General features: G+C 57.6%; 2 protein-coding genes across 16 annotated transcripts; one reads left to right on the plus strand and one right to left on the minus strand.

Annotated features, from left to right (window-relative positions):
• The first annotated feature begins 11,622 nt into the window (after nucleotides 1-11,622).
• Nucleotides 11,623-210,350, plus strand: NFIX (nuclear factor I X). 15 transcript variants are annotated; one of them, XM_030546138.1, is made up of 12 exons: nucleotides 11,623-11,684; nucleotides 69,504-69,664; nucleotides 115,199-115,730; nucleotides 175,055-175,117; nucleotides 178,063-178,137; nucleotides 179,015-179,135; nucleotides 180,888-181,024; nucleotides 186,899-187,021; nucleotides 189,318-189,493; nucleotides 191,379-191,526; nucleotides 196,996-197,087; nucleotides 203,494-210,350. In XM_030546138.1, exons 2-12 carry the CDS (start codon nucleotides 69,638-69,640, stop codon nucleotides 203,506-203,508), a joined length of 1,509 nt encoding a protein of 502 aa, XP_030401998.1. In that variant the 5' UTR covers nucleotides 11,623-11,684; nucleotides 69,504-69,637; the 3' UTR covers nucleotides 203,509-210,350. The 15 variants fall into 15 exon arrangements, with proteins under 15 accessions (XP_030401998.1, XP_030401999.1, XP_030401995.1 ...); XM_030546139.1 differs by lacking the exon at nucleotides 11,623-11,684 and adding an exon at nucleotides 38,750-38,802; XM_030546135.1 differs by lacking the exon at nucleotides 11,623-11,684 and adding an exon at nucleotides 40,103-40,490.
• A 2,553-nt stretch (nucleotides 210,351-212,903) lies between these two features.
• LYL1 (LYL1 basic helix-loop-helix family member) lies at nucleotides 212,904-231,172 on the minus strand. The gene is made up of 5 exons (XM_030545842.1): nucleotides 230,923-231,172; nucleotides 225,011-225,130; nucleotides 215,639-216,056; nucleotides 215,172-215,263; nucleotides 212,904-213,787 (listed from the first exon to the last, which is right to left on the minus strand). Exons 1-5 carry the CDS (start codon nucleotides 230,957-230,959, stop codon nucleotides 213,444-213,446), a joined length of 1,011 nt encoding a protein of 336 aa, XP_030401702.1. The 5' UTR covers nucleotides 230,960-231,172; the 3' UTR covers nucleotides 212,904-213,443.
• Nucleotides 231,173-235,237: the final 4,065 nt, after the last annotated feature.

Raw genomic sequence — 235,237 nt, forward strand, 5'->3', positions numbered from 1 at the left:
CTGGACAGACAGGGTGCCCCCTTGCGGATAAGGACTCTTGGCTCGCGATGGGCCTTTGTTCTTGGTGGCGCTGATCAATGCCCGGTGAGGTGTGTGCAGCTCCAGTGTGAGTCTGTATCCACCTCAACCCAGCACTGGTAACTGAACAGGAGCCTGTGAGGCAGCAGGAGAGGGCTGGGCTCCCGCATGCTTTGGGGAGAAGGTAGCTCTGTGTGTGTGTGTCAGAAACCATAGTGGGAATGTCTCTGTGTGCCAAAGGCTCTCCTTTGTCCTCATCGTAGAGACTGGCTTATATGTGTGGGGGGGGGAGGGGGGGGACACAGAGACCAGTCTGGTAGGGGGCATAATGTGGAGACCAGCTCAGCCTGGCGTAGGGTGATCTGACACTGGCTCAGCCAAGGGAGTGGAGGTGGGAGTTCATCGCCCCGCCCAGCTCAGCTTGGCCCCATACCTCTGGCTTTACCTTGGCTCTCACTCAGGGAGCAGCGGAAGACGCTTCCTTCCTTCTACCCCGTGCGTGCTGCTCATCCTTCCTGTTGCTTCCCTGGGGACCCAGCCAAGCCCCTGAGCCCCCATGCTCATGTGAGTGATGAAACCAGCTGGCAGTCGCCTATAGGTGCCATGGGAAATACCGGTGCCCGTGGCTGGGTCTCCTGCACAGCCTAGATGGCCCATGCTGGGATGGTTGGGGGTAATGCTGCAGGAGCTCTGGTCTATTTCAGTCTCCTTTTGACTTCCTCAGCTCCCCCGGCCCCCCAATCCTGCCCCCTTTTGGCCTGACATTTCTCCTGCTCAGGCTGTAGGCCAAGGGGAATCTCTCTGCAATTAGAAGGAAATTAACTGGGTCCATTTCAAATTAGACACACAGATGCCACCAGTTTCCCCCTTGCCCCGCAGATTGTGTTTGCTCAAGAAGGGTTTGGGGTTTCTGGTGTCGGGCCAGAGGCATCTTCACAATCCCACATGGGGGTGCTGTGTCCTCATAGCTGGACTCAGGGCTCAGCTGCTCCCAGCTTTCTGCATTAAGCACATTCAGAGTAAGGCCCTCTGAGTGCAGAATAAGTACACCCATACCTGGAGCTGAGCAGGAAGAAGTGATGCATGTTAAATTCCTGCCCGACCTTACTGCAGGTTAATTGGCAGATGTGGACGAGGCACAGGGATGCGGTAGAGAAAACGGGATTTCTGATCTGATCTGCTGGGGATTCCCGCGTTTTGACATTTGTTCTGAATAAGGACGAGGAGCTGGAATTTCCCATGGAACAAACATTCCAGAAGTGTTTGATTCAGAGCAATGGAAATGTTTTGATAAGGTAAAAACATTTCCTTTCTATCACAGAAACCTCAGGCTGGACAGGCCCTTGAGAGGTCATCTGAACCAGCACCCTGCACTGAGGCAGGACAAAATATCCTTAGACCAGCCCTGAAGGCGTGTGTCCAACCTGTTCTTAAAATCTTCCAATGTCGGGGATCCCACAGCCTCTCTTGGTGACCAGTTCCAGAGCCTGAACTAGCCTGAGAGACACGAGAGATTTTTTCCTATTATTGAATATAAATCTCCATGGGCCGACTCCCTGACTCCTCGTCTTCCCCTCTCTGGGCGTGGAGAACAGCTGAGCACTGTTTAGAACAACCTGTGATCATGTCCGTCCCCCTGGCCTTCCCTTCTCTAGACTAAACATGTCAAAACATTATACCATGACATACAAAACATACTATATGTTGTAGAGAATATTATGTCATAAAATTAATATTTGGCCTAGCTTGTGAGGCCCTGACATGGACCTGGGTAGCATTTCTCTGCTTGGATGCAATGCGATGACTTTTGAACATTGTATCCCATCGCTTCCAAAATCTCAGGGTATATTCCAGGCATCCACGGGCAGAGCCCTATGGATATTTGGTGTGTGGGGCAGGGAGGAATCAGGAGAACCAAGAGGGAGGAAATGGGGGCACGTGGAGCCCCTGGCCTCTGGTTAGCACAGCCACCTCTGTAATCCTTTCTACGTCAAAGAGCCGGTTGATGGCAGAAGGTAGCACCTTGCAGCCTAACACACCCCAGTGGAGTTTAAAATGTCGGTGCTGTGAAAGAGAAAGTGAAGATGAAGAAAAAAGGAGACTAAGAACGGGTGGGGGGGGGAAGGGAGAGGAGTGGGGGCACACTTCCAGCCCCTGGCATAGGGTGGGGGAGAATGGGAAATCCTGGTGTGTGTGGGTGGAATGGGGGCACACAGAATCACTGGTATGGGAGGAGATGAGGGGATACAGAGGCCCTGGAGTGAGGGAGGGGGTGGGATGGTTGCAGGGAGTCCCTGAAATAGAGGGGGTAGCAGAGTGGCACCAGGGAGCTTGTATGTAGGGACAGTATAGGGATGCACGGAAACCCTGGCTTGTGGAGTGAGCTTGGCCTATAGAAGCAGTTACAGCAGGGTGGACTGGGAGTCAGGACTCCTGGGATTTATTCCCAGCTCTGGGAGGAGAGTGGGGTGAGTGGTTCGAGCTGGAGGTGGGTGTGCTGGGAATCAGGACTCCTGGGATTTATTCCCAGCTCTGGGAGGAGAGTGGGGCAAGTGGTTCGAGCTGGAGGTGGGTGGATGGGCTGGGAATCAGGACTCCTGGGTTCTATTCCCGGCTCTGGGAGGGGAGAGGGGCAAGCAGTTCAAGCCAGAGGTGGGGGGACCGGGAGTCGGGACTCCTGGGTTCTGTTCCCAGCTCTGAGAGGGGCTAGTGGTTAGAGCAGGGTGTGTGGTGAAACTAGGAGCCATGAGTTCTTGGTTCTACTCCTAGCTTTGCTGCTCCTTGACCTTCAAGCCACCTTCCTTCTCTATGCCTCAGTTTCCCCCACTCTAGTATAGCACTAATGAGCCTGTAACAATCCCATAGGCAGCTGGGAATTTCACAGCAAGAGCCAGACTAGAACCTGGCCCTTTCTGCTCAGAAGCCCGGGCCCCCTGTGATGGGATCCCCAGGGCAGAACTGGAACTGTGGTGCCGCTGTGCCTCCTTAACTCTCCAGTCTGGGCTGTCTCACCTAGTGCTATGCCAGTGACAAGCAGCAAACCCCTCCAGGCACTGTGGTCACTCAGCCATCAGCATGTGGAGCCCCACATCCAGCAAAACTGCATGAATGCTCCCTGAGCCACTCATGAATCATAGAGAGAGAGGCGCCAGCCAGTCACCCCAGCCCCTGGCCTTGCACCCCAAAAATAACACTGATCAAGACTCCCTTGGACAATGCGAGCTCATTACTTAGTTTGCCACTTCTTCAAAGGCAAGAGGAAATGCTCCAGCCTTTGCAATCTGAGCTGAGATTCCCCGAGCACCTCAACCAAAACCACACTCGTCAGTGTAAAATAGAAACCAGATTTATTAACTAGAGAGAGACAGATTTTAAGTGATTATAAGTAGCAGGCATAGAGATCAAAATTGGTTACCTACGAAATAAAAATAGAAACACCGTCTGAATCTAACTTTAACAGCCTAAGCAAGGTTTGACTCAAGCAGTCTCTCAGCCCAACAGAGGTTACGGGCAGCTCACAGTTCTCAATACACAGGCTGGATTTGCTTCCAGCCTGGGACCAATCTCCCTAGTGCAAAGGCTTTTTCTTCCAGATGATCTTCCAGGTGTTGAGATTGGGGGGGCAGGGAGGAGAGGCCAAGTGATGATGTCACTGCCCTCTTTTATACTTTCTTCCAGTTGTCCTGACGTGGGGGTCAGGCAGTCCCCATTGGTCAGCCAGCCCCCAGGCGTCAGGCAGTCCCCATTGCCTACGTGTTCTCTCTAAGGAGCCTCTGGGAGAGTGGATTCTTCTTGATGGGCCATCAACACTTGTCTGGCCAGTGATGGTTGCTCCTTTCTTGCAACTGAAAGGCCGGCTGTGGTGTCTCCCCACCTCCCCACGTATTTCAGTAGCACACACAGCAATATGCCGTAACTCCCGGTACAACAATCGCACAGCCAATCCAACAGCATAGTCAGGTTCATCAGATCGAGACTTTTAAAACGATACCTCACAAGGCCTGCATTGTATAAAACACATCATACTTCTATCGCCGTGGTGAATATGGGGGTTCCAGGGTGATGTTCTGAGGTACAGTGTCACTCCACCCCCGAGCTAAAGGAGACTCTCCCTTAGCTGTAAGCTGTACAGGGTCTGGGACACAAAGATGTGCAGTTTGGGTTCCATCCACTAGAGGCCAGTCTCTCCCAAAGAGACCTAATGCCTGGGGATTCCTACTAGATCCTGCCCCTTTTTTCAACTGGGATTGCATGTGGGCTGGGGGTGGGTGAGGCTCTGTCCCCTTTTACTTCTTCACCCTCTGGAGCATAAAAAATCCCCCTTGGCTGGGACAGTAGCTGCTTCTCCCCCCGCCCCGGGCTTTTCAAACCCAGCCAAATCTCCCAGGCTTAGAGCCAAGGTCTCACTTGGGTGGTTTAACCCTTCGCGGGCCCCGCTTGGCTGATCTGTCTCTGCTTTCTTTGGAGGTGAGGAGAAAGAGATGGGCTCCTTGCCCAGGGGGTTCAAAGCAGCCTAAGAGGTTTAGGTACCTGAAACCTCATTGGGCTTGGGCTCCTTGTGCCCATCCCTCCCTTCTAAAATCTCAGCTGCAGCTCCTTGCTGCTGGACCATGCTCTTTAGGGTCACCTGGGGCTGCAGGGGAAGTGGGGCCTAGTGATTAGAGCAGTGGGGAATGGGAGTCATGCAGAACTCCTGGGTTCTGTTCCTGGCACTGGGAAGGGAGTGGAGTCCAGTGGTTAGAGCAAGGGTGACTAGGAGTCAGGACTCCTGGGTTCTGTCCCCAGCTCTGGGAGGGGAATGGTGTCTAGTGGTTAGAGCAGGGAGGACTGAGAAAGGAGTGGGATCTAGTGGTTAGAGCACTCCAATTGGATCCTCTTTCCTCTTTGACTGTGGTGTGGGTCAGTCCCCCATACATATAATGAGCTTTAAAAGCAAAACTTCAGAAGGATTATGGTGTCTGAACCCCTACCCGTGTGACCCATGGAAGGTCACATGACTTGGTCATGTGACTTGGCTACCATGCACCCCCAGACGAACCCGCAGTGGGCATGCTTCTGGGTCAGGCAGGGGGTTAATATCCCCCTGCTTCTGCGCTGAGTAAAGATTATTGCTCCTAATAACCTGCCATTTGGGAAAGTTTGGAACAATAATGAGGCAGCGTAATGGGTTCCATGCCTCACTCCTGGGCCAGCCAGGGGAAAAACCCGGTTTTAATTAACGAAAGAATTGAGCAGGGAGCGAGAGAGGAGGCGCGGAAGGAGGTAGTGGGCTGACTGCAAGGGAGACATGAGGCGAACCCTGCTATGCTGGGGTTCGCCCTTCTCAGAGGGAGGCTGTCCCCCCAGAAGTGCTGCAAGGGATGCTCAATGGTCCTGCTTCCCTCACGTCTTCCCCAGAGCCCACCCTGCAGGACAGTCGGGATCAGCAATATCTGAGGCATCAAAGGGCTGCTCATGGTGGAAATCAGAGCGCCCTAATGCGGGGAGGGTGGGAGGTGTTGTCATTATCATCCGTGTGTTACAGATGGAGAAACTGAGGCAGAGAGAGGCATGGTGACTCACCCAAGCTCACGTAGCGAGTCAGCAGTGGAAGCGGGGTCCTGACTTCCAGTCCCTTCCTCTAACCACTAGTCCATGCAGTGGCTTTCTGGGGTGTCTCACCTTGGGTTGGCCAGGGAAGGTCCCATCCGAAACTTGCTCCTTTCCCCACAAAACTTCATTCTCAAAGTGACCCTGAGCCCAAACTCTTCAGAGGTATGAGAAGTTCCTGATGCAATTCACTTCCCTCCGGCCCTTCCTGTGTTAATACCGTCCCTGGATCTACAGCCCGATGGTAGGTCAGCTCCAGGGCTGCTGCTTCTAAGACTCTGCTTCCCACGGCCCTTGGGGAGCAGAGATCACCGCAGCGCAGGGCTGTCTGTCCGTCTGTGCCCCCGACCCACCCCCACGGCCCCTGGGGAGCAGAGATCACCGCAGCGCAGGGCTGTCTGTCCGTCTGTGCCCCCGACCCACCCCCACGGCCCCTGGGGAGCAGAGATCACCGCAGCGCAGGGCTGTCTGTCCGTCTGTGCCCCTGACTCACCCCCATGGCCCTTGGGGAGCAGAGATCACCGCAGCACAGGGCTGTCTGTCCCTGCCCCCGACCCACCCCCACGGCCCTTGGGGAGCAGAGATCACCGCAGCGCAGGGCTGTCTGTCTGTCCGTGCCCCCGACCCACCCCCACGGCCCCTGGGGAGCAGAGATCACCACAGCGCAGGGCTGTCTGTCTGTCCGTGCCCCCGACCCACCCCCACGGCCCCTGGGGAGCAGAGATCACCACAGCGCAGGACTGTCTGTCTGTCCATCTGTGTCCCCAATCCACCCCCACGGCCCCTGGGGAGCAGAGAACACCACAGCGCAGGGCTGTCTGTCCGTCTGTGCCCCCGACCCACCCCCACGGCCCCTGGGGAGCAGAGATCACCACAGCGCAGGGCTGTCTGTCCGTCTGTGCCCCCGACCCACCCCCACGGCCCCTGGGGAGCAGAGATCACCGCAGCGCAGGGCTGTCTGTCCGTCTGTGCCCCCGACCCACCCCCACGGCCCCTGGGGAGCAGAGATCACCACAGCGCAGGGCTGTCTGTCCGTCTCTGCCCCCGACCCACCCCCACGGCCCCTGGGGAGCAGAGATCACCGCAGCGCAGGGCTGTCTGTCCGTCCGTGCCCCCAAACCACCCCCACGGCCCCTGGGGAGCAGAGATCACCACAGCGCAGGGCTGTCTGTCCGTCCCTGCCCCCAACCCACCCCCACGGCCCCTGGGGAGCAGAGATCACCGCAGCGCAGGGCTGTCTGTCCGTCCGTGCCCCCGACCCACCCCCACGGCCCCTGGGGAGCAGAGATCACCACAGCGCAGGGCTGTCTGTCCGTCCCTGCCCCCAACCCACCCCCACGGCCCCTGGGGAGCAGAGATCACCGCAGCGCAGGGCTGTCTGTCCGTCCCTGCCCCCAACCCACCCCCACGGCCCCTGGGGAGCAGAGATCACCACAGCGCAGGGCTGTCTGTCCCTGCCCCTAACCTACCCCCACAGCCCCTGGGGAGCAGAGATCATCACAGCGCAGGGCTGTCTGTCTGTCCCTGCCCCCGACCCACCCCCACGGCCCCTGGGGAGTAGAGATCACCACAGCGCAGGGCTGTCTGTCCGTCCGTGCCCCCGACCCATCCCCACGGCCCCTGGGGAGTAGAGATCACCACAGCGCAGGGCTGTCTGTCCGTCCGTGCCCCCGACCCATCCCCACGGCCCCTGGGGCGCAGAGATCATCACAGCGCAGGGCTGTCTGTCCCTGCCCCCGACCCACCCCCACGGCCCCTGGGGAGCAGAGATCACCACAGCGCAGGGCTGTCTGTCCGTCCGTGCCCCCGACCCACCCCCACGGCCCCTGGGGAGCAGGGAACACCACAGCGCAGGGCTGTCTGTCTGTCTGTGCCCCTGACCCACCCCCACGGCCCCTGGGGCGCAGAGATCACCACAGCGCAGGGCTGTCTGTCCGTCTGTGCCCCCGACCCACCCCCACGGCCCCTGAGGAGCAGAGATCACCACAGCGCAGGGCTGTCTGTCCGTCTGTGCCCCCGACCCACCCCCATGACCCTTGGGGTGCAGAGAACGCCATAGCGCAGGGCTGTCTGTCTGTCCGTGCCCCTGATCCACCCCCACGGCCCCTGGGGAGCAGGGAACACCACAGCGCAGGGCTGTCTGTCCGTCCCTGCCCCCGACCCACCCCCACGGCCCCTGGGGAGCAGAGATCACCACAGCGCAGGGCTGTCTGTCCCTGCCCCCGACCCACCCCCACAGCCCCTGGGGAGCAGAGATCATCACAGCGCAGGGCTGTCTGTCCGTCCGTGCCCCTGACCCACCCCCACAGCCCCTGGGGAGCAGAGAACACCACAGCGCAGGGCTGTCTGTCCATCCGTGCCCCCGACCCACCCCCACAGCCCCTGGGGAGCTGGTAACACCACAGCGCAGGGCTGTCTGTCTGTCTGTGCCCCTGACCCACCCCCATGGCCCCTGGGGAGCAGAGAACACCACAGCGCAGGGCTGTCTGTCTGTGCCCCTGACCCACCCCCACAGCCCCTGGGGAGCAGAGAACACCACAGCGCAGGGCTGTCTGGCCTTGCCCCTTCACTGGGGGAGAGATAATGTAGGGTTCACACTCCAGCCAGGATGCCCCTGTATGCAGAAGGTATTTTCAGGGTGCTCTCCCCCTGATTTGTACCTCCTTTCACTGTCAGAGCATCCTGAAGGGCCCTGCAGGTAACTGGGGATGGAGCTCCGTGTCTTCATTTTGTGTGCGTGACTGATAGGAAGGGAGGAGTTCCCTAAAGTGATAGGCTAGTGGGGTCTAGAGCAGGGGTGGGCAAACTTTTTGGCCTGAGGGCCACATCTGGGTATGGAAATTATATGACGGGCCATGAAGGCTGACAAAATTGGGGGTTGGGGTGTGGGAGAGGGCGAGGGCTCTGGGATGGGGCCAGAAATTAGGTGTTCAGGTTGTGGGAGGGGGTTCCGGATTGGGGCAGGGGGGTGAGGGCTCCAGCTGGGGGTGCGGACTCTGGGGTGGGGCTGGGGATGAGGGGTTGGGGTGTAGGAGGGTGCTCTGGGCTGAGACCAAGGGGCTCAGAGGACAGAAAGGGGATCAGGGCTAGGGCAGAGTGTTGGGGTACAGGAGGGGATCAGGGGTGCAGGCTTCAGGGGGCTCTTACCTCAAGCAACTCCCAGAAGCAGCGGCATGTCCCCTTTTCTGGCTCCTATGCAGAGGTGCGGCCAGGCGGCTCTGCACGCTGCCCCATCTGCAGGCGCCACCTCTGCAGCTTCCTTTGGCTGAGGTTCCTGGCCAATGGGAGCTGCAGAGCCGGTGCTTGGGGTGGGGGCAACATATGGAGCCCCTTGGCTGCCCCTACGCATAGGAACCGGAGGGGGGACATGCCGCTTCTTCTGGGAGACGCATGGAGTCACAGCACATGTGGAGCAGGGCAAGCCCCAGACCCTGCTCCCTGGCAGGAGCTCGAGGGCTGGATTAAAATGTCTGAACGGCTGAATGTGGCCTCTTGGCCGTAGTTTGCTCACCTCTGGTCTAGAGGTATGGGGCTGGGAGCCAGGACTTCTGGGTTCTAACCTCAGCTCTGGGAGGGGAGTGGGGTCTAAGGGTTAGAGTGAAGGGGTTGGGGCTGGGAGTCAGGACTCCTGGGTTCTATTCCTTGCTCTGCAAGGGGGTGAAGCCTAGAGGTCAGAGCACTCTGATTGGCTCCTCATCCCTCTTGACTCTCATGTCACTCAGTTTCTCCATCTGTACAATGGGACTGAAGAGTAAACCCTTAGGCTGCTGTGGGAGGGGCATAATCCCAGGCCTGCGGCGCAGCCCAGAGCCTGGCCGCATGACACAGGTGGGCCTGTCTCCAGAGCTGCCCTGTGACAGTGGAAGCTGAGCTCGGCCCTTGGCGGCAGGGCACCCGTGAGTGTGATTGTCCCCTGCCCCAACGTGGGCATCCTATGTGCTGCAGCTGCTCCCGCCCCCTGCCACCTCTCGCTCCCAGCCCTGCCCTGCAGTGAAAGCCTTAAACTGACCCCAAAGTGGAAACACACTTTTCTTCCCAGCTTCTCTCTCCCCCCATCCCAGGCCCCGGTGCTGCCTGTCGGCCAATACGCCTTCCAAAAAAACCCCACTGCAGCTTCAGCTGGGCCAGCTCCCACTGCGAAAACCTGCCTGAACTCAAACCTCCTCCACAAAGCGTTTGCTGCATATCGTCGCCTTGCCTGGGGGGTCATTTTCGGGGTGAATCTGCTCAGATCGGCTGAACTTTGACCTCCCCCCCAGCCTTGCCTCAGGCGATATTTATGAGCTCCCTCCGTGTCTTTTAATGGAGGCAAAGCATCGAAGGGAACTAATTGTGGCTTTCCAGCCCAGCTCCCAAATTCAAACACAGCCATTCCAAAAGCCTTCTCCTCTCCCAGCTCATATCACACTCCATAAATCTCAGCCCGTGTCATGGCCCCCCCTACAATCCGATCTCTCTATATTTCCCCCACCACTGCCATTTTTTCCCTCTCAGGCTTTCTCTCTCTTTGTTCTTAAGTTTTGCCAATTTTTTTTTAAAGGCACATTTTTGCAAATTGCTTCCAAAAGTCTGCAGTTGTAGAAAACACACCCCGGGCTGGGGTTTATTTTTGATTCAGGGTTCATTTTATATCCTCTATATAATATACATTGGAACACAGCGAATGGCTAAGATGTAACGTTTTTCTTGGCTAACGTCTCGACTGGAACTTTGATGGGTTTTAGAGTTTCTTCAAAAGTTTTTTTAAAGAGATAGACTGCAAGCTGGTCGTTCTGATCGGAGCCTGGTCCCCGCTTTCACAATGAGGGCAGAACTTTGCCCAGGCTTTGAATCCCACGTTCTCATGTGGGTCCACTACAGAATCACTAAGTAGCCCCAAGATTCAGAACTAGACCATAACTTTCCTAGGGACATTGGGACCCTGCCTTTGGATTTGGGCTTGTTGACTTGAAAAGGTGAAAGCTTTTCTTCTCTCCTGTGTAGGTTTCTTTCTCTTTGTCTGTTTCCCTGTCCCCACCATGTACTTTTTGCTTTTGTCCCATAATTCTCCAGGCCCAGATCCTGTCCTTCTGAAATTTATGCGTCTGAGTGTCTGCTCTGTCAACCCCATTTTGCCCAGGTGTAACAGCCTGGTGAATCGGGCCCAGTCGGGTTCTTTTTTGAGTAAGGGGCTATTCGAGATAAGAACATGGGGAGGATGAGAATGGTGGTTCTAATGGTCCACTTGTCTGACCTAATAGTTTAGGCCATGGACTAGCACTCTGCACTGGCTTGCTGGGTGACTTTAGGCAAGTCCCAGCACTGCTTTGTGCCTCAGTTTCCCCTCCTAGCCTGTGTCAGTTTAGACTGTGAGCCATTGGGGAGCAGGAACTGTCCGTGCAGCCCCTCGCACAATGGGGGCCCCAGTCTCGTTTGGTCTGTGCAGCACCCATAACAGTGAGTGGGGTGTAGGGGGGCTCAGTAGGGGTTGCTCTCCCCTTGCAGTCAGTGCTGGCCCCAGTGCAAGCTAGTAGGTTCTGTACTTCAGGGAGTGGGGTTGAGGGCTCAGTAGGGGGCGCTCTCCTCTTGCTGTCAGTGCTGACCACAGTGCCCCAAAATGTCACAAAGGGGCAGAGGGAGTGGAGCAGGGGCTCCATAGGGGGCACTCTCCCCACTTGCAGTCAGTGCTGTTCCCAATGCCCCATTGTGGTGCTAGGGGGCGCTGTGGGGTGGGGAGCGAAGTAGGCAATGCTCTCCCCGCAAGTCTGTATGAACCCAAGCACAGTGCTAGGGGGCGCAGTGCTGCCGGTGTTACTGCTTTTCTGATCAGAAATAAAATCTGTCTTTGGGGGCCTTAGAGAACCTGGCATCGGCGTCAGCCCCAGTGTTTTGAACATATGTTGATTTTGCCAACTGTACTGTTTCAGGTGCATGCCATCCCCTTCTTCACCTCGCATCCTGAATTGTTTTTTGGTGTTCTCCTGTGCTGTCGTGTTCCACCCCAGAGGTGGCTGCATTTTGGAGCTGAGTAAAGCAACAGTGATCTAGCTGTCTGTTGGATCTATCCTTCAAGATGAAAGGTTCCTTGGAGACCTCAGGTAGGAGCCACTCAGTTATATTTTATGCTATAATATAGGATATTATTATTATTATTATTAATTACCTATTACTGTAGTACATAGAAGTCCCAATCAAAGAGCAGAACCTTGTCATGCTGGGTGCTGCACCTGCCTCTAAGAGCTCATAATAAAAATAAGCAAGAGAGACAAAGAGAGGTGAAGGGGGAGAAACTGAGCGATGAAGTGACTTGACTAAGGTCACCCAGCAGGCCAGTGGCAGAGCTGAGAAGAGGACCCCGGTGTCCTGAGTCCTAGCCTAGTGTTTGATCTCTGTTAACCTAGGATCTAACCAAAGTCTATGATGAGAGCGATGCTGAATGTGCTGAAAGGATTAAATGGATCACCCGTGGCTCATCCTGGTGTTTCGCTTTCATTGAGTGGGCTGGGGAACGGGAAGGCTAGAAAGAGAGAAGATTGGTGCTTTGTGCAAAAAAACCCCCTCCACTGCTCTTCACGCGGCTAATTGCCTTTGCAGTTCCTGAGTGGACAGCATCCAAAATGCCCTGAAACAGTTGTCAGCTGCAGAGGAGGCTGGGGGGGGGGAATGGGTGGCTGTGTGGGGGTGTGATGAAGAGGACTGTTCAGCCCCCCCACTCCATGCAAATGCCGCCGCTCGCTTCCCTCGGAGGCCGGCATGGCTGGTTGTGTAGCTGTGTGTGTGTTTTTGAATTCATTTCCCAAAGAAGATGTAGCATCTTCACACAGCACTTGACTCCTACATCTGTGTTCGCAATATGGCGTCCTGGCACATCTGTTGGCTCTGAGACTTGTAGTGCAAATACAGCCGGCTCTGACCATCTGGAGAGAGGGTTTGGGTTTTTTTTTCCCCTACCTCCTCTTCTTGTGTGCTGGGTCTGGGGAGAGAAAGCAGATCCATCTCTGGGATAACTGGAGGCATATGGACGTTACTTAAGACTAGCTCCCAGTGCTGGCAGTTCTCTGCTGCCACTGAGCAGACTGCGTTCAGCAGGTTGACGTGCTGTAATGAGGGGCCTCCTTGCATAACCGCACCACACGCATGCATGTAGATCTGCACACGCATACGTGTACATACAAACACATGCTACACCCCTACATACTTACACTGCACACGTGTTTGTAAACACATGCACACATGAAACCCCCTCACAGTCAATGCATACATAAACACGCGTACATATACACCCACCTACATGCATACACTCCATACGTAAACATCCACCACATACACATTACAGCCATGTATACAGCCCCCCAGCCATACACCCCACACTGGAGCCACAAACATATACAGATACACACACCGTACACATACATGTATACAGACACACATACATATGCACATACCATATACATACATGTATAAAACACATGTACATACATTTACACATATGCACACACCATAAACATGCATGTATACACACACATGCACCGATCATATACATACATGCATACACATACATGCACACAGATGCACGCACCATATGCATACATGTATATGGTCACACATATACACATACACATATGCACATGCCATATACATACATGTATACAAACACCTGTACATATACCAAACAAATATGCACACACACACACACTACACACACACACACTACAGCTGCATACATGTACACATATAGAGCTACACATCCACTACATCCACATGTGTATGCACCCCCTGCACACACATACATGCATCACACACAACAGCCACATCCATATGCACACACATACACACATACGCACTTACTACATTCCCCAGCCTCAAGCCCCTTGGCAGCCCCAAATGGCCCTGGATCAGTGTTGACCGACCCACTTTAGATTGTTTGTGTTCCTTTCAATACGCTCTCTTTCCCCCGGGAGTCGGGAGGCCCCGGGACACCTCATTGCCCCAGGCTGGGTCTGGTCGCCCCCACTTGCCCTTGGATTTTGGACAGTGACTGTGTGTTGTATGTCCCATCCTCCTGTTGCTTCCACCATTCTCCCCCACTCTTGGCACCAGCCTTTCCTCCCCTCCCCCACAGACCAACAGCAGGCCTTGGCTTGGTGTAACAGACGGGATATCTTGATGATAGCTGGTGAACAGAGGGGGAGCCCTGCTGATGCTCACTCCCTTTGGAATGTCTGATGGGCCCGTTGGGATGGTGTTTGCAGCTAAGCTGGAGATCAGTCGATCGATCGATCTATCCCCATATGCCCCCTCTATCTATCTATCTATCTATCTATCTATCTATCTATCTATCTATCTATCTATCTATCTATCTATCTATCTATCTATCTATCTATCTATCTATCTCCATACACCCCCTCTATCTATCTATCTATCTATCTATCTATCTATCTATCTATCTATCTATCTATCTATCTATCTATCTATCTATCTATCTATCTATCTATCTATCTATCCCCATACACCCCCTCTATCTATCTATCTATCTATCTATCTATCTATCTATCTATCTATCTATCTATCTATCTATCTATCTATCTATCTATCTATCTATCTATCTATCTATCTATCTATCTATCCCCATACACCCCCTCTATCTATCTATCTATCTATCTATCTATCTATCTATCTATCTATCTATCTATCTATCTATCTATCTATCTATATCTATCTATCCCCATACACCCCCTCTATCTATCTATCTATCTATCTATCTATCTATCTATCTATCTATCTATCTATCTATCTATCTATCCCATACTACCCCTCTATCTATCTATCCCTATACCCTATCTATCTATCTATCTATCTATCTATCTATCTATCTATCTATCTATCTATCTATCTATCTATCTATCCCCATACACCCCCTCTATCTATGTATCTATCTATCTATCTATCTAAGCAGTGGTTACCAAACTTGTTCTGCTGCTTGTGCGGAAAGCCCCTGGCGGGCCGGGCCAGTCTGTGTACTTGGCGTGTCTACAGGTTCGGCCGATTGTGGCTCCCACTGGCCACGGTTCGCTGCTCCAGGCCAATGGGAGCTGCTGGATGTGGCGTGGACCAAAGGATGTACTGGCCACCACTTCCAGCAGCTCCCATTGGCCTGGAGCAGTGAACTGCGGCCACTGGGAGCCACGATCCGCCGAACCTGTGGACGCAGCAGGTACACAAACCAGCCTGGCCCGCTAGGGGCTTTCCCAGCACAAGCGGCAGAACAGGTTTGGGAACCACTGTACTAGAGCATTTACCATCAGGAAATGCTCTGTGGAGGCTAAAATTTCCATGTAGCTTGAAAATGTAGCCAGTATTCATTACCAATCTCCTTCTGCTTTGCATTAACCCAGGGGTAGGCAACCTATGGCACGGATTCCGAAGCCGGCACGCGAGCTGATTTTCAGTGGCACTCACACTGCCTGGGTCCTGGCCACCGGTCCGGGGGGCTCTGCATTTTAATTTAATTTTAAATGAAGCTTCTTAAACATAAAAGCCTTATTTACTTTACGTACAACAATAGTTTAGTTCTATATTGTAGACTTCTAGAAAGAGACCTTCTATACATGTTAACATGTGTGACTGGCACACGAGACCTTAAATCAGAGTGAATAAATGAAGACTCGGCACAGCACTGCTGAAAGGTTGCTGACCCCTGCATTAACCACTGTGGTGGGTGACTCAGTAGGGGTCGCTCTCCCCTGGCAGTCAGTGATGACTCAGTGTGGCACTAGGGGGCGCTGTGCTGCAGGAAGCAGGGTGGGTGACTCAGTAGGGGGCGCTCTCCCCTGGCAGTCAGTGATGACTCAGTGTGGCACTAGGGGGCGCTGTGCTGCAGGAAACAGGGTGGGTGACTCAGTAGGGGGCGCTGTCTCCTGGCAGTCAGTGCTGACCCAGCGTGGCACTAGGAGGCGCTGTGCTGCAGGAAGCAGGGTGGGTGACTCGTAGGGGGCGCTCTCCCCTGGCAGCCAGTGATGACTCAGCGTGGCACTAGGAGGCGCTGTGCTGCAGGAAGCAGGGTGGGTGACTCAGTAGGGGGCGCTGTCTCCTGGCAGTCAGTGCTGACTCAGCGTGGCACTAGGGGGCGCTGTGCTGCAGGAAGCAGGGTGGGTGACTCAGTAGGGGGCGCTCTCCCCTGGCAGTCAGTGCTGACTCAGCGTGGCACTGAGGGGCGCTGTGCTGCAGGAAGCAGGGTGGGTGACTCAGTAGGGGGCGCTCTCCCCTGGCAGTCAGTGCTGACCCAGCTTGGCACTAGGGGGCGCTGTGCTGCAGGAAGCGGGGTGGGTGACTCGTAGGGGGCGCTCTCCCCTGGCAGTCAATGCTGACCCAGCTTGGCACTAGGGGGCGCTGTGCTGCAGGAAGCAGGGTGGGTGACTCAGTAGGGGGCGCTCCCCCCTGGCAGCCAGTGATGACCCAGCATGGCACTAGGGGGCGCTGTGCTGCAGGAAGCGGGGTGGGTGACTCAGTAGGGGGCGCTCTCCCCTGGCAGTCAGTGCTGACTCAGCGTGGCACTAGGGGGCGCTGTGCTGCAGGAAGCAGGGTGGGTGACTCAGTAGGGGGCGCTCTCCCCTGGCAGTCAGTGATGACCTCAGCTGGCACTAGGGGGCGCTGTGCTGCAGGAAGCAGGGGTGGGTGACTCAGTAGGGGGCGCTCTCCCCTGGCAGTCAGTGATGACTCAGCGTGGCACTAGGGGGCGCTGTGCTGCAGGAAGCAGGGTGGGTGACTCAGTAGGGGGCGCTCTCCCCTGGCAGTCAGTGATGACTCGGTGTGGCACTAAGGGGCGCTGTGCTGCAGGAAGCAGGGTGGGTGACTCAGTAGGGGGCGCTCTCCCTTGGCAGTCAGTGCTGACTCAGCGTGGCACTAGGGGGCGCTGTGCTGCAGGAAGCGGGGTGGGTGACTCAGTAGGGGGCGCTCTCCCCTGGCAGTCAGTGCTGACCCAGCTTGGCACTAGGGGGCGCTGTGCTGCAGGAAGCGGGGTGGGTGACTCAGTAGGGGGCGCTCTCCCTTGGCAGTCAGTGCTGACTCAGCGTGGCACTAGGGGGCGCTGTGCTGCAGGAAGCGGGGTGGGTGACTCGTAGGGGGCGCTCTCCCCTGGCAGTCAGTGCTGACTCAGCGTGGCACTAGGGGGCGCTGTGCTGCAGGAAGCGGGGTGGGTGACTCAGTAGGGGGCGCTCTCCCCTGGCAGCCAGTGATGACTCAGCGTGGCACTAGGAGGCGCTGTGCTGCAGGAAGCGGGGTGGGTGACTCAGTAGGGGGCGCTCTCCCCAGCAGTCAGTGCTGACCCAGCTTGGCACTAGGGGGCGCTGTGCTGCAGGACTTGCCATCTCTCAGACAAGATGGAAATCCCAGGCCCTGTCTGGCAATAACCCTCTGGAACTTTACAGCAAGAATAGGCCGGTGACTCCTGACATTCCAGCCAACTATCCAGCTCAGTAATGACAGGCCTCCCCCATGCCCCCCCTGCAGGCTGTTTCAGTAGGGTACAGGACTCTCCTTCCCTCTGTTGCCGTGTGCCGTTAGCCAGCTTGCCCCAGCAGTGGCTGCATTTCCGCACAGACGGACGAATCGTGGCTAGCAGAGGTAGAGCAGTGGTTCTCAGCCTAGTTACCATTGTGGGCCACACATGCCGCTCTCTATGTGTTATGTAGGTCACATCCACACACTATGTATACTACCTGTATGGCCCTGAGGATGTCACAGGAGTCGCAGCTGTGTTCTGATTGGGCCACGGGTGGAGAGCCGCTGGATTACAGCGAGGCAGGTTCTCCCCTCTAGTGCATGGCTTGAGCTGCTCTTCAGTATAACGGGACTTTCAGTGGAGACAGTCGTCTCTTTGGAGAGGCAGCATGGCCCAGTGGATAGAGCACTAGACTGGGACCTGGGTTCTATTCCTGCCTCTGCCACTGGCCAGAGGCATGACCTTGGGTGAGTCGCGTCTCCTCTCTGTGCCTCAGTTTCCTTAGTTGTATAGTGGGGAGAATGAGTCTGCCCTCTACTTTGTAAAGCACTTTGAGAGCTACAGGTGAAAAGTGCTAGATAACAGCTAGGTGATGTTATTTATTAGGTGTATTGTGGTAGCCCCCAGGAGCCCAAACCATGGACCAGGACCCCACTGTGCTGGACATTGTACAACCACAGAACCAAGAGACAGTCTGAGAAAGAGACAAGGGACCTGAGTATTGTACATCATGGCTATAATGAAGGACAGGAGAGGAAGAGGAAAAACCCCACATTTCCTGCCTCAGTTTCTCTGTGTTTTCCAGCACATGGTGGTTGCGTGTCAAGCTGGTTAGAGGCAACTTGCCAGCTCCCACCTGAGGGATTTTCACTTCAAAGGACCCAGTAGGCCAAATGAACAGGAAACTGGGAGGTCTCTGTGCTCTCGTTTGAAGGACACGATTGGGCCTTTGTTTAAATCAGGACTTATGACTGTGCTGGAGTGATCAGAGAGGGGAAGTTTGCCACTGAGTTGGAGGAGGGGATCTGGGGCACATTTGGTTCTGTTCCCACCTCTGTGGGAGAGTGGGGTCTAGTGGGTACAACAGGGGGGCTGGGAGTCAGGACTCCTGGGTTCTATTCCCAGCTCCAGGAAGGCTATGATGTCTAATGGTTAGAGCAGTGGTCCCCAACCTTTTCCGGGTGGCGGGTGCTGGACGACGAGCCACCGAGGACCATGGCCGGCGGACAAGCATCCGCCGAAATGCTGCCGAGAAGTGGCAATGTCAAGAGGCATCACTGCTGAAAATCAGCAGCATTTCGGCAGCGGCGCCTCTTGGTGACGCTGTTTTTTGACAGCATTTCGGCAGCGACGCCTCTTGATGACGCTTTTTTTCGGTGGCATTTTGGCGGATATTTGTCAGCCGGCCAGTACGCGAGTGTACATAGATGCCCCGGCAGTCGCCATTGCACCCGTGGGTACTGTGTTGGGGACCGCTGGGTTAGAGCGTGGTCTGGACTCCCAGCTCCAGGCGGGCTGTGGTGGCTAATGGTTAGGGCATAGTCAGGACTCCTGGGTTCCATACTGCTTGATGTTGACCAAGTTTTGAGAAACCCTCCTGTGGAAGGGTCTGTAGCAGGCAGGAAATCAGGGTATGTTTGTAAAGGAAGAAAGAGACAGATTCTTCCTCATCTCGACCCAGGGGCTTAGAGCTCTCTGTGCTGCTGCTGGGCCAGCACAGGTCAGGTATCTCCTTCACGTCCTGGGCCTCCAGCTGAAGATCCATCAGGCTTGAGGGACAACCTGAGGGAATGGAGCGGGGGGCACGCCGGTCTTACTCATGTGTGTGCGTGTGTGCACACACACACACGCGCACACACACACACATACACGGAGACAGCTCAGCAAACAGCCACAGATCAGAGGGAGAAAGGGGGGGGGTAGGAATGGGGGTGGGGAAGCTTGAAGCAGATGGTCACTTTGGCAGGGCTCCGAATAAAGAATCTGTTCCATACATCGCGCACAGCAGTCTCGGGGCCCGGCTGCTGCCAGGAAAAACAGAATTACCTCTCTGATTACAGCGAGCAAGAGCGAGCACTCTTCCTGTAACACTGTGCTTTGTGAGCCAGCCAGGCCAAATAAGGGCTATTTAAAAAAAAAACCAAATGGAGCAATAAAGATCATACGTGTAAAGATTATACGTGTCCCTTAGCCTAGGCCTGGCATGACTTTTGTGCTGGCTGGGGTCAGCAGCTCCTGACACGGGAATGGCCTCATGCATACAAAAGCAAAGCAATTGGGAAATTCCACATCAGTGGACCGCTGTGATGATAGATGCCATAAGGTGGCGCTGTTGTGTGGTCTTTTTTGGCAGTGTGCGAGCAAATTTTTAGCCTTGGGAGAATCACTGCATGGTAATGTTAGCCTGAGGTTATGGAAGCGTGACTTGCTGGCCAGGGTGGTTTACACGGCCCAGATTTCCAGAGGCCATGCATAGAGCTGCTTGGAAAATTCTCATCAAAATGTTTTTTCAACTAAAAATTTTGGTCAAAATTGAATTGTTTAGAAAAATATCAAATGTGAAGAAAATTTGTTTTGGGGGAACTCCCCAAAAACCGAAGTGTTTAAGGGCAAGATGCCTCTGGCCAACCCTAGTTACTAAGTTGGCACAGTTGAGTAGGGGTCAGCTGATCCCATTATAAAGAGCAACAGGCAGCTGCAGAGCGGGTGGAGATCAGGTGGGATATGAAGGTTGTTGGGTATAAGTAGATGTCAGCAGAGAAATCTGAGATGTGCGCAAGTGAAACTCTAGGTAAGAAGTGCTGAGAGGGCAGGAATTCAGACCCTCTGGGAGAAGGGGCTGTGCCCATCTTGGGAGTAGGATGAAAGAAGGGAACTCTGAAGAGAGAGACCTCAGGGAGAAGTTGGGCCCGCTCTGAGGCTGGGACAGAAGAGGTGTTATTTGTGAGTTTATACCCCAAGCAGGTGTATTGTTACTGGACATGAGGTTTTTGTGAGTTCTTGCAGAACCAAGAGAGGGAAACTGAGGCAAAGGTTACTTGCTGGGCCATCCTCAGGCCACAAGGAGGTGTACAGGAGACAGTGTGCCCTATGACTGCTCTGTCTTAGAATGGGAAAAACTTTAAAAGCCAGGTCATTTCCTGCCAAATGGAAACACCACTTCCTGCCTAGCATTAGCAATAAGTCTGTCCAGCCCCAGCTCTGGGGGCCTGGCTGTTCAGCTCAAGCTGTAGTAACTCCTGCTTTTAGCTCTGAGGCCCCAGGTTCAATCCCCAGGCTGTCAGCTAAGCTGGTGGCTCTAGGATGGATAGAAGGATGCAGCAGGAATATTTGCTCTCCACCTTGGGCTCTGAGTGGAGTTGGTTCATGGGAGCCAGACAGTGATATTGGGCTGAAGTCCCTGGGAAGATATGGCCTGCATGCTGTTTGTGAGCACCTCTGCTCCAGGACTGGTGTGTGTTGATAGAACAGTCCGCAGACTCCGCCCCACTGAGCCATGCTTCAGAGGCAGATGATCTGCAAAGCCCAGACATCTGATACCTTGGCATGGTGCCTTCCCTCCACCACCTCTTCTGGCCTAGCCCCTTGCCTGGTGTTTGCAACCTGTCACTCCACTTGTTCTCTGCCCCGTCCCACAGCTGTTGTATTTTGGTTGTAAGCAATGCAGGGCAGGGATTGTCTCTCTCTCTGTGTCTGTGCAGCACCTTGCAAAAGGGGGTCCTAGTTTTGGCTGGAGGCAGGGTAGTCTAGTGAGTAGAGCACCAGATTGGGTCTCTGAAGATCAGGATTTTGTTCCTAGCGCTGCTGCTGGGTGATCTTGGTTGAGGCACAGAGAGGTGAAGTGCCTCAGTTTCCCCATTTGCAGTGGAGATCATGACATGTAAAATGCTTTGAGATCTACTGATAAAATTGTGGTGCCACTGGAATGTATTAAGTGCTACTGCAGCAGTTCTCAAACGTCACTTCACCGCGACCCCCTTCTGACAACAAAAATTACTACACCACCGCGGGGGACTGAAACCTGAGCCCCACTGCCCTGGGTTGGGGGGCTAAAGCTGAAACCCAAGGCAGGGGGCTTGTAACCTGAGCCCCACCGCCCAGGGCTGAAGCCGAAGCCCGAGCCCCATCACCCAGGGTGGTGGGGCTCAGGCTTCGGGCCTGGGCCCCAGCAAGTCTAACGCCACTCCTGGTGACCCCATTAAAATGGAGGGCTTGGGACGTCATGATCCACAGTTTGAGAACTGCTGTGCTACTGGAATACGTCCAGTAAATAATAGGATAGGTTCTGTAAGTAGATAATATATAAACCATAACATAATAGCAGGGTGTTTTTATGCAAGCCTGAAGAATTTGAAAAGCGTAGGAGAAGAAACTCGATTTCCCCCTCCCCATTTTTTTCCTCATAATAAAACCTGGGAAATTCCATCAAAAAACTTGGTGAAGAAAACATTACAGCCTTAACTCTGCCCCTTCTGTGCATATGAATTCTTTTGATACAGTCTTTAATTACATTTGGCAAGATCATATCAGGCCATCTCTTTCCACAGTCTCAGGTACACACATGTAGCGTCTTGCAGTCCTTTCTTTCATTCTTGCCTACAAAAGCTGGCCGAACAGTTTTTAAAAGAACCACCCCCCTAGACTACGAGACTCAACATGTGCCTCAAAGGTTGTCGGAGGAATTGTGTGGTGCTGCGTGGCAGGGTTTGAGGAAAAGTGTTTGTGTAATTAAAGATTGTATCATCTTTGCAGTGCAAGTGCAGGAAGGGAAAGAGTTAGTGTGTGTGAGTCATGAGTGATTGAGAGGGGACGGCACCCCTTATCGAGCCATCTGCAACATTCCCTGCAGCTCAGCGCTCCCTAGAGCCACACTGGGGTCAGCACTGATGTGAGGGGAGCGCCCTCTACTGAGCCCCAAACCTCTTTACAACACAGCGCCCCCTAAAGCCACACTGGGGCATTGGGGTCAGCACTGATGTGAGGGGAGTGCCCCCTGCTGAGCCCCAAACCCCCCTACAACACAGCACCCCCTAGTGCCACCCTGGGGCATTGGAGTCAGCACTGATGTGAGGGGAGCGCCCCCTGCTGAGCCCCAACCCCCCCCACAACACAGCACCCCCCTAGTGCCACCCTGGGGCATTGGGGTGAGCACTGATGTGAGGGGAGAGCGACCCCCTACTGTGTCAGTTCTCCCTGCAGAGCAGCACCCACCCCCCCAGAACCTTGCTGGGACATGGCAGGGCCTGTCTGGGTCTTCCTTGATCGGTGGTGGAGGGGGAGTTATTGGTGACAGTGGGAGCTGTTTTTGTGGCTCTCTTGGCCAGTTGGGGGCACGGTTGCAGCTAGGACCTCGTTTGGGGTGGCAGAAGCTTCCAAGACCAGCCCACCGGGGGATGGGGGTGGGGTGCAGAGCGCTGTGGCCAGAATAGGTCACGGCCGAGGTAACTGAACTTCATTTCACGTGGAGGCAGGATGGAGCAGCACCTGCAGAGAAGCCAGCCCTGTGGCCCACGAGGCAGGGCCGTCCCAGGAGGACAAGCAAGAGGCCGGGATCACAGTCTGGCCTGTGGCGCCCCTTAGGGCCAGGGCGTACGACAGGCCAAGCAGGTGACTTGTCAGCTGAAGCTGTTGGTGCTCTCCGCTTCCAGGCTAATTAGCGAGGCCTGAGATCTTCCCTGCCCAGCAGTGCCAGCCTCGAGGCTGGTGGCACCAGCAGCTCAGCAGGGCTGGGACTGCTCAGACCTTGGCTGGGAGACTTGCAAAGAAAAGTGAGAGCCCTGGAGGTTGGGCTCAGCAGGGGGCGCTCTCCCCTGGCAGTCAGTGCTGACCCAGTGCAGGGCTAGGGGGCGCTGTGCTGCAGGGAGCAGGGTTGGGGCTCAGCAGGGGGCGCTCTCCCCTGGCAGGCAGGGCTGGCCCTAGGGGGCGCTAGGAGGCACTGGGCTGTAGGGAGCAGGGTTGGGGCTCAGCAGGGGGCACTGTCCCCTGGCAAGCAGGGCTGGCCCTAGGGGGCGCTGTGCTGCAGGGAGCAGGGTTGCGGCTCAGCAGGGGGCGCTCTCCCCTGGCAGGCAGAGCTGGCTCCAGGGGGCGCTGGGGTACAGGGAGCAGAGTGGGGGCTCAGCAGGGGGCGCTCTCCCATGGCAGGCAGGGCTGGCCCTAGGGGGCGCTAGGAGGCACTGGGCTGTAGGGAGCAGGGTTGGGGCTCAGCAGGGGGCACTGTCCCCTGGCAGGCAGGGCTGGCCCTAGGGGGCGCTGTGCTGCAGGGAGCAGGGCAGGGGGTCGGCAGGGTGTGCTCTCCCCTGGCTGCACTGGTTCTAGCTAGGTGCTCCCCAGTGGGGTAATGGGAGGGACTGGAAGCAACAGCCTGCTCCTGAGCGGTGTATTTTGTGGGGGCTGGGCCCAGAGATCTGCTTCTATAGGGTGACTCCAATGGGGATAGTTGGGGAAGGGAGGGGGGCTCAGTCTGCTCTCAGTAGTTGAGGGGGGGGGGATGTGGGAAATTGTAGGGAGCCCATGGAGGTGGGGTGATCCGCTCGGGTGGGGTTGTGGGGGGTGATCTGTTCCTAGAGGGTAACTGGGGGGGCTGTGGGGGTTGATCTGTTCTGGGGGTCGGGGGGGCCGATCTCCTCCTGCAGGGGTGGGAGGTCTGCTCCCGGATGCCATCCCCTCACGGGAGGTTCCAAGGGGTAAGAGCCTCCGAACAAAGCCCCGATTGAGGAGGCAATACCAGTGCCATGGCAACGCCGGCTCCGTCTTGCAGGGGCAATGTGTGCCAAGAAGGTGCCATGGTTACGCCCGAGGGGCATGTGGAGATCCAAGCCGCCGACGTGGGCAACCATCTGCCCCCCAGGGAGGGCACTCCCCTTAAAGGGGCAGCATCCCTTCCTCCCCCTTCCCCTGGGTTGGCGCAGGCTGGCACAGATTCCGGCTGCCAAGCAGTGACTGGGCTGGGCGGGAGAGCTGTGCTCAATGGGGTGCCCCCCTCGGTTGGCACGGCCTCCGGGACGGCTTATTGTTGTGCTGTATACCAGCTCCATGAATAGGAGGTGGCATCTGTTTTCTCCCAGCGATGGGAACTCTGGTACTGGATTAGAGGGGGTGGCAGTGACGGTGCAGGGGAGGGGGCGAGGGCATAGATTGGGGTGAGGGGAGGGGATGCATTTTATTGTCCAGAGGGGCACTTGCCTCTGTCTCTTTAATGCAGCTCACAGAGATGTGAGAGACTGAATGCCAACAGCTCAGACTCAGTCTGCCCTCGCTTGGCTGCTCTGCCAGCCCCTTGGTGCCAGCACCCCCCCAACCTGCTGCTGGCGGTAGGGGTGCAGGTGGGGGAGGGTGGCCAGCCTGCTACCAGACTGCAAGGGAAGGACAGATCTGCAAAAGGAGGAGAGAGAGACCCTAAAGCAGGAAGAAGCGGGGGGGGGGACAATGCGGAGTGGGTGTCAGGACTCCTGGGTTCCCCTCCTTGCTCTGTCACTGACTCGCTGTGCAGACAAATCTCTGCCCTGATTTGTGCCTCAGTTTCCTCATCTCTGAAGTGGGGGGAGAAAAATAGTCTGAGGGTGGGTGGAGGATGGGAGTGTATAATTAATACCCATTTGTAGAGAGCTGTTAGATTCTCCAGCGTTCAGTGCAATGCAGATAAAATATAGAGTATTTTCCCGCCCTTCGATCAAACTAGGATTTCATTTAGTACAAAAATGCAGCACCAAACCAGTGGCAAGGCCACTCTCTAGGGAGCCAGGACTCCTGGGTTCTCTCTCCATCTCTGGGAGGCGAGTGGGGTCTAGTGGTTAGAGTGGGGGAGCTGGGACTCCTGGGTTCTCTCTCCATCTCTGGGAGGTGAGTGGGGTCTAGTGGTTAGAGTGGGGGAGCTGGGACTCCTGGGTTCTCTCTCCATCTCTGGGAGGTGAGTGGGGTCTAGTGGTTAGAGTGGGGTGCTGGGAGCTGGGACTCCTGGGTTCTCTCTCCAGCTCTGCGAGGGGAATGGGGTCTAGTGGTTAGAGTGGTGGGGGGCTAGGAGCCTGGACTCTTGGATTCTATTCCCAGTTGTACCACTGACCTGCTGGGTGATGGACAAGTCCCTTCCCTTTGCCTCTGTTTCCTCTCCTACCCTCCGTCAATTCTGACTAGAAACTCTTTGGGACGGTCTCATCCTGGCCCCACGGAGCCCTGGTCCCAAGGGGAGTAAATTACAGCAGCAGCAGCTCCAGCCAGGGGTGTCGTGCTGCTAACTGAGCAGTTCACAGCCCAGCCAGTTCCTTGACCCTGTAACTACTTTTGGCCAGGAGCTCTGCTCTAGCTGCGTCGGCCGAAATGAAGTGGGCTTTAGGGGAGGGGTTGATTTTATCTTGCTGGCATTGAACACGAAACTGTGAAGTGCTTTGAAATAACAAAGGCTCTTAAAGGGCAGCCTAGGTGAATTAGGCACCTTCTCAGGAGGGCACCCTGTGAACCTTGGCAAAACCACCTCATTGCCCCTTTTGATCCCTTTTCAAAGCTCTCCACTGCCGTGATCCCATGGGGAGGCAGATGGGGCTCAGAATTGGCTCCTGGTTTCCTCGTGTCTGTCTGCCTGTCCCCCCCAGCCCCCGGGCGCCGATCAGAAGGCTCTTGGGCGGCACCATCCCTTGGATGTGTCTGCGCAGCACCGGACCTCCCAGCCCTTCGAGTAGTTACAGCAGGTGCCACTCAGGCTTGGCCCATCCGCCCCGATGGAGATGAGGGCGGACAGGCTACATTGGACTGGTATTGGGATCCCCGGCTGGGTTTGGGGGCCCTCGGCGAACTGCCCTTCAGTCGGGACAAGGCATTTTTGGGTCAAAGTAGGGTAGGCCTGCGAAACCTGGGAAGTCTGTGGTGCCTGGCCCAGTGGGGTCCTGCTCCGGGACTGGTGCCAGACTGTGGCAAAACCCCTTCAGGGAAACTGATGCAGCTTCTGTGGGGGGGCTGAGCCAGTGGGTGAAGATGCAGCAGTGATGGGGGCAGGGCTAAGGGCTTCTCAAGCCAGCAGTCAAAGGCAGGGCCGGCTCCCACGGCTGCTGGGGGCATGAAACAGACCAATTCAGAGCAGAAATATGGTGCTGAGTTTACACAGGGAGGGGCCTTAGCCCCAGAGTGTCTTGACTGTCTAGCTCAGCCAGGCAGGGGTGCAGGGACCAGACTAGGCACCCAGAACAGGCCTCTCTGGCTTTGGGATCTAGGAAGCTGTGAAAAATCAATGATATGAGAGGGAGGGAATGGCGGACAGGGCACTTGGACTCCTGGGTTCTCACCCAAGCTCTGGCAGCATGGTGGGCAGGCTAACTCCCAAGCAGTCAGCCATCCAGGCTCCATCTGATTTCAGGAAGACCAGCCTGTGGGGGAGGGTGGGGGGGCATGGCTGTGCCCACCTGTGCTCTGCCCCCCATGTCCACACGAGCCCCCCACAATCCACCCCAGCAATGCCCTAGGCTGCCATGGCGCGTGGCTCTCCCTGCAAATGGCTGCAGCTGGCTGCAGCCAGCAAATCCTGTTGCTGACGGATTGCCAAGCAGCCAGCAGCTCCCCCCTTGTCCCCCTGTGCCAGCCCCCCTCTTCCACTTGACTCTTTCCCTATCTACAAGGGGAACAGAACATCAGGAGGCTGCTTTCCCCACCAGCTACAAAGCGATTGACTCCGGGGGCTGGGGAATCCAGCAGACCCCCTCCCCTTTCCAAAATGAGCTGGGGGGAGGAGCGGGGAGCCGGCTGGCACAGGAGATTCAGAACCAGGGAGGGCCCTTTGCCACCACCCTGCCCCCTTCCCCCCGAAGTAGCTGTTTGTCCTCCAGCCATCCCATCTGCTGTGGGAGGCCCATGGCTGCTGCCAGCTTCTGCCAGGCTCTGGGCTGCGCCATGGCTGCCAGGCTGCGTTGTCCCTCCGCCATGGCTCGTATTCTCCCATCAGCCCCTGCAGCACCTTGACTCCGCTGAGCGCACTGGGGTGAGGGGGAGAAGGGCGGCAGTCCCAGCCCCCTGCTATCCCAGCCCTGTGCTCCCCAATCCCACAGCTCCGCTCAGCCCCTCAAGCCTGACCCACAGCCCCACTGCCGCCCCATCCCTGGGCGCCCTAGCTCCCCAGTAGGGGTGGCTGTTCTACTTTGGATGGGTCCCTGCGGGATTCTCATCCCCGCTCCTGGTAATGCCCCTTGACTATGGAGGCCCTGAACTAGCTAGTCCTGGCTCTCAGCCTTCCCACCTGCTCCCCTCCCAGAGCCGGGGGGGGGGGCAGTGGGGACTCAGTAGGGGGCACTCTTCCCCCCCAGACAGTGCTGACTCCAGTGTGCCAGCGTGACATAAACTGACACATTTTGGCCATCAAAGCTTCCATGGCACGTTCCATAAGGACAGGATTATTCTAGCCAAATTCCAGCCATTGTGCCCCCCCTTGGGAGTCTTGTATAAATAGCCCCTGTCCCCCACCCCAGAGGCTGCTGCATCTCGTGGCCGGGCGAGGAATCCCTGTGGAGACAGCTGCCACGGCCCGCCCCGGAGGAGAGTGCTGGCTGAGACCATTCCTCATGCGTAGCCTTCTCCAGCGCCTGGGGACAGGAAGCCAGGGAGAAAACTCAGCTATTTCGGTCATTCAGGGATTTATTTTTAGACCTTTTCAAAGGCCCGACGGGAGAGTGAGTCATCCCAACACAGCACTGCTGAGCCGCCCCCCCAGTTGTTCCCCTCCCCCATGCCCTGCCCAGCCAAACTTACCCTATACCTACCTGCCAATGCCCCTCAATCCTGACCTGCAGCCCCTCCCCCTGCTACTCCAGCTCGGGGGGCGTTAGCTTGAGCTGGCACCGATCTTGCTAAAGTGATTGGGCAAATGTCCCTGGGAGAGGACGGGTGCAGGGGATAGCACGACTGGGCAAACACCCTCCATTGGAGAGCTAAGTAGGCTCAGAGCCCCCTTCCCCTGGGAGTGGGGGCTGGGACTGGCAGAGGGGGTCTGGATTCCCCTCATCGCACCGGTCTGTGGAAGAAGAGGCAGAAGATGCCCTGCCAAACACCCCTATTTGTCTGCTTCCTGGGCAACCCGTGCGGGTGGGGGGGAGGGACTGTGCCAGGCATCACTGCTGCCTGCCCCACCCCTGTGGGGAATGCAGGAACTGGGCAGACACCCTCACACACTCCCTACCCTCTGCGGCCTGCTGGCATCTCAGCAATCCCAGGGCTGGCTGGTAGCGCGAGGGGGAGGAGTGGGGCTGGGGGACAGGATCCTGAGGAAACGGGGGTGGAGAGGTTTGACCTTCTCCCTTTCCAGAGCTGGGGATAGAACCCAGGAGTCCTGGCTCCCAGCCCCCCTGCTCTAACCACTAGTGCTGCCTGCCCTTTCCAGCCAAGGGGGTTGATTGGGGTAATTAATGAGGGCGGGAAGGAATGTCCTTACCGTGTTGTGGATCAGCCAGGTAAAAGGGGATCACTAGCCCCTCCCCAAATGAGGCTTCATCTGCCCTTGTCCGTCTGTCCTGGGGTGCAGATCGATCCCGCCAGTAGCCGAGTCCCATGCTGTAAGGGTGTGTTAGTGTGGGAGGGATGGTGCAGCTGCCCAGGCCCGTGTGCCAGACAGCCCCCCCACACCCCCAACACTCATGATCCCACCCGTCATGCATTCTCTGCAGCAAATGGCCTCCCAGCTATTGGTGCCAGGAAACATCTGGGTAGAGGGGGAATCCATGGGCAAGGCTGGGAGAGGGGCCTTGGCTGGCAGTGACTGGCCACTTCCTGTCCCCCCACACTCTGCCAGCATCGGCTCCCCTCCGCCTTCGTAGCTGTCCCTGGCTGTGGCATGGGAGTGGGGTCTAGTGGTTAGAGCAGGAGGCTCAGGGCCCTGACCTTGCTCCCTGCTTGAGGCCTTGGTGTGCACAGAGTAGGGGCTGGAGGGGAGTTTTGGACCCTGGGGCTGGATCTGCTGGATCTAACCCGGCCCCCCTTTCCCTATGCTTTGCAGACAATAGCACAGGCACTAGCCCCCACTCCCCTCCCAGAGCTGGGAATGGAACCCAGGAGCCCTGGCTCCCAGCCCCCTGCTCTAACCACTAGATCCCTCTAAAACTCCTCCGTTGTTGACTCATTGTCACTGGGTTTGGTTCCTTCAGCTGATCGTGGGGCAGGGGGAGTGTCAGAGGGGAGCCGGAGCCGGGCAGCCTGTGCCCTGAGATCCCAGCCATGATGGGCATCTCCTGGGGCTGCCACAGCTAGTGCCCCTTGGAACTGTGAGTGACCGACCCAGCTGTTTGTCAGAGCGCCGGGGGGAGCAATGAGAGAGCAGGACACTGCTAACAGATCTGCCTCAGTCCCTGCCTCACAACTGGGAGTCCCTTGCATGAAACAAGTCTGCTGGGTCTCAGCCCAGTGGTTACCCCAAAATAGAACCCAGGAGTCCTGATTCCTAGCCCCACCCCCAACTCTGGATGCCCTCTGCTTAATGGACATTAACCAGGGCCCATGGAGGCTGAGGGCTGAATGGACCATGGAGATCTAACCCCCTGTTTCTCCCCCTACCCCTACCAGGCAGGGCTCAGATAAATTGAGGCGGGGGGGCTGTGTGCTGTGGTTAAAATTGGCTTAAAACCAGCATTGATCCAGCTGATTTTGTTTAAAGGGCTGGTTTCTGAGCTGGGGGGGGGGCAGGGCCAGGGGCTGGAATTGAGGGACATCAGCCCAGCTGTGGGGGGCAGCCTGGGCTCACATAGGCTGTGGGTGGGAGAGCTTGGGGGAGGCCAGAGCTGGGATTGCAGGGGGGCTGCAGGTTGGCATTGAGGGCCTCTGGCAGAGCAGGGTGAGGGGACAGGGCTGTTGTCGTCCTGTCACTTTTTACATGAGTGGAAGGTCAGCGAACACTGAGCTGCCCGGTCCTTGATCTGTCCCCGGCCCGGCCCACGGGACCCGCCTGCCGCGCCGTGCTGGGCACTCCAAGCGCATCACCAGCTGGAGCAGCAGCTGGCACCTGCCATGCTGTGTGCCTCGCTCCGAGTGGGTATTCCAGGGAACAGGACCTCCGGGCGAGCAGGTGCCTCCCCTCTGGGGATGGTGCGGCTGGGGGAGGAATTCTGTGTGGGAGAAGCTTGAATTGTATTTATTTTAGAAAGGATGTGTTAATGAGAAAACCCTGAGCTTCTAAGCAGCCACTCCAGTGAAGGACAAGAGAACCCAGGAGTCCAGGCGCCTCCTGTGCTGCCCCAACCACTAGACCCCACTTCCCTTCCAGAGCCAGGACTAGAACCCAAGATTTCTGCACCTGCTCCAGCGGCTGGGAAGTTCTCCTTAGCGTGCCCCCCAGCGGGATGCCTGCAGGCAGCCTGGGCACAAGGTGGCTGGGGAGAGGGGGGTGGTGCAGGCAGCCTGGGGCAGGAACGGAGAAGCCAATACTTGCCTTCGAATGAAGCCTAAATAATGAATGGTGCCCGGGCTGCTCCCACCAGAGCCTCCTTGTTCCATCCTGTCCCAGTGATATCACTTAGCACTAGGGTGCTCCAAGCCACGTGCTCCAGGGCCAAACAGGACACAGGGGGTAAGGCTGTGGGGCACCGGCAGAGCTGTGAGCCCAAGCGTGGACTAGCAGGGGGCTGCGGGTTGGGACTGAGGGGCATCAGCAGAGGTGGGGGGGGGGTGGGCACCACTGGAGGGCTGGGGCTCAGGATTCCCACACACACCCAGGTTTGGTAGCTCAGCTGCTCCAGCCTGGCTGATGGCTCTGACACTGCGACCGCTGCCCATTCACAGGCAGCAACAAGACTATGGCAGAGATTCTGCTGTCTGCCCTGACAAGGCTGGTTTTATGAGGTTACCTAGACATCCCACTGGAGGTTGGGGCCCCCTTGTGCCAGGCAATGAGCAGACACCGAGAGGCGCTCAGTTTAAATAGACAAAGGATGGGTGGGGAAACTGAGGCATGGAGCAGGGATGGGACGTGCCTAAGGTCACACTCCAGCTCAATGACAGCTGGGAACAGAACCCAGGAGTCCTGATACCCAGGCCAATTGTCTGCCCACTAGACCATGCTGCTCTGTGACCAAGCGAGCTCTGGTCAAACATCTGGGCACAGAGGGGCCAACTGCAGGGCTGAGCGTGCATTTCAGGCATCCAGTTTTAGCACTTGGGGGAGGGAGGACCAAGCTCTGGGCTTGAGACTGGCCATCGAGGTTGCCATTGGTCCTGCTTGTCTGAAAGCTGGAGCATCCCAGCTGGCCCCAGCGTTAACGACGAAAGTTCACAGCTGACACACACGTTGTGTGAGGGATAAATAAGAGCAGCGTGGTCTGCAAGCAAACAAGGCCTTTTAATACGGCCAAATATAAGTGTATCTGTCTAGGCACAAATCTGATGCAAACCAGAGATACTTAAACAGGGGCATCTCGAGTAGGAGCAGGGAGGTGCTGTTACCTCTGGATCTGGCACTGGTGTGGCTGCTGCTGGGATCCTGTGTTCGGTTCGGGTGCCCACAATGCAAGAAGGATGTTGCTTAATTGGAGAGGGGGCAGAGAAGAGCCATGAGAATGATTAGAGATTAGAAATGCCTGATAGTGAGAGACTCAAGGAGTTCAATCGATTTAGTTTAAAAAAGAGAAAGCTAAGGGGTGACTTGGTCCCAGCCTATATGTGCCTTCATAAGGGACAAATATTTAACAAGGGGCTTGCCAGTCTAGCAGGGAGGTCCCACACAATCCAACAGCTGGGAGCTGAAGCAGACAAATTCAGTCTGGAAATGCAGCGTAAACTTTTACCACTGAGTAATTAACCACTGGAACTGTTTGCCGAGGGTCGTGGTGGATTTGCCAGCACTGGTGATTTTTAAATTGAGACGAGATGTGTTTCTAAAAGCTCTGCTCTAGGAATTATTTTGGGGCCGTTCTCTGGCCTGTGTTAGCCAGGAGGACAGACTAGAGGGTCACAACAGTCCCTTCTGGACAGGTGGGCACCCGCTGTAAGTCAGGCGAGCGGAACGTGCTGCCTTGTTGAGCGTAGAGAGGAACCCCCGAGCCGGCCCAGCTCACAGCCTGAGCAGACACTAACTGAACAGTTCTGTCGGACCTAAAGCGATCCCATGGAATGGAAGGCACTTGGAAAAGGGGCAATATTAAAGATGGCGGGGTTCTCCTGAAATCCAGGGGCTGGTGGGTAAAGAGGGGGAGATCACACAGTGTCACGGACCCCTTAGCCCATTCCCCTGAGTCAGCAAACCCAAAGGCCCTGGGGGAGGAAGCGAAGAGGGAATGAAATGTTCCTGGCCCAGGATTCCAGGTGCTGAGGGATTAGGTAGGGGGCACCAAGGTTTGGAGGTCTGTGCCATATGGCTAGGAGGCCCAGATTTTGGCTGACCCCATGTCCTATTCCCTGCCCCCTGAGCCAGCCAGGCCTTGGTCCTGGGGCCAGATTGGAACTGGCACCCCTGAGAGGGGAAAGGCCCCGTTTCCCATTCCCTGCCCTCTGATCCAGCCAGCCCCCAGCCCTGGGGGCAGATTGGAAATGGTACCCCCAGAGGGGAAAGGCCCCATCTCCCATTCCCTGACCCTGAGCTGGCCAGCCCTCAAGACCCGCTTTGTTTCTTTTACTGAATGTTGGGGCCCAGATTCACATAGCGCAGCCGTGAAGGGCCTGGTGTTCCCCAGATGCTGTGCTGACACTGGGTTTGGTCTCGGGCTCTGGGAGAGGTCTGGAGGCTAGCTGTTTGAGTGGGGAGTGGGTGTGCTAGGTCAGGTGAGCAGGGCCGGCTCCAGGGATTTTGCCGCCCCAAGCAGCCAAAAAAAAGCCGTGATCACGATCTGCGGCAATTCAGCGGGAGGTCCTTCGCTCTGAGCGGGAGTGAGGGACCCTCCGCCGAATTGCCGCCGAATAGCTGGACCTGCCACCCTTCTCTGGAGTGGCTGCCCCAAGCACCTGCTTTCTAAGCTGGTGCCTGGAGCCGGCCCTGCAGGTGAGAAGAGGCCCTGTCACCTGAATTGGGCTGACAGCCAGGCCGGCTGGTGGGTCTGGTGCTGCAGATCCTTCCTCAAGGCTGATGCCAGCGAACGCCTGTTTGCCCTGGCTGCAGTAACTCCTCTGTTCTCCTCATCTTACCCTGCCTGCCTTCCAGGCAGCTTAACCAGCCTTGTCCCATGGCTCCCCTAGGTACCACCCTCATCCCCAATTCACCCAGGGGTGAGCTGAGGGCGGATGGGGAGAGACTGCCCCCAGGGAAGGACCCAGGAGTCCTGCCCAGCTCTGAGCTAATCGCGGAAGCCTGTCTAGGCAGCGAGTGTTCCTGGTCCCCAGCCCTATGGCAAAGACACTGTCCGCCCACACGTTTCTCCTGCCCCCAAGACTGTTCCTTTGTTAAGGGAGCCAGGCCGTCTGCAGGGCAAAGGTTAAAGGGCGCCCTGGCCCATCTGTGCCAGCAGCCTGAGCCGTGGGCTGAGCAGACCCATTACCCACCCCAGAGAGTGAGGCACAGGAGCTGGGCCAACCACAGATCTCACTGCTAGCCCTGGAGGGGGAAGTCCCAGGCACCCAGAACCAAGAGCACTTGACCAGTCTGCTGCTGTAACCTCTAGCCCCCACTTCCCTCCCAGAGCTCAGAATAGAACCCAGGTGTCCTGGCTCGCAGCCCCCCTTCACTCTAGCCACTAGCCCCCACTCCCCTCCCAGAGCTCAGAATAGAACCCAGGAGTCCTGGCTTGCAGCCCCCCTTCACTCTAACCCCTAGCCCCCACTGCTCTCCCAGAGCTCAGAATAGAACCCAGGAGTCCTGGCTTGCAGCCCCCCTTCACTCTAACCAGTAGACCCCACTCCTCTCTGAGCTAGGATGGAACCCAGGAATCCTGGCTCATTGCCCCCCTGCTTTAACCACTAGTATCCACTCCGCTCTCAGAGCTCAGAATAGAACCCAGGAATCCTGGCTCGCAGCCCCCCTGCTTTAACCACTTAGTATCCACTCTGCTCCCAGAGCTCAGAATAGAACCCAGGCATCCTGGCTCGCAGCCCCCCTTCACTCTAACCAGTAGTCCTCACTCCTCTCCCTGAGCTGGGGTGGAACCCAGGAGTCCTGGCTCGCAGCCCCCCTTCACTCTAACCAGTAGACCCCACTCCTCTCCCTGAGCTGGGGTGGAACCCAGGTGTCCTGGCTGTCCTTCCCTGAGCACGGTACCTCTCATCTCCGCATTGACCTAAGCTCTGGGTCCTAGCACATTGAGGGCTTTGGGGATCATGCCTAAACTGTGGCATGGGCCTGGCTGACACTGCCCACAGGGCCCCCTGTGGGTGGGGGGTGGGCACACTGGTGGGTGTAATAGCACATGCTATTGCCCCCCCCCCAGCTCCAGGGTACTGTACCCACCGGGCTCCTCTTGCCTGGTATCCAGCTCATTCTCCACCCTTCCAGCGCTGGCAGGTGGGGCAGGGTCCCTCCAGCCCCTCTTGGGAGTGGGGGTTGAAAAGCAGGCCCCTTTGGGGAGGCCTGGAGGATGGGGCAGCCCCATCTCCTGCCCTCCTCCCACTGCCAGGGCCGGGAAGCATGTGCCACACTGCACTGGGGATGAGGATGCCAAGGGAAATTCTTTGGTTGGGGAAGGAGCTAAGAGAGAGGGGGAGGGGAGCAGGCCCAAGGCATGTGCCAGGCACTGGTGCTCAATGGGGCGGGGGGGGGGGTGCCTCTGCACTGGCCAGAGAGAGCGAGCGGAGAGAGACAGACACCAGGTGGCTCTTGGCATTGCCCACTCAACATGCTGCTGCCCTGGCTAAGTCACTCAGCTCTGCACTAGGCAGAGAGAGGAGACAGCAGGGACTAGTAGTTAGAGCAGGATACTGGGAGGCAGGACTGCTGGTTCTTGTACTGGCTAGTGGGGTCTAGTGCTTAGAGCCGGGTGTGGGGAGGAGCTGGGTGTCAGAACCCTGGGCAAGTTTATTTTGTGTCTCGGTGCCTCAGTTTCCCCATTGAAGAAGGAGAGGGAGTGACACCTGCTCACCTTTGCAGAGTGATTTCTGACGTTGCCATGTTGACAAAAGTGAAATATGGTGATCAAGGTATTGCTGTCATTTACCATATACCTGGGGGAGAATGTATGGACACACACTAAAGAAATCTGCTCTAGGGAGAGAGGTTGGTCCTAGGATCCGAGAGAGACCAGGCGGGCGAGGGAAACCTTTTACTGCCCCAACTTCTGGTGGGGAGAGAAACAAGCTTGCCAGCTACACAGAGCTCCTCTTCAGATCTTATGTGATAGATGCGGATATCTCCGTCTGTGTGGGTCTGGTTTAGAAACGGAACACTGTATAAACTCAGAGGGAAAGAAGATATTGATTTGTGACATTAACTAGAAAGAAAACCTTGCCTGATACATACTAGGATGCAGATTTCTGTACACGCGCAGGGCTGTTCCTCAGGTAACTTTTTCTAATATGGTCAAAATAATCAACATATTCTTTCCCTTTGAGTTTTTTAAAGGACTCGCCGGATAGTTTTATGCGGTTTTGGCCTGTTTTACATGTCCAGACCCCACAAAACGCCCTCCTGTCTTAGCTCATAGATCTATAATCCGGTACAGTGTTTCCCCTCATAGTCTAATATATCAGATTCATTTGCTGCTTCTTATTTCGATTTTTTTCCCATGTAAAATGCTACAGACATGTTGGCAAGCTGGGAATAAAAATTCCTCCGAGGAGAGAATGTAAACACTTCGATCCACTTAGAGAAAATATACTCGTTTTGTCAGCCAGAAACATATAGGTTCAAATGTAGCAGTGTAAGCGCAATCCCCTCTTTGATCATTGTAAAATCCAATTGTTCTCTTCCGGAGAAAAATCGAAGCTAGTTTCCTCTTCTTTTCTCTGACATGTTTACGATGCAAACTGCAATTTTTGTTTTGAGAAATTGTCTGTCAAAATATTATCCAAATCCACTACTCAAAATCCAATCCAATTTGTAGCTTGATGAAGAAATGTTTCCAAATAAATAGAACGATTGCCATCCAAATCTCTCCTTTTGTTTAGTTTGTTGATTATAGATTTGTTTTTTAAAAAATCGCACCCTGTAGGGGAAAAATGCAATTTCGTTTCTAAAATCAACCAAAATGTCAAGATCTAGTTCAGGTCATGAAATATAATACCTGCATTATTAATAAATCTCCTTCAGAAATAACATGCAACTTTCGCCCCTAGTTTAGGGCTGAAAGACATTTTTTCTAGATGCACAGAGAAATCTCTGAATCAGCAAATGAAAAAGAAAATTAATCTCTGCGTCTCTGTCTTTCTCTCTCTCCCTGTTATTTAGAAACAAGTTGATTTTAGTGGTGCGGAAAAAAAAACCAGGAAAGTTTGAAGTGTGAAAAGATCTACCAAAGCTTTCCTGGGCAGGAAACAAAATGCAATGAGATTCGTTAGCTTCTCGGTTTCAAACTTGTTAGGAGGATCAGTTTATAGTTTTCCATCTATTAAACCAATCTGATTTCTTTCGGTTGAGGCATTTTAAGTAAAACTGAAGATCCATCACGTACATAACATGCGTCAGTTTCAGGTCTTTGTAGTTTGTAATCTTTAGAAAAACAACGAAAGCCCACCCCGCAGAATGAAGTTGATTGTGTGTTGGTTTGTGCTGATATTAAAGGAATCAATCTACGAGGACTGGGGGCAGCTTTTCCCCATCTCGCAGGGGGTTTGTTATGCTGCTGACTTTTGTTTATTGGGTTTGAGTGCCAGCACCAGCAAACACTTCTTACTTATATATCACGTTTAAGATTAAAACCACAGCGCTCCAGGACTGCAGTGCTGGGTCGAGCTGGATTTGCGATCTGCGCTTCCGCAGCTGTTAATTTTCGAAGTTCTCCAACGCCCGCAATTGTGCGGGTCAAACACTTTTTAGCTAAAGGGGAGTGAAACTTCCATGTGAATTTAGTGCAACTCGAGCATCGGAGCCCCGAGGTACAGACATCTCCGCGGCGTTTAGATTCACCGCAGGCAGACGGGGATCGCCACGAATTGGGAGCAGTTTCATCTTTAAAAATCAGGATTCCGTAGGAAGATGTAGGGGTTGGAAGCGACAGACCCCGCAGAGATCCCGAGCTAGGAAGGCGTTTCCCTGACGCAAGCTTCCAAAATAGCTCGCTCTGTCCCGTCCAGGGAGTAACCTCTTGCGAGTCTCGCGCTTTAGCTTTGCGCCTATTCAGAAAAAAACAGGCAAACCGATTTTCAGACCAAAGGAGTGCGAGGTTTGGAGGCACAGTTTTCAGGTTTTTTAATTCTTCTTTTCGCGCCCCTTCAGAGCTGTCCAAGCCCCAAAACTGTGGAAAGAGGCTAAACCCATTTCTAGTCATTTCATTTACCCCCCTCAGAAATAGGGAACATCGAGTTTGTGGAGGGGGGGAGTTTGGACGGGGTGGACACGTGAACAGTATATTGTCAAATTTTGCAAAAGTGTTTTTCTTATCAGAAAACTCTACAAAAAGAACTACTTTGTATTCTTCCAACCGATCAAAGAAACATACAGATCTGCGGCATGCATGAGGCAAGCCTGCATCGCATGTGATTATGTGAAAGCAAATCAGCTTATGCCTAGATGCTTATGCAGCGCTGCTTTGCAAATTTCAGCTCAAGACTGTTTCCTATCAACAATAGAATCTGCTTCCTTTATCTGGGAGCTGTTTAAAAATATTTTGGGAGCAGCAAAGCAGAGCCTTATTTGCAATAATTAGTATTATTAAGGCTGACACCAAACTACTACCAAGCTGCCTACTTAACTTGGGAAAGTTAGAATGTCAAGATGGATTAGGATCTTCATGGCAATTTAATTAGAAACTCAAACAAATTGGGGAAAATGCAAACAGCCATTTGTAAACTGCTTCTGAGGATAAACACAGGATGTATCAGAACAAGGGAAAGGTTTGTTTAAATAAAGGTTATTATCCCGCTGGGTGACATGTAATAAAATGCCTTTAAACAGCAGATTCAACCTGTTATTATATAGTGGAGCAATTCTTCCCCTCTGACTGCTGCAGGCCGCAGTCACGGGAAAGACCCGCCTGGGTATTTGCAACATTGCGCTGGCCCAAAGAACACACTTTGAGGTTGCAGTAAATGAAGGTGAAATCTGCGTGGTCGCTGCATGTTTCAATGGGGCGACCAGGGCACTTTGGCAGTTAGCTCGAAGTTGGTGACACCTCTGATCTTGAGACAACTTCCCAGGGGAGAGGTTTTACCAAAAGGTTAAATTACCCCCCCCACACACACACCGAGTGGTTTTTAAAAAATCCACCGCTTCCCAGAACTGTTTCCTCGTGTGTTTTTTAAAGTGCTCTTTGCAAAGTGAATTGTTTCAAATCAAGTCTTTTCACTCTTTGGACATAATGCGCCCACCCTTTGCCCCCCCCCAATATGTCTAGCTGCGGGGGTTCTTCTACAAGGCGGGCCCCCACCCAAATGCAGCCGAGATATTTGCTTTTGCTTACTGAAAACTCAGCTCGGAGTGGAGCCGAATTTTCCCAGCCTCCTTCCCAAATAAGCTACAAGTCTCTTCTGCCATTTTGCAGAAGTCATTGGGCGCCCGATTTGGTAGCTCTGTGAGCAAGTCCGATTTTGTATCCTGGGGGGAGTTTTACAGCAGGTTGCCCCCCCCCGAAGAGCTTTGGTAAATACCCTGTCATTGCAGAGAGAACCCTTCCAAACAAGCCAGCCCTGCAGAGATGCATGCACGTTTGGGGAAGGCAGCATGTAGACTGGATGCAGCCTGACAGGTATTCAGAGACGGGATAAACTCGGCTGCTGCTTGATAACCCAATGTCTCCTTTCCCTCTTCTTGCAAAAGAGAAAACAGCTCGAGCCGTGCCCCCGCCCCCGCCCCCGCCCCGCTGAACTAGCGAATGCTGCTCCCGGCGCGGCAGGTGACTAGCCGGGCTGGAGACAGGTAAAGGGCCTTGCTCACCACCTGTTGGAGCAGACACCCCCCTGGCCGCGGGCTAGCTCCGGAGAGTCCGGCCAGGCTGCTGGTGTCTCGGGAAAACTCGCCCGCGTGGATGTGGGTGGCGGGGGGGGGCTGCAGCTCTGCGCGCCTGGCCGGGTTTCTGGCCCGGCACGGTGCAGCTAGGAACCGGGGCTGTTGTCCCCGCGCCTCTGAATACACGGGGGGGGGGTCTCAGGACTTCGCCTCTTTGCCCAGGGGGCTCGGACCAGCTAGCTCAGCTGGTTGCGTGGGTAGCTGGTGGCCGGGTTTTCAGGCGGGGAGAGACTGGAGCGAGTGTCGGATCTGCTGGGCGGCGGGGAGCGAAGCCGAGTTCAAAACGCTGCTGGGCTCGAAGGAGGGAAACGCGCCGGGTCACACCTGGGTTCCCCTCCTGGCGGGGGGGGGTAGTAAGAAATCAGCTGTCCCCATCCAGCGGGGAGTGACTCTCTCTAGACACGTTGGAAAGATTTGACTCTGACCCCCCGCCGCAGGAAATAAAATGACCCCACTCCCGCTTTCTAATGGACAAAAAAGACAATAATTGTATTGCCCCCCGCCCCCCCCCCCGCATCCCGGCGCTCAGGGCCCGATCTCTCCCCCCCCCATTGCAATAGTGCGGGATCGGGCCTGGCTGGGGACGGGGGGCACAGTGCGGAGCCCCCCCGGCCCCTTTTCCTTCTCTCTCCTCTGCTGCCTGCCCCCCTCGCGCTCCCCCTCCCCCACCTCTCCTGGGGCTAACCCCCCCCCCCAAGTGCCCGGCTCTTACTTCACTCACGGCCACAGCTCGGGCTCCGGCTCGCCCCAAAGCAGGGTGCTGGGCCAGCGCCTGGCCTCCCCCCCCGGACCCCCCCAGCCGCTCCAGAGACCCGAATAAAGCGCCCCAAACCCGGGGGGGGGGGAACAGCCACCAGCAACCCCCCTCCCAGCTCTGCCAGCTCGGCAGCAAACTTCCTGCAGGGCTTCACTTGCCCAGACTTTCCTCTCCCCCCCGGTCCCTCTCCTCCCTCCCCCCGCCGCTGCACCGCTCGAGCTGGAAGGGTTGCAAAACCGGGCGGCACAGAAGGTGGCATTTCTCCAGGCTGTGCAGGCCAATCTCCTTCCAACTTGAGCGAGACGTTAGAGTAAAAAAGGATCCAGCCGAGGAGGAAGGAGCGAGAGCCCGAGACGCGCCGGTCGCGATTTTCTTCCCAGCGCCAGGCGAACCCCCCCTCCCCCAATTTGTTTTTCCTCTGTTTTTTTCCCTTCCCTCCTTCCCGGGCCGATCGGGAACCGCGCGAGGCTCGCTCGCTCCTCTCGCCTTGGCCGAGGCATCTCCTGCTTCCGCTGCAAGAAGTCGAAGGGTTTGTGGAAACTCGAGAGCAATTTTCCCCCCCGTCTGGCTGGTTTGGGGGCTTTTTTTTGCTTTGTTTTGGTTTGTTTTGTTTTTTAGAGAGAGGGGAAAATGGGTTTCTGATGTTTGGCCAGTTTCCCTGCACCATAATGGTACGTGCCATGAGAATCAATAATTTCCTCTTATTAATACTTTCCCTTCCAAAGCAGCAAACAAGAGCGCTTTGTATTCTGCACCTCGAACCTCTGCCTGGGCATTTTGCTGCTGCTTGTACTTTACAAACTCCAGGGAGGGAAGGAGGGGGTTAGAGATGGTGTCTTGACGGTGAGTGTGATTTACAAAACCGAGATGAGGGTGATGGGCACAGCCAGACCCTTGCACAAGGGGCAGGGGGTTGGGAGGAGAAATCAGCCAGAGAGAAATGGCCAACTTACTGTCAAGGATTTTGCTTTGCAACTTTGGGGGTTTCCAGCTCCTGGCTTTAAAAATGCAACCAGTCGAGTCCCCTTGTCCCCTTAAGATGAATTTCTTTAAAAAAAATGTCACCACACAAGAATTATTCTGAAACAACATCAAAATAACCCCCCTCCCTTAAAAAACCAACCACCACCAATGGTCAGGTCAAATCTGGGTAGATGTTTCAGTAGACAGAATAATGTAATATCGTAACAGTAAATGTCTTACTTGTCTTGAATGAGCCGCGTGGCTGGCGGATGAGCGTGTGGAAAGATCATATATGAGATTACAGGACATTGTGTGTGTGTGTGTGTGTGTGTGTAGGGCAGTTGCTTGTGCTTCATAACAAACAAAAGTGCTAATATGTTTCCAAGCTGCTTTCTAAAGGGCAGCTTGACACCCCCAAAACACAGAGCTGTGCGGTGAGGAGATCAAATGCTTGTAGAAGCTACGCAGAGAAGAGGAGATTTGGCTGGAAAGAGAATTGTGCTAAATTGACCCTACCCTGTCCTGACTTGGGAGTCAACAGGACACGCGCTGATTTTCTAGGGCATTGGTGAGTGTATGTATGTGGTGTATTTTCTTCAGCGGGCGTCGTGCTGTAGTGAGTCTGATTTTTCAGCAAGTGAGAGCCTTTTTCGGGGATAAACACAGTGGCCTGGTCAGTTGAAATAAGACAGAGGTTATATTTAAAGCCTGTACTAAAGAGTTATCAAGTAATAGCCCCCCCCCTTCTTTTGAATGAGAAAACCTCTCTTACCAGTGAGAAAACCTCTAATTAACAGTATTTGCAGCTCTAGGGAAAGGGTTTGAATTTCATTTTTAGCACGATTTAAAAAAATTAGTTTTCCTTTTTTGGGTGTGCTAAGGCCACACACACCCTTGTGAAAATAAATAAACGAAGAGAACACAATTAAGCAATATTTTTATACAGGGGTGAGTGAGATAAAGTCCAGAGCACTTGGTATAAAGCCAAGTTTTATTCCAGTGTGTGGATTTGTTTTTTTATTTCTCCCCAATGAGATAAAAAGCAAATGAAATTTAGGGAGGACACACACACAAAAAAAAGGGGGTGGAGAAGAAAAACAGCCACCCACAATTTATTTACCTCTTGATTTGCTTTATTAGTATTTTGGGCTGATGGAATGTGGATGATCAGCGAAGAGGGTCTGGCTGTGTGTGGATGGAAGAAAGTAACCAATTGCTATAGGAAAATCCACCCGGTATGCGAATTCCAAAAGAAAATCGGCTCACACACCTGAAAAGCAGTGGCCAGAAATCCACGTTCTTTTTGCCAGGGGAATATTTTAGCCAGAACTGAAACAAAGCCTTTATTTATTGCAGTGACAGGGGCAGGACTTCTTATTTGTGAAGGGTCACTGCCACGTTGCCAGTTCCTTTTCTGAACTGTAGATTGCAAAAAAAGCCTTTTGCCCCAGGTGCTGTGGGCTTGGAGAGAGGTTACACCTCATAAGCGACTATGGGCCATTTTGGGGAAGGCAGCAGGAAAAGTTGCCTTGGTCTGTTTTATGGCAAACTAGTGCCGCAGTGGTACTTAAAAAAAAAACCACAATCAGATTGCAACAGTTTTAATCCATGTCTTCCCGCTCATCGGCGCAACCCTGTTTTGTTTGTTTATTTGATTGCTAGGCAGTGAGGAGGGGAAGAAATTGATAATGGCTTTCCTGCCTGTCTCGCAAAGGAGAAAAAAAATCGGGTGGGGGGAGGATTTGAAAATACCAACAGCTGAATTCAATCTTGGCTTTGCTGTGTTTAAAATAGTGAACTTCCTTCTCCATTGAATTGAAGATTGAGCAGAGATATTGTCCGTACAGCTTGGCTGAGGAAGCAGTTTACTGCAGTGTATCTGTATTATTAGTTGGATTATTATATGTATTACAGTCGCTCCAAAGGTGCCATCTGAGATTGGTTCCCTTTTGCGCTAGGGACTGTACAGATGGCCAGGGACAGTTTACAAGAGAAAATTCCTTCTTCCTGTAAGGATGTGTGCATGTGCTTAATGTGACGTGCTTGTCCTGAGCAGAGAGTTAATGCTCATGTGTTGGACAGGATCAGGGCCTAATGAACAAAACAGACAAAGCATGGTTCAGAAGAAGGGAAACTGAGGCCCAGAGAAATTCAGTGATTTGCCCAGGGTCACCCAGGAACTGTGAATTCAATCAGAAGGTCCTGTGTTCCAGTGCCTTATCCTGTAATCTATAGATATAGATATATAAAGCAAACCGAAAGTTACCTCGTTTGAGACACTGCGTTTTGGCATATTAATTTCATTTCATATGGCAGATAGAGAACAAATTTAAAAAAAGCAAATACAAAGTAAGCAGATGCACCTCTTTTTCTTATATCTTGATAAACCTATGGATGATTTTTTGCAAAGCTGCTTTCTTTTGTAGCTACGTGAATTTTAGCTCATACTGGGAAAGGAGGCCGGGGGGGGGGGAATGCCTTGATGCAGCTGAAGGAAAACAGTTGCAGGTGTGTGAAATAATTCATATCCATTCCGATATCTCTCCTTTAGCAAACAATTTTTAATTTTTTTGTGTGGTCCATCTTGCAGTAAAGCCCAGCACATTGTGGGGGGAGGGGGAGCGCATGGAGAGGTATGTGTTAATTTGAACATAATCCATTGATATTAACGAACAAAGGCAATGAGCTCTCATAAACCCTTTGCAGATTGCATCGGTGGAATAGGACTGGCCGTTTGGAAATCTTTGCTTAGAGGGAAGATCTGGCCTAGAGTGATCGTTGGCTAATTGGCAGGAAGCTGAGGTGTTGGTCACAGTAACAAAGTTTCTGAAAAGTCACCAAGAAGAACATTTTCAAAAGTGCCTGAATGACTTAAGAGGCTAAATGCTATTGGCTTTCACTGACCTGCTGAGGGCCAGATTTTCGAAGGTATTCTGGTGCATAGAGACACAGACGGGCAGCTACACAAGCTTGAAGTCAGGGAGAGTCTCAGTATTTGGGGGGTCTGGGGCTAGTTGCTTATCTGCATTGGGAGGTGCTTAAATACATTTGGAATCTGGCCCTTCGCAGCACAAGTTACATTGGAAGCCAATAGCATTTAGGGTTCTAAGAGCAAGCAGAGAGCCCCAGCATGGCCGCGGTGACTTGGGCTTGCAGGGTTTGGGTTGGGGGAAGGATAAAAATGGCAGTGAAGACGTTGTTTGGGCTCTGGGACCCCGCAAGTGGGGAGGGTCTCAGAGCCGGGACTCCAGGCCGAGCCCAAACATCTACATGGCAATTTTTAGCCTTGCAGCCTGAGTCAATTGACCTGGGCTCTGAGATTCGGTGCCGCAGGTTTTTATTACAGCGTAGACGTACTCCTAGGTGCTTTTGAACATGTTACACCAAATGGCTTGAGGCCCAGATGAAATCACAGGGTCAGATTCTCCTCTCTCTTCATGCGGGGTGGTTAGGGTGACTAGTTGTCCCGATTTTATAGGGACAGTCCCGATATTTGGGGCTTTTTCTTATATAGGCACCTATTACCCCCCATCTCCGTCTCGATTTTTCACACTTGCTGTCTGGTCTCCCTAGGAGTGGCCTCACAGCAGACAGTGGGGCTTGGTCGATAACCTGAGAGGATGAGGTCTGGCCTTTGTTTTTTTGGGAGGGGTTTGGTGGCTGTTGCTTTGTGGTGGCCTCTCTCCGTGCAGCCGTGGTCACGAGCTGCTGTAGCCAGAGGTGGATCGGGGGCTCGAGGGCCTGGTTGCTGTTGATTGTCATGTTGCCATTCCCCTTGGTTCTGATGAATCTTGTATGGGTTAATCCTGTGACTGTGCGCTTGGCCTGCATGTTACATTTTGCACCAGGCTCTTGGGGAGATTGATGCAAACATGAGAGCAATTGGGTCATGTCAAGTGACAGACAACCATTAGAAACCGGGGCCCAGATCCAACAGCAATCAGAGGAAATCAGTAGAATTTAGGAGCCTAAATACCTTGGTGAATCTGGGTGTGGGCTGCTAGAAGTGAAACTCTAATTTTACAGCAATGACACCATCGCGGTTCACTAAGGCAGTAAACAACTATGCCTTGTTGGTCTATTAAACGCCCGATGCTGTACCTGTTACTGGTGTAAAAGCCTTTCCTGAGTCCCCTTTCACTTTGCTGACGTTGCTCAGGGAAGTGAAGTTTGCAAGCTGAATTAACGAAAGGGGCCAATCCTGCAGTCCTCGCTTGGGCAAAGCTCCCGCCGACATACCTGACGCAAGCATCTCGGGCCAGTAACTAGCCTGCTACTCGTAGTGTCCTGTCTCAAGTGCTAAGCAGAACTGGCTTACGGCAGCGCTGAATGCAGCAAAACTCGGTTTAGAGCAGAGTCTGGGCTGGGAGGAGCTGCCAAAATTGACTGCGGATTCAGGCCGCTTGTGTGTTCAGATCCCGGGGCCTGTGCTGCAGTGAGTTACCCAGTGAGATGTGAAATTAACCACGGCCTGCTCCCTCCTTGAGCATGATGGAGGACTTGTTTGCTGGGGGTAGAGCTGATCCGTGCAGGGGGGGAAAGGCAGCTCTGCGTCACCGCTTGGTGCTCGGAAGCCAAGATTTCTTATTTTAAAACTGGAACATCTGAATTCAACCAACGCTATTAAAAACAAGCTGAATATTCTGTTGAGATCTGGAGGGAGGGAGAGGTTTCTTAGAGATGAGGTGGGGGGGATGGAAGCAATTCCAAGGAGCCGAATCTAAACAGAGATGAGATTTTGCTCTCTGCAAAGTAACTTTTGCTGCCTCCCGAACTCTTGCCTGGCTCTACCTTAGAAGCATATGCAAGCCCGGTTTATTTTGACAGAAGTCTCTTTCTGTGAGCTGCCTGGATTCACACACACACAAAAAAGTGACACTCCCCCCCACCCCCCCCCGCCTTTCCCCTGTTGGCAAGTGTTCGTGTGAATCTGACTGGAGCAAAGTTCAATAGGCTGCGTCAGTTGCAAAACAGTGTTGCCTCTAATGGAGGGCAGGGTGGGGGGTGGATTTTAAACAGATTTGGCGAAAAAGAATGTATATGTCTCTAATCCAAAAAAAGCTTGAAAACACCTAGAAATGTGGGTATGTGGGAGTTGTAAAATTCCAAATACCCTGCAATTTTATGTATTTTTTTAGCAAAAAAAAAAGGTGCCTTTTTAAAGGGGGGGAATAGGCACATTTGTATAACACAGCTCCAGCTTCTTAGATCATGAAACGTGTCAGACTAGATGATCAGAAGAGCCTTCAAATACATGGCGGGCATTAGTGTCTCGAAGGTGAAAGATCTCAGCCTGGGGAGAACTACATTTAAGCTACATTTGTAAAATCCATATTTAAGGACTGAAACAAAACCTGTCTGATTTTTTTCCCTCTCCCAAAGAAGCTGGACGCTCAGCGGCTCACACAGATTTCTGTGAGATTTGGGGGTGCTCAACCCTTCTGAGAAGCAGGTTGGTCCAGTTTGGGTCTTGAGCCTGGAAGTACTTACTCATGCATGCAAATTTACTCAAGCAAGAGCCCCTCTGGTGCAGAATATTGGCTGAATGGCTAATCATGCACAAGGGGGCTGAAAGCAGAGGAAGGGGGTCTGGGAGTAGGACTCTTGCTTAGAAATTGTGAAAGGTGGGTTCAAATCCCTGCCCCGCTGTCAGCTTCCTGTGTGACCTTGGCAAGTTGCTTAACTGATTTGTGCCTCGGTTCCCCCATCTGTAACATGGGGATAATAGTCCTGCCTCACCCTCCAGGGAGGCTGGAGGATAAATACATTAAAGAGTGTGATACACTTTGAGATCTACAGCTGACAAGTTTCTCTAAGAGCCAGGACTTATTGTAGGGCGAACGAGGGATTGCAACCTGCAGCTGGGTTTGGGTTCTCTTGCTTTGAATGGTTTTTTAGCCTCAAAAATTCCAGATGTGTGACTCAAGTTGTTAAGCCAAGATGGGAAGATTTGTCCCCTCAAATCTGGGGACAGTTCAGTCTAGGGCCTCACGCTCCGCTCATTAGAAAGGCAGGAACCATCTGCAGAAGGTGGCTTTGGCACACCGTTCACACCCAGCCAGGGCCCAAGGGGATTTTAAAATCGAGGCCAGGGTGGGGGGAAATCTGTCTGTCGATGGAGAATGTTGGGATTTCGGATCTCAGTGTCTGGCGGTGAAGGCTTCCACTGTGAGCTCTCGGCTGTGATTTTCAGTGGCCCCTTCCCTTCTGCCTGTTGTGAAATTATTTGGCTCCTGGTCTCAGTTTTTACGACAAACGTTCATGTTGCTGCTTCGTGGCTTTCGGCGCTCCCTGCGTGGATAGGGGAACAGGCCTGCGTGTGTGTGCACCGCTCCAGCAAACTCCTAGCATTCCTTCCACATAAAGCGATCCCAGTCGACTTCCTGCACCTCCCGATCTTAGGCCTTTGATTAGCTTCTGTTCTGTTCTATTTCGTTTTTTATACCATGCTCATCGCCATCACTTGTATGGGCCAGCATTGGAAAGGCTAAGGCACCCTGCAACATCGGGGCTGCCATCCCACACCCCCAGCCTCCTCATCAACAATTGGCCAAGTTATTTCCCCTTTTCTGGCTGGCCTGACATTTTCTCCATCCAGTCCTGCCCTTGCGAGGGAAAAACTGTTGTGAGGGATGGGGACTGATCCTCTAATAATACATTATCCCCAAGATTTCGTTTGGAGAAGTCACATTTTGTTTTACTCCGGTAAATGGTGCAGAACACCTGCTTTTGTTTCTCCCCAGAGGTGGCTGCATTTCAGTAGTTGTTGAAGATCTATATAATTTGTGTCACTTTTGCCAAATTCTTCGATTCGAGGGGAGGGGGGAATCAGAAAAAAGGAAAACATTTCCATTTTTCATCCTGCAACGGCTTTTCCTTTCAAAAGCGTCTTGAATTTTATTAAAAACAAAATTCAAAATTGTTTTAAAGCAATTGAAATTGAAATTGAAATGAACCATTTGGATGGTGTTGAAACAAAATGCTTTGTTTGACCTGAACTTAGATCTTTTCCCCCTGTGCGTCTCGATTTGTTGAACATTTTAAAAAATGTTCATTTTCAGTCTGCCCCGAAACTCTTCCCCCCCACCCCGACTTTGCCAATGAACCGGCAAATATGTGGTTCACCCTGCTCTGTTGTAAATGTCAGTTGTTACGAACCTCCTCACAGAGTGTCCAGAGACCTCCTGAACTAGATGCTGCCTTCGAAGGCCCTTCAATCCAGCAGACAAAGGCTTAGCCAGATGCAACGGCTGGAATTTGAAGCGAGACACGGTCAGACTGGGAATAGGGGGAAGATTTTTAACAGAGAGAGGAATCAACCATTGGCGCAACTGGCAAGTTACGCGCTGGATTCTCCATCGCTTTAAGTGGGGATAAGACGTCTTTCTAAATGGCAAGCTCTAATTCGGCCAGGATTTATGGCCTTGCTACAGCAGTTGGTGTGTGGGATCCTGTGACCCGCGCAAGGCGGGTGTCGGGGACAGAGGATCAGAGAGAACTGTCCCTTCTGGCTGTAAACATCCATGAACTAGATACAATTTCTCTGTGCTTGTGGGTGGTTGGTTGGTTTTTTCATTTTTTTTTTTTAGCTACTTTTTAGAAGACAAAATTACAATATGTTACCCAAGCGAAAACTCATATTTAATTTTTTTCTCCCATGTTACTAAGTAACATTTCTTAAGCGATTGAAACCAGAACTAAAAAAAACAAAACAAAACTAATTTAGTCATTCTCAGGAGACCTGGGCTGGGTTCATTCAATCCCTCTCTTGGCGCTCTCATTATCGTAGTATGTGTCGTATAAGCGGCAGCGTGATCCAATGAGTGTTCTAATGGGAGTCAAGAGAGCTGACATCTGTTCCTGGCGCTGCCACTGGCCTGCCGGGTGCCTCAGTTTCACCATCTGTAAAATGAGGGAGAAGGCTACTGCCCTTGTTTGTACAGCAGTGTGAGATCTGCTAATGAAAACTGCCATGGAAAATCTAGGGGTGGTGATGGTGGTTGTTGTTGTTATTTGATTCTTCTTCCCCATTTACCAGTGTAGCCGATTCTGGTGCTTTGACTGAAAAAAAAAATCTCACTTAAAATCCTTTGCTGGAAGCCCCATCTCCTGGCATCTTGAAATTTTGGTAGAATCTTGGCTTTCATTTACAAAAGTGAAATTAACATAAAATGAGAGATTTTTTTTTAAAAAACCCCACCATTTCTAGCCCTAGTGATTGTGGAGAAAATCTTGAAAACGTGACCCCAAAGGCTTAATAAAAATCAAAAGGCAAATTGTTATTCTTTTAAAACATTTCATGATTTTAAAACCCAGCTCCCAGTTTTTTAGGGCAGGGGCTGCCTCCAGATTTATGCAGTGTTTATTCTCCGTAGGGGCCAGCGTCTGGTCATTTTCACTCACTTTCTGTCTCTAAATTTCTTTCCCTCTCTCATACCAGAGAGTAAAATTGATCCCCAGCTCATGGTCTGTCCCCCAACTAACTCCCAATACAAGAACTGTTTTGAGGGCTTACGGAGCAACGGGACTCTAGGTAGCTCCCTGTAGATGGGTGAATTTCACCCCCAGTGAATGTTACAAGGCGGGGGGATGTGGGTGTTCAAAGGGGCTAAAGGACAGTTTTGATTAAGAAAAAAAAAGTCTTAGTGGTTTTTTTAATTTAAATTTCAAAAGTTAAGTTCATTTTGGGCCTATGCCATTTCTCAGTGCCTATTTAATAATTCTTATTAATATTAGATCAGGGCCTCCGTTGTGCCAGGCGAGCACTGCACAGAAACACAGTGAGACACAGGCCCTGCCCCGAAGAGTTTTCTGTTACATTTGTTTAAAATCAAGGCCTGATCCTGTGGATGATGAACAAACTGCGTGGCTGGTAGGATCACTGACAATACGAGGGAGAGGCAGCAGGCCAGAGAGATTGTGTGACCTTACGCATGGGGCACTGCACTGGGTGTCAGAACACCAGGGTTCTGTGCCTACCTCTGCTAGCAACCTTGGGCTAACCAATTTGCGCCTCAGTTTCCCCTTACAGGTATTGAGTGTGAGCTGGGTAGGGACTGTCTCTTAGTCAGTGTCTTTGCAGCTGAGGGTCTGATCCTACTATAAGAAGAAGAAGCCAGATGAGCGTATTAGCAGTTAGGAGGTGGAAAGCCGGGCAAAATTATTTGATCTAAACTTTTTTTGGGGTGAAAAATATAGATTTGATGACCCTGCCCCAACATTTTGCTAATTTGTATTGGTTTTGCAGCACTGTGTCCTTTGGGGAAAAAAATTAAAACAAAAATCTCCCCCCCTCTAAATGTTTCAGATTTAAACAGTTGTTTTGTTTCAAAATGGCCTCATTTGATTTTTAAAAGTTCAAAGAGGCTCAAAATCGAAGCGAGATGGTTAATTTCAAGTTGACCGAACCATTTAGTTTGACCCCAAATGAGTTTTTCTCCCACCTCAGATTTTTAGATTTTTTGGCAAATGTCATTTTCGGTTAAGTCCCAAATGAATTCCTCCCTCCAGATTTTCAGAACTGGGAGTGAACCAAGAAATCCTTTTGTCGCCCAGCTCCACCTAAGGGTAGGGTTTCTGGCTGTGCTAAATGCCTGTTTCCCCATGGGAAATAAGGAGATTACTCATGGGGGGAGAGACATTTTGCGCCTGTCCCAGGGTGCATGCCCTCAGAGCCAGCGGCAGCAGCCCCTGAATTAGCATGGTGAGGATGTCAGATTGAGTGGGAGCCTTTGATGTCATTTATGATGAAGGCAGAGTGATTCTCTTGGGAATTTCAAGTCCAGGCAGTAAGACAGGTCTAGGGCTAATTGGCACATGCAGGCTTTGAATGCACACATACTTGGCTCCCTGGCCGGCAGTGGGTGTTGCAGCCGATCCCCACACCCAGGCTGTAAGATCTGGAGGGGAATGGGTCTAGTGTGTTAGAGTGGGGGAGGGGGTGGGGGAGGGCTGGGACTCCTGAGGTCTGCTTCCCCCTCCGTTGCTGCCGCGCTGTGTGACCTCAGAGTGCCAGACAAGTCCACCTGCTTCCCGTTCTTCAACGTCCCCATGTTTAAAGAGGACAATGATGCTGAATGAGTGAGGAGGGGTGTGTTGGAGGGGTTGATTGAACCCAGGGAAGAGTTTTTGAGCTGGGCAGAGGGAAGGTGTCTGCGAAGGGTAGACTGTCTTTGGTGCAGACGGGATCCCCTGGGGGCAGACGGACTCCTTGATTTATTGTGTTCATTAGACCATGCTGGTGGATTTATCCCGTGTATGTTAGGCCTGGGCAGGGCTGGATGGGCAGAGACTGGTAAGAAAGTTGCCTCAGAGGAGCTCAGATACTGCAGGTACCTGTGCTTGGCTCTCAATGTTTTGGCTGGAGTGAGCGATGAGTTATCGATCTCCAGCTTTGGCTAGTTGGGGACAGGCTGTGCCCATATACCTGTGTGAGGGTACCACCGTGGGCATGAGACCACATTCAAATGTCACTCTGTGCCTCAGTTTCCCCATCTGTAAAAGGGGGGAATTCCCAGGGAAGGGGTAGGTTCCCCATCTCTTGATGCCTTCCAATCCAGCCTGGCTGCCTTTCTGGGAGACGCTTTAGTTCCTGGGCTCAGGACAGGAGGACCTGGCTGACATCGACTGTTCTCTGTTGGTCAGGTCAGGCTAGTGGATCTACTGCTACCTGCTGGCGTTGGACTCCAGGAAAAATGGGGAGAGCTGCCCTTCCTAGGCTGGCAGAGAGGGGTTCAAATTGTGGGGCTCTCCTTTGCGGTGTAACTAGAACCGTCCAGCTCAATCAAAATACCCCTTTCCCCCAATTCAGAGATTCTGCACCCTCCAGCAAGACCCCTGCCAGCCGCTGCAGTTTCACATCTTGGCCGCCTGATGGGGTTCCCCCACTTCGCAGTCTGACGTGCCCCAAGGGCTTTGGGCAGGGTTGGGGCCTGGTACGGGTTTGTTCCTGACCGCATGGCTTGGGGTTTCCCGCTCTTTTATCTGAATAAGGAACACAATTTAAAAGATGGGGGCTCTTAGTGAAAGTTATGCAGCTGGGGTTAGTTTTGGGGGGGCAGGAGGGAGAGCTGTGGGGTGAGGGTCTGATCCGTGGGGATTGCTTTGACTTTCCCATACACAGTCTCCTGTTTGTGTCCTACTCCACAGCTTGGCCAGGCTGCATCACAGCCTCCTCTGCTTCTCCATCATCTCTGCACCCCAGCTCCCCCCACCCTGCACCCTCACAGCCCCCTGCTCCCCCACCCCCTCTCTCCCCAGCTGCACACGATCACTTGCTCCCCCTCCCCCCCACATTTCGGTACTCAACTGAGCCTGGAACAGTCTATTTTTCGAAAACACAGTCGGCGCCGAGTCGAGCGATGTCCCTCCCTAATCCCCGGAGCTCCCCCGTTACCCTCTCGCTAGTAAAGATATTTTCTTATTAAGTGGGGGGGAGAGGGAAAAAGTGGAGGGGCCTCCAATCTGTTCCATATGTTGGACAAGCCTCGTTTTGGATTTAATATTTTCCCGCTCCCAAAAACAATAAGGAGCCCGGGCCAAGTGCTATATTCTAAGAGGAAGTGTTGGCTCATGGCTGGAGTATGTGACATGCTTCGGGCACAGGGATTGTACATGTATGTGTAATAAATCCCATGTGCAGAGCACACAGCAGCTTTTCCTTCCTGCCACGGCTGGAATCCTGAGCGAGAAGGTGTTGTTCGAAATGCTCCCATGCTTGCCAGAGCTGGCTGGGGAGGGGAGATGGGGCCGGTAGATTTCAGATCCTTACCAGCGTGGTCGTGGCTGGAATTCTGCTGGCGGGATCCTGTATAACAAGAGCAGCTTTGCGACGTTTTTCATCCCAAACTTCCATTTCCTTCGAGAAACAGCCTGTGGTTGGCAAATGAACCATTTGAGACCCGCAGAAGAGCTCGAGGTAGCTCAAAAGCTCGTCTCTCTCCCCCACAGAAGTGGGTCCAGTAAAATATATTACCTCCCCTACCTCCTCTCTCTGATTTCCTGTGTCAACCCGGCTCCAGCACCCCTGCCTAGTTTCATTTTGGTCAATTTCTGAAGTTTTGATGGGTGGGGGAGCCATTTCTCCCCTTTTGCTCCTCTCCCCCAAAGTTTTCTATTTAAAAAGGCAGAGAAAAATCCAACAACCAGACCCCCAACAGTTTTGATTCCCTCCCCCCACTGGAAAATGTGGAATCTTTTCATGGAGCGGGGAGCGTCCTTATTTAAAAATCAGGAACCGTATGAAAATATTGGCCAGCCAGCTCCGTTAATGACTCACCATGATCAAAATATTAGAGAGAGAAAAACTAACAATATTCGGTTATAAAAAGGGGGGGGGGATTATTCGCTCATTTGTCCCGTCCAAGTAAATAATACTCTCAATTTAAGAGCCCTGCAGTAGCAGATGTGGCATAAGAGCTTGGTCTCTCATAGAGATCAGGTTAAGCCCTGAAGCTTTAGCTCCCAGGCTGTCTGGCTTGGCGGATAGAGCACTGGGATCCTGGACACCTGGGTCTTATTCCCAGCTCTGGCACTGGTCTGCTGGGCGACCTCGTCAGTTGCTTCGGCCCAGCTGCTCTAAGGGGTCAAGGTGCGTAGTTCCCACTGGAGTTACCTTGGGGGAGCTGATCCCATTCCATGGAAACAAAGGAGCGTTGCCCTTTACTTCAACAGGAACAGGGGCAGGCTCCGGGAGAGACAGATGCCAGATGCTTGGAAGTCCCAGCTTAAAGCATCATTTTTATTGTGCTGGAATTGTGGTAGTGCTCAGAGATCCGGCCCTCACCCGAACGACAACCCTTGCTGTGAACAGCTACCACGTTTATCTGGCTTGCTATATGGCCCCTATAAATGGGGCATCTAGGCACCACCTGGTCTTTACTGCATTTACCCTCCCCCTCATCCCCACCATGGGGCACAGCCCTGTTGTTATACCAGTTTTAGGGGTGGGGAAACTGAGGCACACAGTGGGTAAATGACTTGTTGTGATGGTGCTGCCCGTGGGAGCCAGCTGAGGTCACTCAATTAGGGTGAACTGCAGACAAAACGGGGCAGGGAAACCCCAAACGCTGGTAGATATTTCAATGCTTAGTTTACCAAGCCAGCACAAAGCAGCTTCTGTAGCACCTCACTGGTTACTCAGAAGTCCAAACAACGCAGTTCCCTTAAAGTGCCCAGCCTCAGGCCTCCATCCAGACACACTTGTCAAACAGATGATGATGATTCCTGAAAATCTTATCTCATCATATAAAAGAAAAGGTTCTTCCAATCCCAAAGGATCAGCCACATCCCCAGGTTCAATTATAACTTTGATCTTACCCAAAATACACGCTTATGGCCAATTCTTATTAACTAAGCTAAAATTTATTTAAAAAGAAAAGAGAGAGAGTTGGTTAAAAGATCAACATACAGACAGACTTGAATTCAATTCTTGAGGTTCAGATATGTAGCAGAGATGAGCTCGTAGTTGCCAAAAATCCTTTTAGAAATAGTCCATAGGTTACAGTCCAATGTCCATATTCAGGGTGGCTCCAGTCAGTGACTGGGGATCTCAATCCTAGTGGCTTAAGGTTTCCCCCTCTTGAAACCCAAAGCAGATCTGAGATGCAGAAGGATTGTGTCCCGGGGTTCTTACACATTTCCAGCAGCCCTTTGGCCTGAGAAAACAATCGGCTGAACTCTCCTTCTCCCAAACATCCTGGCAATTAGCGCAGGGTCATTTATCCATTAAACAGTTCAGATACAGGTTGCCACAACCTTCAAAGAGACACATAGACAATAATACTATTTCACTCAAGTAACATCATAAAAGTTAATACTCCTTTTTTGATCTTTGAATTAAAGCTATAGCAATAGACAAGGCTTGTTTGCTGATATCCCAAGCCCTGAGCAAACACCTTCCCTTCTATCTCTAGCAATGCCGACTTGCATTTCAAAGCTCTGTTCATTTACAGATTTTCCTGACAAATCTCTAAAGTTGGGCCATGGCTCAGGTCAGTCTGTGAGTTGATTAACTCTTTCTGGCCTTGTCACCTTTCCGTGAGATATTATATCACACTCATAACATCGCACTCGCCCAAACTCAGGTGAGCAGTCTGTGTCAGAGCAGGGAACAGAACGCTGGGCTCTCTAGTGCTAGGCGTGCACCCTAACCACTACGTTGTGCGATTGTCGAGATTGCTTGCTTGTTCGTTGATTCTGAGACCAGCAGAGACCAGCCCTTTCAGGGTGGGGCAAAATTTTGCAACCTAAACTTTCTCTCTGTTAAAATTGAAATGTCTTTTTTTTTTTTTCCAATTTTTGGATTTTCCAAAAATGCTGAGAAATGTTGTGTCAGGTTCGGCCCCAAACTATTTTTTTAAACTAATTGTTCAGAATTGGCAACGAAGCAAAAAACCCACCATTTGCCCAGCTGGGTTTATCATTAGGCGCCTTATGGCTGCAGATAGGAACCCGAGTCATGGACCGAGACCTTGTTGGGTGCGGCGCTGTGTGAACACCTAGTCTGACAGGCCACTGGGCATCCCTGAAGTTATTGAGACAAATGGCACCAATAGGGTGTAACCAGCACGCAGGGAAGGGGCAGCGAGGCCAATCCAGAGCACGCCTGATCATGCCACCCCTGAAAGCGCGAGACCAACGTAAAGATCACAAGCCCAGCTTTAAAACAATCAGCGCTTGGTTTTTTGGGTGTGGAGCCATTCAGAGGGATAAAGGGAAGGGGGCTCTCCTGCAGTCCCAGGGGCTGGAAACTGACTTTGAAAAACAACTGACGGCTGCAATCTCATGACTCCCAGAGCTGGGGCTTTAAGACAAATCAGCGTGGAGAGTGGGCAGCACAGAGTACTGGGTGAACGAGGTCTTTTGGCTCCTTTATCATTTGATTGGTTGCCTGTGAACTTTCATTGGGCCAAAATGAATTCTAATATGAATGTGAGTGAGGATGTACCTTGGATCAACCTGCCACCAGCCCGGGCAGGCCAGGAGCCCCCAGGCTTCTTAAAACTTGACAGGCTTTTTGTTAGTTAGGCGACATTTTCCATGTGCACATCGCTCAGCGAAGGTGACGGTGCGGCTGTCTATATAACCCCAAGCCCCCTGCCTGTCTGTCTGTCTGTCCAAGTGCTTCGATAGCTCCTAGCACCAGAGTACGTGAGTGTTGGCAAGTGGTAGAGAGCGCCAGCGGGGCTGTGTGTGATGGAATGGGAGTCGAGAGACCCCGGCTCCACCACGGACCTGCTTTGGGCAGGCCCAGGTGCCTCTCTGGGCCTCACTTTCCCACCTGTGACCTAGGGATAATGGACAATGCTCCTCACCTTCCTTTGTGGAGCACCTTGAGGCCTCTGGAAGGAGCCCTGTGTGGTGCCTGGGTCCCAGGGCTCCCGTGTGCGTGTAGAGCCACAGGTAAAGAATAGGAGCAGCCCGTGGCCAAGGGAATGAAGGGAGAAATACCCAGCTAATCCTGGCAAGTGACCTGCCCCCCATGCTGCAGAGGGAGGTGCCCCCCCCGAGGTCCCTGCCAGTCTGACCTGGGGGGGAATTTCTCCCTTGCCCCACTTAGGGGGATCAGTTAGACCCTGTGCATGGGACAAGAACCAGCCAGCCAAGCCCCTGAGAGAGAGATTGCTCAGAGCCCTGGCCAGCCCTGATTCTTTGGGGTAAGGAGATAACCCCTCCCCCCAGAATACATGGGGGAATCCCTTGCTGAGCCCTGCCCCCCATCCCAAGCACCCCTGCCATGTAACTGCCCTGCTGTCATAAATGGGATTAATAATTAATACGGAGTTAGTTGGGTCTTCTCTGCCTGTGCTGGGTGTTGGCTAATGTCAATTGCTGCTCCTTTCGGAGAGGCTAGCCTGGGTGTTTTCTGTTCAGCAAGGGCCCAGGGCTGGGCTAGCAGGGGGCTGTGGGTCAGGATTGAGAGGCACTGGTGGAGCTGTGTGTATGGGGGAGCCCAGGGCTGGGCTAGCAGGGGGCTGTGGGACAGGATTGAGGGGCACTGGTGGAGCTGTGTGTGTATGGAGAAGCCCAGGGCTGGGCTAGCAGGGGCTGTGGGTCAGGACTGAGGGGCACTGGTGGAGCTGTGTGTGTATGGGGAAGCCCAGGGCTGGGCTAGCAGGGGTCTGTGGGTCAGGACTGAGGGGCACTGGTGGAGCTGTGTGTGTATGGGGAAGCCCAGGGCTGGGCTAGCAGGGGTCTGTGGGTCAGGACTGAGGGGCACTGGTGGAGCTGTGTGTATGGGGAAGCCCAGGGCTGGGCTAGCAGGGGTCTGTGGGTCAGGATTGAGGGGCACTGGTGGAGCTGTGTGTGTATGGGGAAGCCCAGGGCTGGGCTAGCAGGGGCTGTGGGTCAGGACTGAGGGGCACTGGTGGAGCTGTGTATATGGGGGAGCCCAGGGCTGGGCTAGCAGGGGGCTGTGGGTATGGATTGAGGGGCACTGGTGGATCTGTGTGTGTATGGGGAAGCCCAGGGCTGGGCTAGCAGGGGGCTGTGGGTCAGGATTGAGGGGCACTGGTGGAGCTGTGTGTGTATGGAGAAGCCCAGGGCTGGGCTAGTAGGGGGCTGTGGGTGAGGATTGAGGGGCACTGGTGGAGCTGTGTGTGTATGGAGAAGCCCAGGGCTGGGTTAGTAGGGGGCTGTGGGTGAGGATTGAGGGGCACTGGTGGAGCTGTGTGTGTATGGGGAAGCCCAGGGCTGGGCTAGCAGGGGGCTGTGGGTCAGGATTGAGGGGCACTGGTGGAGCTGTGTGTGTATGGAGAAGCCCAGGGCTGGGCTAGTAGGGGGCTGTGGGTGAGGATTGAGGGGCACTGGTGGAGCTGTGTGTGTATGGGGGAGCCCAGGGCTGGGCTAGCAGGGGGCTGTGGGTCAGGATTGAGGGGCACTGGTGGAGCTGTGTGTGTATGGAGAAGCCCAGGGCTGGGCTAGTAGGGGGCTGTGGGTCAGGATTGAGGAGCACCGATGGAGCTGTGTGTGTATGGGGGAGCCCAGGGCTGGGATAGCGAGGGGAGAGATGCTGTGGGTTGGGATTGAAGGGCACCGGCTGAGCTCTGTTGTGGGGGGGTGGCTAGGGCGGGGATAGCGGGAGGTCTGGGGGCTGTGGTTCGGAATTGAGGGGCTCTGGCGGAGCTCTGTTGGGGGTGTCTAGGGCTGGGATAGCGGAGGGTCTGGGGGGCTGCAGGTCAGGATTGAGGGGCTCTGGCAAAGCTCTTTTGAGGGGGCCTAGGGCTGGGATAGCGGAGGGTCTGGGGGGCTGCAGGTCAGGATTGAGGGGCTCTGGCAAAGCTCTTTTGAGGGGGCCTAGGGCTGGGATAGCGGAGGGTCTGGGGGGCTGCAGGTCAGGATTGAGGGGCTCTGGCAAAGCTCTTTTGAGGGGGCCTAGGGCTGGGATAGCGGAGGGTCTGGGGGGCTGCAGGTCAGGATTGAGGGGCTCTGGCAAAGCTCTTTTGAGGCGGGCTAGAGCTGGGATAGTGGGGAGGCTGAGGGGCTGCGGATCTGGATTGAAGGGCACCATCTGAGCTATGTTGGGGGGGCCTAGGGCTGGGATAATGGGGGGACTAGGGGGCTGCGGGTCGGGATTGAAGGGCACTGGCTGAGCTCTGTGGAGGGATTTAGGGCTGGGATAATGGGGGGGCTGGGGCCTGCGGGTCGGGATTGAAGGGCACCGGCTGAGCTCTGTTGGGGGGACCTAGGGCTGGGATAATGGGGGGCTGCGGGTCAGGATTGAAGGGCACTGGCTGAGCTCTGTTGGGGGGGGCCTAGGGCTGGGATAGCTGGGGGGCTGCGGGTCGGGATTAAGGGGCACCGTCTGAGGTCTGTTGGGGGGCCTAGGGCTGGGATAGTGGGAGGGCTGGGGGGCTGCGGGTCGGGATTGAAGGGAACCGGCTGAGCTCTGTTGGGGGGGCCTAGGGCTGGGATAATGGGGGGCCTAGGGGGCTGTGGGTCGGGATTGAAGGGCACCAGGTGAGCTCTGTTGGGGGGGCCTAGGGCTGGGATAATGGGGGGGCTAGGGGGCTGCAGGTCGGGATTGAAGGGCACCGTCTGAGCTCTGTTGGGGGGGCCTAGGGCTGGGATAATGGGGGGACTAGGGGGCTGCGGGTCGGGATTGAAGGGCACCATCTGAGCTCTGTTGGGGGGGCCTAGGGCTGGGATAATGGGGGGACTGGGAGGCTGCGGGTCGGGATTGAAGGGCACCTTCTGAGCTCTGTTGGGGGGGCCTAGGGCTGGGATAATGGGGGGGGCTAGGGGGCTGCAGGTCGGGATTGAAGGGCACCGGCTGAGCTCTGTTGTGGGGGCCTAGGGCTGGGATATTGGGGGGGATGGGGGACTGCGGGTCGGGATTGAAGGGCACTGGCTGAGCTCTGTTGGGGGGGGCCTAGGGCTGGGATAATGGGGGAGCTGGGGGCTGCGGGTCGGGATTGAAGGGCACCGGCTGATCTCTTTTGGGGGGGCCTAGGGCTAGGATAGTGGGGGGGGCTGGGGGGCTGCGGGTCAGGATTAAGGGGCACCAGCTGAGCTCTGTTGGGGGGGTCTAGGGCTGGGATAGTGGGAGGGCTGGGGGGCTGCGGGTCGGGATTGAAGGGCACCATCTGAGCTCTGTTGGGGGGGCCTAGGGCTGGGATAGTGAGGGGATTGGGGGGCTGCGGGTCACGATTAAGGGGCACCGTCTGACCTCTGTTGGGGGGGCCTAGGGCTGGGATAGTGGGAGGGCTGGGGGGCTGCGGGTCGGGATTGAAGGGCACCGGCTGAGCTCTGTTGGGGGGCCTTAGGGCTGGGATAGGTTGGGGGCTTGGGGGCTGCAGGTCGGGATTGAAGGGCACTGTCTGAGCTCTGTTGGGGGGGCCTGGGGCTGGGATAATGGGGCGGCTGGGGGGCTGCGGGTCGGGATTGAAGGGCACCGGCTGAGCTCTGTTGAGGGGCCTTAGGGCTGGGATAGGTTGGGGGCTTGGGGGCTGCAGGTCGGGATTGAAGGGCACCGTCTGAGCTCTGTTGGGGGGGCCTAGAGCTGGGATAATGGGGCGGCTGGGGGGCTACGGGTCGGGATTGAAGGGCACCGTCTGAGCTCTGTTGGGGGGGCCTAGGGCTGGGATAGTGGGAGGGCTGGGGGGCTGCGGGTCGGGATTGAAGGGCACCGGCTGAACTCTGTTGGGGGGGCCTAGGGGTGGGATAATGGGGGGGCTGGGGGCCTGTGGGTCGGGATTGAAGGGCACCGTCTGAGCTCTGTTGGGGGGGCCTAGGGCTAGGATAGTGGGGGGGGGCTGCGGGTCGGGATTGAAGGGCACCGTCTGAGCTCTGTTGGGGGGCCTAGAGCTGGGATAATGGGGCGGCTGGGGGCCTGTGGGTCGGGATTGAAGGGCACCGTCTGAGCTCTGTTGGGGGGGCCTAGGGCTAGGATAGTGGGGGGGGCTGCGGGTCGGGATTGAAGGGCACCGTCTGAGCTCTGTTGGGGGGGCCTAGTGCTGGGATAGTGGGATAACTGGGGGGCTGCGGGTCGGGATTGAAGGGCACCGGCTGAGCTCTGTTGGGGGGGCCTAGGGCTGGGATAATGGGGCGGCTGGGGGCTGCGGGTCGGGATTGAAGGGCACCGTCTGAGCTCTGTTGGGGGGGCCTAGGGCTGGGATAATGGGGCGGCTGGGGGCCTGTGGGTCGGGATTGAAGGGCACCGTCTGAGCTCTGTTGGGGGGGCCTAGTGCTGGGATAGTGGGATAGCTGGGGGGCTGCGGGTCGGGATTGAAGGGCACCGGCTGAACTCTGTTGGGGGGGCCTAGGGCTGGGATAGTGGGGAGGGCTGCGGGTCAGGATTAAGGGGCACCGGCTGAGCTATGCGTGGGTGATTTGCTGCTGTATTGGGAATCTCCAGTTCACCCCCCATATGAAGAGCTTTCAAATAAAGAGCTGCCTCCCCCGCTGCACAAGGCGCGGGGGGGGGGGGGCGGAGATGGGAGGCGCCAGGAGCATGGCACAGAGCTGGCAGGTCCAGGCACAATGAGACAGACACTGGCATCAGAGGTTTGGCAGTGAAGAGGGATCGGGGGGAGGGGCACAGATGGTCTCTCTTTTACCCCGAAAGGTGAGGAGATGGGTGGGAGAGGCCTGGGAATGGGGGTGCTCTAGGCACACACGAGCCCGGCAGGGGAGAAGGTTACCCAGTGACCTCCCTCTTTGGCAGTTGTGCCACTTGGGGACTGGGGGTGGGTGGGAGAGACCCTGGCTCCTTCCTTGGCGTGTTGTAAAACCCGCTCCTTCCTGGGCCTCCAGCTGCCCCCCATCCCCCAGCCGCAGGCGGCTCCTGGCATGGCTGGGCATTCTTTGGGCACCGGCCCAGTTAGGAGGAGCTGGGCAGGGGAGCAGCTGTGAGAGCCGAGGATGCCCCCCCCCCCGCACACAGAGGGAGCAGCCTGTGGAAAGTTGAAGCCGTTTTGAGTGTGTGTGTGTGTGCATCCTCAGCTGAAACCAGACTCAGCTGGGGGCAGAGACGGGCTTGGCTAGTGTAGACGGGCATCAGGAAAGCTTCTGACAATGGTCTGCTGGTGCCCCTCGACCCTGACCTGCAGTGCCACTGTTATCTGAGCCCTGAGCTCCCCGCTTCCCTGGGGCTAGAATGCTGGACTGGGACTCAGGACACCTGGGTTCTCTTCCTGGCTCTGCCACTGGCCTGCTCGGCGACCTTGGGCTAGTTGTTTCATCTCTCTGTGCCTCAGTTTCCCTGTTTGTACAATGGGGATTATGCTCCTAAACTCCTTTGTAAAGTGCTTTGAGATTGACTGGTGCAAAGGGATGATGATTACTCCCCAGCTCATTCCAGCCTCGGGGGTGGGGGAGGGAAGGGTTGTTCCTGGCCCCTTGGTTGGCAGTTGGGGGTGGGGACAGATGGTGGCAAGGGCTGGACTAGGAGATGATGTGTTTCATAGACCTCATTCCCCTTCCAGAGCTGGGACCAGAACCTGTAACCGCTAGGCCCCACTTCCTTCCAAGGCCAGGAGTCCTGACTTGGGGCCGAGCCCTGGCCTGGAACCACTGTCACTTTGGGTTTGATTTATGCCCAGTGTTAATGCAGTGGCAGAGCTAGGATACCAGCTTAGCATGGTGCGGGGCACCCACAACCACTCCACAGGGGTGCATAGGGGTCACTGTCTAGGGTTCGTTCTTTCCTTGGCCTCCCCACCAACGTGGAAGTGGAGGGCTTTGAGTGGTAAGTCTGAGACCCCTTAAACTCAGAGCACCAGCACTTGGGGTCTGCAGCCAGGTTGGTGGCTGAGTTGGGGCTGAGATGCGTGAGGGGGGCTGCCGGGGAAGTGTACCCCCTGGAGCCTGCCCCAGAGGGACTCTCATAAGCCCTGTACCCTGCTTTGCTCTACTGGTTGGGTTCCCCGGGGGCCTGGAGGTGCCGGGGGAGTTGACTAATTCCATGCCACTTTGCCTTAAGCATGAGATGAGCGCCCCCTCCCTCCAGCAGGCTCAGGTCCACATGGGGTGGGGGTAGGGAGCAGCCCTGCAGCTCCCTGGGTGGGATTGGGATGGCCGGTGGTGTGGATCCAGGATGGCTCTGGCTCAGGGCTCTTTCCATCACTCACTATGCTGGAGGTACCTGGCACAGTGCCCCTCTTGTGGTGGGACTTGCCGGTAATCACAGGTTCCTCCCAATGGCTGGGTAATTGCAACTAAGTTGATTCAAGAGCCATTCGTGTCCCAACAGCCACCTGAGGAAAGGGGCTGCCCTGGTATCGCATCAAGATTGGGGAAATTCCTGATTCCTTCCACTGTGTGGGACCTTCCGTGGCACCTTGTTCATCTCCCCCCACTGTGTCGAACCTTCCGTGGCACTTCATTCATCTCCCCCTGCTTCATGGGATCTTCCCTGGCATCTAATTCATCTCCTCCCACTGCGTGGAACCTTCTGTGGCACCTCATTCATCTCCCCCTGCTTTGTAGGACCTTCCGTGGCACCTCATTCATCTCCCCCTGCTTCATGGGACCTTTCCTGGCATCTAATTCATCTCCTCCCACTGCGTGGAACCTTCGGTGGCACCTCATTCATCTCCCCCTGCTGCGTGAGTCCTTCCGTGGCACCTCATTCATCTCCCTCCACTGTGTGGGACCTTTTGTGGTACCTTGTTCATCTTTCCCTGCTGTGTGGGTCCTTCTGTGGCACCTCATTGGCCTTCCCCGCCCTCCCCGAACTGTACATGGGACTTTCCTAATCCCTGGGCAGTGCTGCCTGGGAGCTCTGCGCCCCTACTGCCGCCATGTGGCACAGAGCCCTCTGTCTTTTATGCAAGCATTATGGCAGCACTGCCAAATGTGCCGAGCCTGGCCCTACAGACCGTGGGCACGGGGGCCCCAGCGAGGAAAGGCTTACCCACTCCTGTTGGCTGGGCTGAATCAGGACACTGCTGTCTTCATGCGCCAGCCCCTGTATGGCGCGTCTTCTTCAGCACCGAGTGGTGACAGATGGCAGGAAAAGCGGCTCCTCCAACTCTGCCCTGGCTCACTGGGCCGGGTGCCTGAATTAAAGCTGAGCCCCACTCCCCAGCAGGCTTGGTGCCACAGCAAGGAGCTAAATAAAACAAGGGAGGCTCAAAGAGCCGTGTCCCAGCCCCTCCCCAGAGGGGGCGCATTGCTTGGCCCTGGCACTGCCTGGTGCTGTGGCAAACAGCTGGGCTCGCAGTTGGAAAATTGGGCCGCCAGGAGGTGGGGGCAGCCTCAGTGCCTGGGCCTTGCAGCAGAGTTAATGGAGAGGGTGGTGCCTGGGTGCCAGGGGAAGGAGCTGACTCAATGGGGGCTTGTATCTGAGACCTCCCCCGCCTCAGCCCCCCATGTCAGCAGGGGGGGCTGGTGGGCATGGGGAGCTCAGCTCAGCAGTGGAGGCAGCATGATGCCAGCAAATTCCTCTCCTGGAGGATGCCAGACTGCCTGCTGGGTCACTGCTGGCCAGGCTAGATTGGGGGCAGCACCCCCTAGAGGGGAAAAGCCCCATGTGTAAGCCACCTGCCCAGCATTTCCCAGGATTGTCCATTTTTGGACATAGCTGTCCTGGATGAAATGGGGTTTTGTACCTCACAGGTGGCAGCCCTACCCATGTCCTGTTCCCCAGCTCCCTGAGCCATCCAGTCCCCTTGCTGTTGGGCCAGATTGGAGCCAGCGCCCCCGAGAGGGGAAAGGCCCCATGTCTCATTCCTTGCTTCCCAACCTGTTCCCCTAGACTCCGGCCCGATTGACACGTTCCCATCTAACGTGTGTCCTTCCCCACTGTAGCTCGCTGACCAAGAGGCAGATGGGGAGGACACAGGCCAGTTGACCTGGCATTGACTCCTGTCCACTTCCCCGTTGGTCATGGAGCCAAGCAGCCCCTCAGGAATGACTCCCCGGGGAGATGGCATGGGAGTGGGGCACGATAGCATATGGGCTTCTCCTTCCTCTGCTGCCCCCCTTCCCCCGCCTGGCACAGGAAGGGGAATCCCAGGGCTGATCGTTAGCTGCACAAAGGAACAAGAAGTGGTTATGGCAAGGGACAGGCAGGCAGGACGCCTGGGTTCTATTGCAAAGAGTAGGAAGGGGGTGGTCTGGAGCTGGGGCTGGGAGTCAGGACTCCTGGGTTCTATCCTCAGCTCTGGGGGAGTGGAGGCTGGTGGGTTAGAACTGGGGGAGGGGAGATGCTGACAGTCAAGGTTTTTTAGTTCTCTTCCCAGCTCTGCCCCGTAACTCACTGTGATCCCTTCATTGCTCTGTGCCTCAGTTTCTCCATCTGTGAAAGGAGACTGATTTTTCCCGACTTTGTGAGCATGTGCATGGGGGTCGGTGCTGAAGTGCTCAGGGCAGATGAATAGCTAGACAGTGATCTGGGAATTGCCCTTTCTCTGTGCGTGGTCCCAGGCCTTTGACAGGACAGATTCCTCCTATGTGACACTGAGACCCAGGCTGGGAGTTGGGAGAGTGGCTAATGGACCCAGGTCCAAGCAGGTCCAAGCACTGTAGTGCCTTCAGCTCCAGCACACAACCCAGCCTGAAAGACCAAAAGGCCAAGCCAGGTCTGGGTGGACATTTCCCAAGACATGGAGGCAGCAGCACTCAGGTCCTTGGTCTTGTGCCAAATGAAAGGCACCTCATGTGGCCTCTCTGGGGGTGTCTACACTGGAGCTGTCAGTGAGCCTCCAGGCTGGGGTAGCCAGACTCACGGAAGCTGCCTGGAGGTCAGGTGGGCCCAAGCTGCTGCCCGAACCGCAACATCCACAGTGCTGTTTGTCACACACCAGTTTGCCCCTCGCTCGTGCGCGTCTGTCTCCCTGGGGTCACTCCCACCTGCAGTGTAGACACACCCTGGGGGCTGGGAGGGAGATGGGCTTACCCATAAGGTAGGAATTTGCCAGATTTCGGGAGGTGTTCCCATGACAAAAAGTCAAAATTGCAAATTTCCGTGAACCGAAAATCTGAAAAAAATGACGGCGATTGGGCCAAGTGAAAGGAGTTCTTTGGGTAGAAGCTCAAACCGGTTCCTTCCCACACGGGCCTTTTTAAAAAAACAGCTTTACATTTTTTGAACAGTGAACTAACTACTATTTCAAAATGCAAAATGGTTTTTGAATTTAAAACTGAACCGTTGCATTTTGACAACGTCGTGCCTTTAACCCCTCCAAAAACCAGAATGGGGAATTTGTCCAGAGCAACCTATTCCTGGGAAATGTTTTGCTACTGACAAATCAACTTTTTTCAACAAAAAATAAATGTATTGGAAAATTCCTAACCTGTTCTACACCTATGTGTGTCTCTAGGACACCTCCTGTGCATGTGTGTGTTGTGTATTGTGGGTATATCTTCTGTGTGTACTCTGCATGTGTTGTGTGGATGTGTATCTAGTGTGTATCCTGTTCATGTTTGTGTGTGTGTATCTTGTGTGTATCCCATCTTTGGGTGTATACTGTGTATGTGTGGTGTCATCTGTGTCTGTGTGTGTTTGTGTGCGCCTGCACAGCTAGAGTGTGTCCGGTCTGTGTGTGAATCCCCTCTGTTTATCTTGTGTGTGTATATACCATTTTCAAGAGAGTAAAAGTGAGGATTTTACATACAGAGAAACATACACCCCCTCACCCCCCCCCGACCTGTCCACTCCCCCGGCGCTCACACCCAACCTGCTGAGTGGGGTAGCCTTTTCCCCTTTCTGCCTTCCTATCCCTCCCCCACCCTCTCACCTTAGCAGCTCTTGAATCCATGCTTGAAACCCTCTCTCCACATCAGAGCCCCCCCTCCCCTCCAGTTTCTGCCCCAGCAACTCAGAAACAAAGCAGAGCTTTCAATTGGGGATATTAAGATGAAACTTTAGCCCTCTTCCCTCCTGGTAATTCTAAACTCCCTGCTTTGAGTTGCAAGCACACTGTTGTCTCCTGGAGCAAACGGGGTGGGGTGGGGGTGGGGGTTAGCCAGTGTCTCAGCAGTGGGGCACTGTTGGAAAGAGAGGGCACAAGCATGATGCCAGGAGAAGCCACTGTGGAAGGGGATGGGCATTAAGGAGGCTGATGCCTCACAAGTCCGCTGACCCCCCTGAGCCCCAAGCCAGCCTTCCAGGCTAATCCCTGAGAGCAGCCAGGTGCCCCTTGCAAAGACACCTGGTTCAGCCCAGGGTGAAATTAACAAACTTGCCTTCAGCCCTGCCCCGACTGCTCTCTGCTCCACACTCCGGCTGAGGGGAATGGGGTCTGCCGGCTTCCTGCACTGGATTCCCATGGGGCTCGCCAGCGGGGCACCCAGTGTGACCAGGGGCTGGCCAAGGGGCTGGTCAGCAGCAGGTGCAGAAGAGCAGAAAAGACCCCTCCCCCCCGGGCTGGCAAAACAGTATCATAGGGAAATCCAGCAAGAGGGGAAGGCAGGGCTTGGCTGGGCAATCCCTGGCACCCCACTGGAGATCCGGTGACTAGAATGGGAAACTGATGCTATTCCCATCACCTGCCTGCCCTTCTCCAGATACCTAATTTCCATACCCATCTATCCATCTCCATACCCAACCGTCCGTCACCATCCCCATCCATCCGTCTCCATATCCATCCATCCGTCTCCATACCCAACTGTCCGTCACCATCCCCGTCCATCCATCTCCGTACCCATACCCATCCATCCATCTCCATACACACCCATCCATCTCCATACTCATCCATCCATCTCCATACACACCCATCCATCTCCATACCCATCCATCCGTCTCCATCTCCATCTATCTCCATACATACCCATCCGTCTCCATACCCATCCATCCGTCTCCCTACCCAACCATCCGTCACCATCCCCATCCATCCATCTCCATACCCAACCATCCATCACTATCCCCGTCCATCCATCGCCGTACCCATACCCATCCATCCATCTCCATCCCCATCTATCTCCATACACACCCACCCATCTCCATACCCATCCATCCGTCTCCATCCCCATCTATCTCCATACACAACCATCCGTCTCCATCCCCATCTATCTCCATACACACCCATCCGTCTCCATCCCCATCTATCTCCGTACCCAACCGTCCGTCACCATCCCCATCCATCCATCTCCATATCCACCCATCCAATCTCCATACACACCCATCTGTCTCCAGACCCATCTATCCATCTCCATATCCAACCGTCCGTCACCATCCCCATCCATCCATCTCCATCTCCATCCATCCAGTCTCCCTAGACACCCAACCATCTCCATATCCATACACACCCATCCATCTCCATACCCATCCATTTGTCTCCATCCCCATTTATCTCCATCCCCATCTGTCTCCATACCCATCCATTCGTCACCATACCTATCCATCCATCTCCATAGCCATCTATCTGTGTCCATACCCATCCATCCGTCTTCATCCCCATCTCCATACACACCCATCCATCTCCATCCCCATCTCCATCCCCATCTATCTCCATACACACCGTCCGTCTCCATAACCAACCATCCGTCATCATCCCCATCCATACGTCTCCATACCCATCTCCATCCCCATCCATCCAATCTCCATACACAAGCATCCATCTCCATACCCATCCATCCGTCTCCATACCCATCTATCTCCATACCCATCTATCCATCCCCATCCCCATCCATCCGTCTCCATACCCATCTCCATCCCCATCCAATCTCCATACACACCCATCTGTCTCCATACCCATCCATCTCTCTCCATGCCCATCTATCTATCTCCATACACACCCATCCATCTCCATCCCCATCTATCTCCATCACCATTCCCATCCGTCTCCATACCCATCTCCATACCCATCCATCCATCTCCATCCCCATCTATCTCCATACACACCCATCCGTCTCCATACCCATCTCCATCCCCATCTATCTCCATATGCACCCATCTGTTTCCATACCCATCTCCATACCCATCTGTCCATCCAATCGCCATATATACCCATCCGTCTCCATACCCATCTATCCCCATACCCCCCTCTATCTGTCTGTCTGTCTATCTATCTATCTATCCCCATCCACCCCATCTATCTATCTATCTATCTATCTATCTATCCCCATCCACCCCATCTATCTATCTATCTATCTATCTATCTATCTATCTATCTATCTATCTATCTATCTATCTATCTATCTATCTATCTATCTATCTATCTATCTATCTATCTATCTATCTATCTATCTATCTATCTATCCCCATCCACCCCCTCTATCTATCTATCTATCTATCTATCTATCTACACAACCTGTCAGTCTACCTAGTTCCATACCCCCCCCCCATCTATCTATGTATCTATCTGATCTCCAGAGCCACTCATCTATCACATGCTGGAGCACACTTTCCCCTTTGCACCACACTAGGGCGGATTGTTAAAATAAAGCCAACCTCTTTAGCAATAAAATAAATTAACTCAAGGACATTTAAAAAACGAGTTTATGAGGAACAGGATTGAGTCCAAGGGAAAAACCTTAACCCCCGCGTTGCCAGCGTGTACATTTTCTCCAGGTCAGTTCCTACAAAGACCTCCCCCCTGGTTTCCCTTGTGTCCCATGGCAGACAGAGTGCTGCCCCTGCCCCTGTTCTGTGTTCTCAGGCTGGGCTCCAGTCGAGCTCTGGTTTGCTAGGGGCAAAGATCTGTACAGCGCTGTGCACATCCCATTGCGGGGGGCATAACCCCAACACTCCCCCCCCCCGATCCTGGCCAGGAGCTTCGCAGTGTGAGAAAGTGACGGGCCTGGCCAAAGCAGGGTCCAAGGGGTCGCCTCTGCTTCTGCGGGGTGGAGGGGGGAGCCCCAGAGCATGTGTGAGATGATGGCAGAGCAGGACAAGCCGGCGATTTTAACCCCTCTCCGGCTTCAAATCAAATCTCGCTGGTCCCCACTGGAGCGAGTTGCCCTGCCTATGGGACGCCTCTAGAATTCGGATTTGCTTCCTTACGGTGCCCGGGCCTGGCTCAGCAGCAGGGGGTTTGCAGTGGAAACACGCCTGGGGGGCTAGACCCTTCCAAGGCTGAACAGCCCCAGCTCCCTGGCCAGGCTGCTCCCAGCCCAGCCCGTGCACACACGCCGCAAACCCGAATCGGAGGGAGTCACTCGCTCCCCCGACGGGCTGCAGTGCGAAGGGGAGGGAAGAGCTCCGAATGCGAAGTGTGTATGGGGGGGAGGGGAGGGAGGGAGCGGAGCGGGGCGGGGGGAGAGGGGGAGGGAGCTGAAAGCTTTCTCAAGGCAAAAGTGTTCTCGGTTCCAAACTTTGTCTAAACTTTCACTTTCAGAGCTCCAAGGCGGGGTTACCACTCGGCGGCATGGACTAGAGAGCGAACTGCCGCAGCGTTAGCCATGCAGCCACCTAGCCAGCTGTTCTCCATATGAAAAACAGTTCTGCACCAGTGTTTTTCCAAAAATAACCATGTATTCCCCATACTGCCTGACCCAGGTAACAAACCAACCAACAAACCAACAACAAAAAGCAAACAGAGAGAGAGAGAGAGAGAAGCAAGTTCTGTTTGTTTCTTTCATTGCTTTTATTTATTTCTTTTTAGTTTTTTTTTGAAACTTTGCCGTTGGGTTTGCTCCTGATTTCATGTGGGTGTGAGCCACGCACCAGGCTGTGGCGGTGTGGCTGGGGGGAGATTATTGCTGTCTGTCTGGGCTGTGTTTTTGTTTGAAACAAAAATTCTTCCCCTGTCTCTCTCTCTCTCTTTCTGCAGAGAAAGAGGGTTTGATGGCATGTTTCCAAGTTCTTTGTTATATTCACTGCACATGGGTTTAGTTCAGAAAATGGCGCGTCTCCCCAATTTATTTCAAGAATTAAAAACCAGAGAGAGAGAGGGAGGGAGGGAGGGAGGCAGGGAGGGGAAAAGGGGCAGAGGGGGTTGCTGGATTAATGTATGCAGCTATGCTGGGGGGGTTGGAGAGGGAGCTGGGGGGGGAACTGTACCAATGTAGAATGATTTTAATGTTTGTCTTTTCTGTTATGATCTGCACCGCGCGGGGGGTTATTGCGAAGGGTCGGTTCCTAATGCTAGAAGTTGCTCGCGCTTGCAGTGGATTTTGCCTTTCTGTGTTCGGGGCTGTGGGGGGCTGAGATCTTCAGTTGTTAAAAACAACCCGGCCACCCCAAAGCCCAATTTGTCTTTTTGGTTTGAAGTAAACCCCCCCCCCCCTTCCGAGCGGGAGCGAAATCCAGGCAGTTCCTAAATGCCCGGGGAAGAATTGCTCCTGGATTGTCTGTTTTCCTCTCCTGTTGCATTTGCACCGCGCTCCCTGCTCGGGGTCAGGTAGGGGAGTTTCCCCTTTCTTCCCTTGCTGGAGAAGTTCGGCACAAAGCCTGGCTTTATTTCCCGGGGGAAAAGCAGCGAACCTGGGGCGGGGGTTGCAATTTCTCGAGAGAGAAGGGAAGCGAGCGTGTGGACGCTGCAAAGTGGGGCGGCGGAGAAGGGGGCGTTTGGAGCAGAGGAGAGTTGGGAGCTTTCTCCATGGTCGCTGAGCTGGGGGAAGGCGTTGAAATTTACAAGCTGCAAATGGGGGGGGAGGGTTAATCAATGCAACATTTCTAACCATGCAAAAAAAAAATCAGGGGCTGCACCGTTTGCATTAGATCTCTGTCTGTTCTGGATGTGTTGGATTTATGCTCTTCTGGGGATGGATTTGACCCCCCCCCCCGTGTATAATCTGTGGGGCAAAGAAATGTTGGGTTTTGCTGTTAATGAAAACGGTGGATTTTTTTTGGCGGGGGGAGGATTATTTTAACTCTTCAGCTCAGAGTTCGCTGAAAAGGCCCTTTATCTCATGAGCTTTGCTGGATGAGCTGAAGTTATGGAGACATTTCTGAGTTTGGAGGGGGGGGGGCACTGTCCTGAAATGCAGCTAAGAATTGATTCTGTAACCGCCCAAAAGCTTTTGAATATTTCCACTCAAATAATTAAAATAAAAACAAAAACCAGCACCCCCAACCCCAACACTTGGCAACTGAGTGATGGAGAAATTCAGCTCAGCTGGGCAGGGGGGCGAAGCCGATTTAAAACAGGTCTTTGGAACTGATCATGTAACTTCTTTGGCGAGGGGGGTTCGGATCCACGAAGGGGGAAAGCGGGAACGAAGTATATTTTTAATGCCACCAGAAGGCAGTTTCATGTAGCGAAGATACTTTGGCTTTTGTCTGTTTCAACTTCCCCGCTCCGCAGCCTGTCCCGTAGCTGTGCAGCGTTTTCCCAGGCGCTCCTCGCCGACCAGGTGGGGGAAAGCAGCGGCTCCGGGCCAGCTCCCAGCCCATCTTTCAAAGAGGACGGTGCCCTAGCTAGTCTCCAGCCCTCCTTGTCCGGCGTCCCCAGGTCAGGTAACTCCTGCACAGCCCTGCAGCAAGAGTGGGGTAGGGAGCCGAGCTCCCGCTCAGCTCGGAACTACCGGCCCCTGCTCCATGCCTCTCTGAAGAGCATTTCCCCATTATTTGACGCTCTTTTACAAATCATCTTACGTTGAAATATTTCACATTTTGTTGTAAGAAGGGTGTGATTGTTGCCCTTCAATATCTGACTTCTTTTCTTTTTAAAAAGGACAGTTTGTGTAGTTTAGTGTCCTTAAGGATTTAAAAAATCCTTGTCAGTTAGACAGTGGCATGTTTTGTTTTGTTTTTAATCTAAAGCAGCTCAGCCCTGAGGAAATCCAGGGCTTTATTTAAAACCCCCCCTGAAATAACATTGCATTTTTATTGTTTTCAATGACTTTTGCTGAAGCAGGGAGCCAAGTAAATAGGTGGGCTTGTGCGCAGCACCGATGCACAGAAATAGCAAGGCATTTCTGTCTGCTCTGTTTTCTTCCTTTCCTTTTTGCCATGCTGGCTGCAAATAATGTGAATCACATTTTTGAGGTTTGCCATGGATAGATCTTTCTAATTGGCTGTAATTTCTGTGGTTTGGGGCACTTTTGGAGAGTGCAGTGTAGAAACTTTGCAGATCTGTTTGCTCATTTGGTGGGAACAATGCTGGGGGGGGGGGGGGAATATAGTTTTTTCAGTGGCTGGGAATATCTGTTCCTTTCCTTAATCAACAGTAAGTAATAAATGGAGCGGACCATTATTATTATTATTGGTTATGGAAGAATATCGTGCATTCACTTCAGTTCTACCTTCTTTCATTTTGGATTTGATAAGAGATCAGGAGAATTATTACAATGACAATGAGCATTTGACTTTGAAAGAGCAGCTGGAATTAGAGGAGAGTGTTTTTTAACTCCTGCAAGTTACTCTGGAGAGTTCCTGGTTGAACAATGTGGTCCCAGGATATTTTTGTTTGTTTGTTAAAAAGGGGTGGCGGCTGTGGATGGGCTCCATTAGGTCCTGTACACTTCAGTAGCAGTACCTAATCAGTGACTGGCAGTTTTAGGTATGAAAATAAGCAACTAGCGCCCAATGTTTATGGATGAAAACTTCTCTATAAATCTAAGGTATCGGGCATAGTACGTACATCTCTATAATGATATATACACACGTACGTCTGTGTGTGATAGAGCTAGAAATATATTTTTCTTAGGTATCGTGTGTGTGTGTAATACAAATACATACATAGATACTGAACCTAATATTTTATTTAGTAATATTTATGTAACATACCGTGTGTGTGAACACATGGATACTGTACTCAAAATAACTTCTATTTAAGAATTTATGTAATATGATATAAATTGTGTATACACATACACTGTACTTAAATACCCTATATTTAATGATTTACAGATATTAAATATGAAATATAACTACTGTACTTAAGATACAACATGGATGGGTATATATGTGTGTGTGTATTGTATATACATGCAGTCATTTCTGTGATACTAGCCTAGTACCTGGCAATATGTGTGCATGTAATATATAGGTGATACATATGGATTGATGTGTAGGTGAATCGTGCGCATCTGTGTATAATACATAAAATATCATACATGTCTGTCGGTGGCATGCATATTTTTGCAACATAATGATATATTGTATTACATACTGTAACTAATAGTGGATATCTTATAGTACCTGGTATGCGTAGAGAGAAATGTATTTTGCACAAACAGCATTGTTGATAATGATGAGTTTATTTATCAAGGCATCTCTCTTCTCACTCCGCCGCTCCCCACGATGCTCTGGGGTGCCATGTGAACAATTAAAAGACAGTTGTTACCAATAAAACAATAATTGCAACATCATTCCATGGATTAAAACCTTAAAAAACAACCCTAACAAAAAAAATCAAAGCAAAGAGGCTTTAAAAATCCAAAGCCAAACTAAGTGGGGTCACTTAAAAAAAAAAAAAGTGAAGAGACAACAACCAACTTCGTTATAATTTCACAATGTTTTGTTAGTTGGGCGGGAATCCATTTTGGGGGGTAAGGTGGGAGCGTAAAGATGTAATGTTGTGTCATAATTCCTCCCCCATCCTCCAGGCCAAAATGTGCATTTTTTGTAATGTCACAGGCTTGGAAAGAATATTTTTAGCATTAGTCCTGTATTTTTATATATATATATATATAGCATTAGAGCCTATATTTTAATGGCTATATAGCTACATCACATTTGGTCTTGTCTTTCTACATACGTAACATTACAAACTTGGCTCGATATTTTAGCATTAGGTCCATATCTATCTAGCAGTGGAGCCTATAATTATTAATACTTATATGTATCTTAATAACTAGAGAAACAACAGGAGAATCTCTTTGTCTCTCTATCCCCTCCACAGTATCTGTCTGTATTTTTTACAAACTTTTCTAGCCAGGCCTGCCATTTCTGGGATGAGTTTTGGAATACTTTTGGAGGGTTATTTTCTTGCATCTGTTTGTTTTTTAGTTCCTCTCTGTTCGCCCCGTCCTTGGGACCCTGCCAGCTTGCAGAGACCAGTTTCGTTTCTGCCTCAGGGAGGGAAAACCCAGCTTTCTTTTTTGGAGTCACCCCTTGTTTGTGCCCAGTGAATTAAATCCAGCCTGGCAGATTCCCCGCTGCCCTTCTGCCTCTGCCTGGTTTACTTCTGAACTGATTTCCCTGGTTTCAGTTCCTGGAGCAGAGTAGTTTTTTTCCTTTCTCCCTTTCCTGTTATTAGCAATCTAAAATCACCCCCGTCCCAGTTCAACTAGTACTGTCCCTCCCGCTCCCTTTCCTAAAGAAGAGCCCCAAATATTGGACCTGCGGGCCTTGCTGAAGAGAAGTTCTGAACTAGGTTATTGTTGTAGGGCCCAATTCTGGGCGCTCCCATGTCAGCCTCTGGAACTGGATTTCCTGATCTAAGCACTTGGCAAGCCTGATCCTGCTGTCCCGATCCATAGAGGGCTGGATCCTCTATTGGTGTAAATTGTTGCATGATAATAGCTTACACCAATGATGAATCTGGCCCCAAAAGCTTGGTCTCCCTCTGCCTGCGATGGAAGCAGTCCAGGGCCCGGAGTTTGAAATAATGTGCTAGTTCTGGCCTGGCTGAAGTTGGTGGGAGAGACTTGAGAGGGGCAGAATCCACAGAAGAGCTTTTCAGGAGGGACGCAGGGTTATCATGGTGGAGGCGAAAAAATGATCAAACTACCTTCCGTGTCGCTTGTCTTTGGTGCCACTTGCTTTTTAAGTGGCATCTGCTCTGTAAGAGTTTATTTTATTGTTGGATGAAGGAGAACTCTCGTCTGCTTACTACCTCTGTTGTATTAACAGTTCTGCAGTTCACCTGGCCCAGTTCCATCACTCCCAAGTGTTGGTATTCTTTTCTTTTGTTTTGCTAACAACCAGCTCTGGGTTTTATTTTTTGCAAAGATTTCCCCCCCCCCCCCGATCTCCATGACTTTGCACATATAAAATAAAATACACGTCTGCTAGCTAGGAGGGGTTGGAGGAGCATGTTTGAAATATGGAGAAAGAAGACCAAGAAAGAGAGCCAAGGTGTTGAGTTTTTTGCTTTTTAAGCCAACACTATTTTGGTGGGGACTTTCGAGTCATTGCAAAAAATTTTTGTTTTTTGACTATTTGTAATTCTGATAATTGATTTAAATCAGGCAGGTTATTTGTATTTATTTTTGGCCTTTATGTGCTGATATGCACTCTTGTGTATGTTTGATATAGGGGAGGTGTGTATTGTATATAAGTGGGTATGCATGTTTTTATATAATAATAATAATACTTAACTCTTATATAGGGCTTATCATCCGTAGGTCTCGAAGCACTTTTTATACACACACGCACACACATATGTGTATTATACAGATCGTTTTTTATATATCTATATCACATATGTATTTTATATATATATATATATATATACATACACAGAATTTGATTTGGAATGTGTAATCTATTGTTTTTTGTATGTGGTTAGTGTGTGTATATGTGTTATGCTGTGTGTGTAATGTACAAATATATTCAGTATACATCCATGCACACCTATATTATTTGGAACTAGGGTTACCAGATAACAACTGTGGAAAAAATGGGATGGGGGTGGGGAGTAATAAACGTCTATATAAGAAAAAGTCCCGACTGTCCCTTTAAAAACGGGACATCAGGTCAGCCTATATAGAACCATCTATTAAATATTAGTGTGTACGCTGTAGACCTTGTGGATAATATGTGGCCCTGTATGTAGTACGTATAGTGTGTTTATGTGATTATACGATATATACATCCTAACCACGTATACAGTAGAACCTCTGAATTATGAACACCAGAGTTATGAACTGACCAGTTAATCACACACCATATTTGGAGACCAAAAAAAAAAAAAAAGGCAAATACAGGACATATGGTGTTAAATGTAAATTCCTTAAATAAAAAAAGGAAAGTTTAATAAAAAAGATTTGACAAGATGAGGAAACTATTTCTGTGCTTATTTCATTTCAATAATCACAGAAGTTTAAAGCTGTATGAAGTCAACGTTCAGCTGTACATTTTTGAAAGAACAGCCCTAATGTTTTGTTCAGTTACAAACATTTGAGTTACAAATGCCCTCTATTCCCAAGGTGTTCGTAACTCTGAGGTTCTACTGTATACTATGGATGTGCGTATAATAATTCATATGCAATATACATATTTTATGCGATATATGCAGTGTGTGTATATAATATCACATATACACAGTTTACACTTATATATAGTGCATGTATATCACAAATATATACATGCCATACACATATATAATACCAGATGGGTGTGTTTATATATCATATGTGTATTTCATATAGACCCACTATTCATGTATATATAATATAGATTTGTAGATTGTATGGTGTGTGTGTTTATATATATGTAAATGTTGAATATACACACTATACTCATTCTGTATAACACACACAGATTACACATACATCATAATGTGTGTACGTATGTAGATGTCATACATAGAACCATCAGCTGATATTTGTAAAAGTGACCAGTGATCTGCGGCATTTCACACTTTCAAATCAGGCCCTGTATGGAGCCTTGTGTTGGACACCTGAAATCACTCCAATTTAGGCCTGCGGTGTGCAGTCCCACACCCCTGTAGCTGTGCCTCCAGATATGATATATGTTCTCTATCAGTGTGTAGCTATTATACTAATATATCCAATCACACACACAAACAAACAACTTACTGTGTAAAATGAATCTAGTATCTGGGTAAGTGTCTAATATGTGTGTATATATAACATAGCCTAGATATACATGGAATTCATTAAAGCAATTCTTAGTTACACATTCCAAATCCAATTTCCTTAATAAGTCTGCATTCTTTTCACCCCCCTTTCAAATGCATTTTGAGCCCTCTGTCTTCTAATGCTGGGAATGAAGGGTGGATTTTTCTACTGTCGTGACTTGGTGGCCTAAGAAGGGGACAGAGTTCGGGCCTTTCTGACCCACCTAAAATTGACAGGCAAATCTTTGGGGAAGTGCATTTTTCACTGACCAGAGAGTTGGACGGTTGGGGTGGTTAGCTGGGCTATCAGTCCCTATTCCTCCATCTGGTTGTGTTTTGAAAGATATTTGCGTGCACACACATGTAGCTGTGCAGATGGAAAATCCAGCTCGTTTGCTCCTTGTCTTGGCCTGCTTTGGAGGAGCCTCCTGAACACAAATGGGTTTTATGTAGCAAATCCTTGCTCACCTTTTCCTTGCTCGGTTTTCCTTGACTACACCCCAGGTTGATTCTGTAAATCCTCACTACTGGATGCAGTTAGTTGTTGACCTGACTGGTGTTACCACTAGAGCACAGGCAGCGTTGGGCCTTATTTATTTAGAAAATCATAGAAAGCTGTGGCCTGCTTTGGGGTAGCGGGTAACCCAACCAACCAAGCAAACCGACTAACAAAACCCTACAGGTCGTTTGAAAGCAGCCCCATCCAATCCGCTATTGTTAGACATTTTGCTCCACGGGTTTGACTCTTCCCTCCTGATCTTCAGAGCAGAATTTGTTACACAAGGAGCTTTTGCGGGGGGAAAGGGAGTTCAAGATGATAGCTTATTTCAGTTGGTTCGGGCTCTAGCGGAAAGCCATGGCAGTTTTGCCAGTGGTCTTTTTCTTTAAAAAAAAAAAGGGCATTGGAAAGATTGCAGCAAAGAGTGGATTTTTCAGACTTTGGGAAAAGAGTCTGACTGTTGAGGAAGTTAAGGTACGTGCAAGGAAAATGAAGGCATAAAAATATTATATAACCACACACACAAAGACTGAAACAATGAGCTGAACAGGGAGAGTGAAATTAGCGAAGCCTATAAATAAACATTTATGCAGTGTTGAGACAGTATTCAGGTGAGTTTACAAACAATTCATTAAGATATTTATAAACTTTCACAGTTTGGGGCTATCAATAGAAACTTAATTACAAACTGTAAACAACTTTCCATTCTCATTGGAATGACAATCCCTGGCTTCCGAAATGGGCAGTTTCTCGGTTTTCTTACTGAGCAAAAAAATAAAAATAAATGTTTACAGTAGAAAATGGAAAAACTAAAGTTCAGTTTGACTGTTTTTCTCCTTTGCTGATTTTTTTTTTAAGTGGAATCTTTCCTCGGAAAGTCTTTTTTTTGTTTGTTTGTTAATTTTTATATTTTAATGTGCTCTGGGCACTGGGATATAGTTGTTTCTAACTTTGGAGGCAAATACTCTCCACATTTTGTTTTTTAAGGAGTAATGGTCTATAAAATGAGAACTTAGCTAGCCAGTGCAGATGTAATTTTTTGGGTGCCTCTATAAATTACAGATGTCTACATATCGGTGTATTATTACTACTCTGTGCATATTTCATAGGCAAAACGGCAAGGCATGAATATCTGCGCTACAAACACACACTCACTCTCAAGAATACAATATATATTTATATATGATCTCTATATATTGTAGATCCATAGCTGTCAATTGCGCTGTATCCCCTTTATAGCAGCTGAGGATCTGACCCTGTAAGTTTATATGATCTAAAAATGCCAAACAGGAATCGATGGTGAAAGTACCGTTTTTAGGATGATGTGTACGCTTGGTTCATTGGCTCGCATGAGTTTTGTCCGACTGCCGAATCCAGGAACTTTTGTGAAATGCAAAGAATGGCTTTATTGCAGCTTTAAGGACGAGGATTTTAAACACGGCTGCTGGCCAAATTTTGCAGCCTTTGCTTAGGAACATCACTTACTGAACTCAAGGAGAGTTTGCGTGGCTCAGAGTTAAACCCAGATATTTATAGTATGTTGAGGGGTGGGGTTGTGCACAACAAGCACAGAAATTGTATTTTACCATGGATTTCTGATTGTCATTTTTAGGTTAGATAAGCATATAGCGTGTGTTCATGTGTGTGCACAAACACACACACTCGGCAACACATTTATACAAAGGAAAAGACCAGTAAATACACACACAAACAAATGTTTTTCTGTATTTTATTACTCTACAAATGCATAATATCTATAGCTGCTTTTTGTGTGTATTTTTACATACATGTATGTAGTGTCTGTAATATGTAGCTATAGATATAAATATGCACACATACATCATATGCATCCATTTACATGTGTGCAAGGTGTATGAGTGTGTAAATACATATTTACAGGAAAGTGCTTTCAACTTTCACTCTGGCCTTGCCTTCCACAGATGCTGCAGCACACCGGGTGTGCTCAGATATAGATTTACAAACAAAGTGTGATGACTATTTAGTGTTCCACTCCATGGGTATTAATCTATATAGAGAATGTGTGTGTGTGTATGTTTGTGCATCTGTGTGTAATCTATACACTGAAACCTTGTTTATTTGAGCTTTGATTCTCCAAATAACTCCTTTATCCAGAATGAGGTCATGTTCCCCCGTGTATGCTAACAGCGTCAGAAAGTCCCCAGCTTATCCAAGCCTCTGCTTATCCAAATTAAATTCCCGGCCCCTTGTGTGGTTCGGGGAACCGAGGTCTCACCATGGCATGATGTGTGTCCGTAGGCTGATCTCTCGGTTGGCTTGTCTTCATTTAGGATTTCTGGATTTCAGGCTGCTCCATTGGCCTTTTCCTTCCCAAACTGTGTTTCCAAATCTCGGAGTGGAGCGAGATCCCCCATGAAACAAAGATTAGCGAAGCCTGGGGCTGGCATCTCAGCTGGTGTCTGTCGTCGGTAGAGCAAGACTGATTGACCCCAGCTGAGGATCCAGCCCCAGATTCAACATGTCTCTGCCTTTACTCTCTTCCCTCTGCTTTGAGAGAGGCATTTGCCAAGTGAAAACATTCCCAGTATGGGGTGGGGGGGGGAGTTGCTGTTTACTCTGTTGCTTTCATGTGTACGCATTTAGGATGAGTCTATGAACACGGTGTAAAGGTACAAAGCAGCCCTTGTACGATTTCCCCCCACTTGGGAGTAGCAAAATGGAATGGAAGTCCTTAATTACTCTTTAGGTTGCTTTTATTGTTGTCCATTATTAACTCCTTTCCTGAAACTGACACCGGTAGCCCTTTTTTCCATCTGAGCTGACAAATCTGCCCCTCTCCTTTCTTCCTCCACAAGTGATCTCACTTGGACATGATTTCTATAACAAACTCTCAAACTTTCCTTGCTGCCTCGGACAGAGAACGAGCTGGGAATAGCATTCCCCCGCTCCCTCCTAGGCCTGCGGTCCCATGTCCCCACCAAAATATCGACCGCTGTCTTTGGTTCTTCACCAGCCTCAGTTCAATGGAAGCGGGGCATTCATTGCGAAATTGAAAGAATCCCTCCAAATAAGGGAAGGTGCGAAAGAGAAATGATTTAGCTATTTTGGGGCCTGTTTGTGTGTCTATCTGGGATCAGAAGCTTTTTGGTTTAAATATCCCTTATTTATATATTTTGATTCTTTTTACTTTGGATGCTTTTGTTTTGTTGAGTTTTTAAAGCAAATTAAATTATTGAAAAGACCTGGAATTGTAAAGGGGATAGAAAAAGAGAATGGGGGTGTGTGTGTGGGGGGGAATGGGAATCTGAATAATTGATGGGAAACAAAAAGCTTTCTTGGAAAAGCTGGATGCCAACTCAATCCCTTCTGGAAAAGAGGGGGATTTTGTCTGGCTTTTAACAGAGTCCCCCACCACCACACCCCCAGTTTTGCGAGTGGTTTCCCTGTGCAGTACGTGAAACGGAAGAAGTGCTGCCAGAGTGAAGCAGCAAATGAATATAAATTTATAATCTGCACCCCTGCGGCAGCCGCTGGCGTAAAGTTGGTCGATGTCACAGGGTGACTTTGCTTCTGCTGCCCTGAAAGCAAATTGCGGTTTTTGGGTCTGGCGTGTGCGTGTGACGATGCCAGCGTCCTCTGAAAGCAGGCTGGCCACAGAGGCACAGTGTGGTGCACCTCTGCCCCCGCCTGTGGCACATGGTAGTTTAGATTCCTGAGGGATGTTACTACCTTGATCTAGGTTCTGTTGTCGTGTTTAGTGTGCGGGTGCTGGGTGTGGGTCTGTGGCCTGTGCGCCGGAGGAGGTCAGCCTGGAGGATCTGCCCTTAAACTCTCATTCTGTGCGTTGTACGAGTGCCCGGGGCTCAGAGTCGAATGAGCTTGAGCACAGAAGTGGCAAAAGTGGGGCCGGCTGCCCCGCCCTTGGGAATGATTCCTGTCCCTTTGCGCCGAGTTGTTTTTAAATCCGGAAATAGGCAATTAATGTACGGCGAGTGCTTGTCGTTATGTCGAGTGCATAGGGGAGTGAGTGAGAGTCAGGGACTGGGGAGGGATATAGCCTAAGACTCTAGATGGACTAGAGTACAAGTGGGTTATGAATCAAGCCCCCTTTGTTTGTGTGCGTGCGCGCGCGTGTGTGTGTGTGTGGGGGCCACTGGAAATCCTGAGTGTGAATATACTGGTCAGTATAGATCACCATTTCTACCGGAGCATGAGTCTGTCTCTACCCTCTCTCTGTAGATAAATATCCAGTGATCGTTGTCTGAATTCCAGGTCCTGCCAATGTAATGTAGAGACTGCCTGGACGACAGAATAGATACATACAATCCGTTTATGTAAGAGTGGGTCTATAAACTTCCGTAGTGCAAATATTCTGCAGTCTGAATTCTCTCTGGGTGAGTGTGTATAATATATTCTTCTGTCGAAATATATTATATACAGGAGACTCTCTATAAAAATCTTAACTTGCACGTTCCATCAGTAGATCTCAGATTGCTTCACAAAGGGGGTCAGTATCATCATCTTCGTTTTACAGCTTGGGGAACTGAGGCACAGAGAGACGTGAGTAGCAGACATTCAGCCAGCAGGCCAGTAGCAGAGTTGGGATAGAACCCAAGGGTCTTGAGTCCAGGGCTCTATTGCATAGGCTGGGCTACCATGTTATAATCACTGGATCTATGTCAGAGGATGCGTGTAATTGTCTTATTCCTGCCATCGCTCAGTCTGAATTCAGTGTTAATTTGTTATATCTCTTCTATCTCCGTAGACTAAAATACCCTCCAGCCATTGCCGTCTCGAAAGCACTTTGTGCTGGTTGAGCTTTATTTCTTACTGCCCGCATTCATAAGCTGCCCATCGCTGCAGCATCTGGCTGCTACCAGAATACAAGGATAGCCCAGCGAGGCATTTCTCGGATCAGGTGCTCTGGACAGAGGGGTGGATTTGGAGCTCATGGTTCGTTTCCACAGGGTGGCAAACACCTTCCCATTTTGCTGCCAAACCCGCTGCTAATAGGCAGTTAAACTTGAGTGGCTAGTCCCTCAGAGCGCTGAGTTCCCCTGTAATTAACCCTCTACAAAGCAGGCCAGAGGGTGAGCTCGGGAAGGCTACGAGTCGCTGCCCGTTAACTCAACTCCTTGGGAACAGGGTTTTGCCAGTGACTTTCTCTAGTTTTTTGGAGGATGTGGTGGGAGCCAGGGCGATGTGCCCAAGGGGCCAAGGAACCCCTTGAGCAAACCACCCCAACCCTTGCGCCTGATAAGCAAGGTCCGGATGAGGCTGCTGGGGCAATCAGGGTTGGCGAACCTGATGTGGTTCGCCAGGCCACGTGTGGGCTGAGAGAGGGGCTGATCGTGCTCTGTAAGACGGGGGAGGGGGAAGAGCCAGGACAATGTTGGCCCAAGAACAAATGGGGATAAACTGAGGCTGGAAATAGGGAGATGGTTTTAAGCTCCAGGGCTGGGAGGGTCTGGAACAGCCTCCTGTAGGAGCAAAGGGCCTCCCTGGTTTGGAGCGGGGTGATTTTGTGACGGGGGTGACGGGCAGCCTGCGATGGCAGGGAGACGGTGCAGTGCCCCAGGTGGTCCTGCTGCTCCCACGCTCCCCAGCCATTTTCCACAACGGCTTGCAGAGTCCTTTGAGCTCTGCTCCCGGGGTTAAACCTTCCGGCAGAACGAAGACCTTGCGCAGTTCGGTCTGCCCCACGTTCGAGGGGTGATCCTCCGTCCCCTGCGCTTAGCTTGCCTGCTCCTTTCTTTGCTGTGCGCTCCTGGTGTGTGTCAACGCACCGAGCCAGAGTGTAGTAACTCTGAGAGCCGTGCTGCTGAGACCCCCGAGTGGGGGCAGTCCCCGAGGTTCAGGCCATGTAGGTAAGCTCAGGTTGGTGCTGCAGGGACAGCTCCAGTCACCCTTCCGAAACAAGATAAGAACAGGCACCAGGCACTGGCTAGATGTTTTCTCTGCCTGGTTCTCTCCGGAACTGCTGGACCAACTGACCCCAAACTTGTCCCACTCACGTGAGCTGAGTGAAAACTTTCGGATAATCTTTTTTCTGGGAAAGAAACATACATTCGTGGACAACGGAACCTTTTGTTACTTTGTGTCAGTTTCACCAAATTGTTTTGGTTTAAAAGGGGGAAAAAGTTATAAATTAAAAGGGGGAAATGTAGTTTTGAGGGGTTTGAAAGGAGATGGCCCAGGTTTTCCGTTCAAAGTGACTTTTTCTTTGAACGTTTCTTTTACTTTTATTTTAATCTGCTTCAAAATGCTTAGAAATGGTCGCAATCAGAACTAATTTTTGATGAATGAAAAAGTCTAAAAATGTCATTTTGTCTTGATCTTTGTTTTGATTTTTCAAGAGCAAAATGCTCCTGTTCCCCCCAAAGCAAATTATTCTTTTGCCTTTTTGATTAACCCCCAGATTTGGAAAAATTTAGTTTTTGGGCCGAACCCCCGCCCTCCCCCCGCTGGTTTTCCAGACTTGCCAGCGAACTGAAACATCCAGGCTTTGCACGGCTCCACTGCTCCCCATACCCTGGGGAGTTACAGCAATTTCCGAGACAAGCAGAGCATGCTTGTGGATTTTAGAGCACTTTGAAACATCGCTGGTTGACTGAACCTTAACTATGGTCTCACCCTGCCACAGTGTGTGGCTGTCTGCTCACGTAGCCAGCTGGTGCAGCGCGGGCTGGGCGGGTCCCCCTCTGCGCTGCCCCACAGAGGATACGAGCTGTTACAGTGCCAACGGCAGAGGCCTGGCTCTTTAGCTCACGCTGTAGCCGCGGCGGGTTTCACTCCGGAGGCCCCAGTTCAATCCTGGCTGCAGCAGCCAAGATGGCGAGTGGCCCACTTGCAAGCCAGTCCCTGGGAAGCTGGGTGAGGGCGACGGGGGAGGAGGTATGGGGCTGTCAGTGGGGCAGTGTGGTGCAGGGGTTTGGGATCAGCGCTGCTTCCATTTGGTCTGGCAGCCAGTGATGAGGCTGGGGGGAAAAGGGTCCGAGCACCCTGCGTGGCTGGTAGGGAACAGCCCATTGTGGCTCAGGGCTGAGAGCCAGCTCCTCTGGACTTAGCCCATGTCCCCCCCCCCCACCTTAATGGACTTTTCCCAAGCTGGGCCCTGAAGGGTGGGGACATGTCTGGCCCAACCGCAGTCTGGGGGCATTGAAATGGAGGGCCCCCACCCCCGCAGTGCAGACATGGCCTTTTGCTAGTTGGGGGGAACATCTCCTTAGGGAAGGAGCGTGGTCTAGTCCAGGGGTCGGCAACCTTTCAGCAGTGCTGCGCCGAATCTTCATTTATTCACTCTGATTTAAGGTCTCGTGTGCCAGACACACATGTTAACCTGTATAGAAGGTCTCTTTCTAGAAGTCTATAATATAGAACTAAATTATTGTTGTGTGTAAAGTAAATAAGGTTTTTAAAATGTTTAAGAAGCTTCATTTAAAATTAAATTAAAATGCAGAGCCCCCCGGACCGGTGGCCAGGACCCGGGCAGTGTGAGTGCCACTGAAAATCAGCTCGCGTGCCGGCTTTGGCACCCGTGCCATAGGTTGCCTACCCCGGTCTAGTTGTTAGTGCAGGGGGAACTGGGGGGTCAGGACTCCTGGGTTCTCTCCCCAGCCTTGCGGGAAAGTGGGGTCTAGTGGTTAGAGCAGACGGGGGCAGGGACAAAGGATCCTGGGGACCTACCTGGCAGCACAGTGTGGTGTAGCAGTTAGAGCTGGAACCAGGACTCTTGGGTCATATCCCTTCCTCTGTTCTTTCTCAGTGCCTCAGGCTCTTGGGATAATAATAGTGACCGGCCTTCTCGAGGGGTCGGGGAGACTATCTGTGCAGCACCTGGCACACTGGGGCCCTGACCTGGTCTGGCTCCACAACTCCATTTAACCAGAGGCACCTGAGTTGTGCCAGGGCCAGATTGGCCCTGTGCTTTTGCAAAGCCCTTTGAACGAAAGGCACCGGGTGGGGCTGGTGGCCAGGAGGACAAGAGAGATGGCAGGGAGGGGAGAGACAGCTGGGGCGCATGTGCCCCTCCTGGGTATTTCAGGGGCATCATATCCAGCCTGGTTCGGGATCCCTCCAGCCAGATGGCTGCAGAGAACCCTTCGCAGCTTTGTTGGCATTAGAATTATTGGGGGGGGAGGGAACCCATGACCTTCAAATCCCTTGTCAGCACATGTCAGTTATCACAGCTCCATCAGATGGTTAGCGGTGCACTAGGGTTGCTCTAAAAAGCATCATCAGCAGCTAGGAACTTGGCTTAATGATCTGTTTCTCTTGCGAGGTGGGGAAGTCAGGGGGTGGAGGGGTGGTAACACTCAGGGCTCAGCTTCGGTTGTCAGTGCAGGAGGGCTGGCTGAGGCTTCTGAGCCTGTGGACACAGGGCATTTGGCCTCAATGGATGGAAATGTGGCAATGCAGGGACTGGGAGAGGATCTGATGGGGACAGGTGGGGTGGGGTAGGTGGCTTCCAGAGAGAGAGAGAGAGATTTCCCCTCCTCCACCCCCCACACTCAGATTTTTTTTCCAACCCCCGTATGGTCCCTGGGCTTGTCCACAGGCTGCTGGTGGGCACTGGCACCTGGGCTGCCGTTATCGCCTGCGCTAGCCAGATTAGCACTAGTGTGGGTCTGCCGGCCCGTGCCATGCTCGTGTCTCCCTTTGCAGGGCAGCTGACCCATAAGCTGGCTGGGAAATAGGTCACCCCACTCACCCTGCTGGCACAAGCCCCAGCCTCATCCTGGCCAAAAGGGCCCTTTCCCAGACAGTGGGTTCTGCTTGAGGCCTGCTGGAGATGCCACCCCAAAGCTCTTGTCAGGTATCGGCCGTGTCTCTGCGAGGGAGTCTGCTGGGATAGCGCCACTGGCGAAGCCTTGCCATGGAGACAAGCCGCAGTGCGCTGTAGGAGAGGCTTGGGGCCGGTGTATGCCACTTCGAGTGCCATAAACAGAAGTGGCAGAAGTCCCCTCTTATCCTGGAGCAAGTGTGTGTAGAGGGAATTCTACTGCTAGAATGATGTCACTTATTAGGTGTATTGTGGTAGCGTCCAGGGCCCCATGGTGCTAGGTGCTGTATGTTGTTAGGTGTATTACAGTAGCGCCCGTGGCCCAGGGCAGCCTGATGGCAGCAGGCTTAGCTCCCCAGCAGCCTGGCTGGTGTGCGGGGGGGGGGGGGGGGCGGCAGGGGAGGGTTTAGTCGAGGTCTCAGCCAAAGGGAGGTTGGAGGAGGGATTGGCAGGACAAGGGGGAGCTTTGCAGGGGTTTCCAGGAGCCCCTCAGCACAAGGGGCTGGTTTGAAACATCCCAGGGAGGCACTGGAGGCTGGCGGCGTGGGCTGGGCACAGGCAGGAGCACAGTGGATAGCGGTTTAAATTCACCTTTCACTTGTACTGGTGTCACTCTGCCAGTTCTGCCCAGGGATCTGCCCCACGGAAGGGCTCCCTTTGGCTGCTCTGCAGTGCTGGCCTAGACCCTGGTCAGGGGGTGCTGGGGGGTGTCCTTCCCACGGGATGGGCAAGTCTGTGCTGGTTTGAAAGGGTCTTGGGGAAGGGGGAAGGCATCCATCGAGTTCCTGACTGGGATGTGGATTTAATCAGCTGGAGCTGGGAGTTAGGAGGGATCTATCCCCAGCTCTGGGAAGAGGAGTGGGGGCTAGTGGTTAGAGCGAGGGGGACTGGGAGCCAGGACTCCCGGGTTCTATCCCCAGCGCTGGGAGGGAAGTGGGGGCTGGGAGCCAGGACTCCTGGTTTCTATCCCCAGCGCTGGGAGGGAAGTGGGGGCTGGGAGCCAGGACTCCTGGGTTCTATGCCCTGCTTTGGGAGGGGAGTGGGGTCTAATGCGGGGGGCAGGAGCCAGGACTCCTGGGTTCTATCCCCAGCTCTGGGAGAGGAGCGGAGCGGAGCTGAGCTAGAGGATTAATGTGATGAACTGAACGTTCTCTCGCCCCCATACGCAGCAGGCCAGGCCCAGCAAGCCCCCTGCCTTACAGTCTCGCTGTACAAACTGCCTAGTCCCCTGCCAATTCTGCCCCCCCAGCAGGTGGAATAAATGTCTTTGACTCTCCCCGGATAGCTGGGCTGGGGTGTGTGTGGCGGGGTCGGAGCCCCGTCCGCCTGCTCCACGCAGCCTCCCCAGCTCTGGCACCTTCCCTGCCCAGCCTGGTGGCCATCTTGATTCCCCTGCTCGCTCTCTCCCACGCTTCTTCCTTTGTCTCTCTCACTCGCTCTCGGCGCCCTTCCTTCCTCCCCATTGCCTTTCTCCTTCCTTTCTGGCTGTTTCCTTCATTTGTTCTCCCTCATTGCCCCCACCCCTGGCCCCGCTGCCACTTCCCTTCGAGCAATGGGGCCCAAAAGCACCCCTGGGCCACCCGCCCCCCCCAGCGCAGGCTGGCCCCTTGGCCGGGGCCCACGCGCTTGCTTGGGAAGCCGCCTCCTTTTCTCTGTCTCGCTGTCCCGTTGCCGACCATGTTTTGGCTGCCAGTGAATCCCCCCCCCGCCACCAGCCGTTGGGTTTTTGGCTCCGGCTGGGGCTCAGTCCGTGCTGAGCCAATCCCTGACCCCACAGGGGCAGCCACTTTGCAGCAAACTTTGTTCTCACCCATGGGGGGGGTGGGGCGGGAATGGAGCGCAGCGATATTGGGGGGGGTTGGCGTTGGCAGGCAGAGGGGCGAGGGGATTGGAGGACTGGCTGCTTTGGGTTTGCCACTGGCAGGGAGGTGCCGGGACGTCGGGGATGGGCATTGGGGGCAAGGTGCCGTGGGGCTTGGCGGGGGGGAGCGGGAGCCCCCCGCGCTCTCCCTTGCCTGCAGCCGGGGTTCTGGCTCGCTGCCGGGCGGCTACAGCTGTGGGCTCAGCAGTGCCGCTACGCCTAGCTGCAGTGCGAAGCAGCAATGCGGACCGCGGCAGCCAATCAGGAGGCAGGTTTAGCTGGGCCGGCCTGCACCCCAGTGGGGCTGGCTGAGGGGGGAAGATTTCAGAGAGACCTGGTGAGTGAGGCCTCTGCCTTGGGAGCCCAGGGCTGAGGGGCTCAGCTCCTGGATTTGCCACGCTCCGTGTGAGCAGGATTGTCTCTCCGAGCAGGCTGCAGGGAGAGTAGCGAAGGAGAGCTCACATCACATGGGCACGAACTGCTTGGCCCTGCTCATGGCTCTGTCTGCCCCCGTGATGCTTGGGGGAAACTGAGGCACAGATCAAGGAAATGACTCAGCTAAGGCTTCACAGCAGAGCTGGGAGCAGAACCCAGGAGTCCCTACTTCCCAGTCCCTTCCTCCAACCCCTGGCCAAGGGCCCACTCAGGCTCTGCTTTCCCTTGTCTGACTCCAACCCAGTATGGCTTGTCCTCTACCTGGGGGCGGGCGAGAGGGGGTGCGTGGGTGGGAGAGGCAGCCAGCCAGGCTAGTTAGTGTTATCTTTGCTGGAGTGCTCCAGCGACTGACCACAAGTTAGAACTGACCAGTCTTTAACAAGCTGCTGCAGGCTCCCTCGTTAATCTAATTACCCATCCCTTCCCTCAGCCCGGGAGGGAGCGTAGTCTCCCAGCACAGCCTTGGCTCGGCTCTGCCTGGGCAGAGTTCTCCAGCTGGGCAGTCTGCTAGGTAAAAGGAAGCGTGTTTCCTGGCTGCTGCAGGCTCGCTGTGCTGAGTGCGCGTGCCACTGCTTGTGTAACCATGCACTCTTGTGCCACTGCACACACTTGTGCGCACACTTGGAGACGGGAGCGCGTGGGCTGGGCGGGCACCTACAAGCCCTGACCCCTGCACTTCCCACAGAGCATGGGGCTTTACCGAGGGTTCATTGCAATGGGCCCATGTTGTGTCCTCCACCCCCCAAACGTGCTGTTTCCTTGAAGGATGCCGGGCTCCAGAGTTAAACCTTTGGCGAGCTCCCCCCGTCCCCTCCCTCCTGTGGAGTTCGGGAGCTTAGTGTCCTGCTGCTGCTTTGACACGGCGCAGCTCTGCGAACATGACCCTGGGGATTTGCAGACCTCTAATGAGTTATCATCTCCGCTTTGTGCCAAGCAAAGTGGACGTGAATCTGAAGCATTAATCCTATTATGTACAGTTCATACTGTCCCTTGTTATCCTCGGTGCTTCAGAATTGTTCCCCTACCCGCCCCACTGCCCCGAAGCATGGGGTGGGCTGGCTTGCGAGCCCCGGAAAGCCGCGGCCACAGGTTCGAAGGCCAGGCTGACCTCCCGCAGGGCCACAGGGCTTCCTCCAGGCGCTGGCGAAAGGGGTAGAGCAGCTGTGGACTCATGGGCTCCCCCAAGCCAGCAGTGCCATGGGGTCTAGGCCTGCTCTAGGAAAGGGCCTGGAAAGAGGAGAAAAGGCAAGGAGAGAGTGGAGTCTAGTGGTTAGAGCCAGGAGAGCTGGGAGTCAAGACTCCTGGGTTCAGAATCCGGGGTCTAGTGGTTCGAGCCGGGAGGGCTGAGAGTCAAGACTCCTGGGTTCAGAATCCGGGGTCTAGTGGTTCGAGCCGGGAGGGCTGAGAGTCAGGACTCCTGGGTTCAGAATCCGGGCTCTGGGAGGGGACTGGGGTCAAGTGGCTTAGGGCAGTCAGGCAGGATCTGGACTCTGTTCCCACCTCTGCAAGGGGATTCTAGCAGTTACAGCTGGAGGATGGGAGTCCAGGTCTCATGAGCTCTGTTCATGTTCTGAGCTCTGAGCATGAGTCTCCCCTGCTCTCTGGGTTGAGGCTGGCATTGGGCTGGGCGGGAGATGCGGCCTGAGTGCCTAGGTTCAGACTGGCTCCCTCCCTGGTTAGGGGAATGCCTGACTCTGGAGCAGGGGGGCCGTCACCTTGGCCTTTGGGTCTGAGTCGCAGACTCCTTGGGGAGAGTCATTTAGGGCCAGAGGCAGTTAGGAGCTGACGTACCTTTGGGCCTTTGTCTCTCTGTGCCTCAGTTTCCCCCTCTATAAAGTGGGATCATGCCTTGCCTGGGAGGTTATGAGTCGCCTCAATGATGAGGCCAGACAAGTGCCTCAGCTAGATTTAGCTTTCCCAAAGTCTGATTTGGGGCTAGGCCAAATTCCCCCTCTGGACTTGCACTTTTCCCCAGCGTTTGGGTTCCCTGGGATCCGGACCCCTTCTCCAAACCCTTCAGGTGGGTCTCCGAGTCCCCCTCCACTGCCTGAAACTCAGCCTGGCTTTTCGGTACAACCGTCAACCCCATTTCGCCGGGATTTCGCAAGGAAAAAAAAACTGGCAGCTGTAAGGAGAGGGAGCATGGCTGTGGCAGTAAATGGGGCAAACAGCTTCTTTTGTCCCTCCCCAGAGCTGGCTGCATTTCAGTACTTGGTGAACTTATGTACACCATGTGTTTGTATGGGAGAGAGGCCTAGTGGATAGAGCACTGCATGGGCACTCAGGAGACCTGGATTCAATTCTCTGCTCTGCCGCTGGGAGACCTGGGCAGTATCTCATCCCCGCCACGTGCCTCAGTTTCCCCATCTGTGAAATGGGGAGGGTGATCCTGCGCCCCTTTGGGAAGCATTTGGAGATCTGTCGAGGAAAAGTGAGTTTCTGGGCGTTGGCCGAAGAACCACGTGAAACTGCCGTCCTTTCAGCCAGCCCTGTGAGCTGTGATTCACGCCGGCAGCCTCTCTCCCTCTAAATTGTTTCAGATTCCACGTCTGCCTGCGGTTTCCTATTCCTTGTACCTCCCAGGCGTTGTGCGGTTTAACATTTCTCTCCCACTGAACCTTGCATTTTTCACGCGGGGGTGCTGGTCAGTTTGCGCTGCCAGAGGTTTGGAGGGGGACCAGGTATTTTAAGAGTCAGAGGCCCCTTCCCGATCTGGCTGGCTTGTAACTAATGCAGCTCACCTGGCTGACATATGCCTTGCCGCAGGGAGTGGGGGAGCTGGGGGCGGGGGCCTGACTGTGGGTTGGGGGTTTTGTGCCTGGTCTGCAGCAGAGTGTGAATTGGAAGAAAGGCCCCCAGATGCTGAGCTGGGAGCTGTCTGAGTTCCCTCGCTTCAGCCTGCCTTAGCTCAGAGCTGGGCTTTAAGGGCTGGTAGATTTAAGTGTGAATCTGATCAACAGCCCTGGAGGAGGTTTAATAGCAAGAGAGGAACAGGCTGGCGGCTACAGGGTGGGCACAGGGAGCCGGACTCCTGGGTTCTAGTCCCAGCTCTGGGAGGGGAGTGGGGTCTAGTGGTTAGAGTGGTGGGACAGGGGGTGGGGGCTGGGAGCCAGGATTCCTGGATTCTGTCCCCAGCCCTGGAAGGGGAGTGGAGTCTAGTGGGTGATGGCCGTGAGGGCTGGGAGCCAGGACTCCTGGGCTGCATTCCTGCTTTGGGATGGGGTGGGCTCTAGCCCTGACTTTCTCATGCTATGAGCATCTGTGGACACAGTGAAGGCAGGAGGTGGCTGGGACCCCCCCAGGTACCCCCTCCCCCCGTGGAGTGGCCTGTTCCTGTCCCAGTTTCCCTCCCACACCCATCAGGGGCCGAATGGGGCAGCCTGCAGTGATGCCTGTTGGCAGGGGGAGCTGGTGACCGACTGCCTTAGGCCAGGGCCTTGGGGGGCAGGCTGAGGGGACGAGATCAGGCGGGGGGCTGGCATGTAGGACAGGCAGACTGAGGGGGATGGGGGCTCAGGGAGGACAGGCTGGGGCAGACAGAGAGACAGAATGGGGGAGGAGGGGATGGAGCCTCTGGAAGAGAGTCCAGGGGGACCCCCTCTTCTTCTGGGAGGACTCATGAGCCAGGTCAGCTCAGAGCAGGGACACAAACTTCTCCGTGACGTGTGTCCAGATGCCGGCTTGTGTGACCGTATATGTGCTCTGGGGTCCATAGAGATGACTACAGCCTCCAGTGCATGGGATGGGGGTGGGGACCCTGGGAGCAGTTGTTTTAATAAATGAGGGACCGGATAGCAAAACATCTGAGCCACTGGTCTAGTGGCCTGCTCCCCGAGTTGGTGGTTAGAGCAGGAGTGGGATGTTGAGAACCAGGACTCCTGGGTTCTCTTCCTGGCTCAGCCCATGGCTTGCTGTGTTAAGCCTTCTGCCTCAGTTTCCCCCTCTGTGAAGGAAGATAATGGTGTTTCCAGGTGATGCCAGGTGCTGTCCATTAGCGCTGGGCATGGTTGCTTAGAGCCCTCAGGAGTCACAGAAATGCTGCTCAGGAGAAGGATTCAGTAGCCAATGGGACCCTGCCCAGGCCAGCAGCCAGTCCAGCATCCCCCCAATGGGCCTCTGCTCCACTCCACACCTGAGGAGTCTGGCGTGTCTCTGCCCGGGAATACTAGCGAGCTCGCCCGCTCTGCTGGCTTAACAAGCTACAAGATCCCCTGAGCTCAAGGCCCCGACCAGCCACTTAACCAATATTCTCAGCGTTCGGCTGGTAGGCAGCAGAACCGGTGTCCGTTCTCCTGTGGCGAGCAACACGTGGCCACAGCTGCTCGAGGATGAGTGGGGAAGAGCTGGTTCTAGCCCCACTTGACTGGCTGTGTGAGCGGGGGAAGAGTGCTCTGTCCTGCCTCGGTTTCCCCTTTGTAAAATGAGGATACCTTCCTCCCCAGGTGGTGCCCTGAAACTGTCTGCTCTGGTTTTCACTAGCGACTGAGGCCCACAGCGCTGCTACGGTGGCCCCCACATCTCAGCTTTCGGTGCTGCTGGGGTATGCAAAACCCTGCAGGGCTCAGCTGCCGTCAGCCCTGTAGGTTCCTCAACTCCCTCGGCCCCTCAGAGCGCCTAAGTTTCCGCCTCTGGGGCCTTGTGCAGCTGCCTTCTGCTAGGCCTGGCTAAGCCGCAGTGCGACCCATGGCCAGAGGGCCAGGCAGGCGGAGGAGCCCCAGGCTCACCTGATTCGGCAGTGACCTGCTGCCCTGGTTCCAGCTGACTCTCTTAGTGTGAGGGCGGGAGAAGATTTAAAGGGGAGCTCCCAGCTCTGCGGAGGGTGCTCCAGCTCCGTCTCGCCTGTTCCACGGTGGGGAAATAACGAGACAGCCAGAGGAGCCGGGCGCCTGCATCCTGCGTCTCCCATCTCCACGGGGCTGCCCTCCCCACAGTCTGCAGAGTCTGGCTCACGCTCTCCTGACCACCACCCCAGGAGCAATTCAGACCAGCTGGATTTGCATATGTAAACCAGCCCCCCTCTGCCAGCCCCGCCATTGCAGGGCGACTGAGCTGAGACCCGGGGTGCCTCCTGCTGAGTACAATAAAATGGGGTTTAGCTGCCGTCTTGCTGCGGGCGGTGTTCCTGGGACTGGCACTTCCCGAACCTGGGGAAAGCTTTATTTAGCTCCCTCGCCACCCACGGCTCGGCCCAGCACACGCCGGGGTTATTTTTACATTTATTTGGCACAGCCGGCCAGCTGAGCTCACCGGTTGGCCCGTGGTGGTGTCAGCATTAGCCTTAATTGCAACCAAATGAATCATTCTTCCTGGCTTGATGAGATGTCTCAGTACCCGTCTCCCGTCACCCCAGATTCTCCCAGCCTCCTCTACCCCCAGGAACTATGGCACGAAGGGGGTTGGCACCTTATTAGGGAGAGCGGCCACCACTTTTCTCCCCGTGCCTGGAGGGCTGGAGGGGAGAGGCCCCTTGTACAGCTCCTGACTGTACCGTGTCAGTTTCCATTTTGCAATAAACCGGACGAAAGCCAGGCTCTCGCAGCCTTGAATTTTGGGATCTCTTGGCTGACTTTTTCCAAGACGTTCTCTCAATGACCTTCTCGTGTGTTTGCGAGTGCGGGTGTGAGCGTGCGGGGAGGGTCCGCCCACGGCGAGATGTAAAAGCCATTTGCCTTCTATTTCCGAAATGGCTGGACTTCTTTATTCCCCTCCGCTTCCCCCTTCTAGAAATCTACCCCCTTCCAGAGCGGCGTCTTGTTTTACTCGGTTGATTTGGCATCTCTGTCCCAACCCGCGGCTTGAAGCCTGGCTTCATTTTTCATCCTTTTCTTTGATGGGTTTATTTTTTTTAAAGTTACTATGCAAAATTGTAGGTGAATATTTTTTCCTTGTATTTATTTTTTTAAAGCACCTTCTGAAAGCGAGACGCACAGCGCCAGCTAGTGCCGGGCAGTGGGTAATTGTCTAGTGGCTCATTCACTCCTCTTTGCCGATGCCCCTCAATCCTGAGCCCCAGGCCCAGCCCTGCCCCTCTCCATCCCTCTCTGCAGATGCCTCATAACCTTGACCCACAAGCCCCCTGCTGTCCCAGCCCTAAGATCTTCCTGAGCAGAGACAGCAAATAATGGCGAAAATTGTGTGATGGTTTCTGTGCTGTGTGCAAAGCAGGTGGTACCTGAGGTGTGACAGGTCCAGGGCACGGCTCTGGTGCATGGAGCAGTTAGTGTGAACGTCAGGAGCGAGCTCTGCTTTACTTTTGTGATTCAGGCAGGGAAGCAAAGAACGTGGGATCAGCACTGTGGTGATACGCCAGACCCAGAGCCCAAGTTTGGGGCAGTTTAGAATCCAGGGGTTCGGTCCGGACCCCGCTCAGTGGGAGATTTTAACCAGGCCACACGTGCCCAGTTTTTCTCTGTTTGTTCCAGACTCGAATGGGAGGCCAGGTGTGTGGTCAAGCGGGAGTAGGTGGGGACCTGGGGAAATCTGGCAGAAATCCGGGGAGCTGGCACCAAACTGTCTGCTTAGCCAAGGGGCTGCGTCTCTCCCTGGTCTGGCTGTGGTGTCTGGTCAACCTACCTTCTGCCCAGGCCAGTGGCACCCCATGACTAACCTTCACCCCTGGAGCTTCCGGTCCCTGGCTGGGCCCTTGCAGCACTGTTGGGGGGAGGGAAGAATGGCGGGGGGGCTGGAGCAATCGGGAACATTTCGTGCTGTGCTTCCAGCAATGAGTTGGGCTTTGCGCAAGTCACTTTTCCCCTTCAGACCTGTCCAGGCTTCGTTTCATCCCTCCCTGCCGGGGGCATGGGGCAGAGTTAGGACTCCCCTTCCGATCCGGTTCTGGGGGAGGAGTGGGATCTAGCGATGCGAGTCCGGAACTGGATGTGAACCTGGAGCCGCCGGGCTAGATTTGGTGCAGAGTCGCTCGGTTGTACCTGCGAGCAGCGGCTGTTCCTAGTGCTGCAGTCGGATGAGAGCTGTCCTCGGGTTAAGCGACCAGGGCTGGGATTTAACGGGAGGGGGTGAAAAGTGACCAGGTGGGGGCTGCCTTCATACCTGATGAGGGGCGAACAGAGACCCCTCCCCTGTCTGGCTCACACCCCATCAGACGCGGCACAATTGGACTCAGGCACAGTTGCTCGCATGCAGCATCACACGGTCACACTTGCTCTCCCACGCACCATCACGGCCACCATCGCACGGTCACACTTGCTCTCCCACGCACCATCACGGCCACTATCACACGGTTGCACTGGCTCTCTGTGATGAACTAGGAATGTTCTTAATGTTTTCTCTGAATACTGTGTTGGTGCCTCAGTGTCCCCATGGCAGTTCTTAAGTATCTGGCAGAGCAAAGGGCCAGTGCACCTAAATGCCTGGCACTCTGTCTCCTAGCAACTGATGGCCTGGGCCCCTCCCCTGCAAAGGTGCCAGCTGAAGGTGTTGGAGACAAAGGGATCAGGTGACCTCCTGGCCCGGGAGAGGAGTTGAGCAGAGGAGGAGCGGCTGGAGGGGTTGTTAGTCTGGAGCTGGCTGGGGTTGAGGAGTGAAGTGCAGACGTGGGGGGTCTGGCTCACTGCCCCCCAGAATGGACCTGGCCGAGGGGTCCGGTTTGCTGTACCCACAAGCTCTGTTTTAGGCCCTGTTCCTGCCATCGAATAAACCTCTGTGTTACTGGCTGGCTGAGAGTCACGTCTGACTGCAAAGTGGGGGTGCAGGGCCCTGTGGCTTCCCCAGGACCCCGCTGGGGGGGACTCGCTGTGGGAAGCGCACGGAGGGGCAGAGGATGCTGAATGCTCCAAGGAGAGACCCAGGAGGTGAAGCCGTGTGAGCTTCTTGCCCTGGGGACAGTCTGCTCCAAGGGAGAGGAGGCTCTCCAAAGTCCTGACTGGCTTGGTGGGGAGCAGTTCCAGAGCATCGCCCGGTGACTCCGTGACACTCTCCCACGCACCATCACGGCCACTATCGCACGGTCACACTTGCTCTCCCACGCACCATCATAGCCACTATCGCACGGTCACACTGGCTCTCCCACGCACCATCACGGCCACTATCGCACGGTCACACTGGCTCATGCACATGCTGTCATGGGCATACACTGTCCTGGGCACTATCTGTGGTGGAGTAGGGGCTGTCTGCGTGGGGAGAGGGAGAGCAGGGGAGGACTTTAGGGGATGGACGATACCAGAGCCTGTAACCTGAGCTAGGTAAGGGAGGGGAAAGGTCAACACCTTTGCCGGGGAAGGGGACAAAGGAAGGGAGTGGCAGGAGGGAAGCAGTTTGAGTTTGGGCTTGGGGCTGGATGGGCGGAATTCAGGGTATCCTAGCTAGGATCCAAGCACCCTAAAAGCCCAGAAGGACTCGGTGGAGGGGTCCTGACTGTGCCTGCAAGCTCTGCTGTAACCTGTGTTCCTGTTGTCCAATAAACCTTCTGTTTTACTGGCTGGCTGAGAGTCACTGTGGGTCCCAGGAAGAGGGGTGCAGGGCCGGACTCCCCCACACTCCGTGACACTATCGCACGGTCACACTTGCTCTCCCACGTGCTGTCACGGGCACTGTTGCAGGGGCGCACTGGCTCTCGCATGCACAGTCCATTCACACGCACAGTTGAGCACAGTGACACTCGCATACCCAGTCACACACAGTCAGGCACACATCACTGTCGAGTCACACAGCTGCACACAGCCCCACTCGGACAGGCTCACATTCATAGCAGTAGAGGTAGATGTGTGCGTTTGGCGAGGTGGGTCTGAGCTAGGAACGGGGTGGAGGGGGGAGGCCAGGGCAGCTGGAGGACCAGTCTGCTTATTGTTCATTTTCCCCCGTGCCTTTCCTGCGTGTTACTTTTGAACAAAACAAAGTTTGCAAAGTGATTTAAAATGTTATTTAAGGACATCTTGGCTTCTGCCCAAACCTGCCCTGTGGAAACTTGTGTTTTGTGGTTACAGAGCTAGGAAAGATGCACTCTCTGATTTTCCTCTGAACTTAGAGGGAAGCATAGAAGCCGGCCTCCCTTTCTTTAACGAGGGCGAAGAACCAAGAGGCAAAGGGGCACCAAGTGGAGGCCACTAGGCATTTCGTGGGCCTGATTTCCCCCCACAGCGGGGGGCGGGGAGGAGGTTAGGTGGGTACCGAGCAGCGAGGTGGGCTGGATTTGTGGTTATGGCTCTGCCCTGGGACCTGAGAGATCTGGGTTTAATTCCTCCTGTAACCTACCGGTGAGTGGGTCTGGCAGTTCCCTCCACCCCGTCCCAGCCTGTAGGGAGGCAGCGTGGTCTAGTGAATGGAGGTTCTGGGTTCTACACCTGGCTCTGCTGGGTGACCTGGGCAACTCGCTTCCCTTCCCCACACCTCAGTTTCCCCATCTGTAAAAGGAGGATCCTGATCCTGCCAGCCTTTGTCAAGGGCTTTGAGATCTCCCGCTGAAAAGCGCGAGGTCATTCCTGGTGCCTGAGCTCAGCCCTAACCCTAGCGAATGTCCCAAGTCTCTAATGCCCCCACCACCTCGCTCTGACTCTTGTGATTGGATAGTGAGTCTCTCATGACATGGCGTTTTCCTTCAAAACTCGGCTCGGGGGGTCATGGCAATAGGCCAGTTCTTCAGCTTCCTATGTGGGAGGGGAGGGAAGTTGGTTGAGGAGCAAAGCTTGGGTGTACGACCCTTCCGAGATCCCAAAGCCAGCAGAGAACTCTGCCACTCTCGGGACCTTTCGGAGGCCTGGCCCCACAATTTTGGAAGGCCTGAGGCTGGCAGTGCTGTGCCAAGGCTTCAGAGCCACTGGCTCCTCCGTCCTCATCCCCACGCTCCCTCCGGCCATCAGCTTGGAAGTTTCCAAGGGGCCAGGCAGCCTCTGAGCACCATGAGGCTCAAGAACAGCAGGATTGCTGAGGCTCCAGCCTCTGATCCATTCCACACGAGGGCCCTTCCCGTCCCCATGCCCTGGGCTGGCCGTGTGATCCTGCACAGGGGCAGGTTTTGGTTTCGATCCCTGCCCTGGCCTTCTCTGGTGAAGCTAGAGAGACGGACGGATGGACTGACCGGCACACACGGTGCGGGCGGGGCAAGGAGTGAAAGAAGAAAACTGGAATGTATCAGTTTGGCAGGTTAGACCTTGAAATGTGCCTATTCAGCGACGTCTCCCTCGTGCTCTGTGCTGTGTTATCCCTCTGCCGGCCGGGGAAGGGGATTCTAGGCGGTGGGGAGCCCAGAGCTGGTGCCCTGTAGCGACTGTCCCAGTTCTGAGAGCAAGGTCTGTTCAGCTTGTGGTCCTCGGATACCCCTCCTTTGCCCTCCGAGTCGCCTTTGTCTGCTGCAGTCTGGGTGGGTGAGCGGGGACCTGATCAGGGGAACCGGTGGCAGTTCTGGCTGTGGGGCGGATCCCTGGCCCTCAGTGGGGCAGAGCTGTAGCGGCTGCTGACTGCTTTCTCCCAAACCTCCCTTTCCTTGGCCCAGAGTCACCCCCAATGCAAGGTTTGCTGCCCCCTTTTCCGACCCAGCTGAGAGGGGGCCAGAGTCTCTGCAGAGTTTGGGAGCTGGCCCCCTTTGTTCCCGCGGAGCAGGGCCAGTATCCTGGGCACTGCAGCTTCTTCTCGCCCTCCCAGCATGGGTCGGAGAAGGAAGCTGGGCGGGTCGCCCTTCCAGCCCAGGCCAGTCGGCGGCCCTGCTTTTCCTCTCTCCCCTTCCTCCAACTCCCGCCAGCTCCTACCTGCTTCTGCGCTGAAGAGGAAGCAGAGGCATCCTCTTTGCAGGCCTGACAAACAGAGAGCACATTTCCTTCCCGTGTGCGTATGTGTATGTGTTCCCGAGTGTGTGTCTGTTCCCTCGTATGTGTTTGTGTGTGTTCCCGTGTGTGTGTTCCCTTGTATGTGTGTATTCCCTCGTGTGTGTGTGTGTGCGCGTGCCCAGCTGGCTAATCAAGGCCCCGAATTTATTAATAATAAGAAAAAGTGATAGCAAGATTTTTGTGATAGAATTGAAGTGAAAAGAGATTTGATTTGATTGTTTTGTGGAGACAAATGGTGCGTGCGTGTGTGTGTGATTCCCCTGCAGCGTTTGCAAAATCCAGATCTTGCAATTAGAGACAGGAGAAATGTTTTGGCCAAAACTTTTTCCCCCCCTCTGAAAAATGCAGATTTGGCACAAATTCACATGGGTTTTGCCTTTTTTTTTGTGTCACCCCTCCCCCCCCTCGCAGCAAACATGCGGAAAAAGCCAAAATGTTTCAATTTCTCAGTTTGCAATTTCCTGCCATTTATGGTTAAAAAGCACTACTTTTCTTTTTTAAAAAGCTGTAATTGAAATGTTCCGTTCGGGGGGAGGGAGGGATTCATTGACAAGTCTGAAAAATCGAACTGAAATGAATGTCAAAATCCGTTGTTCACATAACTCCGCTTGCCGTGTTGGGCTAATGCAGGAGAGCCTGGGCTCTGAGGTGTCCCGGTCCTAGAAATGGGTTTGGGAGGGGAGGGGGGGACAGAAAGACACACCTGGCACTGAAACTGACCAGCAACAAAAGTGCAACTGACCAGGCCTTGCATGAGGAGGCAGTGACATTAGCAGCATCAGTGTCTCTTGTTCTCCAGCTCCTCAGTTTAGGTTCTCGTCCGGATGCCTCTCACTGCATTGTCTGGTGGAGAAGTAGGGTTTGCCTGAGCCGATCTGATTCCAGGATTCCAGTGCCTGTGTTAGCAATTATGTTTAGAATGCCTTTGAGGGGCAGATTTTCCAAATTGCCTGAGGGATTTAGGAACTGACAAAGTTGTCCTGAATCCCCCAGGCAGTTTGGAAAATCTTGCCCCCCGATATCTGTGGAAAGCGTTCTGGTCTTAGCTCCCAGTGGCTAGCCTTTCCGAAGCAGTATGTGTGCCTCTGAGAAAACCCAGCCCCGAGTGTCCCAAAGGGAGCTGCCGGGGATGGAGCAGTCTGGACTAATCAGTCCCTTAGTTCAGAGCTGAGCTCTTTTGATAATCTGCTAGGGTCCTTGGTAACCTCGCCCTGCGCTGCCTGGATGCGAGCCTGGGCAGGCAAAAACTGATTACTTCCCGAATTTTTAGCATTTGTGAGAGTGCTTAAAAATAAGGTTTGCTCCAGAGAGGAGGGGATGGGGGGAGTGGGACAAGAGCTGGGGCTCGGCTCTGGCTTTGTTTCTATCAGGGCTAGTTTTTCAGAAGTGGCTGTTGAATTGGGGAGGGGGGCTAGATGTGAAGGACTGAGGTCCTGAGTTCTGGAGCTCCTGAGCACCCCCAATTCCATCTGAAACCAGAGGGAGCTGTGCCCACCCCCCACAATTCCTGCCCCAGCTGCCAGTGGTGCTAGCCATGGTGGGGGGCGGGGATTTTGGAAGGAAAACGTGCAGCAGATGAGACCTTTGTGGCGGGCGCTGAGCCCAGCGAACTGTTGGGCCTTGACAAATAACAGCAAGGGCTTGCTGTGAAATGGGGCTGCCATTGAAATCTGAGCTTTGCAGGGACTCAGCACTGTTCAGGATCCCCCCTTTCTGTGGGCTTGTGTGCACAGCCATGTCACCTGCTCGTCTAATTAGGCCTGGGGGAACATTCGGACCAATTCTTCTCATTCCCGGGATGCATTAGTGGCTAGTTTGGAATCAGCCTGTCCTCGTCCATTTGCCAATCTGAATGTTCCTTCCAAAGCCCAGAGACTCCTCCTTCACAGATCCATGGGTTTGGGGTGCTTTGATCCCGCTATGTGGGAGAGAAGAAATGGGAAGCCGATTTTTTTAAAATCGGGATAATTCACCTCCCGCGTGCCGCCCGTCGGCACAAAGTCAGTGTTGCTTGGTCCTGGGAACTGATGGCCTGGGGCTCTTTTCACCACTGGAAAAAAAAATAGCTGCAGATCTCACAAATTTGCTCTGGGATCCGTTTAATGCTGCAGTGGAAAGAGATGCAGGGACAGAAACGTGTGTGTGTGTATCAGATGATCATAGTGTGTGTATTGATTGAGGCTGTGTGTGTATCAATCAATCATTGTGTGTGTACTGATGAGGGTGTGTGAATCAATTGATCAGTATGCGTGGGGGTGTATCTGTCAATCGACTGGGATGTGTACACTGGATATAATCTGTATATATGTAGGTATAGTTCATATATGCAAGGGGTGTTAACAAAGAATGACTGAAGTTACATTGCAGAGTCCGGGAGAGGGGTCTCATTTTCCGTACGTCCAGGGCACTTGTTCTGTTGATGTGAGATCCCTTCCTGGGGATCCTGGCAGCCAGTGGGCACCCATGCCTGGAAGCTTTAGCACCCCGTGCATGTCCGGTGGCTAAGAACACACAATAAAGAAAGGATAGTTTTTAGAAAACGCAGGCCCTACTTAATGCAAGGCTCAGAAATAAAATGGCAAATGGAGTCGTCTGTACTGTTGGGTTTGTAGTGTCTGTCTTAAAAACACTTCCCTTATTGCTGTGTTTGCAGCGTTTTAGGGTGATCTGGTGGCTTGTAGTGTCAGCGGGGTAGAGTGCCACCGGACTCCTCGTTGTTCTAGTGGTGCCTCGAGATGGGCATTTGTGATGGCTCAGTGGGTGTTTTACTTGCAAAAATCGTCACCGTTTGGAGCCTTTGCAGCTGCAGGTTTGTTCTCTTGCTTTGTGCCAGCTCCTGGAAATGTGTGTGGCACTGACAGGGATCTCTGGGTTTACCCCAGGTGGGAAGCTGGCCCTCTTGCCTTCAATAGGCCTTTGCCGATTTACACTACCTGGGGATCTGCCTCCTTCTCTCTCTCTTTCCCTTTTCTCCTCTGACTTCCCCTCGTTTTGTCTGTGCGGAGAGTGTGACACAAGCTGCAGGCTTTTTTAACACAAGCAAAGAAAATGACAAAGAACTTTAACACCCCACCCCCCACCCCCCGCCCAACAAAAGTCACAGGTCGTGTTTAGGGGTCTCACTGACGTTTGAGTGCTTTATCTTTTGGCTCTGTTGATGGCTGGGAGGGAGAAAGTTTTCCAGGCAGGAACCTGCTGGCCTAGGTTCTAGGAGCTGAGCAGAGCCTTAAAGCAGGCAGACGGGAGGATTTAATTAAACACACATAATTACTCTCTGGGGGGAGGCAGGTTAGTGTTGATACGGGGAATCGGGGATCCCTGCTAGATGAGGTGCTGCAGGCATCGTCCATGGGGCTGGGCGGATGGGAAAGAGAGAGAGAGAGAGAGGAGGTAGCTGGTGGGGGGTGGCGTGGTCCCAGTGCCATAGGGGGAAACGCAGGGTCTGCAGAAGAGCTGTAAACCCACAGTGAGCTCTGCTCCTGGGGTCCTGCCTTGTGCGGTTATTGCATTCCTGCCCTCGGGGCAGGGGGCCCCTTGGAGCCAAGGCAGCAGATTTTGCTCCATAAAGTAGAGGAGGTGGGAGCCTGGCCTTGGCCATGGGCTGGCGAGAAAGCGGGCAGCGTGCGGCCCAGCGTGGGCATGCGGCAGGCTGCCAAGGAGAAGGCGCCACGACTTGTCCCCTCTCCTCTCTCCCGCCAGCCTGGAGCCCCCTGCTCTGCTTTTAACCCTTTCAGTAGGTGCGGGCCACTCGAGGGTCTCTCTTTCTAGAGCCTGGCCCCCTGCTCTTTCTCTTTCCTTCTCCCTTGTTCTTTTCCCTCCTTCTGCTCTCTCTCTCCCACTCATTTGCGCCTGAGTCTTCTCCTTCCGTGGCCAATCTGTACACAATCCCAGTGGGACTTTTATACCCCTGCCCCTGGCACCATGGGGTGACCCCCCCCCAGGCTCTGAGCTGTGTATTTGCAGATTGGAGCCCAACCCTATTGGATCGGGCAAGCACTGGGCCCAGGCGCCTTTCGCCAGATCCCCTTCTCGCTTGTCCAGCGGCTAACGTGGGTCCTTTATGGAGCACGTTCAGCAGCCACAGGCGGATGCTCTGTTTGTTTCTGCTCATGATTTTGTTAAAGTCCCGGGGCTGGAAAAGAGATTTTTCAGCTTTGTGCATTAACCTAACCCGGTCCCCAAGAGGGAAGAGAATGCAAGGCGTTCTAGCTCGCTTTCTCTCTCTCATCATTTTGTTCTTCTTTCACACTCATCCTTTTATTCGATCTGTCTTTCATTCTTCCTAAGTCACCCTCCAATAATTGAATTGTTTTGTCCTTATTAAAATCACTCCTCCCACCCCACCAAAGCACATAATCGATGCATTACTTCTCTATAGCTTCCTGGCTTTGGGTTGTGGAGGACCCAGAGCAGTACTTCATTTGTAATGAAAGAGGTGCCGGGGCTCAGCCCTGGCACACATTAAGCACTGGCCATCTTTGTTTCTTTGCGGGAAGATGGGCCATGTGCTGGCCGAATAGCAACCCAGAGAGGAGCAGAACCACGGATTGCTCTTTCATGGGAGTGGAAATGATTGCGTGAAATCCCCCCTAGTTTATAACCTGTAATTTCACTCTTGCTGCCAAGTGTTAGGGGCTGCATCTGATTCCTCCCTTCCCTTTGCAGGGTGCGAATTGCAGCCACAGGGCCTGGGCCTGCTGTGTGCTTAAGGCCAATAATCGTTTCATCCAGAAGGGCTCTCAGTGGAACAGGTCCCACGAGGAACGTTTCCTAGTGTGGGGTTGTGGCCATGGGGTCGGGTCCATGACTTCTGGTCAGTGGATGTGGCTTCTTTCCCCTGAGCTGGGCTGTGTATCAGTGCGCGGATGTAGCTCAGCGAGGTTGAGTTTCGGGAGGTTTTGTTTTAGCAGAACAAAGGGCCAGATTCTGATTTTAGCCGCACGGCAGCAAGTCTCGAGCAATCCTGTTGCTGTCCCTCCAGATGTACCTCTGGGTAAGCAGAGAGCAGAATCTTGTGCCCTGTTCCTGCTGGAGAAACGTGGCGAAACGCCAGATGGGAGTTACTATAAAATCCAGGGGTGTTATGTGTCACTGGCTTTATTTTTTTAAGCAGAACTCCCACTGAGGGAATGCCACTCTCAAGGAGACGGCTCAGACTGACTGTAAAAATACGAGCTGGGTCAGTGTGGAGAGTTCTCAGATGCCTGGCGGAGAGCAGGGGTGCCGGGCTACTCGTGACAGATCTCCAAAGATCTCTGGGCCCCGACTTCCACGGATGAGGGTCTGGACCCGAGGGACTTAGATACTGAAACCCCATTGACTTTCAGCTCCTAAATCCTCCAGGTTCTTTCAAAGAGCTGTCTCCTAGTTTCTTCCACCCTGCAGGCTCCAGTGCCACCAGCCTCTTTAGCACTTGCCTGGCGTTAAACACGTGAGCGGCCCTCTCTGCGTGTGGGAAGGCAGGCCTGGCTTTCGGACTGGGCTGAGTCCGGCCCGTGGTTTGGTTTTGCAGTCCTGGCTTTAGAAGAAGGCCGTTTCGGAAGAGTTCGCAAAGGGTTATTCAAAGGTTCGGCACTGTTTTATTGAGTGGTTACAAGTCAGTAGGTTGCTGAGAACCTCCGATAAGACCTTTAAAGTGATGTGCAACCTGCCCAGCCCAGGTAATCCCCCTGGATTAGCCTTTACAAGCCAGTCATCAGTGGAGCCTTCTGTGTCTCCGAGGGCTTCTAAGAACTTTGGCGCAGACCCTCCAAGCTATTTAGGTGCCTAACTCCCCTGGGAGGATCTGAGCCATTTTCCCTCTGCAGAGAGAATTGCACAGGTTGTTGGGGATGTGTGTGTGTTAAACAGCTGCTTTACGTAGGGGACAGGCGTGTGTGAGGGGAGGGCTGGGAAAATACCAGCAGCAAAATACCTCTTTGGGAAGGTAAGGCAGCTTCTGAGGAGCTCAGCTCAGCCGTGCTGCGCAGTACCAGCTGGAGAGAGAGGGGCTGGGTGGGGGCCTCGCTCCACTGGGTCCGTTCCCAGCCCTGAGACCGGCAGTTTTCCCTTTTTAGTTTCAGGCCCCGTGTTCCAGTCCTGATTCCCTAGGCTGATGTCCCTGCCTGTCTGCTGCAAAACTCCAAACCTCTGCTTAAAACAACAATTTCTTCAGCTCCTGTTGGCCTCTGGGAATAAAAGGGTCAGAATATAAGCATGAAATGTACCTATGGGGGGCCCAGTTCTGCATCCATTCCAATCAGTGGCAAAACTCCTCCTGATTTCACCAGCTACAAGAGCCAGACTTGGCACCGGCTGTTGGTAGGGCCCGATCCCGGGCAAACATTTACACGCTACTCCCAACAGGCCTCCTTGTGGGAGTAACGTCGCAGCCGTGGCTTGGGCCTACAGCCCCCACCGCGGTGCTGGAGGGGAATGAATTATTCTAATTTTGAATCCAAATGTGGTTTTCGGTGAAAAGCGAGATTTTCTTCCCCTCCCTTTGGCGTCAAGCGCTGGGCTCTGCCTGGCGGTGAAAGTCTGTGATGATTTGGGGGCTTTTTGTAAGTGCTGGAATAGATTTTTTTTTTCTTTTAAAGAAATGTTCAAGATGGGGATAATTAAAGTGTGAGGAGTAAATTGCCCCTGCTCTTTCCTGTGGCATGCATTGTCTCCTCCAGCGTCGGCAACTTCTGCCTCTTTTAGGAGTGAACTCTCCCACCTTCCCCCTTCTTAATTTTATTGCTGCCTGAGTTACAAATCCAGCAAACTGGCAAATGCAAGTAACTCCAGGCATCTTCCTCCGCCAACCTCTCACCTTCCTCACCGTTAAGATGCGAATGGGCTTTTAGCTACGGGCCACAGACGGCCTGACGCACGGGATGGGTAGTCAGGTTTTTACCCGCAGCCCCTGACGTGGTTTTTTTAATGGCTAGACGGGCAGAATATTGAATGAAAAGCCCCTGAAGTCTGTCAGGGCTGCTGGCCAGCCCCCGGGCTGCATTCCCTGTGCCGAGCGCTGCCTTTCAACATTGGTTTTTAAGGGGCGCCTAAACTGCAGCAAAAATCTCGCTCTGTATTTGCCCCCTGGAAACCTGTAACCACCGCCCCCACTTCCCTGCAGCTCACAAACCACCTTCTCCACCACCGTTCAAGTGATACAGGAACCTTCTCCCTGTGCTTATCTGAACCTCGATTAATCTGACCCAGGATCTGTCGCATGATCTGTTATTATTTGTATAATGTGTCATCAAATCTGCTTCATACCTTTCCTGCCTTTTGTACGGTTCTGGTGCTGCTCCATTCCCGGTTTTGGGAAACCAGGGCAGGTGTGGGTAGGGTCAACTGAGAATGTTGTTAGGAAAAAGGAGAGGGGAAAGACCCAGTTTTATTTCATTAAAATGGGTCTGATCCTGCTATCACCCGGGTCTCTCCGTATTCTCATTCCCTGTCATGGGAGCAAGGGTGCAGATTTGGAAAGAATCTGCGGTGGTGGTTGGTTTTAAAGAATATTTTTTTAAATGAATATATATATAAATGAGACTCTGTCCTTCCACCAAAGAGACTCCAGAATTTCTCCCTTTGTTCTATTTCGGAAATCGACAGGAGCCTTTTCACTGGCTTTGGGGGGAGTTGGAATATTTCCCTCCCACCGGGTATTTTTATCAGAAAAAATAATCTGATGGCAAGTCCAGAGCGGCTGGAAAGGAAAGAGAATTGGTGTAAATCTGGTGTTGGGTTTGGCTGGATTTACACCGGCGTCCCTGGAAAAGGTTCGCCTCCTTGCATCGGTGGGGTAGGAGACATCTGCCTCAAGGATTTTCCTGCGCACAGCAAAAAAACACAGCGAAACGCTGTTGCATTTCCAAAAGAACCCCCCTTCCCCCCAAAATGGTGCTGGCCCTGGTCTCACCACCTGCGCCCCAGCAAGGAGAGATTTGCTTTCCTGTTTTAGTTTTGTCAGATGTTTTCCTTTTAATGAAATTCCTTTGCCCCCCTTCGGTGGTTGAGTTTCCACTTGCCATGCGGTTCCTTTGCTTAGTTTGTACAGAAATAAAAACTTTTTTTGTCGCTAGACGTCGAGCTGGCTCAGGAGGTGTTTTACTGGCAGTGGTGCCCCCCCCACACTTCCCCTGGGGCAAGTGAATTGGAGCTTGTGGAAACAAAGGGCAGACAGAGCCAACAAGAGCCAGGTACCGTGAGGGCATCTGCTGTTAGTGCCTCCCCCAGCTCTGGCAGCACCCCCCGCTCTGCCCTGCTGTGCCAGCACTGGGCTCCCTCCACCTGCTCAGTCCCGACCCCCCAGCTCCCATTGCTGTTCCAGTGCTGGGCTACTCCCTCCAGCAATGCCGCAGTCCCTCAATCCTGACCTTCAGTCGTCCCCCCCCACCATCCCAGCCCCCCTTCAATCCCGGCCCGCATCAGTCCCTGCTGTGCCAGCTCTGCCAGTGCCCTCTCATCCCGGCCTGCAGCCCCCTAGATCCCCTCCTCCGCCCTGGCACGCCCCTGACCCATTGCACCAAGCTCCTTGATGTTTCCTTATCGGCACCAAAGGCGCCAGTGCTAATATTCATCTGGCTCTCGACACCCCCCAAGCCCGTTACAGTCGTTTTTAACGGGGAACAGCTGATGAGACAGGCGAACTCATTTCCGCGGGTCACTTGAGCAAGGCTTCCTGTGGCCTCTGAAAGTCAAAGTGGGCTTACGTCAAACTTCCTACTCAGACCCCTTGTCCTTGGTGCTTCAGGCCCTGCGGGGGTCTGTACGGGGTGGGCTGAATCTGAATCAGCGAGACCCGTCGTGACCGACAGGGGGACAGTCGGCTTATTTTGGGGGGAGTCTGGATCCTTCGCTGCAGTTCTTGCCACTGTAATCGTTGGAGAGGCAACCGGCGTTTAAATAGGGGAAGCGGTGCAAGCATTGCCGGTGCCAGGGGAAACTTCAGCTGCTCTGCTTGCTGGCTGAGCCGGAGTCCTCGCTTCCCTGCTTCCGTTCTGTGCTGCTGGCGCGCCGTTGATTTAACTGGGGATTTGAAACCTCCGATTTCCCTGTTACCAGGCCATTCCCTCAGCGTCCGGGGACTTATTCCTGGTGGACGCAGGGGTAGCCAGAAGCAGGGTCACTCGTGTGTACGCGTGTGGAACTGAACCCCCAGAGCGGACGGGTACAAGGCACTCCTGCTCGTTAGCTCTGCTCCCAGCTGGGCCCGATCCTGCATTGAAAGCGAATTTTGGCTGTGTGCGGAAAGCAGGATCGGGGCCAGCCTGTGGCCAGCCAAACTCCAGCTGTTCCTCTCCCTCACAAATCTGGTGGAGTTTTTAATTCTTCTCGGGTGCAGTTCCATTTCCAGAGCTCCAGCTTCTTCCCTGTGTTTGCCTCCAAGCACTTGGCCTGGTGTTAAAATCATTTATTAATTTGTGAAAGTTGCTAGCAAACAGGGCAGTGGGACCCGCTGCTCTTTCGCCTCTGCTCTGGCGGCTGCGTTTTGCTGTTGCCAACAGTCGCCCAGCAAAAAAAAAAAAAATTAAATCCACTGCAAATCAGCCCTTTTCTTTCACATTATATGTGTGGCTCTCCCTGCCCAAATCCAGGCTCTGCAGCCTGGGCAACTACTTTATTTCCCTTTCTACAGCTCTCAGCGTTGTTTGTGTTCTCTGCTCAGACATGAAAAAATATTTGAATGCGGGCTCCTTTTTTTTGCAAATAGAAAACTGAAAGGGCTAGTGAACCATGATTCAAGTGTCTGAGGGGAGCCTCTTTCTTTCTTAGCATTAATTAACTCAAGTTCGTTAGGACATTGAGTCTGCTGCACAGTTTTCTCTTGTGCGGACTAAATCGGGTCAGAGAGGGAAAATCGTACCAAGCAAACACTTTGTGTTGGAACAGAAGAATGCGGAGAGAAAACAGAGCGATATCATTATTACACGGCGGCAGATTCGCATGCGTGGGGTTTCCTGGAGACATAGTGGTATGGGACAGACAAACTCCAGACCCCTCATTTGGAAGGGTTGGAACTGGACTCCGGACCCCTTTGAACAGCATTGGGTCTGCTGGGGAAGCAGAGGGTGCAGCAAATGGGGAGAGACAGTGACAGAAAGAAAGAAGCTCTCCTCACAGCCTGTGCCAGCCCAGCTCTGGCTCAGGCTGTCGAGAAAAAGACGTGTCGCTTTTAATCTGCATTGTGGCTGGGGAGTCCACAGCTTCTGGGTGTATGCGGGGCGGGGGCAGGGGGCAGAATAATTCCAGCTCTGAGCCCCCTGAGCCGTGGTAGAAGAGATGGGCAGACTCCCTCTAAACTACCTCCCCGGTACGTAAGGGGCAGATGTCCTGCTGCTGCAGAACTGAGCAAGAATAACCCCCCTCGGTTAGTTTATAAGTCAAGGTCCCCCCGCAAAAAGTTTGGCCCCAGTTTCTTAAAAGTCCCCCCATCAGTGCAATGGAAGCTGCAGGCCAAGGCGGCGCTGGTCTTGCTCGCCCTGCAGAGAGACGAAATTTATGTGCTATTCATTCACCGGGGCAATAGTTTGCCAGGGTGCCAGTGACTGTTTCTATGGCAACGCCGAGAAAGCTTGACATGCCGCTGCTGAAAAAGAGAGAGACCCAAAATGAAAAGAGTGTGTGTGCCGGGGGGTTCGGGGGGGGAGATAAGATCAGGAGTCGGAAAGTTTAACTTGGAGTTATTAAAACTCATAAACTATCTCCCAGGCCTGGGAGAACCCCCCGCAGCCCCCCCCCCGGAGGAAGCAGGAGTCGGGAGTTTGCTGGCTGTAACCCAGCTGGGGGTGGGGATGTTAAAAATGACCCCCTCTTTGGAGGTGTGAATTGAAAAAAATCCTATTTAGTACAAAGATTCCAAGTTCCGCAGGTGTGGGTTGCACGGGATGAGTTTAGCTGGGGGCGGCAGAGAAAGAAATGCAATCCCCCCCCAAGTGTGTCTGCATGATGGGGGACCAGGGCGCATCCCCCGCTGGGTGGGACGTCCCATGGCCAGCTCTGGGCGTGCAGTCGGGTTATTTTCCCTGGCTGGATCTTGGCCTTCCTTTTCCCCTCATCCTTTCTTCCCCCTCTGCAAGTTTCTGCCTTCCTCTCTGCCTCCTTCCCAGGCCTTCTCTTCCCCATGAAATCCCTCTGCCAGGCTGTCCGCCTTTGCTAGTCTCTTCTGCTCTACTTCTTTCTTTCTCTGAGAGAAGCATTTCTAATAATCCGCCCTCTTTGTGGCTGTCGCTACCAGCTGCGGGTGCCAGGGCCCAGAACCCAGCAAGACCGAACCCCTGGCCTGCCGCACCGACCGCTGCCTGGCGTTGGTTTATTGACCCCTCCCCAGCCCGGGGGTTGCCTCGTCCACACCCAACGGAAGGATAGCCTCCCCTTGGGTATAGTGCTGCACGGCAGAGGCCCAGCTCAGTTGTCAGAGCTGTTTGGGGAGTTGCCCCATAGATGGGGGTGGGGGTTGTGCTTAGATTGGGGATCCTCAGTGGTTTGATATCTCTGCCCTCTCTCCTCTGCCACCCTTCCTTAAGAGACTCCAATCACAGTGCTGCCGTGTTTCAGGTTGTTACTGCCGTCCGCGGGGGTATTTTACGAAGGGGAACCCATCCCTATTAGACACGGGAGCACTGCAGGGCCGGCAGGATGGGCTGAGATACGGCAACCATTGCCGATGGTGGAGGAGAGAGCACCCGATAGCCCAGCAGTGGTGGCGTTTGCCTGTGGAACGACAGGGGGCTCTGCGCCGAGCGGGCCTGTTCCCGTGGCACGGCGGATTGGGGCTGTCACATACCCGAGTCCCTTGATTGAATTATTTTTAACTCACAAGGGTGGCCCCGGCAAGCCCCATAGATGCCCGCCCGGGCCCATTCCCGAGGGGTGCTCTGAGTGGGAGCCCAGCGGAGCGGGCGGCTGGCTGGAGGCAGGTGAGCGCCCTTAGAAAAAGACTCTTCATTTCTTGTTGTCTCTCTAGCTTTGTTCTGGGTTCTCCGTTCCGTTTCTCCTCCTCCCTTGCCATTTTCTCGGCTTCTCTCCATTGGTTTCTGTTCCATTTTCTTTGTCAGCCCTTGGGTTTCTCCTTCTCTCTGTTCCCCCACTTTCTATTTCCATTTTTTTCCTTTGGCCCCTACTTTCTCCCCCCCGCCCCCGGCTGTTTAATTTCCATCTGATGTTCCCCCACAAAGCCCGGCTGGCTCCCATTTGCTGGGCGCTGTGACACTCAGACTGGGTGTTCATTACACATTGACTCTGGGTGTGTGTTTTACATTTAAACTATTGTTGTATTTTCCTTATGGAAACCATCCCCGACCAGGGGAAGATCCCCTCCCCAGCGCAGCTAGGACCCAGTAAATCACCTGCCGTAAGAGAGGGCTCTGGAGTAGGGTCTAAAACTTGGTGACTCGAACTCGGAATAGTTTCTTCTTGGAGAAAATCCTTCGTTCTTTTTTTTTTACTACTTCTTCCTCTTTCGCTTTCACTTTTTTCTTTCTTTCTTTCTTCGCTCTCCCCTTTCTTTGTAACTTCCACACTCCCCTCCCGCCCCCCGAACTCAGCCTCCATGGCACCAGTCCACCCCCGCACCATCTCTCCGATGGAGGAGAGCAGGCAGGCACAGGTATTTTGTACCGCCACATTTGGCTCCCCCAACAAAGCAGGAGGGCGGGAAGGGGACAAGACACCTTTGTCTGGCTCCCTGTGGGGCTGCCACCCAAGTCAGGGCCTGGCCACAGGTGGAAGTGCAGGGAGGCCTGAATTTCTCTCCTAGCAAAGGGCGTATTTGGGCTTTTTTGTGCGTTGTGTGCAAGGGAAGGATTGGAGCCTGGGGAGTGCCGTACCCTGCTCTGCTGGGCTGCGGCTAGGTTTGGGATTGGGGGCGGGGGGGAGATGGGGAAATGACAGCCGTCGCCCCCCACCTCAGCCCTCCCCCACAATCCCTGCTCTCGCTTCCTTGGCAGCCTGCTCGGGAGCTGGAAAGCTGGCAGCAGGGCCTGGGCCTGCCTGCGGGCATCGGGATAGAGCCGCGGTGGGTTAGCCAGTGTGCCGGGCCCACTCTACCTGTCACCGGAGCTCTGCCAGGCCAGCGGGCGCAGGCGAAGGGCTCTCCATGGGGTAGGGATGCTGCGGTACTACGGCGACGGCGGCCGTGTAAGTGCCTGGATGGATAGATGGGGGGGGGGACATTGGGTGGTTGGGACCGAGCCCCCCACTTTGGATAAAAGAGCTGCCATTTCAGCTAGCGTCACCTCTGCCCTGCGCCCCCTCCAACGCCTGGATTTATAGCCGGGTGCTGCCCGGGGGCGCAGCCAGAAAGGACCGAAAATCGGGGCAATTTTTTCTCTCTCCCCCCCATTTGTTCCTTTTAATTTTCTCTCCTCTCTCTTTCCCCCCCCCTCGGGTGTCATCTTCTCTCCTCTTCTCCCCCCCCCCCTCGGGTGTCATCTTCTCTCCTCCACTTTCTCAATCTTCCTGTTTCTTTTCTCTTTTCAACCCCCTCCTCCGGCTGTTTCTTTCCCTTCTCTTCCCTCCCCCATCTTTTCTCCCATTCCTCCTCTCTCATCCCCTTTTCCTCGTCTTTCCCAGGTGCCCCTTCTCCCCTCACCTTCTCCTGCTTTCACAGGCAGCTTTCCACTCGATGCAGCTGAGCGTGCAACACAGACAATAAATAGTCCTGCCGCGGAAAGAGGCGACGTCGGGAGGGATCGTTGGTAGAAGAGACTGGCTTGGCATTTGAGGGGCCTTTAAAAATGTCGGAACTTTGCACACACACACCCGTCTCCCTCAAGGGTTTTTTCCTTCATAGGATTTTTTTCAAAAGTAAATTGGACCCTTTAGGGAACTGGTCTGTGTGTTATATTGGCAGGTCACTTTGCCACCCGTGCTAGTCTCTTTACATGCTGGGGTCGGGGTAAGGAGTTAAGTCAGTCGGCATCTGAATTTATTTTTTGTTTGGAAAAAGTAATCGTCCGGCTTGGCAGGGGAAAGAGCCCAATCGGGTGCCCGCAAAAAACCCTCAGCGACTGTCGGATTGGGCCCTCGATTAGGATGCAAAAAATCTTTAACGTGATGGTGTTTTTATGTGCGGTTTGGGATGGGCGGGTTTGAAATTGACAATTCCGCTGCTTAGAAAAAAGTATCCGTGGCTTTAATCCGAACCTTGTGTGTGTGGTGGGGAGCGAGGGGCAGATTTGGAACGAAATCTTCTTCTGTCCTTTTTTATAAATAGACGGGGAGAGAGAGAATGCGGGAATGAGAGACATGGAAAGAGAGAACAGCTGCTTTTTCCAAGGCCTTGTGGGACTGCCTTTTTTTGGTTGTCGGGGTGGGGGTGGGGGTGGCGGTGAAGAGCAGAGTTTTTTATTTATTTAGCAATATTCTGCCAGGCTTCCGCACGCCAAATATCCACCGCCCGAGAAAAAAAACAAACCAATCGCGGCTCGACTTTGCTTATTCATTAGATATAAACTTGTCGATTTGGCAAATTGTTTTCAGTCTCTTAACTGCACAGTCTCTCTGTGCCACCAGCCCCCCCTCAATACAGCCCCCCCCCGTTTCTGCTCCGCCAATCCCCCCCCCCCCGCCTCCCTTTCGCTTTGATGCAGCCATTGGCTGGTCTGGAAATGTGTCTCCTTGCCAAATACGTGGATCCTTCCTCTCTCTTTTGCTCTTTCTGTCCCCCCCCTTCTGCTGGCATTGGCGCAGGCAAATGGTTGGGGACCGAGCATGAAAGGAGCGAGCCAGAGAGTTTAGGAGGAAAAAGGGAAAAAAGGGGGGGGGAGGGAGGAAAACAACAACAAAACCCCCCAAAACCAAATCAAAACCCAGCCCAAAAGCCTGAGCACTTTGGGTTTTGCCAGCGGCCGAGCGCAGTCGATTCCAGCACGGCGTCCGTCCCTTCCCCTAGGCCTGCGTTCGCCCTCCGCCCAGGCAGAGGGACCGACAGCTGACTTGGCCTCTTTGCGCCTTTGCCAGCGCCGAAAACCCTCTCCCCCCCCCGCCTGCCACTCCTCTCCCTCTCCATGGGCTTTTTTCTTCCTTCCTTCCTCTGTCTGTTTGTTTAATTTTTTTTTCTATGGGGGCCGTTTTGTGAATTTCTGATTTCTTTATTTTGGAGCTGCCGCGGGGGAGTGGGGTGGTTTCTCCAGTAGATTATTGGGGTGCTGGATCCATCACGCACTGTGTCCCACACCTCCATCGTCAGCCTCCTTCCCTCCTGTATTTCTGTCCCTCCGGCCCCCTCCATTCCCTCCGCCACCAAGAACCCAACCAACCGAGCCCCCCATTCTCCCTTCCCTTCCTCCTCCCTTTAAAATTTCTACCTTCCCTCCTTCTTGTCCCCTCCTCCCCCTCCATCTCACAGCCCCCACCTCCTTTTCCCTCCCCCCCTCCCCCTGCAACTCTGTTGAGTCCAGAATTTCCGAATCGGGTGCTTAGCTTTGCCGGAATGAGACGGAGCAATGGTAATTATTTTGCTTTTTCTCAGATTTTGGTTGAGGGGGAGGCAGCTTTAGGAAGAGCAGGTCTTCCAGATTTCCCCCCCGCACACACACACACACACCTGCTGGCAAAGAGATTAACCCGAGAATCGAGGTATTAGGGGGGCAGACAAGGATGGGGTTGGGGGCCAATTTTGCCTTTAACCCCGGTCTTGCCAAGGCAAACTTTATCATGGTTATTAGTGAAAAAGTAGCGAAACCTCGAGTTTCTAGCTCTGATGGTAAATTTTCTTTGGCCTTTGTGAAATTTATTTTGCAGGTGGGGGAGGGGAAGGCAGAAGATGGAAAAGATTTAAAAAACGAACACCCACTGCTGTCCCAGCTGAGGTGGATTCTCTTCCGGGCTCGTCTTGTGTGTGTGGCTGGCTCGGCTGCGCTCTGAACTCGGTTCTCCGCGCCGGCTCTGTTCTCGGGATCGGCCGACGCGACTGCTCGGGAAGGTTGTGGGGTTTTTTAAAAATTTGCATTCCTCTGTTTTCTCGTTCTAACCTTTCCCCCCTCTTTTGTCTCGTTCCCTCTTTTCACCCTCTTCCACCACTGCCTCTAGGATGAATTCCACCCTTTCATCGAAGCTCTCCTCCCCCATGTCCGGGCCTTCTCCTACACCTGGTTCAACCTGCAAGCTCGGAAGCGAAAGTACTTCAAGAAACACGAGAAGCGGATGTCCAAGGATGAGGAGCGAGCCGTGAAGGACGAGCTGTTGGGGGAAAAACCGGAGATCAAGCAGAAATGGGCATCGCGGCTACTGGCCAAACTCCGCAAAGACATCCGCCCCGAGTTCCGGGAGGATTTTGTCCTGACCATCACCGGTAAGAAAGCACCCTGCTGCGTCCTCTCCAACCCGGACCAGAAGGGCAAAATCCGCAGGATTGACTGCCTGAGGCAGGCCGACAAGGTTTGGAGACTGGATCTTGTAATGGTCATCTTATTCAAAGGGATCCCGCTCGAAAGTACGGACGGGGAGCGGTTATACAAATCGCCACAGTGCTCCAATCCCGGCCTCTGCGTCCAGCCACACCACATTGGAGTCACAATTAAAGAACTGGATCTTTACTTGGCCTATTTTGTTCACACTCCTGGTAAGTCCAATGACCCCCCACCCCACCCCCTTAACAACTGTCCCCCATCACTGCTGCTTGTTTTGAGATTGAATTGTTCAAGGGATCGAGCTGTTTCTTTCTCTCTCTCTCTTTTTTTTTTTAATTCCCTCCTTGAACATTTGTCTCCGTAATTACCAAATTGGCCTCTGCTGTTTATCGTGCAAATGTACCCTCGGCATCAGCACCCTCAAGAGTCTGGGCAATCTGGGATGGTTGGTAGCTTGCCCTCGTCTTCATGTGCACGATCCCTGGTGAAAAGCTCCTCTTTTGCACGGGGGTGTGTGCTTGTGCACACGCGCCTGTGAAATGCCCACTACTGTGCAAACGGCAACTTAAAAAAAAAAAAAAAAAAACCAGGAAGAGAAAGGACTCAGGATGTGGGAGGGAAAGCAACGCGATTTCATTCAGAGGGGATTTTTCCTTTCCCTTTCGCTTTGATGGGCACCGAGAACCTGTCTGGAGTTTGTCGATTTCTTTTGTCGGCTGGGTTTTGGGGGTTTGTACCGATGGCATGTGAACCGTGGAACATACAGCTTGGCAGCGCTGGGCACTTTTTCACTGTGTGGCGGTGGAAATAATCCTGCAATTTCAGTGGGCACTGTCCCAGGCAGGAAGCCGGTTCTCTCGCTCTCTCTCCGAGGGTTAGTTACTCGGTTCTTTTCAAACCCTCTTGTCATTTGTTCCGGCCCCGGACACTTTCTGTCTTTCAGATTTTCCCCTCTGTCGCTGTTTTATTATTTTATTTTTTTTGAAAGTGGGTGTTTCTTTGGGGGCGGGGGGGTTTGTTCTTCAGTTCCTCCCTTTGCGATTTTTGTGTTTTGTTTTGTTTTCTCTCCAATTGAAAGAGAAGGGCCTGGTTCATGTTTAGCCTTTGCCCAGATACGCTCAATTTGCTGCAGACTTTGAAATCCAGACTGGGTGGTAGAGTGTGATTCTGTGGTTACATTTTGCTCAACTAACTTGTAATGAAGAGGTCGACCAGAATTTCCTCCTCCTCGGTCTCTTACTTTTCCCTTCTGTCTTCCGATGGCTTTCTCTCCTCTTTCCCCCTCTTGTTCCTTCTGTGATTCACTCTTTCTGTTCTGTCTTCCGGTGGCTTTCCCTCCTCTTTCCCTCTCTCGTTCCTTCTGTGATTCCTTCTTTCTGTTTTTCTTTCTCTTCTGTTTTTCTCTCTTTCTTTCTCTAAACTTATCTCTTTCCTCTTGTCTCTCTCTGTCTTTTCCTCCTCCCTTTCCTTGGATCTCAGCATCCCAATTTCCCCAGCTCTCTCTCACGGGCTTGTCTTCAGAGAGCAGAAAGAGACATGGGCAGACCTGAGCAGGATCTGTTCTTTAGCTCTGCTGGTTCTTAGCAAATTTGCAAGCTCCTATCTCCCAAGTGGTTTGTATTTTATATCCCCCACCGCCCTCCCTGAGCCAATCCTGCCAGGAAGCTGTTTCCCCCCTGGTTTGTGTGTGTGCACCAGGGCAGTGTCTGTGTCCTTGGGGCTGGTAGGACCGCAAGCTCGCTGACGTGCCTCTCAGGGCATGGAGAGGGCAGGCTGCCAGCTGCCCCCTGCACACGGCTTTGGATGGGTTTAAAAAAAAGAACAAACCCGCAAAATGAAATGAAACAGGGAAAGGTCAGGCTTGTAGATCCACACACGCAATCGCCCCGCAAACGCGTCTGCGCGCACACTAACGCTCAACACGATAACATTGACATACAAACAGACGCTCACGTGCAGAACCCCAGTGGGCACACAGGACCCCAATACATGGGCACACAGAACCCAGCTCACACAGGACCCCAGTACATGTGCACACGGAACCCAGCGCACATGGAACCCCAATACATGCGCACACGGAACCCCAATACACGTGCACACAGAACCCAGTGCACACAGGACCCCAGTACACACGCACACGGAACTCAGCACACAGGACCCCAATACACACTGAACCCAGCGCACACAGGACCCAAATACACGCACACATGGAACCCAGAGCACAAAGGACCCCAATACACATGGAACCCAGCGCACACAGGACCCCAATACACGTGCACACGGAACCCAGCGCACACAGGACCCCAATACATGCGCACACGGAACCCAGGGCGGATAGGACCCCAATACATACGGAACCCAGCGCACACAGGACCCCAATACATGCGCACACGGAACCCAGGGCAGATAGGACCCCAATACACATGGAACCCAGCGCACACAGGACCCCAATACACGCGCACACGGAACCCAGCGCACACAGGACCCCAATACACACGGAACCCAGCACACACAGAACCCCGATATGCATGGAACCCAGTGCACACAGAACCCCAATACACACGAAACCCAGCGCACACAGGACCCCAATACACGTGCACACGGAACCCAGCGCACACAGGACCCCAATACACACAGAACCCAGCGCACACAGAACCCCAATATGCATGGAACCCAGCGCACACAGGACCCCAATACACATGCACACGGAACCCAGCGCACACAGGACCTCAATACACGTGCACACGGAACCCAGCGCACACAGAACCCCAATACGCATGGAACCCAGCGCACACAGGACCCCAATACACGTGCACACGGAACCCAGCGCACACAGGACCCCAATACATGCGCACACGGAACCCAGGGCAGCTAGGACCCCAATACATACGGAACCCAGCGCACACAGGACCCCAGTACATGTGCACACGGAACCCAGTGCACACAGAACCCAATACATGTGGAACCCAGTGCTCGCAGAACCCCAATACACGTGCACAAAGAACCCAACACACATGGAACCCAATGCACATGCACACAGAACCCAGCGCACACAGGACCCCAATACACGTGCACACAGAACCCCAATACGCATGGAACCCAGCGCACACAGGACCCCAATACACGTGCACAGGGAACCCAGTGCACACAGAACCCCAATACGCATGGAACCCAGCGCACACAGGACCCCAATACATGCGCACACGGAACCCAGAGCAGATAGGACCCCAATACATACGGAACCCAGCGCACATAGAACCCAATACATGTGGAACCCAGTGCTCACAGAACGGGCACACAGAACCCAACACACATGGAACCCAATTCACATGCACACGGAACCCAGTGCACACAGAACCCCAATACACGCGCACACAGGACCCCAATATACGCGCACACGGAACCCAGTGCACACAGGACCCCAATACACACAGAACCCAGTGCACACAGGACCCCAATACGCATGGAACCCAGCGCACACAGGACCCCAATACACGTGCACATGGAACCCAGCGCACACAGAACCCCAATACGCATGGAACCCAGCGCACACAGGACCTCAATACACGTGCACACGGAATCCAACGCACACAGAACCCCAATACGCATGGAACCCAGCGCACACAGGACCCCAATACATGTGCACACGGAATCCAGCGCACACAGGACCCCAATACGCATGGAACCCAGCGCACACAGGACCCCAATACACGTGCACACAGAACCCAACACACATGGAACCCAATGCACATGCACACGGAACCCAGCGCACACAGGACCCCAATACATGCGCACACGGAACCCAGAGCAGATAGGACCCCAATACATACGGAACCCAGCGCACACAGGAACCCAATGCACGTGCACACGGAACCCAGCGCACACAGGACCCCAATACATTTGGAACCCAGTGCTCGCAGAACGGGCACACAGAACCCAACACACATGGAACCCAATGCACGTGCACACGGAACCCAGCACACACACAGGACCCCAATACACACGCACACAGGACCCCAATACACACAGGACCCCAATACACACGCACACGGAATCCAGCGCACACAGGACCCCAATACACATGGAACCCAGTGCACACAGGACCCCAATTCCCATGCACACGGAACCCCAACACATGCACATGCATGCACACACACATGACCCCAATTCCCCAGACTCATGCATTTCCCCCCTCCAGTCCTGCCACACCCGCACAGCTCCCCAGCACCTACGGGTGCCCCCTCAGTGATGTCTGAGCATTGGCCGCTCAGACCCAGCACTCCCTTCCCAGCGTCTCGCAAACAGAACCTGCTGAGCAACACGGTGGAGGCTGGGCTCTTTAGCACCTACCTGACGTGGGGCACTGGGTGTGTTGGGGCGTGGAGGGAGCTGGCAGTGCCAACCCCATGGGCCCTGCCCTGGGGGGGATCGGTCCTGTGTCCCTCCACCCCTCGTTTCACAGACCAGGGAGAAGGCTTTGTGTTTGCCCCGTCCCCACTCAGCCTGTGAGGGCTGCGGGGCCGACCCGCTGGCGTGTGTGAACTGTGGGGCCGTTCTCTCTGCAGATTGGGGCCACCAGCGCCTCTCTTCTGCCGCGCTCGCTTCCAAGGGACTGGGAGAGGAGCCCACTAGTCTAGCAGGCCAGGATCCCCGGGATGTGGATTGTCTTCAGATGCCCCCCCTCTGGCCCCCTGCCCGCGGGACGCCAGCGCCAGGCACCCGGGGAAGGGATTTCCCCATAGCGAGGCTCAGCCCTCGGGCTATGGATCCCCAGTGCACTCCCTCCACCCCCTGTGCCTCTGGATTAGGAGATATTCGCTCCCTGAGGCAAAGCCCCTTCTCTGTAACCCGCCCGGGATCTGGCTGCCGGTGCCCTGCACTGCGCCACGGGGCACGAGGGCAGATGGTGCCTTGGGCCCAAGCATCTTGGCAGCTGTTCAAATGCCGCCGTGAATGTAGAGCGCGTGACGCCCAGTCCCCGCCGGCCTGGTTTGCACGGGGCCAGGACATTGGGGTGTGGAGGAAGTCGCCCCCTGCGCCGGCGCTGAGTAGGGACAGCAGCGCCAGCGTGTGCAGCTCGGGCCTCTTCCCCTGTGGGGGTGCAGCCGTCCGGGGCCTCTGAGCGTTTCTGAGGTAACTTGACCCTACACCTTCCCCCCGAGGTTTCATGTCTGTAGCAGAAGGCAGGATCTCCCTGTCTCTCCCTATTCACAGCCTCTCTCTCTCTATCCCCAACCGCACCACGCTCTGGTGGTCCCAATTCACACCTTGTCCAGGCCCCATTCACACCCCCAGCCCCTCCCGAGTTCACACCTCTCCCCTCATTCTAGCTCTGCTGGTGCCTGTTCACACCTGCCTCTCTAGCTCAAATCACACCCCTCTTGGCTCAAATCACACCCCTCTCCGGCCCTGTCCTCCATTCACACTCCGTCTGTATCTTCCCCATTCACACCCCGTCCAGGACCCGTTCACACTTGCAGCCCCTCCCGAGTTCACACCTCTCCCCTCATTCTAGCTCTGTCGATGCCTTCGCCTCTCTAGCTCAAATCACACCCCTCAGGGCTCAAATCACACCTCCTCCAGCCCTGTCCTCTGTTCACACCCCTCCTGCTCTGTCTGCCTCTATTCACACCCACCTCTCTAGCTCCATTCACCCCCCATCTCAGCTCAAATCACACCCCTCTCCAGCCCTGTCCTCCGTTCACACCCCTCCTGCTCTGTCTGTCTCTGTTCACCTGCCTCTCTAGCTCAAATCACACCCCTCTCCGGCCCGGTCCTCCATTCACACCCCGTCTGTATTTTCCCCATTCACACCCCGTCCAGGCCCCGTTCACACCCGCAGCCCCTCCCGAGTTCACACCTCTCCCCTCATCCTAGCTCTGTCGGTGCCTGTTCACACCTGCCTCTAGCTCAAATCACACCACTCTGGGCTCAAATCACACCCCCTCCAGCCCTGTCCTCTGTTCACACGCCTCCTGCTCTGTCTGTCTCTGTTCACACCCACCTCCCTAGCTCTATTCACCCCCCCTCTAGGCTCAAATCGCACCCCTCTCCAGCCCTGTCCTCCGTTCACACCCCTCCTGCTCTGTCTGTCTCTGTTCACACTCACCTCTCTAGCTCCATTCACCCCCCATCTGGCCTCAAATCACACCCCCCTCCAGCCCTGTCCTCCATTCACACCCCTCCTGCTCTGTCTGTGCCTGCTCACACCCGCCTCTCTAACTCTGTTCACACTCTCGCTGGGCTCAAATCACAGTCCCCTCCAGCCCTGTCTTCTGTTCACACCCCTCCTGCTCTGTCTGTCTCTGTTCACACCCACCTCTCTAGCTCCATTCACACCCCTCTTTTTAGCTCTGTCCACCCCCCTTTCCCCCTCCCCCCCGTCTCTCTCTCGGTACCAGCAGTTTGATAACAGGGGGCTCTTCACTCCGAATGGGTGTGAGAAGATCCTGTGGCTGGCGACTGAAGCAGACTGGACAGGAGGTGCAGATTTCTCAGCAGAGGGAATTAACCACTGGCACTGGCACTGGCCCACTCCCTCCGCCCCCCTCTCCCGGAAATGGTTCCTCAACACGGGACCTTTTTCTAGCTCAGGCAGGTATCACTTGGGGCCGATCTATGGCCCAGGGTTTCTGGGGGCAGGGCCGGCTTTAGGAAGCGCGGGGCCCAATTCGAACAGTTTCGACAGGGCACCAGCAGGGATGACTTAAAAAACCAAAAAAACATAAAAAACCATGTGGGGCTTATACTCACCGGGCGGCGCTGCTAGTCTTGGCGGCGGGTCCTTCACCTGCCACCGAAGTGCTGCTGAAGACCCAGAGTGCTGTCGGGTGAGTAAAAATTCAAAAAGGAGCCTCTAGCCAGAGAAGGGATTCTCGGCCACTTGCCCCACCCCCCGGTGGCTCTGCCACTGGGCGCGGGGCCCAATTCGGGGGAAGTGGTGGAATTGGCCTAAAGCCGGCCCTGTCCAGGGGCTCAGGCTAGATTCACAGCGGGGCTTTCTGGCCTGTCCCTCCCTCCTCTGGGCCCATGTTGGACTGGACTCGGACTCCTGGGTTCCCCTCAGGTGTCCCATGATGCTTCACAGGCCGTGTTCTTGGGGGGGCCCTGTAAAATGAGCTGGTGAATGGGTTTGGTCCAGCAGCTTTGTTCGCTCTGCATGGGTCTTGGGAGACAGGTTCCCCCTTGTGTCCGACTCTGGGATGGGGTGATGGGGGACCTGGTGCGCCCCACCCCCGGCAGGCCTGGCCTCTGGCTGAGGGAGGTGTTGCTTCAGAACTGCAGCCCCCAGCCCCAGTTCGGTGAGCTGCTGAGCTGTGCTCTGGGAGGAGAGCGGGATCTAGTGGTCAGAGCGGGGAGGCAGGGCTGAGAGGCAGGACGCCTGGGTTCCCACCCTGCCACTGAGTCACTGCATAGCCTCGGGCAAAGCGCTTCAGCTCTGTGCCCCCCTTCAGCTTAGAACAATGGAGACCCCAGTGTAACCGAGGCCTCCCCTGCTGCATACCCAAAGCGGGGGGGGAGGGGACGGTGCCCCTGGCACCTTTGCTGCATGCCCAGAGCTAGGGGGAGAGGGGGCAGGCGGGCGGTGCCCCTGGCACCTTTGCTGTGTGCCTAGAGCTTGGGGGTGCAGGGCCTGGTGCCCCAGGTGCCCTCACTGTGTGCCCGGAGCTCTGGGGGGGCGGTGCCCCAGGTGCCCTCACTGTGTGCCCGGAGCTCTGGGGGGGCGGTGCCCCAGGTGCCCTCGCTGTGTGCCTGGAGCTCTGGGGGGGCGGTGCCCTCGCTGTGTGCCCAGAGCTCTGGGGGGGGCGGTGTCCTCGCTGTGCGCCTGGAGCTCTGGGGGGGCGGTGACATCGCTGTGTGTCCGGAGCTCTGGGGGGCGGTGCCCTCTCTGTGTGCCCAGAGCTCTGGGGGGGCGGTGCCCCAGGTGCCCTCTCTGTGTGCCCGGAGCTCTGGGGGGGCGGTGCCCTCGCTGTGCGCCTGGAGCTCGGGGGGGGCGGTGCCCTCGCTGTGTGCCCAGAGCTCTGGGGGGGGCAGTGCCCCAGGTTCCCTCGCTGTGTGCCCAGAGCTCTGGGGGGGCGGTGCCCCAGGTGCCCTCTCTGTGTGCCCGGAGCTCTGGGGGGGCAGTGCCCTCGCTGTGTGTCTGGAGCTCTTGGGGGGGGAGCGGTGCCCCAGGTGCCCTCGCTGTGTGCCCGGAGCTCTGGGGGGGGCGGTGCCCCAGGTGCCCTCGCTGTGTGCCCGGAGCTCTGTGGGGGGCGGTGCCCCAGGTGCCCTCGCTGTGTGCCTGGAGCTCTGGGGGGGGCGGTGCCCTCACTGTGTGCCTGGAGCTCTGGGGGGGGGGGGCGGTGCCCCAGGTGCCCTCGCTGTGTGCCTGGAGCTCTGGGGGGGCGGTGCCCTCACTGTGTGCCTGAAGCTCTGGGGGGGCGGTGCCCCAGGTGCCCTCTCTGTGTGCCCAGAGCTCTGGGGGGGCGGTGCCCTCACTGTGTGCCTGGAGCTCTGGGGGGGGGGGGCGGTGCCCCAGGTGCCCTCGCTGTGTGCCTGAAGCTCTTGGGGGGGGGGGCGGTGCCCCAGGTGCCCTCGCTGTGTGCCCGTAGCTCTGGGGGGGCGGTGCCCCAGGTGCCCTCGCTGTGTGCCCGGAGCTCTGGGGGGGCGGTGCCCCAGGTGCCCTCGCTGTGTGCCTGGAGCTCTGGGGGGGCGGTGCCCTCACTGTGTGCCTGAAGCTCTGGGGGGGCGGTGCCCCAGGTGCCCTCGCTTTGTGCCTGGAGCTCTGGGGGGGCGGTGCCCTCACTGTGTGCCTGGAGCTCCTGGGGGGGGAACGGTGCCCCAGATGCCCTCACTGTGTGCCTGGAGCTCTGGGGGGGCGGTGCCCTCACTGTGTGCCTGGAGCTCCTGGGGGGGGAACGGTGCCCCAGATGCCCTCGCTGTGTGCCCGTAGCTCTGGGGGGGCGGTGCCCCAGGTGCCCTCGCTGTGTGCCTGGAGCTCTGGGGGGGCGGTGCTCCAGATGCCCTCGCTGTGTGCCTCGAGCTCTGGGGGGGCAGTACCCTCGCTGTGTGCCTGGAGCTGCTGGGGCGGGGAGCGGTGCCCCAGGTGCCCTCTCTGTGTGCCCGGAGCTCTGGGGGGCGGGCAGTGCCCCAGGTGCCCTCTCTGTGTGCCCGGAGCTCTGGGGGGCGGGCAGTGCCCCAGGTGCCCTCGCTGTGTGCCCGGAGCTCTGGGGGGGGCAGTGCCCTCACTGTGTGCCCGGAGCTCTGGGGGGGGCAGTGCCCTCACTGTGTGCCCGGAGCTCTGTGGGGGGCGGTGCCCCAGGTGCCCTCGCTGTGTGCCCGGAGCTCTGGGGGGGCCCGTCCTGCTGTCATTATTTAGCTCTCCGACAGCCCATCCCCGGGATGCAGCCTCACCCGCCTGCCAGTCGAATTCTTGCAGAGCGGAGTGGGGTGGGGAGAACCATTAACCAGGGATTTTGGGCACCTGGCCTATCCACCCCCGGCAAATTCTTCCCCACCCCCACCTGCCATCCCAGGTGCCAGTTTCTGGGAAAGCCGCTGGTGCATGGCTCAGCCCGTTGAGGCTTGCCGGGCGCCATGGTGCAAAGTGGTGGGCGGTGCTGGCGCCGAGCCGGGCTCGTTAGCTGTCCGCTCGGAGCCCCTCGGTGCCCAGGGCATGGCGCCCTCCCTGGGGCCTTCCTGCTCCCCGGCTGGGCTAGCGGGTGGGAGCGCTGGATCCTGGCTGGCTTGGTTCTAGGGTGGGGTCCGTGTCGCCCTCCCACCTGGCTCAGCACCCGTCGGAGCTTCGCCCGCTGCCTGCAGCAGCCACTTGCCTCAGACAGGGCACCGGGCACTTGGCACGAGAATTGCCTGGAGTTTCCTTCACCAAGTTCCCCTTCCCCACTGGCCCCTTGCTACCAGGCCTGCTCACCACAGCCCTCAGGCCCCCTCCCCTGCCGTTTGATGTACTAACCAGGCAGTGCCCCCCACTCTGGGTTACAGGTGGGGACCGAAAGGCTAAGGGACTTGCCCAGGGTCACCCAGGAAGGGGGTGGCAGAGCAGGGAATTGAGCTGAGGCATCCCAGGCTAGTGCTCTAACCACTGAGCCACCCTTCCTCCCTCCTGCATTCCCATCTGCCCTTGGCCCCGACCCTGCATGCCTGGCTCCTCTGCTAGCCCCAGTGCACGGGCTGGGGGCCCCGCTCACTCCTGGGAGTCGTTAGGGAGCCAGGTGCCATCCCCTTCCCCCAGCATGAAACCAGAGTCGCCCTAACTGCAGCAGAGCGAGTCCAGATTAATTCCCATGTCAGTGATAGCAGAGTCTGGCAGGGCACTGGGCACAGCTGGGGGCTGCTACCCAGCGCAGGGCGGGCAGAGTCTGGCAGGGCACCGGGCACAGCTGGGGGCTGCTACCCAGCGCAGGGCGGGCAGAGTCTGGCAGGGCACCGGGCACCGCTGGGGGCTGCTACCCAGCGCAGGGCGGGCAGAGTCTGGCAGGGCACCGGCCACAGCTGGGGGCTGCTACCCAGCGCAGGGCAGGCAGAGTCTGGCAGGGCACCGGGAACAGCTGGGGGCTGCTACCCAGCGCAGGGCGGGCAGAGTCTGGCAGGGCACCGGGCACAGCTGGGGGCTGCTACCCAGCGCAGGGCGGGCAGAGTCTGGCAGGGCACCGGGCACAGCTGGGGGCTGCTACCCAGTTGGCTTGTGCCCTGGCAAGCTCTGGCTGCAGTCAGTGTGATGGTCCCCAGGCCCGACCGCTACGTGTGATGCACCAGCTGCCCGGCCAGGGCTCGGCTGCTTTCCCTGCCTAGGTGCCCAGTTTGAAAGGTCCTTTCACAGGCCCCGGCCGTGTCAACACCGCACCACAAAAGCCGTCTTTGATTCCTTGTTTGTTTTCCTTTCCCAAGGCAGGCGGGAGGCCGGCTGTGCCGGGGGAGCCCTCCCAGCGCGAGACAGGGCTCTGCCCCTCCTCTTCCTCGCCCCCAGGTCGGCGGCCGGCGCTGGGCTGGGTTTCGGATGGAGGGGGGCAGCGGGGGGCCCTGGGGTAAGGGGGGAGCTTTGCAGCTGCAGCTCAGCGTCCTGTGCCGGTAGCGTGGGGATCTGGGCTTTGCGGGGCGGAAGAGCGGCGCTAACTAAGCCACCTGCACTGCTCTGTGCCCGGGACGTTAACCGGAACCGCTGCCAGTGGCCCAGCCGGGTCAGTGAGATCAGAGGCAGTTCCAGCCGCCCGGTGCGGGTGAAGACTCAGGCCCACCTGCCAGCCAGTGGGGCTGGTTTGGAGTCGCATCTCTGGGGTTTGTCTGGGGGCCGAAGGCCATGCTCCTCGGCAGAACGCCCCCAGGCTTGTCACTGGGAAGTCTGGCTACTGTCAGCAGAGGGAGGGATCTGGCCCCGGGGGCGGGGAGGTCACTGAGTTGGACTTTCTCAAGCCCCCAGGGGTCCCAGTTTGATGTTGTCCGAGTGACGTTTCCGCCGGCCGGGTCTGTCACTGTTCAGCTGCCCGAGGACCCCCCCTTGTGCCGGCCGTGTCCTGTGTCCAGGGACTTGGCACCTGATTGTTCTGGGGCTCTGAGTCTGGGCATCCCCTCTGGGTGGGAACATCCAGCGTCTCCAGAAGTCCTGTCCCTTGATCCCAGGCCTTGTAGCCACCGGGGCCCTGCCGGGAGGCAGCCTGCTGCTCCAGACCCGCTGACCATGGGCTTGAGGTGACTCCAGGACAGAGGGGAACTAACCTCACCTCCATGGTCCCCACGTGCGGGGGGATCATCTCTGTGTATCCCAGCTTCGCTCCTGGGAGACTCGCCTGCCTAGGGAACCATCCCTCCAGCTGTGCCCGTTCGTACGGGGGCCAGCCACTGGCGTTAAATATAACACCGCCCAGGGGAACTCCACTTTGCCCTCCAAGAGCTGCTGCCATGGCTGCGGGCGGCCTGCGTAATGGCCAGGTCTTTGTTATGCCCCAGGCTTGGGGAGCGGAGATGCCAACGCTCCCTCCTACCAGACAACCGTGACTCTGTACCCAGCGTGGGGCACGGCATGATGCCACCACCGCCCCAAGAGACACCCCCGTCCCAACCCTCTGGCTCCCAGCATAACGTTCCTGGCGCGGCCTGGCCAGTGTCCATAGGCTGCTCTGAAAACCCTTGGCCTGACAGTTTGGGATCCGATAGTCGGCTGCTGGGAAGGAGGGGAAGATGTAACACTGGCGTTTCAATCCAGTGCCTGGCACCGAGCATCTATACAGGGCGTATGGCGGCTCTCGGCGCAGACGCGGCCACCATCTTGTGATACCCAGGGCAGAGGCAGCTTGGGGAAACGCGCCATCTGCATTCAGACCCCAATCCAGCCCCCGCGACCCACTTTCCAGAGCCGAGGCTCTGCCTGTGCCCTGGTCGCGGCACAGGCCGACGAGTGGGGCTCCGTGTGGAACCTGGTAAACGCTGCCATAGCGTGGCCACCTTGGCGATGGTGGTGAGAGCTGCCCGGGGGAACCAAGCAGCCCTTGGTCTGTTCGGGGGGCTCGTTAGAACCGCACCGCTTAGAGCACAGGGTGCAGTTACGGTAACGAAACCCAGTAATCGGTGCTGGGTACAAAGTGACGCCCGCCTCGGGCGGAGGGGGGAGCCCAGGGAGGAGCCTTCTGCTATTCAGAGGGGAGGGAGTGGTGTCTATTGGGTAGAGCAGGGGGCTGGGAGTCAGGACTCCTGGGTTCTCTCCCTGCTCTGGAAGGGGGGTAGGGCTGAGAAGGGGGAGCGGGGGCTAGGAATCAGGACTCCTGGGTTCTCTCCCTGCTCTGGAAGGGGGGTAGGGCTGAGAAGGGGGAGCGGGGGCTAGGAATCAGGACTCCTAGGTTCTCTCCCTGCTCTGAGAGGGGGCTGAGGCTGAGAAGTGACGGAGGGGGGACTGGGAGTCAGGACTCCTGGGTCCTCTCCCTGCTCTGGGAGTGGGGTGGGGGAGTGGCGGCTGGAATCAGGACTCCTGGGTCCTCTCCCTGATCTGGCAGTGGGGGGGAAATACTAGGCTTTTCCCTGCTGTGTCACTGACTTGCTAAGTGACAGTGGTGGGGTCAGTCCCCTGCTGGGGGGACTGGGAGGGTTAATTGTTTGCAGAGCGTCTGGGGACTGTGAAGAACAGGGGCCTTGGAAGGAGGGAGCAGGTGGCTCCCCAGCAATACAGCCAGAGAGGCAAGGCAGGGAACCGCCCTCCTGGGGATCGCTGTCCTGCCCTGTGTCTCGGCAGGGTGGGGCCGGGCCGCAGGCCAGCATGGTGCTGAGCCCGGTACAGAATGCAGCTGGCCCGGGTGCCCTGAGCGCCGGCGCATGGCCATCAGCTCTGTGGGGGGGGCTCGGCCACCTGGGGCCCAGCGTCTCTCCTCCTGCAGGCAGTCACGCTGGAGCCAGGCACCTCGGGCCCACTCTTGCCCTTTGCGGGGGGCTCCCTTGTGCAGGGAGATCTCCCCCGAGCTGACCACGGCTGCTGTCTTCGGCCCCCGGGAATATTACGGGGGCAGCTCCAGCACGTGGCCATCAGCTCTGCGTGGGGAGCTCGGCCGCCTGGGGTCCAGTATCTCTCCTCCTCCAGTCAGCCACGCTGGAGCCAGGCACCTCGGGCCCACTCTTGCCCTTTGCGGGGGGCTCCCTTGTGCAGGGAGATTTCCCCCGAGCTGACCACGGCTGCTGTCTTCGGCCCCCGGGAATATTACGGGGGCAGCTCCGGCACGTGGCCATCAGCTCTGTGTGGGGAGCTCGGCCGCCTGGGGTCCAGCGTCTCTCCTCCTGCAGGCAGCCACGCTGGAGCCAGGCACCTCGGGCCCACTCTTGCCCTTTCGGGGGGCTCCCTTGTGCAGGGAGATCTCCCCCGAGCTGACCACGGCTGCTGTCTTCGGCCCCCGGGAATATTACGGGGGCAGCTCCAGCACGTGGCCATCAGCTCTGCGTGGGGAGCTCGGCCGCCTGGGGTCCAGTATCTCTCCTCCTCCAGTCAGCCACGCTGGAGCCAGGCACCTCGGGCCCACTCTTGCCCTTTGCGGGGGGCTCCCTTGTGCAGGGAGATCTCCCCCGAGCTGACCGTGGTTGCTGTCTTTGGCCCCTGGGAATATTACTGAGGCAGCTGGGCTGAGAAGTACCCAGACCCGGGATGCCAGTGGCCCCGCGGTTTGCATTGAGAGCCTTTGGTTACGTTTTACAAAGCTCTCCCTACTGTTTGCGCTTTGCCTGGTCCCGTTCTGGGGAGGCAGCGAAATCCGGGGGGATCCAACAGGCCCCATCCACTGGGTTCCCAGGGCTCCGTGTCCCCAGCCCCCTCAGTTTCTTGGAGAAAGCAAATGACCTGTTACCAGGCTCAGTCTCCTTCCCCCATCTCTGAGCCTTTGACTCAATTCTCGATTCTAATGAGAAAACGGGACGAAGCTGCAGAATTCCGATCCTGAGCCCGAGCCCCTGGTTCATGGGCTGAGGTTGGGGGGTGCCCAGATCCGGGCTCACTAATCCATGCTGCTTCCAGAAGCTTTTCTGCTTTGCCTTTTGCCCGGCTGTTGGGTCTGGGGCTGTGTTGGAGAGACGCTGAACCAGATTCTCCAAAGGGCCGATGAGCACAGAGGCGCGTTTGATCTGAGCAAATCAAAGTCTGGCTTGGTCCCTTTGAATTTCCAGTGGGATATTTACTCAGAAATTAGCGCTGCTCGTGGGATGGGTCTGCAGCTCTGTCCCGATCGGCCCTTCCGAGAAACCCCCTTGTCCCCGATTGCCCCTTCTCGCAAGCAGGAGCCAGTGAGTCAGAAACAAGCGGTAACATTTATTATACACGAACGCGCCCTCCCAGCGGCTTGCAGCGTTTTGGAGCTGGGGTGGCTCTGTCAGCTGGGGGCAGGCTGCTTGGAAGAGCTGAAGAGATACAAACTTCCTTCCCGGCTTTGTTCTCCTTTGCACTGATGTAACATTGTTGAATTTTAATGTCTTCCTAGTTTGTTCTGCTGCACTTTGTGCCACGTGTAAATTGGGTAGCAGCGTCCGTCCAGATCTGTGCAGGTGCAGCTCATCAGGCAGGGCCAGCCCCAGTACAGCTCGTTCTAGGACTTGTGTTGATTTACCAAATATGCCCTCCAGATTCTCCAGGTGCCAGTGACATGACTTCAAAATGCATCAAAAGTGCTGCAATTTTAGAGAATCCAGCAGATATCCCTCTCCTGCTCAATTACCCCATCCATTTCAAATGCCGGGGGAGAACGATCCATGCCACTAGCATGAGCAGTGTCAGTATTGCGTGAATAGAATTACCTGGGGCTTGGTTTCTTTTAATTGTATTTGACACAAATTAGATTAATTGCGGTTTGATTTTTTTTGTGCTGCTCTCGATCCCTAACGGCTTGCTTTATTCTTTCCTCAATGTAAGCTAGTTTTGTTTTCTTGTTCAATTATGTTAACGGCAACATCGAAGTCGGGTCACTGGATTGAGAGCTCCTGGGGGCATGAGAGGAATTGGGTTGCGGCCGTGTAGGCGCTTTAGACTTGGAAGGATTTGATTTTTACCAGCAAGCGTCGGTAAGCGTCGATTTCGCAGAAAAAATGTTTCTGTCGGCGCCCCTCGAAATTGGCAGCGAGGCCAAGTACAAGGACGGCTGCGTGAGAACATAGGAAAGTTTGCTTTAAGGAGATTTACTTTGGAGATGTGGACTGTGGTGTCTTAACAGTTAGAAAACTTTAACTCTTTGAATCTTAGTGTCTCCTGTCATTCTGTAATTATTGATTGGGCTCCCCACTCCCCCCCCCCCCAATTTCCCACAACTCTGAACATTTAAATGGATGAAAATGCAAAAAGAAAAATACTAAAATTTGTAATTTTGCACAACGGTGAACATTTAAATTGATAAAAAAATAGAAAAAAGGCTTAAAAATAAACATTCACATTCTATCGAAAATGATACAACCAACTGAATTCTGCCACACCTATTTATAACAAATGCTGATCAATATACTTCTGGATCCGTGTAAAGCAAATGCCGCTGAGATCAGGGGGGAGAGCCAGAGACTGGGCCCCAAACTCCCATGTCCTCTGCACCAAGTGATCAAAAGTCATGAGTCAGGCCCGCAAAAAATAACGAGATGTTTAAAAGCCGTCCCGGCTGGCCATGTTTCTGGAAGATCTGCCCCAGCCCCAGCCCCAGCCCCGGCCGCTGGACTCCCCAGCAGAAAATTGTAAGATTGGTGTTAAAATCATGAGATTTCTTTAAAAATGATTAAGTGGAAGGGATTTTTCTTTCCCTTTGGGATTTGGGCCTTTACAGCTACAGCCAATTCACATTTTCAAGTTTTTCTCTGCACTGACAAGGCCTAGAAACATCTGGTTTTTGTTAGATGGAAGCCGAGATCCTCACTTTATCCCAGGACTCCAGGAGCTGGGGATTTTAAAACAGTATAGTGAGTTCGTGGGCAGCACCGCAGCTAGATATGACAGGCTCAATGTGGAAAGATGACTAGATGCTCACAGGGGTCCTGTCTGCCCCTTACAATCAATGATGTTAAGAAATAATATATCAGGGGTTCCCTTTATTTGCTCTCTGACCAAGTTGGGACTGAGTGAACTTTTCCCAAGTCCTGTTCCCGGCTCTGCCACTGGCCTGCTGGGTGACCTTGGGCAAATCACTTTGCCCTCCCATTCCTCAGTTTCCCCTCCTGTACAGTGGGGACAATGCGCCTTTGTAACGCGCATGGAGATTGCGAGGTGAAAAGTGCTAGATAAGAGCTAGGGAATTAATAGTCTTATAGTTTACTTGTAATGAAAGCTTTGATTTTCACATCATGGCATGACTCCAGCAGCTAGGGCTTTTAGAGAAACATCAGCCATGGCAACACTCTCAGTTAAATCGCGAGAGGTGGCTGCGCTGAGATCCTGTTTGTATCCCTGATTCTTCTGCCGGGGGTGGAGAGAACGCTGCGTTGTCATCGCGTGAATTTCCAAGAAAAAGGACAAAATCGACAAATTCTTTAGAAGGCCCAGCCAGCACTTGGGAGCAGGCAGCTAAATTTAAAAATCCATCAAATTGTAAAAATAGCCAAGGGAGCCTTGTTTTTCTTTGCGGTGCCAGGAGACGGGAATTTGCCTGGTGAGCGTCGTATTTCAGGGCACTGCGGCTTCGAGCTTGCAAAGACCTGTTGGATTAGTTTGTCCAGGGCCGGATTGTCCCCTGCTGTTTCTTTTCTGGTGAGATGCCCAGGGCTGGGTCAGTGTCTCACGTAATCGGCCGTTCTGCAGCCTACCGCCACCTCTCTGTCCATCCCTTTGCTCTTAGCTGATACCCCGTGGGCCACTCCTGGGGCTGGTGAGCTGGGGGAGCAGAGTGGATTGCCCCAGCCCCAGGCCACTCCCTCCCTGGTAGTCCCCAAGGAGCTCTCAGCCCTGGACTGGCCTCACAGCTGGGTTTGTGGGGTTTGTTGGCTTTTCTCTCTGGAAGTAAAAATAATTAAACTTGTCCGCTCCTCAGTTTCCCCATCTGTAATGTGGAGGTTAACAATCCTGCTTCCGTTGTAAAGAGCTTCGAGATCTCTGGCCTCAAAGTGCTAGATAAGCGCTAGGTCATGATTATCACGTGTCTCCTGCAATTCCCACATTCTCACATGACTCCAGGAGCTGGGGATGCAAGAAATTCACCAGATCTGGGGAGCCATTTGCTAAGATCAAGAGCTGGATGTTAACTCCTTCTTCTCTATGCCACTGAGGGCCACAGCACTTGCTCTCTTTTAGTGTGGGGTTGAGATCGTGACGGTGGATTGTGCTGCCGCTTTGTCTAACTCCTCAGCTCTGTACCTTGCAGCAACACACTGGGTCTGGTAGGACATGTCACTACCAAAGTCAGCAGCCAGATGGGCCTCCCAGAGCCAGATCCTCAGCAGGCGTGTGTCCGGTGCAGTCCATGGAGCTTCTGTGTCAGAGGCCAGCGGAGCATCAGAGACCTGGGGAAGGGGAGAGAGACATCTCGGAGGGACATCACTGCCGACAGCCAAAGGTTAAAATAGCCGGGAGACACTGCAGCTCACGTTCAACCCCAGTCTGCCCTGTAGGCGTGAATAGGGTGACCAGATGTCCCAATTTTATAGGGACAGTCCTGATATTTGGGGCTTTGTCTTATGTAGGCACCTATTACCCCCCACCCCGTCCTGATTTTTCACACTTGCTGTCTGGCCCCCCTTGGTGTGAACCCGAGTTAAAAGCTCCCTTGGTGCACCTTCCCTGCTGGTTTAACCTGAGTTAAGGACACACCTTTTGCTGCAATGATGGTCTGCCCTGAGGGTCTGTGCGTGCCTGGAACTGCGTGTGCTCGTCACTAGAGAAATGCCAGGTGGGAAGGGACCTTGAGAGATCACACCGAGACAGGACTAAAGAAACCAGTTCCTGATGGGTTTGTCAGCCCTGCTCTTATAAACCTCCCCTGCCAGGACCTCGGTCACCTGGGCAGTGCTCACTTAGCCCTGGAGTTGGGAACTTTTCCCGAATGTCTAACCTCCATCTCCCTCGCTGCAGATGAAACCCATTGCTCCTTGTCCCACCCTCATGGCCATGGAGAACAATTCATTCCCCGTCCCTCTTTATACCAGCTTCACCTGTGGGCAGAGAGTTATCAGCCCCTCCCTGGCCCCTCCCAATTCCGTCAGCTTTTCTGAACCCCGGACCCCTTTTTGGTGCTCTTCCGGACCTCTGTCCAGTGTGCGTATGTCGACAGATGTGCACACGGGCCCTGTGTTGGGCGTACGCCGTAGGCTACACCACTGTGTACGTTTCAGATCTCTCCTGTCAATTGCTTAACTCCGGACTTTGCAGCTGAACTTGCTAAGCGTCATCCCAGGAGCACCGTGGGCTGGATCTGGGGAGTGTGGAGCGACTCCCCTGGGCATCGGCCGGGCTTTGCGGATGCTCAGATGTCTGGGTAAAAGGCCCCATTGGGGCCAGATTTCCCAGCTTCTGAAGTCAGGGCTGAATCTGCCCGAGAACCCTGCTCCCTGTAGGCTCCTAAGCAAGGGCCGGGTTTTCCCCTGGGCCCATCAGTTCCTGAATCTCACTTAATGGCTGCGTTCTGAAGGTGCAGGACCCGAGATAGGCGGGTAATGCTGCTTTGGGAGCTTGGAGCCACTTGGCCCTCTGGCCCCACCTGAGCGGGTGATGCCCTTCTGAGCATGAGGACCTGGTTTTCCGTAGGTCGAACTTGGGGGCTTTGAGTGAGACACCTGAATAAAATGGGCTGGTTTTCAGAGCATCTGCGGCTCCCGTTGCCATCCCTTGATGCTCCCTGACAATCAGCCCATTCCATCCAGGACTAATGTCCGCCGCTCGGCACGGCAGCGCCAGGCCTGGGCCACGCCGGCGGCATGATGGGAGAGCCAGGTAGCTTCCGTCACCACCCTCGCGGGCGCATCTGGCTGCAGCAGGCTGGTGCTGGGTTGATTGGGCAGGCAGGCAGGGTGGGACGCCTGAATGCCACTGAGGTGGCTTTGGAGTGCAAGAGCATGGCAGGGTCAGGCTCTGTCTTTGCCAAGTGTACAGAAAGGCCCGGCATTAGTATCATCCCGAACATAAGCCAGTCCTTAGGGGTCCAGCACTTCCTGCCAGGTGAAGTGCTCCCTGGGGTGAGGAGTTCCATCCATCCGGGTGGGAAATGTTTGCAGGGTCAGGCTATTAGGTTCTTTAGGGTAGAAGCTTTCGCCTTCTAAAGTTCCAAATATACCTTTGGGCACATCCAGGAATAAGCCCCAATAATGCTGAGCGCATGGCAAATTAACCGTCTAGCGCAGTACCCTGCCGACATCTCCGCACGCTCCGTGGCTTCCAGGCACTAAATCAGCCTACGAGCCCAGGCGGCGGCAGCAGCCGCTGATCAAAACACAGGCTGCAGGTATGAAATCGCCATCTGAAAAACCCATGGCAGCCAATAATGCTGCCGTGCTTCTTGTGAGAATCCAATCCGGCCTGAGAACGCTGACACAATTCAAAGCCACAAGTGTGGCGGTAAATTGACCAGGAATTCGATACGGTAGATCCTGCCCCTGGAATCTAATACAGATCACAAGTCTGAGACAAAAGCTGTGAATCATATGATATAATACCTACCTCATGTACTGTGGGTGTGTGTATGTGTGTGAGAGACAGAGAGGGGGAGAGAGACAGAGAGAAATTAAAGCGGTCTGAAAAACAGAATTTTCATTTGAGGGGAAGTTCTGACGTTCCAAAAATTGTTTTCGTTCTGAATCAGAATGTAAAAGTTGGAAAGTTGCAATTTCTTGTGGTGCAGAAAGGCCAAAAAAATTCAATTCAGGAACATCAGAATGTTTTGCTTAAATAATGTTGAATTGTTTAATTTCGATAAGGTTTCATGTTGGTAATGTTGAAACATTCTGCTACAGTATTAAATCTAATATTTTAATAGGCTAGAAAAGCCAACATGACATGAAGGGAAATAAAGTTGAAAGAAAATCTTTCAGCATTATTAAAATGAAATCAGAAAGTTGGACTGATTCCTTCTGACACTTCCTCATAAACATGTCATTGAAATTGACATTTTCATGAAAAGTTTAGATTTCAGCAAAACTGTGTATATCTATTTATTTGATTTATATATTGTCTCTGTACAACATAAATCTTATGTCTATAAGCTGGCCATATCTTTCGTGTTACAAAATATTTCTATACTATGGTACAAAAATATCATCTCTCTGTTAGAATGTGTGCTGGTAGGTATTTTTGATCCCTTTTTTACCATCCCATAGAAATAATTTGTGTAACAAAAGATATGGCCCACTTGATGCAAAATCCTTCGCTTTCTGTAGCATGAGGTGTCCTGTATCCAAATCGATCCACAAACCTAGCCCAGTAGGATCATGGCACAGAATTGCTGCTATTCCAGATGGGAACAGCTCTGACAAGGTGGCTCAGTATCTTGTTCAACACCACGAAAAGCCGCTGCGGGTTAAATCTGTATCTAGGATCTGATCTAACCTTTGCATTGGCCTCGAAGCTAACCAGTTGTGTGTGTTCAACGGCGTGAGATAGAAATGACGCATAGGGGCAGATTCTGATCTCGTTTCACACTAGCCTTAATCCAGGGAGACCTTCCTTGGCTTGAGTAGGGTGATACCTGATTTACCCCCATGTCAACGGAGATGCAAAGCAGAGCTGCTGCTTCTCTGTCCTTCTGGCCCCCTCCTACGAGTTGCAAAGAATCCTGTGGCACCTTATAGACTAACAGAAACCCTAACCCTAACCCTAACCCAAGGTGCCACAGGATTCTTTGCTGCTTTTACAGATCCAGACTAACACGGCTACCCTCTGATACTCCTACGAGTTATGATTGTTTGCTCTACTCTTGTAGAGATGTAATGAAAGTGCCCCCCGAGCACGTGGGGCTGTGGGTTCTCGGCTATTGACAAAGCAGAAAGAAGAATATTGGCTAGAAAAGATCCCTGCCATTCATTCTCTGTGCATTCCCCAATGAACCCCAGCCGCCCAAAGGTGCTTCACGGAGCTGAGGTGGTAACCATGGTTAGAGCACCAGGCAGTTTGTGCGGGGCCGGCCTGTTGCTTTAGCAGTCGGCTCTCCGACAGAGCTTTCTTTGGGCACTGAAAGAAATGACACTGAGAGGCCCTTGGGAATGCCCAGAGTCAGGGGCAGTCTCAGAAGCAGCAGGTATCACTTTAAGAACATGATTGGAAGCAGGGATGTGCTGGCGAAAGGGGCTGGCTTGGGAGCCCAGGGATGGAAGCATCCATGTGTCTCTCAAGGCATAGCGCAGCCGGCCCTGGCCTCGCTGCTGCAGGGATGTGGGGTTTTGGCTGCCTGAGATCCAGTCAGCTTGGTTCACCTCCCTCCGCCCGAGACAAAGGGCGACTTTCAGAAACGCCCACCAGGGTCGGAGCCGGACTGGCCACCTGCAGGGGAAGATCCAGGTGGTGCATTTCAGAGCCAGGCTTCACAAGTGCCATGCGTCACCCAAGCAACAATGTCTCCTTTGGGGGAGCATGAGGTTGGGGGCAGATGGAGTCTGGGCTGGGAGCTGTACGGAAGAGGGGACAGTATCCCCCCGGGGTACCTCCCACACGGGCACAGAGATGCCATGGAGAGAAATGCCCACCACACGCGCTAACACGCTAACGTCACATGTTCTGGCACAGGGCTCCGCGTGCCAATGCCCATGAAGGCAGAGACAAAAGCCGCAGCGGGGCAGAGGTCCCACACGCTGGCTGAAGAGCAGTGGGGTGGAGACATGTGCAGAGTCACGCGTGCACACGTATAGCTGCTGAGACACACAACCCCCCCATCTGTGCGTGTGTTACACACAAACCTTCCTCAGCTGAGCCCCCACAATTCAGCCCCTCAGGTGTCCTTGCTGCCCCCTTTGCTCCCCAGCAGCCACCTGCTTTCCTGTGCCTGGCCTGTGTATTTTTCTGCTTGGCTGGCCATCAGCTCCCCTCCCAGGGCTCTTTCCTCGGGTCATGCCACAGGAGCTGGGCCGTTAGCAGGTGTTCACTGCTCTCTTAGCGGGCGGCCCCTTTCCCAGGGCACGTCGACTGCCAGCAGAGGTGCATGGCGAGAACATGGCCCCCGGAGAGTTCCCGGGCGAGCAGCTGCCCCTGCCACCTGATGCACCGTCTGCGGCCCTGGAATGCCACGGGCACCAGAGCAGACGGGCTCCCTGCTAGCTCGGCTAAGCAGAACAGGGAGAGCAGTGCCCGTGTGAGCGTGTGTGTCAGGGGCGTTCTCTCCGGGGCTCAGACCTTGCAATAACAACCACCCCTTGCTCTGAGCAGCTGCAGGGCTCGAGCACATCACGAAGGGGGTGCAGGTGGGGAAATCGAGGCACAGAGTGGGGCAGCAACTTGCCCAAAGTCACCCCGCAGGCCAGTGGCTGAGCCAAGAATAGTCTCGGGTCTCACGAATTCCAGTCCAGTGCTCTGTCCCCTAGGCTACGCTGCCAAGCGTCGCTGGCCAGTGGAGTACCAGTACCTCCTGCCCCTCACAGCTACATCTCCTAACCTGGCCATGCCGAGCAGGGGCGCCTGAACCCCGGCTGGGCATCGGGGTGGGGTAGCCGAGATCCCATACGGTGGGCCCCCCTGCCAAGCATCCCAGCTCCCAGGTTTGCATTCAGCTTGGAGAGCAGGGCAGCCAGGGATTGTTCACTTCCTAGATACGAAGGCCAGAGATCTGCCAGGCCAGAGAACGGCCCTGAGCCTGTTCCAGTTCGCACTAGGAACCCGCTCATCTGGTTTGCCAGATTCCCAGGGCTGGAGAAGCCCCACGCCCCGTTTTTGCCCAGCCCAGAAGGCCAGACCCGTGCTTAGTGGTCCAACTGCACAGTTTGGCGGTGTGGGAACTGGGTTGTGGCTCGGGCTGAGCCTGGGAGGTGGGTCTCTAGTAAAGTTTGTATTGAATTTTGGAACCCGGCGTTTGTGTAGCCATCCCAATTCCCATCCTGCTTGGCACCTGAAATCAGCGACTCATAGAATAGCAGGGTTGGAAGGGACCTCAGGAGGTCACCTAGTCCCACCCCCTGCTCAAAGCAGGACCAACCCCAACTAAATCATCCCAGCCAGGGCTTTGTCAAGCCTGACCTTAAAAACCTCTAAAGATGGAGACTCCAGCACCTCCCTAGGTGACCCATTCCAGTGCTTCACTGCCCTCCTTGTGAAAAAGTTTCTCCTGATAGCCAACTTAAATGGGTGGAGGTGGCAGCGCACTGGCTCTGCTCACAATCCAGTGCCAGCTTAGGCCCTCGGTGTCTCTGCACAGGGCTCAGAGGCCAGTGTGTGCTCCCCTTTCTGAACCCACCGGCCTTGCCGCGGCCAGGCACAAGGGCTGCTATTGCGCAGCTGCGCCAGGCTGGCTGCAGAGGAGCATGGGGCAGAGAAGAGCCAGCGGCTGCAAAAAGACCTGTGCTCAGATGCTTCAAATGCATAGTGGGCACATCTGTGACACCCCCCCCCCTCGCCTGGCTGTGCCCTCTGCTAAGTACATTTTTTAAGGTGTTTTTTAAAATCATTTTGGAGGTGGCATTTTAATTTCTTTAAAGGCAACATTTTAAGGTGGTATTTTTATTTAAGGTGGTATTTTAAGGTAGTATTTTTTCTTTTAAGGTAGTATTTTTTTTATTTAAGGAGGTATTTCAATGTGGTATGTTATATCAAGGTGCTATTTCTATCCATCTCAGGAGGTATTTTAGGGTGATATTTTTAATTCTATAGGTGGTATACAGTTTGAGGTGATATTTTATTAATTTAGATGTTCATAATGGTCCCTTCTGACCTTAAAGTCTATGAGTCTATAAGATGGTATTTTATTATTTTAAGGTGGTATTTTAGTTGTTTATGGTGGTATTTTTATTTCAGAAAGATGCTATATTTTAAGGCAGTAGTTTCTTAAAGTTGATGCTTTACATTGTATGGCAGTGATTAGTCTGGGACGGCTCCTTTGAAAACTGGAGCCTTCGTTGTTAAGGTGGTATTTGTATTTGTTTTGTCGTGGTATTTTCTGAAGTCGGGATATTCTTTAGGCAGGTTCTGTTGCTGGGCTGTTGTGGGGTGGGTGGTAACGTGCTGGCCAGGGTACGTCTGGAGAAAGAACTCGGATCTACCTGTTTGTGTGATCCAAGGGGCACCGAGAGTGGGAGCCCCTCCCAGTTGGTGCAGAACCAGCCTGGTTTGACATCGCCGTTTGGATGTTTTAGCGGGGGGGGGGCTGCGGCTCAGGAGTGAGGGCACTGGCAGAGCTGTGCGGGGAGCCATGGATGAGACAGCAGGGGGCTACACACCTGACCTTCCCCTAGTACCTGGGTTCCCTCCCCAAACCCCCAGTCTCTCGGGGAGTGGGGCTCTCCCCTGGGATTCTGATGCTCGTTCCAGACCAACGGCCCCTGCGAGCTCCGCTGGGCAGAGCCCGCTGCTGCCAGGCCAGGTGGCAGAGCAGTGGGCTGAGGGGGGGATCTGGGCTGGCGGAGCAGGCTGGAGCTTGCTGGGTGCCAGGGGAAGTGGATTTTGGCTTCTGCTGCTTGTACCCTTTCGACTCGGGGCAGAAAATTCCCCTTCATTAGCAGGTCGGCGCCTGCCAGGAGGCCAGCGGGCGGGTATTTCCCAGCCACCCTGCCCAGCGCAAGGGCCCTGGCAGGCTGTTGCATGTGGAGACACAGGCAGGGGCAGCTGGAGAGGAAGTGCGGGTCCAGAAGGTGCAGGGCAAGTGCAGGGGGCTCGCTGGCCTGTGTGTCTGGGGGAGCCCAGCAGCGTGGGGGGGGCATGAGGGTGTGGGCAGGTTTTGCTGTGAAGGGGTTGAGGGAGACGAGGGGAGAACAGAGGGAACCAAGCTTCCCCTGACCCCACAAGGCAGCTGGCGGCCACTCAGCCCCTCCCCACCCCTGCTAAGAATCAGGTCCTGAGCTGAGGCTCTGCCCAACCATGTGGCACCTTCCCTGCCCTCCCCCACTGTCCATCTGGGGCCATCGGGGGCCTCTCGCTCGGCTCCCCGAGCAGCAGCTGCTGGGCTCCACCAGTGGCCGTCTGGGAGTCCAGGGGGCGGGCGAGGCTGGCGGCGGGGGGCTAGGGCATCGCTGGCACGCGGCCCTGCCCCTGTGGAGAGGGGCCCCTCCCTGCAGCCCGGGGGGTTGGGTCCCGCTCGCGATGGCCCAGCAGGAGGCGTGCTGGAGCGGCCCCAGGGCTGGGAGACAGGCCAGAGCCAGCCAGCCACGGGCCCCGAATGAGTCCCGGGCCCCGCCATGGGTCACACTGCTTCCTGAGAGGTGGTGGGGCTGGGCCTGGAGATGACCCAAGCGGGGGACTCCCCACTCCCTGGGGGGCTGTTTCACTGGCTAATCGCCCACCCAGCCACCAGCTGGCACCGGGTCTGTCACTGGGCTGGGGCTGGCTTTTGCCTCCAGCCCTGGTTCTTGTTCTGTTCCTCTCTGCTGGCCCCCAGGACCCTTCGCAGCCGGGCTCTGCTCCATGGGCCGGTGCTGACGCCCTGCGGGCGTGCCCCTCTCCGGCCAGCTGCTGGGCTGGGCAGGGCCCGTGGGAGCTTTCTCCAGCCCTCCAGTCGTGTGGGGGCTCTTCTCTGCCCCGTCTCTGATCTGGCAATGTCCCTCTCAAACCTCATCCCCCAGAAGTGGCCGCAGTGTCCCATGCGGGGCTCCCCAGTGACGCAGCCAGAGATCCCCTGGCGCTGGGAGCTCAGACACTCCTCCCCTATCCTGAGCTCTGCCGGGGACAGGCTGGCGTCTGCGGGGAGGAGGGAGGGGAGCAGATTTGGGGGATGTTCCCCTTGGGGATAACGCCACAAATTCCAGCGTGGCACTAGGGAGCGCTGTGCTGTGGGGCTGGGTAGGGGGTTCCCCCCCTCAGTGCTGACCCACTGCCCCAGCGTGGCAGTAGGGGGCGCTGTGCTGTGGGGCTGGGTAGGGGGCTCCCCCCCTCAGTGCTGACCCACTGCCCCAGCGTGGCACTAGGGGGTGCTGTGCTGTGGGGCTGGGTAGGGGGCTCCCCCCCTCAGTGCTGACCCACTGCCCCAGCGTGGCACTAGGGGGCGCTGTGCTGTGGGGCTGGGTAGGGGGCTCCCCCCAGTCAGTGCTGATGCACTGCCCCAGCGTGGCACTAGGGGGTGCTGTGCTGCGGGGGGGCTCTGGGGCTTGGATGAGACAATGTTAAAACCCCTTGTGCTAGTGCAAAATAATGCCAGGACCGTCCTTGCCCCCCACATCCTTCCTCCCCGCTGCGCTGGCCCCCTCTGCGCACCCAGCAGCCCCCGAGACACACAGCGACGGGCCTTGTCTCCAGCCCCCCACCCCAGCATCATCACCCCTGTGGCCTTTGACTTGGGGAATTTGTGAATTCACCCCCCTGCTGTGCCAGTGCCTGAGCCCCCCGCCCCCGAGGGGAGAGCAGCTGGGGGGGAGGGCATCTGAACACAGTTAGTGGGGGCTGCGTGCTGGCAGGATGGGTGAGTGGGTCCAGGAATGGAGACACCACGTTCTTGGTGCAAAGTTCGGGGGGGGGGCGGGTGTCCTGCCCTGAGTTGGAGACGACTGGGGCTCTTGAGCGAGCCTTGCGGGTGGGCGTGAGGGGGGGAAACGCAGGGGAGGGCGGGGCGGCTACCCAGGGGAGGGTGGGGCGGTTACCCAAGACTGTTGTCATTTCGCACCCGGCACCCCAGCTGCCCCCGTCACAAGTACCCAACCTGGCAGTGTCGGTATCTAGCACCACAGGGCGTCTCCGCTCGGGGGCAAGGGGGGCTGCAGGTCGGGAGTGAGGGGCACTGGCAGAGCTGGGCTAGCAGGGGGCTGCAGGTCGGGAGTGAGGGGCACTGGCAGAGCTGGGCTAGCAGGGGGCTGCAGGTCGGGAGTGAGGGGCACCGGCAGAGCTGGGCTAGCAGGGGCTGCAGGTCGGGAGTGAGGGGCACCGGCAGAGCTGGGCTAGCGGGGGGCTGCGGGTCGGGAGTGAGGGGCACCGGCAGAGCTGGGCTAGCGGGGGGCTGCAGGTCGGGAGTGAGGGGCACCGGCAGAGCTGGGCTAGCGGGGGGCTGCGGGTCGGGAGTGAGGGGCACCGGCAGAGCTGGGCTAGCGGGGGGCTGCGGGTCGGGAGTGAGGGGCACCGGCAGAGCTGGGTTAGCGGGGGACTGCAGATCGGGAGTGAGGGGCACCGGCAGAGCTGGGCTAGCGGGGGGCTCCGGGTCGGGAGTGAGGGGCACCGGCAGAGCTGGGTTAGCGGGGGACTGCGGATCGGGAGTGAGGGGCACCGGCAGAGCTGGGCTAGCGGGGGGCTGCGGGTCGGGAGTGAGGGGCACCGGCAGAGCTGGGCTAGCGGGGGGCTGCGGGTCGGGAGTGAGGGGCACCGGCAGAGCTGGGCTAGCGGGGGGCTGCGGGTCGGGAGTGAGGGGCACCGGCAGAGCTGGGCTAGCGGGGGGCTCCGGGTCGGGAGTGAGGGGCACTGGCAGAGCTGGGTTAGCGGGGGGCTGCGGGTCGGGAGTGAGGGGCACCGGCAGAGCTGGGCTAGCGGGGGGCTGCGGGTCGGGAGTGAGGGGCACCGGCAGAGCTGGGTTAGCGAGGGGCTGCGGATCGGGAGTGAGGGGCACTGGCAGAGCTGGACTAGCGGGGGGCTGCTGGTCAGGAGGGTGATCCATTATTTGGGGTCTTTGCCCAGGCTGGCAGGAGAGGGGCTGTCCCTGAGCAGCCCCTGGGTGGGGGGGACACATGCTGCCCAGGTGGACACTGGTTTTCTGGGGACTGGGCTGAGGATGTGCCCGCTAGTGCTCAGAGCTGTCGGGGTGGGGGTGGCGCTGCGCTCTGTCCCCAGCTCTTAGAGGGCAGTGGAGTCTAGCAGTTAGAGGGGGGGCAGTCAGGACTCCTGATCTCTGTTCCCAGCCCTGTCACCTATTCATGGTGTACCCTTGGGCAAGTCATACCGTCTCTCTGCCTCAGTTTACCCTTAGCCTGGTCAGCTGTTAGTACATGAGTCCTGGGAGCAGGGTGGGCTGTCAGTGTCGGCCCCAGGGGCTCAGGCTGGCCGGGAGGGAGCAGAGGCAGAGCCGGGCTGGGTGACTCTGGACTGGCAGCCGGTTGGGGGCAGAGACCAGCTGGGCTGGCGCTCGACCACATCGGCATCTGGTGCATATCGGGGTCAGTGTCGTCATCCCCTCGTTTACTGAAGGGGAAACTAAGGACCAGGGCTTAGGTACTGCCACCCAACTGATCAGGAGTGAAACCCAGGCATCCTGGCTCCCAGCCCCCACCCCACTCTAACCACTAGGCCCTGCTCCCTGCTCAGAGCCGGGGTAGAACCCAGGTGTCCTGGCTCCCCCCCCCCCTCCCAACCACTAGGCCCTGCTCCCATCCCAGAGCCGGGGTAGAACCCAGGCGTCCTGGCCCCTAGCCCCCCCTGCTCTAACCACTAGGCCCTGCTCCCCTCCCAGAGCCGGGGTGGGACCCAGGTGTCCTGGCCCCCAGCCCCCCCCCTGCTCTAACCACTAGGCCCTGCTCCCCTCCCAGAGCCGGGGTAGAACCCAGGTGTCCTGGCCCCCAGCCCCCCTGCTCTAACCACTAGGCCTTGCTCCTCGCTCAGAGCCGGCTAGAGCCCAGTGCTGGCTGGTGGCCAGGGCAGCATGGGCAGGGCAGGGGCTGTGGGCCCCTGGCTCGTCCGCCCCCGCCCCGCGCCTGCCACGTGCCGCTTTATGGCTCCACTTGTCGAGGTCGCGACCCCTGACCCCGCAGCCTAATCCGTGTCAACAGGGCCCCGGGTTAGAGCAACAGGCTGCGGGGGAGGGGAGGGGAACAAGCTGGTTAACCCTTGTCGTGCCCTCCCCCGCTCCCTCCTCGGGGGCTCTGCCCCACCCCGGGGCCCGAGGGCCAGTGGACCTGACTCGGGGCAACCTGGGCTGCTCGGGCCAGTGGCCGGGGGGTCGAATGGGAGAAAACGGGGGAAGCTGCCTGATTCGGGGAGTGGGAGGGCCGGGTCAGCCCCCAACACCCCCTTTCTACACGTCCGCTCCCCGACACCCCCCTGTGTCCGCCCCCCGACACCCCCTTTCTGCCCATCCACCCCCGATACCCCCTGTATCCACCCTGACACCCCCTTCTACCCACCCATCCTCCGACACCCCTGTATCCACCCCCAACACCCTCTTTCTACACGTCCGCTCCCCGACACCCCCCTGTGTCCGCCCCCCGACACCCCCTTTCTGCCCATCCACCCCCGACACCCCCTGTATCCACCCTGACACCCCCTTCTACCCACCTATCCTCCGACACCCCTGTATCCACCCCCGACACCCCCTTTCTACTCACCCATCCTCCGACACCCCTGTGTCCACCCCCAACACCCCCTTTCTACCCATCCGCCCCCCGACTCCCCTCTGTATCCACCCCTGACACCCCCTTCTACCTACCCATCCTCCGACACCCCCTGTATCCACCCCGACACCCCCGTTCTACCCATCTGCCCCCGACACCCCCTGTATCCACCCCGACACCCCCCTTTCTGCCCATCTGCCCCCAACACACCGCCGTATCCAGCCCCCGACATATCCCTGTATCCATCCCCTGACACCCTCTTCTACCCATCCACCCCGACACCCCCCCGTATCCAGCCCCCGACACCCCCTTTCTACCCATCCACCCGCAACACAACCCTGTGTCCAGCCCCCCACATGCCCCTGTATCCATCCCTAGCCACACCCCTCCATCCATCCCCCACACACCCCTCTACCCATCCATCCCCCCTGCACCCCTTCTATCGATCCCTCCGTCCCCAGCCACACCCCTGTACCCATCCATCCCGAGGTGCTGTGCGGGGGGGGGGGGGGCTGAGACATGGAGAGGCAAAGCTGGGGACCGATCCTTTGAGAGCTCCAGCAGTGTCCAGTGCTGTGCACCCCCATCTGTCCCACAGCGCAGTGCCGGCTGGGGGGAGCTGCTGGAATGAGTCGGGGGGGGCAGGACAGAGAGCCCAGGGGCCGACTGCAAGCAGGGGGTTCTGGGCAGAGCCCAGCGGGGCCTGGGCAGGAGGCCAGGGGACTCTCTTGTTTTTGCACTTTGGGTTCTGAACCGACCCATTCCGGCCCCCCCCCCGAGCAGACCAGTCCCGGCCCCCCAGAGCCAAGGCTACGGATTCCAACACAGCCCCCTCCCACAGCATGCTGCCCCCATGCCTCTGTGAGCCCTCTTCTAGAAGGGGAAACTGAGGCACGGCCTTGGTCCAGGTGACAGGGTGAGTGGGAGCTGGAGAGAGAACCCCGGAGTCCTGACTCCCAGCCTCCCCGCTCTAACCACTAGACCTCACTCCCCTCCCAGAGCTGGGGAGAGAACCCAGGTGTCCTGCTCTGTGTCTGTTAGACTTGGGTGGAGGGGCCAGCTGGGCTCTGGGGACGGAGGCCGATGCGCTGTGGAAGCAGGGGGGCTGCGGCATGCTGAGATCCCCAGGAGTGGAGGTGCGGGGGCAGTTTTCTCTAGGGCGTCTGCCCCGGCTGATGGGGGGGGGGCATGAGCTGGGTTCAGTGTGAGGCACCGCGGGGTTCAGATCTGGGCTGGGTGGGGGAGACACAGCTAGAGCCCCCCAAGTCCTGTGCTGCTGAGGGGGGCAGCCTCGGGCTGTTCTGGGGCAGGGGGGAGCCCAGGCCTCCCCAGAGGACCCTGGTGTCCGGGTCGGGAAAGCGCTCCGTGCCGTGCGGGACCCAAGATAAACAATTGTCTCTTTGTTCCTTTGACCCGCTGGCCCCGAGCCAGGTGAATTCTTTGCGTATTTCCTCTGCTGAGCTCCCCCTAACCGGCCCCTTCAAGCCGGCCTCCCCCTAGCCAGAGATCTGCGCTCCTGGCCGAGCCCCCCACACCTCGCCAGCACCCCCAGCACAGCCTCAGCCCGGCTGGGGGGGGCTGCGGGTTGGGAGTGAGGGGCACCGGCATTGCTGGAGGGAGCCCGGGGCTGGGCTGAGGGGGGCTGCGGGTCGGCAATGAGGGGCACCGGCAGGGCTGAGGGGGAGCCTGGGACTGGGCTGGGGTGGGCTGCGAGTCGGGAGTGAGGGGCACCGGCAGGGCTGGGGGGGAGCCCAGGGCTGGGCCAGCAGGGGCTGTGGGGCGGGAGTGAGGGGCACCGGCAGGGCTGGGGGGGAGCCCAGGGCTGGGCCAGCAGGGGCTGCGGGGCGGGAGTGAGGGGCACCGGCAGGGCTGGGGGGGAGCCCAGGGCTGGGCCAGCAGGGGCTGTGGGGCGGGAGTGAGGGGCACCGGCAGGGCTGGGGGGGAGCCCAGGGCTGGGCCAGCAGGGGCTGTGGGGCGGGAGTGAGGGGCACCGGCAGGGCTGGGGGGGAGCCCAGGGCTGAGCTAGCAGGGGCTGCGGGGTGGGAGTGAGGGGCGCCAGCAGGGGCGGGAGTGAGGGGCACCGGCAGAGCTGGGGGTGGGGAGCCCAGGGCTGGGAAAGCAGGGGCTGTGGGGCGGGAGTGAGGGGCACCGGCAGGGCTGGGGGGGAGCCCAGGGCTGGGCCAGCAGGGGCTGTGGGGCGGGAGTGAGGGGCACCGGCAGGGCTGTGGGGAAGCCCAGGGCTGGGCCAGCAGGGGCTGTGGGGCGGGAGTGAGGGGCACCGGCAGGGCTGTGGGGAAGCCCAGGGCTGGGCCAGCAGGGGCTGTGGGGCGGGAGTGAGGGGCACCGGCAGGGCTGGGGGGGAGCCCAGGGCTGGGCCAGCAGGGGCTGTGGGGCGGGAGTGAGGGGCACTGGCAGAGCTGGGGAGGAGCCCAGGGCTGGGCTAGCAGGGGCTGCGGGGCGGGAGTGAGGGGCACCGGCAGGGCTGGGGGTGGGGAGCCCAGGGCTGGGCCAGCAGGGGCTGTGGGGCGGGAGTGAGGGGCACCGGCAGGGCTGGGGGGGAGCCCAGGGCTGAGCTAGCAGGGGCTGTGGGGCGGGAGTGAGGGGCACCGGCAGGGCTGGGGGTGGGGAGCCCAGGGCTGGGCTAGCAGGGGCTGTGGGGCGGGAGTGAGGGGCACCGGCAGGGCTGGGGGGGAGCCCAGGGCTGAGCTAGCAGGGGCTGCGGGGTGGGAGTGAGGGGCGCCAGCAGGGGCTGCGGGGCGGGAGTGAGGGGCACTGGCAGGGCTGTGGGGAAGCCCAGGGCTGGGCCAGCAGGGGCTGTGGGGCGGGAGTGAGGGGCACCGGCAGGGCTGTGGGGAAGCCCAGGGCTGGGCCAGCAGGGGCTGTGGGGCGGGAGTGAGGGGCACCGGCAGGGCTGGGGGGGAGCCCAGGGCTGGGCCAGCAGGGGCTGTGGGGCGGGAGTGAGGGGCACTGGCAGAGCTGGGGAGGAGCCCAGGGCTGGGCTAGCAGGGGCTGCGGGGCGGGAGTGAGGGGCACTGGCGGGGCTGGGGGAGGGGACCCCAGGGCTGGGCCAGCAGGGGCTGCGGGGCGGGAGTGAGGGGCACTGGCGGGGCTGCGGGAGGGGACCCCAGGGCTGGGCCAGCAGGGGCTGTGGGGCGGGAGTGAGGGGCACTGGCAGAGCTGGGGAGGAGCCCAGGGCTGGGCTAGCAGGGGCTGCGGGGCGGGAGTGAGGGGCACCGGCAGGGCTGGGGGTGGGGAGCCCAGGGCTGGGCCAGCAGGGGCTGTGGGGCGGGAGTGAGGGGCACCGGCAGGGCTGGGGGGGAGCCCAGGGCTGAGCTAGCAGGGGCTGTGGGGCGGGAGTGAGGGGCACCGGCAGGGCTGGGGGTGGGGAGCCCAGGGCTGGGCTAGCAGGGGCTGTGGGGCGGGAGTGAGGGGCACCGGCAGGGCTGGGGGGGAGCCCAGGGCTGAGCTAGCAGGGGCTGCGGGGTGGGAGTGAGGGGCGCCAGCAGGGGCTGCGGGGCGGGAGTGAGGGGCACTGGCAGGGCTGTGGGGAAGCCCAGGGCTGGGCCAGCAGGGGCTGTGGGGCGGGAGTGAGGGGCACTGGCAGGGCTGTGGGGAAGCCCAGGGCTGGGCCAGCAGGGGCTGCGGGTGGGGCGCTGCATGTGGGGCTCAGTTGAAGCTGGGCTCTGTGGGGCTGGCTCCTGTTACCTGACCCCAGAGCTCCAAGGCTGGGTGGGGGCTGGGCCGTTCTAGAGGCCACAGCGGGAGCCCACCCACGGGCGTGGCCTAGTGTCCGGTCTGCGTCTGGAGCCAGCGGCGGGCGCTCGCCCGCTGGGCATGGCGGCACCGCAGCCTTGTTGCTGTTAGTTGTTAGAGTAGCACCCACAGCTTCAACCCAGGTTGGATCCCTGTCGCTGCACAGGATGAGAGGGGAAACTGAGGCACGGCCCAGGACTCGGCCAGGGACACACAGCAGGTCAGGGCCAGAGCCAGGCTTAGGCCCTAGGAGTCCTGGCTCCCAGCCCAGTGCCCAAGCTCTAGACTTACAAAGCCCAAAGCTCTGCAACACACCCATTGGGGGGGGCAATTAAGATGAGTTTTAACATGATTCTGGCTTAAGTTCCTGCTTATGGGGTGTATGTGGGGGGGAGGGGAGAGGAGGGGCGCTCATGGGGGGGTTTCTTATTTTTCAGTGTTTTGCTGTTTGTAAAAAGCAGCAGAGGAAAAAACAAAAACCCAGTGGATGGGCCCTGCCCCGGCACCACCCAGCCCTGGGCTGCCCCCGCCCCCGGGGAGCTGGGGTCTAGTAACCCCCCGACTGTGAGCAAAGAGTGTGAAGCAGACAGAGTCCGGGGCGGGGGGTGGAGGCGCTAGGCTGCAGGACGCCTGGGTTCAATCCCCAGCTCTGGGGGGGAGAGAGCAGAGGGGGCAGCCAGGACTCCTGGGCTCTATCTCCTGCTCTGCTATTCCCTCCTGTGCGCATTCGGTGTGGTGAGCTGGGACAACTGGGCTCTAGTCCCAGTCCTGCCTCACCCACTCCATGACCTCGGTCAGGTCACGTCACTACTCTATGCCTCAGTTTCCCCTGCTGTGAAAGAGGGTTAAAAATACCGACCTCCTTAGGGAAGTGCTTACGGCTATCCAGATGAAAACGCCGAGCTAAGGGCAGGGTGTCTTACAGTAGTGCCTGGGCATCCCAGTGGTAGAGCAGCACTGCATGGTGCAGGGCGCTGTACATTCTGTATTAGGTACATTATGGTAGTGCCTGGGCCCCCGTGGTGCAGGGCGCTGTACATTCTGTATTAGATACATTATGGTAGTGCCCGGGGCTCTGTGGTGCAGGGTGCTGTACGTTAGGTATTAGGTACATTATGGTAGTGCCCTGGGCCCAGTGGTGGAGGACGCTGTACGTTAGGTATTAGGTACATTACGGAGTACCTGGGGCTCCGTGGTGCAGGGTTCTGTATGTTAGGTATTAGGTACATTACGGTAGTACCCGGGGCCCCGTGGTGCAGGGCGCTGTACATTAGATATTAGGTACATTACGGAGTACCCAGGTCTCCATGGTGCAGGGCGCTGTACATTAGGTATTAGGTACATTACGGAGTACCCAGGTCTCCATGGTGCAGGGCGCTGTATGTTAGGTATTAGGTACATTATGGAGTACCCAGGGACCCATAGTGCAGGGCGCTGTACGTTAGGTATTAGGTACATTACAGTAGTACCCGGGGCCCCATGGTGCAGGGCGCTGTACGTTAGATATTAGGTACATTACGGTAGTACCCGCGGCCCCATGGTGCAGGGCGCTGTACGTTAGATATTAGGTACATTACGGTAGTACCCGCGGCCCCATGGTGCAGGGTTCTGTACGTTAGGTATTAGGTACATTATGGAGTACCCAGGTCTCCATGGTGCAGGGCGCTGTATGTTAGGTATTAGGTACATTACGGAGTACCCGGGGACCCATAGTGCAGGGCGCTGTACGTTAGGTATTAGGTACATTACAGTAGTACCCGGGGCCCCATGGTGCAGGGCGCTGTACACTAGGTATTAGGTACATTACGGTAGTACCCGCGGCCCCATGGTGCAGGGTTCTGTACGTTAGGTATTAGGTACATTACGGAGTACCCAGGTCTCCATGGTGCAGGGCGCTGTACATTAGGTATTAGGTACATTACGGAGTACCTGGGGCCCCATGGTGCAGTGCGCTGTACATTAGGTATTAGGTACATTATGGAATACCCGGGGCCCCATGCTGCAGGGCACTGTACGTTAGGTATTAGGTACATTACGGTAGTACCCAGGGCTCCGTGGTGCAGGGCGCTGTACGTTAGGTATTAGGTACATTACAGAGTACCCGGGGCTCCATGGTGCAGGGCGCTGTACATTAGGTATTAGGTACATTATGGAGTACCCGGGGCCCCATGCTGCAGGGCACTGTACGTTAGGTATTAGGTACATTACGGTAGTACCCAGGGCTCCGTGGTGCAGGGTGCTGTACGTTAGGTATTGGGTACATTACAGAGTTCCCGGGGCTCTGTGGTGCATGATACTGTCTGGCTCAGGGGGGTGCAGTGTGGCATGAGTCCTTTCCGCCCCAGGGCACAGCAGCACCCACCCAGCTCCTGGGCAGGGGACTGGCTGGCTTAGGGGGACATGGAGTGGGACTTGGAGTCCTTCCCTCAGCCCCCCATCTCACAGCTGCCTGATGGTCCCCATTCCCCCCTCCCCGCCATTGCAGTTGTGTTTTCCACGGCACAAAGTACTGTGTCCGACACCCCCCAATCTCTTGTGGGTCCCCCAGTGGCTGTGGCCCAGGCTGCCCCCTCCTTCGCCACAGCCCCGAGACCCCCCCACTAGCCAGTCCACGTCCAGCTCCCTCCGCCCTCAGCCTGCTCCTTGAGAGGGGCCATGGAGGAGCCGGGCTGAGACCCCCTCAAGCTCATTACACACACTGGCCCCCGGAGGGTCAGTCGCTGCCTCGGGCAGGACCGCAGCCGGTGCCCCGGGCATGGAGTGAACAGAGTGGGGGTTCCTGGGAGGGGAAACGTTGGATGCAGGGGAAAGTCCCACCCCCCATCTGCTCCTCACGTGTGGGTCAGCCGGGCTGTGGCTGAGTTGGGGGGGAGCCCACAGATTATAACGAGAAAATTGCTTCCAGCCCTGGAGGCTGCGACTGGGGCTTAAAATTACAACCAGCCCCGCACCGCCATCTGCTCGTAAATCTGGGCCGCGCGGCCTCTGGCCGGCAGCAGGAAACGCCGCCAGGAGCCGTGGGGATGGGGCCAGCAGGGAGCTGGGAACTCCAGACACAGGGGGGCGCTGGCCCCCACTGAGCCGCACAGCAGGAAGGGGCGAATTCTCAGTGCCTGCAAGTGCTAGTCCCCGCTCCCCAGAGCCAGGCGCATTCGCTCTCCTTGGCCATATGCTGGGATTGGCTCAGCCCCCTGTGCTAACCACTAGACCCCACTCCCCACCCAGAGCCAGGGATAGAACCCAGGAGTCCTAGTGCCCTGTCCCTTGCACTAACCACTAGACCCCACTCTCCCCCCCCCCAAGCCAGGGTTAGAACCCAGAAGTCCTGGTGCCCAGCCCCCCCTGCTCTAACCACTAGACCCCACTGCCCTCCCGGAGGCTGCTGATAAAACTGCCTGCTCTGGCATTGGCTTCCGGGGGGCACTTGCCTCTGTTGGCTGCCACTGAGACCCCCCAGACTCGTCTCACCCAAGAGCCACTGAACGGCCCTAACACGGGCCCTGGGCTGGGTCTCTCCCTGGTGACGTGGTGGAGAAAAGCCTTGGGGGCCTTCCCTAGCCCTGAGCCAGCCAGTCCCCGCCCTGGGGCTGGACCGGAGCTGGCTCCCCATTCAGGGGAAAGACCCCATCTCCCGTTCTCCCGCCCCCCCCAGCTGGCCAGGGCCCCACCCTGTGTCGCATTCTGCAGCCTGCCCGCCCCTTGGCGGCGCTTCGTGCCCGAGGCTCTGGGGTCTGTTCACACTTGCTCTGTGCTCCCTGCTCTGCTCAGCGACTGCGGGCGGCTCTGCCCCGGGCACTGCGGCCCCCTCGCTGGGTTCGCCTCCTTGGAATTGGCGCGTTGATTGCTTGGCTGGCGTGGGGAGAGCTGGCTTGTGGGGAAAGGCCCCACACCTCAGCCATGGATTTACTCGGATAACGTGGCAGAGGGGGGGCTAGTGGCCAGAGCCGGGGGCTGGGAGCCAGGACTCCTGGGTTCTCTCCCTGCTCTGGGAGGGGAGTGGATAGGGAGGGGAGCTAGGAGCCAGGACTCCTGGGTTCTCTGCCCACTCTGGGAGGGGGGGTGGGGTGGGGTGCAGTGGTCAGGGCTGGGAGCCAGGTGTCCTGGGCTCGATCCGGTCGCCCCGGTGCTGGGGTGATGGCAGGCGGTGGTGGCTTTCTCCGGACTCCTGCCTGGTGTCAGGGAGGGGGTGGGGCCGCTGTTGTTCACTTAATTAAAAGCAATTTGAGTTTTCCACCCTCGGCCTGTTCCCTGGGGGCTCCGGCTCTGCCACCTGGCAGGGTGCACTGGGGGCTGAGGGGCAGGCTGGGGTGGAGTGTGGGACCCCACATTCCTGCTCCTCCATCCTAGGAGACCAGGCCTGCTGGGCTAAATGCCCCCCAGCCGGATCTGTTCCAGAGCTCACCCCACAGGGGCCTGAAAAACTGTCACATTCAGCCAGGGGCGAGGGGGGCAAGAAACCGTTAATTCTCATTGGGCGAAATTACTCCTTTTAAATCGGGGAGGCAGGTTTGGGGGTTCCTGAGAATTCAAAGGGTGGCTTATGAACTGGCTCAGTTGAACTGCACTGAATAATGGCCCCTTTTGGATTGGGGGCGGGGACTGCTAATTTTAGATGTGTGGGGGGGCTTGAAACTGACATTTTTAACGTGAGGGGTCTAGAAACCACTAATTTTATGGGGGGCTAGAAACTGCTAATTTTAGACCCCGGGGGGCTGGAAAGTGCTATTTTTGGACATGTGGGGGCTGGAAATTGCTAATTTGGGGCAGGAAGGCGAAAAAGGAGGTCAGTGAGACATTTCTCGGAAAGTCGGTATGAAGATCCACCCCTCACTTCCCTCCCTGCTCCCCGCCATCCCCACTGCGCTCTGCGCATCTGCTTCTCCGTCTACCTGAGTCCCACGTGCCTTTTACTGGTTTATAAAAATAATCCTCCCTGCTTGGCTGCCTTCCCCGAGTGGTGGAGCTGGGAGCTCGTCGGTACCTGGTGGGGAGACAAGTCCCCTGCGGTTGGCAGCCCCTCCGGGCGCTTGGGTGACAGGGTTCTGCCTTCACTTCCTGTCCCAAATTGCCTGGGGAGCGTGGTTTGGCAGCTGGCAAGCAGCTGCTGCCTCCCAGCCCAGAGGTGGCAGCATCTTGGTGGTGGGTGGAGCCATCCTGCTCCCCCTGTGTCTGCCGAGGCGTTTGGCAGCCTTCCGTGGGGTGAGCAGGAGACCTGGGACCCAGTGCCTGGCGCAGGACAGGCTGGGCCCAGAGCCCCTGTGATCCCATTTCCTTCCAGCCCAGCTGAGTGTGACCCTGAGGGGGGCTGGGAGCCAGGATTCCTGGGTCCTCTGCCTGGCTCTGGGAGGGGAGTGGTGGTTAGAGTGGGGGGCTGGGAGCCAGGACTCCAGGGTCCCATCCTTGGTGCTGAGGTGGGAGGGTGAGTCAGTGGCAGTTGGGGTGGGGTAGGAATCTGGACTCCTGGGTTCTGTTCTTAATTTTGCCACCAACAAAAGTTCGGGGGCTGAAAAGTTGCAAACCCCCCTCCCGCTGTGCCAGAGAAGGGGATGTCCCGGCCCAGCCAGGAATCCCCCAAGAGCCCCCCCCCACTCTTCATTAATCTTCAGGGTGCTGCACCCCACCCCGGGCAGCCTGGGCTTTTACTGCAGCCCTGGGGTTGGGGCAGCCTCCTCTGCCAGCGCCCGCACCTGGCGCTAGGGGGCCCGTGCTGCAGGGAGCGGGGTGGGGGCTCAGCAGGGGACACTCTGCCCCCTGCTAGCCCAGCCCTGTGCCCCCTGCTCTGCTGGTGCCCCTCACTCCCAACCCGCAGCCCCCTGCTCCACTGGTGCCCCTCACTTCCGACTCGCAACCCCCTGCTCTGCTAATGCCCCTCACTCCCGACTCGCAGCACCCTGCTCCGCTGGTGCCCCTCACTCCCGACTCGCAGCCCCCTGCTCCGCTGGTGCCCCTCACTCCCGACTCGCAGCCCCCTGCTCCGCTGGTGCCCCTCACTCCCGACTCGCAGCCCCCTGCTCTGCTGGTGCTCCTCACTCCCGACTCGCAGCCCCCTGCTCTGCCGGTGCCCCTCACTCCCGACCCGCAGCTCCCTGCTCTGCTGGTGCCCCTCACTCCCGACCTGCAGGCCCCTGCTAGTGCAGCCCTGCACCACTGGTGCCCCTCACTCCTGATCCGCAGCCCCTTGCCCCGGCTAGAGAACCGAGCCCCAGGCCTGGCCGCGGCCGGCGTGGGGCCGGGGAGGTTTCGGCCGACAGGCGGGGGGAGCTGGAAGCTCGTTCTCGTTTTAACGGAATGAATCGGGAGAAGCTTTGGCAGGACATCGTGTGTCGGGGGCTGGGTCAGCGGCCGGGGTCCCCAGGGAGGGTCTCAGGCAGCTGGTGTGTGGGAGCGGGAGCCTGGCGGGCGCTGAGCTCCTGCCCCGAGAGCCGGGGCTGCAGCTGGCCAGACATGGGGCGGCGAGGCAGACGAGACCCCCCGCCCAGCCCCCTATGGGATGGGACCCCCCCCCACAAGACATCCCTTGCCTGGCTCTGTGCAGGACGGGACACCCCCCGCCCATCCCCCTGCAGGATGGGGACCCCCCCGCCTCGCCCAGCCCCCTGCAGGATGGGGACCCTCCCCACACAGCCACCTGAAGAACGAGACACCCCCCCCCTCAGCCTCCTGCAGGATGGGACACTTCCCTCCCAGCCCCCTGCAGGATAGGACCCGCCCAGCCCCCTGCAGGATGGGACACTCCCCTCCCAGCCCCCTGCAGAACAAGGCACCCCTTTCCTGGCCCTGTGCAGGATGAGTCACCCCCCCTCCCAGCCCCCTGCAGGATGGGGACCCTCCCCCCATCTCACCCAGCCTCCTGCAGGATGGGACACTTCCCTCCCAGCCCCCTGCAGGATAGGACCCGCCCAGCCCCCTGCAGGATGGGGATCCTCCCCCTGTCTCACCCAGCCCCCTGCAGGATGGGACCCCCCCCGACCCGGCCCCCTGCAGGATTAGACATCCCTTGCTTGGCCCCCTGAAGGACGGGACCCCCCCCAGCCCCCTGTGGAATGGGACACCCCCTATACAGCCTCTTGGATTCAGACGGGGCAGGAGTCCTTCCTAAGAAGAATGGCTCATCGGGGGGGGGGCTGGGAGCCATGACTCCTGGCTTCTGTACCCAGCTCAGGGGAGTGGAGTCTAATGGTTAGAGCAGGGGGGAGGGCTGGGAATTAGGACCCTGGGGCTGTATTCTTGGCTCGCTTCTGACTCGGTCTTGGGCAAACCTTTTCCCCACTCTGTGCCTCAGTTTCCCCTTTGTAGCGGGCCAGGAACATCATGCGCCCATGGAGAGCCCCTGCCTCCCCCTCTTGTGGAGTCACAGACGCAGACCGGGAGCCCCAAGAATCAGGACTGGCCCCTCCCTCACCCTGTCAGCGCCCTCTTTGTGAATCGGCCAAGCCCTGGGGGCCAAAAACCTTTTGGGCCCCTGCTCTGCCCACAGGGTCAGGCTGCCAGACTGGGTCTAGTCACCTGCCGTTAGCAGTTCAGCTTCCCGGCCTGCTGGCACGGTTCTGGGCCTGGCTCGGCTTGGCTCTCTGGGCGGGTTCTAGACCCGGGGCCCCAGTTCCGGACCTGGCTCGGCTCTCTGGGCGGGTTCTAGGCCTGGGACCCCGGTTCCATGCCTGGCTCGGCTCTTTGGGACGGTTCTGGCCCCGATTCCGGCCCTGGCTCGGCTCTTTGGGACGGTTCTGGCCCTGGGGCCCCGGTTCCAGGCCTGGCTCGGCTCTTTGGTGGGTTCTAGCCCTGGGGCCCAGTTCCGGGCCTGGCTCAGCTCTTAGGGCAGGTTCTAGCCCTGGGGCCCTGGTTCTGGGCCTGGCTCAGCTCTTTGGGCGGGTTCTGGCCCTGGTTCCGGGCCTGGCTCGGGTCTTTGGGACGGTTCTGGCCCCAGTTCCAGGCCTGGCTCGGCTCTTTGGCCGGGTTCTAGCCCTGGGGCCCGGGTTCCGGGCCTGGCTCAGCTCTTAGGGCAGGTTCTAACCCCGGGGCCCAGTTCCGGACCTGGCTCAGCTCTTAGGGCAGGTTCTAGCCCCGCGGCCCCAGTTCCGGGCCTGGCTCGGGTCTTTGGGACGGTTCTGGCCCCAGTTCCGGCCTTGGCTAGGCTCTTTGGCTGGGTTCTGGCCCTGGGGCCCTGGTTCTGGCCCTGGCTCAGCTCCCTGGCCAGGTTCTAGCCCTGGGGCCCTGGTTCCGGCCCTGGCTCTGCTCTCTGGGCGGGTTCTAGCCCTGGGGTCCCGGTTCTGGCCCTGGCTAGGCTCTTTTGGTGGGTTCTAGCCCTGGGGCCCCGGTTCCAGGCCTGGCTAGGCTCTTTTGGTGGGTTCTAGCCCTGGGGCCCCAGTTCCAGGCCTGGCTAAGCTCTTTGGGCGGGTTCTAGCCCTGGGGCCCCGGTTCCAGGCCTGGCTAGGCTCTCTGGGCGGGTTCTGGCCCTGTGGCCCCGGTTCCGGCCCTGGCTAGGCTCTTTGGCCGGGTTCTGGCCCTGTGGCCCCGGTTCGGCTCTTTGGGCGGGTTCTAGCCCTGGGGCCCCGGTTCCGGCCCTGGCTAGGCTCTTTGGGCGGGTTCTAGCCCTGGGGCCCCGGTTCTGGCCCTGGCTAGGCTCTTTGGGTGGGTTCTAGCCCTGGGGCCCCGGTTCCAGGCCTGGCTAGGCTCTCTGGGCGGGTTCTGGCCCTGTGGCCCCGGTTCTGGCCCTGGCTAGGCTGTTTGGGCGGGTTCTGGCCCTGTGGCCCCGGTTCCGACCCTGGCTCGGCTCTTTGGCCGGGTTCTGGCCCTGGGGCCCCGGTTCCGGCCCTGGCTAGGCTCTTTGGCCGGGTTCTGGCCCTGGGGCCCCGGTTCCGGCCCTGGCTAGGCTTTTTGGGCGGGTTCTAGACCTGGGGCCCCGGTTCCGGCCCTGGCTAGGCTCTTTGGCCGGGTTCTGGCCCCGGTTCCAGGCCTGGCTCGGGTCTTTGGGATGGTTCTGGCCCCAGTTCTGGCCTTGGCTAGGCTCTTTGGCTGGGTTCTAGCCCTGGGGCCCTGGTTCCGGCCCTGGCTAGGCTCTTTGGCCGGGTTCTGGCCCCGGTTCCGGGCCTGGCTCGGGTCTTTGGGACGGTTCTGGCCCCAGTTCTGGCCTTGGCTAGGCTCTTTGGCTGGCTTCTAGCCCTGGGGCCCTGGTTCCGGCCCTGGCTCTGCTCTCTGGGCGGGTTCTAGCCCTGGGGCCCTGGTTCCGGCCCTGGCTAGGCTCTCTGGGTGGGTTCTAGCCCTGTGGCCCCGGTTCTGGCCCTGGCTAGGCTCTTTGGCCGGGTTCTAGCCCTGGGGCCCCGGTTCCAGGCCTGGCTAGGCTCATTGGCCGGGTTCTGGCCCTGGGGCCCGGTTCCGGCCCTGGCTCAACTCTTTGGCCGGGTTCTGGCCCTGGGGCCCCGGTTCCGGCCCTGGCTAGGCTCTTTGGCCGGGTTCTAGCCCTGGGGCCCTGGTTTCGGGCCTGGCTCTGCTCTCTGGGCGGGTTCTAGCCATGGTTTGGCTTGGTGGGGCCAGACGGGTTCTGATCCGGGGCTGGCTCTGGTCCCAGCTCCCCCCAGACCCCCTTGGTGCGTCGCCAGCGGAAAGTAGGTCAGCGTCGGGAGCGAGTGGGCAGGAGCCGGGCCCCCCAGCGCTAATGTGGAACAGAAGGTTGGGCGCGATCCTGCGGTTACCTCGGATAACCTCCGCCAGCAGACAAAGGGCCTTTCACAGCAGCTGGCCCCCTGCCCCTGCCTCCCTCACAGGCCGGCCCACAGCTGAGCTGGCGTACGGCCCCTGGCACCTCCCTGGGTGGCGTTGGCCCTTCCTGTGGAAGGGGTGTAACCCCCCTGTCCCCCCCCCAGCTGCTCCCTGCCAGGGGCCTGTGTCACCTGGGGCAGGGGATGGGTCTGATTTCCCTTCGTGTGAAAGTGAAGGGACGGGGGGGGGCACTGCCAAGGTGCCACCGACAGACCCACAGCTCCCTCTGCGGGTGGTCCAGGGCTGGGAGAGCAGGAACTGCGGGTCGGGAGTGAGGGGCACCGGCACAGCTGGGGGGAGCCCAGGGCTGGGGGAGCAGGGGCTGCGGGTCGGGAGTGAGGGGCACCGGCAGAGCTGGGGGGAGCCCAGGGCTGGGGGAGCAGGGGCTGCGGGTTGGGAGTGAGGGGCACTGGCAGAGCTGGGGGGAGCCCAGGGCTGGGGGAGCAGGGGCTGCGGGTCGGGAGTGAGGGGCACCGGCAGAGCTGGGGGGAGCCCAGGGCTGGGGGAGCAGGGGCTGCGGGTTGGGAGTGAGGGGCACTGGCAGAGCTGGGGGGAGCCCAGGGCTGGGGGAGCAGGGGCTGCGGGTCGGGAGTGAGGGGCACCGGCAGAGCTGGGGGGAGCCCAGGGCTGGGGGAGCAGGGGCTGCGGGTCGGGAGTGAGGGGCACCGGCAGAGCTGGGGGGAGCCCAGGGCTGGGGGAGCAGGGGCTGCGGGTCGGGAGTGAGGGGCACCGGCAGAGCTGGGGGGAGCAGGGGCTGCAGGTCGGGAGTGGGGGGCACCAGCAGAGCTGGGTGGAGCAGGGGCTGTGGGTCGGGAGTGGGGGGCACCGGCAGAGCTGGGGGGAGCAGGGGCTGCAGGTCGGGAGTGGGGGGCACTGGCAGAGCTGGGGGGAGCAGGGGCTGCGGGTTGGGAGTGGGGGGCCCCGGCAGAGCTGGGGGGAGCAGGGGCTGCGGGTCGGGAGTGGGGGGCACTGGCAGAGCTGGGGGGAGCAGGGGCTGCGGGTTGGGAGTGGGGGGCACCGGCAAAGCTGGGCTAGCAGGGGCTGCAGGTCGGGAGTGAGGGGCACCGGCAGAGCTGGGGGGAGCAGGGGCTGCGGGTTGGGAGTGAGGGGCACCAGCAGAGCTGGGTGGAGCAGGGGCTGCAGGTCGGGAGTGGGGGGCACCGGCAGAGCTGGGCTAGCAGGGGCTGCAGGTCGGGAGTGAGGGGCACCAGGCAGGCTGTGGCGGGGGCGCCCAGAGGCCCAGGTGACGGGCTCCCTTGCGAGTCATTTCCCAGCCGCAGCCTTAGAAGGCGGAAGGGGCCTCCCATCTTGAGCCCACTGCGCCCCCTAGCCCTGGCCAAGGGAAGTGCAGCCCCAGTGACTGTCCTGTGGGGCTGGAGCAGGGCTGGGGCCTGGTGCCCCCCTGGGGGCATGGCTGTCTGGGGTCAGTGCCAGGGACACCCCCCGCCTGCCTGTGCCAGGCATAACCAGCCCTGGACCAGCCAAGACAGGAGCTTTCCCCACCCCCAGAACTGGCAAACCCCTTCTGCCAGCCCTATGGCGAGAGAGGGTGGGGCAGGGCCCAGGGAGGCTGCCTGGATATGGGCACAGGCAAGCTGCTGGCTCCTCCACCCCACCGCACTACAGCCTGACCCAGGGCAGGTCCAGCCCCTGCCCTCAGGACCCGGCAGGTGCCCGTGGGGTCGGTCGGGGCCTGGTGGGTGCCAAGGAGGCTGGTCTGGGCCCAGCGGGCGCCCGCAGAGCTGGTCGGGGCCTGGTTGGTGCCTGGGAGGTCGGTCAGGATCCAGCGAGTGCCAGCGGGGCTGGTCGTTGTCCGGTGGGCGCCCGTGGGGTTGGTTTGGGCCTGGCGGGCGGCACAGGGCAGGACACAGCCCCGGCCTGGGGAGCACCTGGCAGGTGGGCAGATCCAGCATGGGTCCCGGGAACAGGGGTGGGCCCCCGGGCGGGTCTCTGCTGCCCCCAGCCTGGTCCAGGAAATGGCAGCATCTGGGGGCCAGTGCCAGACCCCTCTTGCGGGCAGCTTCCCCCATCACCCGCCTCCTCTGCTCATCCCTTCCTTATGCTACCTCGCGTGTGGGTCAGACCCCCAGGAAGACCTCCCCAGGCCCACAGAAACCTGTCTGTCCAGCCACACCCTCAGATCCCCCATCTGCCTGCCCCACATACCCTCCAGCCCCACCCAGCACCCTCATCCATCTGCCCCACAGCCCTCCAGCCCCACCCCCAGGCTCCCCATCCATCTGCCCCACACACCCCTCGAGCCCCATCTCCAGGCCCCCCATCCGACTGCCCCACATACCCCTCCAGCCCCAGACCACCTGTCCGTCTGCCCCACACACCCTCTGTCTGTTGCTCTCTCTGCCCCCAGCTCTTGGTTCTGTTTATTGGGTTGTTCAGTTGCCAACTTCGAAAAACTTTTATTAAAACCAAGAGAAAGAGAAACTCGGGCTTGTTTGGGGGCCTGTGGGGGCTGTATTGTGGGGCTGTATTGGGGTCTGGGGGAGCTATGAGGAGCTGTATTGGGGTGTTTGGGGGACTGTGAGGTGTTGTATTGGGGTGTTTGGGGGGCTATGGGGAGCTGTATTGGGGTGTTTGGGGGACTGTGAGGTGTTGTATTGGGGTATTTGGGGGGCTATGGGGAGCTGTATTGGGGTGTTTGGAGGGCTGTGAGGTGCTGTATTCGGGTGTTTGGGGGGTTATGGGGAGCTGTATTTGGAGGCTGTATTGTGGGGCTGTATTGGGGTTTGGGGGAGCTATGAGGAGCTGTATTGGGGTATTTGGGGGACTGTGAGGTGTTGTATTGGGGTATTTGGGGGGCTATGGGGAGCTGTATTGGGGTTGCTTAGGGGATGTATTGGGGTGTTTGGAGGGCTGTGAGGTGCTGTATTCGGGTGTTTGGGGGGTTATGGGGAGCTGTATTTGGGGGCTGTATTGTGGGGCTGTATTGGGGTTTGGGGGAGCTATGAGGAGCTGTATTGGGGTGTTTGGGGGACTGTGAGGTGTTGTATTGGGGTATTTGGGGGGCTATGGGGAGCTGTATTGGGGTTGCTTAGGGGATGTATTGGGGTGTTTGGAGGGCTGTGAGGTGCTGTATTCGGGTGTTTGGGGGGTTATGGGGAGCTGTATTTGGGGGCTGTATTGGGGCTGTTTGGGGGGCTGTGAGGTGCTGTATTGGGGTATTTGGGGGGCTATGGGGAGCTGTATGTGGGGTGCTTGGGGGATGTATTGGGGGCTGTATTTCCGGGGACCAGGGCGCTGTTTGGGGCTCTGGCTGGGAAGAGGCGTGCTAGTTTTTGGAGTGCGGATCCAGCCCCTCCTTGTCCAATCCAACCTCCCACCTCTGCATGTCCCCCAGTCTGGGGGTGACCCCCAGCTCGCCCTGTGGGTGGCAGCAGCCACTTCTGTTTGTCAAGCCCAGGGAGGCAGTTCTGGGGGGTGAGTCCCATTGGCAGTGATTGTGGGGTCCTGAGAACACTAATTACCCGAACCTACCGCCGCCTCCCACAATGTACCGAGGGAGCCAGAGTTGTGAGGGGCCTGGGGTGGGTCTGCCCGTCCGTGCCCAGACACCCCCTCTGGCTAGCTGTCCCCATGTCTGTCTGTCCCTGTACAGCCCTGTCTGTCTATTCATCTATCCCCATATACATCCTCTGTGTGTCTGCCATCCCCATACCCCCCTCTGGCTAGCTAACTTCTGCACTTCATCTGTCTGTCTATCCCCATTCACCCCCTCATCTGTCTATCTATCCCTACACACCCCCTCTGTCTATCTATCCCCATACACCACCTCTATCTCTCTATCCCCACACACGCCCTCTATCTATCTATCGCCATCCACCCAATCTATCTATCTGTCTGTCCCTACACACCCCCTCTATCTATCTATCCCCATCCACCCCCTCTATCTATCTATCTATCGCCATACACCCCCTCTATCTATCTATCCCCATACACCCCCTCTATCTATCTATCTCCATCCACCCAATCTATCTATCTGTCTGTCCCTACACACTCTATCTATCTATCTATCTCCATCCACCCAATCTATCTATCTGTCTGTCCCTACACACCCCCTCTATCTATCTATCCCCATCCACCCCCTCTATCTATCTGTCTATCCCTACACACCCCCTCTATCTATCTGTCCCTACACACTCCCTCTATCTAGCTATCCCCATCCACCCTCTTTATCTATTTCCGTCCACCCCCTCTATCTAACTGTCTGTCCCTACACACACCCTCTATTTATCTACATCCACCCGCTCTATCTATCTGTCTGTCCCTACACACCCCCTCTATCTATCTATCTCCATCCACCCACTCTATCTATCTATCCCTACACCCCCTCTCTATCTATCTATCCCTACACACCCCCTCTATCTATCTATCCCTACACACCCCCTCTGTCTGTCTCCATCCATCTATCCCCATCCACCCCGTTTATCTATCTATCCCTACACACTCCCTCTATCTATTTATCTATCTGTCTATCCCTACACACCCCCTCTATCTGTCTGTCTCCATCCACCCACTCTATCTATCTATCCCTACACACCCCCTCTATCTATTTATCTATCTGTCTATCCCTACACACCCCCTCTATCTGTCTGTCTCCATCCACCCACTCTATCTATCTATCCCTACACCCCCCCTCTATCTATCTATCCCCATCCACCCCCTTTATCTATCTATCCATCCCTACACACCCCCTCTATCTACTTATCAGTCTATCCCTACACACCCCCTCTATCTATTTATCAGTCTATCCCTACACACCCCCTCTATCTATCCATCCCCATCCACCCCCTTTATCTATCTATCCCTACACACCCCCTCTATCTATTTATCTATCTATTCCTACACACTCCCTCTATCTATCTATCCCCATCCACCCCCTTTATCTATCTATCCATCCCTACACACCCCCTCTATCTATTTATCAGTCTATCCCTACACACCCCCTCTATCTATCCATCCCCATCCACCCCCTTTATCTATCTATCCCTACACACCCCCTCTATCTATTTATCTATCTATCCCTACACACTCCCTCTATCTATCCATCCCCATCCACCCCCTTTATCTATCTATCCCTACACACCCCCTCTATCTATCTATCTATCTATCTATCTATCTATCTATCTATCTATCTATCCCCATCCACCCCCTTTATCTATCTATCTATCCCTACACACCCCCTCTATCTATCTATCTATCTATCTATCTATCTATCTATCCCTACACACTTCCTCTATCTATTTATCTGTCTATCCCTACACACCCCCTCTATCTATCTATCCCCATCCACCCCCTTTATCTATCTATCCCTACACACCCCCTCTATCTATTTATCTATCTATTCCTACACACTCCCTCTATCTATCTATCCCCATCCACCCCCTTTATCTATCTATCCATCCCTACACACCCCCTCTATCTATTTATCAGTCTATCCCTACACACCCCCTCTATCTATCCATCCCCATCCACCCCCTTTATCTATCTATCCCTACACACCCCCTCTATCTATTTATCTATCTATCCCTACACACTCCCTCTATCTATCCATCCCCATCCACCCCCTTTATCTATCTATCCCTACACACCCCCTCTATCTATCTATCTATCTATCTATCTATCCCCATCCACCCCCTTTATCTATCTATCTATCCCTACACACCCCCTCTATCTATCTATCTATCTATCCCTACACACTTCCTCTATCTATTTATCTATCTATCCCTACACACTCCCTCTATCTAGCTCTCTAGCTCTCTCTCCCCATATTCACTCTCTGTCTGTCAGTCTCCAGACACACCTCTGTCTGTCTGTCTGTCTGTCTGTCTCTCTTCCAATGGGGTGGGAGATTCTCCCTCCCTGGCCGTCATTAACCCGCGCTGTGCCCTGGCCTCGTGCCCTAGGAACCCAGCTGGCCCTGGGAGCCTTCAGGGACAGATCTGCCTCTGCCTGTGCAGAGGGTGGCTCTGTCCCTGCCGGGCACTGGCACAGTGGTAGCCAGGTGTTGGTGGTAGCCGGGTGTTGGTGGTTGCCAGGCGTGGGCCTGGCAGTCTCCAAGCGTTGGTGGTTGCTGGGTGCTGGTGGTTGCCAGGTGTCAACATAGTGGTTGCTGGGTGTGGGCGGTTGTCGGGCATTGGCACAGTGGTTGCCAGGCGTTGATGACTGCTGGGAGCCAGTGGTTGCCAGGTGTTGGCGGTTGCCGGGCAGCCCTGTTGCCGTGCCGCCATCTTAGGCTGGCTGGGGCTGGCGGCGTGGCCTCTCGCTCCGGCTCTGCCGCTGCCTCTTCCCCTTCGTCAAATGGCTGCAGCAGGCACAGGCTGCTCGTAAACCCGGCTGCCAGCGGGCACCGGGCAGTGCCAAGTCTCCTCTTAAAGAGACATGCACGGCCTCCTCTCCGCTCGGGATTAGGGGCCGCCGCAGCCAGCTGGCTGGAGGAAGCCCCCCACCTGCTCACCGGGCTGGCCGGCTGCCCTCGCGCTGCCCCCACCCTGAGGGGTCCCTGGGGGCTTGGCTGTGAAGTCCCCCTGCCCCCATCCAGGGCTGCCCGCTTTCCCAGAGAAGCCTCTCAGAGTGGGGCTGGGCCCCCTCCTCAAATCCAGCCCCTGGTGTCCTCTGACCCCCCCGGCCCTCCAGAGTCAGAATCCAGCATCCTGAGTCCCAGCCCCCCCGGCTCTATCTCGAACCCCCCTCCCCACCTCCCGCAGCTCCCATGATGCTCCCAGAGGAGGGGCCCCCTGGCAGTGCCCTGCCGCTTGCCCTGCATGCCAGGCTCTGGCTGCCTGACCAATCCTCCGCCCAGGCCTGGTTACTGTGGGTGTTGGGGGGCACAACCTGATGGTGGGACTGTCCAGTGCCTCACCTCTCCCGGGCCTGTGGGTACTGTGGTACCAGCCCCCCCCAGGGCCTGTGGGTAGTGTGGTACCAGCCCCCCCCAGGGCCTGTGGGCAGCATGGTACCAGCGCCCCCCAGGGCTTGAGGGAAGTGCAGTAGCAGCCCCCCCCAGGGTGTGTGGGCAATGCGTACCAGTCCCCCTGGGCCTGTGGGCAGTGCAGTACCAGCCCCCCCGGATGTGTGGGCAGCATGGTACCAGCGCCCCCCAGGGCTTGTGGGCAGTGTGGTAGCAGCCCCCCCAGGGCCTGTGGGCAGCGCAGTACCAGCCCTCCTGGGCATGTGGGCAGCATGGTACCAGCGCCCCCCAGGGCTTGAGGGCAGTGCAGTAGCAGCCCCCCCCAGGGTGTGTGGGCAATGCGTACCAGTCCCCCTGGGCCTGTGGGCAGTGCAGTACCAGCCCCCCCGGATGTGTGGGCAGCATGGTACCAGCGCCCCCCAGGGCTTGTGGGCAGTGCAGTAGCAGCCCCCCCAGGGCCTGTGGGCAGCGCAGTACCAGCCCTCCTGGGCCTGTGGGCAGCATGGTACCAGCGCCCCCCAGGGCTTGAGGGCAGTGCAGTAGCAGCCCCCCCCAAGGTGTGTGGGCAATGCGTACCAGTCCTCCCATGGCCTGTGGGCAGCGCAGTGCCAGCCCCCACTTTATTTCCCCCGGCCATTGCCAACTTGAGTGTCCTGAAAGGGCCATGATACTCCCCATCCCACAGCCCTACCCCCAATGGGCACTGCCAGTGGGCGAGGGCTGGGCAGAGGGGCACAGGGCTGGATTGAGCCCTGGGGTGGTGGGTGCTGCCCTGGCACAGCACCCTTCCCCCGCCTCGCGCTGGTCTGAAATCCTGGGGGGCAGAGGGGATATGGGGGTAAAAGCTTGGCAGCTCCTTGGCCTTTGTTCTGGGTTTGTACTGCCCCCATCGCAGCGGGGCACAGGCCGGGATGGGTGGGGGAGGTTCTGGATGATACCGTAATACCTCTAATAAATACAGCGCCCTGCACAGCAGGGCCCCGGCCGGGGGGGGGCTCTGGGCGCTACCGTAATGCCCCTAATAAGAATAAGTTTGGGGTCTGACTCGGGCTGGCGAGCATTGTTATGTGTCGGGTGTGGGGTGCCCGGGGCGATGCCAGGCATCGTGGATCCAGCCTGGATCTGGGGCGGGGGGTTGCCTACAATACCAAGGCGAGTAGCATGGGGCTGAGAGAGAGGTGCCTTTGCACCAGCAGGGATCTCCTCCCTAGGGTCAGTATCCAGCCTCGTGCCCCTGGCACCAGGCTCACATGTGCCTGTAGGGGTGGGTAAGCGTGCCGGCTTGTTATTGTAGGGTCTCCCGGGGGCACCGGGTCGCTCACAGGGGTTTGTTATTGTGGGGTCTCCCAGGGGCACTGGGTCGCCCACAGGGGTTTGTTATTGTAGGGTCTCCCGGGGGCACCGGGTCGCCCACAGGGGTTTGTTATTGTAGGGTCTCCCGGGGGCACTGGGTCGCTCACAGGGGTTATTGTAGGGTCTCCTGGGGGCACCGGGTCACTCACAGGGGTTTGTTATTGTGGGGTCTCCCGGGGCACTGGGTCGCCCACAGGGGTTTGTTATTGTAGGGTCTCCCGGGGGCACTGGGTCGCTCACAGGGGTTTGTTATTGTGGGGTCTCCTGGGGGCACCGGGTCACTCACAGGGGTTTGTTATTGTGGGGTCTCCCAGGGGCACTGGGTCGCCCACGGGTTTGTTATTGTAGGGTCTCCCGGGGGCACCAGGTTGCTCACGGTGGTTTGTTATTGTAGGGTCTGTCTGGCGCTGAGGAAGGTGTGTGCTCGGTCCCGTGTATGGCGTGAAGGCACAGGTGCCGCTGGGCAGGGACAGGGCAGCATGTTCTGGACCCCCAGGGGACGACCCAGACACTTGGGCCAGGAAGGGGAGGAGGATCCTGCCTATGCTGGACACTGGCTGATGGAGGGGCTGGTGGGGGAACTGGCAGGGACCCCCCCTGCTTGGGGCTTGGGGGGCTCTCCACTTACAGCCGTGTTGGGGGAGCTTGGGCCATGCTGGGGCTTGGGGCCAGCACTGATGGGGGCAGAGCGCCCCCTGCTGAGCCCCTCCACCTCCTGGCCCTCCCTGGGGTTACCTGAACAGTCTCCCATCCAAACGCCGGCCTAGCCCCACCCTGCTTGGCATTGGGCAGGGGGCCGGGAGCGTGGGCGGGATGACCCACGGCAGGGCACCATGGCCTGGCAGTAACTGGGCAGCACAGGGGATGGGTGAGGAGGGGCTGGCCCGGGGGTGGGGGCGGAGCTGGCCAGGGGGGAGCTGATGCCCCTTGGAGCGGAGAGACCCCTAGAGGGGAGAAGGGGATTTGGGGGTGGGAGGGGCAGGCCTTTACGCTCCCCTCCCCCAGGTGTAGGGGGGGCAGGGGCCCCAGGGAGGGTCAGAGCCGCGGGGGATCAGGGCGCTGGGCCAGCCGGGCCGGCCAGACAATGCCTTGTCTCGTGTGACCCAGGGGCCGGGTCTGTCTGCCTCTCGCTCGCCTTCATCCCTGCCAAGACCCCCGCACCCCAGCCTGCCCCCCGGTGTGGTGGGGGGCAGCGTTCTGGGCCCCCAGGGCTGAGCTCAAATCCTCCAGACTTTGAGCAGTCCTGGGGGGGGGGGCAGCTGAGTGTCCTATGAGGATCGGCAGGGGCTGGGGACGAGAGGCAAAGGCATGGGGGCTGATTCTAGGTGGTTTGGGATGGGGGTGATTTGGGGGGCCCCATATCCCTATGGGCTGCCAGTTTCTCCTTCCCATGCCTTCCAGATGTGGGGAGGGCGACCTGGCACGTCCAGAGATTCTGGGGAACTGGCTGACGCGGGGCAGGGGCAGTTGCTTCTTCCCCATAAACCCAGCTGAGCTGGTGGGAGGGGGCAGCCCTATGGGGCCCCCAGCCCCATGGCTGTCACCCTCACAGGTCTCTCTCACTTGGGGGGCTCTGACTGTCGCAGTGTCTTTCTGGCACCTTCCCCACGGACAAGCCCCCCAGCGCAGGGAGCCGCTTGGATCTGGGGGAGCTGTCAGGGGCTTGGTTCCCTACCCCAAGGCCTGGCGGAGCTTGTGGGGGGCATTTGGCAGAGCCAGGCAGGTCCCCCCCTGCTAACTTCCTGCTGGGGGGTGGGGCGCTGCCAGGGTGAGCTGGGGTTATTCCGTCCAGGAGGTGCCAGAGCCATCGGGGGGTGGGGAATGTGTGTGCGACGTGTGTTTTTTGTGTGTGACATGGGTGTTACATATGTTGTGCGAGTCTAGTGTGTGTGTTACATCTCTGTATTTTGTCCATGTATGCACATTACAGTCACACTGGGTGTGTGTGATGTTACACGTGTGTCACACAAACGTTGAGTGTGCGAGGCATGCCTGTTCCATGTGCATAGCGTGTGGGCCCGCCTCTGCATGCTGTGTGTCCATGGTGGGTGAGAGCTGTGTGTGTTGTGTTTGCGTGTGCACTCCCTGCGCGCTGGGTGGGTTAGTGCGCCTGTTGGGTGAGAGAGCAAGGGAGGTCCATACAATGTAGACACCAAACCCAGGCGTGGGACTGGGCCAAACCCACCCGCAGAGCCTGGGCCGTTAGCAGTTACTGGCCCATCTGCCCAGGCCCGGGGGCTGCGGGTTGGGATTGAGGGGCACCGGGAAAGCTGGCACTGCAGGGGGCTGCAGGTGGTGATTGGCGGGAGGTTGGGGACAATCGATTGCTTGTGGTGGGATCCATCCTTTCTCCTGAGCCCTGTGACCTCATCTCCCTCTGCCAAGGCGTGGCTCAGCCCTGCCCACCAGCTCACCAGGCAGCTCTAACCTCTTCTTTGCCAGTCTGCTCCTAGCAGGCACCTCCGGGGGCACATCAGGTGCTGGCTGGCATCAGAGCCACTGGCATGGGGGTTCTCTGCAGAGCCCAGAGCCTGAAGGGAGCAAGCCAACCTAACCCAGCAGCACATCCGACATTCCTGCCGCCTCTGCTCACCTGGCAGGACTCTAAAACACTGCACACGCTGGCTGGAGAGGGACCCCTCGCCCGGCGCTGAGCTGCGGCTGCCTCTGGGGTGGGGCCTGGGGGCTGTTTATACAGGGACCCCTCGCCCGGCGCTGAGCTGCAGCCCCCTCTGGGGTGGGGCAGGGGGGCTGTTTATACAGGGACCCCTCGCCCGGTGCTGAGCTGCAGCCCCCTCTGGGGTGGGGCAGGAGGGCTGTTTATATAGGGACCCCTTGCCCAGCGCTGAGCTGCAGCCCCCTCTGGGGAGGGGCTGGGGGGCTGTTTATACAGGGACCCCTCACCTGGCGCTGAGCTGCAGCCACCTCTGGGATGGAGCCTGGGGGCAGGGCCACCGGCAGTGGGTTCAGGCCCCAGTGAAAAAAACTTTTCGGGCCCCCCAGCAAGGGCAGACCGGCTAAACAGAGCCAGGGAAGCCGGGACCTGGGAACCCTTCCAGACCGCTGGGCCCTAGTAATTTCCCCCCTCTCATCGGCCCTGCCCGGGGACTGTTTATACAGGGATCCCTCGCCCAGCGCTGAGCTGCAGCCACCTCTGGGCTGTGGCAGTTGTGTATGGACATTTCCAAGCATTTATGGATGTTTGTGGCCTGCTGCTCCCTTGAACCCTTCGCTGGCTGTGGAGTGTTTTCGCTCCGTAGGACGCCCTGTTGCTCTCAAGAGATTTTGGACTGTGGAGGCTGGAAGATTCTATCAAGAGGTTAGGGATTGTTCTAGTGTCTTTGCATTCTTACATATTAGGTGTATTACGGTAGCGCCCAAGGTCCTGTGGTGCTAGGTGCTGTATGTTATTAGGTGTATTATGGTAGTGCCTAAGGCCCTGTGACACTAGGTGCTGCTCGTTATTAGGTGTTTTACGGTAGTGCCCAGGGCCCTGTGACACTAGGTGCTGCTCGTTATTAGGTGTTTTACGGTAGTGCCCAGGGCCCTGTGGCACTGGGTGCTGTATGTTGTTAGGTGTATTACGGTAGCGCCCAGGGCCCTGTGACACTAGGTGCTGCTCGTTATTAGGTGTTTTACGGTAGCGCCCAGGGCCCTGTGACACTAGGTGCTGCTCGTTATTAGGTGTTTTACGGTAGCGCCCAGGGCCCTGTGACACTAGGTGCTGCTCGTTATTAGGTGTTTTACAGTAGCGCCCAGGGCCCTGTGACACTAGGCGCTGCTCGTTATTAGGTGTTTTACGGTAGCGCCCAGGGCCCTGTGGCGCTAGGTGCTGTATGTTGTTAGGTGTATTACGGTAGCGCCCAGGGCCCTGTGGCACTAGGTGCTGTATGTTATTAGGTGTATTACGGTAGCGCCCAGGGCCCTGTGGCACTAGGTGCTGTATGTTATTAGGTGTATTACGGTAGCGCCCAGGGCCCTGTGGCACTAGGTGCTGTATGTTGTTAGGTGTATTACGGTAGCGCCCATGGCCCTGTGGCGCTAGGTGCTGTATGTTATTAGGTGTATTACGACAGCGCCCAGGGCCCCGTGGCGCTAGGAGCTGTACAAACACTGAACAGATGGTCCCTGCCCCCATCTAAGTACAAGCCCAGAGACAGCAGGTGTGGACGGACTGATGGGTGGATGGGGGAGCCCGCGGGGCCAGCTCTGGGCAGCCTGGCGGGGGGCGGGGGGGCTAGTCGGCGTCCCAGCCAAGGGGAGGTTGGAGGAGGGATTGACAGGACAAAGGGGAGCCTTGCGGAGGTTTCCAGGAGCCCCCCAGCATGAGGGGCAGTGGGAGGAAGCCCGAGGGCTGGTCGCAGGCGGGAGCACAGAGACTATCGGCCGGGGGGCACCGGGCCGGGCAGGAAGGGTCTGGATCACGCAGCCAAGCAGCTGTTGTGGGGTGCATGGAGCTGGGGGAGGCTCAGATGGGGGGCTACAGGCCTGGCGCTGAGAGGGCACTGCCCGTGGCCAGGGATGGGGGGCTCTGCGGCTGCTATCGCTGGCCCTTCCATCTCTGCCCCACCCCGGCGTATTGCGCCTGACTTCTGGAGCCGGCTTGGGCAGGCAGGGGCAGGACCAGCTAATGAGCCAGACTGGGCCCTGCCCGGATCCTGCTGCGCCCAGCTGGGCAGGGAATCGATGGCTGGAATGTCTGTGCTGAGATTCGAATCAGGGCGAGCGGCGGTCTGTGAGCTGGAGTGTGTGGGCAGCGCCCCTCGGCCTGCAGGTCATGACCCCTATAGCGCCCCTCGGCCCGCGACTCATAGCCCCTATTGCGCCCCTCGGCCTGTGGCTCATAGCCCCTATAGTGCACCTTGGCCTGCGGCTCATGGCCTGTCTAGCGCCCCTCGGTTCGCGGCTCATAGCCCCTATCGCACCCCTTGGCCAGCGGCTCATGGCCCCTAACGCGCCCCTCGGCCTGCAGCTCATGGCCCCTCTAGCACCCCTCACCCTTTCTCTGTGGGAGGGGAGCCCAGGGCTGGGCTAGCAGGGGCTGCGGGTCGGGAGTGAGGGGCACCGGCAGGGCTGGGGGCAGCCCTGGGCTGGGCTAGCAGGGGCTGTGGGTCGGGAGTGAGGGGCACCAGAATACTGGCTTAGGACCAGCTCGCATTACGGTGTCTCCATTGGTCCGACCCCCAGCACCCGATGGCGTCTCAGGGCCTCCTTGGGGAGAAGCTGAGACTGAGGGGGCAAGTAAAATCCAGCCTGGCTCCCCCCCTTGGAGCAGTGCTGGCAGGGGCCGTGCCCGGCCTGCCTGGGCGAGATAACGCAGCCGGGCATCGTAGGGGCCTTGCCAGCGGCAGGTCTGTGTTTGCTCAGCTGCTGCCTCCCGAGAAGGGTTTAGTAGCTGGAAAAAGGCTGCAGGGGTGGGGGTGGGGGGGGATGGGGCAGGGGCGAGGGAGAGGGAGGGGGCACGGGGCCTCTTCCCCCACCAGGTCTAATGGAGGGAGGCGTGGGTGGGGCAGGACTCCTGGGTTCTCTCCCTGGCTCTGGGAGGAGTGGGGACGGAGGCTAGTGGTTAGAGTGGGGGGGGCCTGGGTGTCAGGACTCCTGGGTTCGATCCCAGCTCTGGAGCCGTGTGGCTGAGGGTAAGGGGGCTGCCCCATAGCTGTTCCCTGCCAGGGCCCCTGGGGAGCAGCCGTGCACTGGGCCCTGGGATGTCTCAGCCCCTGCCCAGCTGGGGGGGGGCCTGCCCTGCACCCCCCAAGTGCCTCGAGCCCCACCCCCACTGAGTCATTAGCCAGCACTAACGATGGCTCTGGGCCATGGAGTCGAGTCCCGGGGAAGAGGCTGGAGTTAGTGATGGGGTAGAATCCAGGAGTCCTGCCCTGCCCCCCCACTGTAACCACCAGACCCCCCTCCCCTCCCAGAGCTGGGGAGAGAACCCCGGAGTCCTGGCTCCCAGCCTGTGCTCTAACCACTAGACCCCACTCCCCTTCCCAGAACCCAGGAGTCCTGGCTCCCGGCGCCCCCCTGCTCTCACCACCAGGCCTCACTCCCCTCCTGCAACCCAGACCCCAAGTGCCTGGCTGACCCCAGGCCGGCTCACTGGGCCCAGCGCTGGCGGGAGCTTGTGCCTGGGGAGGCCTCGAGAACCTGTGTGTTTCCCTGCTCCCATGCCAGCCCCCCCGCCAGCGCCCTCCACGCCAGTGCCCCACGGCCTCCCCCTCTCATCGCTTTGAAGGCTGCGTTGCCCCGGTCCCAGGGCTCAGCCCCCAGCCCCGTCCATCCCACAGCCATGGGGCCGCTGCTAGCCGCCAGCACTAAAATGGCTGCCAAGTTTTAAGATGGCTGCCAGCAGCCGGCAGGGCCGAGCAGGGAGCGGGGCCTGAGCCAGCTCTGGGGGGCCGGGCCTTGGAGGAGATGGACCTGGGGCAGGGGGCGGTGCCCCGGCTGATGCCAGGACGGGAGGCAGAGCGTGGGCTGTTGACATAGGTAACCCGCGGGCTGGTGGCCGCCTGTGCCAAGCCTGCAGGGGAAGGCCGAGGCCCATTAACTCTTCAGAGGCCTCAGGCCTGGAGGTGTCTGGCTGGGCAGCCCCACGGGGCACTGCTGGAGAACTAAGGGCAGTGTCGACCTCTTGGGTCCTCGGCCTAGTCCTGTGCCCAGCGCCAGCTGCAGGGCCATGGTGCCATCCTGCCGCCGAGGGGCCTCTGCCTCCAGCGGGGGGGATGGGGGCTGAGGAAGGGGGTCGGGACGTGGCCCATTAACCCCAGCAGAGAAAATGTGGGGTGAGGGTGGCGGAAGTGCTGTGCCGAGGGTACATTATGGGCGCTACCACTGCACGCTCACGGCACCAGGCCTGCAACACCTGGGCAGTGCCACTGCAATGCCCAGATTGTATCACTGCAAAGCCCAGGTTGTGCCACTGCAATAACCGAACGGTGCCACTGCAATGCCCAAGTTGCACCACTGCAACGCACAAATTGCATCACTGTAAGGCTGTTCCACTGCAATAACCGAACTATGCCACTGCAAAGCCCAGGCCGCACCACTGCAATGTCCAAATTGTTCCACTGAAACGCCAGACCCACGCCACTGCAGTGCCGAAATATGCCACTGCAATGCCCAAATTGTGCCACTGCAACACCCAAATGGGGCCACTGCAATGCTCAGGCACTGCCACTGCAACACCCAATTGGGGCCACTGCAATGCTCAGGCAGTGCCACTGTGATGCCCAAATAGCACCACTGCAAAGGTTTGGCTGTGCCACTGCGACGCCCAAATGGGGCCACTGCAATGCCCAGGCAGTGCTACTGTGATGCCCAAATTGTGCCACTGCAATGCCTGGGCAGTGCCACTGTGATGCCCAAAATGCGCCACTGCAAAGTCTCGGCTGTGCCACTACAGTGCCGGGGTTGTGCCCTGATGCGCAGTAGGTGTGGAGGGGGGTGGCTCTGATGCCCCATGTTGGGGAGGGGCATTGGGGGAGAGTGGAAAATGAAGGGTGAGCAGCTCTTTGGGAGCCCTGAGTCCAAGGCCCCAGGGGGTGGGCAGCTGTGGGGGGGGAAATGGGGAGGGGCCATGGCACCAGGGCTGCCAAGAGCGGGTTCAGGCCCCGTTGAAAAATTTTTTCGGGCTCCCCAGCAAGAACAGACTGGCTAAACAGTGCCGAGGAAGCTGGACAAGCTGGGCCTCAGGCCCCCTTCCGGACCCCTGGGCCCGGTAATTTGTACCGGCTCCCCCCACCCCACCCCACATCAGCCCTGCATGGCACTGCTGGGTGCACCTGGCACACTGTTCTGAAGGCCAGTTTGGGACAACCTATGGGGAGTCGGGGGGGTCTCTGGGCCCCCTGGGGTGGATCTGGGTTTGTTGTCGGCTCTGGTAACGACACAGATCCCTCCAGGATCGGGCCCTCTGTGCCGGGCGCTGCCCAGACCCTGACGTCGCTCTGTGTTTGTGTGTTACAGAATCCGGACAATCAGACAGTTCAAACCAGCAAGGAGATGTGGACATCAAACCACTGCCCAACGGTGAGAGACCCCCCCAGCCCCCCACAGCCCCCCAGAACCCCCCCAGCCCCCATCAAACCACTGCCCAACGGTGAGAGACCCCCCCAGCCCCCCACAGCCCCCCAGAACCCCCCCAGCCCCCATCAAACCACTGCCCAACGGTGAGAGACCCCCCCAGCCCCTCACAGCCCCCCAGAACCCCCACAGCCCCCATCAAACCACTGCCCAACGGTGAGAGACCCCCCCAGCCCCCCACAGCCCCCATCAAACCACTGCCCAACGGTGAGAGACCCCCCCACAGCCCCCCACAGCCCCCATCAAACCACTGCCCAACGGTGAGAGACCCCCCCACAGCCCCCCACAGCCCCCATCAAACCACTGCCCAACGGTGAGAGACCCCCCCACAGCCCCCCACAGCCCCCATCAAACCACTGCCCAACGGTGAGAGACCCCCCCAGCCCCCCATAACCCCCACAGCCCCCATCAAACCACTGCCCAATGGTGAGAGACCCCCACAGCCCCCCACAGCCCCCCAGAACCCCCACAGCCCCCATCAAACCACTGCCCAACGGTGAGAGACCCCCCCAGCCCCCCACAGCCCCCATCAAACCACTGCCCAACGGTGAGAGACCCCCACAGCCCCCCACAGGCCCCCAGAACCCCCACAGCCCCCATCAAACCACTGCCAACGGTGAGAGACCCCCCCAGCCCCCCCCAGCCCCCCATAACCCCCACAGCCCCCATCAAACCACTGCCAACGGTGAGAGACCCCCCCAGCCCCCCCCAGCCCCCCATAACCCCCACAGCCCCCATCAAACCACTGCCCAACGGTGAGAGACCCCCCCAGCCCCCCCCAGCCCCCATCAAACCACTGCCCAACGGTGAGAGACCCCCCCACAGCCCCCCACAGCCCCCATCAAACCACTGCCCAACGGTGAGAGACCCCCCCACAGCCCCCCACAGCCCCCATCAAACCACTGCCCAACGGTGAGAGACCCCCCCACAGCCCCCCACAGCCCCCATCAAACCACTGCCCAACGGTGAGAGACCCCCCCAGCCCCCCATAACCCCCACAGCCCCCATCAAACCACTGCCCAATGGTGAGAGACCCCCACAGCCCCCCACAGCCCCCCAGAACCCCCACAGCCCCCATCAAACCACTGCCCAACGGTGAGAGACCCCCCCAGCCCCCCACAGCCCCCATCAAACCACTGCCCAACGGTGAGAGACCCCCACAGCCCCCCACAGGCCCCCAGAACCCCCACAGCCCCCATCAAACCACTGCCAACGGTGAGAGACCCCCCCAGCCCCCCCCAGCCCCCCATAACCCCCACAGCCCCCATCAAACCACTGCCAACGGTGAGAGACCCCCCCAGCCCCCCCCAGCCCCCATCAAACCACTGCCCAACGGTGAGAGACCCCCAATGGCCTCCCACAGCCCCCCATAACCCCCACAGCCTCCCATAGCCCCTCACAGGCCCCCCATGGTCCCCCCCAAGCCCCCATCAAACCACTGCCCAACGGTGAGAGATCCCCACAGCCTCCCATCGCCCCCCCACACCCTCCCATAGCCTCCCACAGCCTCCTTCTCGCCATCCCCCCAGCAAACCACTGCCCAATGGTGAGGCCCCCTACAGCCCCCCATTGCCCCCCACAACCTCCCATAGCCCCCCACAGCCCCCATCAAACCACTGCCCAATGGTGAGAGACCCCACAGCCCCTCATAACCTCCCCACAACCTCCCATAGCCCCCATCAGCCCCCCATAGCCCCCCACAGCATCCCTCCACAGCCCTCATCAAACCACTGCCCAATGGTGAGACCCCCTACAGCCCCCCATTGCCCCCCACAACCTCCCATAAACCCCCACAGCCCCTGTGGTCCCCCCACAGCTCCCATCAAACCACTGCCCAACGATGAGAGACCCACACAGCCCCCCATCGCCCTTCCACAACCTCCCATAGCCCCCCACAGCCCCCATCAAACCACTGCCCAATGGTGAGAGACCCTCACAGCCCCCCAGAACCCCCCCACAACCTCCCATAGCCCCCATCAGCCCCCCATAGTCCCCCCACAGCCTCCATCAAACCACTGCCCAACGGTGAGAGATCCTCTCAGCCCCCCATCGCCCCCCCCACAACCTCCCATAGCCCCCCACAGCCCCTCAATGGTCCCCCCACAGCTCCCATTAAACCACCGCCCAATGGCAAGAGACCCTCACAGCCTCCCATAGAACCCTCCCACAGCCTCCCATAGCCCCCACAGCACCCCCCACAGCCTCCATCTCCCCATCCCCCCAGCAAACCACTGCCCAACGGTGAGAGATCCCTAGAGCCCCCCATCAAGCCACTGCCCAAGGGTGAGACCCTCCAAAGTCCCCCATGACCCCTAGCTCCCAACAGCCCCCATCTCCCCATCCTCCTATCAGACCACTGCCCACTAGTGAGAACCCCCCACAGCCCCCCTGTCTACCCCACATATCCCTTGCCCTGCTTCCCTGCCCCAAGATTGAAAGGCATCAGCAGAGCTGGGGGGGCCGGGGCTGGGCTAGCAGGGGCTGCGGGTTGGGCGTGAGGGGCACCGGTAGAGCTTGCGGGGGGCAGGGCTGAGCTGGCAGAGGCTGCGGGTTGGGGGCATGATGGGCACCGGTAGAGCTGGAGGGGCAGGGCTGGGCTAGCAGGGGCTGCGGGTTGGGCGTGAGGGGCACCGGTAGAGCTTGCGGGGGGCAGGGCTGAGCTGGCAGAGGCTGCGGGTTGGGGGCATGAGGGGCACCGGTAGAGCTGGGGGGGCAGGGCTGGGCTAGCAGGGGCTGCGGGTTGGGAGTGAGGGGCACTGGCAGAGCTTAGGGGGCAGGGCTGGGTTGGCAGGGGGCTGCAGGTCAGGAGTGAAGGGCACCGGCTGTGTCCATCACCTTGCTCCATGCCCTGATTGCTGCCCCGCTGATGCCCATCTCGTCCCTCCCTTCAGGGCATTTGACTTTCCAGGACTGTTTTGTGACGTCGGGTGTCTGGAACGTGACGGAGCTGGTCCGAGTGTCCCAGAGTGAGTGACGGCCTCAGAGGGTGGCCCTAGATCCCCCTGGGGGTCCTTTCACCTCCTCGTATGCCTCCAGGGGGTGGGCTAGAGAAGCTGGCACAGGGCACCCATGACGGGTGCTTGGCTGGCACGGGGCGCCCATGGCAGGATATGGAGACACTGGCCGGCTCAGCAGGAGAATCAGTCTCTGTCTCCATCTCACTCCATCGATCTATTTTCCCCCTGCCCTGTGCCCCCTGATCTCACTCAGTTCCCCCTTGGGAATTGGATCCTAGGGGCGTTGGGAAAGGCCCCCTGCATGCCCATAGGCTGGCTGGGGAGCCAGGTCAATGGCTGCTGGGGGGTGGGGGGGTTGGGGAGGTGGGCACTCCAGAGGAGGACGCTAACACGCCCCGTGGCTGAGCAGCAGCTGGGCTCCTTGCCTGTCATCTCTGCCCGACCTGGGGACTGAGCAAAGCTGAGCCAGTCACCCCGGGCCGGGTGAAGGCCTGGGCACTGTTGGCAGAGCCAGGGGGGCTGGGGCCAGGGGGCCACGGGCCCAGCAGCTCTCCCAGGACAGGGAAAAGTTTCCAGCCCCTGCGGTTGGGGAGAAAAGCTCGGAAATGGGACCTGAGCGTAACCGACACTGCCTGAGCCTGCAGAGAGCCTGAGCCTGTTGCCCTGCGGGGGCGGGGCCATGGGGCAGAGGCGGGGTTATGGATAGGCCACATGGGGGCGTGACTAGGGCCTTGACTTGCTTTAACTGGGCCCTGAGTGTCGGGTGATTGCTGTGCCCAGCAGCTGGTCTGTAGCGGGCGTAGTACCCCTGGCACCAGCTGCGGGGCGGAGGCCTTCGTGCCCGGTGCCCCACGCTGCCCCTCACCCGCTGTGTCTCCTCCCACAGCCCCCGTGGCCACGGCGTCGGGTCCCAACTTCTCCCTGGCAGACCTGGAGAGCCCCAGTTACTACAACATCAACCAGGTGACTCTGGGCCGGCGGTCCATAACGTCACCTCCTTCCACCAGGTACGCTCCAGTCTGCCTGGCCGGGGGCTCCTCCCCTCTGCCCCGGGCGCCCTCGGCCTCTGCCCCGGCTCTGGTGTCAGACGGGCACCACTCCCACCCGCCCTGGGGCCCATGGGGGCCAATGCCCCCTAGAGAGGACAGGCCCCGTGCCCTGCTCCCCACCTGTCCTCGGCCTGGGACTGCATCCGAGCCAGCACCCCTGTTCCCCCCTCCCCGCCTGTCACCCTGCCCTGGGGCCAATCAGGGCCAGCGCCCCCTAGGGGAGAAAGGCCCTGAGCCCGCCTGTCACCCTGCCCTGGGGCCAATCAGGGCCAGCGCCCCCTAGGGGAGAAAGGCCCTGAGCCCGCCTGTCACCCTGCCCTGGGGCCAATCAGGGCCAGCGCCCCCTAGAGGGGAAAGGCCCTGAGCCCGCCTGTCACCCTGCCCTGGGGCCAGTCAGGGCCAGCGCCCCCTAGAGGGGGAAGGCCATGAGCCCGCCTGTCACTCTGCCCTGGGGCCAGTCGGGGCCAGCGCCCCCTAGAGGGGAAAGGCCCTGAGCCCGCCTGTCACTCTGCCCTGGGGCCAGTCGGGGCCAGCGCCCCCTAGGGGAGAAAGGCCCTGAGCCCGCCTGTCACCCGGCCCTGGGGCCAGTCAGGGCCAGCGCCCCCTAGAGGGGAAAGGCCATGAGCCCGCCTGTCACTCTGCCCTGGGGCCAGTCAGGGCCAGCGCCCCCTAGAGGGGAAAGGCCCTGAGCCCGCCTGTCACCCTGCCCTGGGGCCAATCAGGACCAGCGCCCCCTAGAGGGGAAAGGCCCTGAGCCCGCCTGTCACCCTGCCCTGGGGCCAATCAGGGCCAGCGCCCCCTAGAGGGGAAAGGCCCTGAGCCCGCCTGTCACCCTGCCCTGGGGCCAATCAGGGCCAGCGCCCCCTAGAGGGGAAAGGCCCTGAGCCCGCCTGTCACCCTGCCCTGGGGCCAGTCGGGGCCAGCGCCCCCTAGAGGGGAAAGGCCATGAGCCCGCCTGTCACCCTGCCCTGGGGCCAGTCAGGGCCAGCGCCCCCTAGAGGGGGAAGGCCATGAGCCCGCCTGTCACTCTGCCCTGGGGCCAGTCGGGGCCAGCGCCCCCTAGAGGGGAAAGGCCATGAGCCCGCCTGTCACTCTGCCCTGGGGCCAGTCAGGGCCAGCGCCCCCTAGAGGGGGAAGGCCATGAGCCCGCCTGTCACTCTGCCCTGGGGCCAGTCGGGGCCAGCGCCCCCTAGAGGGGAAAGGCCCTGAGCCCGCCTGTCACTCTGCCCTGGGGCCAGTCGGGGCCAGCGCCCCCTAGGGGAGAAAGGCCCTGAGCCCGCCTGTCACCCTGCCCTGGGGCCAATCGGGGCCAGCGCCCCCTAGAGGGGAAAGGCCCTGAGCCCGCCTGTCACCCTGCCCTGGGGCCAGTCAGGGCCAGCGCCCCCTAGAGGGGAAAGGCCCTGAGCCCGCCTGTCACCCTGCCCTGGGGCCAATCGGGGCCAGCGCCCCCTAGAGGGGAAAGGCCCTGAGCCCGCCTGTCACCCTGCCCTGGGGCCAGTCAGGGCCAGCGCCCCCTAGAGGGGAAAGGCCCTGAGCCCGCCTGTCACCCTGCCCTGGGGCCAGTCAGGGCCAGCGCCCCCTAGAGGGGAAAGGCCCTGAGTGCGCCTGTCACTCTGCCCTGGGGCCAATCAGGGCCAGCGCCCCCTAGAGGGGAAAGGCCCTGAGCCTGCCTTCACCCTGCCCAACCTCTCTCCCTCGCTGCCCCCCCAGCTCCACCAAGCGCCCCAAGTCGCTGGATGACAGCGAGATGGAGAGCCCCGTGGACGAGGTCTTCTACCCCGGGACGGGGCGCTCGCCCGCCGCCGGCAGCAGCCAGTCCAGCGGCTGGCCCAACGACGTGGACGCAGGTATGGGGGGGGGCGCAGCTCAGGGCAGGGACCGGGCGTGGGCCCACCTGGGCATTGTGCATTCCCCACAGAACACACCAGCAGGGGTCAACCTGCAACGATCCCCAGCTCCTCCCCTGTATGGGCCCCCTTGTCATCCCAGGGCTGTGCCTGGAGTGAGGGGGTTCCCCCCCCAGATTTCCTGCTCCCCATGTCTCCATGCGGGGCCCTGGGAAGCCATGGGGCACGGTTGCACTGCAGCCTTTGCAGGGAAGAGCTGGGCCAAACTGTATGCTGGGGTAGGGGGCAGAGAGCAGCTGCCCCATAGCAGGATGTGGGCCTGGGGGCTGCGTTGGGGGGAAACTGGGGTGAGGCCGGGAGCTGGTTGGTCCAAGTCACAGGAGTATCAGAGTCATTCGGCATCTAGGGGCCGGGCTAGCAGGGGCTGCAGATCGGGAGTGAGGAGCACCAGGAGAGGGCAGGGGGGCAGGCCTGGGCTAGCAGGGGCTGCGGGTCGGGAGTGAGGGGCACCGGCAGAGCTCAGGGGCAGGCCTGGGCGAGCAGGGGCTGCGGGTCGGGAGTGAGGGGCACCGGCAGAGCTCAGGGGCAGGCCTGGGCGAGCAGGGGCTGCGGGTCGGGAGTGAGGGGCACCGGCAGAGCTCATGGGCAGGCCTGGGCGAGCAGGGGCTGCGGGTCGGGAGTGAGGGGCACTGGCAGAGCTTGGGGGGCAGGCCTGGGCTAGCAGGGGCTGCGGGTCGGGAGTGAGGGGCACCGGCAGAGCTCAGGGGCAGGCCTGGGCGAGCAGGGGCTGCGGGTCGGGAGTGAGGGGCACCGGCAGAGCTCAGGGGCAGGCCTGGGCGAGCAGGGGCTGCGGGTCGGGAGTGAGGGGCACCGGCAGAGCTCATGGGCAGGCCTGGGCGAGCAGGGGCTGCGGGTCGGGAGTGAGGGGCACCGGCAGAGCTCAGGGGCAGGCCTGGGCTAGCAGGGGCTGTGGGTCGGGAGTGAGGGGCACCGGCAGAGCTTGGGGGGCAGGGCTGGGCTAGCAGGGGCTGTGGGTCGGGAGTGAGGGGCACCGGCAGAGCTTGGGGGGCAGGGCTGGGCTAGCAGGGGCTGTGAGTCGGGAGTGAGGGGCACTGGCAGAGCTTGGGGGGCAGGGCTGGGCTAGCAGGGGCTGTGGGTCAGGAGTGAGGGGCACCGGCAGAGCTCAGGGGCTGGCCTGGGCGAGCAGGGGCTGCGGGTCGGGAGTGAGGGGCACCGGCAGAACTCATGGGCAGGCCTGGGCTAGCAGGGGCTGCGGGTCGGGAGTGAGGGGCACTGGCAGAGCTCGGGGGGCAGGGCTGGGCTAGCAGGGGCTGTGGGTCAGGAGTGAGGGGCACCGGCAGAGCTCAGGGGCAGGCCTGGGCGAGCAGGGGCTGCGGGTCGGGAGTGAGGGGCACCGGCAGAACTCATGGGCAGGCCTGGGCTAGCAGGGGCTGCGGGTCGGGAGTGAGGGGCACTGGCAGAGCTCGGGGGGCAGGGCTGGGCTAGCAGGGGCTGTGGGTCAGGAGTGAGGGGCACCGGCAGAGCTCAGGGGCAGGCCTGGGCTAGCAGGGGCTGCGGGTCGGGAGTGAGGGGCACCGGCAGTGGGGGGGGGGCAGGGCTGGGCTAGCAGGGGCTGCGGGTCGGGAGTGAGGGGCACCGGCAGTGGGGGGGGGGCAGGGCTGGGCTAGCAGGGGCTGTGAGTCGGGAGTGAGGGGCACCGGCAGTGGGGGGGGGCAGGGCTGGGCTAGCAGGGGCTGTGAGTCGGGAGTGAGGGGCACTGGCAGAGCTCGGGGGGCAGGGCTGGGCTAGCAGGGGCTGTGGGTCGGGAGTGAGGGGCACCGGCAGAGCTCAGGGGCAGGCCTGGGCGAGCAGGGGCTGCGGGTCGGGAGTGAGGGGCACCGGCAGAGCTCAGGGGCAGGCCTGGGCGAGCAGGGGCTGTGAGTCGGGAGTGAGGGGCACTGGCAGAGCTCGGGGGGCAGGGCTGGGCTAGCAGGGGCTGTGGGTCGGGAGTGAGGGGCACCGGCAGAGCTCAGGGGCAGGCCTGGGCTAGCAGGGGCTGCGGGTCGGGAGTGAGGGGCACCGGCAGAGCTCGGGGGGCAGGGCTGGGCTAGCAGGGGCTGTGGGTCGGGAGTGAGGGGCACCGGCAGAGCTCAGGGGCTGGCCTGGGCTAGCAGGGGCTGTGGGTCGGGAGTGAGGGGCACTGGCAGAGCTCGGGGGGCAGGGCTGGGCTAGCAGGGGCTGTGGGTCGGGAGTGAGGGGCACTGGCAGAGCTCGGGGGGCAGGGCTGGGCTAGCAGCGGCTGCGGGTCGGGAATGAGGGCCACCGAGAGAGGGCAGGAGGGCAGAGCTGGGCTAGCAGGGGGCCAGAGCATCTTGGCTCCTGTAAGGAATTAGCAGGCGAGCCCCCAGCGTGTCATTCGGGGGCGGGGGGCAGTGAGTGGTCAGACTGTCTGGGAGCTGCTCTCTGTCCGTCCATCTCTGTCTGTCCGTCTGTCTCGCTCCATTCACCCCCCTCTGGCTCCTCAGCTCTGAACAATTCAAAGAAACTCCTCTCTAAGGAGGGCAGTGGGGTCTAGTGGTTAGGGCAGGGGGCTGGGAGCCAGAACCTGTTGGTTCTTTTCCTGGCTCTGAGACTGTGGTGAGCCCCTTCCCCTGCCAGTGTGAACTGGGCATGGTTTCCATTCTGTCTGTGCCAAGGTCTGATCAGCACCGGGGCTGGCTGGCTGGCTGGGGCCCCAGTGATAACCCCTATGGCCAGCCTAGTCCTGGGGTGCCCCCTGCACCGGGTGCTGCAGACACACAGCAGGCAGCAGATGGATCAGATGGGGAAACTGAGGCATAGATAGGCAGCGACTCTGAGTGCCAGAATCCGAATCCAGATCTCCTGGGCCCCAGACGTATGGGGCTGGGGACAAGCACCTGATAACGGGGGGGTAGGGGCCAGCGCACGTGCCATCCCAGCAGATGGCAAAGCCTTGGTCTATAATCCCATCAGGCCAGCAGGTTACTGCCCTAGGCACTGCCCGCCCTGGGGGTCAGGGTGCCCCTCACTAGGCATCACCCCCTCCAGCTCACACTCACAAAGCAGAGACGCTTGCCAACATGGGCACCATGCCCGCCGCAGCATGGGTGAAGGGGGCGGGGTCTGGTGCTGTCGATGGGGTGAGCGCTGGCAGCAGGCATCGTAGGAGGCAGTTTGCAGAACAGATGGAGGGTCGGGGGCCCCGAGAGAAGCCCAGCCCCCCAGTGCTGCACCGGCAGCTGCCCCCAAGCTGCCGCTGGCACAGGGCATGGTGGCACCAAACCCAGGAACAAGGCTGCTCTGGGCCATCACAGCTCTGCCAGTGCCCCTCACTCCCGCCCCGCAGCCCCTGCCAGCCCAGCCCTGCCCCCCCTAGCTCTGCCAGTGCCCCTCACTCCCGCCCTGCAGCCCCTGCCAGCCCAGCCCTGCCCCCCCTAGTCTGCCTGTGCCCCTCACTCCCAACCCACAGCCCCTGCCAGCCCAGCCCTGCTCCCACCAGCTCTGCCAGTGCCCCTCACTCCCGCCCCGCAGCCCCTGCCAGCCCAGCCCTGCCCCCCCTAGCTCTGCCGGTGCCCCTCACTCCCGCCCCGCAGCCCCTGCCAGCCCAGCACTGCCCCCCCTAGCTCTGCCGGTGCCCCTCACTCCCGCCCCGCAGCCCCTGCCAGCCCAGCCCTGCCCCCCCTAGCTCTGCCAGTGCCCCTCACTCCCGCCCCGCAGCCCCTGCCAGCCCAGCCCTGCCCCCCCTAGCTCTGCCGGTGCCCCTCACTCCCGCCCCGCAGCCCCTGCCAGCCCAGCCCTGCCCCGTAGCTCTGCCGGTGCCCCTCACTCCCGCCCCGCAGCCCCTGCCAGCCCAGCCCTGCCCCCCCTAGTCTGCCTGTGCCCCTCACTCCCAACCCACAGCCCCTGCCAGCCCAGCCCTGCTCCCACCAGCTCTGCCGGTGCCCCTCACTCCCGCCCCGCAGCCCCTGCCAGCCCAGCCCTGCCCCCCTCCCTGCTCTGCCGTTGCCCCTCACTCCCGCCCTGCAGCCCCTGCCAGCCCAGCCCTGCTCCCACCAGCTCTGCCGGTGCCCCTCACTCCCACCCCGCAGCCCCTGCCAGCCCAGCCCTGCCCCCCCCAGCTCTGCCTGTGCCCCTCACTCCCACCCCGCAGCCCAGAGCGGACTGCGCCCTATGGCTGGTTTGATATGGTGCCCTGGCGGGTGCAGCTGGGCAACCTGATAGCAAAAGGGAGAAATCAGGCTGGGTGGGGGGGTAAGAGAGACACTGGGTACAAGACAAAGCCCCAAATCTCGGGGGGTCCCCATAAACCCAGGACCTCTGATCCCCCTAGGTGCAGCCAACGCCGGGCCTGTTCCCCCCCGGCAGATGGTCATGTGGATCTCCCTCCCCTACCAGCCAGCCGGGCACCAGCCTGGCACGGGGATGGGGATCGTGTGGCATTTGCCCTTCCCCCGCCGCGTTGGGTTTGTCCCCGACAAATGGCCCGTTCAGCAGCACAGTGCAGGGCTGGCAGGGCCTGGCAGCCATCTGACGGGCACAGGTGTTTGCAGCTGGCTGGCAGCTCCTCCGAGATCAGGTGCCAGGCAGCTGGCAGAAGAAGGCAGGCTCCCGGTGGAGCTGCTCGCGCTCCCTGGGCCCCGGAGCCCCCTCGGGTGGGACGAGAGGAGCAGGAACCGGCTGAGCCCAGGGCGCGGGAGATGGGCGGTGAGCTGTGCCACTCACTGGCATTAGAGCGCCCGCTCGTCCGCCTCAGCTCCTGGCTGCCCTGGCCTCCAACTTCTCCAGGCGTCCCTGGGTGGGGACAGCTTCAGGGAGAACCTCCCAGCCCACCCCAGCGTCTTCCCCATCCCAGACCCCAGACCCCCTGCTGCCAGCGGGCCTGTGCTCACCGCCAACTCGGGATGGGCTGGATCCTGTGCTTCCAAGAGGGGAAAGGCCCTAGCTCACATCCCCCCCACCCCCTCCAAGCCAGGCAGTCCCCTCCCTAAGGCCAGATCAGACCTGGTGCCCCCTGGATGGGAAAGGCCCCATGTCCCATTCCCTGACCCCCCCCTCCCCCTCACCCCCAGCCAGCCCGGTTGACGGTGTGACCCTGTGTCGTTTACACAGCACCCTTCAGCACAACCAGTACCAAAGCGATTCAATTGCATTCAGTGCAATAGGATGCAGCCGCCTCTGGGGTGGGCACGAGGGCCCATGGCGCTGTGGAACTCAGGGTGTTGGGGAGGCTCCTGCTGTAATTTGGGCCCGGCCGGTGTCTTCTGCCTCCTCCTACTCCAAATCCAGCCTCAGGGGGCTGGCGCGTGAACCCCCCAAAATGGAGACACCCCAGAGCTTGGGGAGGCAGGGCATGCCGATCCGGCGAGGGAAGATGGGTGGCAGCGGCGGGGTGGGATTGAGTGCCTGGACTGGCCTGGGCCTGGGGGATCCAAGCGATGACACCTGGTCCATAAATCTCCAGCTTATGGAGTCACATGAATGCGGGAAAATTGTGGCTGAAAGAGTCCGGCCCTGCAGGTGGAGGCCTGAGACTCAGATCCCAGGAGGCAAATCAGAGCACCGCAGATCCAGGCTCCCAAACAACACACAGGCCTTTGTAGCCAAGGGGGACCCTGAAAGCCGATGGCGGGATCGCCGGGGCCTGGCCGTGTGTGTGGATGCCCAGGGCTAGGGAGACACTCAGCTGGCAAAATCTGGGCTCTTGGAGGGGCCTGATGGGCAGGGCCATGCAGGGCAGCGAGGGGAGGGCAGGGCAGCGGCTGGGGGCCCAGGCCGGGCAGGGGCAACTCAAGCAGGAGACTAATCCATCTTTCCGCCTGTTAAACCTGCCCTCTCTCGCTGATTCCTTGCCAGGACCGGCTTCCCTGAAGAAGTCAGGGAAGCTGGATTTCTGCAGCGCCCTCTCCACCCACAGCACCTCCCCAAGAATGGCTTTCAGCCACCACCCGCTGCCAGTCCTTGCAGGAGTCAGACCAGGTGAGAACCAAAGCCGCTATCCTGGGGGGAAGGGGGGGCAGGGACCCTGTCCCTCCAAGCCACAGTGGTTCTGGCAACTCATCTCTCGCTTTTCCTCTCTGTCTCTGTCTCTCCTTTTTCGAGGCAGCTAAAGGGTTAAGGATGCAGGGGAAAGGGCATTTTCGGCTGCATTAGGTGATCATTGCCTGAGTAGGGTTTATTAGAGTGACTCCAGAATAGCTGGGATCTTGGAGGAGTTAATCCAGAGTGATTCCAGAATAGCCAGGATTTAGACAGATCTGGATTAGATGGGATTTTGATGGAGTGACTCTGGCATTGCTGGGATCAGGAGCTGGCCTGCCGCATGTAACCAGGGGGGTCCCTTCTCTCCCGGGGAGCAAGTGGAGCCACCGTTACTGGTCCCAAAGCGCCGCAGGCGAGGATGCCTGGGTCCCAAGTGTTGGGCTGTCCCATGCCAGCACCATAGCGGGCAGGGAGCTTCCAGTGACCAGCAAGCCCGGGACCCCAGGCAGCCAGAGTGAGGGGCATCGGCAGGGCTGGAGGGGCCCAGGGCTGGGCTAGAAGGGGCTGCGGCTCAGGAGTGAGGGGCACTGGCAGGGCTGGGGGGACCCAGGGCTGGGCTAGAAGGGGCTGCAGCTCGGGAGTGAGGGGCACTGGCAGAGCTGGGGGGACCCAGGGCTGGGCTAGCAGGGGCTGCGAGTCGGGAGTGAGGGGCACCGGCAGAGCTGGGTGGGGTGTGGTTCACTCAAACTGTCCCTGGTGGCTCAGCCCTTCCTGTGGGTTTGCTTGGGGGTTCCTCAGCCTGTGCCAGTGGGATGTCTGCGCAGGTCCTGGGGGGCTCATGCAGGCCCTACTCGGGGTCGTTGGGTCTCTCTGGGGGCAGTGGGGGTGTGACTGAGGTGGGGGCCTTGAAGGGGCAGGGGGTGATTGAGGGGGTGACCAGTGTGGGGGCATATGAAGGGCCAGGGATGTGACGGGGGGACAGTGGTGATAGGGAGTGACTTGGGGGATTGGAGGAGATGGGGGTGCCTGGAGGGCATTTCACTCAATGGACTGACCAAGGCTCGGTCTCCAGGACTTGGCCTCCCCACGCACCCGGCTGACGTGGCCTCCCCAGGTGAGGTCCGAGGGGTCCCCGAAAGGAAGAAGCCCGGCTGATTGGGAGCTGCAGCACTGCCCCCTGGTGCTGCGCCCCTGCCAGTTCCCTGAGCCCTATAGTGGCAACTGCACCTGGGTGGCGCCCGCTGGCTGGTCTGTCGGGGCTGGTGCCCGGGTGGCGCCCGCTGGCTGGTCTGTCGGGGCTGGTGCCCAGGTGACTCCCTCTGGCTGGTCTGTCGGGGCCAGTGTCGGGCGGCGCCCGCTGGCTGCTCGGTCGGGGCCGGTGCCCGGGTGGCGCCAGCTGGCTGGTCCGTCAGGGCTGGTGCCCGGGTGACGCCCGCTGGCTGATCCGTCAGGGCTGGTGCCCGGGTGGTGCCCGCTGGCTGGTCCGTCAGGGCTGGTGCCCGGGTGGCGCCCGCTGGCTGGTCCGTCAGGGCCGGTGCCCGGGTGACACCCGTTGGCTGGCCCGTCAGAGCCGGTGCCCAGGTGGCGCCCGCTGGCTGGTCCATCGGGGCCGGTGCCCAGGTGGCGCCCGCTGGCTGGTCCGTCGGGGCTGGTGCCCAGATGGCGCCCGCTGGCTGATCCGTCCGGGCTGGTGCCTGGGAGACGCCCGCTGGCTGATCCGTCCAGGCTGGTGCCCAGATGGTGCCCGCTGGCTGATCCGTCCGGGCCGGTGGCCAGGTGGCGCCCGCTGGCTGATCCGTCCGGGCCGGTGGCCGGGTGGCGCCCGCTGGCTGGTCAGTCAGGGCCCGTGTCAGGTGACGCCCACTGGCTGATCCGTCAGGGCCCGTGTCGGGTGACGCCCACTGGCTGGTCCGTCAGGGCTGGTGCCCGGGTGGCGCCCGCTGGCTGGTCCGTCAGGGCCGGTGCCCGGGTGTTGCCCGCTGGCAGGTCCATCAGGGCTGGTGCCCAGGGTTCCAGCTCTCAGAGAGTCTCTCGGAGAGGAGTCGTGGAATGACGACCCAGCCCTGCCTTCTTACAGGACAGTGAAAGCAGGGAGAGACCAGGATGTGGGGCTCAGCCCCATAACAGCCCCTCTGCCAGGCGCTTGGGGCCTTGAAGCTTGGAGGGCCCAGCGGGTGGCTGAGGGGGGGAGTGAGAGGACAGGGCCTGAACTGCTAGGGGAGCGGGGGACGGACACAGCAATTGTTACCAGCAGATCCCTGACCCCCACCCCCTTTCTCTCTCCCTGTCTCAGGAAGCCCCCGGGCAACAGCCTCGGCCTTGCACTTCCCGTCGAGCTCCATCATCCAGCAGTCCAGCCCCTACTTCACCCACCCGACCATCCGCTACCACCATCACCACGGCCAGGACTCGCTCAAGGAGTTCGTGCAGTTCGTCTGCTCTGATGGGTCGGGCCAGGGCACCGGGCAGGTGAGCGCCGCTGGCCACGCCCCTCTGGATGCAGCCCCTGGGGGGGCGCTGGCCAGGGAACAAGGCCCCCCATGGCTCTCCTCTCCTCTCCTCTTCTCTCTCCTCTCCTCTCCTCTCTCTCTGTCTCTCTCTGTCTCTGGGGGGCACGGGACAGGCAGTGTGATCCCGGTCGGGGCATCGGGGGCTGATGTAGCGCAGGGGCCTGATGCGCCCGCCAAGGAGCGAGGGGCTTCCTGCCCCATGGACTGCTCTGGATTGGGATATTGGGGCCAGCTAAGGGGTCAAGAGGGAACATGACATGTTAGGGGTGCTGGAGCTCCAGGGTGGGGGGCCAAGTCGAAAGTGGGGCTCTGGGCCCACCCACATCCTGTCGCAGCCACTGGGATGCGCTAGCCTGCAGCATCTAGAAGGTTCTGGAAAACCACCAGCCTAGAACCAGCATCGCTCTGGAACCTGAGGAGTTCTAGAAGAGAAACTGCTAAGGGGGCGGGGCCTCACAGGGCAGGGTCTAGGGGCGGGGCCTCACAGGGCAGGTTCTGAGGGCGGGGCCTCTCAGCATTGTAGAGTTCTACAGGGCGGGGCCTCCGCATCACAATGTCCTGGGGGTGGGGCCCCTCAGAGCAGGGCCTGGGGGCACGGCCTGAGAGAAGACCCTAGGGGGTGGAGCCTCAGAACAGGTCCTGGGGGCGGGGCCTGAGAGAAGACCCTAGGGGGTGGAGCCTCAGAACAGGTCCTGGGGGCGGGGCCTCTCAGAGTAGGTCCTGGGGGCGGGGCCTCAGCAGCACGACATCTGTCACGGGCGATTTTCTCCACCCAAACCCAGACCCCTGGAGTGATTTGTTGCCATGAGACTGCGCCTCGGGCCGGCTCCTGCAGGATGGGGGGGCTGTGCTGGGCGCGGCCCCAGGGGTCCCCCAGAAGCACGGGACAGGGACACTCAGTGATCCGTGCTTAGGACACAATCAGCTCTGCCCTCCAGGGGTGGCTGGTGCCCCTTGGGGTGCCTCCGTGACACCCGTTTCGGTCCGCGAGCGCCTCCCGCCGGAGGTCGTGTGCAGCCATTGCCTGGACACCGGCTGCAGGGGACTCTGAAGCTCTGGAGCGTCGTGCCTAGAGGAGACGTCCAGCCACCGATCGCCACTCTGGACAGTCGGCTCACGCCACGGCCTGCCCACGCGCCGGGGCAGCACCGGGGTTGGGAGGGCTGCGCCCATCCCAGCGGCTGGCGTTAAATCTCTGGAGCCCAGCGCAGAGACAGCATTGAGTCATGCCCCCGGGGAGAAACCAGGGCAGGACGCCGGGCAGAGAAGACGCGTCTGCAGCACCTGCTCCTTGGCTCTCCCCTGCCGGTCCCGCTCAGGGCCAGCCTTCACAGATCACACTCCTCTCCCCGCCTCCCCCTCCGTCCCTCTCCTGGGCCTGCCCAGCACTGGTCCCTGGGCTCCACCGTGGGCCTGGAACCCTGAAGACGGAGCGCCGGGCTGGCCAGTTCACACCAGGTGGCACTTCCCCGGGTTCTGCATGGAGGGGAGACGCCATTGCCCACGGCCGGCAAGCGAATGACCAGGCGAGCGACGGCCATGGAGATCTGGCGGGGGGCAGCAGGTCGAGGATGCGAAGGGAGCAGAGGGCAGGGCCTAGCCAGGGAGTGGGGGGACGGGCCAGCGACCGACGGACAGACACTCTTCCCACCCTTTGCTTTTTTTAAAACAAGTCCAGTTTTTTGGTAACCAAAGGATTTTTTGGAGGAAAAGCATCCCCAGTAAACTCCGGAGCACAGCGAGCCCCAGCGCCCCGTCCCGGCGCCGCCGGCCGGTACTGCATCTTTACCGTTGCCTTGTCTCGGCTCGCCGTTCACGCGTCCTTGTATTTATGTTGTTCGCAGCCTAACGCTAGCGGCCAGGGCAAAGTCACGGGCTCATTTTTGCTGCCGCCGCCCCCACCTGTGGCCAGACCTGTGCCCCTTCCAATGCCTGACACAAAATCCACCAGCACTAACCCAGAGGGCGGAGCGCCGACACCTACATCACCCTGTAAGTGGACGCCCGACAGCGACGACACAACCCCCCAGGCAAACCCACCCCCAGCCTGGTCCTCACGCACAGAGCCACCAGCCAGGCCGCCGGGCAGAGGGGGGGGGCAAGGGGGAGAAGGGACAGCTGGAGAGAAATGTGAAGCTTAGATACATGGGGGTAGGGATGGGGATGGGGAGGGAGGGATGGATGAATGGATGGATGGGGGTGTGTGTACGGAGATGGATGAATGGATCGATGGATGGATGGAGGGTGTATGGAGATGGATGGATGGAGGGTGTATGGAGATGAATGGATGAGGGTGTGTGTACAGAGATGGATGGATGGATGGATGGGGGTGTGTGTATAGAGATGGATGGATGGAGGGAGGGTGTACGGGGATGGATGGATGGATGGATGGGGGATGTGTGTATGGAGATGGATGGATGGAGGGTGTATAGAGATGGATGGATGGATGGATGGGGGTGTGTGTACAGAGATGGATGGATGGATGGATGGGGGAATGTACGGAGATGGATGGATGGAGGGTGTATGGAGATGGATAGATGGATGGGGGTGTGTGTACAGGGATGGATGGATGGATGGAGGAATGTATGGGGATGGATGGATGGATGGATGAGGGTGTGTGTATGGAGATGGATGGATGGATGAGAGGGGTGTACGGAGATCGATGGATGTGGGTGTATGGATGGAGATGGATGGATGGATGTTGGTGTATGTATGGAGATGGATGGATAGATGGGTGGGAGGGGTGTACGGTGATGGATGGATGGGTGGATGAGGGTGTGTGTATGGAGATGGATGGATGGAGGGTGTATAGAGATGGATGGATGGATGGGGGTGTGTGTACAGAGATGGATGGATGGATGGATGGATGGATGGGGGAATGTACGGAGATGGATGGATGGAGGGTGTATGGAGATGGATAGATGGATGGGGGTGTGTGTACAGGGATGGATGGAGGAATGTACGGGGATGGATGGATGGATGGTTGGATGAGGGTGTGTGTATGGAGATGGATGGATGGATGAGAGGGGTGTACGGAGATCGATGGATGTGGGTGTATGGATGGAGATGGATGGATGGATGTTGGTGTATGGATGGAGATGGATGGATAGATGGGTGGGAGGGGTATACGGTGATGGATGGATGGATGGATGAGGGTGTATGTATGGAGACAGATGGATGAGAGGGGTGTACGGAGATCGATGGATGTGGGTGTATGGATGGAGATGGATGGATGGATGTTGGTGTATGTATGGAGATGGATGGATAGATGGGTGGGAGGGGTGTACGGTGATGGATGGATGGGTGGATGAGGGTGTGTGTATGGAGATAGATGGATAGATGGATGGGAGGGGTGTACGGAGATGGATGGATGGATGAGGGTGTGTGTATGGAGATGGATGGATGGATGGGAGGGGTATACGGAGATGGGTTGATGGATGGATGGATAGATGGGAGGGGTGTACAGAGATGGATGGAGGGAGGGTGAACGGAGATGGATGGATGGATGGATGGAGGGTGTACGGAGATGGATGGATGGATGGATGGAGGGGGTGTATGTATGGAGATGGATGGATGGGGGTGTATGCGTGGAGATGGATGGATGGGGGTGTGTGTACGAAGATGGATGGATGAGAAGGTGCGTAGGTAGGGGGCAGGTGAGGTAACCGGCAGTCAGGCGGGGGTACATGGGGGTAGGTAGGGAGTAGCCGTAGAGCAGGCACGGGGCAAATAGAGGGTAGGTAGGGGCTGGCTGGAGGGCAAGCAGGGGGTAAATAGGGGGGTAGGTAGGGAGTACATGGGGATAGGTAGGGGATAGCTGGAGGGCAGGCAGGGGGTAGTTAGGAGGCAGACAGAGGGCAGGCAGGAGGTACATAGGGGGTAGCCGGAGGGCAGGCAGGGGATAGTTAGAGGGCAGGTAGGAGGTAGCCGGAGGGCAGGCAGGGAGTAGTTAGGGAGTAGGTAGGGGGTAGCCAGAGGGAAGGCAGGGAGTAGTTAGGGGGTAGGTAGGGGGTAGCCGGAGGGCAGGTGGGGGTACATAGGGATTAGGTAGGGGGTAGGCAGAGGGCAGGCAGGGGTAGTTAGGGGGCAGGTATGGGGTAGCCAGAGGGCAGGCAGAGGGTAGCCAGACAGCAGGCGGGGGGTAGCTGGAGGGCAGGCAGGGGATAGTTAGGGGACAGGTAGGGGTACATAGGGGGCAGGTAGGGAGTAGCCGGAAGGCAAGCGGGGAGTACATAGAGGACAGCCAGAGGGCAGGCGGGGGGTAGTTAGTGGGCAGGTAGGGGGTCCACAGGAGGTAGCCGGAGGGCAGGCAGGGGGTAGCCAGAGGGCAGTTGGGGGGTACTTAGGCGGCAGGTGGGGGTAGTTAGTGGGCAGGTAGGGGGTAGTTAGTGGGCAGGCGGGGGTAGTTAGGGGGCAGGCAGGGAGTAGTTAGGGGCAGGTGGGGGTTACATAGGGGGCAGATAGTGGGTAGTTAGGGGGCACACAGGGGGTAGCCGGCTGCCAGCGGGCCAGGGCTTCATGCCATCATCGAGTGTTGTGCGTTCTCGTTTGCCTGCCCTCACCCGCCGCCATCCATCCCACCCGCGCTAAGATGCAGTAGCCGCCGGCTCGGCCGCCTTTGGGGTCTTTGTTTTGTTCTGTTTTATTATTATTTTGTCGGTTGCCATGGCAACTCTCAGGGGCGGGGCTGAACAAAAGGAAAGAAAAATGCCCAGTAAATTCCCGCCCCCCCGCCCGGACTGGCAGTGCCCAGGAGTTTGTGTGGGGAGGAAGGGGAACGGGGCACCAGGGATCGGGGGTCAGTGGGTGTCGACCGTACCCCCTCCTAGTTCAGCTCCATAGCAGTGCTACCTTCACCAGGACTCCTGGGTCCAATCCCCCGCCTGGGGAGGAAGGGGCTGGGGTCTAGTGGTTAGAGCAGGAGTGGGGTCTAGGAGTCAGGACTCCTGGGTCCCCTTGGAGGAGAGTGGGGTCTAGTGGCTAGAGCAGGGGGTGGGGCTGGTAGCCAGGACTCCTGGGTTCTCTTCCCAGGGCTCTGTGGTCTCTCCTGGGCAGCGCTAGGTGTGTGTACTGGGCAGCGCTAGGTGTGTGTATGGGGGGGGCATCTCTTCCATTGTCTTTCTTTCCTTCTTTCTTTTTTGGACTCTTTCCATCCGTCCCATGACATCCCCTCCCGTTTGCATTCTCCATTCAGTCCAGCCAGGGGGGTTGGGGGGCGGGGGGGTCTCTGGTGCATGCCCGCTGCGGCTGCACCCACTCCTCGCGGGCGGGCGGGCGGAGGACAGGTAAGGAAGAATCCGCAGCTTTTTGGGGTGGGAGGAGGGATTTGTGCTGCTCGGGACGCTGCCCCCTGCTGGCCAGGATCTGTCCCACTCCACCTGGGGAGGGCAGGTGCCTCTTTCCCCCCCACCCTGCAGCTGGCAGCCCAGCGGGGGAGTAGGAGCCTCCAGAGGCTATGGGGACCGGCAAGGGCTGCTGGCTGCCTGGGCAGCTTTGCCTGGGCACCGGCAGCCGTGGGGCTGCAGGGGGAGAGTGGCTGGCAGTGGGGGGCAGGTGACCCTGGCTGCCTGCAGCCTCCAGCAGCCAGGGACGCTGCACCAGGCCCCGGCTGGGGTCTATGGGCTTTGTGGGTATGTGGGGCCTGGCCTGGCGGGTACGTGGGGCCTGGCAGGTATGTGGGGCCGGGCCTGGCGGGTACGTGGGGCCTGGCAGGTACGTGGGGCTTGGCCTGCCAGGTACGTGGGGCCTGGCGTGTACGTGGGACCTGGCCTGGCAGGTACATGGGGCTCAGCCTGCCTGGTATGTGAGGCCCGGCCTGGCAAGTACATGGGGCTCGGCCTGCCAGGAATGTGGGGCCCAGCCTGGCAGGTACATGGGGCCCGGCCTGGCAGGTACGTGGGGCCTGGCAGGTACGTGGGACCCAGCCTGGCAGGTACGTGGGACCCAGCCTGGCAGGTACATGGGGCTCAGCCTGCCTGGTATGTGAGGCCCGGCCTGGCGGGTACGTGGGGCCCAGCCTAGTGTGTATGTGGGGCCTGGAGGGTATGTTGGGCTTGACCTGGTGGGTACATGGGGCTTGGCCTTGCGGGTACGTGGGGCTTGGCCTGGCAGGTATGTGGGGCCTGGGGCATATGTGGGGCCCGGCAGGTACGTGGGGCCCGGCCTCAAGGCCCTGGGGGATGTGCAATGCTCTGATTTCCCCCTGGCCCCAGCTGCTGCCCCAGCCAGGATCCACAGGTTCCAGCCCCCCCGTGCCCAGCGATGCCCCCCAGCCCCGAATGCCAGAGGCCTGAGCTCAGTTATTTCTGGCAGGGGCACGAGGCCCAGGGGAGGGCACCAATCGCTGCCCATGGGGCAGGGCCCTGCCAGCTCCATACACGGGCATCTGCTGGGCCAGGACCACCTGGGGGAGGGCGACTGAGGCCTGGAGCAGCTGTGCTGCACATGGCCCTGCCCCCACGGCAGGAAACTAAACTGGGACACAGCATGGGGGGGTGAACTAACTGCATCCCCCCCTACCCCCCAAGAGCAATGGTTGATCCTCCCCCAACACACAGCTCTGCGGTGCCCCTCACTCCCGACCCGCAGCGCCTGCTCCCCCAGCCTTGGGCCCCCCCAGCTCTCCTGGTGCTCCTCACTCCTGACCTGCAGCCCCCTGCTCTCCCAGCCCTGCCCCCCACCCAGCTCTGCCGGTGCCCCTCACTCCCAACCTCCAGCCCCTGCTATCCCAGCCCTGGGCTCCCCCCAGCTCTGCCGGTGCCCCTCACTCCCGACCTGCAGCCCTGATATTGACCCATCTCCTGCGGGATCATGACGGTCACTCGCTCTTGAGGGGAGCTTGAGATGGGCGGATAATTATTTTGCGGATGTTGGAACTGGAGCAGCCCCCTTCAAACATCACCCCCCAGCCCTCCCATCCCTATGGATTCCTCTGCCCGATGCTCTGTATGGGGCAGGGGGGCAGAGCTCAGCCCTGCCAGGGGCGTGTCTGCCCCATATCACCCTCTCTCATCCCAGTGATGGCCACAGCCCCCTAGCACCCTTCTCCCACCCCAACATCTTCCTCACCAGCCCCCTAACATCCTTCCCCTCCCCAAGATCCCAGTGCCCTCCCCCAGCCCCCTAACACCTCCACCCTGTCCCCAGATCCCAATGCCCTACCCCAGACCACTAACACCCTCCCCCTGCCCCCAGACCCCAATGCCCTCCCCCCAGATCCCTAACACCTTCCTCAACCCCTAACATCCTCCCCCTGACCCCAATGCCCTCCCTGACCCCCTAAATCCCTCCCCCAGACCTCACTGTCCCCCCTAGCCTCCTAATGCCCTCCATCTCCCCCCAGCCCCCTAAACCCCTCCCTTCTCCAGCCCCAGGCTCCTAACGTCCTCCCCTGCAGCCCCCAGTACTCTCCCCCGAACCCACCCCCAGCCCCCTCACGCCCTCTGCCTCTCTCCCCTCCAGCATTCGCAGCGCCAGGCTCCTCCACTGCCAACCGCTTTGTCGGCATCGGACCCCGGGACGGCAACTTTCTAAACATCCCCCAGCAGTCTCAGGTAGGAGAGGGCGACTCGAGGGGGGGGGTTCATGCCTGCAGGACGGGGCATCGGCCATGCCCACATCACCATGGCAGCGTCTCCAAAACCTGGAATGGTCAGAGCCGGGGGCTGGGAGCCAGCACTCCTGGGTTCTATCCCCAGCTTGGGGAGGGGAGCAGGGTGCAGTGGTCAGAGCAGGGGGCAGGGAGCCAGGACTCCTGGGTTCTATCCCCAGCTTGGGGAGGGGAGCAGGGTGCAGTGGTCAGAGCAGGGGGCTGGGAGCCAGGACTCCTGGGTTCTATCCCCAGCTTGGGGAGGGGAGCAGGGTGCAGTGGTCAGAGCAGGGGGCAGGGAGCCAGCACTCCTGGGTTCTATCCCCAGCTCGGGGAGGGGAGCAGGGTGCAGTGGTCAGAGCAGGGGGCTGGGAGCCAGCACTCCTGGGTTCTATCCCCAGCTCAGGGAGGGGAGCAGGGTGCAGTGGTCAGAGCAGGGGGCAGGGAGCCAGGACTCCTGGGTTCTATCCCCAGCTTGGGGAGGGGAGCAGGGTTCAGTGGTCAGAGCAGGGGGCAGGGAGCCAGGACTCCTGGGTTCTATCCCCAGCTTGGGGAGGGGAGCAGGGTGCAGTGGTCAGAGCAGGGGGCAGGGAGCCAGGACTCCTGGGTTCTATCCCCAGCTTGGGGAGGGGAGCAGGGTGCAGTGGTCAGAGCAGGGGGCAGGGAGCCAGGACTCCTGGGTTCTATCCCCAGCTTGGGGAGGGGAGCAGGGTTCAGTGGTCAGAGCAGGGGGCAGGGAGCCAGGACTCCTGGGTTCTATCCCCAGCTTGGGGAGGGGAGCAGGGTGCAGTGGTCAGAGCAGGGGGCAGGGAGCCAGGACTCCTGGGTTCTATCCCCAGCTTGGGGAGGGGAGCAGGGTTCAGTGGTCAGAGCAGGGGGCAGGGAGCCAGGACTCCTGGGTTCTATCCCCAGCTTGGGGAGGGGAGCAGGGTGCAGTGGTCAGAGCAGGGGGCAGGGAGCCAGGACTCCTGGGTTCTATCCCCAGCTTGGGGAGGGGAGCAGGGTTCAGTGGTCAGAGCAGGGGGCAGGGAGCCAGGACTCCTGGGTTCTATCCCCAGCTTGGGGAGGGGAGCAGGGTTCAGTGGTCAGAGCAGGGGGCAGGGAGCCAGGTCTCCTGGGTTCTACTGGCTGTGTCACATCACTGCAGGTGACCCTTCCCCCATGGAGGGCTCTGGCCCACTGTGGAGCCCCTGAGGCCGTCCCGCCCCCACCAGCCTCTGGCTTAGGCCCTGGAATGAGTTAATTGGACAATTAGCCAATAAATCCCTGGCTGAGCAGGTGACCCCGGCCCTGGGGCTCTGCCCTGAGCAGCCCACAGAGAGACCCAGCCCTTGGCATGGGGGGTCTGGGGGGCTCTGGCCTTAAGGGGCTAGGAAAGGGCACGTGTTTTGGGATCACTTCTGGGTGCTTGTAAAACTGACGGGGTGACTAGCGAGGCAGGTGTTGTGAGGTCCGGTGGCTGGCAGGGTCCCCTCTGCCCCTGCTATTCTCTTGGTGCTGGTTAGGGCAAGTTGTGGGGTTGATTAGTGGACTCACTCTGTGGGGGGATTATTGAGGGAGCACGAGGGGTGGGGGAGCAGGCAGGTAGGGGGAGCAGGGGCCTGTGTGCCTGCTCCCCGTAATAGGAGGGTGCAGATACCCGGGGCAGGCCCCAGTACCCCGTCTTCCCCTGCCACTCCCTGCACCCCCGAGGGCCTGAGATGCTCCAGAAGTGAGGCAGGTGGGGAAGGGGTGCAATGGACTTCTTATGGATGAGCGCCCCCCACTCTGGGTGTAAAGATGAGCCCCCCCCCTTCCAAAAGCTGATTCCTCCCACATCCCTGGGAGTTTCAGCAGAATTGGACACACCCACACACGCACGCTGGCACTGTCCCATCCCAGCAGGGCAGGAACCCTGGGGCTGCCCCCAACTCCAAAGGGGCACTGTGGAGCCATGTGTTAACCGCCCCCCAGGGAAAAATGACATGGGGGGGAGATAGGGATACAGCCCCTCCCCCCGTCCAGTCTTCCCACTCTCCTCCCCCCACCAGTCTGCCCTGACTGAGGTTTGGCTGCAGGATCTGGCTCAATTCCCTTCTTCCCAAACTTCATTGAACTTGGGGAGGGGGGGGACCAGGGGCTCCACCCCCATCCCATAACCAGAGTCACGTCTGACCCGTCTGGTTTCCCCGAGCAACCAGACATGATGTCACACCCTGGTGAACTTGGACTTGGGGACTGGAGAAAGAGAAACAAAGGGCCGGCCCGAGAGGAGCAGGAGGGATCGGGGGGGGGGGAGGGGGGCTCTGCCTGCCCCACAGGCCCGGTCCCTAAGAGCCTCCCTGCCTGGGGGGCTGTATCCCTCCGGCCCCCTCCCTTTCCCTCTCTCCCTCTGTGATTTCTCCTTCCCTCATGTGGAGGTTTCACAGCCCCTGACTCCGTCCTTTAGCTGAGTGCCCTCGGCCTAGCCATGGGCCCTCCCTGAACCGGGGGGGCCCTGCTCCCCTGGGGTCCCATAGTAACGCGCGACTCCACAGCAGATGGAGGGAGGACAAAAGGGGGGACGGGGATGGCAGGGGGCGGTCCCACACCAGTGTTGGGGGGAGCTGGCCCTGCTGTCGGGGACACCCCAGGCACGGCGTGTGATCCTAGGAGGTAGATCAGCGGGGTCGCCCCGTCCCGGCTGTGGGGGCTGGGCTTGGGAGCCGGCCCTCACCCACCCAGGGGCCGTGGGAGCACCCACAGGGTCCCACCAGGAGGGGGCAGGGCCCAGGGGCCCGGGGCTCCTCCAACATCCCCCAGCGTGTGGATCATCCTGCTTGGCTTTGATCCCCACACGGCCCCCATGAGACTCAGGGCTGGCAGCCCCCATAGGGGCGGTGGGGGGCACAGGACTGCCACGCCCATCCGTGGCCCAGCCCCTGGCATGAAGGAGGGGACAGCCCTAGTTTTATCCCTCTCCTCTGATTGGCCCATGGTGCTGCGGACTACCTGGCTCCTACCTGAGCAGCTACCTTCAGATTGGCTTAGGGGAGGTGCATGTCTCAGGCTCTGGCCAATCATAGAGCGGGTGGCCAAGGGCTGCTCCCCCCTCGGTTGTGGAGACTGGGCTCCGATGGGATTATTGGCCTGGTGCCTCCTGATTGGCTGGGAAGGTCAGACATCATTGCACCTCGTGGCCAATCAGAAACTTCAGCTTGAGGGTGAACTCGCGCCTGCTTGGCTGAGGGTTTGGCCAGTGAGTGATGGGCAGGACTCCTGGGTTCTACCCCAGCTCTGGGAGGGGAGGGCAGGGGAGTGTAGTGCAGGGCTGGGCAAACTACGGCCCGCGGGCCACATCTGGCCTTTCAGACCTTTTAATCCGCCCTGGAGCTCCCGCTGGGGAGCGGGGTCGGGGGCTTTCCCCGCTCTGCACGTGCCGCGGCTCCTGGAAGCACCGGGATGTCCTTGCTCCAGCTCCTACACATATGGGCAGCCAGGGGGCTCCACACACTGCGCCTGCCCCAGCCCTGTTCCACAGCTCCCATTGGCCAGGAACTGCGGCCAATGGGAGCTGCAGGGGCGGTGCCTGCCGACGGGACAGCGTGCAGAGCCGCCTGGCAGCGCCTCCGTGTAGGAGCCGGAGAGAGGACGTGCTGCTGCTTCCAGGAGCTGCTTGAGGTAAGCGCCGCCCGGAGCCTGCACTCCTGACTCCCTCCCGCATCCCAACCCCCTGACCCAGACCTGATCCCCCTCCTGCTCTCCGAACCCCTCGGTCTCAGCCCAGAGCCCTCACATATCCCTCCTGCTCTCCAAACACCTCGGTCCCAGCCTGGAGCCCCCTCCTGCACCCCACACCCCTCAGGCCCAGCCCGGAGCCCCCTGCCCTAGGCCCCAGCCCCCTGCCTCAGCCTGGAGCCCCCTCCTGCACTCCAAACCCCTCATCCCTGGCCCCACCCCAGAGCCTGCACCTCCAGCTGGAGCCCTCACTCCCTCCTGCACCCCAACCCCCAATTTCATGAGCATTCATGGCCCGCCATACAATGTTCGTGCCCAGATGTGGCCTTTGGGCCAAAAAGTTTGCCCACCCCTGGTGTAGTGACTAGAGCAGGGCAGGACTGGGCACCAGAATTCATGGGTTCTGTCCTGGCTGTGGGAGGGGAGTGGGGTGTAGTGGTTAGAGAAGGGCCGGGTCAGACTGGGCACCCGGCCTCCTGGGCTGTGTCCTGGCTGTGGGAGGGGAGTGGGGTGTAGTGGTTAGGGCAGGACCGGGTCAGACTGGGCACCAGGGCTCCTGGGCTGTCCCCCGGCTGTGGGAGGGGAGTGGGGTGTAGTGGTTAGGGCAGGACTGGGCACCAGGACTTCTGGGCTGTGTCCTGGCTGTGGGAGGGAGTGGGGTGTAGTGGTTAGAGCAGGGCCAGGTCAGACTGGGCACCAGGGCTCCTGGGCTCTGTCCCGCCTCTGCCCGGAGGTGCCGCGTGGCTTTGTCACTGGGTGCCCTGAGGAGCTGTGACAGGCTGGTCCAGGAGTGTTCTGAGGTCCCAGGGTAGGTCCCCCGGAGAGGAACCGAGACCCCAGTGGGCCCCCCCCAGGCAGCAGCTGCCCCGTTCCTGGGGCTTGTGAGCTGCTTTTCCTTCCGCCCAGCACCAGGCGCCTTCCTCTGCTCCAGCCGGAGCCTGGGAGCTGCGTGTCCGGGAGCCACCAGGCCCAGCAGAGGGGAAGAGGAAACTCAGCCTGGCTGGATCTCCCCAGCCTGGCGGTGAGACCCCAGCTCAGAGCAGGGGGATCCCTGGGCAGCACTGCTGGCTGGTCGGAGAGCGCCTCCTGGTGGCAAATCCCCCCACCTGCAGGCTCCAGCCACACGCAGCCAGTTCAGGCCGTTCCCCTTTGCCCACCAAGGTTTTCTCAAGTCGCTCTGTGGCGCGGCCTCTCCCGCCCCCTGCCAGGGATACCACGTCTGCTGTGACGCCCCTAACCTGCAGCCAGGGCCCCCCATCCCACAGGGCTCGGTTTGCGATCACCGTGTCAGTTTCTCGCAGCAGTGCAGCTGGTGCACAAACGGGGCAGGGCGTGGGAACCCCTGCAGCAGGACACCCCAATACTGGCTCGGTGGCGGCGGGGCGGGGAGTGTTGCTGGGTCTTGTGATATTTCGTGGCACTCAGGATCGGGACCCCGGCTCGGGGGGGGGGGGGCGCTAAAAGTGATTATACGACGTGGTGTCCAGTGCAAAAGCAGCTGGCCCGAGCCAGAGAACAGTGGCCCAGATTTGTAAATTCCCCTCGACTCCAAGTGCCCAAATCCCTTGGGGGAAATGAGATTGGGGCTCCTGAAGCCATTCGGCGACGCCGGGCACCGCAAGGCTTAAATGAGTTTCGAACTCTGCGCCTGGGCATGTGTGAGGGTGGCTCTGCGGCAGGCAGGAGGGGAGTTTTCCGAGGCTGATCCCTTTGGCGGGGGGCATGTTTGAGTGAACCTCATGGGCGCCTCTGGGGACCATGTCTCGCCCGTGGACGGATGCAGAGTCCTCGGCGAGTAAGAGTCCGTGACTCCAGTGGGGCGACGCCTGGTTACACCTGCTGAGGGTCTGGCCTTCTGGAAGCCAGTGGAGCGACACCCACTGAGCCCAGCTGAGGAGCCTGGTCCCTCCCGGTGCTGCAAGAGGGGCGGCTCTTGGCTGGGGGGTCTCGCAGCCCATGGGGTCCGTCCCACAGGGACAGGCTGACCAGGGAGACCCAAACTAAACAGAATAGCATTGTGTAGCACGGGATACAGGCCTCCCCTCCAGATAGGGCCTGAGTGAAGCCCGGGGCTGGGCCAGCAGGGGCTGCAGGTTGGGAGTGAGGGGCACCGGCAAAGCTGTGGGGGGAGCCCAGAGCTGGGTTAGCAGGGGCTGCGGGTCGGGAGTGAGGGGCACCGGCAGAGCTGGGGGGAGCAGGGGCTGTGGGGCGGGAGTGAGGGGCACCAGCAGAGCTGAGGGGGGAGCCCAGGGCTGGGCTAGCAGGGGCGTGCAGGTCGGGAGTGAGGGGCACCGGCAGAGCTGGGGGAAACCCAGGGCTGGGCTAGCAGGGGCTGCAGGTTGGGAGTGAGGGGCACTGGCAGAGCTGAGGGGGGAGCCCAGGGCTGGGCTAGCAGGGGCTGTGGGTTGGGAGTGAGGGGCACTGGCAGAGCTATGGGGGGAGCCCAGGGCTGGGCTAGCAGGGGCTGCAGGTTGGGAGTGAGGGGCACCGGCAGAGCTGTGGGGGGAGCCCAGAGCTGGGTTAGCAGGGACTGTGTGTCCGGAGTGAGGGGCACCGGCAGAGCTGGGGAGGGATTAGGGGGGGATGGATGGATGGATGGGGAGATGGAGTGAACTCGTTGTGAGGTTGATGCTATTTAAAATAACCCGTCCACGTCTGGGCTGTTTCACTTCCAGTCTTGGTTCCTCTGATGGGATCTTCAAGAAAGAGACGAGAAATCTCCCCCTAAAGCCCCCTCATGGAAGCGTCCGTCCTTCGCCCTGGATCTTCACTGAGCTGCTCCAGTCGAGACCCAAAGGGGGTGCCCGGCTCCCACTGCCCCCCGTCCCAGCCCCGATCCGGAGCCAGTTTGAATCGACGTGGACGAGGTTGGTCCTGTCCGATGCGGAATCCCCGTGCCGCCCTTGGGACGTAACGTCACAAAGAGAAAAGCCCAGCACCCCCGCAGCAATCGCCGCAGGTCAGCCGCTCTGGAATCGAGCGTCTCCCCCGTTCCTGGGGCGGGGAGATCAGCAGCCCCGGACGTGCCCGGGTCAAAATCTCCCGAAAACCACCCCGAGCGCTGCCGTGTGCCAGGAAAGAGGGGGAAGTGCTGGGGTCTTTCCAGAGCTGCAAGTGACTTAGGATGGCAGGTTGAGGCAACGTCCAACAGCCATGGGCACGGTCTGTCCGCACAGGGGGTCCAGCCACGGGGTGTGATTGCACCTCGCATAGGCCGCCCCCAGCTAGCGTTCAGGTGCCAGAAAGCTGCAGCAGCGTGAGCGAGCCCCGGGTAATTACCCGGCCACGGCATCCTGCTCTGGCACCTGAGCTAGCTTGGCTGCATGAGGGGCAGCCCCACTGGGGTCTCCTTGCTGGCACTGGTTCGGCTCACGGGGTGAACAGAGTGAGAACGGAACCAGCTGGCCTGTCCCACAAACATATTTGCGAGTTCAGAAAATTTTCCTGTCTCAAATTGGGGTGAAAAATGGAAATCTCAAAAATATTCGCCAGCCGGAAACCTGGTGAGTTTTCTGTTGTGGGTCAGTTGAAATATTTCATTTTTTCCATTTGGGCCTTTTTTCTGGGGTTTTAACCTTATTTTTTTCAGTCAAATTAGCTTAAAGTCGAGTCAAACCAGAAAAGTGGAATTTTGCCTTTTTTGCAAGTTTGTTCCCGATCAGGAGACACAGCCGACCCGCCCGTTCCGGGAACGGTTCCATTTCGGCAAAGCTGCGATTTCCAGGGAAAAAATGATTTGTCACAGACTCCCGGCCAGCGCAGGGCGATGGAAAATCGGTGCCTCTTTTCACGTCTGTGGTCGTAAATGGCATATGACCTGCCCTGGCGCTGTTTCACTTGCCTCGTCTGCATGAGAAGGCAACACTGGTTTAACTTCACCTGCTTTAAAGCCACAACACGAGGGGTGAATTTAAACCCGTTTAAAGAGCCTGCTGTGAACTGGACCGATAGAAGTGGTTTGACATTGATGTAAGTGCATCCACACAGGTGCTGAAACCGGTTTAACTGAAGTCAGGCCAGTTTTGCAGGGAACAAACCTTGTGCATCCAAGTCATGTTGGTGCTCTGGAAATCATCCCTCTGTGCCCAGCAATGAGCCGCCTTCCCGGTTCAATTCAGAACGCTCGGGCCGGGGCTAGGCCTCTGCCCAAGAAGCCCCAGGATTGGGTCCCTTCCGTCTTCATCCTGGGGCAGCCAGATTCTCCAGGGCACCTGGGAAGATCCAGCCCCAACGGGGTGTTTGCTGGCAGCCCTGGAGAAATGCAGCCGGGAAGGCTACAAACCTTGCAAGCTTCCTCCTGGCTGCCCTGCCCCTGGCTCCGGCTGGCCCTTGGGCTTTGTCCACGGCCCTCCCTTCGCCGCCTGCACGGACTGGCCCCCATCACCTCGGAGCCCAGCTGTGCCGCTGAGGATGCTGGGAGTTTACCCAGGATGCTCAGCAGCTGATGGACTCAGGCTGGCTCCCAGCACGTTTCTTTCCCCCCAAACATAAGCGCCGGGGCCATAGCCCCCCCTCGTTCCCGCCATATGGGGAGTCATGAGGAAGGCTAAGCACAGACGCTCCTGGCTGCGGGGGCAGGGGGGGCTGCGCGTGCTCCCTTCCCAGCCCCCTCATGTCAGCCTCTCACTCAAGAGCCCCCCTGGGCGGATGAAGTGGGATTCTGCCCGGGGGGAACAGTTAGATTAGTTTAGAGAAGGGGGCATCTAGTCTCCTTCCCAGCTCTCCCAGTGGCTCCCAGCATGGCCCCCTTCCCCCCCCCACAGTGGGGTTCTCTCCAGCCCTGAAAATGCAGCGCTGGGGGGGTCCCTTTGCAAACAACCCCCCCCAAGAAATCAGCTTCAGCTGAGGACGCCCACCAGTGCTGCCAATCCCCGGGCGTGGCTGCCCCCCTCTTTTTCCGAATGCTGCTCCCCAGCGAAAGTGCTGGGGGAGCCGCGGCAGCTGGCTTGGGCCGGGGGGGGGGGGCGTCTGTGAGGTTTGACAAGGTCGCGTCTAAGCTAGCTCAGCTGACGGCTGTTTTCTTTCCCCTTCTCCCCGCCGCGATCTGTTCTCGCTTCCTTCCTTCCTTCGGATTTGCTGCTTGGTGGTTGGTTTTTTTGTTTTAAATAGTTGGATCCTTTCTCTTTTCTCCTCCTTCCTTTCTTCCTTCGTCGTCGCTTGGTGGTTATTTTAGGGTTTGGGGCTTTCTGTACATACAGGCGATCAAAGGAACTAGGGCCAGCGTACGAACCGCGCCGCGCCCCAGCCAGCGCTCGCTCGAGGGAAAGCTCTGGCAGGAAGCCGTAGGTCTAGCACTGAGGAGATGCGGGTACGTTTTGCTGCGGCCTTGCTGCGGGGACATGGGAAAGTTTCCGTTTTCCTGCTGGTCCAGAGCGCACACAGCAGCTGCAATCACCCAGCCCGCCACATGCGCTGTCTGTTTCGCTTCCGAAAATCACATTGAAAACTGTCTCACACCATCTCACGCCCACCTCTGAATCACCAGCACTGTCGTCTGGTCCCACACAGGGCCCATCTCTCCTCCCCGTTATCGGGCACAGGGCCTGCGATGCTGAAATGCAGCCACCTCTGGGGTGAGGTGGGGCAGCTGTTGGTAACAGCGGCGCCACACGGTAGTTTTAGGGCCGGAAGTGGGGATGAGAAGATCCTGTATCTGGATGAAACTCCAGGAAGGGGGTGGGAGTTAGGGAGGCAGATTGGGGTCGCCTGAGCTGGAGTTTGACCCGGATGCCAGGGGTTCATAGCTTGATTCTTGAAACAACAACGAAAAAACCCTAGTGGTGGTGAAAGTCCCAGCAGAGCCCCTTGGGGATTGTGGGATAAATGGATCCATTGCCCCCACACACACCTGGGCCTTGTCCTGGGACCCCTGTCCCCCCCTGCCCCCGAGAGAAAAGCACAGATCCCATCTCTTGTGCCTTGGGAAATGAGGGAGCCCTCGTGAGCCCAACAAATCAGGGCTGGTGCCTCCTCCCACAGCACAAATTATGCCCCCTCCAGGAGTCTTTTATTTTGGGGCTGGGGGGAATCTGCACCCTGGAAAATGCTCCATTTCCGAATCTGTTGGAGAAGCAGGGTCCATGTGGGAAACCAGACAGCTTCAGACTGTGGCCTCCCGCATAATTCCCTCCCTCCCCCACGGCCCCAGCTCCAGGGGCATCAGCAGGGTGCAGCCCCCCCATCACGTCCCCGGCAAAGCCCCTTGTCCCATGGAGGGTGAGAACCCTGCTGGGCCCCCCACCCGGCGTGCAGCTGCGGGACAGCTGGGCAGCGCTGGTTCATCCGAGGCAACTCCGGCTGCCAGAGGAGTGAAAGGCCCTTTGAGAGCTCCAGCTCCAGGGGTGGATGGAGCCACCGGAACTAGCCAGTGCCCGGGGCCCCCCCAGGGCATGTACACAGAGCAGGCACTGCAGTGCCCCCCCATGGTGAGTGCACATCACTGGCTTGGACCCGAGCTTCCTGGGGCCTGTGTGCTGTAGCCTGATCTCCGCTGCCCTGGTGCTAATCTGGAGTCACTCTAGATGGGTCATTCTGGATTTACACCTGGGCAGCTGAGCAGAATCCATCCCCTGGCCCTTGTTCTCAAGCAGAGCCCAAGCACCGGGCTTGGATGGGCTGACTCCAGCCTGAGGCCAGATCTTTGGCGGGCGTAAAGCCTGGGGGCCAGTGGGGCCATGCTCATTGACACCAGTTGTGACACCCATTGATACCACTGGGAACTGGGCCCCCTCCCGCCGTTCAGCACCCCCCGCTGCTGTCGCCCCGCCACGTAAGGGCGGCCTGACGCCGTCCCTTTGAACTGCTCCGGGATGGGGCAGGAAGCTCGCTGGGAAACCCCACAGGAACCAGGCCTTCCTGGAGGGACACTGAGCTTGTCCTTAAAGCCACTTTGGTGGGTGTTAGTGCAACGCTGCCCAGCTTCAGGGGGTCTCGGCGGGACTGGGGGAGCAGGAATTCCTGGCACTGGGTATTGGCAAATGTTAAAGGAAGGTACCGCAAGCTCCGCGCCCTGTGGCATTCGGCAGCGTCCGCCCAGGCGGGACAGGCCAGGCAGGGGCCGGGTTGCGCTCGGAGCCCGAACGTTTGACAGGAACGAGAACCAGGGTCTCGGCTCCGGCCTTGGACCTGTTCGGCTGCCTCCAGCCGAGCGTGTCCGTAAGATCAGGGCTTTCGAGGCCGGGCCTGCCCCCCTTTTTGCATTTAACCACCCTGGCGGTTTCTACCGGTCTTTGTCCAGCCAAGGCCCCAATTCAGCGTTGCCCTAAAGCACACGCTTAACGCCGGTGGGGTGTGTCTACACTGCGAAAAAAAGCCCAAAGGAGCCAGGCTGGAGCCCGGCTGGAGCCCGGTTCCCTGCCCTCCTCTTTGTAGCTTAGGGGCTAGAGCCTGAGGGGTGTGAGCTGGGCTCTGAGACTAGCCGCTGTGGGGTTTTCCCAGCATAGCTGGGCCCCTCTCCCGGCACGTCTGACAGACGAACTAGCCCGGGGTTTAGCGGGACACGCGCGGAAGCCAGTGGTGAGCAGGGGTGGCGGCAGCAGAATGAGACTCTCTCGAGAATGTTTAAAAAATGGAGAAAAAAAAACTTTAAAAAAGCTACAAATATCTATAGGGGGCGAAAACTGAACAAATGTTGTTTGCTTGGAGCCAGTGCAATGACTTGCAGAGTTTTAATATCTTTGTATGTTAAAGGTTGTTAAGCAGAAGAAAAAAAATCTATTTTTCTTGAGATGTCCTGGTCCCGGGGACTCTAAATACACTGGGGAGAGAAAACCCAACCTTTGTAAGTGTGGGAAATTCTGCTTTTCTCCTGTTTATTTTTTCATTTGTTTATTAATTTTTTTTTTGCCTTTTTCTCGTTTGTTTTTTTGGGGGGAGGCTGAAGGGAAGGTTTTTTCAAGCAAAAGAGAAAAGAAATATATATATCGGTTCAAAAACCGCAGAGAGAGAATGTAAAAACCTAAAGTGAAGACACAAGGACGGCGAGAAAAGAAAATGATGAAAAAAAACTCATAAAAAAAGAAAATTAACAAAAAAATTATATATAAAACCACAAACCCTGGTGCTTTTTACAATATAAAGGACATTAAAAAACCTCTATTATACATAGTTTATGAACCAATTAATTGTTATCATAAAGCACATTTTAGGAAACATACATTATCCTTTATGTTTAACTGAAAGGGGCAGGACGGACTGCGGTTATCAGAGGCACCCGGCTTTTGTTGATCTTACTGGGGGGGGCAAGCGAGAGAAGTGGGGGGGCTGCCTTGGCCAAGGTGCCCCCCCCGCCGGGTGTTACCCCCCCCGCCAGGTGTCACACCTCCCACGTTGATGGGTTGAATCCCTTAGTGCTGATTTCCCCCCGCCTCCGCGCCTCGGTCCCCGGAGCAACTTTAGTTGGAATTAGGCCTGGCTCCCCCTTGCCCCCCCTCTGCCCCCTACCCCCCAGGGAGGATTTTTCTTTGGAGCCAAAAGCCAACTTTGATCTCACCAGCATTTTGTCGTGGAGCCTTTTTCAGAAAGTTGGTGGCGTTCCCCCTTTTTCTGTTCTCTGGGGTGGGGTGGAGGGGACCCCTCCCTTTCCCCTGATGGACGGGGGGGGACACCTGGGATTGGAGGGGAGCCCCATTCCCATGCCCCCCAGTGACAGCAATGCAGCTGGAGGAAGGCCCCTTTGGTTCAGGAAGGGCCAAGCCCTGCCCACGCCTTACCCGCCCGCACTGCCTGGCAGCCGACGTGCCTTCACCCCCTCGCTGGCCCGGACGGACGGGGGGCTGAGCCGCTCCGCCGCCCCCCAGCTGTGCCCCCAGCGCCACGCGGCCACGCAAAGCAATAAACACGCCAGTTTCCACCGGCAGGCAAAAGATGCCAATCGCCCGAGGGGGGGGGGCCGATACAATGGGTCCAAACTGGATCCTGTCCGTCCCCCCCCCCCCCCCCATGGAATCACGGAGACCAATCCGGATCCTGCCCTGCTCAAAATGCCAAGGCCCAATCCGGATCCTGCCCCGCCCAAAATGCCAAGGCCCAATCCGGATCCCACCTCACCCCCCGGATTGCCTGGGGCCCTGGATGGGAGCAACCCCCCCCAACCCAATCAGAGCGCCCCACTCCCAAGCAGGCGGCTGAGTGCATGGCCCCGCCCTTTGCTATGCCGAGGTCACCCCCCAGGCTACCCCCGAGGGGTTCACCCACCGCATCCCCCCCACTGCCTCTCGCTCTAGGACCCCCCTTAGGCTGCGTCGCAAGGAGCCGGCTGCTCCCGCCCGTCCGTCTCTGCCCCTTCCAACAAGTTTCTTCGTAGGGTAAGAAACGCAGAATATGGAGCCGGTCCAGTATCTAGTACTAATGGCCTTCGTGTGCTTCTGTCTCCGTCCCCGCGTGTCCGTGTCCCCGCTCGCTAGCGCCCCCCCCCGCGAGTAACGCGTAGTTCGTCCGGTCGCGTCCCCGCCACGGCTCAGCGCGCAGCGCCGAGCACGCCAGTATCGCTTCCCCCCCCACAAAACGGCGTTCCAAAAAAAAAAAAAAAAAAGACAAAAACGACAACAAAAAAATGATAAATAATAAAATGCAAAACCTGTTATACCCGGTAACCAGGCCCGGTGGTTCTTCCTTCTGCCCGAGCGCGCGGGGGGGGGGGGGGCTCGCCAAGGAGGTTACAAAACAACGGACAAGGGCGGGGGGGGGCACCGCAAAATTAAAAAAAAATTACGAACCTGGTTCCCTTCCCCCCACGTGCTGCCCAGTCTTTGAGGTCCCTCCGCAGCGTGGAATTGGGGGGGGTCGTAGGGGGGGTGTTCAGAGCCCTTGTGTGTCTGCTTCCCCCCCCAACCACACACACGTGTTTGCCAAAGGGACTCGGAGCCCCCGGTTTCTGGGCAGTCAGATGTTTTCTGCCCCCGAGCAGACCAGGCCGAGGGGGCTGGAACAATGGGTACGGGGGCGGGGGGGCTGAAAGCCACTGATGGGCTCCGAGGCAGCCCCCCTAGGTCCAGCGAACCCCACACGCTGGCGGTTGCAGGGGAATCCGAGCCCGGAGGTTGATGCCGGCTCTGCACTGACCGCTCGGGGGCCCTTGGGCACATCATGGCCCGGTGCGGTGCCTCAGTTTCCCCTCTGGCGCTTTAGCGAGTTAGCTTGGGGCAGGGCCTGGCTCTCGCTCTGTGCAGCGCCTGGCACAGCGGGGGTCACTAGCCGCGTGCGGCGCCCTGGGGCCGGGCCCCGCGCAGTTGTGGGGTCAGGGCTGAGCGGGCATCTGGGGGGAAATCCTGCTCCACCGAGACACGTGGAAAAGCCACCGCCAGCCGCGGGGGGGTTGGCCCCGCCCCACACGGGACACCCGGGCTGTGGGCGCGGGGCTGGAGCAATCTGACCCGCCCGCGGTGTTCAGCAGCCGCCGGCCCCGCCGCCCAGGTGAGGAAAGCGCCTTAAAATCCCACCTCGAGAAACAAACCTGCTGCTCGACCCCCATCAGTCCTGAGCCCCCCCGCCCCCGACTCTGCCCTGCCAGCGGGGCGCTGCTGAGACCCCCACAGCCGGGGCGACCCAGTGCCACGTTGTGGGGCCAGAGGGAGGGGCCGGTGACGGGACCCGCAGACACCCCCCCCGGGACACGCCCCCCCCGGGTGTTACCCGCATGGTCAGTTCAACTGGACACCCCGCCCGCTGGCTCCTTACCGCTGGGGTGGGGGCTTCTCCCCCCCCCCCCCCCCAGCTGGGGAGAGAACCCAGGAGTCCTGGCTCCTGCCCCACCCCCGCTGCCAGCTCGGACCACTAGCCCCCTTCCTGCCCTTCCCATAGCCCGTTGTCTCGGCCCTCCTGGGCGTGGGCTCAGGGCTAAACTCTGGGTGGGGGGAGGGACCCCCCCTCCCCTGGGCATCAATGGGGGGGCAGTTCTTGGTCACTGCTCCTCACCCAGCAGATCCTGACCCCCATCCTATGCCATCCCCGACCGCTTTCCTGCGTGTCCCCCCGCAGCCCCATCACCCACCCCCAGCTGTGCCCCCCCCGGAAGTGTGCAGGGCTGACTCAGCACCAACTACCCCCTGCGGCCAGGACCCCACCAGCCCAACGGCGCCAGGTGGAGCAACGGCTCCGCTACCGCAGGGCGGCCTTGCCGGGAATGGCCGGGGGGGGCTGCAGCCCCCCAGGGTGTCCCCACCCCCCAGCCCTGTGGGTGCCCCTCACTTCCCAACCTGCAGCCTTGGGCTTCCCCCCTCCCTCGCGCCCTGACGGTGCCCCTCACTCCCGATCTGCAGCCCCTGCTAGCCCAGCCCTGGCTCCCCCCAGCCCTGCCAGTGCCCCTCACTCCCGACCCACAGCCCTGGGCTTCCCCCACCTCCCAACTCTGCCGGCGCCCCTCACTCCCGGCCTGGTCTCCTTCCCCCCAGCCGGACTGGGCAGAACCTGGGGGCTGAGCTATTCTCGGTGGGGGCGGGGGGGTGTGTGACCAGACAGCAAGTGTGAAGAATCAGAAGGGGGGGGGTAGTAGGAGACTATATAAGAAAGACCCCAAAATTGGGACATCTGCTCACCCCCGTTTGGGGGTTCAGGGCAACCACCAGGGCTCCTTATATCTGTGTGCGCCCCTCCCCTCCACGCACAGCCAGCTGGGGGGCGGGGCTGGAAGCCTGGAATCCTCCCCCCGCATCTTCTACGGGCAGTGCTGGGCTCCACGCGGGAATTTTCATGGGCATCGCCCCTCCCGCACCCCCCGCTTTGCTTGACCAGAGGAGTCTTGGCTGGGGGGGGCTCTCCCCATTGCTGAGTCACCTCTGTCCCCAGCACCTGTGCCCTGCCTACAACCTCTGCCCTCCCCCCACCCACTGGCCCTGGATTCAAATTCCTGGGGCGGGTCCCCCAATGGTGCCACTATGGAGCCCCCCCCCGCCAGTCCAGGTGTGTGTCCAGGTGCTAAGACCTCCCCCAAGCTCCCCCCCTTGTGCACCGTCCCCCAAAAAGCCTTCCAGGAAACCCCCAACCTCTGCCCCATGGCTCCCCTCCCCCACACCCCGCCCCCCGTGTCCCCTCGCCCTGACTTCAGTGTCTCCACCCCCCACCCCCCCCCCAAGAACAAGGCTCAGGCTCTGCTGTGCGCACTTCGTGTTTCTTTCGCGGGCCGCGTGGCTACAGCCCCGACAGGGTTAAATTAAAAACCTCCCGACTCCCCTCCCCCAGCGCAGGCCAGGACCCCCCCAGACACGGGGCGGGGGGGGCACCCCAAAGTCCTGGGGGGGGTGTCTCCCACCCCAGCGCTGCTCGCTCCTGCGCCCTCTGGGCACGGGGGGCTTAGCCCCACCCCCAAGGGGTTAAAACACAGACCAGTCCACTTCAGGATGGGGGGGGCTCTTTGCCAATGGGGGGCATGTGGGGGGGTCTCTGGGGCTAGCTGGGGCGCTCCTCCCTTCACCTCAGCCCCCTACCATTTCCCACCCAGCGCCGACACGTCTCCTCGGGGGCCAGGAGCAGCTGAGACCGGACGAACTTCATCACATGGGCGGCTCCGCCAAAGTCCCAGCCCCCTTCGACACAGCGGGGCGGGCGGATCCCGGAGCCCCCCCTTGCAATGTGGGGGGCCGCCCCCTCCCAGTCCAGAATCACCCCCCAAATCCGGGGGGGGCAATCATCACCGGGCCTCCCCCGCGGCCGCGGCCCCCAGCAGAGTCCTGCGCTCCCGTTTGATGGGGCGGGGGGCGGGGGGCTCGGGGCCGGGCCCGGGCCGTGGGGCCGAGGCGGGCTCGGGGGCGGGGGCCGGGGCCAGGTCCGAGGCCTGGTCCCGCAGCAGCTGCCCCAGGAAGTTGATGTATTTCATGGCCAGGCGCAGGATCTCGTTCTTGCTCAGTTTCTTGTCGGGGGGGTGGGTCGGGATCAGTTTCCGCAGCTCCGCGAAGGCCCCGTTCACGTTCTGCTGCCGCCAGCGCTCCCGGCTGTTGGTGAACACGCGGCGGGCGACCTTGTGGGGCTGGTGCCCTGCGGGGGGAGCGACCGGCGCTGAGAGGCAGCCACCTCTGGGGGGGGCTATCCAGGGACCCCGGCCCCGCAGCGAGATGCAGCCACCTCTGGGGGGGGAGCATCCAGGACCCCCGGCCCGGCAGCGAGACGCAGCTACCTCGGGGGGCGGGGGGGTATCCAGGGCCCCGGCCCCGCAGCGAGATGCAGCCACCTCTGGGGGGGGAGCATCCAGGACCCCCGGCCCGGCAGAGAGACGCAGCCACCTCTGGGGGGGGGAGTATCCAGGACCCCGGCCCCGCAGCGAGATGCAGCCACCTCTGGGGGGGGGGGGAGTATCCAAGACCCCGGCCCCGCAGCGAGATGCAGCCATCTCTGGGGGGGGGCATTATCCAGGGACCCCTGGCCCGGCAGCGAGATGCAGCCACCTCTGGGGTGGGGGTATCCAAAGACCCCCGGCCTGGCAGCGAGATGCAGCCACCTCTGGTGGGGGGGGTATACAAGGACCCCTGGCAGGGCAATGAGAAGATGTGCAGCCTCTTCGGGGGTGGGGCCGGAGGCTGTGTAACAGCCACACGTAACACCACACTGGAGTTTAAAGCAGGGTGTCTGGGGACACTGGCCCCGTGTTTCCATGGTGAGTCTGAGCTGGGCTTTTCGAGTGTGGCATCAGCAGGGCCCTGCCCAGCATCGGGGCTGGGAGCCGGACGCCTGGGTTCTCTCCCCTGCTTTGGGCGGGCAGTGGGACAGGAGCTAGTGGTTGTGGGGTGGGGGAGCCCGGACGCCTGGGTTCTCTCCCCTGCTTTGGGCGGGCAGTGGGACAGGAGCTAGTGGTTGGTGGGTGGGGGAGCCCGGACGCCTGGGTTCTCTCCCCTGCTTTGGGCGGGCAGTGGGACAGGAGCTAGTGGTTGCGGGGTGGGGGAGCCCGGACGCCTGGGTTCTCTCCCCTGCTTTGGGCGGGCAGTGGGACAGGAGCTAGTGGTTGCGGGGTGGGGGAGCCCGGACGCCTGGGTTCTCTCCCCTGCTTTGGGCGGGCAGTGGGACAGGAGCTAGTGGTTGGGGGGTGGGGGAGCCCGGACGCCTGGGTTCTCTCCCCTGCTTTGGGCGGGCAGTGGGACAGGAGCTAGTGGTTGGGGGGTGGGGGAGCCCGGACGCCTGGGTTCTCTCCCCTGCTTTGGGCGGGCAGTGGGACAGGAGCTAGTGGTTGGGGGGTGGGGGAGCCCGGACGCCTGGGTTCTCTCCCCTGCTTTGGGCGGGCAGTGGGACAGGAGCTAGTGGTTGGGGGGTGGGGGAGCCCGGACGCCTGGGTTCTCTCCCTGGCTCTGGGAGAGGAGTGGGTCTAGTGGATGGGGGGCGGGGATCCCGGACGCCTGGGTCCCACCCCACCAGGGCGGGAGGCACTCACCATCCATGAGCTCGTGCTCCAGGTGGCTGGGCCGGCGCCTGAGGCGGCTGCTGGGGAAGAGGCTGAGGGAGCCGGAGGTGCCAATGTAGACGCTGAGGAGAGGGGCAGAGACATGGGGTGAGCGGCCGGGCGGGGGGGCACATGGCACCCTACGGGGGGCGGGGTCACCATGCAGCCCCGCCCTCTGTCAATCAGCCCCGCCCTGACACCCCCACCATGGCACATTAAAGCCATGCGGGGGGGAGGGTCACAGACCCCTAAATCTGCCCCATCCCCCACTCCACCTCTGGGTCTGACTCAGAGGATGGGGGCAGGAGAGGAGCGGGAGCGAGGGTCTGTTCTTGGGGTGCTGTGGGGGAGGGGTTACACCTCTCGGGCCCCGTGGGTGGGGGTGCGGTATTATCAGCCCTGAGCCTTCTTTCCCCCCCCCTCAAAACCCAACCAGCGCCCCGCCCCCCCGCACTTACCTGTTGAGGAAGGGGTGGGGGTGGTACTGCGGGGGCAGGAGCGGGCTCTGCAGGCCGGCGAGCGGCAGGGGGGCCGGGGTGGGTGCAGGGGGCAGGGCTGAGAGCTGCACCAGGGAGGGGATGGGGTGCAGGGCCGTCAGCTCGGTGGTGGGCACATCGGGGTGGGGCGGGCGCTTGCTGTGACCCAGGCTGATGACGGGGACGTCGGGGGGCAGCGGGGCAGGGGCTGGGGGGGGCGAGCTCCCCTTGGGGGCCGGGGGCGGGGTAGGGGGCGGGAGGGCTGGGGAGTGGCTAGCGGGCGAGTGGCTGGCAGGGGGTGACGGAGGGGGCAGGGGGCTGCAGGGGGACGGGGGAGTCCCCAGCTTCTCCATCATCTTCCAGGCGCGGTGCGGCGCCTCCGGCTGCGGCCAGGACTCATCTGCGGGGACAATACAGGTGGGGTGAGACCAAGGAGGGGGCCTGGTTCCTGGCCCCTCCCTGAACGCCCCCAGCCCGGTATCCCCCCCGTCCCTGATGGCTTGGACCAGGCCGGTATCCCTCCTCCCCCTCCACGCTGCTCCTGATCACACCATGTTTTTTAAGACAGGGAAATTGAGGCACGGTCCCTGGCCACCAGGCCCCGAGACTCCCGGAGCGATGGGGGCGTCGGCTGCTCCGTTCAGCAGCTGGACTGAAAGCCTGTAGCCTCTTCTGTCCACACATCTGCAGCCCAGCCCTTTAAACCGGATTAGATACACTGGTGCTAGATGCAGTGTGAACGGCTCTACTTCCGTATATGTTGGTTTGGGTCAAACCGACTGCCAAGTGCTAAACCTGATCTACCCAGCTCTGAGCCGGACACCCGCGCCCCAGAACTGAGCACGTTATAGCTGTTTGTGGTTCTCTGGCAAAGAAAAATCATTTGTCATTTCTGTGAATCCGGGAGCCAGAATCAGACCGGTTTCCGGCTGAATAAAGCGTTTCGCTTCGATTTTCAGCTTCTTTCCCCTCTTTTAAACCAAACCGAAGCGACCAAGGCGGTCCAGGGGCGGTTCGAACTGACCCGCTTCCTTTGGCAAAGCTCAAAACCTGCTTGGGGGAAAAGTGTCTCCCGGGGCCTCCCAGCGCCCAGGTAAGAAACCCCGTTTACATTCACCCCTTTGGCTAAGCGGCGGGGGCGGGGGTCGAACTCCCAGGTCTCTCTCTGTTGGTCCAATAACAGATTTTTACAAATCCCCCCCCCCGATCGTGGGACCAAGGCGCCCTGAGTCCCCTGGCTGGATGTAACCCGCCAGCCACACCTGCCCCAGCTCCCCTGACACCGCTCCGGCTGTCTCGTGTAGACAAGGCCTGGGTGAGCCGAGGCTCCAGCCCGCCTGCCGCTCCAGGGTCACGGAGCTGGTTTTTCAGCTCGGGCAGTTTTGGGGAAGGGGGATCCCGGGCCCGGCCTTCAGACTGAACTTGGCGTCTCCGCACGCGGCACTCATGGGGGGGGGTCGTTCACACTGGGGGTTTCTGGGGGGTTTCGTTCACACCGGGGTTACGGGGCGGGGTTTGGTTACACTGGGGTTACTGGGGGGGTGGTGTCATTCATACCCAGGGTTATGGGGGGTTCGTTCACACCGGGGTTACTGGGGGGGCGGGTTCGTTCACACCGGGGTTACGGGGCGGGGTTTGGTTACACTGGGGTTACTGGGGGGGTGTCATTCACACCCAGGGTTATGGGGGGTTCGTTCACACTGGGGCTACTGGAGGGGGTTGTTCACACCGAGAGTTACTGGGGGGGGCTGTTCACACCAGGGTTACTAGGGGGGAGTTGTTCACATCAGGGGTTACTGGGGGGGGTGGTTCACACCGGGGCTACGGGGGGGGGGGCAGGCTCTAACCCGCGGACCCAGTAACCTGCCGCGCCCAGTTTCGGGCTCCGAGGGGAGGGACCTAGAAGACGGGGACCCGGGCTGCCAGCGGAGGCAAAGCGGAGTGTCGGCCAGGTTTCCACTGACCGGAGCGTTATCGGAGCAGGGCTGATTTCTCCGGCTCAGAAACCGACATCGCGTCTGGAGTCCCCCCAGCAACGTCACTGCCGGGCAAAGGCGTTTGGTGGATGGTAGCGATCAAAGCCCCCTTGTGCCCGGCGCTGCACAGACCCGACCGACATCAGCTGGGCCAGGCGGGGGGAAATGGCCGCTGCGCTGACCCGGCTGCGGCAAACATCTGAGCCGCAGAGACAGACATGGAGGGAGCCTGGGCACCCAGGGAGAGTGTGTGTGTGTGTGTGTGTGTGTGTGTGTGTGTGTGTGTGTGTGTGTGTGTGTGTGTGTGTGTGTGTGTGTGTCCCGAGGTGATGTGTGTATGTTTCTGTGATGGAGTGTGTGCAGGTGCATAGGGTAGGTGTCTGAGGTTGTGTGTGTGTGTCCGAGGCGGTGTGTGTGTGTCTCTGTGTGTTCTGCCTGAGTGTGTGTGTGTGTACGTCCCAGACTGTGTGTGTGTGTATGTGTATGTGTCAGACTTCTGTGTGTGTGTTCCGCCTGAGTGGTGTGTGTGTGTCTGAGGCTGTGTGTGTGTGTGTGTGTGTGTGTGTGTGTGTGTGTGTGTGTGTGTGTGTGTCAGGCTGGGTGTGTGTACAGCACTGGACATTTTTCTATTTACTTTTAACTAGCATTGCAGTGACATTCCTCTGGGGGGCAGGGAAGGGTCCATCCAGCCCCCACCTGCCTACCCCCATTGACAGGGGCCAGACACACATACCCAGTGCACAGACACACCCATTGCTCACATACCATCACACACACACACACACTGCACAGACACAAACACGTGCCTGTACCTGATGGTGTCTGGAGCTGCGCACGGAGCTCAGCAAACAGCCAGTCACTGCACAGCCGTGAGGTCAAGGCAGTGTGAGGCCCTGCACACGCGGGTATTTGGTGCATGGCCAACCCCACCCAAGCCTACCGCAGGCCGCTGCAGCCCAGCTTCGTGTGGCTCACGCCCAGGTCATGCGTCCAGTTCCCAATCAGTGAACAACAACATCACAAATCTGCTGCTACCGGGCTGGGCCGTGGGCTGGTGCGTCCCAGCTGCCGGGGTCCCCCTGAGGTGCTTTCACATTTGTCTAGATGCGGTTTGTCCTGATGGCCACCACAAGACCAGCCGCCTTGCAGTAGACGGCCAAAAATACGGCCTCAAGTCGGCCATACCAACGAGATGCCCAACCCAGCTGAGTTGTTACACCAGCCATCTGACAACCACTCCAGGGAACCTGGTCCCACCATTTGGCCCTGCAAATGGGCCGAATCCAGCACGGGTGGAACACACACGGTACATGTGCATATGAAACTGCAGAACTACTAACCATAGTCTGTCACCCATCACTTAAATTGGACTCTGAACCACATGACCAGTGGATTGCTGATGTGATGCCGACTTTTTAAAAAGGCTCCAGAGGCGAACCTGGCAATTACAGGCTGGTGAGCCTAACATCAGTACCAGGCAAATTGGTTGAAACTATAGTAAAGAATAGAATTATCAGACACAGATGAGCACAGTTTGTTGTTGAAGAATCAACGTGGCTTTTGTAAAGGAAAAGTCACACCTCACTAATCTACTAGAATTATTTGATGGGCTCAACAAGGGGACAAGGGGGATCCAGTGGATATAGTGTACTTGGACTTCCAGAAAGCCTTTGACAAGGTCCCTCACCAAAGGCTCTTAAGCAAAGTCAGCTGTCATGAGCTAAGAGGGAAGCTTCTCTTGTGAATCAATGACTGGTTAAAAGACAGGAAACAAAGGGTAAGAATAAATGGTCAGTTTTCAGAATGGAGAGAGGTAAAGAGCAGGGCCCCCAAGGATCTGAACTGGGACCAGTGACGTTCAATATCTTCATAAATGATCTGGGGAAAGGGGTAAAGAGTGAGGTGGCAAAGTTTGCAGATGATACAAAATTACTCCAGAGAGTTAAGTCCCAGGCAGACTGCGAAGCGCTACAAAAGGATCTCTTGGAACTGGGTGACGGGGCAACAGAATGGTGGATGCCATTCGATGTTGATAAGTGAAATGTGTCACATTGCGAAAGATAATCCCAATCAGCCATACAAACAGACGGGGTCTCAATGAGCTGTTACCGCTCAGGAAGGAGAGTTTGGAATCACCGTGGATAGTTCTCCGAAAACAGCCGCTCGATGTGCAGGGCAGTCAAAAAACACCGACCAACCAACCAACCAACCAAAAGAACAATGTTAGGAAAGAGATAGCTAATAAGACAAAAAGTATCATAATGCCTCTATATAAATCCAGGGTCCGGCCCCCTCTTGAATCCTTCGTGCAGGTCTGGCTGTCCCAGCTCAATCAAGATATGTTAGCACTGGAAAAACTACAGAGAAGGGCAACAAACATGATTAAGGGGCTGAAACAGCTTCTGTAGGAGGAGAGATTAAAAAGTCCGGGACTGTTAATCTTAGACAAGAGATGACTAGGGGGATGTGATCAGTGTGGAGGAGGTGACTAAGGAAGTGCTATTTACCCCTTCAGCTAACACAAGGGTCACCCCAATGACATGAATCGGCAGCAGGTTTAAAACAAGGATAAGGCAGGATTTTGTCACACAACGCACAGTTAACCTGTGGAACTCCTTGCCAGAGGATGTTGTGAAGGCCAATAGTATAACTGGGTTCAAAAAAAGAATGAGATACGGTCATGGGGGATAGATCCAACAGTGGTTATTACTGAAGATGCTCTGGGTGTCCCTGGCCTCTGATGGCCAGAAGTTGGGACTGGGTGACAGGGGCTAGATCACTGCATAATTGTCCTGTTCTGTCCACTCCCCCGGAAGCACTTGGCACTGGCCACTGTCGGAAGACAGGACAATGGGCTAGATGGACCATTGGTCTGACTCCTGTAACCGTTCTAATGTACATACGTTGGCACACCCACAAACACACCCACCCACCCATGTGCCCATACACCCAGCCACATACTGTACAGGGATTCATCTACACCAGACACCACGTCCCCCCAACAGCCACCACAGCAAAAGCTCAGGAAAACAGCCAGGAGTGACTCTGCCCGAGCGTGCCCAGTACCCCCCAGGAGTGACTCTGCCCGAGCGCGCCCAGTACCCCCTGGAGTGACTCTGCCCGAGCGTGCCCAGTACCCCCTGGAGTGACTCTGCCCGAGCAGGGCCAGTACCCCCTGGAGTGACTCTACCTGAGCATGCCCGGTACCCCCTGGAGTGACTCTACCTGAGCGTGCCCAGTACCCCCTGGAGTGACTCTGCCCGAATGTGCCCAGTACCCCCTGGAGTGACTATACCCGAATGTGCCCAGTACCCCCTGGAGTGACTCTACGTGAGCGTGCCGAGTACCCCCTGGAGTGACTCTACCCAAGCAGGGCCAGTACCCCCTGGAGTGACTCTACCTGAGCGTGCCCAGTACCCCCTGGAGTGACTCTACCTGAGCGTGCCCAGTACCCCCTGGAGTGACTATACCCGAATGTGCCCAGTACCCCCTGGAGTGACTCTACCCAAGCAGGGCCAGTACCCCCTGGAGTGACTCTGCCCGAGCATGCCCAGTACCCCCTGGAGTGACTATACCTGAGCGTGCCCAGTACCCCCTGGAGTGACTCTACCTGAGCGTGCCCAGTACCCCCTGGAGTGACTCTGCCCGAGCATGCCCAGTACCCCCTGGAGTGACTATACCTGAGCGTGCCCAGTACCCCCTGGAGTGACTCTGCCCGAGCATGCCCAGTACCCCCTGGAGTGACTATACCTGAGCGTGCCCAGTACCCCCTGGAGTGACTATACCTGAGCGTGCCCAGTACCCCCTGGAGTGACTCTGCCCGAGCGTGCCCAGTACCCCCTGGAGTGACTATACCCGAATGTGCCCAGTACCCCCTGGAGTGACTCTACCCAAGCAGGGCCAGTACCCCCTGGAGTGACTCTGCCCGAGCATGCCCAGTACCCCCTGGAGTGACTATACCTGAGCGTGCCCGGTACCCCCTGGAGTGACTCTATCTGAGCGTGCCCAGTACCCCCCAGGAGTGACTCTACCCGAGGGGGGCCAGTACCCCCCCTGGAGTAATTGTACCCGAGCGGGGCCAGTACCCCCTGGAGTAATTATACCCGAGCAGGGCCAGTACCCCCTGGAGTGACTATACCCGAGCGTGCCTGGTACCCCCTGGAGTGACTCTACCTGAATGGGGCCAGTACCCCCAGGAATGACTAAACCCGAGCGGGGCCAGTACCCCCTGGAGTGACTCTACCCAAGCAGGGCCAGTACCCCCTGGAGTGACTGTACCCGAGCACCTTTTAGTACCTTTTCTGGAGTAAGTACCTCTCAGAGTAAGGTCAGTTCTAGCCTGGAGTGACTATCCCTGAGGAAGCCGCCAGCCGCCTCCAGGGACACCATCCTGGCCTATCAGAGACTCATAGACTGGAAGGGACCTCGAGAGGTCATAGAGTCCAGTCCCCTGCCCTCATATCAGACTCCTTGCACAGAGATTGGGGATTCCTGGTACCATTCTCGTACCAGTCCTGCTGGCACCTGGGTTTCCCCAGGAAGTGGCCACGTGAAGCCCTGCCACACCCCTCTGGGCGGCTGGAGTCTGATCAGTGAGGAGCAGGTGGCTCCAGTGATCTGCTGGGTCTCAGCCTGTTTCCTCCCGGGAAGATGACAGAACCTTGTCAGCAACGGCACACCCAGCATACCCTGGGCACAGAGAAGGGAAGGACTGTGAGTCCAGGACACAGTCATAGAATCACAGAATAGCAGGGTTGGAAGAGACCTCAGGAGGTCACCTAGTCCCACCCCCTGCTCAAAGCAGGACCAACCCCAACTAGATCATCCCAGCCAGGGCTTTGTCAAGCCGGGCCTTAAAACTCTCTAAAGATGGAGACTCCACCACCTCCCTAGGTGACCCATTCCAGTGCTTCACCATCCTCCTCATGTATCCTAATATCCAACCTAAACCTTCTCCAAGGCAACTTGAGACCATTGCTCCTTGTTCTGTCATCTGGTACCACTGAGAACAGCCGAGCACCATCCTCTTTGGAACCCCCCCCCTTCTGGTAGCTGAAAGCAGCTATCAAATCCCCCTTGATTCTTCTCTTCTGCAGACTAAACCAGCCCAGTTCCCTCAGCCTCTCCCCATAAGTCATGTGCACCAGCCCCTTAATCATTTTCACTGCTCCCCCCACCAAATCTACCCTCCTAGACCCTACCCTACCCCCAGAGCTGGGGATAGAACCCAGGAGTCCTGATTCCCAGCCCTCCCTGCTCTAACAAGTAGATCCCACTCCTCTCCCAAAGCTGTGGATACAACCCAGGAGTCTTGAATAAGCCCCTGGGATGCCTGACTCCACTCCCTTCTGTCTCATAGTGTGGAGATTTGAGGCTCACAGAATCATAGCAACGTGGGGTTGGATGAGCCCTCCAGAGTTCATCAAGTCCATCCCCCTGCGCTGAGGCAGGACAAGGTAAACCTAGACCATTTCTGCCAGGTGCATGTCCAAGCAGTTCTTAAAATCCTCCCTGACGGTGATCCCACAGCCTCCCCCGCTCGCCTGGTCCAGAGCTGAACTCCCCCGAGAACTAGAAAGTTTTTCCTAATAGCTGATCTGCATCTCCCCTGCTGCAGATGAAGCCCATTGCTTCTTGTCCTACTTCTGCGGCCATGGAGAACAGTTGGCCCCCGTCCTCTCCCATGTAACATATTTGAGGATCTTCTCAGGTCCCTGCTCAGTTGACTTTTTTTCAGGACTAAACAGGCCCCGGTTTTTTAGCTTTTCCTCAATGGTCAGGTTTTCTAAACCTTTGATCATGTTCACGACTCTCCTGTTTGTCCCCGTCTTTCCTGACGTTGGTGCCCACGTCACCTCCGAACTCACGCAAACCATGTTGTCTCAAAGGGGCTAAAATAGCCAGTTTAAATCCTGTGCCCAGACTGGGCAGCGCCTAGTACCACGTGTCACGGAATCACTGGGCGATGCTCTGGAACTGCTCCCCACCAAGCCAGTCAGGACTTTGGGGAGCCTCCTCTCCCTTGGAGCAGACTTGTTCAGGGCAAGAAGCTCCCACGGCTTCACCTCCTGGGTCTCTCCTTGGAGCATTCAGCATCCTCTGCCCCTCCGTGCGCTTCCCACAGCGAGTCCCCCCCAGCGGGGTCCTGGGGAAGCCACAGGGTCCTGTACCCCCACTTCGCAGTCAGACGTGACTCTCAGCCAGCCAGTAACACAGAGGTTTATTCGATGACAGGAACAGGGTCTAAAACAGAGCTTGTAGATACAGCGAACCGGACCCCTCAGCCGGGTCCATTCTGGGGGGCAGTGAGCCAGACCCCCCCACGTCTGCACTTCACTCCTTGACCCCAGCCAGCTCCTGACTAACAACCCCTCCCAGCCGCTCTTCCTCTGCTCAGCCCCTTTCCCGGGCCAGGAGGTCACCTGATCCCTTTGTCTCCAACACCTTCAGCTGGCACCTTTGCAGGGGAGGGGCCCAGGCCATCAGTTGCTAGGAGACAGAGGGTCAGGCATTTAGGTGCACTGGCCCTTTGCTCTGCCAGATACTTAAGAACTGCCATGGGGACACTGAGGCACCAACACAGTATTCAGAGAAAACATTAAGAACATTCCCAGTACGTCACACCACACGACACCTAATAAACACGGTGCCCAACCAAATTCATGATCCATCTTTTTGTAAAATTCACAGTCACAGCATTTTACAACTCGTGAATTTCACGGTGCCAGATCATTAACTCTGAAATGTCACGGGGGGTGTCACAAAGCATGAATACGTATTTCAAAATGGCATCATATATACATGCAACGCTAGCATTTCTCAAACAGGGGTCCTGACCCAAAAGGCTAGTAGGAGGGGTCAGGGTATTGTCATCCTCCCTTCTGTGCTGCTGCTGGCGGCGAAGCTGCCTTCAGAACTGGGCTCCCGGCCATCAGCTGCCGCTCTCCCACCGCCCAGCTCTGAAGACAGCACAGAAGTAAGGATGGCATCCCGTGACTCCCCTCCCCCAGAGTAGCCTTGTGACTCCCTTTTGGGTCGGGACCCCCAGCTTGAGAAATGCTGCCTGTAGCATAGGGTAAAAGTACACAAAAGAGCAGATTTCCTGGGGGAGACCAGATTTCACAGCCTGTGATGTGTTTTTCACAACCATGAATTTGGTAGCACCCTACTAATAAATAATATACAGCACCCAGCACAGTGGGGCCCTGTGCCAGGCCTGGTGCCCCGTCCCAGGCCTGGGGCCCCTAGGTGCTACCATAATACACCTAATAAATACACTTAGCCCCAATAGGCCAAGTCACTGAACAAATCACATTGATTTCTAAAGAATAAAATACAATCCCACACTCGCTCCTCATCTGATCTGCAATTGCAGGACCTGTCAAGAGTTTATTTCCAGGCAGTTCCACTGCACATTGGTCCTGATCCAATCCCCAGGACATATTTCCCTCTCTAGTTGCATCTCCCGGCCTCATGGTGTTTCTCAAAGGGAAGGCAACTGAAATCAGCAAAAGAGAGAAAAAGAAAAAAACAACCAATGTTCCGTTTCATGTGGCTGACACCATCTTTTGTCTGGGTGGCGGGGCGATGAAAACGCAGTGAAATAGAGGAAATGGGTTTTGAAAATGCCTTTTCAAATCGATGCAATCTGAGGCAACGTCCAGCCCGATTTGTTTACCGCCCCTGCCACCAGACAAAACCCAGAATAAGAGCTCATTTTCCACAAAAATAATGTACAAGTAGCTAGTTTTTCCAGAAGCAATTGCAGCTGATGGTTGCCAGTGGATTGTTTCTGGTTACTTTGGTTAAATCCGCCTCTGGGCCCAGCAGAGACTGAATTCCCCTGATTCTGCGGCCATGATCACAAGGGACGGAGGGGGGGGGGGGCTGAATGAAAGAAGAAAGTCACCCAGGGTGGATCTCTGACCCAACACAGTGACTGTGACCTTGGACAAATGTGAGCCCTGGCCATAGCTTGGCGACTAATGCGAGCCGCTCATTACAAAAACTGGAAGGAAATTTGTGTGTGTGCATGTGTGTGTCGGTGTTTATGTTATAACTACACAGACATTTTATAAGGCAGAACCTCAGCTAGAGTGTATCCTCAGGGCTCCTTGAATCATGGCATTATGAAAAGGTAGTGACCTGTCCCCATATAGCTTCAAAACCACATTGAATTATTACCTTACAATCTGTTATATTATATAGACAGTATGATAGTTTTGCCACTGATTTCAATGGAACTGTGCTTTAATTCTATCTATCTATCTATCTATCTATCTATCTATCTATCTATCTATCTATCTATTCCCATACACTTTCTTTCTTTCTTTCCCCATCCACCCCATCTATCTATCTATCTATCTATCTATCTATCTATCTATCTATCTATTGACACAAAAATATTTCAAACTAAATGTACTAAATATAAATAAATACAAATATAATATTTATATAAGATGCATATCTGTTTCATACATATTATTACAGACTAATATAATATATAATTATATATATTAATTATATATATAGATCATATGTGTGTATATTATCTATATAGATAGATATCATTATACACAAATAACATATATACATCTTGTATAAAATGTATATTATGGTGTATATCTGTGTATAAATTACAGTGTTATTATACAGGAATGAATCTATAGATATATTATATAAAATGCACATGTCCGTGCACTGTGTGTATAGATCACACAGCATTACAAGTCTTTGTCCACACACTGCAGGTAACACACGGACAGCACAGTGTGTATAGATCACACAGCATTACAGCTCTCTGTCCACACACTGCAGGTAACACACGGACATGCACTGTGTGTATAGATCACACAGCATTACAGCTCTCTGTCCACACACTGCAGGTAACACACGGACAGCACTGTGTGTATAGATCACACAGCATTACAGCTCTCTGTCCACACACTGCAGGTAACACACGGACAGCACTGTGTGTATAGATCACAGAGCATTACAGCTCTCTGTCCACACACTGCAGGTAACACACGGACAGCACTGTGTGTATAGATCACACAGCATTACAGCTCTCTGTCCACACACTGCAGGTAACACACGGACATGCACTGTGTGTATAGATCACACAGCATTACAGCTCTCTGCCCACACACTGCAGGTAACACACGGACATGCACAGTGTGTATAGATCACACAGCATTACAGCTCTCTGTCCACACACTGCAGGTAACACACGGACATGCACAGTGTGTATAGATCACACAGCATTACAGCTCTCTGCCCACACACTGCAGGTAACACACGGACAGCACTGTGTGTATAGATCACACAGCATTACAGCTCTCTGTCCACACACTGCAGGTAACACACGGACAGCACTGTGTGTATAGATCACACAGCATTACAGCTCTCTGTCCACACACTGCAGGTAACACACGGACATGCACAGTGTGTATAGATCACACAGCATTACAGCTCTCTGCCCACACACTGCAGGTAACACACGGACATGCACAGTGTGTATAGATCACACAGCATTACAGCTCTCTGTCCACACACTGCAGGTAACACACGGACATGCACAGTGTGTATAGATCACACAGCATTACAGCTCTCTGCCCACACACTGCAGGTAACACACGGACAGCACTGTGTGTATAGATCACACAGCATTACAGCTCTCTGTCCACACACTGCAGGTAACACACGGACATGCACAGTGTGTATAGATCACACAGCATTACAGCTCTCTGCCCACACACTGCAGGTAACACACGGACAGCACTGTGTGTATAGATCACACAGCATTACAGCTCTCTGCCCACACACTGCAGATAATAACACACGGACATGCACAGTGTGTATAGATCACACAGCATTACAGCTCTCTGTCCACACACTGCAGGTAACACACGGACAGCACTGTGTGTATAGATCACACAGCATTACAGCTCTCTGTCCACACACTGCAGATAATAACACACGGACATGCACAGTGTGTATAGATCACACAGCATTACAGCTCTCTGCCCACACACTGCAGGTAACACACGGACAGCACTGTGTGTATAGATCACACAGCATTACAGCTCTCTGTCCACACACAGCAGATAATAACACACGGACATGCACAGTGTGTATAGATCACACAGCATTACAGCTCTCTGCCCACACACTGCAGGTAACACACGGACAGCACTGTGTGTATAGATCACACAGCATTACAGCTCTCTGCCCACACACTGCAGGTAACACACGGACAGCACTGTGTGTATAGATCACACAGCATTACAGCTCTCTGCCCACACACTGCAGGTAACACACGGACAGCACTGTGTGTATAGATCACACAGCATTACAGCTCTCTGTCCACACACTGCAGATAATAACACACGGACAGCACTGTGTGTATAGATCACACAGCATTACAGCTCTCTGCCCACACACTGCAGGTAACACACGGACAGCACTGTGTGTATAGATCACACAGCATTACAGCTCTCTGCCCACACACTGCAGATAATAACACACGGACATGCACAGTGTGTATAGATCACACAGCATTACAGCTCTCTGTCCACACACTGCAGGTAACACACGGACAGCACTGTGTGTATAGATCACACAGCATTACAGCTCTCTGTCCACACACTGCAGATAATAACACACGGACATGCACAGTGTGTATAGATCACACAGCATTACAGCTCCCTGCCCACACACTGCAGGTAACACACGGACAGCACTGTGTGTATAGATCACACAGCATTACAGCTCTCTGTCCACACACTGCAGGTAACACACGGACATGCACAGTGTGTATAGATCACACAGCATTACAGCTCTCTGTCCACACACTGCAGATAATAACACACGGACATGCACAGTGTGTATAGATCACACAGCATTACAGCTCTCTGCCCACACACTGCAGGTAACACACGGACAGCACAGTGTGTATAGATCACACAGCATTACAGCTCTCTGCCCACACACTGCAGGTAACACACGGACAGCACTGTGTGTATAGATCACACAGCATTACAGCTCTCTGTCCACACACTGCAGATAATAACACACGGACATGCACAGTGTGTATAGATCACACAGCATTACAGCTCTCTGTCCACACACTGCAGGTAACACACGGACAGCACAGTGTGTATAGATCACACAGCATTACAGCTCTCTGTCCACACACTGCAGGTAACACACGGACAGCACTGTGTGTATAGATCACACAGCATTACAGCTCTCTGTCCACACACTGCAGGTAACACACGGACATGCACAGTGTGTATAGATCACACAGCATTACAGCTCTCTGTCCACACACTGCAGGTAACACACGGACAGCACAGTGTGTATAGATCACACAGCATTACAGCTCTCTGTCCACACACTGCAGGTAACACACGGACATGCACAGTGTGTATAGATCACACAGCATTACAGCTCTCTGTCCACACACTGCAGGTAACACACGGACATGCACAGTGTGTATAGATCACACAGCATTACAGCTCTCTGTCCACACACTGCAGGTAACACACGGACATGCACAGTGTGTATAGATCACACAGCATTACAGCTCTCTGCCCACACACTGCAGGTAACACACGGACAGCACAGTGTGTATAGATCACACAGCATTACAGCTCTCTGTCCACACACAGCAGATAATAACACACGGACATGCACAGTGTGTATAGATCACACAGCATTACAGCTCTCTGCCCACACACTGCAGGTAACACACGGACATGCACAGTGTGTATAGATCACACAGCATTACAGCTCTCTGTCCACACACTGCAGGTAACACACGGACAGCACTGTGTGTATAGATCACACAGCATTACAGCTCTCTGTCCACACACTGCAGGTAACACACGGACAGCACTGTGTGTATAGATCACACAGCATTACAGCTCTCTGCCCACACACTGCAGGTAACACACGGACAGCACTGTGTGTATAGATCACACAGCATTACAGCTCTCTGTCCACACACAGTAGATAACACGTTTCGCTCTGTCTAATAACGGTGCAGACACAATATTCCTGCACACACAATCCAGGCCCACGTGCAGTCAGAGCCGTAACGCTTTGAAGTGTCACTAAACCAGCAGCGAGGGAGGGACCTTCGCATCCCCCGAAGCCGATGGTTACAAACATTTCGATCCTCGCTAATTCATTGCCCCGGGAACGTGACAGGTTCCGAGGAACGTGGGGAACCCCGCGCCGGGGGGACCCGGCGAGATAAAACTGACCAGCTTAGGAGCCCCCCGCAGATCCTCTCGGAATCACGCGAGTTAAAAACGGGGGATTTTGAATGCGGCTGGAAGCGCGGGGATTGATCCAAACCTCGGGACTCGCCGGCAGAACAACCCCAATTAACACATGAAACGGGGGAGGAATTTCTCGCCCAATTCACGCACCCGCAGGCGCTTCTGTTCTGCTCAGTTCCCGATGTATCGAATTTCGAAACAAACCCGCGTGGGGACAAAGATCCGACCAGGTCGCGTTTGAGCCTTTGCTCCTGGCCAGATTTCCGCCGCGGGCCCATTCTCCCAGCAGGTGCTAAGAACAATCAGCTCCCGAAACTCACCGCTGAGCCGGAGCAGAAGCAGCGCCCGAAATACACCGAGGCCAGGGACAATGTTCCCTGCCGGGCCGGCTGGAGGGGCACGGAGCTGCCCGTGAGACAGGACGGGGAACATTAAACCGCGGCGCGTTTCCCAAACCCGCCTCGGAGAGCAGGAAACCTCCCGCTTTCTTCGGGTTTTAGCTCAAGTTGCCAACAAACAACTCCCCAGAGAAAGGGGGAAGCAGCCCCGGGAGCTCGAAGGCCTCAGCGCAGAGGGGGATTTATTTTTTTGGGGGAGGTGTTGTTTAAATAACCCCAAAGGTCCCGTATTTCAACTCTCCACCCTTCGCCGCTTGGATTTGGGGCACCGGCTCCAAGCGATTCCCGTTTGAGCTACAGGAACAGGCCCCAAACTTGCCCCCTGAAATGCACAACCCCGCACCAGCCCCAGGGTAACCCCCCCTGAACAGCTCTCGGCAAAACCACCCGATCTTGCCCCCTCCCTCCACGAACGATCCTTCCCACCCCGCCAGCCAATTACCCTGGGAGCAGGTGGCTCGCTGGGATGTGCCCCACATTCCCCCCCCCTCGCTGAGGCTGACCCCTGGAGGGGTGCGGGGGCCGGGCCCCAGGACGGTGAAGGAGGGAGCCCCGAGAAGCGAGCGCGCCCCTAGCTGGGCCGGGCGCCCCGGGACGCGCCTTACCCCACAAGTGGGCCACATGCTCGTTCCCGGCCACCATGCGCAGGGTCCATGGCCTGGGGCGGGAGTCTCCGTCTCCTCGGCGGGTGCTAGGGTGAAAATTTGGGGTTCTTTGGGGGGGGTTGGAGTCAAATAGGCTGAAGCGTCTTTCCCGGCCTCAGCTCCCCCCCATCTTACTTGCCAGCCCCCCTCGCCCACACAAGCCACCGCTCGCTCTGGGGCCACTAAGATTTGAAGAAGTCTGATCCACGCCCCCGCCCCCCCCCGCCCCAGCGAGAGGTTTCCTGCTCGTTGGACTGGGGATGTAGCTGCTGCTGGCAGATAAGAGGCAAAGGGCCGCCTGTGCCGGGCTGATAAGGAAACCCAGAGTCAGACGCAACCTAACGGGAGACTTGGAATGAAAACAAGAGGAAACCGGAGCGGTGGAACATAACCCACAAACAGGAGCGTTCACAGGGGGAGCTGGGAGGCTGCTCGCTCCTGACACGGCTGCAAACCATAATAACCTCGGATCTGGGGAAAGGGACCCCCCCGGCCCGGCCCGATTTGGGGGTTCCCTAAAGGCACTGGGCGCCCCGCCTCGCTCCAGAGTGATCGGCGAGAGGGAGCCAAAGGGTCAAGGCCCCGAAATCCAGGATCGGGTCCCCGGGAAAAGCCAAGAGGTTGGGGGGGGGCGGACAGTCTGGTCAATAGTTTGGGAATTAAATCCCAGGCTGCGGTTGCAGGGACCTCACGGGAGGGCCTGTCACCAGCGGGGGCGGGAGAGACGCAGCAGGCAGCAGGAGCTGCAGTGGAGAAGGCGCTTGCACCGGGGGGGGAGTGTGTGGTGGTGAAATCTCCCTGTCTGGCAGCAGGCTGGGACTCAGGACTCCTGGGTTCTATTCCTGGCTCTGCCACTGGGACCTGGGCAAGTCATAGCCCTGTTCTGTGCCTCAGTTTCCCCTCTCCTCAGCCACCATATACTGTAAGCTCATTGGGGCAGGGACTCTGTCTATGCGGTGCCCGCTCTGAGGGGGCACCAGTCTCGGTTTGGGGTTACAAAAATAGCGTAAGAGACTCAAACAGGAGTGAGGTGCCCGACCTGCACATCAGGTACCAAATGGCACTGGGGGTCTGGAAATCCCTCCCAATAATCATAATTATCTAGCCTCTTACCGAAACAAAGACACTGACCTACCTGTCTCTCCATCCTCCTACACATATATCTACAGGTTGCCTGACCCTTCCCATCAAAAGATCCTGTACTCCACAGCATCTGACTTTGCCAGACATTAAGCCCTCGGCCTGGAGTTTTCCAGGCGGGGGTTTGCCTGGGGCTGTTTGTTTTGGAAAGTCTCAGCTCTTCCAGCTAGGAAACAAAACAGTGATGGCGCCCCAGTTAAAATAATTCCTATCCCCACTTATTTAAGAAGCTGTAGCGCCCCGCTGTGTTGGAGCAGGGCTCTGCACTTTGACGAGGGTCACCCTGGGATCAGGGAGGTGCCTTTTGTTGGCCCTGTGGAAATGTGCCCCAATGAGGCCAAGTTAAAGAGCCTTGGGGGGGAAATCAGCGTGCACATGCTCAGTAGAGGCTTGTTGCAGTTTGGGGGTGAAGGGCTCCCAGATTCCACGCTCACTGAGCATGCTCCAGCCCAGAGCTGCCAGGCCTGAGCTGGATTTTCCAGCATTGCTGCTGCGGGCAGGGCTGGGCCCTGGAGCAGGAGCCTGTATCTCCTGTGCCCTCTATGCCCCTGCTGAGTGTGTCAGTTGGGGGCGGGCAGAGGAGCAGGAGGGGCACAGACCGGCTCAGGGGGTACAAGCCAGGGCAGAGCTGAGCCAGTCTGACCCCTGCCTCCGCCCAGCGGCTCTAACTGACATTTTGGGGAAGTTCCTGCAAAACAGGGAGTTTCATTTTCTATTTCACATTAAAGTTTTTTGCAGAGGCCTCTATCCCGCCCCCCCACATTAGGGTGGTTCAGGACGCCTGGGTTCTGTTCACTCACTTGCAGCCTGGTGTTGCAGTTAGTCCCTGCCTTCTCTGTGCCTCCATTTCCCCACCCATAGCAGGGGGATGAGCCCATGACCCGGGCTCTGAACGTTTGCACCGTGCCCCCAGCGGTGCCCCTCCCTGCCCAGAGCACAGAACCCAGCCCCTCCCGGGTCCCCAGTGCTGGGGTGGGGGTTGCTTCCTGCAGGAATCTGAGAGAGGGGACAGCACCCAGTTGCATTCACTTATTTAAATCAGTGCTAAGGACCTTGCCCAGCTCCTCCCTTGGGGATCTCAAAGCACATTGGAAATGCTTCAGAATTAACCCAGGAAAGATGATTAGCTCTATTTCACTGAGGGCTGGGTGGGAGCCACGCCCCGTAGTGCGGAAAGGCCCCATGTCCCCTTCCCCACCCCGCTGAGTCAGCCACTCACAACTCTACCGCTGCCCCTCACTCCCGACTGCTCGAGGGATTGTGCTCTCGCTGCCCCCTCCACCCCAGAGGTGGCTGCATTTCAGCTTCCGCTGGCCCTGGCTGCCTGGCACCCATGCACACAGTGACCTGGGGGGACACTGGGTCACACAGGCTCCTCCTGTGGCAGCGGGGCTTCTCCTGGCCCTGGGTGCTGCCAACAACTATGGGCACAGTGTGTTCTGAGTCACCGGCTGAGCTTCCTCCCCTCGGCTTCGATTCATCCGGGCAGGGGGCTTGAACTTGGGTTTCCTCTGCATTCCTTCCAGTTCCTGCCTTATATCATTGCCCCCAACTGTCTGCCCATCCCCCCAGGATCCTGGCTGCAACAGCAGCCCATACCTGACTCTCCGGAAGAGGAGAAAACAGCCCCCCCAGGAATGCCCCAACACCTCCCCCTCTGAGGTAATGCAGCCTCTGAAGGTGGGAGGCAGGACTCCAGCCCTCCACCCCCAGCTCTGGGAGGAGAGTGGGGCCTAGGGTTAGAGCAGGGGACTGGGAGCCAGGACTCCTGGGTTCCTTCCAGTCCCAGCTCTGGGAGGGGAGTGGGATCTAGTGGTTGGGGGCGGGGCTGAGAGCCAGGACTCCTGGGTTCCAGAGCGCACTGGCCAGAGTGGGGTCAAAGGGCCCAGTTGGGTGACTAGCCTTGTGTATGGAAGCATGAGACTATGACCTGATGAGACCAGGGGGAGCAGAGTGTTTGCTCTGCCTGCAGCTCCCAGGGCCACTGTCTCTGCGGGCTGGATGTTAGCGGACACCAGGCTTGTCTGGTCTCCCCATAAACCCTCAGGACTCTGCCCACCAACGTTCCCACCCGATTTGGAACGGCTCGACTGCTGCGTCACAAAGCTATTGTGTTTCCGCCCCGCCGAGTGCAGGGCCTTGCTCTGCCAGTCATAAGGCCCTGTTGTGCTAGGGGCTGTAAAATCTTACATATCGCAGGGAGAGGCAGAGTGGTTGAGTGGTGAGGGCGCTAGCTTGCAACTCAGGATGCCTGGGTTCTAGGCCCAGTCTTGAGCAAGTCCTGGCCCTTTGGGTTGCCTCAGTTTCCTCCCCCTGGTATCTAATTAGACTGAGTTCTTCAGGCAGGGTCAACTGCGGGTCTGTAGCACGATGGGGGGGAGAGGTCCTGGCCTTGTTCAGGGTCTGTTGCCAGCACAACGAGGCCCCTGATATTGGTCAGGGTCCATGCAGCACCTGGCACAATGGGGCCCCAATCTCGGTTGGGGTGTGTGTGTGGTGCAGATTGAATCAGAACTGTTCCTCTGTGTGCCATATGCCCTATACCGCACTTGCCACCCTGGGATTCTCCTTCAGCTGGCCATGGCTGCGCTCTCAGAACAAGAAGGATCTGCGCACGCTCCCCGAATCTTACACGGGATCACCCCTGCTGAAACCGAGCCCCAGTGCCCGAGGCAGCCAGTCGGTCTGAGGCAGGGGGACGGGGCGGGTGCTTATTAATAACGGAGGGGAAAAAAACCCAGAATGGCCGGAAATTCCCTCACTTCCCCCTAGTCTTGGAGCCACTGCTCAGGAAAATATTAGTCAGAGCCATTGGGCCACTTCACACAGAGAAATAGACTTGTTTAGCTCTCATTGCTTCCTGCGCCAGTCCTGGAATGGACTGTCTCGGAACGGGGACGCAGCCAGCTCCATGCACAGCCGTCACGGCCTGGCTCCTTAATGAGCTGGGGCGGGGAGCCCCGGCTGGCCCGGAGCCAGGCGACGCTGGGCTGATTTCGGGGGGTTGCATCTGTGGTTGTGGAGAGTTTGCAGAGGTTCATGAATTGATTGGAGCGGCAGGGTCTGGGGAGCTGGGGGGAGAGCTGGCGTGTCAGGGCCTGCAGAATGGGAGAGCTGGTGGGGGAGGACCCTGGGG

The sequence above is a fragment of the Gopherus evgoodei genome, unplaced genomic scaffold, assembly GCF_007399415.2.
Source record: "Gopherus evgoodei ecotype Sinaloan lineage unplaced genomic scaffold, rGopEvg1_v1.p scaffold_40_arrow_ctg1, whole genome shotgun sequence".
Classification (NCBI taxonomy): domain Eukaryota; kingdom Metazoa; phylum Chordata; order Testudines; family Testudinidae; genus Gopherus; species Gopherus evgoodei.

Bases quoted from the DNA above. Each gene is read 5' to 3' on its own strand.
- NFIX (XM_030546133.1), top strand. From the start codon at position 40,461: ATGTTTGGCCAGTTTCCCTGCACCATAATG. The intron at 187,022-189,317 runs GTGAGAACCAAA...TCCCTGTCTCAG, and splicing joins CCTTGCAGGAGTCAGACCAG to GAAGCCCCCGGGCAACAGCC. The intron at 191,527-196,995 runs GTAAGTGGACGC...TCTCCCCTCCAG, and splicing joins GCCGACACCTACATCACCCT to CATTCGCAGCGCCAGGCTCC.
- LYL1 (XM_030545842.1), bottom strand. From the start codon at position 230,959: ATGGTGGCCGGGAACGAGCATGTGGCCCACTTGTGGG. The intron at 225,131-230,922 runs GTAAGGCGCGTC...TGCTGATTTCAG, and splicing joins GCATGTGGCCCACTTGTGGG to TTGCCTTCCCTTTGAGAAAC. The intron at 216,057-225,010 runs GTCCTGCAATTG...TTGTCCCCGCAG, and splicing joins TGGAAATAAACTCTTGACAG to ATGAGTCCTGGCCGCAGCCG.